The following is a 288,358-nucleotide window of genomic DNA, read 5'->3' as shown; positions in this document are numbered from 1 at the left end:
GGGCTTAAGAGGTTAATCAGCTGCCGTTTAGGAAAATACAAATATGTGGTGTCTTTTCAGAAATATCTGGGCTTCAACAGGCTTGATTGAAGTTGGGGGTGAAAAGTACAGAGGGGGTTTGGTGTATGTTAACACATCTTGCTGGTAGAGACAGATAGGCCCATGTCTGGGGCATTGGGTGTGAAATCTAGCACCTGTGACAAATGTTCTCTACACAGGAGTCCCAGCTTCAAATTATTTATTGACCAGGGTTTATGGGGGCCAGGGGTGCGGTTACCCAAGGAGATATCAGAATGAGTGACGTTATTAAATTTAAGAATACCATGAGATGTCCTCGGCTGAACGTGCTAAAAATTACATATGTGTAACCGGGGACCGAGCCGCAAATAACGATTTCAGGCACATGATGTCTAGCAGGTCCTAAGAGACAGATATTAATATCTCTCTTAATTTTAGTATTACACGGTAATATTTAGAACTGAAGTTATGAAGTTATTTAGATAGGAAAAGCAGCTTTTTAAACGTCCTTGGGTGGGAGGAGTTTTACTCTGAGGAAAACTGTCAACCTCACCACTAATTTATGAGAGGGGCTGGGTTTAGGTTGTGTTCAATGGGAAATAATTGTATAAGAACCAGGCTCAGCCTATGTCTATTGTCTTTCGTGTCTTTTGTGAGTTTCAAGATTGCTGCATGAACTGCTAATCAAGATTTTCTGATTATTTCATCATTCCAACTGTAAGTAAGTGCATATTTTGTTTGTTATTTGTAGTATCTCGTGTGTTCACCTTTTTCAATGAATAAATTATATTTTATCATAACTAAGCCTCGTACAGTTCAACCCAGTGATATTTGGTGTGTATTATTAATAGCCTGTTACAAAGTCAACGTCACAGTGACATACTCCTAAGTTCATAGATCAATCTCGCTTCCTGTTGCAGAAGTATCTTGTTCCTATCACCACCTCGTGGCGGTGGCTGTACTTGAAGGATGGGCATACAGCGCATAGTGGCCAGGGAATGCCTCATTTGTTTAAAATGTCTAGCAACAGGTAAATATTTAAGCTCAGTGTTAGTATCAGTGCTGTTCGGTGCCTTTCTAATGGTAGAGCGATGAATCGCGATCCTTTCTTTCAACATGCGTGAGGTTTTTCCCACATAGTGGAGATCACATGGGCATTTTATCATGTATATAACAAAGCGCAATTCACAGTTAAGGAAATGTTTGATCCTGATTTGAGCCCCACTATGTGGATGTGAGTAACTGGAACCCGTCTGCATAAAACCGCAATTAGTGCATTCATGGCAACGATATGACCCAGGCTTTCTACTGAGCAAGACTGTCAACTGGATCTGTTTGCGTCAGCATATCCCCCAAGTTATGGCCGCGTCTATAGCAGAGAAAGGGAGGATCTTTACAAATTGTTCCAATTCGGCTGTCATTAGACAGAATATGCCAGTTTTTGTGGATGCTACGTTTAAAACGACTGGAAGCAGTAGAAAAGTTACTAACGAAATGGCAACAATCCTGCATAGGTTTGTTGGCATGTGGTTTTAACAATGCCTCTCTGTCAATACGTCTTACTTTCTCAAGGACATCATCTATATCTTTAGAGCCATAGTCCCTGTCACGAAAGTGCTGTGCCATGTCCATGAGTGCAGGTTCTACCTCCTCCGGGTTGGAAATAATTCTCTTAATTCTAAGCAGTTGAGAAAAAGGAAGTCCCTTCTTGAGCGGTGTCGGATGATGGCTGGTGGCATACAAGAGCGTGTTCCTGTCTGTATCCTTGTGATAAAGTCTAGTCGCCAGGCCTCCATTGGCCTTCTAGACAATGGTGTCCAGAAATGAAATCTCAATGTTGCTGAATTGTGCTGTAAATTGAATCGTAGAGGGAATTTTGTTAAGATATTCAATAAATTCCAAGAGCGCAGGCTCAGGCCCATCCCATACTATGAAAATATCATCTATGTATCGTAGATATTTCTTGATACAGCATGCATGAGGAGCATCATGTAAGATATGAGTATGTTCATATATGTCCATGAACAAATTTGCATAGGCGGGCACCATGCGGTGCCAATGAGCTGCAAAAACGTATTTCTCTCGAATCTAAAGTAATTTTTATTTAAGATGATTTCCATAAGCAACAATAAAAATTCCACAGGTGGACCCGTGTGAGAAGTATGGGCATTAAACTTAGACCTTATAGCATCCCAACCCTCCTTGTGGGGAATATTGGTATGTAGACTACCGACATCCAGGGTTACCAGAATATAATCCATCTTTTCCAATTTAATATTTCCAATCTGCAGATTAAAATCAGTGGTATCTTTTACGTAAGAGCTCATACAAATGACTATTGGCTGAAGAAAAAAATCAATAAACTGAGAAAGCGGATGGCACAGAGATCCTTTTGCGGAAATGATAGGTCTTCCAGGGTGCTTGGTGGTAGATTTATGTATTTTAGGTAAAGTATACAGAATTGACATTCTGGAAAAGGATTGCGAAAGAAATTTGCCCGTTTCTTTGGAAATCCAGTTATTTGAAATTCCCATCTGTATGATAAAATCCACCTCCTTCTTATATTCCACTTTGGGATCCCCTGGTAAGCAGCTGTAAGTTGTTGTGTTAGCTGGCTGATCCTCAATTTCCTTTTTGTAATTCACATATTTGAGCAATACAATGCCACCCCCTTTGTCTGCTGCGCGGATAATGATATCCTTATTCTTCCTTAGTGTGTCAATCATCATTTTTTCTTCTCGTGTGATGTTATAGAAGCTTACTTTATTGGTCTTGATATCCCTACTGGTTTCTTTTATCCCTACTGGTTTCTTTATCCAAAACATTCATAAAGGCAGAGATGCTGTGATTATTGATCTGGGGGTCAAAGTTGCTGCTGGTCTTAAAGATTCTAGTATCAGATGAAAGACTATGCTGGGGTTGCTTGCTGAAAAAATCCTTAAGTCTCAATTGTCGATGAAATGTATACATATCCACTTCCCAGTTAAAGCCATGTTGGATATTGGTCGGTCCAAAACTAAGACCTTTTTGGAGAACACTCAGCTGAGCCATGATGAGAGTAAGATCAGTAATATTGTATATTACCGTGCAGGCCTGCGTCCGCGAGATCCTCTGCCTCTCTTGTTTTCGCGCTCTGGATAGCGCCAATTTTCGGCCAGCCCTCCTGGTGGGTCCCTTGCGTCCGTATCGGGGAGCGGTGGCTTGGCACGACCACTGTTTGTTGGTCCTAAAAAATCAGTTCCAGAGCCCTCCGTATTATCCGAGAAGTCAGTGTCACTCGTGGGCATACCAGACCTGTAATCTGATTGAGATTTTCTTGCATGGGTTGCGTTGCGTCTCTGTCCACCGCGGCCGGTGTTTAGTTCCCCAAGTCCTAGTAGCCAGCGATAGACCTTCCGTTCTTTATAGTCGGCACTAACAAGGCGAAGTTTTTTTTTCTTGTATTTGATAAGATTGTCTCTATAGCTATCTATTGCGGTCTGAATCTTGTCCGTCCAATCAGTACTGGAATCAGCTGTAAGCATATCCCCTTGCTTCCCATAGATCAAGTCTATTTCCTTTCTGAGTTTTGCAATTTCCTTGCTGGATTGCTCAATGACCAAGATCATAAGGTCACTAGAGCATTTGTTAAGGATAGAAATCCATTTTTTTGCAAAAGTCTGGATCGTTACGTCCAATGGTGGGCTGATTCCCGATTCTAAAACCATGTGGAAGTAGCTTTTCTTTATGATAGTGTGATATAGTCTCTCCATGAAGAAATAAATCAACTTCTCGTTTTTTGAGTTTTATAAGGTCATTATAAATATTCACTGGTTTGTCTGGTCCTAGAACTGATTCAAATGACTCAGTATAGCGGATGCTAAAACTGTCAGTGTCTAATAAAGTAGTTAAAATCCCTGCAAAGTCTGCAAATTCTTCCATTGAAAAAGATCTCAAAAGCAGTCGTACAAAATCACAAATAGCTATATTAGAGATGAAATCCCACAAACCCAGCTAAGGTCAGGAAAATACTGAAACATGAAAAGGTGCAAAAAAACCTCTTAGAGAACAACAGTCATTGATATGGAGATTTGCATTCACGTTTGTAAGAAGGCAGATGCTTGTCCCATATTGAGCATATAGACATGTAGTGACCAAGAGAATCCTGATAACAAATTACACACCGCAGTAGAAGTCCAAAAAATGTGTATTGTGAACACAGGGCTGCTAACATTTCGGTCCTCGTGGAGGGACCTTCCTCAGGGCGGTGCACAATTGACTGATCCAAGCACCCATATATACCCTAACACCATGCATAAAATCACCTGAAACCAATATTGAAAAACCCAATGACCACCTTTGCCAGCAGGTCTTAGATGCTGTGACTCCATTGGTGCTGGTTAGCATCATTGTTTCCTATTGGTTTTAGTTTGAAGTGGGCTGTACCTAGGACTGCAATTTGGGTTTTTAAATATTGGTTTCAGGTGATTTTATGCATGGTGTTAGGGGTATATATGGGTGCTTGGATCAGTCACTTGTGCACTGCCCTGAGGAAGGTCCCTCCACGAGGACCGAAACTTGTTTCATACAGGTTCTGGAGGACTGTTGGTGGGTCCCACCAGGCGCCATGGCCCACCAGGTGGTCTCCGCAGGTCACCGTGGGCCACAATTGGGTCCCCACGGTAGGCCCACGGATATCTGGGAGCCCCGGGTCAGACCCACAGGTGTCTATGTGTCTGAGGGGCCTCGGGTGGTTCCCACAGGGGTCTGGGGACCCACTGGTGCCTCCTACGGGTCCGCGGTGCCCCCACGAATGTGGGGCCATCGGTTCTTCCCCGCAGGTGTCACCTGTGGACCATGCAGCCTGTGTGAAACAAGTTTCTGGTAACCTGAAGGTCTGTGAGGTGACCCGTGAGGCCCACTGGACTCACGTGGGCCTGGGGTATGAACCCTGTATGTAAAAGAATAAATCATCTATTTATGGGGGGGCACAGGGGGTGGGTTATGTATTTAATAAATAGAATGATGTTTATTGTGGGGCAGTGTATTGTTTTTATTGTGGGTACTGGGGGTGGGGGGAGGGGGTATTGGCCACAAAGGTATGAGGGTAGGCCTCCCGGCTGGGTAGTGGGTGAGGTTGGTTAGGCCTCACGGGGTGGGGGGATAGTGGGGGAGGGTATATAGGCCTCCCGAGTGGTGGGTGAGGGTGGGTTAACCCCTTAATGCCTGTAGCAGTTAATAACCGCTATGGTGATTAAGGGGTTAGGGGACATTACATTGGATGTTTTTAATCTTGTGTATGTCTTGTAGTATCGGAGGGGCATGGGCAGGATGAAGATGAGGATGAAGACGGCCTTTATCGTGGGTGCCTGTAAAAGGTAAGTGTCATATATATTGACTGAATTTATTGTAATTTATATGTATTTAAAATGGGCAAATGCATTATTATCCATATGTGGATAATAATAATTTTGCCCGTTACAGTACTGTATGTGTTAGGGGGCGGGGGGATGTGTGTTGTTTATTGGGGGCAATTGTCCCCAATAAACATGCTAATGTGCCGTAACCCCTTCATTGCCTTAGCGCAAGGGTGGGGAACCTTTTTTCTGCCAAGGGCCATTTTGATATTTATAAAATCATTCGAGGGCCATCCAAAATTATCAACTTAAAAATTAGCCTGCTATATTTGGTCAAATATTTAATGAACTCACCACTAATGTGATGGCTGGAACTGCTTCTCTTTGAGTGACTGACTGACTCTTGGGTGGTGGGTGACTGACTGACTGTGGGTTGGTGTCTGTGCACACGCAAATGCACACACACACACACACACACACACACACACACACACACACACACACACACACACACACACACACACACACACACACACACACACACACACACACACACACACACACACACACACACACACACACACATACACACACACACACACACACACACACACAAATCAGGCAGGGGGTAGGGAAATCAGACTCTCAGCCCACACTCTCACTTACTCTCAGACCCACTCTCTCTCACTCTCAGACCCACTCTCACTCAGACTGTCAGACCCACTCTCACTCAGACTGTCAGACCCACTCTCAAGACTCTCAGACCCACACTCTCTCTCTCTGACACACAGTCTCTCTCTCTCTCTCTCTCTCTCTCTCAGACACACACTCTCTCAGACACACACACACACTGACACACACACACTCTCTCTCTCTCAGACACACACACACACACACACACTCTCTCTCTCTCAGACACACACACACACTTTCTCTGACACTGTCTCTGACACACACTCTCTCTCTCTGACACACACACTCTCTCTCTCTCTCAGACACACACACACACACACACACACACACACACACACACACACACACACACACACACACACACACACACACACACACACACACTCAGACACACACACACACACACACACACACACACACACACACACACACACACACACACACACACACACACACACACTCTCTCTCTCTCTCTCAGACACACACACACACACACTCTCTTTGACACACACTCTCTCTCTCAGACACACACACACTCTCTCTGACACACACTCTCTCTCTCAGACACACACACACACTCTCCCCCCTGGAGCGCTGCTTACCCGCGCCGCCCTGGTGATACTCAGGTCCTTAATCACCTCAGATGGTTGCTGCCACCCACAGACGGTGACAGTGACAGTGAGACACACACACACACACACACAGAGACAGTGAGACACACACACACAGAGAAAGTGAGACACACACAGAGACAGTGATACACACACACACACACACAGAGAGAGACAGTGACACACAACAACACATACACACAGACAATGACACACAGACAGTGACACACACACAGAGACAGTGACACACACACAGAGACAGTGACACACACACAGAGACAGTGACACACACAATGACAGTGCCAGTCACACACAGTGACAGTGCCAGACACACACAGTGACAGTGCCAGATACACACAGTGACAGTGACAGACACACACAGTGACAGTGCCAGACACACACAATGACAGTGCCAGACACACACACACATACACACACAGTGACATTGACACACACACACACAGTGACAGAGACAGACAGACACACAGTGACACACACACACAATAAGCCCACCTCTGCAAACACACACAAAAATAAGGCCTCTCCCCCCCTGGGGTGGGTAAGGTGCCTGGGAGGGGATATAAGGGGGCAATTAGATTACCTGGGGCCCGTGGATGGGCTGCTGGAGTAGCATAGGTAGCCAGTGCAGCTGAGAGACTGGCAGGCCCGCGGAGCCTAAAGGGAGGGACAGAGGGGCGGAGCCTAAGGAGCCCGGCATTACTGGAGGAGAGAAGGGAGGGGGGCAGTACTGTAGGAAAAGGCGGGCCAAAAAAAAAAATCTTGGCAGAGTGACAGCACGGGCAGCCAATCAGGAAAGGGGGAGTTTTAATTTTTTTATTTTTTTTATTTTTAAAACCATTCTTGCAGGCTTGCTTCCCGGGGGCTGGACCAAATGACTTCGCGGGCCTTATACGGCCCACGGGCCAGACGTTCCCCACCCCTGCCTTAGCGGCTATCCGCTAAGGTAATGAAGCTGCATTAATGTACATTTTAATAATAGTGTGCGGGATCAGGAGGTCCCCTGAGCTGAACCGCATTGATTTCTGCCTCAGAGACCCCTGCTTCCCAAGTTACAGGCCCCGGTTTGGGGCATCGGTGCCAGTGTGGACGCCATCTTTATAGAGCCCATGTCGCGTCTTGGACGCTATAAAGATGGCGATGGCGCTGGCTTCCGATGCCCCATACCGGGGCCTGTATCTCGGGAAGCAGTGGGTCTCTGAGGCAGAAATCAATGCATTTCAGCTTAGGGGACCCCCTGCTCCCACACACTATTAATAAAAATACATTAAAGCAGCTTCTGATAGTAATTCCTATCGTAAACTATCCAAGGACCCCACCATACAATACCAGGAAGATCTTAAATTATTACTTGAAAGGGCACGACAATCTGGTGTATTAAGCAAGTCAGAATATGATTACCTCTTTTGTACTGCTCCCACCATCCCTATTCTATATCACTTACCCAAGATTCACAAATCCCTCACTGATCCCCCTGGGCGACCTATTATTTCGGGTAATAATTCTCTCAGAGCCAATCTTTCCCAATATGTAGACACTTTCTTGCAACCACTTGTGCCGACATTACCCTCACATTTACTAGACACTACTTCGATCCTAACTCTACTTCATGAATTTCCTTGGGTGAACACTTATTTATTAGCCACTTTAGATGTACAGGCACTATACACATCAATACCACACAAAGGTGGACTAGAGGCTATAGATTTCTATTTAGCACTCCACGACACACTTCCTCTTATTCAACGTCACTTCATTCACGACACCATTGAGTTTATTCAACAACACAATTACTTTCTATTTCAACACGAATATTATTTACAGCACTGTGGTACTGCTATGGGGACACGCTTTGCACCTTCTTTTGCAAATCTCTATATGGGATGGTGGGAGTCAGTGCATATATGGGGTATCACTGTGTCTCCTCCTCAGCTAAAACTTTGGAGGAGATACATTGATGATATACTGGTTGTCTGGGATGGCGATGAGACGTCATTCAACAGCTTTTTCGATAGGATTAACAACAACGATTTTAACCTTACCTTCACCAGTAATGTCCAGAAGGACTACACAACCTTCTTGGACTTATCTATTTACATTCAGGGAGATTCTCTCCTCACACAAACCTTTTTTAAAGATACTAATGTAAATTCCTATCTACATCCTAAAAGTGGACACCACAAGAAGTGTATTGATAATATTCCATATAGTCAATTTCTCCGTATCAGGAGAAACTGTGCATCTGTCGATACCTATATGGAACAGTCACAAATACTGATCAAACGCTTTAGGCAAAAGGGCTATCAGGAAGAATTGATATCCGAATCATACCTTAAAGCATTGAACAAGAATAGGGATTCACTATTAAAAAAGAAAAATAGCAAAAGACCTTATAACAAAAATAAAGTATACATTAATAGTGACTTACAAGTCGACAATTTACACACAATTGATTCCCCTTCTGTAAACCATAAAAAAGATAAACAAGAGACACCATTTTTTGTAACCCAATTTAATTCTTCCCACAATTCTATAAAAAATATTCTGACCAAACATTGGCACATTTTACTTATGCATCCAATTTTAAATAAATTCCTTGCCCCGAAACCACCCGTTGTTTTTAAAAAAGCACAGACATTAAAAACCATCCTTGCCCCCAGTCTATTAAAGGGAACAGAAAAACAACCCAAGAGAGACCTAAGGGATCAATTGGGAGTGGTGGGAAACCATAGATGCGCTAGGTGCAAGATTTGCCCAAAAATGCTAACGTGTAAGACCTTTTAATCCCATGTTACAGGGATAAATGATAAGATTTCCAATTTTATCGATTGCCTGTCCACGTATGTAGTGTACATACTGCAGTGCAGCTGTGGACTGCAGTACGTGGGCAGGACAAAGCGGAATTTGAAACTGCGCATCATGTAGCACTTACGTAACATCACTAATATCCCAAAACTAGAAGTGACCTCTAAACCTCTTACCCACCTTCTGACCCACTTCAAAGAAGTGCACAACTGTAGTACAGTGGGTGTTCAATATACTGCTGCGACACACTTTATTCGAGCAAATGCCCAGTTTGTACCTGGCAGATACCTGGAATCCGCCGCTGCTCACCTCTTGCATGCTGCGTTGCGTTTGCCTTCATAGCCACGGTTCATGCCTGGCTGACAGGCGGCTGATGTGTTAAATGATAATGATCAGGATTTACTAGGCTGCAATGCTTCGCGTGTCCATCAGATGGCATAAACTCCTGACTTGTAAAGCGCTGAATCAGTAATGTGTGGGCTTGCAGTTGTTTCGTTTAAAAAAGATACTGTACCACAGTGTGCCATTGTACAGTAACTTGGCCTTGGCCTTGAGACTGAAGGAAGAGTTGCAGAAATGTATCAATTTAGGCTTTACATATTAAATAAAGACAAAGACCTGTTTCAGTTACACTATTCTCCAGAGACCCACCATGAGTTTTCAAGTGCAGCCCGTGTTCCAAAAACCTGACAGAAGTTATGCTTATTTGATATGGGCCGCTATTAATGCAACAGAGGATAAGATGGCAACAGTTGTTCAAATTTATCAGTATTTTATCGAAAACTATGACTTTTACAAATGTTCGCCAACTCCTCATTTGTGGAAGCGTGCAATAAGGAAAAGGTTATGTAGTGACCCCTGTTTTCACCGTATTGAGCCCCAATTTGTTGGAGGGTATTGGTGTGTGTCACAGGGTTTTTCCCGTATCTATGATCATGGAGGCGGCAAAAGGCGAAGGGTCGTGTTAAAACCAACTAAGAAGCGACAGTCCCTGTCAAGCAATGCACCAGCATCAGCACCAGCACCGGCTTCCAATGACGGTCCCACTGTCAGTGACAACCCTGAGACAGAGTCGGATTTCGCGGCAAGTTTTGATGAAGCTTGCATGTACCTAAGCGATTTCCCGCCTCACGTGCTGACTACAGGTGGGCTAGTCCCGCTGCTAACTATCGACGTGGGTGATGAAGAAAGCTGTACTGGCAGTGGACCGGCGCCGGCGCAAGCTGAATGGGAAATAGTATGGTGAGTACTGTATTGTTGCCGTATTATTTTGGTGGGGCTGGCTGGGTACTTCTTTAGGGGGCTGACCATTACTGTACATTAAAACGTTTAATTTTGTTTTTCCTCAGAAAAGAAAACGGCTAATGGGGGGATTTCGATGGATAATATTGTACTGTATGCTGATGTTTTCCGGCCGTACAGTATACTGTGTAATAAACCCGAATAAATAAAACTATGCATTTATTCTACATGTTCAGTATCGTTTCATTATGTGTCTTCCACAGTATACTGTACAGTGGTATACAGTGCCTAACATCAATAGGCAAATATAATTTTATTTCTAGGTGCCCTAGAACAGAAGTTCCCACGCCAATTGCCCGTGAACTTGACCGATATTGTGCTGTATGCTGATGTTTTCCGGCCGAACAGTATACTGTGTAATAAACCCGAATAAATAAAACTATGCATTTATTCTACAGTACATGTTCAGTAAATTACTGCACATACTGGGGGCGAGATGTGTTTGCAGCAGAGAGAGATCCGCTGCTCTCTCTGCGCAAACATCGGCACATTAAAAATTATTTTAAATACATTTTTATTGATAGTGTACATGTGCAGGGGGTCTCGGGAGCTGAACCGCACTGGTTTCAGGTCGGTGGACCCCCTGCTCCCCGAGATACTGGCCCCTTTAGGGGGTGCCGGTATCCCTCTGCGTTTAAAGGGCCCGATTACGTGACCGCGACCTGTAAACCAAGCAGAGCAGAGGGATACCGGCACCTCCTAAAGGGGCCTGTATCTCTGGGAGCAGGGGGTCCCTAGACCTAAAACCAGTGCGGTTCAGCTCCGGAGACCCTCTGCACATCTACACTATAAATAAAACTCATACAGTATATACAGTAAATAAACACTCGTTCTTTACCTTAGCGGCTATGCGCTATGGTAAAGAAGCAGCATTTCTGTATTTTTAATAATATTGTACAGTGAGCAGGGGGTTCCCTGAGACAGAAATCTAAACTCAGGGGACCCCCTGCTCCTGCTCAATATTATTAAAAATACAGAAATGCTGCTTCATTACCATAGCGGATAGCCGCTAAGGCAATGAAGGGGTTAACCCACCGTGCCCGCTTTATTGTGGGTGGCAGGGATGGGTGAGGGGGGTATTTGACCCTTGGTGTGAGTTTAGGACTTGCGGGGGGGGGGTTGCGGGTGCACTTAACCCCTTCACGACCGTAGCAGTTAATACCGTTACGGTCATGAAGGGGTTAAACCCTCCCGCTACCCACCCGCAAGCCCTAAACAAACCACTGTTGGGGCTAATACCCCCTTCACCCACCCCGCTACCCACAATAAAAAAAAACTCACACACAGCAGCCGCCAAAAAATAAATGAATAAATCTAAATAAATAAAAAATTAAATGACAATAAATACATTTTAAATACATTTTTATTGATAGTGTAGATGTGCAGGGGGTCTCGGGAGCTGAACCGCACTGGTTTCATGTCGGTGTACCCCCTGCTCCCCGAGATACAGGCCCCTTTAGGGGGTGCCGGTATCCCTCTGCGTTTAAAGGGCCTGATCACGTGACCGCGACCTGTAAACCAAGCAGCGCAGAGGGATTCAGGCACCCCCTAAAGGGGCCTGTATCTCGGGGAGCAGGGGGTCCCCAGACCTAAAACCAGTGCGGTTCACCTCCGGAGACCCTCTGCACATCTACACTATAAATAAAACACATACAGTATATACAGTAAATAAACACTCGTTTTTTACCTTAGCGACTAGGCGCTATGGTAAAGAAGCAGCATTTCTGTATTTTTAATAATATTGTACAGTGAGCAGGGGGTTCCCTGAGCCAGACATCTAAACTCAGGGGACCCCCTGCTCCTGCTCAATATTATTAGAAATGCTGCTTCATTAACATAGCGGATAGCCTCTAAGGCAATGAAGGGGTTAACCCACCGTGCCCGCTTAATTGTGGGTGGCGGGGATGGGTGAGGGGGGTATTTGACCCTTGGTGTGAGTTTAGGACTTGCGGGGGGGGGGGTTGCGGGTGCACTAAACCCCTTCACGACCGTAGCAGTTAATACCGTTACGGTCATGAAGGGGTTAAACCCTCCCGCTACCCACCCGCAAGCCCTAATCAAACCACTGTTGGGGCTAATACTCCCTTCACCCACCCCCGCTACCCACAATAAAAAAAACCTCACACACAGCAGCCGCCAAAAAAAAAAAAAATAAATCTAAATAAATAAATAAATAAATGACAATAAATACATTTTAAATACATTTTTATTGATAGTGTAGATGTGCAGGGGGTCTCGGGAGCTGAACCACACTGGTTTCAGGTCGGTGGACCCCCTGCTCCCCGAGATACAGGCCCCTTTATGAGGTGCCGGTATCCCTCTGCGTTTCAATGTCCCGATCACGTGATCGCGGCCTGTTAAACCAAGCAGAGCAGAGGGATACCGGCACCCCCTAAAGAGGCCTGTATCTCGGGGAGCAGGGGGTCCCCAGACCTAAAACCAGTGCGGTTCAGCTCCGGAGACCCTCTGCACATCTACACTATCAATAATAATGTATTTTAAATGTATTTATTTATATTCATTTATTTATTTATTTATTTAGATGTATTTATTAATAGTGCTGCTGCTGCTGCTGTGTGTGAATTTTTTTTATTGTGGGTAGTGGGGGTGGGTGGGGGGGGGGCTAAAACCCCCTTCTCCCCATCCCCGCTACCCACAATAAAAAAAATTCACGCACAGCAGCCCCACAATTAATAAATAAATCTAAATAAATAAATAAATACATGAAGAGAAATAAATATATACTGTACTGTAAGTACCAACCAGAAAACACAATTTAAACCAAAGCTAACCCTTACAATACCAAGGATTACATCTACAGTGTATCTAATTGTAAAAAACATTATACATTATACACACATTGAAGCATTGCAATAAACAACAAAAAAGCCCCCTCCCCTATTCTCTTTGAAACCTCCCTACTGTACCTTCACTGTAATCTATGTAAAAACCCCTCCCCTATTCTCTTTGAAACCTCCCTACAGTACCTTCACTGTAATCTACAGTATGTAAAACCCCCTCCCCTATTCTCTTTGAAACCTCCCTACCTTCACTGTAATCTATGTAAAAACCCCTCCCCTATTCTCTTTGAAACCTCCCTACCTTCACTGCAATCTACTGTGTGTAAAAAAAAACCTCCTCCTGTTGTGGGTTAAATCTCCCTGGCCTGTGTTTCTGAGTGCCCGCTTTATTGTGTGTAGCGGGGGTGGGTGACGGGGTTTATAAATGTGAGTTTATAAATAAAATAAAGAATATTATTTCTAGGGGCCCTAGAACAGAAGTTCCCACGCCAATTTCGCGCTCATTGCTCTTTTTTTACAATGTTGCTGGTCTTGCGACTTTGCAGTCTGCAAGCAAAAAGCAGTTTGTAGTACTGAGTGTGAGATAAATTATTTATCAGTGTTGATCAAAGAGAGTTGATCAGAAGGATTCCCCTTATATACAGCACTCTATTGTCATTCATACAGTACAGTATAGTAAAGGGTAGACAACAAATGGTCTTGCAGTATATTACTACAAATCTGTCAGGTTGACCAGAATCACTGCGGATATCGGAAAATAATACAATTTTATTAATTCTATATAGATACTTAAAAACACAGCCACAAAAGGGATTTGTAACAATGTACAGTATACAGTATGTGTTTTTAAGTATCTACTGTATGTACTGTAGAATTAATAAAATTGTATTATTTTCCGATATACGCAGTGATTCTGGTCAACCTGACAGATTTGTAGTAATATACTGCAAGACCATTTGTTGTCTACCCTTTACTATACTGTATGAATGACAATAGAGTGCTGTATACTTTATAAGGGGAATCCTTCTGATCAACTCTCTTTGATCAACACTGATAAATATCATATTTATACCCCTTTAGCACCTGTCGTTCCATCCTATGCACCCATTTACAATGGTGATTGCGGTCGTATTCACGTACTTTATGTGAGATAAATTAACCAGTTCTTTTATTGCTAAAGTCGCCACAAAAAACTTTTATTTACAAATACAGTACAATACAATGGTGAAACATTTCAAGTTAACAGCAATTCAAAACCTCAACACACAATAATACATACTGTACAGTACTGTATGATTATTTATTTATAATACAGTATACAGCTCTGTACTGTATATGCAGTATACAGTATACTGTACTGTATTTGGGCCTTGTCTTTGGGGGTTTATTCATGCAATTATTAGGGTGACCTGCCTGCCTTTGGAAATACTGTGACAGTACAGTCCCAGCTATTTCAGCCACCCCACCCCCTCCCTTAGAGTTTTTAATCCCTCCCTGGCCAAGCGTCAATCGTCTGGCTAATCCAATCCAAGCCATCCAATCTGCCCCTGGGCTGGCTACGGTAACAAGATTCAGCAGGAGGCCATCCAGCGTCTGATCCCACCATCCCCCTCCCTTAGAGGGAGGCCTGCCTGCTTTGGAAAAATCCCCTCTCGAATTGGAAATGTAAATCTGATGTGCATCCGTTTGCTTACAGTAACTGTTCTATTGAGAACAGCCACTGCTTCTAAATTACTGAAAATATACAGGATAAATATACAGTAATGTGAAATAATCCGTTCTGTGGGTCTGAGAGGGTTGAAAGTCACCAGGTCCTCATACAGTACAGTACATTCTCGAATACCTTTAGAATAAAAATACAGTATATATAAATATACAGTATAAATATTGCACAGTATAATGTTAAATAACCCATCCTGTTCTTTTTCCCTTCATAACAGTATCCTCATTGTGTCTGCGGTACAATAGTTCATTGAGAGAGGAGAGGTTTTGTGTACATCATTACTGCTGTTTATATACTGTACATTTGACTGCACAAGCAGATTTGACGGAACACAACGCCCCCCCTCCCCCTTGGGCACCCTTTTTCCTGGAACGACAAGAAAACAAAAACTTTGTTCAGTTACTGTACTGTACTGTACTGTATGTGCGTACTGTATTATGGTAGAACAACTGTACAGTAGTTGGCTGGTGCAGCTTTCTCTGGAAAGAAAAAAATGGAGCAGTTAGTAGGCAGTTACTGTAGTACTGTCAAACTAGTCTACTGTACTGTATACTGGAACTACTGTATACTCTGACTATTGGGAAAGAAAAAATCTGTGCCATACTTACCTGTATCATACTGTACTTACTGTACAATACTACAGCACTGTACTACTTTCCTGATGCTTGCCCATTGCGCGCGATGACAATGGGCAACACAGTGGCAATATGGTCTATATATTTATTGCAGCGTTCCACGGTGAGTTCATTGTTCAAAAAACTCATTATGGCTTTATACAACTCGTCCTTCTTGGAGGGTTTCGCCACTTTACGGATGTGGTCCTTCAGCTGATGCCAGACCATTTTGATCGGATTGAAGTCTGGCGATCTGTGATTGGAAAGAAAGGACAATTAGTTTAAGAGATACAGTACACAGTAAAAACAGTGGGGAACAAAAATGGGACATGGTCTACTGCACTTACTCCGCTGGCGTCTTCACCCAGTTGATGCCGCGCTCAAGGATATGTGCCGTTGACGCGGTGTGCTTTGGATCGTTGTCCTGGTAGAAGCGATGCCCATTGGGAAAGTCACGTCTGATGTATCTCACTATCACGGGCACAAAGTTGTCTTGGAAGAAATCTTTATTCATGATTCCTATAGCAAGAAAAGAAAAGTGCTCAATAGTACAGTACAGTGCATACGGTAAGGCAACACTAGTCAAGTACAGTGCATTAGGCGGCATTATATTTGAGAAATTGTACATTCAAAGACGACAATGCATCCCGGTCCATGCCTAGAGATGGCACCCCACACATGCAGCTTCACATGGTGTTTTGGCCGCGGCTTCAAAGTTATGCGGCCTTTTTTGTGGAACGCAAATCTTGCAAATCTCTCCAGCGACACAGTAGACTCATCAGTGAAGATGCAATCCTGGAAAGTCTCACCGCTGTCGATCCATGCTTGGGCCTGTAGCACTCTTTTGATTTTGTTTGCGTCCCGTATCATGGGGTACGCTCTGTAATGACAATGAATAAAAATTTTTAGCGTCACAGCGCAGTACAGTTTGCAAAACAACACTTTTACTTTACAGTACCTCCTGTACTGTCCAGTACTAACCTCACACGTCCATATTTCCATCCAATTCTGCGTCTCATCTTCTTTATGCTTCTCTCAGAAACAGTCAGATTGTGATTTTCCTGCAGAGTGTTTTTAACCCTTAATGCGCTCCTCTCATCATTCTCCTCACTTATTCTGTCCACCAGAAGAGTAGTCTCCCTACAATGCAAAGAAATTATATTGTTTTATTAATATGTAGCAATATAAAATGTATACTGTATACTGTACATGTAATGCTGTAATATACAGTAAATATAAATATACAAAAAATGTATACTGCTGTACTATAAATATAAATAGACAAAATATACAGTATACAGTACTGTTGTAATATAAATATACTATATAAATATACTGTTGTTATATCATAATAAATACACATCATATACTGTACAGTATATTCCGTTGTAAGATGAATTGCAATATACCAAAAGTGTATACTGCTGCACAAAAAATATAAATTGACCACACATACACTATATACTGTTGTAATATAAATATACTATATAAATACGGTATACTGTTGTTATATCATAATAAATACACATCATATACTGTATATTCCGTTGTAAGATTAATTGCAATATAACAAAAGTGTATACTGCTGCACAAAAAAATATAAATTGACCACACATACACTATATACTGTTGTAATATAAATATACTATATAAATACGGTATACTGTTGTTATATCATAATAAATACACATCATATACTGTATATTCCGTTGTAAGATGAATTGCAATATAACAAAAGTGTATACAGGCGTACCCCGCATTAACGTACGCAATGGGACCGGAGCATGTATGTAAAACGAAAATGTACTTAAAGTGAAGCACTGCCTTTTTCCCACTTATTGATGCATGTACTGTTCTGCAATCGTCATATACGTGCATAACTGATGTAAATAACGCATGTGTAACAGGCTCTATAGTCTCCCCGCTTGCGCACAGCTTTGGTACAGGTAGGGAGCCGGTATTGCTGTTCAGGACGTGATGACAGGCGCATGCGCGAGCTGCCGTTTGCCTATTGGGTGATGTGTACTTACTCGCGAGTGTACTTAAAGTGAGTGTCCTTAAACCGGGGTATGCCTGTACTGCTGCAAAAAATATATAAATTGACCACACATACACTATATACTGTTGTAATATAAATATACTATATAAATACGGTATACTGTAGATGTACACTACAGTTTTCTATATTTTTTTTGGTTAAGTTTTATAAATATACATACGCATTTGTTACACTTGGTGCCTTTTTGCGGTCTCTGTTTTTTCCGTGTGCATGATAGCACACAGTGTTTGATGGCACAACGAGGCCAGAAGCAGTTAACCAGCGCTGGATATCTGCAATTCGTTTTCCGCTCGTGTACATCTTCTTCATTCTCATGCTGAGATCCTTTGAAATCTTCTTAACAGGCATTGCTGCGAGTAGAAAGAAATAAAAACACAAGAATGTGTATTCGATGTTTAGTCGATGTGTATTCAATGTGCAGTGAATCCACAAAATGGATGGTGTATTTATATGTTAATGACTCACATTACAGACCACCCACTTTCAACACCTGTACCTGGCCGCCATGCATAAAAGATTGTACACGTTGCATAGCCCACCACTTGCTGATCTTTATCTGAGCCATTGTCCAGATACTGCATTGTGCCTCCCGCTTACATGGAGCAGCCCCGGTTCTATGGACGAAAGAACCATCTCACCTCTGCTGTGCCTGCCACACTGAAAAAGAGAAAGGCAGTTACCGTTTCCAAGCCAAAGGCAAAGCGACAGGCTAAGGCCAATAAAGAAAACCTTCTGCTGACCCCAAAGGCTAAGGGTTTTAAAACACGTCAGCCTTATTATGTGAAGAAGAAATACGGTACGGTGCTCGGTACGCAAGACGAATGGCAGCCAACTCACCGAATCCGCAGACCACTTGCTCCCATAAGCTTCGACAACTCTGCTGTAGCTGTCCCGGAAATCTTCAGCCCGGCTTCTCCACCCCCATCTTCTCCGGTTCCATCTGAAGATGCTGCTGCCTCTGAAATCCACGGGTCACTGTCTCCTTTGCTCTTGGATGACTCTGCTTATCTCCCGGAAATCCAGCGGTCACCTTTTCCATCCCTCTTCGACGATGCTGCAGCTTCTCCTGTACCGGGCATCCCCAGGTCACCTCCTCCACTCTCCATCGATGCCGCTTCTCTCCAGGGAACCCCCATCTCATCCTCCGTTGCACCCATCCCCCCAGATCTCCAGATGACATGCACAAGCAGCTCGTTAGACCGGATCCTGAATGGGCTAACTGTGGATCTCCCCGGGAATTCTATTGTGCTGGCAAAGCTAGATCTGCTTCTGGAGTCGGTGCTACATGTGGAGCAATGGATGCTACATATGGAGCAACGGATGGATCAACGGATGGACAAGATAGAGGCTGACATAGCGGGCATACATTATTTGCTCGGTGTTAATGCCCCTGTTTCCCCGACGCTGGAGCAGGGGGGTGACATGGATGTGATGAATGGGACCTTCGGCCCCCGTCCATCACCAAGCACACCCCCTCCACCAGAAGATGCAGTGTACTATGTTATTGAGGAGGACATGACAACCCCGTCAAGACCACGCCAGGAGACAACCCGGCGACCACTACCGGAGGAAAGCTTCCTCCCAGACACCCTACCATTGCCCGTCGCCTCAAGTACACCCGCTCCCAAAAGACCTCCTACACCCGCTCGCATAGAAACAGTGCCCGACATCTCCCTGTGCGATCTGCCACCGGCGCTGAGGGAGAAGTATAGGGTGAGGAGTGCTGTTATACCACACAAGTATGCCTTGATCATATTTAAACACCATGTTCCCTACACATTGTACTGCGAGTGGGTGTTCAAAGTAAATTACGATGGGAATCGCCATAAAAAGGCCCTTCCTGCTAATTTAAGGAAAAACATTGTGGAAGAAATGCAGCGCTATTATCCTGTTACAGATCCTGTAATGAGAACCGTTAGAGACTTCATTAATGGCGTTTTGCGCCATGCTAAGCATCGGCCATGGATGGAAAATGGGGAGGACGTTCAGTGAGACCATACTGTAATATTGTGCTGTACTGTACAGTACATGTTTTACCCTACAGTACCTGCTGTACTTAAACAAAGGATACTGTATGTTGTTGTGTGTTGCACGGTTTTTGTACTGTATTTGTAAATAAAAGTTTTTGGTGGCGATTTCAGCAATAAAAGAACTGGTTAATTTATCTCACACTCAGTACTACAAACTGCTTTTTGCTGCCAGACTGCAAAGCCGCAAGACCAGCAACATTGTAACAAAAGAGCAATGAGCGCGAAATTGGCGTGGGAACTTCTGTTCTAAGGCCCCTAGAAATAATATTCTTTATTTTATTTATAAACTCACATTTATAAACCCCGTCACCCACCCCCGCTACACACAATAAAAAATAATCACACACAGCATCCCCGCAATAAATAAATAAATAAATACAAATAAATACATTTGAAATACATTTTTATTTATAGTGTAGATGTGCAGGGGGTCTCGGGAGCTGAACTGCACTGGTTTCAGGTCAGGGGACCTCCTGCCCCCCGAGATACAGTACAGACCCCTTTATGAGGTGCCGGTATCCCTCTGCGTTAGGCCCCGATCACGTGACCGCGGCCTGTTAAACCAAGCAGAGCAGAGGGATACCGGCACCCCTTTAAGAGGCCTGTATCTCGGGGAGCAGGGGTTCCCCAGACCTAAAACCAGTGCGGTTCAGCTCCGGAGACCCTCTGCACATCTACACTGTGAATAAAACACACACATCATTAAAGAATCATTCTTTACCTTAGCGGCTATGCGCTATGGTAAAGAAGCAGCATTTCTGTATTTTTAATAATATTGTACAGTGAGCAGGGGGTTCCCTGAGACAGAAATCTAATCTCAGGGGACCCCCTGCTCCTGCACAATATTATTAAAAGTTCAGAAATGCTGCTTCATTACCATAGCGTATAGCCGCTAAGGTAATGAAGGGGTTAAGGCATAATAACCAATAAATACATTCAATACACTACCCACTACCCATGGCAACCTCCGCTGCTACTGCTGTACAGTAAAACAGAGAAAAAAATTAACACTTTCAAAGTAATGTCCCCTAACCCCTTAATCACCATAGCGGTTATTAACCGCTACAGTCATGAAGGGGTTAACCCACCCTCACCCACCACTCGGGACACCTACTGTACATACCCTCCCACTCTAACCCCCCACCCCATGAGGCCTAACCACCCTCAACCCTCACCCACTAACTACCCACAAGGGAGGCCAACCCACATACCGTTGGGGAACCCCCCCCACCCCCCACCCCAGTCCCCGCAATCAAAACAATGCACAGCCCCACAATAAACAGCATTCTATTTATTAAATACATTACCCACCCCCTGTGCCCCCCCCATAAATACAAGATTTATTCTTTTACATTCAGGGTCCATAACGCAGCCCCACGCTAGTCCCCGGTGGGCTGGCAGGGCACCTGGACAGACCTACAGTTTACCAGCAGCATTCCACAGGTTCTGGAGGCCTGCTGGTGGATCCTGCCAGCACCATGGCCCTCAGGTGGTCTCCTTGGGTCACCGTGGGACACAATTGGGTCCCCACGGTAGGCCCAAGGATGTCTGGGAGCCCCGGGTCAAACCCACAGGTGTCTGCGGGGCCTCGGGTGGTTCCCATGGGGGTCTGGGGAACTCACGGGTGCTCACTACGGGTCCGCGGTGCCCCCACAGAAGTGGGACCACACATCATCATCCCCGCACCTACGAGTCGTTATATACACGTTACATACACGTTATATACACACCCATGATAAACAAATATACAGTACAAATAAATGTAGAAGGGTTATCAAAAGCACTGTCCTACAACCAAACACTTCTCCATACAGTACATACACACTAAATTAAAATCAATTTCCTTTAATATTCATAACTGATCTCTCAATCTAAATCAGCACCAAACCTCTGAATAGCCATTTACTGTAAACAACTTACATTCCAATATACTGTAAATGATGCCTAAATATCTATGCACCATATACATTCTGCAAATTAATCAACCAAGTAAATAAAAATCAATTAGCATTCATTATTTACATCCCTAAACAATTCACACTCAATCACGAACAATGAAACCATTAACAGATTCACGCCTAGAGCAGATCAATTAAGCCTTTAAAAAAATATAAGTACCGACAAAAATACAACCAAGGCTATCTATCCCTGACCTTCCTCAAACACACAATACAATACCAAGGAATACATCTATTTAATTTTAAAATATTTTAAACTCACAAAATAATTAAAAACACATCTAATCCAGCTTTTAAAACATCATCATTTCTTACCCTGAATGTATACTGTACAGTATATCTCTCTAGACATATATACTGTACATACATACATACAGTGGAAAGAAATGATATACCACAAAAAAAAAAACTACACATGTTAAAAAACATGGGAGGGGGCTTTAGGCCTTTACATCTCTCTCCCTTCAGTGTAATCTGTTTAACAGAAACATTAGGGGGGAGGGGGCTTTAAACAGATTACACTGAAGGCAGGGAGATACAGGGAATGTACTGTATTGCAATGCTGTGTATAAAGTATAAGGTTTTTTACAATTAGATACTGTAGATGTAATCCTTGGTATTGTAAGTGTTAGCTTTGGTTTTAAATTGTGTTTTCTGGTTGGTACTTACAGTATATATTGATTTTTGTTAACTTGATTGGTAAAAATAGTTGACTTGTTTGGAAGTGTTTGAATTTACTGGTAGAGTAGCTTGCAATTATATTGTTAACATTCATTTGCAGAATGTATATGGTGCATAGATTTTATGCATCATTTATACAATGTAAATGCAATGAACTGTGTGGATTGGAATGTTATGTTTTATACAGTATTGTAAAATCAGTTAGGATTATTAAATGGATTATTATTATTGTCTGTATAGAGAAGCGTTATTTGTAGGACAGTATGATTTTGATAACCATTCTACATGTATTTGTATATTGGTTCATCATCTGTGTGTATATATACTGTATACTGTATATATCTATATACTGTATATATCTATATACAGTATCAATATAAATACTTATATATATATATATATATATATATATATATATATATATATATATATATATACTTATATATATATATATATGTATACAGTATATATACACAGTATATACTGTATATGTACAGTATAGGGATTGTTATTATATATATACTGTATATATATCCAGTATATATATACAGTATATATTTATTTCTCTTCATGTTTATTTATTTATTTTGATTTATTTATTAATTGTGGGGCTGCTGTGCGTGAATTTTTTTTATTGGGGGTGAGGGGGGTGTTTGGCCCTTGGTGTGAGTTTAGGACTTGCAGCAGCAGCACAATTAATAAATAAATCTAAATAAATAAATAAATAAATGAATATAAATAAATACATTTAAAATACATTTTTATTGATAGTGTAGATGTGCAGAGGGTCTCCAGAGCAGAACCGCACTGGCTTCAGGTCTGGGGACCCCCTGCCCCCCGAGATACAGACCCCTTTTGGGGGTGCCGGTATCCCTCTGCTTGGTTTAACAGGCCGCGGTCACGTGATCGGGGCCTTTTAATGCAGAGGGATACCGGCACCCCCTAAAGGGGCCTGTATCTCGGGGAGCAGGGGGTCCCCAGACCTAAAACCAGTGCGGTTCAGCTCCCGAGACCCCCTGCACATCTACACTATAAATAAAAATGTATTTCAAATGTATTTATTTATATTTATTTATTTATTTATTTATTTATGTACTGTATTGCGGGGATGCTGTGTGATTTGTTTTATTGTGGGTAGCGGGGTGGGTGTGGTTATTTACACGGGATCCCCCTCCCCACATTTACATACAGTACACTGCACTCAGAAACACAGGCAGGCAGATTTAACACACACACACAATAGGGGGAGGTTTTTTTACATAGATTGCAGGGAAGCTTAACGCACACACACAATAGGGGGATAGGGGGAGGGGTTTTTACATTGATTAGAGAGAAGGTAGGGAGTTTTAAAAGCGAGAATAGGGGGAGGGGTTTTTACATAGATTAGAGAGAAGGCAGGGAGTTTTAACACAGACATGAAAAATATGTATTGAATGTATTAATTGTTTATTATGCCTTAACACCTTCATTAACTTAGCGGCTATACGCTATGGTAATGAAGCAGCATTTCTGTATTTTTAATAATATTGTGCAGGAGCAGGGGGCCCCCTGAGTTTAGATTTCTGTCTTAGGGAACCCCCTGCTCACTGTACAATATTATTAAAAATACAGAAATGCTGCTTCTTTACCATAGCGCATAGCCGCTAAGGTAAAGAATGATTCTTTAATGATGTGTGTGTTTTATTCACAGTGTAGATGTGCAGAGGGTCTCCGGAGCTGAACCGCACTGGTTTTAGGTCTGGGGACCCCCTGCTCCCCGAGATACAGGCCCCTTTAGGGGGTGCCGGTATCCCTCTGCTCTGCTTGGTTTAACAGGCCGCGGTCACGTGATCGGGGCCTTAACGCAGAGGGATACCGGCACCTCATAAATGTGCCTGTATCTCGGGGAGCAGGGGGTCCCCAGACCTAAAACCAGTGCGGTTCAGCTCCCGAGACCCCCTGCACATCTACACTATAAATAAAAATGTATTTAAAATAATTTTTAATGTGTCGCTGTTTGCGCAGAGAGAGCAGCGGATCTCTCTCTGCTGCAAACACATCTCGCCCCCAGTATGTGCATATACAGTACTGTTTGTGTACAGTACTGTATGTTAGGGGTTATAGGGGCTGTTGTTATACAGTATATATATATATATATATACAGTATATATACTGCATTACAATTCACTATAGGGGACGGCTTCAAGAGAACAGCTCGCAAAAGCCCTCATGTGTTTTTACACGGCATTGCAGTATTGTAGCTAGCCGGAATAAAATGCTTCAATCCCTGCCGGGAAAATAACGCAATGCACTCGGGCAGAAAACAGTCACAAACCTCAATACACCCGAGTATACCCGAATTCGTGGGACGAGCCGAGCTCAAATAAAGTGTGTCGCCAGTGTATGGGGATTGAGATAATAATGAGCAATGTGAGGGCTGGAGATAGAGATCTACAACTTGCCAAACGTGAGCAATTTTGGATTTTCACTCTCCAGTCCAAACACCCAGGAGGTCTCAATGATTATATTGAACTCACTCCCTTTTTGAGATAAATGGATATTAGGGGTTGCATTAAGACAAATGAGGTTTTTTATCCATACTTATGGGTACTGGTTCCCATTTCCCTTTCTGTACTCCTGTTCTAACCTTATAAATCCCCCCCCCCTCGCCCTACCCTCCCCTCCCGTTTTCCTTTTTGTCCTCTCTTTCTCAGCCGCCTACCCCCACCCCCTTCCTCCTCCCCTCCCTCTACTTACCTACCCCTCCTTCACCAACCCGCCGACCCCCCCCCCTTTTCTTTCCCCCCCTCCCCTCCCCCTTCCCTCTTCCCCCTCCCCTCCCCCCCTCTCCCCACACCCTTCCCCCTTCCCTTCCAACCCCCACCCCTTCCCCTTTCTCTTCCCATCTTTTCCCTCCCCTCTTCCTTCCTCTATCTCCCTCCCCTCTCCTCTTTCACATCACCTCCTCTTCTTTTCCCTCCCCTCCCCCTTTCTCCCTTCCCTCCTTTACCACACTTTCTCCTCCAACCCCCCCCTCTTTTTCCCCTTTTTCCCTCTTTTTTCCCCCTCTTCTTTCTTCCCCTCCTTTCCCCCTTTCTTTCCCTCTTTCTTTGGCTTTTTCTTTCCCCACTCTCTTTCTTTTCTTCCCCTTCTCTTTTTTCCTTTTTTTATTTATTTTTTCTTTCTTCTCTAATTCAATGTATCTTTATGTATTTATTGCATGTATCATTGTGAACCAAGTGTGTTCTTGCAACATTATTGTATCAATGCATGATCAATTATGGGTTCATCACCTATATGGGTGGCTTTTAACAGTTATTTTAATCATTTAATATCATTGCCAATTAGGATCTAATTAGTTTATATAAAGGTTTTATGTACACAATTGTAATCACATTAACTCTCTGGTTAAATTAGTACCTTGCATTTACTATGCACGCTACTCCTATTGGCTAACCATTTACCCTATTGGGATCTTACCATGACTGTATAAAAGGCCCCCACATAGGTGTCTAAAATATTGCCTGATGAAGCACAACTCTGTGTGAAACGCGTTGCGAAAGCCCTACAGCGTTATTGGGAACCAGTCCACTAGTGTACCAAGCCTCAGCAGTCCCACAAACATCTAGAGACTCTTTGGTCCGCCGGAGTAATTTTCTTTGGGAACGGGCATTTGAGGCGGGCTACCATCTAAGGGTCCTACGGGTCCTGCAAGAGCTGCAACCCGGAAGGAAGAGCAACGTGGTGCCGAGCCAGGCAGCCCCAGCGTGCGGGTCTACCTTGTAAGCCTCAGCACCATCTCCCTGTGCCCAGGACACCACCAGGACTGCTTTCCTCTGCCCTGTTCTACTGGACATACTTACCCCACTATGTAAGTTTTTATTGTTATTTTTCAATTGTTTTAATTAAATCTTGACCCTTGGTGCGCTTTTGTGTTCCATTTTCTGCATTAAAGCAGCTTCATTGCCATAGTGGATAGCCGCTACGGTAATGAATTATTATTTATTGTTATGTGTTTTAATACTAGTGTAAATGTGCAAGGGGTCTCCTGAGCTGAACCGCATTGGTTTCAGCCTCGGGGACCCCCTACTTCAGGAGATATAGGCCCCTTTATGGGGTGCCGGTATCCCTCTGCAGAATTTAAATGTCCCGGTCACGTGACACGGGAGCTTTAAAGTGCCGGGGATACCGGCACCCCATAATGGGGTCTGTCGTTCCTGAAGTAGGGGGTCCACGGACCTGAAGCCAATGCGGTTCAGGTCCTGAGACCCCCTGCTCATGTACACTATTATTAAAATGTATTTATTTAGTGTACGATCGCCTGTAACAGTCTTGCATGGAGATGCAGAATCTCCATGCAAATGTTACATGCGGCTTTTTTTTCTAACCGCTAGCGTACGTAAAGGTTAAGAACGCTAGCAGGGGGGAAAAAAACGACACGTACGCTGAGGCTGTTCTGAGCTTATTTGAGCAGATACATTAAAAAATGGCCTCAAGGCCTTAGTGAATCGCGTCCCCGGCTTCACTTTTTAACGAACCTGTTTTTTTGCCAAATCAGAACGCAAAGCCATTGACCTTACTGCATAGCCCCTTATACCTGCAATTTGGACTACTCAGCTACAAACAGCTGATGTTGCTTGGCAGTAATAGGGTAACTCATGTGTTGGGTAACTCATGTGTTGGGTAACTTCCCTTACACTTAACTAGTGGACTATGGGCTTGTATTGGTGTATTTAACATTATTAACATGTTACTGCCCTATTTTTCATCTATATACTATACACAGACTGTGTTCATACACAGAGCAAGTTCAATGCTTTCTACTCTCATTTGAGCTATCTAGCATTAGCATTTTCTAGTGCCCTGGTATCTGATTTATCAGAATTACACTATTATTCTAGTAGGGAATGTTTTATTCTCTTTGTTGCCCCTTTAGCTTGGATAAGCTCCACGTGCATTTTAACCTTTGGTTCAGATTTCTTTGAGGGTAGAATTGCTAAAAAAAAAAATATTATCACAGGAATTACATTTTATACTTACTGTATGTTCTGGATTCTATGTTGCTATAGTTCCACCAGGGTTTTCTCTGTATACATTGTTACAGTCTGTACATATCCACATACTGGTATGTTACTTACACTGAGTCTTATCATCCTTTAGTTAGTGGCAGCTTTACATTTATCTTTTGGGAGAGTATATCACTTTGTCCGCTCTCCTATAATTGGGATTACTGTTAGGTTTGTTTACCTTAGTAGTGTGTTTAGTTATACTAGGGCTCGCTATAGGCATGTGCTTTATTATTCAAGATACAGTATACACAGGAACCTTAAGTTTTACTATATTGTTTATTGCATATAATAGCATTTACAATGTTCACAGGAGACGGCCCACTATATGTTTTTTTAGTGTTTTTATTATAGTCAGTCTGTTTTCCTTTTCAATTGCTTTTTCAATAAAATGTATACTTTTTGTACCCACCTCAAAGTACCCCATGTTGGTTGTTGCTTTGTGGTTGTATTCCGCAGGCATCTGTAGTTATTAAGATTCTTGTTGGTTCCACTTACTTTGTATCTTTTCCACAAGCCATCTCTAAAATGTTAAAGCGCAATAACGTTGAATGTAACCCATGGAAGGTGGGCCTACTTTACTCCTATTTTACATAATGGGGCATGGGTACCAGAGATTTTTAAGATCTCAGGAAAAAAAACCAAGTGCAGAATCAGGATAAGATACAGTATCAGGTCTATTCTATAACAAGGGCAGGATTTTTAACAATCTGGCCACGGATTTTGGATTCAATATAAATGCCGAGTTCGAAGTCTTGATTCGAATGAATTCGCTCGTTTTTTTTAGTAACCAATCATTAGATGGATTTTGGTGGGTGGGGGACAGATTTGTCTAAACAATCCGTGGAATTCCAGGACATGGATTTGGACTGGTTTCCCCATCAATATTGAACATTTGGTTTTGGGTGAATTTTTTTTTGTTTTGGTTCTAAAAATGTTTTGTATGTATGATGTGGGGTGTAGGTGGCGTGGGGGAGTTACATTTGGGAGAGTGGCATGGAGAGGAACATGGACAGAGAAAAGAGTGACATGAGGGGAGTGACCTTGGATAAGGAGTGTTCCTACCATCTCTGGTGCAACTGTTGGGACTGCAGGGGTTAACTTAAGCTCTAGGGCTCCCTGTGCCCCAGCCCAGCCCAGCCCAGTCATGGATGCAGGGCAACAAACACAGAAATCCTCAGACCTAGTTACTGCGGTAACCTTCACTGTCTTTACAGCTGCACCGGAGTAGGTAGGGAACCCTAAGGGTGGGAGGGATTCGACTGGAAATATTTAAAGGGGAGATGCTTTCCTCTCACTCTGACCATGACTGTAGTCATGATTATCCCATATACATGATAAATGGGAGGAGACCATTTTCAGAGACCTTTCTGAGGAAAGCCAGGGATGGGAGGAAATCTAAATCTGAGGCAGAATTATTTTTGTGTTTATGTCTGTCTTGGATTCGGGGGTCCTACATCTGCTCATGCTTTGGTTCCTGGGCAATTCAGGAAATCTGTAACCCACAGTTTCAGGGGTTTGGGGATTTTGATGGTATTGAACTGTCCATCCTGAATAATAATGAAGACAAGCAAATGCATTGAAGGCATTTAGTTTGATCAGATTCAGAAGTTCCTGCAACTTCACACCATATGATGGGACTCCTCTTTCAAAATCTAGACATTCTTTCACTTTCAAACTTTTTATGCATACTTCTTCTTTAAAATGTGTTTAATGATATAAAATATATTTTTCATTTCTATGTAGGTGATTACTATTTTGCATTAACAGAAAATATGTTCTATTCTTGTCTTGACGAAGCAGACCATGAAAAATCAATTTTACAACTTATGAAAACATTTAAATGGCCCTAGGCATTTGACAAGTTATATGCTGATAAAAAAAATTAGAAACAGAGTTGCTATGAGATAAGACCCAAGAGTGGACAAGGGAGAAAAATGGTCAAAATAAGAAAAAGATGCAGATCAGACGACTAGTTATATTAGCTTTCAATCAAAAGACTTGTTCCACAGCAGGACAAAGGAGGTAAAAAAAAATATATTAATGTGGACTGTGAGATCTATGAAACAGCTACTAACAAGTATGTTTGAAATAGTCTTTTAATCTCTATATACTCCTTTGATTTCTGGTGAAACACAAAACTGAAACATTTAATAGCATCACTTTGCTCAGCTCAGTGGGGCTTGTTACATTCAAAGTGAATGTATGAGCCAATAAACACAGCTGGATATTTCCGTATCATATACAAAACTCCAGTGTGGGCACTTAACTTGCAGCACATGCTTTATTGTTTTATCTTTTCTGTGGAGTATTATATTGAATAAAATAAAATGTGCAGTAAAGCAATTATTGCAATGCTGATCAGAACAGTCAGTTCTTCTTTTTACATTTACTTTTAAATAACTCATTTTGCTTGAGAGTGTGCTACGAGAAACGAATTGTTTGCTAAAATCTACAGATATTTGTAGATGTACAGTAAATAGATGTGAAAAACGAAAGAATCCTAACAAAATGAACTGTAGGTGATCCTTTTTTAATTATTTAGCATACAGTATGAGGTGATAATTTCTCTAGAGGGAACGGAATATTCTAGAGTTTTTCCTTTACAGTCACTTCTTTATCAGCACTTATATATTGTGCTAGCTATATATATAGGTAATCCATGTTTGTACAGTGCTGGACTTGTTCCATGTATATCCTAACTGTTTCAACTGTTTCAATTGTGACACAAGGGTGGGAGCGAAGACCCAAAGGTTACCGACAGATGTACTTGTAAATAACAGTGTGTGCGACTGCTGTCACAGAGGCAGGGTCAAGGGAGAGAAATTGAATGAGGAAATAAGAGCCATTGACATACTGTAGCTAAGCTTTTGCTGACTGACTGAACTGAAAGCAGTGCCATCTTGCCCATGGAATAGCACCACTATCAGCACCCACTCCATCACCAAACTTTCCATCAGCAGTGCTAGTTGCCAACTTGCCAGTGGTATTATTAAATGTAAAAATAATTTAAAGAGCAAAATCCATGCACTCAGAAAAACCAAGGTAAATACAAAAAAACCTGATAATTCATATGAAAGTATTCCCCCCCCCCAAAAAAAAAAATTAAATAAAATAATTTTGAGAAGCAATCATTAAAACATTACAAAATATAGAAAATACATTTTTTATGTATGTCCTAACTGTTTAATCTATGATGCAAGACTGGGAACGAGATCCCACAAACATTCAATTTTTACTCCTGTTTCTAATTTGTCCTTGTGAAAAATTTATACAGGTACAGTACAGTGTTTTGTAACTGCCCCAAAGCAGCAGGGTCTGCTGATAATTTTTGCTGCATGAAAGAGGAAGTGCTCAAGGCCCCAATGTGATCATTCAATATTTAGATTCAGATGGAAAAGCAGCCTTCATTCCTTCTGTCTCAAACTAACACGAGTACTGTAGCAAAAGAGACTTTTTTTGGTACCAGGGTAAGCTGTGGTCAGCACCAGACGTTTAATGTGTTTTGTTTTTTGCCTGTGGCCCCGAAGAAAGTAAGTCTTGCTACTGTACACCTGTAACATACTTGATTTGAATGATCTTTTAAATATTTTCCATCTACTGCTGTGCCAGCCTTTATTCTAAAACTTCTCGGGGCGTTGTGATTCAATGTCCTGAATGCCACGCAGAATAAATGGTGCATCCCCCATGCTCATAATGCATTCGCGCCGCCCGACACCCGCAGTTGAACTGTAGTTGATTTGTGGTTGATCTGTTTAATTATAATGGTTCGGATTTAATTGGGGGCAATTCTTTGCATATCCGCTAGGTGGCAGATATTCATGAATTGTAATGAATTCTAATGTGTACACGTGCTTCGGTAATGTGTCGACTTGCAGGTGTTTAAAAAACACCACAGTAGTCCATTGTGAATTGACCTTGGTACTGAAGAAGTAACAATACTGTATCAATTTAGGCGTTTCATAATAAAAACTAAATGCGCTGTGTCTTTTTCACATTTATTCTCACTGCACAATCGCCGGACGGAAGCCATGAGCGCACCGCAGTACATGTGCAAATTACCCGACTGTACCTATTCATATTTAATTTGTTCAGCAATTAAAGCAGCAGCTGATAAAATGGCCACAGTTGGTGAAATCTATCAATTTTTTTTATCTCAAATGTATAACTTTTACAAATGTTCACCAGATGCTCGTGTGAGGAAGCGTGCAATAAGGAAAAAGTTACAGTAAGTAGCGTTCTGTGTTTTTTTCGTATTGCCCCTGCACACGGATTTAGAGGAGGGTATTGGTGTATGCTGCCAGATTTTTCCAGTATCTTTGATCATGGAGACTTCAAAAGGAGAAAGGTCATGTTAAATCCAAATAAGATTCGTCAATCCCAGGCCAGCAATGTAACAGCACATGCGCCGGCGCTAACGCCAGCACTGTTACAATAACAGTCCGACCGTCAGTGAAAACCTGGTGACCGACAACCCTTGCTATTTATCCCCGCCAGGATACCTGCAAAACTTCCAGCCTGATCCTAATTTCATGTACAGATACCAGCAATCTTGCATGTACTAAAAAGATTTCCAGCTTCATCAGCTGTCAACTACAGGTGTAGCAGACCCGCTGTCACCTGTCAAGTACGTGTATAATGAAGACTACGGGACTGACAGTGGCTCATCACCACCCGTATGGCAAAGTCTATAATGAAGGTAAATACAGTATACAGGCAGTCCTCGGTTATCATACACAATGCGTTACTCAAAAGGGCGTGGGATAGCGAAACGTTGTAAAGCGAAACACGTTTTCCCATAGGAACACTGTTTAAATCAAACGTTCCGTTCCTGAAGGCATTTTTAACACTAAAATACACCAAATATTTTACGCAAGCAATAGGATATGCAGCACACACATAAATTATATAGTGTATATACTGTATTAGATATATAATATAACATAATAAATTATATTATATAGTAATATATAATATTATATACTATAATATGTTATATATGTTCTTACGACACGTTTTGCAACGTTGTGTATGTGTGTATGTATATATATATATATATATATATATAAATATATATATATATATATATATATATACATACACACACACAACGTTGCAAAGCGTCTTAAGAGCGATGTATAAGCCATTTTGGCGTTGTAAAAATGAACATAGGTATGCATTGCATAGCGTTGGATAAGCCATTAGTTGTAAAACGAAGCGTTGTAAAACGAGGACTGCCTGTAATTTATTACATGAACTACCTGTATTACAGTACACTAGTGTACGTGTATTACTTACACTACAGTACCTGCAGTTCAAGCTGCCGTATTTTATATTAATACATTATGCACACAGACAAGTGATTAGTTACTGCAGATCGGTCTGTTCTCCTGTAATCAATTGCTTTGTTCATGGTTATTTAGTTCTACTATTTTTTTCACAATTCTAGAAAATGTAGTCCAGCAATATGATTGGCTGAGCAGTTACTACAGTAGATACTGTACAATTGTGGACAGCTAGGCGCATGCGTGTATGTCTCATGGGACCTTGTTGAAACGCATATGCGTATCATCACATCCCCACCCCCCACCCATCTCGCGCGCAAAGTCTTACTACTACAGTAACAAGACAACGGTAATGCAACCACTTATCAACACATCCCCCCCCCCCCCCGGTTCTTGTAGCCTCTTGAAGGAACCATTATGTGAAATGTTATACGGTATTTACTGTACTGTATGTTTTATAAAATGTGACACAATGAAAAAATGAAACAATTTTAAAAATTCAACTTTTTTGGAGTAAAAACATTATTTGATATATATTTATTATATTATAAAGCAATAACGGAAATATATAATATTTTATTTTTCCTCAGAAAATAAACTTTGTCATCAAGCGGAGAACGGCTAATGGAGGAATTTCGATGGATCTACAGTATAATATCGCTTTTTGAAACGTTGCTTGTGCATTTATGAATCTGATTTAAAAAATGTTATTGGTTAGGATAGAATAATTGTGAGCTTTTTAGAAAACCTTAAACAGTATGCTGCTGTTTTCATATTCAAGACTTTTTTACATATACAGTAGTACTGTAATACAGTATACTTGAACATTTAACTCTTACTGTATAAGAACCACCCAAAATAAAAAGTTATAATCTTTTCTTCTATACAGTACAGTATGTAGTTATTCTACAGTATATGTACAGTATTATATAATTCTACACTAGTCATGTACTGTATGTACTTTATGAAGTGAGTGGCATAGCAATGGGATTTTCATTTGGGGGCGTGGGGTTCAAAACATTATGATGACCTGTTGAAAATATTTCTTTGAACTATATACAGCCCTCCCCCCCCTCCCCACCACACACACACAAGGCCAAGCCAGTCATTTTTAATGGGTGGCTTTGTGGCTTAGTTTAATAGATTAATCTACCAGAGCATGTTCTCACATTTATGTGCATGCGTGAATGTCTCATTGGAACTTTGTTGAAATGCAGACAGTATGTGTGTCATCACATTCAGGCGCATGCGTGTATGTGAACAAGAGACACCACGCATCCACCTCTGAGCCATTCATTAAAAATTTTGTAGGCTGATAAGCCCTTACTGTGGAACGAATCCTCACCCAAACACATTCATTGATAGACAACGGTAATGCAACTGCTTATCAACACCCTCCGCCCACCGAGCCAAATTCTTATAGCCTTCTTGAGGGACTGACTGATTTTAACCAACCATTTTGCAAAATGTTATACTTATGATTTATAAAAGGTGACACAATGAAACAATTTAAAATAATCAACTTTTTTTTTTTTTTAGTAAAACAATATTTTATAACTTTTGAATCAAGCTGCAAAGTCCATCCCCATCTGTCTGTACTTCCAGGGAGGAGCCCTTATATGCCTCAAAATGCCATTGATGGTGTCTCTCACGGTTCCCATTAAATGATCGGTAACAATAAAAATCCACTGCACTTCGGGCCAAAATAGTTCTCCTTAGATTTTCAGGCAGAGCCTTTTTGATTCTATTCCCTTTGTAATTAACGTTGTGTGTCCACCCCCTGCACAACGCATAAAAGACGTGGTATTTGAAGATGTACAGGGCATATTTCTGGGCAGGACCAGCACTTGCAATCTTGTGTTTCTCTCTAACTTGCATGGGCAGTTCGCGCTAGTTGATATCTGGCACCGTCTCAATGAAAGCGTGTGTGCTTCTGGGAGCGGGCGCGGGTAGGTAGTTTGGGAGGATGCTTTCCTCCTGTAGTCATGGCCTTATCGGGGTTGTCATCTCCTGTTGTGGTTGTTGTCATGTCATCCTCATCAATGGCATACAGGCACACCTATTCTGTAGTTAGAGAGGGTGCGCTTGGTGATGGAATCGAGAAGGTCACATCCATGCAACCCTCCAGCTCCTGAATCCCACATACAGAGGCAGGAGCTCCAAGAAAAAAATGTATCCCCGCTATATTGCTCTCCATGTTCTCCATCTTCTTCTCAATCTTCTCTAAACGCCTATCCATATTTAGCATGGTCTCCAAAAGAAGATCAATCTTTTGTACCATAGAGTTGTCAGGGATATCGACACAACTTAACCCATTCAGCATGCGGGCGAACGAGCTGGATCTGGTGCGAGGAGTGCTGTTGATATCTGCATGGGTGGGTGCTGGAACAGGTGACCAGGGGGTTCCCAGCAGCATAGCATCGTAGGGGATGGGTGTTGGAGCAGGCGACCTGGGGGTTCCCAGTAGAGCAGCGTCGTGGATGGGTGCTGGTTCAGGCGACCTGGGGGTTCCCGGAAGAGCAGCGTCGTGGATGGATGCAGGAGCAGGTGACCAGACGGTTCCCAGGAGATCAGCATCGTGGCAGGGTACTGGTGAATTCCAAACCTGTTGCTTTCTTTGTACACCAGCGAATTTCTTCTTGACATAATAAGGCCCAGGCTTCTTAGCCTTTGGAGTCTTCGGAACGTTTTCTTTATTATCTTTTCGCCTTGGCTTGGAAAAGGTTTGGTGCACGGCAGAACCAAGCAGATTCCTGCTTCCATAGAATCGGGGTTGATCCATGGAAGCAGATGCATAATGCACAATGCAGTATCTGGACAAGGGCAAGTTCAGATACAGATCAGCGTGTGGTAGGCTATGCAATTTGGGTCACCTTTTATACACTGTGTCCATATCTGAATTTTTTCGCGTGCATGGCCACGAGGTGCAGGTGTTAAAGTGGGCGTACTGTGTACTAAACCTGTCGAGTGAGGTTGAGACACATTATAGTATAAATACACCATCAATTTTGTTGATTCACTGCACATTGAATACACATCGAACATACATTCTTGTGTTTGTATTTCTTTCTAAACGCAGCAATGCCGATTAAAAAGATTTCAAAGGATCTCAGCATGAGAATACAGGATATGTACAAGAGGCTTACGAATTTCACAGACACAACGCTGTTTAAATACTTTGGGCCTCGTTTAACCAGCAACCCCTGTAAGCTATTATGAACATGGTAAGGCCAAAAGTGTCAAGCGGACACCAACAGTCACTACCATTTAAGTATTTATAGTATGTTTTCTTTACTGTACAGTAAAGCATTAAATGCATGTATTAAATGCATGTATGCATGTATTAAATGCATGTTTTTAATATTTGATCAAAATTTACATTCTTATAATCAATTAATTTAAAGACACCCATGACACCCATTGTATTTCAAAGTGAGTTGCACCTATTTCCTTAATTATCACTCACTTTTTGGCGTGGACTCAATGCTTTGACACGGACAGCCTCCCCGGTTGCCATTTCAGTCGGGGTATATCGCTCAGTTTCACCCGAGACTTTGGACTTTGGAGCCTGGGACGTATTCCGTTCTGCCCGGCGTTCTCATTCCGACCAGTCATCTCCCATTAATTGTTCCCCGAGTCTGGAAATTAGCCGCAAAAGAGAGGGAGAGGACCATGGGGATAATAGTGACAAGTCTTTACGGCCGTTCTGACTGTGGCCATTCCTATGGGAAAGACTACAGCTGTTCCTTGTATAATTACTACCTCAAATGTGTCTGACAATGTGCTTACTGACGTGGATGAATTACCTTGGTGGGATCCGAATTTTAAGGGATATGTGCCCCACTTAAAGCAAACAAGGTTTTTGCAATAAAGGAGATCCCATACTGACCATTGGTGGGAGGGTGATTATTTGTGGCATTATTCTCCAATCAATATGTGGGAAAAACAACAACAGTACATGTCTTTCAATAAAAAAAAAAAAAAAAAAAAAAAAAAATATATATATATATATAATCAAAAAATAAATAGATGATACCGTTCTGTGGCTAACACTGATCTCTTCTTCCGGCGATGTTACAATGAATGAAGCAAGGGTATACTTAAAAACAGTGTCTCCTGGAAAGTTATCTGTGCTGGTCCTTCCCCCGGTGTGGATGTGTTTTATGGCTAGAGGTGTCAAAAGGTTCCTGAAAGCAAGCGAAGAAAGTGTGTGTATGTGTATCAGTGTGAATAAAAATGAATGGAGTATATATATATATGAATGAATATATAAGTGTAGCCCCCTGTAAACAGCACAGGCTACTAAATCTTCCTACTACTGTGGTAAGCCCTGTTAAAGGCAGGCCCCAGTAGTAATCATGGGTTTTCCCCCCTTGCAAAGCCCTGCCTGCGTGATTGATACAAGCCTGTCTCTGCTGCCGGCCTGTGCAGAGGGGAGGTCTTGTTGATGACATGAGGGGCGGGGCTGACCAAACTTAGTAGCGTTTCCTGTGTGCTCTGCAGTCAGAGTGTTGTTCCGGAGGTGAGAGGAGTGAGTCAGGAGAGAGTTGTCAAGGAGGTCCGATGGAAGGTTGGAGTGTCTGGCTGGACAGTCAGATAGTAAGAGACAGAGAGAGTGTAGCTAGGTTCCTGAGGAGTAGGGCCTAGTAGTTCAGAGGTGGATCCATGTCTCTCCCCCTGCTTAGAGGGTGAGGGAAGAGCTAGCCCCACCCGTAGCACCCTTGGCTGCGGGTGGAGGCAGGGAGAAAGATACCCTTCAGACCATCCTGAGGAGAACGATCTGGTGGGAGAGGAGGAGGAGGCATATCGTGTATCTGTATTGCTGTGTTGCTATTACTGCCCTGCCGACAGTGAGTACAATAAAGACTCTGTTGCTTTCAACATTGTGCCAAGTGATTCTGAAGTGTTCACCCCGGGACCAAGGGGGTTCTTCTATAAAGGTCTCTTCCCACATCCCTGGGAATTATAGAAGATGGAGGCGCTGCACCATTAAGACCACATGGAGGCCAATACCTCAGAAGCCTGGTCCTGTCTCCCCCATAACATCGCGGGAAGCTCAGGCCCTCCTGTTTCAAACAGGTATGCACCACCCACCACCATGTAATCTTCCCTCACGCACCCTAGATACATCAGTTGAGTCTAGGGGGGGGAAACAAGGGTTACATATATATATATATATATATATATATATATATATATATATATATATATATATATATATATATATATATATATAAATATATATATATATATATATATATATATATATATATAAAACACACAAAAAAGTATGTTGCTCAACACAAATATATGTGGTTAACTCAGGTCCTCAAATAATACTAACTCATTGGGTAAAATAAAATACTAATCCCAAAATAAGTCAGTTTGAAGTGAATATTAAAGAAAGGACCTGATGGTGCTGGGGGATAAGTATAAATATACAGTAAAACACACAGTTGAAAAGGACAAAGACAATCCCCTAAATAGCACTCTAAATTACACCACCAAAAATATTTTAAAAAGAAAGATATAGCTCTAAAGAACCAGATGCTCTGCCGAGATAGACAAATGAACAAGATTTTATTGAAAATACAGCAAGACACACTAACTTAAAAACATAGATATACTAGTGACAGCCAAAAAGAGCTGTGTGCCCCCCCCCTCCACAAACATATGTGTATCTACACACTCTGTCTTTCCCTCTCTGTTTTACTATTTATTTTTTTAAACAATTTAAAGTTATCAATTATTTTTATCACTAATAATATAGTGTGTTTATCTACTCTTTCCCTTTGGGGTCCCCTCCCCTCTTTCTTTTGCTTACCCCTCTTTTATTTTTATTTTCAACTGTGTGTTTTATATATATATATTTCAACTATGTGTTTTATATATATATATATATATATAGTGAATAAGTGAGAACAAGGCACTCCGTCAGGTAGATATTGGTGGGTGCAAATCCTATATAAATCAAATAAGCTATACGATACCGTTAGACCGAATATCAGAGGCAGCACTCCAGAAAGTAGTCAAAAAAAATTGTATTTAGTGTGACATATAAACCACTAAATACAATTTTTTTTGACTACTTTCTGGAGTGCTGCCTCTGATATTCGGTCTAACGGTATCGTATAGCTTTTATATATAATCTTATATATATATATATATATATATATATATATATATGAACAAAAAACAAACAAAAGCGCAAGCTCCATAGCACGTAACTGAGTAAAAAATAAGGTACATTTATTTAAAAAATCAGCAACCCATAAGAATGTGCACTTACAGGATTTCAAACAGAACCATTCGTGGGAGAGAAATCTCTATTGTGGTCATCTGCGGTGGTAGGGTGAGTCCCAGGTTTGCAGAGTGGATGTAAACAGCCCAGGTTCACCATGAATTGGCAGCAAGATACACTACCGACACACTTTATTGAAGTGTGGTCGGTACCGCAAGCCGGGAAATCTCCCGGCTTGCTAGTGGCCGCCCCTCGGCGTGCCGCGCGTCATAGACGCGCGGTCACGCGTCATCGGGAGCGTGCGCCCCCTGCACGCGTGTCCAGGGGCTCCCCGAGGGAGCCCTGGTGTCCCGCGATCGCGGGACAGCGGCAGGGGGTTCCGGGGGACCCGGCGGACCCGGCAGCGGTAGGGAGAGCGCCCCGATCGGAGGGCGCTCTTCCGCTGCTTCGGCGCGCGCCCGTCACACTCGGGCGCGCGCCAGGCTACTGCTGCAGCACAGAACGGGCAAATGCTCGAATAAACTGTGCCGCAGCAGTATAAAGGCATCCAATGCCTGCACGTCCTTTGCTCCCTCATACAATGATTGCTAACACTTGAAATTACCGCCAGCCGGAGCGCAGGGAAGCCAGGGACTCCGAATACACCAACACAAACACAATGACGTCACAGCTCTACGCGTTTCATCACACGTGCTATGGAGCTTGCGCTTTTGTTTGTTTTTTGTTCATAGATTCCAAAAGTGGTTGGCTATACCACTCCCCTTAAAGCTGCAAAGACGCTCCCTGGATCTTCTATTGGGACTATATTTCTCTCTGGATTTTTTGTTTGAGTGGAACATTCAATTTGGATTTTCCATTTTTTTCACTATCACGTTATGGTTTGTAGATATTATTAGGTTAAATTGTGGTAATTTTAATTTATTTTAATATTTTAAATATGTCATTATAATTTATCATTTATTAGGGTTATTTCACATCCTCTTTAGCGCTACTTAAGTTTTGTGTTGTCTTTGTTATATATATATATATATATATATATATATATATATATATATATATATATATATATATATATATATATAGTGAATAAGTGAGAACAAGGCACTCCGTCAGGTAGATATTGGTGGGTGCAAATCCTATATAAATCAAATAAGCTATACGATACCGTTAGACCGAATATCAGAGGCAGCACTCCAGAAAGTAGTCAAAAAAAATTGTATTTAGTGTGACATATAAACCATGTCACATGGTTTATATGTCACACTAAATACAAATTTTTTTGACTACTTTCTGGAGTGCTGCCTCTGATATTCGGTCTAACGGTATCGTATAGCTTATATATATATAAAACAATCAGTGTTGTTATTAAACACTTCTGTGCATACACCATAGAAAAGGAAGGAAGCAAAGGATGCACTGCAACTGGATAGTAATTTGAGAAAAGATATAGGGCAAACTCCAAAATAAAATCGAGGGTTATTTATTATATAAATTCACACATGGGTGTAACAGCAACAGGGTTAATATTCCTATGCCATTTGGACATCAGAGAAGCCTGTACATTTGGCTTCTTATAGCACACCACTTTAGGTTTTAATTACTTAGTGTGTTTACATATTTTGAATAAAGATTTATTGTTTTCATTAGTAGAGTAGAGTGCATCATTTAGGCATCCCTTTTTTCTGATATATATATATACGTTTTGTCCCTGATAGCACCTCTCTAGTTAGTAATTATTCTTAGCTGAGCAGGGAACCCCCCTCCCTTTCTCTACCTGATTGTTATGTTTACCACATGGGATTATTATGCATAACACAGTATTATTAGTCCCAATGTGGAATATGCAAAGTCCTTATGTGGATTCTGCAAGTTCCAGTAATTTAGGGTTGCACGTATCTACCTCCTAAATTGCATCTCTCTGTATACAATTTTTCTCTTTAACATCTGTTCAGTGTTTTATGTAACTAAGCAATATATAACCTAGTAATTATCTTGAATTATGATATTAAAATCCTGATCAGACATCTCACTATACAGCCAATGAGCTATTAATTAAGGTATCAGCTTTGTAATAAGCAAGTTTTTTTTATTGGACATTTAAAAAATACATAATCTGCACTGACAATTAAAGGAAGGCAACACCCTTTCATCACAATGCCCCTGATGAAGCGAATAGGAGTTTTTGAAACGTGTAGGGTGGAGTGCGCATGTGCGGGAAGAACTGAAGCTGATCACATTAGCCCAGATAGGAGAGAGGACCTTAGAAGGAAGCCCTCGTCCTAACTGCTGTACACAGGAGGTGTGGAGAGTAACGGAGACTGGGACAGACCTTACAGTGTTCGCGCGGACCACGTGATGACATCATAAAAACACGAGCACGATCACGGAAGGTAACTGCATACCAGTGACTGCAAGAAATCACACAGCAGGACGGATGAGTTGGGACTTCTTATCGAGGGCTGTGATGGTGAGGGGGTACCTGGGCCAGAAAATAAAGGTATTATGCCAGGCCGGGTGCCCCTGAGTCATATTGTAAACATGAAGTGTCAGCTCTGCAGCCCACTGCGGGTTGAGAGCCTGTAAATACATGAGAATTTCCTGTGTGTGTTCAGCTAGGGATAAGCGGACCACATGCACTAAAATGAGCTACATTGAATGACTGCAGTCACCGTTAATTCATTGGTTCCGTGAGTTGCTACCACACATACCACATCACTGTATTTAGGTCAATTGGATAAGTGGGATTGTGGTTAGGTAGACTACACTGACTAACGGTTCAAACCACAGGTTAATTGGATAAATATGGCTGCGGTCATGTCTGCACTTCAGGCCTTGCAACACTGAGTCACTGCCCAAACCGCTGAAAGGGAGAAAATTTTAACCGCAGACCACACATCATTAAATAGCTTACTTGAGTTAGGGACATGCGGGACAGATGAAAATTGGTGTGGGTACTGCTGGGGTCACAACAGTGAGGCGGCCATAGTTTACAAGTCGTTAACCTTTGGGGGAAAATAGTAAATAAAGGTTCCCCTCTTTTTTGGTATTAAAATGATAGAGCCAGGGCATTTGCATTCAGTCAGGCGAGGCAGCGGATACATTGGGAATTAGCAAGCTCAATTTATGACCGGCCATTCCGGTGAGTAACTCATGCATATCTTAAGTGCAGACTGCTAAGACACAATGTTGAGACGACTCCAAAGTGTCTCTTAAAGTGCGGACTTAAAAAAGTATCGACATTGGACAGTGTGAAGTGGAGGGAAGTAAAGATAAACAGGTTTCCCTGCCAGATGTCCGGGCCAGAGGTAGACTTTCTGCCACCGGAAAAGGGGCTTGGACAGTGTCACGGTAGACCAGGTCTTATCCACACAATAATAACGGGATTCTGCACTGAGCACACAAGTTGAGTAAATAAATTGTAATTTATTTATTTTCAGACAAACAAACAAATCTTCACAATATATACTCAATAAAACTCTTACTGGGATGGGGAAGCAAAATCAATTGTCCATGGAATGAAACAAAGTCTCTGGGCACCCCTGCAAGCATGCAAGTGGGTGCGCAAAATGATCTGTGTAGCAGTTCCTGGCTATGGGGCGCAACTTGCCAGCCCTATATCTTAGCCAACAGGAAACAGTTTGTTCAGTCCTTACAGGGTTCATTGGGAACCCTTCACTCTAACGAATTCCAGAAGAGGAGGATGATCCTTGGTTATGATATTATTAACCCCTAACACTCTGGAACCGCAGACGCTGGAACTTGGTCAACTCGTTGTTAAATCAGATGAATCGGGTGAATCTGACTGGGAGTGGGCTGCAGGCATTTTTATAGGGTTCAGGGTCCAATACTTAACATATGCACCCAATCCTATCCGTGGGAATATTTCCCCCACCTATTCCCGACTTGCCAGTAGGCTGCAGAAAGGGCAGGGGCTGCTTCCCGGTTTGCACGGAGCATGTGTCAACTTCACACCTGAGCTCCTTAGCATACCAGGGTCAGCCTTGCGACACTGAGTCTGGGGTTTGGCCACCAAGTGTCAAGTATGCATACTTTACATCGGTATCTGGCACTCACAATATACCGGCCATCCTAACACCTAGGATTACTGAGGCTTTTCAACTTCAGACTTCTCATAGACACTGAGGCGCCCTATTTGCAGGGGGCTTTTGAAGTACGGAGTTGAGAAATCCCTCAGTTCATTCACCCTTAGCATATTAGCATTGCTAAAGGATTTTTCCCGGGTTCACTGGAAAACTTTTCCTGTCTTTACATTTAAAACCAGCAGAAGAATACAGTTTATTAACAAATTATGTTCTGTTTGTGCCACTACTATAAACGTTATATGTGTGTGTATGGTTTCTTTATTCCTCACTGCACACCAAAAATTAGAGTGCTAGCGTATTCTGATCATGAGTTAGCTTCTTTAATTGAACGCGCTATGATGTGGTTCGTGGATTTACCCGCTTCTCACGTCAATTGACTTTCCCCCATTCAAGTTAGGAAGCTAACAAGGTTACGGATACATTTTGACAGAAATCACTTCAGCTAGACCGCAAACCACTTACTCACTTAACCTTGCGGTTGCGAGGTTGAGAGCTTAGAAAAAGATATCTATACTTTCAAAGAGGCCCCCCATACACAGCAACACGTCTCTAATCAGTGCTTGGTTTAGCGCTCACAGCTCCCTCTTTTGTCGCAAAACCAATTGGTAGTTTATACACATTCCTATTACTGCAGTTAGGGAATGAGCTGCAAAATGGGGACAAGAAGGATGGTGTAGGGGAAAACTCATCAGTGTGGTGAAAATTCAGTCCCAATGTGATTTAGGGTTAATCAGCCGGGTATAATGCCTTTATTAATGGCCTTATTAACCCTTCTACCGCCACAGTCAGGTATGCTAAACGGCTCAGGTGTGAGGTAGCGCATGACTCTTGGCAAACTGTGAAGCCCCTTGCTCGGCTGCAGGAACAGTGGGCAACTTTGCAATAAGGTGGCAATTTGGTTCCCATGTAGTGATTGGCTGCGCATTATACAGATAGGACGCATAGGACGCATTCAAAAGTCTGTGCAACCAATTGGGAGATTAGATTCATCTGAGCTACATTGTGCGATACAAGAAATTCCATCATAACTAAGACTTTAACCTGGCTTTAAAAGTTCATTAGAACTAAGGATTCCCGAACAAATCCTGCAAGGACTAAATGAAAAGATTAGTTTCGGTGAAGATACAGGGGTTGCGAGTGGCTCCCTAGCCAAGGGCGATTAAATGGCTCTTTTTGCGCATCAACCCAGCGTTTGGGATTTGATGCCTACAGACTTTATTTCTGAGGATTTCGTTCCGTGGACATTCTATTTCGTTTTGCCACATCCCAGTAAGTGTTTATTCATTTTATTTTGCAAATCAAGCTGTGTGTTTTTCTTGTATAAATAAATGACAATTTATTTTATCTCACGTTTGGTTCAATCAAAGGATCCGCGTAATTTTTGTGTTAAAAGCATTGGTCTCTTGTGACAAGGGATTTTCTGAAGAGCCGGAGGAAAAGGGGCTGGTGACAGCCTGAATGTTCACACCGCTCGATTTGAATTGGGAATTTGTGAGTGTATTTCCAATTGTTTTAAAGTGATTTTTTTGTAAACTTTTATAAACGTTTCTGCTCTGTTTTTTTTTGTAATTTCTTGTTTCATATGGCATGTGAGGCTTAATTTTTCCATCCATTGCATCATATGAAGAAGAATTCATAACATATGAGCTAAGTTTCTTCCATCTACTTATTTCCACCTCATCAGGGTGCAATTCTGAACTTCATTGTATAAACACCTATTGTGATTTTGAGTATATGTGGATCCCTGGGGGTCATATGTAATATCAATCCTATCACTAATTGATATAGAGTATCAGCAAGAGCACATCTACAGTAGGTAACATAGAAATCTTTTCATCATTCGATATATTCTATTCTATGGTGTATGCACAGAGGTGTTTACTGTATAACCACACTGAATATATATATATATATAAAATGTATTTAAAAAAAAATTAATTGAACGACTTGTATTGTTGTTGTTTTTCCCACATATCGATTGGAGAATAACACCATCATATACCAGGATCCAAGCACCAAGGAGGACTTTTTCTGTGTATTCCACTTAAGAAGGTTATTCTGAACTGACCTTCAAGTCTTCTGGGCAGCAGGACTATGGACATTATATCTAGTTGGTATTGTAACAATAAGAGTTTGATTACGGTGAGAATTTTTCTTTTGCTCGTTAGGGGTGTGTTTATTATCACATCTTTCCAAGTGTACTGCGTAACATGTTTAAATTTGTTATTGCATTTTCATGTTAAATGTATAACTCTGGTGTGGATGTTACGCATCCTGCGCGGTCAGGGGGCATTTAAAACCAAAGGGAGAATGTACACTGGCGACACACTTTATTCGAGCTTGGCTAGTCCCACGAATTCGGGTATACCCGGGTGTATGGAGGTTTGTGACTGTTTTCTGCCCGAGTGCATTGAGTTATTTTCCAAGCAGGGATTGAAGCATTTTATTCCCGCTGGCTGCAATACTGCACAGTATATATATATAAACTGCATTACAATTCATGAATTTATGCCATCTGGTAGACACGCGAAGCATTGCAGCCTATTAAATCCTAATCATTATCATTTAACAGATCAGCCGCCCATCAGCCAGGCATGAACCCAGTCTGAGAAGGCAAATGCAACGGGGCTTGTCAGAGGTTAGGAGCGGCGCATTCCAGGTATCTGCCAGGTACATACCGGGTATTTGCTCGAATAAAGTGTGTCGGTGCAGTAGCCCAGTCTCATGTGACTACTGATTCACTGGCCTCCTAACAATGTGTCCCCTTTAATATGTAGGCAGTGTTAGCAGTAGACTATGCTGGGCATGTTATATTACTCCTTGTACATGTTCAATAAAGTTCAGGGCAAGACTGTGATTGTAAGGGGGGTCTATGACAGTGAATAGACTGGCATACTAGCCACTCCCCAGGAAAGGAGGTGTCTTCCCTATAGAGTAGTAAAAGGGTTAGTGGTTTTTGAGTTTGGAATAGTCATCAGAGTGTGAGGGTCTTCTGTAAGAGATGCCAGAGTGTGCAGACACTGAACAAAGTTCTTCTGCTATAGAAGTGACTGGGGCCTAGTCCCTAGGGGATAGGGTACAGTTGATACTGTATGTGATCCAGTGCATGTACCTCATTACTAAATAAACCTCAGTAATACCAACAATCGGTGTAGTCCTGGAAGCATGACTAGTGATAAAAGAAGAAGTGTTCCTGAGTGCATCCTGAAGTCTCAGGATCCTCTTGGACTGGAGGTGCAGACCATTAATGAACCACCGTGAGCCTGTCCTCCCCATACCATTACGGTGATCTCCTGCCTTTTGTTTACCAACCAGGTATGATATAGCAGCCACAGAATACATTGGTAGCTGCACATTTTCCAGAGAGGATGGGGGGGGGGGGGGGGAAGAGGGCTACCCTTAATTGATTGTACTCAAAATGGTTAGCAATATATGTACATCAGTTACGCAGATGATGATCTTGCCCAGCACTCCTCAGTGTTTTATAAAGTCGACCTCTGCGAACATGCCGAGAATCGCCTTAACTTTAATCATTAAACAAACTTTTAGATCGAAGAAAATATTTTCAGCTAACCAAAAAAGGTGACATTTGAATGCCAAATGTTTGCACATCTCTATGAAAAACCATTAGAATGTCATTTATCGTATACGCTATATATAGATGTATTTATTTTACATTAGGGGGCTTTAATACTATGTACCATCTTTGATATTCTTGTGAGGATGTTGTTAAATTCTGTTAAGTCCTGTGAAGGAATAATAAAGTGTTCTGTATACAGTATAACAGTGTATGTCTATTCTGCCTGTCTTTCCCCTCCCTTTTATGTAAGTTCCTGCTAGCTGCAGGCTGTAAGGGGTTAATTCTGTGGGCTTGTGATCCCCCCCTCTCTGATGGACAGAAGTAAGGTGGTGACTCATGGTCTGTGTAAGCCTATCAATAGCTTTGTGGATATGTTAAGGTCAGCAAAAATAACATCTGTTAATCACCTTGATAACTATACATTACTAGCACTAAATGATCTCAATAGATCGTGGCCTAAAATTGATAGCCCTTTTTTGTTTTACAGAATGTACCCATGTTTTACCCTTTATCAACTTTAAATGGAGAAGAGTAAAACCATATTTCTAAGCAATGATTTTACAGAATCCATGTTGACTTTTAGTACTGCATCCAGCACTGGTTCCCAACTCCAATCCTCAAGACAACTAACAGTGCAGGTTTTAAGGCCATCCTCTCATTAGCACAGGTGGCCCAATCATTTTGATTGAGCCACCTGTGCTCACGCTGGGGGGATCCTTAAAATCTGGACTGTCCGGGGTCCATGAGGGTTGAAATTGGGAACCGGTGCAGTAGAGCTTTTGAATAGAACAAAGTTCTGGTAATTAGTGCTCTAATGACTGTGGTAACTAGTCTCTTGAAGACAAATAATATGCATAATCTTGATTGAAGAGTTTCATTAAGCAGGAAAGTGCAAATAAAGTGAGTGATGGGGTATACAGGTAAGCGCTAAGTGATCAGACACATGTATATCATGTCCTGGTAAGTGCTGTAGATGAAGATTTAATGGCTCCACTAAATCACTTCCGAATAGGACTGCGTCTCAAGCGCTGACATCCACCATGTATATACATCCCAGTAACCAATGCAAAAGGTAACTCACTTGCATAATCCTGGTATTCTTCTGTTGGCGTGCATCCCCTGAAATCAATAGAACGTTGACCTCCGAAAAAGTAAGGGGAAGCTCGGCTTCACCTTACCTTTTCGCAGGTCAACGAGCTTTTGAATAGTTTTTACAACAGATCATTAAATTAGTAGTCAGCAAAATAAGTATTGCTATATGGGTGTGCATAAATGTATATATGTACTGTAGATATTTAATAATAATAACTTTTAGTTCAATTGTTCAATCTATTACATTTGCCCTGCGGGCAGAATTCTTATCCATGAGGGAGCAATATACGAGGGAAGGAGAGAGTTTCATTATCTGTTATTCTATCACAGACCGCCAATCTTTCCAGGAAGCTGCTAAGTTTAATGAGCTCATTTATCAGATCCGTCATACCTACGATATCCCTCTGGTGATAGTAGCAAACAAGATATATTAAGAAGTGTACAGGCAGGTACTGGAAGTATGTTTCCTTCAATTTCATGTTACAGTATGTGGATGCCTTTTGCTGGTGTTTATGTGAATGTATGAAGATAATTTTTATTTAAAGCAATATTTGCTTATGATTTTCTTTGGCTTTCTAATTTATTTTGGCCAAAAACTAGCCTAAATTCCCTGAAAATTTAAAATGAATAACATCTATTAACATTTTAGCTGCTGGCTTGCAATGCTTCAAAAAGTAATGAAATTCATGCTCCCTTGGAAACCAAGGGTTTAGTCAAAAAAATGTCAGACATTATAAAAAAAAAAAAGTTAAACTACAATGCAAAATTATATTACAGGTATAGATAATTACCTTTTTGATGCATATTCAATGTCTGCCCTTGAAGAGTTTATATTTGCATACTCTGCGCTGGATGGCACGAGATGATGTGTACCCAGAGAAATTCCACTTATGGTTGCGCACGCTCCCATGTCAATCCAGCACTAAGGTATGATGGAGTATCTTTCACCTAATTGATGGCAGCAGGTAATGGACTGCCTCCAGGAACCTAGTGCCTCTGGCTATTTGGGCTAGAGGTACTAGTCCTGTCAATAAATATCACCATCTGGCAGGGCCGCAAACAGGGGGTTCTGCCAGTGTTGACGTCCAGGGCCCCGTGAGTCAGAGGGCCCATCTGCCCGAGACCCCTGCGCGGCTGTGCCCATTCTATAAAAAAAAGTCAGGGGGAAAAAAAGCCGGCGAACCCCGTGCAGATGCGCAGAGCTGAGTTCTCGGCGCGCTTGCGCAGAGAAGCAGGGTGTCCGGCCTGCTGCCTGTGGGCCTGCTCCTCCCTGCTCCCCTCCCCCGCTCCCAATGTGCGATGGAGGGGAAGAACCATTGCGAGCCCACACGCGCCAACCCAGCTTCCCCTGCACGCGCCAACCCAGCTTCCCCCACGCGTGCCAAATCAGCTTCCCCTGCATGGCCGCCAACCGAGATTCCCCCCGTGCGCCAACCCAGCTTCCCCCACGTGCACCAACCCAGCTTCCCCCATGTGTGCCAAACCAGCTTCTGCCACGGGGCCTGCTCCTCCCTGCTCCCCTCCCCCGCTCCCAATGTGCGATGGAGGGGAAGAACCATTGCGAGCCCACACGCGCCAACCCAGCTTCCCCTGCACGCGCCAACCCAGCTTCCCCCACGCGTGCCAAATCAGCTTCCCCTGCATGGCCGCCAACCGAGATTCCCCCACGTGCACCAACCCAGCTTCCCCCACGTGTGCCAAACCAGCTTCTGCCACGTACGCCAATTGAGCCACGCCGGGGGAATTAGCCCACCAGTCTCCCATTCCCAGCCGCCTACCTCCTGTGCCTCACGCCTCCCGAGCCTACCATCAGTCACCCACCCGTGCAGTCAGACACCCACCCAGGCAGTAAGATTCCCACCCACCCAGGCAGTCAATCAACCACCCAGGCAGTCAGTCACCCACCCACCTACCCACCCAGGCAGTCAGTCACCCACCCTCATAGTCAGTCAGTCAAAACAGTCAGTCACCCACCCACTCTGAGTGGGTGACTGAGTGGGTGGGTGACTGACTCAGTCAGTCAGTCACCCACCCACACAGGCAATCTGTCACCCACCCAGGAATTCTGTCTACCACCAACCCAGGCAGTCAGTAACCTCCCAGGCAACCAGTCAGTCACCCACCCAGGCAGTCAGTCACCCATTGTCACGGTAGACCAGTTCTTATCTACACATTAATACCGGGATTCTGGTCTGAGCACACAAGTTGAGTAAAATAAATGTTAATTTATTTATTTTCAGACAAACACAGAAATCTTTATAATATAAACTTAATAAAACACTTACTGGGATGGAGAAACAAACTCAAATGTCCTTGGAATCAAAGTCCCTGGGCACCCCTGCACGCATGCAAGTGGGTGCGCACAATGATCGGTGTAGCAGTTCCTGGCTAGGGGCACAAGTTGCCATACCTATATTTCCACCAAAAGGAAGAGGTTAATTCAGTCCTTACAGGGTTCGTTCGGGAACCCTTAGCTTTAACAAATTCCAGAAGAGGTGGATGATCCTTGGTTATCATATTATTAAACTATCACCCTCCGGAAACGCTGATGCTGGAACTTGGTCAAATCTTGACGAATCAGGTGAATGCCCTCCCTATTGCTTTTTCTGTTTACTGTTTCCTCACTCCTTTGTGAACATCTCTGTTCTCTCCAACTTCCCCACCCTTCACAGCACCATTATTTATACACCTGTCTCCCAACAACTTATTTACCCCTCAATAAAAATCACCCACACAAATCCTCTATTCACACCCTCTATCTACTCCTTCCTGCTTCTGGGGATCTCCCCTAAGCCTGAAGCAAGACATACACACCTGAACTCACCCATGCATCCCTGCCATCTCTTCCACTGTAAATGGTGTTAACCTTTGATCTAATACTCACTAACCTTAAAACTCACCCCACAAGATAAGCATCCCAATCAGCCTGCACTCATGGTTACTATCCCACACTCGGCCACTCCTACCACCCATTGTGGCTAAGCACAGCCATACACGGCACTTATCCCCTCACCTGCTGTCTCTGTAAGTCTCCCAGCAAACATCTTAGATTGTAAGCTCTTCGGGGCAGGGATTTATTTTCCTATTAGGTACACGAGAGATGAGGGAGTGTGTCGTGGACTAACACAGTGGTAATGGCAGCTTCTTGGTGCATTGAGCTCCCAAGTAGCCAAGCTTGGGGAGATAGGATAGAAGTAGGGTAGGGAGGGAAAACAAGAAGCAGCTGATGGTGTAGTAAATTACAAAACACCTTTAATACACATAAATATATTAAAAAAACCCTGAGGGCGTACTCACACTTGGCACTGCCACTCAGGACACATAAAGGTATCTTTACAGCAGTGTGCTGTCCGGTGTGTGCTTAGTCCGTCTCAGTACTCCACTGGCGGTCCTCACAAGCGGCCGCTGGAGTTCTCGCACAGTTGACTCTGGTCGGCGTCTGACATCACAGTTTACCGGGAATGAAGTTCCTCCTCTCCTCTTCCACTCCGTGAGTATACACACCGACAGCAGAGGGAGCGGGTCCGGGATGTGGTTGTAGCGTGGCAAGGCCTGGGTTAAGATTCAGAATGCTCGTTGTACTTGCCGAGTTCAGGAGCATAGAGAGTTCCGTAGTAAAATCCGTTTCTGTGTCTGAGGGTCTGAGAGGTAAGAATCGTGATGGGTAAGCCGAAGTCGGGAGCCAGAGAAGGTAGTCAGACAAGCCTGTATAAATCTGCAGGAGTAAAGACAAAAGAGAGCCCAACACATTTTCCAGGCTACACAGAAAGCAAGGAGCTATGCAGAGCAAGGAGGAAGTGACAGAGCAGGGTATTTAAAGCGGTATCCACCAATCCGGAAGGGCGCGTGACAAGGAGCAGCTCCTGAAAGGCTGGGAGTAAGAGGGCTCAGCTGAGAGTGCAGGGGGCATGGCAAAGACTCCTGTGCTGAGCGGGGGGTGGAGGCAGGCATGGCGCGCGTGTTACAAATGCCAGGGATAGATGCGAGCTCTGAAACACCGGCGTGAGAATCCAAGATGGCGGTGGCACCGTGAGTAGCGGTAAGTGCGCGTGGCGGCAAGGGATGCAATGGGGGTCAGGGGCTGCGGCAGCTACAGTACTGCTAGTGGGTAAGGAGGGGTCACGTCGCAGGGGACGTGGACCACGATTCTTACACAAATATTATAAACCTTATATGTACTGATGCAGCCAACAGTATTAGAACACTTACCGGAGAAATTCCTGGGAGATTCTGGCACAGTCTCACCGTAAATGCCCCAACATTGCCTTTACTATGGGCCATTAAGAATCTCATAGAAATGTTGAGGCAATGTTGCAGCAATGTTGAGGCATTTACTGTGAGACTGCCTCAGAATCTACCCAGGCAGAGTTCTAATACTTGTTGCTGCATCTGTATGTGTATGTTTTCTTTTTACCTAGCTGCACTCCAAAAATTAGATTGCTAGTTCACTCCTAGCGCAAGTTAGCCATTTAATTGGACAGGCTGTGATGTGGCCTGCGGTTTAACCCTGTTCCCACGCCAATATACTTTGTCCCCTTCAAGTTGTGGCTAACCTGTCGGTGGATACATTTTGACAGAAAAGCACTTCACCTAAACCACAAACCACTTATCCAATTGACCTTGCAGTTTAGAGGTCTAGGACTTAGAGAGTGATCCATATACTTCAAAGTGGCCACCAATACATAGGCACGCTTCTTCAATCAGCGCTTGGTGTAACACTTGCAGCTCCCCCTTGTGTCACAAATACAATTGGCACATTTTACACATATTCACATTGCTTCAGCTAGGTTTTGAGCTGCAAAATGGGGCCTTTAAAGATGGTGGAGGGGAAAACATGATATGAGGGGATAATACTGTAACGGCTCGGGGGACTCGCTCTTCCCAGCGTGTCCCCGTCACCTTGGTCCCTCCGGCTAGCCCTTCCCTTCCTCTGCCTTCGCAATCCCTGCCCCACTCCCTTGCGGCGCGCTCAGCACGCTCCCATTCACGGTCCGCGCACTGGCGTGGTTCTTCCATTATGTGCGCGCGTTCCCGCTCCCTGGTCTCCCGTCAGGGGACTCGCGCCCCTCGGCGTGCCTCCGTTCCCTTACCTGCTTCCTCCGCTCCTTCCCCCTCTCCTGCCCTTCAGCCGAGCACCTCCTCCGCGATGCTTCCCCCATGCTCTGGCACTCGCGTGTTGCGCCCACGTGACCGCATTACAGAGGGTGCGCGCACCCGCTCTATTTACCAATCCTCCCCTGATACTGGTTCCGCCCCTCAGAGCTTACAGGCCATTACCCTAGATTACCTCCCTGTCTCCTCCCCTACTCTCACACACCTATCACTGCAAGCTCCCAGACAAACCCCTGCTCCTCTCCTTCCTGCTATTTGTCCTCCCTCCTTTATATCCCCAGTCTGCCCTCTGCTTCCTGTAGCTCCTGTGTGTGCAGTGTCTATGCCAAGCTCCCTTGTCTATTTTAGCTCTGGTTTCGGTCCCTGCCCTTGTTTGGATTCCCTTGGTTTGAACTTGAACTCTGCTGTGGACTTTGACTTCGCTGCCTTCTCCTACCCTTGAACCTTGGCTTTCAGACATTACTACACTGCTCTCTCCAATCCCTGGACTCTGGCTCTTGTACAACTACCTTCCAACCTCTGGCGCACCGGACTCAGCAAGTATAACGTTAACCCTTTCTCATCAGGCCCGGCAACGCAATTACCACACTCCTGGTACACCCCCACACTGCTGTGGATGCATGTTATACCCTTACCCACCTCAGTACTGGGGACTGGCCAGGTCTGCGGGCATACAGGCGTTACAAATACTTTTTAAACTCTTTCAGCCCCAACAGGCTGCACATTTGGGACAATAATGGTTGTGTAGGGGAAAACATGGTATTATGGGGACAATAAGTTTTGTTAACTTATTTTCAGCTGTCTCAGCTGTTGGGAAGGCTCCTCCTTCCCAGGTTTTAAGCCCACCCCTCCCACTTTCCATGTAAGTAAGTCCTTTCATTCTACTGGATACAAATCCAATGGTGGTCTTTCTCCGTCCTAATAGAGGTAAATGAGAATTTTAATCCTAATAGAGGTATATTAGTATTTTATCTGGTAGTGTTATGACTTGCAAACAGGTGTCTGCCTTGTCATGGCTCACAAGCTTACAACGCTTTGGCCAAATGGTAAAACTAAATGACCATTCTTCAAGAGAATATATAAGTATTTTACTGTGTATTTTTGTCATATTGGATGTAGCAGTAGGCTTCTTTGCATTTGTTGTATATATATGCCACGCTCAATAGCTCTCCTTTTTGACCCTTATATACATATATATTTTGTGGGGGCTCAGGTGTTCCCATAAAGAGCTTGCTGGGGTTTTGTGGGTTTTGTTAACTTATTTGCAGCTGTCTCAGCTGTTGGAGGTTAGTGGCTCCTCCTCCCCAGGTTTTAAGCCCACCCCTCCCCACTTCCCAAGTGTGACTGTCCTTTAATTCTACTAGATAAAGATCCAATGGTGGTCTTTCTCCCTCCTAATAGAGGTAAATGAGAATTGTAATCCTAATACAGATATATTAGTATTGTATCTGGTAGTGTTATGACTTGCGAACAAGTGTCTGCCTTGTAGTGGCTCACAAGCTTACAACGCTTTGGCCAAAGGGTTAAACTAAATGACCCATCTTCAAGAGAATATACAGTATAAGTATTTTACTGTGTATTTTTGTCATATTGGATGTAGCATTGGGCTTCTATGTTGTTTGTTGTATACATATGCCACGCTCAATAGCTCTCCTTTTTGATACTTATATACATATATATTTTGTGGGGGCTCAGGGGTTCCCAAAAAGAGCATGCTGGGGTTTTGTGTATTTTTTATTGTGGGGACAATATATTTTAAACCCTTCACTCGCAACAGGGCTTAGGGTTAACAAGCCGGACATAATACCTTTATTATTGGCCTGGTTAAGCCTCTCCTGCCACACTTGGCATACCGGGTCTAACTCCTTACCTGGTGACAGTGAGTCTGGGGTTTGCCTACCAAGTTTTGATAGCCCATACTTCGCACAGATATCTGGTACTTTGCAATAATCCGGCCGCCCTGACACCTAGGGTCTCTGAGGCTTTTCAACTCCAGACTTCTCTAGACACTGGGGCACCAACTCAGCAGCGTGCCCATTAAAGTATGGAGGAAAAATTCCTCAGCTCATTGACGTGCTAATGGATTCCTTGCCGGACTGTCAGGAAAGGGTTCCTGCCTTTACATTTTAAAACATACCTGAAACACATTTTATTGTTATATGTACATTCAGTATGTGTGGGTTATATAAAAACAACATGTATGTGAATGTTACATTCTCAACTATCTGTGTTCCAAAAATTAGAGTGCTTGCTTCTTCCTAACAAATGCTAGCTACTTTATTGAATAGGTTCTGTAATGTGGTTTGTGGTTTGAACTATGGCATACAATGTATTGCTTGCTGGAATCGGTAACCGCAGTAGCACTCCACCACTTGACCTTAACCACCACTTGACCTTAATTGGTTAATGAGACCACAGGATACATTGTTGCATTCTGCCACTTCAACTAGACCTCAAACCACTTATCCACTTGAGTTTGTGATTAAGACTTCCCTGGGGGGTTTTGCGGTTTAGGAAGTGATACAGAACTTCAATTGAGCCACTTACCACCGACAAACTTATTCAATTAACCCCTTCACCGGCACACAGACCCCTTAACATGTGCATATCTGGGCCACTGCTCTAGCAGTAAGAGCTAAACCAGCTGATCAGTATTTCCTCTCCACTGTCACAGCACACACAGAGTTCTACTAATAAAATGATTGAACACTTTTCTGGCCTTAATTGATTAACTTTATTGATTACAGTCAATTAATATATTCCTGCAGTTTAAGGATCTCAGATTCCATCATATTGTGTGTCAATGACATTGTTACTATTCTTTTGTATATGGTTTTGTGGTCATTATGGTTGAAGAGATCTAGTACACTGTATATGGTAACTAATAATTTGAGGCGGACCTATTAAATTAATCTGTGATCCTCAAATCATATGATTTTTCTAATAAAATGAGAGTAATTTAAAATTTTGTAGGTTTCCTGTTCTGGAAGCTTGTTATCTACAGCCTGTAAATATCAGTGGGTTTCAAATGCTTCTAATATCCAGAACAATCTCCCCCTCCCTGCAGACAGGACTCACGGGTTAAATCAGGATTGAGACATTTTCTAGAGTTGACATTTTTGCACCTCACTAATCTGCCTACACAGGTCCAGAAATACATGTAAATGCATTTGCATGCAGTGTTTGGCAGAGCTGGGTGAGCAATACTGCAGCCCCCTGGGTGGTAGTCACATTTACATTTCTCAGGGTAAGCGCCACAGTCTCCACCTCCTAGTATGCAGGTAAGTAGCGAATTATCTGGGGTCTTGCATCGAGGATTGTCAGATTGTGGGCACTTTGTTATTACTCCTCCACAGGTCCAGAGTCCTTGGTATGCACAATAACAGGCCAAATTTTCAGGGGGCGGTTGACTGATAATGCAGCCGCCAAAATAGTAATCGCAGTCACATGAGGCTGAAGCAGCAGTATCAGGACCTACAAAACAGAATTATTGACATGACTACGATATGTTTCCAGCACAGGATGAATAGATTAAACTGCTGGCATTATAGTGGTCGGATTAACAGTATGGGCGTCGAAACCGAAGGAGCTGATGAGAAGCACATTCTTAGAGAAATTCTCTTAACTCATGTACTACTGTGAGGGCATTTTTATAAGTTTATTTTTTCAATAAATATGTGTACAGTCTGAACGATGGGCCTTTGTTCTGTTTGCTCTTCCCCTAAAGACTTTCTACTAATGCACACTCACACGTATATGTAGCCTTCTTTCCCTGTACTGTAAAGAGGCTACTGGTGGCGCCATTACCTTTTGGGTCACGGAGGTCCCAAGCCTCCGCCACGGGGAGCCCGGGATGATATACAGTAACAATAATCTTGGTGTAGCACCTCCACCTGGGAGGGATCCCAATGTAGTGGGGGAGCTCCTCACGGGAAAAAAATATACTAGTAAACACACACACACACTATAAAATAACAATAACCTTTGCTGGCAACACATATTATAACGGTAATAGTAAATACTAACCAGGAACAGCTATCCACCATACCTCGCATGGCCGTATCCCACCGCCGTGTCCCAAAAGTCCCACACCAACCCCAATGTGTGAAACAGTGCTGTTCACTAGCCTAGGTGTAATGGTTGGTGCACGTAGTTTAGTAGGTACCTGCAGGGTGCTTCAGCACCCAGGCGCACTGACTGAATGAACAGGATCCGATGATCCAGTGATGGAGTCCACCTCCGTGATGAGTCCGCCTCCACGTGGAGTGGTATCCGGCTGGAGTGTCCCACATAAAGATAGTCTCTGTGATGCAATGATGGTCTGGTCCCCAGTGCTGTGCAGTGTCACAGCTGTGTCCCTGATACTGAATAGCTAATGGGGCACTGTCTCTGTCTAAGGGCCTGTCCCTAATGCAGCCACAATCATACAGGGAAGTCTGGGCCTAGCTGGGGCCTATTAAGGTGTCTCTGGCCTAGTGCAGGGGCCACAGACACCTTGCACATACACCCTCACCTCTCTGCGTCCCAGCTCCGACTAACCTGGCTGCAGCATGCAGAAATGTATCTATCTTCCCTTTGCAGGGGAAGCGGCAGTCCTATTCACTGATACATACCATGTGACTTGTCCCTAAGGCTCATGGGATATGTAGTCCCTGTTCGGAGCCTCTTCCTATTGGCCGCCATTTGTGTGCTTTTCCTGCACATGAGCAGCATCTCGCACATGCGCAATCGCAACCAAGATGGCGGCGCCCTGCAAGGGTAGCCACCAAAGCCTCCAGCGATCCACTCGCCACTCCACACCCCACGCAGCGCCTCCCGCACCTCACCTGGGTGCACGCACGCAACTGGAGGTAAGGAGGTCAAAGGGGAACCCTGACATATATATTTAGAAAGGTCCACGAGGGGACCAAAATATCGATATAGGTTAAAACAAATTGTTTTCTCACTTTTAATCAATAGCCTGTGAGTTCCTGATGTATAAGAGTCCCCTTCCTTACCTCCAGTTTGGGGGAACTGCTGATGTACCCGCCGGAGCGCCGCGTACTATCGGGAGTGTGGGGGGCAGCCATCTTGAGCGTTGCACATAACAACAAGACGTGCATGCGCAGTGGGAGAAGTGTGGTAGCCTCTGACGGTGAGGGGTTATCACGGATCACAACTCCTAAGTTTGTTACAATGGGTGTCCGGGGAAAATGACAAACTGCTGCGCTTGAGTCTTGCCCTGCAAGAATTTGACTTCACCATCCAGCACAAGCAGGGCAGCAAGCATGGCTATGCGGGTGGACTATCCCACAAGGACAAATACTTTTAGCCTGTAACTACAAGAGTTGTCCGGCCCATCAAACCGCCAGATGAGGCGGTTGTAACAGTGCCTATACTTTGAGGTGCGGAGGTGTGAGGGTGAGGAGATACCCAACCAATAATAAAGGTATTATGCCCAGCTCGGTGCCCCCCGAGCCATATTGGAGAATTGTGAAGTGTCAGCTATGCAACCCAATGATGGCAGAAACACTGTAATTGTTATAAAAATGTATGTGTGTCTTACTATTCCAGGAGTGTCAAGCAGCATAGATTTCTCTGTTTCAGCACAGACCAGAATAGTAAGACCGGACAGGGGCATGAATTACATTCAAAGGTCCCACGGTATATGACCGAAACCCCAGAACACAGATTGGGGTTCAGAACATCTCCCACCAGGTATAAAGGGCGAGAGTAATATCATATCTAAGTTAAGTGTGCAAGGTAGCAGTGATTTGACTGTATAAGTGAAAAGGAAAAATGTTTTTAAAGTCCAGCATTTGGCAGCATAGCAAGCGTCTTTTAGCTAACTTTTGCTAGGAAGCTCCTAGAGCGCTGAGATTTGCTGTAAGCGTGTAACGCTGTGCTCACCACAAACAAGGCGGGACCCTGGTACTGAGGTGGAAATGGGTAGAAACGCCACCCACAGCCACGGGGGCACATCTGGAGAGTGGATGGTCGAGTTAGCCGGATCAGGATTGGAGAGGTTAGATTAGTCTTGATACTTGCCGAGGTCAGAGGTAGGAGCCAGTAGAATAGTCAGAGTCCGATAGCCATGGTCAGGGGTTAAAGCCAGTAGGATCGTAGAGGTCCATAAGCCGTGGTCAGGATTGGCGAGAAGTGGAAGTTCAGAGGTATGGCGTGGTCAATAAGCCAGAGGTGCAGAGTCCAAGTGTCAAATCGGGTCGGTACACTGGAGATCAATCTGAAAGAGCAAGACAATGGGAGACAAGTCAAGGCATGACTCCGAACCAGGAAGTGGGAGAACAATGCAACTGGAAATATGCTCAGCCAAAGTGCAAGTGGCCCAGCTGAGCGTATATGGAAAATCATGACCAATGAGAGGGAGGTGAGGAGTACAGGTGTGGCCTCAATGGAGGCAGGGATAGGTGGAGCGGTGCAGGAGACACGTGAGCATGACTAGAGTGTTGACGCTCAGCTGGGGAGCGGTGCACACGAGTAACTTGTGCATGCCGCATGATGTCGGCGCTCCGTAACCAGGTGCAGAGCCAGACTCCGCAACGTCCACAAGGTTCCTCCGTGAGCGCGCGAGGTGTAAACAGCATGGTGGCGCGAGACAGCAGGTAAGGAAAAAGTGCGCTGCGGAGGACACGCTCACCGATTCCTAACAGTCCGGCCTCTGGACTCAAATATGGCTTGAGGGGATACTTCACATGAAACCACCATATTAGGTTGGGAGCATGTATTTCCCAATGAACCAAATATTGTACCGCTCCTCTTGAAATTCTCTAATCAATAATGGATTGTACCTTGTATTCTTCTTGTTCTTGTACGATCACTGGAGCAGGAATAGAAGAGGAGTCTGGAAACTGAGAACTTTGGAAGGCAGGCTTTAAGAGAGATACATGGAACACTGATGGTATCCTCATGGATGAGGGAAGCTGGAGACGTTACGCAACTGGATTGATCTTCTCCAGGATAGAGTAAGGGCTCAAAAATCTTGGGGCCAATTTGAGAGTAGGTGTCTTGAGCCTGATGTTCTTCGAAGAAAGTTACAATCTGTCTCCTGGTTTAAACTTGGGTACCTTGCGACAGTGATGATCCACCTGGGAATTTTTTCTGCGAGTCGCCTCCCCGGAGTCCATTGAATTTTCCTTCAAGATTCTTGCAAAGAATTGATTCTTTTCTCCATGGCGAGACCCCGGAAGAAGAAGAGGTGATGGGTAGTCATGCAGGATAAAATCCGTAGTTAATAAAGAATGGGGATTATTGTGTTGATTAGTTCCTTAGAGAATTGAGGGCGAATTCTGCCCAGTGAAAAAGATCCACCCAGTTGTCTTGGGCGTCGGAGATGAAGCACCATAAGTACTGTTTGTCATGATGGGAGGCTATGCCAGGTCTGAATAAAGGGGTCACCCCCCAGCTGGCAGCCCCTACAATCATGTGTGGGACATAAGGGGTTAAAGTGTGTTGGGTAATAACTTGCATTCTCTTGTCACATCTGTTTTGTCCCCAGAATAAGGCTGCAACTCCCTGCAGCTCTATTATATTCCTGTAGGTGTATAAATCATGTCAGGAGGGAATGGGTTAACCATATTGTGTATAGGTTGATCTGCATTCCCCCGCTTCAGCAGAATTAATTGCTATGTTATGTATTAACATGGAGAAAGGGGGAGAATGGTATTGTATTCCTGACAATAGATAAAGTGTAAACATTATATATTTTGCTATATACTGTACATGCTACGAAGATGATATTTGGACTCAAGTTAAATCCCACCTATAGCAGGCGGACCAGGGATTGTTAACCCCTTCATACTAATAGGAAGTATGATTTCACCATGTTTATGTCATATTTGTATTCAGAATGGCAATGCGAGTTGCATGAGCCCTCTGATGTGTTAATGAGGCAATCAAGGCAAGTCATTGTGGAGATAGGGGTTAACCGTGTAATTGTTATAATGTAAACCCCATAGAATCATATCTCTGCATGTGTTTATGCTAGAAAGGTGAAATTTGGATATGTTTTACTATGCCAAGAACACATGTCGCATACATATTTTTAATCTGATTTACTACATGGGAAATATAGTTATGCGTTATCTCTGGTTTCCCTATAAGTTTGGATATAGGTTTGAAAGCTTGCCAAATGGCAGCTTTGATATGTAATTATACAATCAAAGGAAGCTCCTTGAAAGGTTTTGTGATGTACTGTCCCCTGTAGATAAGTTAGCCAGAGGTGAGAAAGACCTGTACATCAATGGAGGTGACTTGCCCTCATTGCATATGCAGCCAAGTATCACGGGTGGACGCTAACCAGTGTGACCTGTTAAATGTAACACCCCTACAGAAACAGTCTCTGCCCAATAACCATTTTTACTAGACATAATAGCACCCAGGCCTCTTGTCATATTTTTTTATAAATGGGCTGGCCAAGTAGGACCAGGGGAGGAGTGTATTAATGAGGGGCTGGGCTAACCCTGCTTCTCGCGTTACCTGTCAATCTGTGATTGGGACAAGATAATTGTTCACCAATAACTGAACTGCCATGTAAGGAATGGGGTCCTGCATCTATATAATTGCTTGCACCCCTTATTCCTGTGCTGGTCGTGACTGTAACAACTGATATATTGCTTGATGTATTGTCTGTTCTGCTCATAAGAAATAAACTCATTCAGTTTACTATATCCTAATCTTGTTCAATCTGGCCTGGTTATTATATGTCAATTCTGTTCTCTTGTGACATTGTTCCAGGGTTTGATTTGTCCTCTCGGTTTGACATTGGTCTGAGGGGTTGGTCTGGACGAACAATTTAAGGAAATGCCCATCCTCTGGGTAAAAAGATTGCCAAAACTTGGAAACGAATTGTAAGCCTTGATCAGAGACTATGCTTAAACGTAATCCATGGATGCAAAAGATTTCTTTGGTAAAAATATCTGTTAGCGTAACCAAGTTGGGAAGGCCTTTTAAAGGGATGAAATGAGATTGTTTAGAAAAACGGTCAACTACAACAAGGATGGCGGTTATTCCCTTGCAGGAAGGTAATTCCACAATAAAGTCCATGGACAAGTGACTCCAAGGGCGGTCTGGTAAGGGCAGAGGGCATAAGAGTCCAGGTGGTTTGTTGCGAGAGCTCTTGTTGCGAGCGCATGTGAAGCAAGACTTGACAAATAGTTTGGTGTCTTTTTGCATAGTGGGCCACCACATGGTTCATTTAATGAGATCGGTAGATCTTCGGGTAACGGGATGCCCAGCCGATTTAGATGAATGTCTTTATTCCCAAATTTTCTTGCGAAAACGTGGTGCCGCATACAAACAACCATCCAGAACCTCTAGACCTGGCTTGTCCAACTCCAGTCCTCGAGGGCCGCAAACAGGTCAGGTTTCCAGGATATCCCTACTTCAGCACAGTTGGCTCAATTAGTGGCTCAGTATGACTAATTGAGCCAGTTGTGCTGAAGTAGGGATATCCTGAAAACCTGGCCTGTTTGCGGCCCTCGAGGACTGGAGTTGGATAGGCTTGCTCTAGACCTTCGGGAATATGAGATTGATTCGCTAAAATGTCAACGAGGACGTCAAAATAGTTGCCAGACATGATGTATTTAGATGGAAGGATGGTTTCTGATTGGCACTCTGGTTTGTCTTCGGCTAAGATTTAGCGAGATAAGGCAGCTGCTTTTAAATTTTTTAAACCCGGAATGAAAAGAAATGATGTAATTCAATCGTGAAAAAAAAAGTGACCAGCAGGTCTGGCAGGCTCCAAGACGACAGGCGCTCTCAATATACAGCAAGTTCTTATCAACTGTGAGAATGGTGATTGGGTGTTCATTACCTTCCAGGAGGTGTCTCAATTCCTGTAGTGTGAGTTTAATAGCTAAAAGCTCCCGATTACCAACGTCATAGTTCTGTTCTACTGACAACATTTTTTTTTTAAAAGGCACAAGGATGTATCTTGATTTGTGGTGACTGTCTCTGAGATAATATGGCGCAGGCCCCTACATCGGACATATCTACTTCCAAGGTGAAGGGTAGTTTGGGGTCTGGATGAATTAATATGGGTGCGGAAATGAAAGTTCTTTTGAGAAGATCAAACGCCTGGACCGCTTTGGATGGCCAGGAAGCAGCATCTGCCCCTTTCTTGGTTAAGGCTGTTATCAGGGCTACTGTAGTAGAAAATTCTCGATTTAATCTACGATAGTAGTTCGCAAATCCTAAGAAAAGCTGGATATCGTTGAGAGAAGTGGGTTGTGGCCTGTCCACAACTGACTTAATCTTGGCAGGGTCCATAGCAAAACCAGAGTCCGAGATAATGTATCCTAGGAATGTCGTGGAAGTCTGGTGGAACTGGCATTTCTCTAATTTGGCATTAAGGTGATTTTCACGAAGACGAGATAAGACCAGTTTAGTGTGATTGATACGTTCAGGAAGGGACTTATAAAAAATTAGAATGTCATCAAGGTAGACGATGACAATAGGTTCAGGAGATCCCGGAATATCTCATTCACAAATTCTTGAAAAATGGCCAGGGCATTACGCAGAAAAAGGGCATGACTAAATACTCGTAATGACCGTCTCGGGTATTGAAGGCCGTCTTCCACTCGTGACATTGCCTTATCCAAACCAGATTATATGCACCACGCAGATCTAGCTTAGAAAAGATAATTGTTCCTTAGAGACGATCAAAAAGTTCAGAGATAAGGGGTAGCGGGTAGCGGATCTTTAGCGAGATTTTATTTAGCCCTCTATAGTCAATGCAAGGGCAAAGAGAACCGTCTATTATCTTAACGAAGAAGAACCTGGCTCCAGGTGGGGATGAGGAATTCCGAATGAAGCCTTTCTTAACAATTTCTTGGATATATTCCGACATGGCTTTAGTTTCAGGAAGCGACATGGGGTATGATTTACCTCTGGGCAAGACAGGGAAGAACTTCAGATCAAACCTTATCGAACACGTCCTTGAATTCTGCGTAGATCCCAGGTAAGGCACTCTTATCCTCCTTGGGAGTAATTAGGACACAGATTTGTTGAGTAGAAGTTACACAGATCTCAGCGCAATGGGGACTCCACTGTATGGGTTCATTAACGGCCCAGTTAAGTTGCAGATTGTGTTGTTGTAACCATGGCAATGTTAGGATCACCTCGATGGATGGTGTATGAATGACATCCAGGGAAATCTCCTCCTGATGGCCAACCATCGTTAGGAGGGTGTAACGGACGTGCTCGCCACAAACCGGGACCAGACTGCAGGGCTGAGGTAGGGATGTGAATACACCGACCTTAGACCACGCAGCCGGTTCTGGATTGCGCAGTTCGTAGTCATTCGTAGCAGGGTCAGGGTTGGAGAGGCCAGAGTAGTCCATTGACACGCCAGGGTCATGGTTGGAGACGTAGAGAAATCGATGTCCAGGCTGGAGTTCGGCAACAGAAAGTCAGGAGCACACCGCTTCAGCGTAGCAGCTGAAGTGCGGGAATGGCTTCTGCGCGAGGAGCGGGAGCAGCCCATGATAAGGTCTCTGCAAGGTGAGAATGCAAGTCTCGGGAACAAGGCAAGGCTGCCACTGGAGGACTAGCGCTTCAGCACAGGAACCAGATATTAGACCTCTACCTGGGATGAATGCAGCAGGTCTCTGGAACAAGGTCAAGCTGGTACTGGGGGCCCAGCGCTTCAGCACAGGAACCAGGAAGCAGACCCCTAACTGGGGTGCAGCAGGTCTCCGTAACAAGGCAAGACTAGCACTGGAGATCCAGTGCAGTGGTTCCAGTACAGGAACCAAAAGGCAGACCTCTGCTTGGGGTGAATGCAGGAGGTCACATGAACAAGGCAAGGCTAAGACAAAGTTTCTTGTGGCAAACACAGTTACACCCTAGTGAATCTAGGGTTATGCTCAGCAACTTCCTGGGGGGAGGGGCTGGATCTATATAGTATAGCCAGCAAATAGGGGCAGAGCTGCAGTGATTGCAAGCACAGGTGCGTGCTTGCAAATCCAAGGGAAGGTCTGTTGTGAGAGCTCACCAACTCTGCAAGAGTGAGCTCCAGCCAAATCCAGGAACGGATTCCTTACAAATTATATTTTTGCTTGTTTCAATGGAAAGGAAGGCCGGATGAAGTGGGCATCCATTGATGGCCTCCAATCAGACGGGCAAAGCTTTATGGATGAAAGGAATAGAATTCTTTAGTTCGAAACTATGGTCAATAAAGTTGCCCCGAAACTGGATTCAATAAAGGAGGAGGTCCTGATCTGGAAATCGGCCCCTTTGAGGGAGATAGGGAGCATGATCCGAGTAGGACAGATTTCTTGGGAAGAAAGGGAAGGAGAGATAGTGCACAATGTGATTCCTTGATAACTCATTGAGGAGTGGCGTTTCCCAGTTTGAGCGGGAAGAGAAGGACTTTGTGCCCGGAATGACCACAATAGTGACAGTCCATTGGTACGTTTGCGCTGCCTCTTCGAGAAGCATAACCGGTGGCTTCCTAGCTGCATGGGTTCCGGATTATCAGGAGGCGGCGGATCTGTAGTAGAAAATTGAAAATCCGGTGATCTGGCCAGGCGTTGCAAAGAGCGAGAACATTTGGCCTTTCCTCCTGAAGATGTTGATCAACTCTAATATAGACAGCAATGAGTTCCACCAGATCAGCAGGACGCTCTTGAGCAGCCAACATCCTTAAGGGAGTCGGATAGACCTTGCCAAAAGGCTGCCGACAAGGCCTCATTGTTCCAGCCTGTCTCAGCTGCAATGGTACGAAATTCCAGGGCATATCGAGCCAAGAACCCTGGAAAAGATGAAATAAAGAAGATACAGCTTTCACCTTATGGCCCGGAGTGTCGAAGACACGTCTGAACACGATAGTGAAGTTTTCGAGGTTCCGCGTCAGCTCCAGTCTCCGTTCCCAGATGGTGGATGCCCATGCCAGGGCGCCTCTGGTAAGTAGGGTGATGATGTACGCCACCTTAGATTTAGCTCGAATTGAATCGCACATTGGTTAAGGAAACCCCTAAACCCATGGTGGTCACCAGAGTAGCGATTTGGAGTAAGAAGATGGAGTTCAGCGGAGAGATTGTTGTCCAGTGAGGACAAGAAAGGGGTCACGGTTCTCAGAGGACTGGCCTGTTAGTGTTGCAACGTAATAGCCCCGAAAGATTGTGCAAGGAATGAGCATGATTCTCCAGTTTGGAGCACATGTCACCAACTGAGGTCAAAGCCTGACCCAACTCAGTGGGGTCCATATTTGTGGGCCTGTGCATACTGTAATGATTTGCTCACCACAAACAAGGCGGAACCCCGGTACTGAGGTGGGAATGGGTTGAAACGCCACCAACAGACACGGGGGCACGTTTTGAGAGAGGATGTTTGGGGTAGCTGGGTCAGGATTGGAGAGGTTAGATTAGTTTTGATACTTGCCAAGGTCAGAGGTAGGAGCCAGTAGAATATTCAGAGTCAATAGCCGTGGTCATTAGTTAGGATTTAGAGGTCCATAAGCTGTGGTCAGGATTGGAGAGATGCGGAAGGTCAGAGGTAAGCTGGGGTAAGTAAGGCAGAGGTGCAGAGTCCAAGGGTCAAGCTGGGTCGGAACACAGGAGATCAATTTGAAAGAAGAAGGAACGGGAGACAAGGCAAGGCTAAGAACCAGGAAGTGGGAGAACAACGCAACTGGAACTATGCTCAGCCAAAGTGCAAGTGGCACAACTGAGCATATATGGGAAATCAGGACCAATGAAAGAGAGGGGAGGAGTAGAGGTGCGGCCTCAGCGGAGGCAGGGATAGGTGGAGCAGTGCAGGAGACATGTGAGCATGATGAGAGTGTTGACCCGCAGCTGTGGAGCGGTGCACACGCATCACATGTGCACGCTGCGTGACGCCAACATGTGCCATAACTGGGGAGCGGAGCCAGACTCCGTGATGTTCACAAGGTTCCTTCGCGAGCATGCTGTGTAAATAGCGGGGTTGCGCGAGGCAGCAGAAAATGAGAAAGTGCGCCGCAAAGGACGTGCTCCCTGATTCCTTACAAAGTGTCTTTCAGGTAAAAACTTGGAAAATCACATATTACAATTTGTATAAGTTTATATAAAAATTGATGAATTAATTTTAATGGTTCCAACATGTTAGGCACATTGGGGCTTTCATTCAAAACACCAGAGACAGAAAAAACACTTAATTTATGATCACTGTTGTTTAGAAATGCATGGCAGAAAATTCCTTTGAATGAGCAGAGCATATCCAGCCCCGGACTTCTAAGACATCCCGCTGGTGTGCTGCCATGATGTCTGAAAAAACTCCGACCTACCAAGGTGTGAAGTGGGGAGGGTTAGCCCAAGTACCCCCATCTTAGTGTAAAGTCAGGGCAGATCGTCAAATGGCTGCCCAGCCAAGACTGAGATTCGCCAGGTAGAGGGTAGCGGGGGTGGGTGAAGGTGGTATTTGTCCCTTGGTCATTGTTTAGGCCTTGCAGGGGGGCTTCGGATGGAGTAAAACCCTTCATTACCATAGCCGTTAATACGCTAAGGCAATGAAGGGGTTAGCCCATCCCGCTACCCACCCGCAATGTCTAAACACCCACCAAGGGACAAATACCCCCTTCACTCAACCCCGCTACACACAATAAAAACAATACACACTACAGCTCCACTACCCACATCATAGGCCCTCAATAAACATTACTACGGTATATCAAATAAGCTACCCACCCACCACCTGTGACCCCAACAACCCCTATACCCCCTAACATACAATACATTATTTTTTCTGCACAGGAATTATACTACAGGCCGGCGGTGGCCCATGGGTGGTTCCGCAGGTGTCCGGGGGTCCCCGCTTGCCTGCAGTACCAATTCTGTGCCCCATAAAATAAATTAAAATAAATTAAAAATACATAAATATTTTTAAATAAATACACCCCCCCGCACCCTAACACATACAGTACACTCCAGTAATGGACAAAATTACTATTATTCACATATGGATATGCCAATTTCAAATACAAGAAGTAGCAGAAATAAAATAAATACATCTTGCACTCACCCCTGCCAGGCACCCACGATGAAGGCCGTCCTCATCCTCACCCCGTTCCTGCCCTCCCGGTGCTGCAAAAAATACACAAGAATAAAAAGAGACAATATACTGTAATGGCCCCTAACCCCTTAAGCACCAAAGTGGTAAGTAACCGCAAGAGTAATTAAGTTGTTAACCCATCCTCACACACTACCCACCTGGGAGGCCTAACCACCCTCACCCACTGTAAAAATGAATGGTGAAGGGTGGGGGTATTTGCCTGGGGAGGGTGCCTAGGCCTCGTGGGTGGGTATAGTGGCAGGGTGGGTTAACCCCTTAATTACTTTTATGGTTATTAACCAATAAGGTAATTAAGGGGTTATGGGGCATTAGAATGTATTTGCAATGTATTTTTGTGCCAACGGAGGACAGGGAGCTGTTACCTGATAGGGACATACATCTTATTGATGTGGTAAGTACAACTGTATTTATTTACTTTACTTATGCTGGTTTATGTGATTAATAATGGACAAGTAATCAATTATCCATATCTGGATAATAGTTATTTTGCACATTACTGTACTGTATGTGTTTGGTGGTGAGGGGGGTTGATTTATTTAAATGTAGGACATGTTTTATTTTTTTTTACATAAAGGGTTGTTTCCTCAGGTCTGCGGGGACATATGGAGACCACCTGAGGGCCCCCGGACGCCCACGGGTACCACTTGCGGACCCACAGGGGTCACCTGGGGGAAAAACCATGGGCCCCACAGCTGTAGGAGCCACACAGACCAGCAGGGACAACCCGAGTGCACCCAGGCCCACGTAGGAACAACCCGAGGACCCAAGTGTGGCTCAGGGTGACCTGGGGGAACCACCTGTAGGCCCACGGCACCAAGCAGGGAACACCCAGAGACCCCCATGCCCTGTGGACAGCCCCTCTGGTGCACTGTGTGGTCTGCGGACACCTCTCGGGACCACCGGGGACTACCATAGGCCTGGGGTATTAACCCTGTATGTATAATAAAAAATCATGTTTTTATGGGGGGGCAAAAGGGGTGGGTGTCACAGTAGACCAGGTCTCATCAACACATTAATACCGGGATTCTGGATTGAGCACAAGGTGGACAAAATAAATTGTAATGTATTTCCTTTTAAGACAAACACACAAATCTTCAAAATTACACTCAATGAACACTTATTGGGATGGGGAAACTAAATAAAATGTCCACGGAACGAATGACTTGCAAACAAAATCTCTGGACACCCCTGCACGCATGCATGGGGGTGCGCATTTTGAGCCGTGTGACAATCCGCCAAAAGGAATATTTTTGTAAAGTCCTTAGCTCAAACGAATTCTGGAAGAGGGGCATAATCCTTGGTTACGATGTAGCTAACCCCTCACACTCCGCAACCGCTGACGCTGTAACTTGGACGTTTCTTGGTAAATCTTAGATGGAACAGGGGAATCTGACTAGGACTGGGCTGCAGGCATTTTTATAGGGTTAAGGGTCCTATCTCTAACATACCAAGCCAATCCTCCCGTGGGAACAAATTTTACCACCTATCCCAAACTTTCAAGAAGCTCACAAAAAGGGCAGAAGTTGCTTCCCGGTGTGCTAAGAGCATGCGCTAATTTGACACCTAAGTTGCAGGCCCAACCTCTTACCTGGCGACAGTAAGTCTGGGGTTTGGCTACCAAGTGTGAATAACCCATACTGTACTTCGGACCGGTATCTGGTACTTAGCAATATCCCGGCCACCCTAACACCTAGGGTCTTTAAGGCTTTTCATCTCAGGACTTCTCTAGACACTGGGGCACCAACTTAGCAGTGTGCCCTTTGAAGTATGGAGATGGCACAACACTAGAAGCTCTCCCTTGTGTCGCTAACACAGTTTGCACATTTTCCCATTCAGTCATAACACTGCAGCTAGCTTCTGAGCTGCAAAACAGTGACAATAAATATATGGTATAGGGAAAACATGGCATTTTGGTGGCCACACAATTAACCCCTTCAGTCCCAACAAGGTTTAGGGTTAAGCAGCCGGGCATAATACCTTTATTATTGGCCTGGTTTACCCCATCACTGCCACAGTGGTTTATGTATTAATGTTTATTAATATGTTCATTTTTATTGTGGGGCCTAAGAGGTGGGTAGTGAGGCTGTTCTCTGTAGTGTTTTAATTGTGGGTAGTGGGGAGGGGGTGAAGTGGGTATTGTTCCCAAGGGGGGTTGGGTATGCCTCCCTGATGGGTAGTGGGTGAGGTTGGGTAGGCCTCCCTGGTGGGTAGTGGGTGAGGTTGGTTAGCCTTGTCACAGTAGACCAAGCTTATTAAGACTTTTAATTACCAGGATCATTGATTGAGAAAAGCAGAGAGATAAAAATTAATTGTGTTTATTCACATAAGGAACGTACAAAACTATGTTACACAAATTACAAGAAAAAGACACACTTACTTTGGAAACTGGGATAACAAAATAATCTTTTCTAGTTGCAAACACACAGCAAAATAATTCACAGCCACTTTTCCTTTCTGTGGCCGTTTGTTGTTGGATTCTGGTCACTAGGCCTCTCAGAAATTTAGGCGATTTACTCAGAGCTGGAACTCCTCAAATGGGACTGAATCTCAGGCGAATCACACAAGATGGAGCTGATGGAACTCATGAAAAACTTAGATGAATCTGATGGAATTGATTAATCTAACTCTCTGACTGACTTCATGACTTTTTAAAAATTCCCAAAACTCTGGGAATTTTATCCCTTGCCAATGGACATGCTCCACCAGTACCACAGGTAGCCTGGCAGAAGCTTCAGAACAGTGTCTGAGCATGTGCAACAAAATTGTCATCTTCGCCACACTGGCTACTTGCCCGAGCATATGCCATTCTGTTTTCTTCCTGAATGCCACTCAGTTTAGCTAGGCCTAAGGTACCCTTTTGATCTAAGGATATTGGGGCTTCAATTAGCATGGAAGGGCTAACAAATTATTTGGTCTTTCCTGCTAACAAGATGTTAACACCTTCTAATCCTGCTAAGCATTTCAAAGCCCAGGCTTACACACCCTACGTGTCATCAAAAGGTTTAACACCTCTTGGACAAATGTCTCTGAAGCTCCCTCTGCTTTCTATGCAAATTAGTTGTTTTTCTAACTGACTTCCTATGACATTACTTCAAAAACCTACTTATAAATCTTGGGGGATGGTTAACACCCATTCTCTTATCCTTTATTCAAAATCATTATTACCATAATTCATACATTTTACACATTATATGATTTTCCCCCTGAACCCTATTTTAATAAAACAAACTTCCTCTATACCAGGCAACCCTGTGCCTCATATTACCTTTTCCTGGATTATGCTGAAGCAGTACATCCTAGGGGTGAGTTGCAAGAAAGTTTTCAGGGTGGGGGTCTGCCTAGAGCACTGGGCTTCCATGTATCTGAGAAGCTCACTTGATTCCCAGATACATTTCTGGGGTAACTCATAACTCGGGAACCCCGTTACCTAGCCACGATCTGTAACAACTTTCTCCGGCAAACCCACCCTGAAACTTACCTTCTGAAAATCTCCCGGTCCCAGCACCTCTGAAAAAGGTAAAGCACAAAAATGGCTGTTGTCTCATATTTTGCACACAGTCACAGTAATGCATACACAATGCCTGGGCCCAAGTGCTGACACTCTAGGACCCCAAAACACGGGTCAGGGGTAACAAGTGGGCTTGACCTTTATTATAAGCCTGGTTAAACCCGCTCCCCACCACAGGCCTCGCAGGTGGGTAGTGGGGAAGGGTGGAAAGGCCACCCAGGTAAGTAGTGGGTGAGGGGGGGTTAGGGGCCATTATACTGTCGCTCTTTATTCTTTTTTTTGTTTTACAGCGCCGTAGGACAGGGACGTGTGAGGATGAGGACGGCCTTCATCGTGGGTGCCTGGCAGGGGTGAGTGCAAGATGTATTTATTTTATTTCTGCTGCTTCTTGTATTTGAAATGGGCAAATGCATTATTATTCATATGTGGAGAATATTAATTTTGACCATTACTGTACTGAATGTGTTAGGGGGTGGGTGGGGTGTACAGTATTTCTTTAAAAGTATTTATGTGTTATTTAATATTTTTTTTGCGGCACAGAATTGGTACTGCAGGCAAGCGGAAACCACCCGAGGGCTAACGCCAGCTCGTAGTATAATTCCTGTGCATCACCAAACAATTAAGCTATAATATGAATGTTAGGGGGTAGAGTGGTTGTTGGGGGCATGGGGGGGGGGGGGTGGTGTGTATTGCAATGTTTATTGGGGGCAATTATCCCCAATATACATGCTATTTTACCTTAACCCCTTCATTGCCTTAGCGGTTAGCTGCTAAGGTAATGAAGCTGCTTTAATATATTTTTTTATTAATATTGTTCATGAGTAGGGGGTTTCCTGAGCTGAACCGCTTTAATTTCTGGCTCAGGGACCCACTGCTTTATGAGTTGCAGGCCCCGGTATGGGGTATCGGGTGCCGGTATCCCAATGTCACGCAATAAAAATTGCGGCGACACTGGCACCCGATGCCCCATACTGTTGTCTCTAACCCGGGAAGCAGGGGGTCCCCGTGGCTGAAATCAATGCAGTTCAGCTCAAGAGTCCCCCTGCCCCTGCACACTATTAAAAAATATATATTAAAGCATCTTTACTTTACCTTACCCTACCTTAGCGGCTATTCGATAAGGCAATGGAGTTAAGGCATAATAGCATGTTAATGGGGACAATTGCCCACAATAAACATTGCAATACACAACACACACACACTATTAATAAAAATTACATTAATGCAGCTTCATTACCATAGCAGCTATCCGCAACGGTTATGAATTATTGTTTATTAATATGTGTGTTTTGAGATGTGTGTTAGTGTAGATGAGCAGGGTTTCTCCGGAGCATAACTGTGTTGGTTTCCTTTCTGGGGATACTCTGCTTCCCGAGATATAGGCCCCATTATGGGGTGCCAGTATCTACTATGCATTTAAATGTCCCAATCACGTGACCAGGACATTTAAATGCTGCAGGGGGATACCGGCACCCCATCACGGGGCCTGTATATCGGGAAACAGGGGGTCCCCCGACCTGAACAATGCGGTTCAGCTCTGGAGACCCCCTGCACATCTACACTATGAATAAAAAGTTATTTGTAAGTAATTTTATTCTGGCGAGATTTGCGCAGAGAGAGTGACGGATCTCTCTGCTGCAGGCAGATCTCGCCAGGGAAACCCTTCACGGCAGACAGACTGTCTCACCACCGGCTACTTGCCATTTTGAAAAATGTTGCTATCACATGTATTCGGGCCTTCCTGCATACTGTGAGAGCAACTCAAAAAAACCATGGCGAGTTCAAACTCTGACGAAAGTTCTTTTTCGTCGCTTACTGCATAGACCCCTGCATTTTCTGACGTCTATGAGAATACCTTTTTTGTTTCACGTCTCCCTTTTGAAGCCGGTTACCCTGAACTCTCGTACTTCTGACTCTTCCTCACCTCCTCCACCTTTCCTCGCACAAGGTAAACAGGAATATGAGGTACAATCCATCCTGGATTCCAGGTCCTCCAGAGGATCAATCCAATACTGGAAAGGTTTTGGACACAAAGAAAGGTCCTGGATTCCTCATCATCGTCTCCATGCACCCAGACTCCTATGTCTTTTCCATCAAAGATATCCTGACAAACCTTCCTGGAGTCGCTCCTGAAGGGGAGAGGGGTACTGTAAGGTTCCGCCATCAGCGCCCCTCTCGGTGCTTTCTACTCATCTACACCCACAATCGGGTGCCCTGCATCTGCTGCCCCCTGCAGCACATCTCACAGATCAACCATTGCAAGAGTACCTCCTATGGGTGCGCACGGATATCACTCAGCGTCTAATGCCACCTCAGCTGGCCCCGCCTCTATGCTTCGATTGCACGGTGTCATCACCATCGCGCAGCGCGCACCCACTATGCGCGGCACCCACTATGCGTGACACCCGCTATGCTATGTTTTCCAGTAGTCAACCACAGCCAAGCTTATTAGGGAGTTTGCTCCCTCCTCATTGGACTGTTCTCCCTATTTATGCTCAGCCTGCCCTCTGGCACATCGGCTGAGCATAACCTTGTTTATGTACGCTGTGTTCACTGCAGTTCTGCCTCCTTTCTGAGCCTTGCCTGTCCTGTTGCCTGACCTTGTTTGATTTTTGGATTCCACACTTCTCCGTTCCTGATCCGGGTTGGCGTTTACCAAATCCCCACCTTGGCCTCGCGGTCACGTCTTGTTTGTACTGAGTGCATCGTTACAAGAATCTACCAGTGATCAGCTTTTCCCATGTTATTCTGTACCCCATGCGGACTGAGTTGACACTGGTATTTTTGGCAATAGGACTCCATATTCGCGTGCAATAACCGAATATTCAAACAACCACCTAGCAAACAAATCTCACCCCTAAGGCACACAAAATACGCTGTGCTGGTGATTAATTTGGGAGAGGGGAAAATGGGTTTATTAAACAGGGGGGGCCCTGCTCCTTTAATTTGTCCTGGCCCCATGATTTCTATTGGCGGCCCTGCCGGGCGTTACTGTATGAATAATGCTCTGAAATCAGACAAACATCTTTCAGAACTGATGGGATAATCAGAGTCTTGTGCTATAATTGTACTTACAGCTGTACGTATGTAAAATGGGTGCATGTCATTTAATGGGAATTCTTGAATACTTAAACTTTCTAACTTAGATACTCAATTTTCATATCAAATGGACAGTTTGTACTTGTGAAAAAAATCATTAAGGTGTTTGAAAAATATGCAGTTTTCAATAAATACATATTAAAAACATTACCGTGCATTTTTGTAACTATAGAGGTCTGTTTGTAATATATGACAATGCTAGGAATGAACACTGTAGTTCTGCACATAGAATAGAAACACACCCTAATATAATGTCGGTACCCGAAGTGTAGGTAGAGTGACAGAATGTGATAGCACTGGAATTTAACATATTTCAACCCACTTCAAAGGCTAATTACAGTACCACAAATATATTGTTTGAACTCTAATTTGTGAGAAGTGCTAAAGCACTGTGGTTATAACTTCATCAATCTCTAAATAAAGCCGTACAGGGATATATCTTACCTGAGAAACTGATCCCCAGCAGCAGGCACATAGTCGCAGCAGTAAGCTTCAAAGTCATGGTCACGATGAGAACGAGTCCACAGGTCACTAACTCTGAAAGAATAAGGGGGATATTCCAGTAGCTGCCAGTTGTGCATATCCACATGGAAAAAGATCTTTCTATAAGCCATTTTCACATGTCCAAACCATGCGGGCCAGGCCCTTTTACAAGTACAATAGTTTCATGCTGCCTCTTCATGAATGTATGTATATCTTTATAAAGATTCACTGCTTCACAGAAGAGGAGTCCCTGCCCCGAAGAGCTTACAATCGAAAAGATATCGAGAGAGAGAGAGAGAGAGAGAGAGAGAAAACACACACACATAGGGAGAGAACATAAGGAGAAACATCTTCGACACATGCAAGATGTAATATGCTAATGTGATATGCAAAGTATATTTAAATGAGTAACACCCCACACCTCCTCCTATATGTGTGCGTGTGTGTGCATGTGTACAGTATATACATATAGTTACAAAGTAGTGGTATACATTTAGTTACATAGTTACAAAGTAGACACGGTTGAAAAAAGAAATAATCCATCAATTTCAACCTATGCTACATTTAGATGACTGATACTCTATCCTATATCCCTACTTACAGTATATTGATCAAGGTGTACGCAAAAAAAAACCCCAATAACATTATTTAATGATTTCTATTAAAGGGGAAAATAAACTCCTTCCTCACTCCAAAAATTGGCAATCAGATTACTCCCTGGATCAACATCCTTCCCATGTTTACTTATTTGGTATATCCCTGTATCACTTTCCTTTCTAAAAAGAGATCCAACCTTTTTTTAAGATTTCTAGTATAAGCTGCTCTTACTGTAAATAAACCGTTCCTTTTTTGCTGGTGAAATTTCCTTTCCTCCAACCTTAAGGGATGTTCCGTGTCCTTTGTACTGCGCTTGGGATGACAAGTTATTTTGAAAGCTCCTTGTATTGTCCCTGAAAATATTTGTATTTAGTTATCATATACACCTTAAACACCTGTTTTCTAATGTACTGTAAATAAATATAATTTAGCCTGTCTCTCCCCGTAAATCAGATTATCAATTGTTCTGTTCCAGACTTACTGTGACAAGTGAGTAGAGTCAGGCAGTTTAACTCAATCCCATATACCTTATAAAGGAGAGGCTTTCTTGTTTGCTGGTGTTTATTGGGGCTCAAACAGAAATAACAAGGGGAAAAATGACTGAGGGAATGAATGGGAACAATGGAAGGAAACACAACTGCCCCACATATCTATTCTACCTAAGTAATTGACCTTCGTTTCTATTTTACCTCAATAACTACCCCTCATATAGTTTTTACCTCAGTAACTGCCCCTCATAACTATTCTACCTCAATAACTGCTCCTCATCTATTCTAACTCAGTAACTGCCCCTCATATCTATTCTGCCTCAGAAACTGTCCGATATATTTTCTACCTCAGTTACTGCCCTTCATATCTATTCTACCTCAGTAACTGCCCTTCATCTATATTATTGCTCAGTAACTGCACCATTGATGTGACGTGAGGGGGTAACCAGGATCTCTAATAATGGTTAAGCCCGTTTGATTACCTCTGGGTAACACCAGGGGAGTCAAGCCGCCATCGGCATGCTTTCCACTCACCAGCACCACCACGGGTCCCCCCACTCCATTCACGTCAGCCTCCCTCCATACTGCCCGACCGCCGCCGCACTAAATCGCGCGAGCGCACTCATGCGCCATCTAAAAAGTGCAGTTTCATGGCATGCACGGCATCACTCGGCCACACGCACAAAGGCGTGGCCAAGCACACGGAAGCGCGCTCCAGTCTTCTAGCCCTGCCTCCTCGCCCTCTTAGGTACTCCTTGCACCTGCACTCTGCCTATGACAACCCTGGCCAGCCACACACCCCCATGCTGCAGTTCTCCTATTGGACGCCTTCTCCTACATGCTCAGCTGTGCCACTGGCACTTTGGCTGAGTATTGAACCTGTTGCTTTTCTCATCACCCTCTGCCTCCCTAGTCCTGTTTCGTTTTGCAGTCCTGGCCATGTGTACCGAACCGGCTTCCTCCTTGAGTACTCCGAATCTCTGACACCCAACCTTGGCTACGGCAGTATGACCACTCTGCTATCCCTGCTCCTGTCCTTGGCTATGGCAATACGACCACTCTGCTCTCTCTGCTCTCGACCTTGGCTACGGCAATGCGTCTAATTGCCCTCGCCTACAGGCTGCTCCGTCACAGCTGGTAAGAAAGTTCCCACACTGTGATTGGTTGTAGTATTTTGTGAATGTCACAGGAGACCAGGTCTCTTAACACATTTATACCCGCGATCATATGATTGAGCAAAGCAAGGAGGTAAAATAAATTGTATTTTTTTCCACGAAAAACAAACACACAATGTTCTGCAATTACAGTCAAAATACACTTACTGGGATGGGGGCAAACGAAATTATTGGTTTCCAGAACGAAATGTTGAAAAATAAAGTCTTTAGGAGCAATTTCCCAGGAGAGGGAGTTACTCGCGAAATAGCTTAGAACTGTCCTCGGTCAGTGGTGCAAGTCGCAACCGTGTACTCCGGCAGAGCTACTTCCTTTGTTCTGCCACCACGGTAATGGCACTTGGAATCTTGGTATCTTGGGAAATCTTTGAAGCTTGATGAATCTTGGGTGAATCTTAGATTAATCTGATTCCCGATGGGCTGCAGGAATTCTTATAAGGTTCTACCTAGCGACAGAAAGTCGGGCTGGCCACCATTTACCAATCGGCCACCATTTGCCAAACGGTCAGGACTTCACACTAGGATGGGGGTACTTGAGGAACCCCACCAAACTTAATACTTTAGGGACACTGAGCACTTTCAACTCCAGACCTCCACAGACATTGTGGCATCAAGCCAGCAGGATGCCTTAGAAGTTAGGAGCTGCACATCCTCAGCTCATTTACAGTGAGTCACTACACGCATACTAAGTGGGGTGCTACAATAAATGAGTATTCCCCTGACTCCGGTGTCCTGAATGAAAGCCCAAATATGCCCATTATGTTTAATACACTATTTGAGGGGGACTTTCATTCATCAATCTTTATAAAAAGTTACAAAAAATAACATTGTGGCTGTTTTATATGTTTCTAACTGAATGATATGCACAGCAAGTTTCAGAGCGCTAGGAGCTTCCTAACAAAAGTTAGCAAACAGCCGCTTTTATTATTTAAGCACTGGACTTAGAAACATTTTTACTCACACCACCTTATACCTGGTGGGAGATACTCTGAATCCCATCACTCGGTTCTGGTGGTTTGGGCATGTCACGGTAGGGTCAGGGTTATAGTATACACCTTATTATCTGGGTTGAATTGAATAAGACTGGGGTATAATAAAGAGATTTTATTCCTTTAAAGACAGGTGGACGCACAATGTTGGACAAATAACAGTTTGAATATAACACTTACTTAGGAAGGGGAAGATGAAATAGCCCAGGACACAGGGCTAGTAGTTCATCAAGCACAGGATACAGTTCATACAGGAACACAAAATGAAGACAATGGGCATAGAGCTTGCAATCACTTATATGGGATTTGGTCTCTATCCCACCGGTATTGGATAACAATTACCTGGACCCAATTACCTCTTGCGAGCTAACGTGGGAAGCAGGAGGGTACCTGCCCCTAGGTGGTTGGCACATGCGCACATCCTTCCAGTCAGAGTCCCATCTCCCAAGCCCCACACTAAAAAGTTGGCGTCTCAAAGTCTGCCATCTGGGGATTTGTGCAGGGGAACTCTGACCAGAGGTGTTAAGTATGGCACTTAACGTGAATAAAAAAAAGAAGCAAAAAACGGAAGGTTCAGGGCTCTATGGATTTCCAAGGAATTTATTATATCAAATACACAACGTTTCAACCATAAAATGTGGTCTTTCTTCACTTGTAAAAGACCACATTTTGATGGTTGAAACGTTGTGTATTTGATATAATAAATTCCTTGGAAATCCGTAGAGCCTGAACCTTCCGTTTTTTGCTGACTTTGGAATTTTTCATTGATAGTGACTCCCCTGGATCAGGAGCAGCAACAGCAAGTATCAGTAATAGTTATCAGTTCATGGTGTGCAGCATTAATCCTGTATTTTACTTAACGTGAATAGCCATGTCCTGCTCTTTCTCTGCCCTGCACACTTAATCTGGGGACGTGAGCCTTTGTTTGGAGCTTGCTCCTCAAACAGGTCACTGGCCATTAGCATACCTGATGGGCCAGTAACTTTCGCGGGTTTTACAGTGGGCAGAGAAATACAATAAGCCTATACCAATTTATACATATAAAAATATTCCGTTCAATTAATCTGAGAGGGCTGAACATTTCCATGTCATCAGGCCAGATGTGTGACTACCTGGTGGTCAAATTTCAGCCTTCTAGATATCACCGAACCAGAGATAAGATATTTGAGTTTAAACAGTATTTTAAACCAGCTATCCTTTTTTCCCCATGGCAGCCAATTGCGGTGACCGTAACTTATACACCTAGACTCCCTCTGTTCGGTTAGTCCGAGAGGGCTGAAAATTGCCATGCAATCTTTTCGGAGGGGTGACTGCACGGTGGCCAAATTCCAGCTCTCTAGAAATCACCGAACTGGAGATAGCCTATTTGGGTTTACACAGTATCTTAAACCAGCTATCACTTTTTTCCCCCATGGCGGCCAATGGCGGCGACCGTAACCTATACACATAAACTCCCTCCGTTCGGTTAGTCCGAGAGGGCTGAAAATTGCCATGCAATCATGCCGGAGGGATGACTGCACGGTGGCCAAATTCCAGCTCTCTACTGCCCCACCGAACCGGAGATAGTGAATATCAGTTTTAATCATTTTTGAAGCCCAGCATCATTTTTCCGCCGTTGCAGCATCCCTTTAAACTTTGCATAGGACTACATGGGGTTCTGCGGCGGTTGCCGGTACTTCTGGCAAATGGCGGCCCCATGGGCGGAAAAGGAGAACAAAGGGTCATAAACACTAGAACACCGTTAGCCCTTGCTCTCCCGACCCGGTCCCCGTGTATGTGTTTGATGCAACAACGTAGTAAGGCGGGAACATACAGATTATCACACATAATTACATTAACCCCTCGTCTCATGCACGATGGTAGGGGTTGCCAGCTGGGTGGTAACACCTTTATTACTGGGCTAGCAACCCCATCATTACAGGGCATATAATGGGGGACCCTGGAATGTGATTTCCCCCTGCCCGGTCTTACTGTTCTGGTCTGGCTGATGCAGGGAGATCTGGCGTTGAGCTGCTAACTGCTTCCTAGGGAGGATTTTGTCCAGTGGTCTGTGTCTTCATATCTAGAGGAATCTTGTAGGATTCCTGGGTACATGTTTCGGGGTAACCAGCACGTCGGAACCCCTTCACCCCAAACACACCCTGACAACATTTTACCGCAAAACCATCCTTGAAACTCATGCCTTGTGAATCTCCACTGGTTGACACTCCTGGAACAGTAAACCACACACATACATTTTTATTAAAATACAGTGCACATGCCATAACTGGGTTGCAGAGTTGACACTTCAAACGTCCCAATATGGCTCAGGGGCACCCAGCATAATACCTTTATTATTAGCCTGTGTGCCCCCCCAATGTCACAGGGAATGAACTCCAAAATACTATAAGAAAGGTCAAAGCCAATCACCCGAGAGATTCTCAAGCGTCCAAATTGTAGCGGGATTTTTGAATGTGAAAAAAGATGCTCTTGTGGAAATAGCAGCACACCGGCATCAGAAAAATCAACCCGGAATATTTTCTGTCCATATTTTTGTGGACAAGTTCTCAAAAACTGACGTAGTGTTTGCGGCTAGGATTGCAAGCAATTTCAATTCCTCCAGAGAGAAGGAAGCAATGACGTCTGGAACTTCTTGCCGATTTGAGTTCCAGGACATTTCGGGCTGTGTCCCAGTCAAAGAAAGACTCTTGTTTAACGTTCCATTTAGCAAAGAAAGTCTAGTTTTTTACCCCAGGTCCAAAGTAAGTCTGTCTCTTCTTATGTAGTTTGTGTATCATTGTGCGTATACCTTTTCTTGTGAATAAATTTCAATTTACAGTATTTCACTTTGCCTGTTTTGCTCAATATATGATCCTGGTAAAAAGGTGTACAGTAAATGCTTGATCTCCCGTGACAGGCTTATTTACTGGTGGCTACGTTGGGATCATTGAGCTATATGTTTTTAAATTCTGCGGGGTCTTCTAACATAAAGAGAAACTCATACTGTAGATTGTGAGCTTTCAAAACAAGTAGTGACTTACACATGTTACACAATACTAAGAAAGCACAGGCTCTCTCTGTCACTTAGTTTAGTGTCACCAGGAGAAAATGGACAGATGGTTAGGATGGTACTGTACCAGTCATGGGACTGTCCCAGGAGTGTTGCCCTGTATGAAAGTTATGGACTACTGACCTCTGGTGGGGCAAAGACAGCACTGGTGGAAGATCTTGAGAGGCATGAAGCAAGTATAGCTTCACCTGAGGTGTTAATCACCTCACCTGCAGTTGCAAAGTCCACTAGCCAGCCAGGGTACCGGAAGCATTCCAGCCCTGGTGGAAGGGTAGGCAGAGGAGGAGATCGGGGATGTCAAGGGAGAGCGGTTGGTGAGCATGATGCCGGGAGTGGAGCCATGGTAGCCCCAGTGTTTAGCTGTCTTCCAGATACAGTTATCACCACACTCCTCGCCCAGTGGGGAGTGGGAATTTCCTTTGAGAAGAGGTTGCAGTTAATGGCTGCGTCTCAAGTGCTAAAGCCCATTAGACCCCAGAGGACTTATACCCCCCCTCCCGGCCACAGAAATCCCACCACAGCTTTGGCAAGTATTTGGATGGCACAGACAAGCTCAACGGATATCTCAAAGCATTCGAAGATCAGTGTCGCGGGTTATGTATACCAGAACTGGACTGGCTTTTGCAGTTGTCACTGCTATTATCGGGGGTAGCCCTGGAGAACTTCAAGGCAATACCGTCAATGGACAGCGATGACTACCAGCATTAAAAGGCTTTGTTGCTCACACAGTATGCCCTCACACCAGAGGCATACCATGGTATGTTCAGGTCAGGTGAAAGGACAGATAAGGAGTCTTATATGCGCTTTTCGGCCAGGATGATTCAACATAGCACTCAGTTAGTGGAGGGATGTGATGCCACCAAGTATCACAGTTTACTGGACTGAATGTTTAAAAAACAATTTCTCCAGAGTTGTCCCACTGAGGTGCAGGATTGGGTCTTTGACCGAAATCCCGCAACTTGCCCCACTGCAGCCACAATGGCTCATGGCTTTGTGACCAGTATTGCACTGTCCCACAAAAATGGATCTGCCCAGAATGGAGCCAGCCCGACAATGACAAAGAACATTCCACATCACTGGACGCCAAAACCATCTGCTGAGGGGAATATCACCAAGACTGCAGAGTTTAAGCACGAAAAGAGGTGTTATCAGTGCAATAAAACAGGACATATCAGACATAACTGTCCGGATCGATAAACATCCGGTAATCCCCATCAGGGGCAACGTCTCAAGCTGCGAGACCAGTCGCCACCGAGCGAGTGCACACAGAGAGGAGCAGAGTAAAGCCATCTAGCCAGTCCAGGCAGAGACTCAGATGGGGGAATCTACACTTGCAGCCAGTGAAACAGCAGTAAAGACAGTGGAACATTAGATTGCAATGGTTGGGTTGCAATCCATTGATGTCCGGCGAAAACATTTAAGACCAGTGACCCTTGAGGATCGCCAAGCTGCCGGCTTGCTTGATTCTGGGGCCACTGTCACTCTGGTCCGTCCTGATCTGGTGAGACCAGAATATCTGCTCCGGGGAACAGGGATCCCAGTGAACATGTCATACAAGATATCTAGACCAATCCAGGTCGCCTGGGTGTTCCTTGACTGGGGTGCAGGTCAGGAACTGAGAGATGTGGCTGTTTTGTATGGGTTGGCTGTTGATGTGATACTCGGCAGTGACCTGGGGCACCTCATCTTCTCAGTTGCGGTGGATACTGCCCAAAAAGCAGCAATCCCCAGAAGTGTGTGCCCAGCACTTGTCCAGGTATAGGAGCCTTTGGTACCCCTGCCTATTGAGGATATCACCGTCCCCCTGCATTTTGGACCACCAGATCTTGCGGTACCTCAGTCAGGGGCAACGCTCCCCAGCTAAAGTATAGATGTCCTGAGAAATGATGTATCCCCAGGTGAAGCAGACGGCAGTAGTGCAGCAGCTTCCGGCCCAGATATAGCCAGCAGCATTCAAAGATTTGTTTTTTCATCCAGGGTCTCCGGCAGTTGGCCCCTAGCAACAAGATACTCCTGGGAAGCTTGATAGTGTCTGCACCAGTACCCAGGGCCTGGGTTGCCTGTGAGAGTACATAAGGAGGGGGCTCTTGTTAACCAAGTCACAGATTGCCACACGGGCAGTTGCCCTGGTACCGGTGCAGTCGGCACTGATGCCCACCGGCAATGAGTTGGGGCATGTTACCTATGTGTTTACATCAGAACTGACACATGTTGCAGCGATTCCTAGGAGCCAGTCATTAGGGATCACCACTGAATTAACCCCTGCCCCCCTGCATTTGGGACCGACAGTTCCAGCGGTCTCTGCGGAGACTAGACAGGTAAGCCACACTACTGAGTCACAACCAGTGACTGACTTACTGTTCCCTTTACCTGACTTAGAGACTAGGGGTGGGTGGTTAGTGTTAGGGACAGAGTTTAGGGATGCGGTGAAAGCTGACCCCAGCTTAGAAGGCATGAGACTGTGGAAGTCTGAGTCTCAGGAAAGCGAGGGGTCAAGCCTCTTGCTGTGGCATTGCTGGCTCTGGAGTAGGGAGCCGGGACCTACCAGGTTAGACATAGTCTGGACAGGTAGGAGACTGTTAGTGGGACCAAGGGAATTGAGGCAGCCAGGAGTGTGGGATGCCCACTCCATTCCACTAGCAAGGCACCAGGAGGTCACTTAGATGAGAACCCAGCTGTTACAGCCTTACTGCTGTGGCCGGATGCATCTGGGCAGTGTTCTGCCACCCCAGTGATGCCTGCAAGCCAGAGGGTTAAGCGGGGGGTTTGTGCGGATGCTCCTGACCCTGTTCCTAGGAATGGGGAGACTGTTTCAGGGGGTAGCTAAGGAAATGCTAGGGCTCTTGCTAGGGCAGGTTCACCTAGAATGTGGCTAGCGGAGTTAGGGTGCTGGGGGAATAGGCAGCCAGGAGCAGTAGCTAGGGCTAGGTCAGGACAGGATAGGGTTCTGTTCCCGGACCAGATGGGCAGAACACATACTGCAGATCCCCCTGTGCTTCCTGTGATCTGCGTTCTCTGCATAGGAATGCTATGGGGTATCTGCAGAGGAGCAATGCAGTGTAGAGAGGGGGGCTAGGAGGGAGTCAGCCTTCATCACTCTGAATGGTCTCTGGGAGTCTTTCATTTCGCCATTCAGGGTGAGGAATGCCCTGGCAGACTTACGACGCCTGGTCAGGAGGGCACTAGAGAAAGTGAAGAGGTATGTAGGGGCATACAGGGAGAGGATAGTTGCCTGTAGGTAGATATGGGATTCGTATCCAAGACAGGTAGCAGCAACACTAGCAGGATTGGGGAGGTAGGGCTTGAATTATACCCACTGTGGCGATAGAAGGGTTAATCAGGCCATTTATAAAGGCATTATATCGGCTGATTAACCCTTAATTGCATTGGAACTGAAGGGGTTAACTGTATGTGCATCACTGATATGTTTTCACCTACACCCACCTTCTTGTCCCCATTTTGCAGTCCATTCCCTGGCTGCAGCAATAGAAATGTATACAAACTGTGCCAATTGGTTTTTAGACACAAGAGGGAGCTGTGAGAGCTGAACCAAGTGCTGATTGAAGACGCATGGCTATGTATGGGTGGCAGTGTTGACAGTATAGATATCCATTACTGAGCTCTCGACCTCGCAACCACAAGTTTAAGCGAGTAAGTGGTTTGCGGACTAGCTGAAATGGTTCCTCACAAAATGTATCCTCAACCTTGTTAGCTTCGTAACTTGAAAGAGAGAAAGTCTAATGACGTGGGAGCAGGGATAAATCGCAAACCCCATCATAGACCGTTCAATCAAATAAGCTAACTTGCGAACGGAATAAGCTAGCACTCTAATTTTTGGAGTGCAGTAAGGGTTAAAGAAGCCATACACCCACATATAAAATTTAAATTAATTCCACAACATATTGTTTTAATAAACTGTAAAATAAAAAACAATAGGTAGCGCTAATGAAAATAAATGAAATAAAAGAAATATAAATTGGCCACGTGTAGCTGCCTAGATACGTCTCTGACCCCTCGTCAGACAAGAGTATGTCACTGGAATAGTATCAATGGCGCTAAACACAATCTACAATAAATGATCGTATAAATATACAAATACAATGAAAATATAAATATACAACCGGATGGAATTGATGGGTGATCTCGGCCAACGTTGATCAAACATGAAATAAGAAAAAGAAATACATAGTGTAATACTGATAAAACATGTGAAAGACAAATACCAACAAACAAACAAACAAACAAACAGACAAGAATTAGCAAATATTAAGATATACAATTAGCAAATATTCGAATAATAGTGTAGCTGGAACACACAATGGACTTAAAATGATGAATTTAATATATTATAAAAACATGTACAACAATTAAGCACAATTAAAGGACCCAATCGATATCCGTCCGAATTGCCCGCTTACCGAAGCCAGAATATAAAACCGCAGTGGATATTTAAAGAGAGTATCCCCTCTCACAGTGACTGGTTCTCTGACCGGCACAGCTTACAGATGGATTTCAGGAATCGCCGCGTGCTGATGGTGTAGAAATGGAGAAAGCGTCCCTCCACGCGGGAACAGGGGCAGGAGATCACTGTCTTGATGTGAAGCAGTCCGGGCATGCGCAGAAGCGCCCGTCACAGTATTGACGGCACCGCAAAATCTCCTGCTCCTCGCGGTCGCGTATCATCCAAATGGCGGCAGATTCAAAAGTGCTGTGTGTCACAGAACTGCACGGCTGGGCTGGCAATGGACCTTGAAACCTATAAGAATGCTTGCTGACCAGTTCCAGTCAGATTCACCTGATTTTAACCAAGTTCCAGCGTTTGCAGTTCCGGAGTGTGAGGGGTTAATAATATCATAACCAAGTATCATCCCCCTCTTCTGGAATTCATTAGAGCTAAGGGTTCCCGAACGAACCCTGTAAGGACTGAACAAACTTTTACCTGCTGGCAGAAATAGAGGTCTGGCAATTTGCGTCCCTAGCCAGGAACTGCTACATGGATCATTCTGCGCACCCACTTGCATGCGTGCAGGGGTGCCCAGAGACTTTGTTTCATTCCAAAGAAAATTGTTTTTTTTTCCATCCCAGTAAGTGTTTTATTGAGTGTATATTGTGAAGATTTGTGTGTCTATCTGAAAAAAAATTAATTACAATTTATTTTACTCAACTTGTTCGCTCAGTGCAGAATCCCAGTATTAATGTGTAGATAAGACCTGGTCTACCGTGACAGGCTTTCTATTTACTGGTGGCAGTGGTGGGACGCTGACTGAGCCTATGGTATAGTCTCCTGTGGGATTCTTTAACATAGTGGGAGAAACTCGTAGATTGCGAACTCTCCAGACAAGTGGTAACTACACACACTTCACAAGAAACACAAGATAATTCACCTTGCCCTTTGCCCATACCCCATAATACACATCCCATGGAGATGGATGGAGAAGTATCAGCTAGCAATTCTCCAGCAATCCGGTGACATTTCAGGTGGAATCAGAAGCACAACTAAAAACTTTAGGGTTGACACAGTTTATATACCTGTGTAACCCTATTCTTAACATTGAATACAGACTATTGGTGAACAATTATCTGTATTCAATCCCTAACGTGGAGACACAGATTAACCCATGCCCCCCAGCTAGTTAGCCCATGTGTACTGGGACTCTGAGGGTCTTATTTCTGTAGCCCCATAATTAAATCAGGGGCAACGACCTGTCTACCAAATGAAGTATCTGATAGGATCTTCATTGTTTGTAGGTGTAGACATAACACTTACAAACCACTCTAGTTTGATGATTCTCCGCCCTCAGGTAACAATTAGAGTGGCAGAGTCTGTTGATTAGTACTTAGGCTCAATCATCCGGCTGCCCTTCCTGACCTATTTAGCATAGCAGATGGAGTCTGCATTTCTCAGAGCAGATCCAAAATATCATACATATACTCTTTAATATCTACACATATTAATAAGTTCCATTCTGGTGGGCTCAGTGGGTCGAAATTTGCCAGTTTTTAATGCCTACAGTGACTCCACATATTGGCCAAATATCAACTCTCTGTGACCTCCAGAACTGGAGATACAGAAATGCACTTTAAAACATTAAAATACAGGATAATAATGAAACATGGGAACAGGGGAACATACAGTTTCCTGACATGACAAGGTGTAAGCCACATTCCTGGACCGCAGTCCAGTTAACCCCTTGCCTCCCTGGTGAGGTCAGGGGGTGGCCATATGGGGTGCAACCCCTTTAATACCGGGCCAACCCCCCTCTCCCTCTACACTTAGTATCGGGATCTTGCACTAAGCAACATCCCAGCCAGTTTCACACTTTGGATCTCTGAGGCTTTTCATCCCTGCATTTCACTAGACTTAGAGTCTCCCACATAGCAGGACCTCTTTGAAGTTCAGGAAAGAAAATACCTCAGCTCATTCACTCCTGGCATATTTACATGCCAAAGGATATTTCCTGGGCTCACAGAAAATACTGTTCCTGCCTGTACATTTTAAATCTTACAGTGTTATACACTGTATTAAAACATCATGTTCTGGTGTTGTCACAACTGTATTTTTTATATGTAATGTATTGTATGCCTTTATTTATATAGCGCCATAAATGTACATAGCGCTTCACAGTAGTAATACATGTTGTAATCATATAAATAACAAATAATATAAATAACAGGTCATGGGAAGAAGTGCTCCAAACATAAAAGTAAAATTAAGGAAGAGGAGTCCCTGCTCCGAGGAGCTTACAATCTAAATGGTAGGTAGGGGAACGTATAGAGACTGTAGGAGAGAATTCTAGTAAGTGCGTCTGCAGGATGCCATGCGTTAGGTAGCATGTGTCCAGGATTATCCACAGTGCTATTCATATGCTTCTTTAAGCAAATGTGTCTTAAGTTGTGTCTTAACGGTGAATAGAGAGGGTGCTAGTTGGGTATTGAGGGGAAGGGTATTCCAGATGTGCGGGGCAGTCAGTGAGAAAGGTTTAAGGCGGGAGAGGGCATTAAAAGTGGGTAGAAAGAAGACATCCTTGAGAAGAACACAAGAGTTGGGATGGGATGGTGCATAGCAAGAAATTAGGGCTGAGATGTAAGGAGGGGTAGAAGAGTATAAAGCTTTAAAAGTGAGGAGGAGAAGGGAGTGTGAGATGCAGGATTTGATCGGAAGCCAGGAGAGGGAATTCAGGAGGGGAGACGCTGAGACAGATTTAGAAAAGAGTAGAGTGATTCTGGCAGCAGCATTTAGGATAGATTGTAGGGGAGACAGGTGAGAGGCAGGAAGGCCGGACAGCAGGAGGTTGCAGTAATCGAGACGGGAGAGAATGTGGGCCTGAGTCAGAGTTTTAGCAGTCGAGTAACAGAGAAAGTGTGTATCTTTGTGATATTGTGAAGTAAAAAGCGACAAGTTTTAGAAATGTTTTGAATGAGAGAGGAGAGGGAGGAGCGTAAAGTGGACTCAAAGTCAGGTAAGTTAATAGAGCACAGGTTTATGCAGAACCGGGGGATAGATGGAGGTGGAGAAGAGGAGAAGCGAGATAGAGAGAATGAGATGAGATGATGGTCGGAGAGGAAAAGGGGGAAATGGAGAAATCGGAAGGGTGAAAACCAGGTCTACATAGTGGCCATCCTTGTGGGTGCTGGCTGCAGTCCATTGTTGAAGGCCAAAATCAGAGGTTAGAGAGAGAAAGTGGGAAGCCCAAGGGAGAGAGGGGTCATCAATTTTACAATTTTACAATTGAAGTCCCCAAGGAGAAGATCAGGGAGTCTGAGGAGAGAAAGAAAGAGAGCCAGGATTCAAAGTGAGAAAGGCAGAAGGGGGATGAGTAGAGGTAGGTGGGCGATAAATGACCACCACATAGACAGAGTGAGGAGAGAAGATCTGGACAGTCTGAGTCTCAAAAGGAGGGAAAAGCAAGAGATGGAGGAATAGGAAGGGTTCGGTAACGGCAGAGAGAGGAGAGCAGGAGTCCCACGCCTCCACCCCTGCCATCAGGATGCGGAGTGTTGGAGAAAGAAAGGCCACCATAAGAGAGGGCATCTTCCAGAGCAGTGTCAGACTGAGTGAGCCAGGTCTCAGTTATAGCAAATAGGAGCAGAGAGTGAGAGAGAAAAAAGTCATGTACAGAGAGGCACTTGTTAGAAAGGGAGTGAGCATTCCAAAGGGCACATGAGAAAGAGAGAAAGGAGGGAGGGTGGCAGGAGATGGGTATGAGGTTGGAGGGGTTGACACCAGGAGTAGAGGTTGCATTTGGCAGGCGAGGACGAGAGCATGTAGAAATAAGGCAGGAACCAGGATTGGGAGAGATATCCCCAGAAGCAAGGACGAGAAGCATGGATAGAAAGAGAATGTGTGAGGATGATTTGTAGGGATGTGTTTTAGTGCAGGGGTATAGCTGTGTGGTGTCAGAGGACGCAGGTAAGAAAGGAGTTCATGTAAACAGAGAAGTGGTGAAGGAAGGAGAGATGGAAATATATGGATAAAGTTAGAAACATACTGAGGCTGGTAAAAAGAAGTGGATAATTTGAGAAGAAGTGAAGTCACAGCAAATATAAATGGCAAAGGCAGCATCACAACAGTAATGATGCAGTCTGGTTATATCCTCCTGATTATATCCTCCTTTCCAGCGTAGTTCAAATGCATGAATCAGGTCGAGTTGAGGGTGTCCACTTTTTCTGAACTTCCTTTTAAACTTCAGTTGTTCAGTTGTCCTGCCACTTATAATGTGCCACTTGAAGATGTGCTGCATGCAGACTAAAGCTGTTCTACCTGGGCTTATATGGGCCTAGCAAGTCACCTGACAGGTTCTGTCTGCTTAATTAGCACATCTGAGGCACATTCAAACAGATGGTTTTCTACAGCGGTTGTTCCATACCTAGGTGGCAATGCTTAATTTAATTAGGGGTAGAATGAAACAGGATTCAAAGATGGTTTTTACCTAGCATTGTATCACTTAGGTGTGTATATTGTGGAGGGGATTGGGTTGGTGTGTGTAAAGTATATTGTGGTTATATATTTTGGATGGTATTGGGTGGGTGGGTGTGTATTTTGTGGAGGGGATTGGGTTGGAGTTTATATTGTTGAGGGAATTGGTGGGTGTGTATATTGTGCATGGTGGGTGGGTGGATATTTTGTGGAGGGGATTGGGTTGGTATGTTTGGGAAGAGAATTAAGTAAGGTGTGTATATTTTGAAGGGGATTGGGTCGACGTTTATATTGTGTTGGGGATTTGGTTTGTGTGTTTATATTGAGGAGTATACAGTAGCGACATTGTTTATTGCAGTAAAAACCGCCGGCTGCATGCGGCTGGGAAGCGGGTAGCCGCGGCGCGTGGCGGCACACTGTGACGTCACAGTAACATGCGCGCCCGGCTTCCCCGTCTTCCCCGGCTTCCCCGGCTTCCCCGACACCCCTGGAGATAAAATGAAGGTAAGCGGGGGTGCGGGGAAGCAGAGGGGCAGTGTTGTACTGTTTATTGCTGAAGTTTTAAACTTAAATTGCGCGCGAAGCGGAGGGGGGGTGCGTGGGGGAAACGCGGCGGCGCGCGGTTGTTACTGGCGGCAGCTGGGGTAGATCTCGGCGTGCCGCCGTGATTTAGTGCAATAAACAATGTCGGTGCTGTATTTGGTTGGAGTGTATATTGTAGAGGGGGATTGGGGGCATGTGTGTGTTTGTGTTGTGGATGGTTGGAAATATGTATGTGTGTGGGGTGAAATTATGTATGTGGAAGTGTGTGAATGGGGAGGTGGAAATGTGTGTTTGTGTGAATTTTATCTTGATTGAATTCTGTGAGGTGTGCACTTTATGTGTCTGTGTGGAGGGGTGGACGTGTTTGTGTGTTTGTGTGTGTAGGACTGCTGAAATTCTGTGTGTGTGGGTGAAGTTGAAGATTGTATGCAGGGGGTGGAGTTGTGTGCGTGGGGGGACAATTGTATGTGTGGGTCTGTGAAATGTTGTGTTTGTAGGGGGCTGGAATTGTGTGAGGTTGGAGGCTGGAATTGTGTGTGTGTGTGTGTGTGTGTATGTGTATGTGTATGTTGGGTCAGAATTGTGAGTGTGTCTGTGAGTGTGTGTGATGGTGGAACCTTGTGTTGTTATGGATTACAGGTAGCTTAGGACATATATACCATAATTAATACAGGTCACAGGTACATATAGAGTACATATATAGTATCATTATATGGCTTAGTACAGCTTAGAGCATATTGTCAAAATCTTAGTTTTTTTCTTGTCTTAAAAATAAGGGTTGTTTTGCTAAGAAGTGGCAAGGATGTAGTGCTGAAACATATTTCGCTGGTACACAGAGACCTATGCATAAAAGCAGAAGTGGATCAAGTAAACAACGTTGTGGTCAAACTGTAAATGCTGGTAAACACACGTCAGTAACCACAGAAGATTGTCACATATTACATGTCCATCACGTACGCAGTAACAATAGACACCATATAAGTCTGCGTGCCTCGATATTAAATTAGAACCGAAGTGGGAAACCACACTGAGACGAGAACTAGCGGAGACTGGCGTGACCTATCATAATATCTTTGTGTTCGTGAGTATGACAGGCATATTAACTAAATAATCTCTGCATAGTTAGAAATGGATTGTTAGCTTACTGTTAGCTGTTAGCTTACTGTTAGCTGTTAGCTTTCAAAGCTAGCTTATTATCTTTGCAATTGTGATATTTCTGGTTATTTTTTGTTGTGATACAATAAACAACAAACCTTATCTTATACAAACTCTGAGTGACCTTTCTTTATAATAATCTCTCAATACCCCTCTTAGGGTGTGAACAGAGAATCTACAAGTGAAATATTGTGATTTGTGTTTTTGCTTAGTGCAGAATATAACTTATCACGAGGCATTACTTGGGAGAAGAAGGTTAGGCATTGAGCCCAGATTAGTGTGTTTTTAATTGTGTGTATTTGTGTATGTGTAGGGTAGAATTGTGTGTGTGTGTGGGACTGGTGGAATTCTGTGAGTGTATGTGTGGGGGGGAGGGAGGAGGGGGTAATTGCCTATCCTACAAAGCCCTAAAGAGAGGGACTGGGGAAGTGATTTAGCCCTTACACAAGCAAAGGATGTTTATTTGTTTATTTTTTGGTTTCTGCATTGTTTAAATTGAAGGGCTGATTAAAGCTATGGTTTTATTTCCTCAAATCTGTCTCCCCAGTTGTACCTCTGCACATGTCTCTTACAGGTGTGTGTGTGTGTGTCAGTCCTGTTAGTGCAGGAAGTGGAAATGTTAATGTCTTTATTAGGCCTGTGTGTGTTTGTATTTCAGCCTTGAATAATGTATCAGTATTCAAAGGCAGGCTAGCAACTCTGAGGGTGTCAATCTGAGGGGTGGATATTAGTTGGCATGCCCCCTGATGTGTGTGGGTCAATCTGTATCCGGCTCTGGCTTGCTATGAGTCAGAGTCAGAGAAACTCCACAAAGATGTTCAAATTGTGACATCCTCCCACAATTGTCATTTAGTAAGTTGGTTAGGAGAGAGAGAGAGAGAGAGAGAGAGAGAGAGAGAGAGAGAGAGAGAGAGAGAGAGAGAGAGAGAGAGAGAGAGAGAGAGAGAGAGAGAGAGAGAGAGAGAGAGAAGATAGCAGAGAAAACCGTCTCTCTCTTCCCCCCATGCTGGGTGGGGAGGGAAGGGATATCAGGCTGCTTAGGCAGAGCTTAGAGTGAGAGAATATTGAAAGAAGTAGGCAGAGGAGAAATGAGACACCTGTGTATCCTGTTTCTCTGTACTGGAGCTGCCTGTGAATAAAGCAACAGAAAAGACAAGCTGTCTCTGTGATGGAGTGTCAGTGGGGGTCCATCCCCTGAATATCCACAGGAGATTCTCGCTGGCTGGAGGAGCTGTACCAGAGAAAGACCAAGGTAACCTGTTCCTCCTGTCACTGACCTTGCTCTCTCCACACCACCGCGGAGCCCTCAGCCCTCCTGTTCAGCAACAGGTCACAGCTCAAAACCACATAAGAGTAGCCAGAAAGGAACATACCCTCAATCTCACTTAGGGGGGGTTATGGTAAAAGGGTTACATGTATATTGTGGAGGGTGTGTGTTAGTGTGGATTTATTTATTATTTATTTATAAAATACTTTACCAGGAAGTAATACATTGAGAGTTACCTCTCATTTTCAAGTATGTCCTGGGCACAGAGTAAAACAAATAATACATGGTTACAAATACTGTTAAATAAATTAACAGGGTATACATTATATACAAGACATTGCGTGCACAGTTAAAGAAAATATATACTATGGCTGTATGAAACAGTTACAGACCAGATTAAAATGTGAGACAGCCTTAGATTTGAAAGAACTTAAACTGGTGGTGGATGTGAGAGTCTCTGGTAGGTTGTTCCAGTTTTGGGGTGCACGGTAGGAGAAGGAGGAACGTCTGGATACTTTGTTGAGCCTTGGGACCATGAACAGTCTTTTGGAGTCTGATCTCAGGTCATAAGTTCTGAAAGTGGTAGGGGTGAGGAGCTTGTTCAGATAGCTGGGTAGCTTGCCCATGAAGAATTTAAAGGCAAGACAGGAAAGGTGAACTTTGCGCCTAGACTCTAGTGATGACCAATCTAGTTCTTTGAGCATATCGCAGTGATGTGTGTTGTAGTTGCATTGGAGAACAAAACAACAAATTGAATTGTAGCGGGTGTCAAGTTTGCTAAGGTGGGTTTGAGGTGCCGAGCCATATACTATGTCTCCATAGTCAATAATTGGCACTAGCATCTGCTGTGCGATACGCTTTCTGACCAGGAGACTTAGGGAGGATTTGTTCCTGTAAAGTACCCCTAGTTTGGCATAGGTATTGGTTGTCAGGGTATCAATGGGCATCCCGAATGCTAAGTGGGAATCAAACCATAAGCCCAGGTATTTAAAACTAGTGACAGATGTTAGGGTGGTGTTAGCGTTGGTTCTAATCAGGAGCTCAGTCACTGGAAGCTTTAAAAATGTAGTCTTGGTCCCAAATACCATTGTTACAGTCTTATCAGTGTTTAAAAACAGTTTGTTTTGGAAAATCCAGTTTTCGAGTCTCAAAAAGTCAGACTGAAGTATGTGTTGAAGGTCAGAGAGGCTATGGCTGTGTGCATATCGGATTGTGTCATCTGCATACATGTGTATTGAGGCTTCCTTACAAGCTGTGGGAAGATCATTAATGAACACTGAGAAGAGTAGGGGCCCCAGAACAGACCCTTGCGGGACACCACTGTTGATATCCAGGGGGTTTGAGTTAGAGCCTGAGATGGACACATGTTGGGATCTTCCTGATAGGTAGGACTGAAACCAGTTTAAAGCATGCTTCCCTATTCCAGAGCTCTGGAGTTTGTTAAGCAGGATAGCATGATCAACTGTGTCAAAAGCCTTGGCAAAATCTAGGAATACTGCACCAGTGAGTTGTCCCCGTTGCATTCCACACTGGATTTCATTGCAAACTTTTAGCAGGGTAGTTACGGTGGAGTGTTTGGGACGAAACCCAGATTGGAATTGGCTAGGGAAATTTGTCTTGTTATAGAAATCGCTTAATTGGGAGTGGACACATTTTTCCATGACTTTGTATAGCATTGGGAGATGTGAGATTGGCCTGTAGTTTGATACAGTGTTTGTGTCCCCACTTTTGAAGATTGGGACAACTCTGGCAGTTTTCCAGGTCTTAGGGATATGTTGACTATGGACGCAATTGGTTTGGCAATGGCTGGGGCAGCAAGTCGTAGTAGCCTAGATTGTAGTAAGATTTGCATGCGGGGGTAACTATTGTGTTTTGTGTTTGTGTGTAATTATGTGTGTATGTAATTTTGTGTGTGTGGTGGTGGAATTATGTTTACAGTATGTGGGGTGGAATTGTGGGTATGTGTGTGTGTGGGGAGTGGAAGTGTGTGTGGGGAGTGGAAGTGTGTGTGTGTGTGTGTGGGGAGTGGAAGTGTGTGTGTGTGTCTGGAGTGGAAGTGTGTGTGTGGGGTGGAAATGTGTGTGTGGGATGGAAGTGTGTGTGGGTTGGAATTGTGTGGGTAGTGTCGAATCATGGGTGTAAATGTGTGGTGGAATTTTGTGTGTCGGGTGGTATGGTGTGTGTGTGCGTCAGGTGGTATGGTGTTTGTGTGTGCCGGGTAGTATGGTATGTGTGTGTGTATTGGGGGTGGAATTCTGTGTGTGTGGTGAAACTGTGTATGTATTTGTGTGGGGGAAATTGTGTGCTTGTGGCCATTGGGGGATTGAGCACGAGGATGGGGGCATTGAGGGACAGAGGGGATTAGTAATTACAGTTATTAAATAACATACTGTATACTCATCTCTCCTCTACAAGACACATACAGAGTACACGACTAGTAATTAAAGTTATTAAATATCAGATACACGTCTCTACTTCTCTACAGAACACATACTGTACAGAGTACTGGACTAGTAATTATAGTTATTAAATATCAATCTATTACATGTTAATATGGAATGCTGGACATGGTAATAGTGATTGGACCTCTCATAGTATTTCTATGTTCCTCCCAAATCTCACACAGTCACCATCTTGCAGATTCTGGGGTCTTTTTTCATATGGCATTTCAGTTGGGTTTTTTTTACCTCAGAATACAGTTTATTCACTTAACAGCTTATTTTGATCTCCCAGATATGTTTTACTGTTTTCTTTTAATTCATCCTTTTCCCATATTATGACCAGACAGCACTGAGATACCAGCTTAGCCTGTAAGTGAGTCACATTGGCCGGCCACTGAAAGGCGGTTATCTCGTGCTCTGCATTGATATCAACTAAACACACTCATACAGTATCATTTTCAGCTCTTTGTTTAAAAAAAAAAAAAAAAAACATGTAAAGTTTAAAAATGGAGACATTTTTTCAAAGATAATAATATAAAGATGTGTTTGTCCAATTATTGCTTCAACTATAATTGGAGAAAGGATTGAATTTGAATTGAACTGTCTTCATAATATTTGTTTTCCATATACTAAATACTCTAAAGAAACTATTTTGTCTTCTATAAATGAAAGTGAGTGTGACATACAGTAGATCTATGGTTTAATATATATTTATAGACATGTACAGTGTATATTACCTGCAGCTTCTGTCGCTTGTCTTTCACTGGCTCCTCTGATTTCAATGTCAGCAGCAGTGTCTCATATTTATAGTCATATTTAACATGAAGACATGTTTGCTCATTTGTTTAAAATTTGGCAGCCCAATACATTTTACAGTGGATCAACAATACTGTATCAAGATGTTAATGGTTATTGTCCTAGTTGTATTGACATTGGCATGCATGCAGAACATTGTTGCACACAGGGTTCATCAGGAAAAATGGGTAAACTCTTACATACGTAGGGAATAGGTGGCATTTACAATAAGGCATATTCTTTTAATTCCAATAAGTGCTGCTTTTGCACAGAATATAAAGCAAAAAACAAAAACAAAAGTATAAACAAAAAATGTAAGAGACCTAAATATGATCTAATGAAAAATTACTGACAATAATAAAATGGAATAAGGAAAAATGCCCTAACACAGACAATGGGAACTAAAAGTTCCCATTGAAAGTAATGACCTGGAGGTCTGAGAAGCACACGTCCAAAACCGGTGACCAAGATACACATGGTAGAGCAGAACTACATTAAGAACTTTTCTTGTGAAAAAGACAGAATCTGAATGCATACAGTAGATATGGAAGTACAAGATCATACAGTATCCCTATGATAAAACATATGCCCAGGAGAATCCTTGCAGAGTATAATATATCATGAGCAGGTGTTGCTTGAAAATTAAGCACGTCAAACGATCCATACTGTATAGATGACAACAATTAAAACCCACAACGGGTAGGAATGACTAGTTAATAAAAACCCATTCTTTCCCAGTAGTACAGTACATATAAAAACCATGAAATAAGTGCAATGAATTTAGCTTAGCTTGAACTTGATGGACGTACGTCTTTTTTCAACCTCATCTACTATGTAACTATGTAACTATGTAACTATGTAATGCACTAGACCAAATGGTAATAGAGCAACAGAGCTACTTTTTACTGGCAGTGATGACTATGCAGACCCACAAAGTAGTTGTAATCCGCACTGAGGCAGGCTTACCACATGTGAATACTGAATGACAGTCTGGTCTGTATCCGCATGTGATGCTGGAAACTCAGCCAGCACTCCTCCGCGATACCACCTCAGCCAGTGTGCATGAGCGTCAGGTGATCTCTACATGACCTCTACGCATTTCGGAACTGCGTCCTTCGTCAGGATAGGGGGTTCTCTAACTAGCTAATACTACAGTAGTTGAGAACACGGCTCCTCATGAGTTGATATAATTGATGCAAACCACAATGGGAAACAACCACTTGCAAACATAAGAAATCACATAAAAAGGGTGGAAATAGGAATTCTCCCACAATTACTGTCGCGGCCCATTTTATTCTCCAACTCACCGCATTTTTCCAGGATTTTTTTTCGAATGCCACGCACTTCACTGCGTTCATGCCGCATTCTGACCGCATTCGCACTGCATTTATGTTGCATTCACAGCCGCGGTTGAAGCGCAATTGATGTATTTGTTGATAATGGTTTGGATTTAATTGGTTGCAAATTTTTGCGTGTTCGCCAGATTGCAGATATTCATGAATTGTAATGCGCATGCGCTTCAGTAATGTGCGACTTGCAGGTGTTTCATTTAATACCACTGTGGTCTACTGCTGCGGCACAGTTTATTCGAGCATTTGCCCGTTCTGTGCCGCAGCAGTAGCCTGGCGTGCGCCCGAGTGTGACGGGCGCACGCCGAAGCAGCGGAAGAGCGCCCTCCGATCGGGGCGCTCTCCCTACCGCTGCAGGGTCCGCCGGGTCCCCCGGAACCCCCTGCCGCTGTCCCGCGATCGCGGGACACCAGGGCTCCCTCGGGGAGCCCCTGGACACGCGTGCAGCGGGCGCACGCTCCCGATGACGCGTGACCGCGCGTCTATGACGCGCGGCACGCCGAGGGGCGGCCACTAGCAAGCCGGGAGATTTCCCGGCTTGCGGTACCGACCACACTTCAATAAAGTGTGTCGGTAGTGTATTGTAAATTGGCCTTGGGACTGAAGGAAGAGGTTACAATAATGTATCAATTTAGGCTTTTCATATTAAAGAAAGACAAGCATCAGTTTCTGTTATTCTCCAGAGTCAGTTCCCGCCGCCATGAGTGCACAAATGCAGCCCGTGTTCCAAAAACCCGACAGAATGTACGCGTATTTAATATGGGCCGCGATAAATGCAACAGATGATAAGATGGCAACAGTTGTTCAAATTTATCAGTATTTTATCGAAAACTATGACTTTTACAAATTTTCGCCAGCTCCTCATGTATGGAAGCGTGCAATAAGGAAAAAGTTATGTAGCGATCCATGTTTTTTTCGTATTGATCCAGAATTTATTGGAGTGTATTGGCGTGTATCACCGGGTTTTTCCTGTATCTATGATCATGCAGACGGCAAAAGGCGAAAGGTCGTGTTAAAACCAAGTAAGAAACATCAATCACTGACATGCAATGCGCCAGCACCAGCACTAGCACCAGCTTCCAATAACGATCCAACTGTCAGTGACAACCCTTGCTGTCTGTCCACGCACGGATACCTGCAGCCTGAGCCGGATTTCGCGTTCAGTTTCGAGCAAGCTTGCATGCACCTAAGCGATTTTCAGCCTCGTCAGCTGACTTCAGGTATAGTAGTCCCGTTGTCACCAGTCAACGACGTGTATGCTCAAGAATACTGGACTGGCAGTGGCCCAGCGCCAGCTGATTGGGAAATTCAATGGTGAGTAATGTTGCCGTATTTTATTCTGGTTTTTTTATTGTGAAAATATCAATATCAGTGCGATTCAAAAGTCAAGCGATTCTCCTGTAAGCAATATCATTGGCTGAGCGGCTTCTACAGTAGATACTGCACAATTGGTGAAAAGCTAGGCGCATGCGCATTGGAGCCTTCTTGAAATGCATATGCGTGTCATTACATCGGCGGTAGGTGCATGCACATGTGAACAGGAGATGCCCCCCGAGAAAATTATTGGTGGGACTGACTGTGGGAACTTCTTTAGGGGACTGACCATTACAGTAAAACTTTTCCTTTTTTTTCCCTCAGAAATGAAAACTTTGTCATCTCATGCGGAAAACGGCAAATGGAGGGATTCCGATGGATAATATTGCTTTGTGTAACAATGCCTGTACCGGAGTCCACAGTTTAGTGGCCGTTGTTATTGATTGGGATAGAATACCTGAAACAGTATGCTGATGTTTTCAGACCGTATACAATAATTTTTTATATACAGTATAATAAATCCGAGAAAATAAATAGTATGCATATATTAGTATTAATACTCTTGTGATGTACAGTACTGAGCATGTCTACTGTATACAGTACAGTATGCCTGGACAGTACTGTACATTCTAGAAACACTGTATTTTGTTACAGTATTAAAGGTGAAAATGGAACAATTTTAAAAAAATCAACAGTTTCTTTTATTGGTGGAGTAAGTGCAAAAACATTTATTTACAAATGCTGTACTATGTTAAAACATTTTAAGTGTACAGCAATTCAAAACATCCACAGGTGTATGGTTTACTGCTAGTGGAAACATTTATGTACAGAAAGTCAAAACATTTACAGTACAGGACAACAGTATGGTGTTAGTAAAAATAATTCTTTATTCAATAAAATATACAAAACGCAACATCTCCTTTATTAAAGTACAGCAAGACAAAACATTGACAGTAGGATGGTGTTCAGAACAGTCAAACAAGACCTGCACAACTCCAGTCCTCGAGGGCCGCAAACAAGCCTTGTTTCCAGGATAACTTTGAAAACTGGGCCTGTTTGCGGCCCTCGGGGACTGGAATTGTGCAGGTCCTGTGTGTACAGTAAGTAAAAAATGTCTTTATTCATACAAGTTAAAACACGCAACATCTCCTTTATTAAAGTACAGCAAGACAAAACATTTATAAAAACATTTACAAAAAATAAACAACAGTTGAACAGTCACGCAAATGCGATACCCACCAGATTGTCCTTTCAGGGCCGATGCCTTGTATGGCGCAAAATGCCATTAATGCAGTCTCAAACGGTTTTCATTACAGGATCTTTCATTGAAAAAAAGCGCCGCAATTCCTCCACAATAGTCTTTCTTAAATTTTCAGGAAGCGCCTTTTTTTCGCGATTTCCTTCATAGTTCACTTTGTATGCCCACTCACCGTACAAAAAGAATGACACGTGGTGCTTGAAAATTAAGAAGGCATACTTGTGGGGTACACCAGCACTCATCACCCTATACTTCTCCCTGAGTGGATTGGGCATCTCGCGCAGGATGATGTCTAGCACCGTATCGATGCAAGTGTATGTAGGTTGGGTCCTGGGAGTGGGTGTTCTTCTGTGAGCGGGTGTGCTTGTGGTGGCGGGCGAGGGTAGGTTGTCTGGGAGGAAGTTTTCCTCCTGTCTTGGTCGCCGTGTTTTCTCCTGGCGTGGTCTTGACGGGGTTGTCATGTTATCCTCCTCCTCGACGGCATACAGTACAAAATCTTCTGGTGGAGGGGGTGCACTTGCTGATGGAAAAGGTCGAAGATCCCATTCATCACATCCATGCCACCCTCCTGCTCCGGGGATACAGGGGCATGAACACCGAGCAAATTATGTATCCCCGCTATGTCAGTCTCTATCTTCTCCATCCGTTGATCCATCTTCTGCATCCGTTGATCCATGTTTAGCATGGTCTCCAGAAGCAGATCTATCTTTGCCAGCACAATAGAGTTCCGGGGATATCCACACTTAACCCATTCAGTATGCGGTCTAACTAGCTTGTTCTTGTTCATGGCGTGCTGTGGACATCTGGGTGGATGGGTGCTACGGAGGATGAGATGGGGGTTCCACAATCTCACTGTATCCGAGACCAGCATAAAGAAGATGAGACGCAGAATTGGATGGAAATATGGATGTGTCAGGTTAGTACTGGACAGTACAGGAGGTAAAAGTGTTGTTTAAGAAACTGTACTGTACCTATAAAATAATTTATTCCTTGTCATTACAGAGCGTACCCTATGATAAGGGACGTTAACAAGATTAAGAGAGTGGTCCAGGCCCAAGCATGGATCGACAGTGGAGAAACTTTCCAGGATTGCATCTTCACTGACGAGTCTACTGTTTCGCTGGAGAGATTTGCCACCTTTGCATTCCACAAAAAAGGTCGAATATCTATGAAGCCGCATCCAAAACACCCAGTGAAGATGCATGTGTTTGGTGCCATCTCTAGAGGTGGACCAGGATGCATCGTCATCTTTGAAGGTACAGTCAAATGTATGTCACACGCACTGTACTGTACTAGTGTGCTGTTTATTGAGCACTTTTCTTTTCTTGTTATAGGAATCATGAATAAAGCTTTCTTCCAAGAGCAAATTGTGCCTGAGATTGTGGAATACATCACACATGAGTTCCCGGATGGTAACTGTTTCTACCAGGACAACGATCCGAAGCACACCGCGTCAACAGCACATATCCTTGAGCGCGGTATCAACTGGGTGAAGACACCAGCGGAGTAAGTGCGGTTACCGTGTCTCATTTTTTCCAACTGTTATTACTGTGTACTGTATCTCTTTAACTAATTGTCCTTTTTTCCCCCTCTAATCACAGATCGCCAGACTTCAATCCGATCGAAATGGTCTAGCATTAGCTGAAGGACCATATCCTAAAAGTCGTGAAACCCTCCAAAAAGGATGAGTTGGCGCAAGGCATAATGAGTTTTTGGAACGATGTACTCACCGTGGAACGATGCAATAAGTATATTGACCATACTGTGTTGCCCATTGTGATCGTGCGTAATGGGCATGCATCAGGAAGGTAGTATGGTACAGTATACTGTAGTACTGTACTGTAGTATTGTAAGTACAATATGATACAGGTAAGTATGGCACAGATTTTTTCTTTCATAGTAGTCAGAGTATATAGTAGTTCTAGTATAGACTAGTTTGACAGTACTAACTGCATACTGTAGTCCAATATGGAGTAGCTATACAGTACATAATTCCATAATACAGTATGCACATAACTGCAGTAATTTTTTGTTTTCTTGTCTTTTCAGAAAAAAAGGATGGACTGGGGGAGAGGAGGGGTATCGTGTACAGTTTGAACTGTTTGTACAGTTGAGTACAGTCATGATGTACACAAAATCTCTCATCTCTCAATGAACTACTGTACTGTACACAGAAAGAGGAAGAAGATAAAGATGGAAAAAATTATATTACTGTAGCCATGTGTAAGATTGGTGTACATATCTCTTTCTCATGCTGGCAGTAAACCTGGTAAGTATGCAGGATTGCCCGCAACAAATATGGAGGTTTGCCCTCAAACCCTGGTGAGGTGTCATATATCCCAAAGGAAGTGACAACATGCATTGTGTCCACACTTAGTGATACAAAGCATGCTTGTTCTCTGGGGGGTGATATAAGACACAGAACTGCCTAAAGTTAGGAGTTCAATTTCTTGTTGTTGTGCTGCCTCTGTTCAGTGAGAGGCATGTGAAGGTCTGCCTCAGTGTTGCAGTGGTCTCATGCTAGCTGTGAGTCAGTGAGCATACGCAGCAGAGATAGAGGAGCTGACAAAGACAGAGCAGCTCAAGAGAGAGATGCAGAGGTAGAGAGAGGAGCTTACAGCAGACAGAGAGGCTGGGGAATCTCTTTGAGAGTAGAGGTGGAAAGCAGATCTATTAGAGGAGAAGGGACCTTCCTAATGGAGTGCTGAAAGAGATGAGCGGCTGAGCTGCTAGCTGTGAGGGGCAGCTTGCCCATACCATGCAAATAAAGATGCCCTGTTCAAAGATACCCCCACTGTGTGAGTGGGAGATTACTCAACAGTGGCTGTCACCACCGAGAAGGAGTTCCTCACCAGGACCATCTCCCTGCGGAAGCATAGATCCTGATGAGGTGGAGGCGCTGCACATGATGTAAGTAGGACTTGCACCCACTACCTCAGCTACCTGTCCTGATGACATCCCCTAATACTATCAAGCGGGAGACTCAGGAGTCCTGTTACTTGCAGGTGCACCACCATACACGATCACGTAATGGGGACCGGTTAGACCACACGGGCCAATGTGAAGTTGGGGTGGTCAGACAAGGGGGGTCCACCATTATTCATGATTTTCCACTGGCCCTCGATTTCCATCTGACTGAAGAACTTAATAAAGACTGCATTATATATTATGCATGATTATTTTTATATTTGTTTTTTTTGTTCCTGATAAAATAAAATAAATATTTATTTACATTTATGATAATAATAATCATTGACAACAACCCCTTCACACCTACACCAAAGAAAAAGAAAGAATGACAAAAAGTGGTAATTTACTGCATAAACAGCATGAATCAGTTAATGTTTTTTTTACTCTCAATTCTCACAGTGCTGTGCAAATCAGATTTAAATATCAAATTCGAGAAGGGATTTTCAAAAGCGTAACCGCAAACAAAGCCTCAAAGGGTTGGGGGGGGGATGGTTGAGTCATGTGCAGTAATCATCAACTACCTCCCATCCCAAAGAGGATTACATGCAGGCGCAGTGAGGTGACGCTCGGCTAGGGACGGATTAAAAACACAATGGCAAACTTCAGAAACTGAATGACCCTGCAGAGGTGTCTCTCGATAAGAGGTTGAAATCAATCCTTCAGCAAGCCTTGTGTGTGTGCATGGGGAGAGGGGTGCAGGGTACAGCAGCATGAAGGATTAGCTAACTGCAGTTCAAAGAAATGACATAATTTCAAAAGGCAGGTCATCATAATAATTTGATCCCTACACACCCAAATACAGTACATAAAAAGCACACAAATCAACCATGTGCAGTCAAACACACAGGGTCGCAGTCAAAAGATACAGCACAGATTGAATATCGTAATATCAAGTTGGTCTAGGCAGGTTTGTGGAGACAATAAAAATAAGAAATGAGGAGAAAAAAAAAAAAAAATTTTTGGTCACTCACTCTTGCATTTCGCAACAAAGCAGTGGTAAATTTACAGGCGCATGCGCAGTAATCAGCTATGTACTGTAGCTCCCATCCCAAAGAGGATTACACGCAGGCGCAGTGAGGTGACGCTCGGCTAGGGACGGATTAAAAACACAATGGTAAACTTCAGAAACTGAATGACTCTGTAGAGGTGTCTGTCGATAAGAGGTTCAAATCAATCCTTCAGTGAGCCTTGCGTGTGTGCATGGGGGAGGGGGGTGCAGGGTACAGCAGCATGAAGGATTAGCTCAACTGCAGTTCAAAGAAATGACATAATTTCAAAAGGCAGGTCATCATAATAATTTGATCCCTACACCCCCAAATACAGTACATAAAAAACACACTAATCAACCATGTGCTGTCAAATGCACAGGGTCGCAGTCAAAAGATACAGCACAGATTGAATATTCACACAAAGTAAAAAGTCCCCGGCGCTAATAAGTCCAAGATACCGTGATCTAGAAGGCACTCTCTGAACTAAGGCTCCTTTTGGACGGATTATGGGCTTTGTTGAAAATGTTCCAGATGGGAAGGTGTCCTTGTTGTGGAATTCCACTGCTTCTGAAACAACAGATAACAAGGCATACCTGATTGCGTAGCGTATTTCTACAATAATCCCTATCTTGAGCTACGAAGAATCCTACTCACATAATGAACGCCTGCACATTCAGTGGAGAGAATCTGTAATCACTTCCCTTCTCCTCAGCTCTTCTCACGGACCCCGCGTGGAATGGCTTGCTGGAGTGCTCCTCAATCAGCGATGGCGTTGGTAGTAATACCATGCGGCACCCCCACGGATATGGAAATAGGGATTGACACAGATATGGTGCAATACGAAACAACTTTTAATAAAACATAAAATCATATAAAAACCCACAACAAGGACACCTTCCCATCTGGAACATTTTCAACAAAGCCCATAATCCGTCCAAAAGGAGCCTTAGTTCAGAGACTGCCTTCTAGATCACGGTATCTTGGACTTATTAGCGCCGGGGACTTTTTACTTTGTGTGTGTATTTACTGTATCAGATTTGGAATAGTCTGTTGTTTATTGTCCCTAAGCTGCTTATTTCATCACTTATTGATTATCACATTTGATTATAACCATTTGATTTAGATTGCACTATCAATTAGATATCAGCGTAGGTCAGCGCTTTTTAGAGGGTTTATATCTGTTTGTTAACAGATTGAATATTGTAATATCAAGTTGGTCTAGGCAGGCTAGTGGAGAAAATAAAAATAAAAAATGAGGAGAAAAAAAAATATATATATATTTTTTGGTCACTCACTCTGGAACTTCGCAAGCAAGCAGTGGTGAATTTACAGGCGCATTCCAGCTATCAAGCAGGAATGTGATTGAAACCAGAAAGACACACATTCAAAGGAATGGTGTGGGAGAGGTGTACTGAACTGTACTGTAGATAAGATAACAAGTTGAAATACTGCAGTTCAGTAAATTATCCCTTGTGTGTGCAGGGGCGAGCGAGGGGAGATCGATGTATAAGACGGAATGTGATTCTGTTACAGCACACACTTATGCGTTTCAACAATTTTCAATTGTGACATACTGTACAGCACTGCAAATGCATCTATAAATATGCAAATTTACAATTACTGCGCTCGCACACGTAGACTGTGTACTGACAAAGGTTGAACTGCTAAAGTATTAGACTTCGAAGACAACAACTCGCGAACGCCCCCCAGAGTTTTTAGACGGTATTGCAGTATTGCAGACAGCGATAATAAAATGCTAATATTACGAGCGCTAAAATAACGCAATTCCCCCCGGACCAAAAAAAAAACCGCATCTGCCCGCGATTATCAGAGCGCCGCGGATCCAGCCTCATTAGGATAAAGCTGGCCACCACTGTAGATAGATTGTGTGTTCTTTCATTTGTAGATTGTAGCAATAGTGTATCAAAACAGTGGCAGTCTGTGTAGGCAATTTCTCCAAATGCTATTAGCAAATATAAATGTCAATTTCATTAAATAAAGTCCCGAACATATTTGTATTTGTAGTGGGTATTTGCAGAGAACACAGCTTCAATGTGACAATAGTATGTGAAGATACAGATGCAGCGGCCATTATTCAAACACCACGCGGTGTATACCTCGGAATACCCATGTGATGGCACAATTTCTTCCAACCGTACCGCCTTAAGACGCGTGTTGGCTCGGGATTATATCGGGTTCAGAAAATTGTATTTTAGTGTCGAGAAACGCAATACCATCGAGAAACTCAAGTGGGCAATCGCGAGTTGTGGTCTTAAAAATCTAATAGCAATTTAACCTGTCTTTTATTACCGTACAGTTCTGCAAGTGTGTGTGTGTGTAATTGTAATTTGAAGATTAACGTTACGAGTTCATACTGTATAGTGTACATGAAAAAACAGAATGCACACACAGTGCACCAGAGATTAGTGCATGGGCTCACTAAATGGAGATGCAATAATAAATCCACTAACTGTGCAAGTGAAGTGTCAACAAAATTTATTAACCATGTCAAATGACCCCATATATATGACAACTGTTACCCATGCGAATTGCTTACAGGATGCTTTTGTTTACAGGCTTCACAAACAGTCTTTTGAAGTAGACACTCCTATCTTCACCTGGATAAACATTCCAGGAGAAGATATTTACAAACAAAAGCTTTATTTACTTCACACCCTGTCCAAACATCTCCTTGTTGATTATCAGGGACTTCAAAGAACACTACTGCGTTTCCTGAATTAACATCTAGACCCCTTGTAGAAGCAGATGCTATTGCCAATCAGGATGTTGACCTGTACAAAACATTTATTGATAGATTTGGTATTTCTAGGTTTTTCTCATGATCTTCAAAGAGAAAAACACAATTTGGTTTAAGCATATATCCTCAACCAATCAAATCCTCCTACATGTTGAGCTATGAGTGTAGAAACCCCATATAAACTAGCAAAGATTGTCAGTTAGTTAGGAGAGAAGGAGTGAAGAGAAGTTCAGGAGGAGGGAAAGAGAAGCAGAGCTCAGAAGGTAATTATGATCATAATTCTTGTGCACTTGTAAATCTGTATATACTGTAGCTGTGTTTTATATCAATGTATTGTTAGGTAGGATGTACAGTACTGTATTGTATTGTTTTGTTAGGCCTGTAATAAGTACAAACCTTATAAGGAAGAATATGTAGTATTACTGTGTAAAGTCTTATATTTTGTTGTTGTGCTCTTATAAATATAATTTTTTTTATAATGGGATCAAATCTCTGTCGTGCCATAACTCTTATAAACCAAAGGACATTCATGTGCGTATGTGTTTCATATTGGAACACATATCTACACATTCATCTCCCTAAATAATAGATTGCCATATAATTATATTATTATAAGCCAGCAATACTTTTATAGATGCATTCACTTTAAATCCATCTAAATTTCTGGATAAGGCTAAACATTATAGGTCAAAATTGTTGTAAGCCCCTGAGCCAACGCCAAGGCAGACCACATATCAGGGGTCCCTAACGCTAATATAAATTCTTAATAACCTGTTTAATACCAGGAAAAGCACTCTGTATTAGAGATGTCACAGCCAAACTGCAAGCAGGCAAGTTCCCCTGAGTGGAAGATGCTATGGAGTGCACTCCATAGCATCTTCCACTCAGGGGAACTTGCCTGCTTGCAGTTTGGCTGTGACATCTCTAATACAGAGTGCTTTTCCTGGTAATGTACAGGTTAATAAAAGCTTCAGTCAGACAGAACTTTGCAGCTAATATTGACAGATTTACTATAAATCATTCTTCCTGTTATTAAACAGGTTATTAAGAATTTATATTAGCGTTAGGGACCCCTGATATGTGGTCTGCCTTGGCGTTGGCTCAGGGGCTTACAACAATTTTGGCCAAAAATGTCAAACTATAAGACCATTTACTTATTAGATATGTATCCATATATATTTAGGCACTGTACCGTGTATGAGTCTCACTAGATGTGCTAAAAACTGAGCTTTGTCTGTGTTTTATGTTATGTCTCTGGTTTTAATGCATATTGCCATGCTCAGTAGCACTCCTCTGATACTCATATGCTTATATATATGTTGTGGGTATTTTGGGGGTTTAATAGGAGCTTGTTAGGTGTCCAGTATGTTAAACATTATAGGTAACATATCCCATATATATGACAATAATTAAAACCCACAACGGATAGGAATGATTCGTTAATAAAAACCCATTCTTTCCCAGTAGTACATATAAAAACCGTAAAATAAGTGCAATGCACTTGACCAAATGGTCATAGAACAACAGAGCTACTTTCTACTGGCAGTGATGACTATGCATACCCAGAAAGTAGTTGTAATCCGAGGGAAGTGGGTGTCATGGGAGAGGGGGTTTGGCCTGGTATTGCAGGGGTTACACCCCTGCTCTCACTAGGGAGGCAAAGGGTTAACTGGACTGTGGTCCAGAAGTGTGGGTTTACCTTGCTACAACATGAAAATATGTGTTCCCCTGTTACAATGTATTATCACCATGTAAGTGTCTGCACCACACACACACTGGGGCTTAAGGGGTTAATGAGCTACAGTTTTAGGAAAATACAAATATGTGTGGTGTCTTTTCAGAAATATCTGGGCTTCAAAAGGCTTGATTGAAGTTGGGTGTGAAAAGTACAGAGGGGGTTTGGTGTATGTTAATATCTAATTTGCAGGCCAAGGGTATATTGCTGTTAGAGAGAGCTAGGACCCAGGTCTGGAGCATTGGGTGTGAAATATAGCACCTGTGACAAACGTTCTCTACACAGGAGGCCCAGCTTCAAAGCATTTCTTGACAAGGTTTTCTATGGGGGCCAGGTGTGAGTTACAGAAGGAGATATCAGAATGAGTGACCTTATTAAATATAAGAATACCATGAGATGTCCTCGGCTGAACATGCTAAAAATGACATATGTTTATCCGTGGGACCGAGTCGCAAATAATGATTACAGACACATGATGTCTAGCAGGTACTAAGAGACAGATATTAATATCTCTCTTAATTTTAGTATTACACGGTACTATTTAGTCTCATTGGAAGCGTCATGCGTGCCGGAATGTATTAATATGCTCGCGTGCCAGTAAGTATTACGGAACTGAAGTTATGAAGTTATTTAGATAGGAAAAGCAGTTTTTAAACGTGCTGGGGTGGGAGGAGTTTTACTCTGGGGTAAGACTGTCAACCTCACCACTGATTTATGACTGGAATTGCATATAAATCAGTGTCAGTCCTATACTCAGTGGTCTTCATGTATTTTCGTGATGTCTACATCTGAATCTGAATTATGGAACAAATGGCCCATCCTGTATCCTGATGGCTTTCTTGTCCAAACCTTTAAGTAAGTGTCTATATTTTGCCTGTTATTTGTATATCTTGTGTGTTCACCTTTTTCAAGGAATAAATTATATTTTATCATATCTAGTCGTGTTCAGTTCAACCCAGGTAATTTTGGTGCATATTATATCTTGTCATAAAGTTACCGTGACATTTGGGACAACTGGAAAGCGACAGGCAGGCTTACCACGTGTGGATACTGAATGACAGTCCGGACTGTTTCCGCATGTGATGCTGGAATCTCCGCCAGCACTCTTCTGCGATCCCATCTCAGCCAGTGTGCATGCGCGTCAGGTGACCCCTACGTTACCTCTACGTGTTTCGGAACTGCGTACTTCATCAGGAGTTCACGCTTGGGGTCACTAACGCGCTCTAATAGCTCAGGCAGCCTATGTATTATTGTATCTCCATTTAGTGAGCCCACGCACTAATCCCTGGTGCGCTTTGTGAGCATTCAGTTTTTTCGTTTTGTTTGAGACTCCCCACAAGGGTAGTCTCACATATAGGAGCATTTGGGAAGGAGCTCCGCACACAGCAGCAAAGAGATTTTGGTGTTTAAAGAGATACGGAATATCATATGGACAGTAAAAGCGCAATTCCTTGTTGCATTTGTGCATAGTGTACATGGTAAAGTAGTCCTTATTGAGGCTCCTTAGCCATACACAGATTAAAAATATGAGTACACATAACAAAAGTATTTTGTACGAATTTAGTGTTGTATTTGTACAGGTTAATAAAGGGAAAAGGTGTAATACAAAAATACAACAACGCTTCTTCCGAATGTAAAAAAAAAAAATCCGCTCATGCGTGTACTGTACAGTATGTCTAATTGGAAACTTGTTGAAACGCATATGCGTGTCATCACATTTAGGTGCATGTGTGTATGTCTCATTGGAACCTTGTTGAAACGCATATGTGTGTCATCAGATTTAGGAACATGCGTGTATGTGAATTTAAAGTCTGGAAAAAAAAGACACATCGCTTTTTTTTTCCCTCGACATGGGCTTAACACTTTTTGACATTCTTTCAATCAATCATTAGCTTTTTAATTCTACAGTAATGTACTGTATACTGTACTTTATGAGGTAGTGGTATACTGTAATTTTATTTGATGGGTGGGGGGATTCCAAACATTCTGATGACCTATTCAAAAGGTTTATTTGAACTATTAATCCTGCATAAACACACCCGGGCTGGAAACGCTGCTGTAAACTTGTGTAGTAGCACATGCCCCCCCCCCCCAACAAACACACACACACACACACACACACATACACACACACACAGCCTAAACTTTTTCAACTGCTTATCGAAACCTCCCCCAAAGCCATTTATTAGATTGGAGGCTTTGTGTTGAGTCTTCTTGAGGTCGGTTTCACACACGCATGCGCACGTGTGAAAAGCCCTTCTTGGGGATTAGGCAAGAATGACTGACTCCGCATTAATCAATGTGAATTTCAAGTCTGAAAAAAAAGACAGCCCCTTTTTTTTCTCGACATGGACTTAACAATTTTTGATATTCTTACAGTACAATCACTAGCTTTTTAATTCTACAGTAATGTTTACTATACTTTATGAGGTGAGTGGCATACTGTAATTGTTATTTGGGGGTGGGGGGTTCAAAACATACTGATAACCTGTTCAAAGAAATCTTTTGAACGAATAATCCTGCATACATACGCATGGGCTGGCAAAGCTGCTGTAAACTTTAGTATCACCCCCCCCCCTCCCCACAAACAAACACACAAAGCCTAAAGTATTTCAACTGCTTACCGACACCTCCCCCGAAGTCATTCATTAGATTGGAGGCTTTGTGTAGTCTTCTTGAGGCTGGTTTCACACACATGAGCACATGTGAAAAGCCCTTCTTGGGGATTTGGCTAGAATGACTGACTCTTCATTAATCAATGTGAATGTCAAGTCTGAAAAAAAAAAGAGACATCACTTTTGTTTTTCTCGACATGGGCTTAACAATTTTTGCCATTCTTACAATGCTAATCAATAACTAGATTTTTAATTCTACAGTAATGTATACTGTACTTTGTGAGGTGGGTGGCATACTGTAATTTTTATTTGGGGGTGGGGGGTTAAACACATTCTGATGCCCTGCTCAAAAGATTTATTTGAACTTATAATCCTGCATACACACACCCAGGCTGGAAAAGATGCTCTAAACTGGAGTAGTAGCACCCCCCCCCACCCACACACATACAAAGAATTTAAAGAAGGAACAATTTTAATTGTACAGGATAATCATGGGAAAATGAATCATTGTTCTTCCAAATTTACAATCTTGTCTTTAACTTCCTCATAATGGCTGCATTGCATTCTGTAGTTCTTTTTTTATTGAGAGAGGAGGGGATTAGTGTAAATTACTGACTGTTACAAAAGTGTATACAGAGTACAACACTTTTGCACATGCCCCCCCCCCATTCCTGTAGTGCTGCAGCTCTAAAAATAAAAAAATAGTGCATTAAAGTGCATTAAAGGCATTGAGTATTTCACAATATTGGACTATAACTACTGTATAACATGTACTGTATCTATATACTGTATAACTATAACTATACTACTGTAGGTTAGACAGTGCACGCATGTCTAATACAAATGTACTTTATACGTATACTTTGTACATATACATAGTGCCACTATACCCCACACTTTTTTGACATCTCTCTGTTGCTGCTGCTGCTGCTCTCATGCTTTCATATATCTTGAGTAACTGATACCTTATGAAAGTTACAAGCATTCCATATTTTCACTATATGGAGCAACAGTATTTTGGGAATTTCAGTGCTGTTTATCACTGGGTTTATTTGCACATTTAACTGTACATTTTTTGTCACTTTGCACCACGAGCACTTTTTGGTTTAGGTTGTTAAGCTGTGGTTTGGGGAAACCGCTGGTGTTCAGGCAGCAGGTTGACTTTACCACTATATTTGTTGCGCTTTAAGTTTTTTGTTTCACAGATTTGGGAAGAAGTATGAGGAGCTCTGTTTTTGTCATGTTAAGTTTAAGTCAGCGAAGGGCCATCCAGGATGATATTGCAGAGATGCATTCTGAGACTTTGGTCTGTACAGCTGGTGTAAAGTCAGGGGTTGAAAAGTAAATTTGTGTGTCGTCAGCATAGAGGTGATATTTAAACCAAGGGATGTGATTAGGTCACCTAGAGAAAGTGTGTACAGGGAAAAGAGTAGAAGTCCCAGGACAGAACCCTGTGGCAGCCCCACAGAGAGATCTATTGAGGAGGAGAAGGTATTAGCAGAAGAGACACTGAAAGTACGATGGTAGAGGTAATAGGAGATCCAGCATAGAGCTTTGTTACGAATGCCAAGAGTATTGAGAATGTGGAGGAGAAGATGGTGGTCCACTGTGTCAAGTGCTGCAGTGAGGTCGATTAATATGAGCAGACTGTAATGACCTCTGTCTTTGGCAGCATGGAGGCCATTAGTTATTTTAGTCAGGGCTGTTTCAGTCGAGTGAGCAGTGCGGAAGCCAGATTGTAGAGGGTCAAGGAGAGAATGGGTGTTGTAAAAGTGGAGCAGGTGAGAGAATACAAGACGTCCAAGGAGTTTGGAGGCAAAAGGCAGGAGGGAGACTGGTCGATAGTTAGAAATACAGGTAGGGTCAAGATTGCTGTTTTTGAGTAGAGGTATAATGTTGCATGTTTGAAGGAGGAGAGGAAGGTATCAGAAGAGAGGGATGTGTTAAATATGTGTAAGCGTATGGGGTTATAATCAGAACAAGATGTTTTAGGAGATGTGAGGGAATGGGTTCAAGAGGGCAAGGGGTAGAGGGAGAAGAGGAGAGCAGCAGTGACACATGCTCTTCTGAGACAGCGTAAAAAGAGTCAAGGAAGGCAGGAGGAGAGATAGGAAGCAGTGTAGGATGGGAGGAGACAACAGATGGGATTTTCTGATGTATGGATTCCACCTTTCCCTTAAAATAGTCAGCAAAGTCCTGAGGTGAGATGGAGGAAGAAGAAGAGGCAGCTGAGGGTGGTTTGAGTAGAGAGTCAAAGTCAGAGAAGAGTCGGCGTGGGTTAGACTTGGGCGTGTTGATTAGTGATGAAAAGTAGGTTTGTTTAGCCTGAGAGAGGGCAGAGTTGAAACAGGACAGCATAAATTTGTAGTGAAGGAAGTCTGAGAGTGGAGGAACGCAGCATGCCCATGTGGGAATTTAGCCAGGGTCTAGGGTCAGAAGAGCAAGGATGGTGGAGAGAAAGCGGGGCATGTAGATCAAGAGAGGAGGATAGGTCAGAGTTGTAGTTCCTGACACGATTGTCAGGGTCTGAGCAGGGCTGAGAGAGGAGAGGGAGGAGCGTAAAGTGGAATCAAAAGCTGGTATGTTAATAGAGCACAGGTTTCTGTAGAACCAAGGGGTAGATGGAGGTGTATAAGGGGAGAAGTGAGAGAGAGAAAATGAGATGAGGTGATGGTCAGAGAGAGGATTGGGGAAATGAAGAAATCAGTGAGAGAGAAGGTTTTAGTGAAAACAGATCTAGGTAGTGGCCATCATTGTGGGTGCTGGCTGCAGTCCACTGTTGAAGGAAAGGAAAAGGTTAGAGAGAGAAAGCGGGAAGCCCAATACTTATTGTATTATTATATTTCCCTGTACTGTATTCCTTGTGAAGCGCTGAGTACACTTGTGGCGCTATATAAATAAAGACATACTATACAATACAATATGCAATGCAGCCTGAAAAAGAATGAGAATGTGTGAATGTCTTGTATTGCTCTGGGGTAGGTGTCAATAAGCTGTTAAATGTCCTTCTGCTGGGGGGAAGGTGCAACTTTGTCAGGCCGAGTGTGCAGGATAATTCACTGTCGTTCAAAGACATCATTTGAACAGTTTTACAATAAATGTTCACTGCAGAGCATACTTTAAATACCATGGGTGTGTAACTGAAATATTTCCATAAGCAGTATGCAAAGCAAAACAAATCTACATAGCAAAAGTTGAAGGTTTTCAATAGTATAACACCCCAGCCCCCCCAAAAAAAATTAAGCTATGCCACCTGTGACATAGTCCAAAGATGTTAGGCATCTTTCTGCCCCATTTTAGGTCAGAAAGTACAGGAATAGTTAAAAATGATCCGTTCCACAGCTTCCCATTAACTCAGGCAGCTGGATGGAAAATCCAGACCACAGATTACAATGGCTCTAGTTCTCCCTCACCTGCTCTCCTAATCACTAGCACAGGTATTTAGAGCAGAGAGGTTTTGCATTTCACTCTCTCTCCTTAGAGCCTGGAGGCTGGGGGTATCGCTACTCCCCTGTTTCCAGTTTTGGGGTGGACGGCCCCTCCAAGTATCACAGTCCCAGAGGATTTGCCGGACACCTGGGTCCAAGTTCCCACCACAAAACAGATAAGCCAAACAAAGATGTATTACTGTTTCTAATGGACTATGCTGTATCTAGTGACCCTAAATGAGAGGGCATTTTTTTAAACTGGGGGAACCAGGTTAGTTGGCCCAGCAGCAGTTAGAGACTGATTCTATGTGTAGTTAGATCCCTGAAAGGGATAGGATTTTGTTTATATAATTTGGTTTCTTGTTACTTGAAATAAGTGTGGAAAATACTATAACACTGATATGAGTGAACCGCTGAATGTAAATATCTGAATGCCTCTAACCTACACATGTTAAAGCTGCAGTCCCTTACTTGGATGAAAAATAAAACAGGCAGAAGCCTGAGTTAAGCAGCTTAATACTTTGCATGATCCTGTTTTTGTATTAAATAACCCTAGAAGACTGTGTCGGGAAGAACCCAGACAGACGTCAGCGCTACAAAAGAGGGGCGTTTGTCACACACCTCATACAGTATACAGTATGTACACAGTCGAAAGAAAATTTAAGTGATTTTAAGAATGTAAAAATTGATAAAATATTTAAAACCTGCATAAAAGACATTATTAGATAAATAGAGGACAATTTTTTTTTCTCTAAAATAATTGCTAGGAAGAAAGTACTGTAAAACACACTAATACATTTTAGCAGTAATAGTGTAAATACAGTATTGTATTGTATTGTATGTCTTTATATTGCGCCATAAATGTACATAGCGCTTCACAGTAGAAAAACATGTTATAATCATATAAATAACAAATGTGCTGCTTCTGCCGTGCTAACCAAGAGAAAGCGAAAGGCGGAAGCTGTTTCCAAGCCAAAACCAAAACGAAAGGAGAACAAGAAAACATTCCAAAGACTCCAAAGGCTAAGAACCCTAGGCCTTATTATGTGAAGAAGAAAATGGCTGCCATATACTTAAAGCAAAGTCTTTGGTCGGCCGAAATTCACTCGGCAACCACCCATGACGCTGCTCTGCTGGGAACCCCCAGCTCACCTGCTCCAGCACCCATCCCTTCCAATGCTCTGGTGGAAACCTTAGCTCATTTGCTCCAGCAACCATCCATGGCGCTGCTCTGCTGGGAACCCCCAGCTCATCTGCCCCAGCACCTATCCAGCACCCATCCACCCATCCACCCATCCAGGAATAGTGTTTATACAATAGAAGCTTCCTACAAAAAAGTTTTAAGTCCCTGATCCATTCAAACTTGTCACAAGTATTAGAAAGAAAGTCCACATTCTAACACAGCAGTTTGACCAGTTTGACCAGTTTGACCAGTTTGACCAGTTTTACCAGCATTCATCGTAAATGGGTTTTCTGCTGGATTTTGTATCCAATGTTGTCGCAATCACGAAGACTTCTTGGTTCTCCTCCTCGTGGGTCTCCTTGTCTCCTGTGACCTCGAACTTTGGATTAAAATGGGGGACGAGAGATTGAATGGTATCCGACCCAAATGGTTGTGCATTTTCATAGTCTGATGAATCAAGATCAGAAGTTGTCATCACGTTGACACAGTGCGAGAAACATTTCTAGATTTTTTGCATACCATCTTTGTGACAGAACAAGTAGTGAGGGCAGTTCCCTTTTATCTTTAAGTGCAAAATCAGTAAATGGGTAAGCAGGAAACATCTGAATACAGAACCCCCTTGGAATTAACTTATTTTTGAGGTATCTATCTAAAGTAGTTCTATTCCACCATGTGCGTAATTGTTTAGTGAGTAAATTTGTAAGTGTCTTAATTTGGTCATCCCCTGAAACATCTAGCAAGAGTGTACTTGTAGCAGCTGATGCTGCATCAACACAAAAAATTGAGTCAGCGCTAGCAAGTCGTCTCTATTTATTAGCTAAAAATCCATAATAACTTTAAATAGATTAAGTGATTTGCGCATGTAACGGTATTTCTGACCCGGCCTGACCCACCCAATCTCACATTGGCCCCTGTGGTCTAACCGGTCCCCATTACAGTGTGGTAGTGTCGGGTGGTGCACCTGTTGGCTACAGGACTCCTGAGTCTCCCGCATGATGGTGTATGGGGAGGACCCGTCCAGACAGGCAGCTGAGGTAGTGTGCTGAGTCTCACCTAGTTCCAGTGCAGCGCCTCCACCTCATCAGGGTCCCTGCGTCCGCATGGGGATGATCCTGGTGAGGAACTCCTCGGTGGTGCAACTCCCTGTGTAATCATTTGACTCTCACACACAGGGGTCTTTCTGATCAGCTCCATCTTTATTGTCACGGTGGGCATAGCTGCCCTCCACAATGGGGTATCTTTAGCCAGTCATCGTGCCCGTGCTTCCCTTTGACAGGTACGTCTCCTTGATCAGGGATTCACTCCTCTGTGCCAGGTCCCTGGACACAGACTCCTATCAGCCACTATAACATAATCACCCACTATACTAGCCTTGAACTAGAACTTTCCAGCAACTAACTTTTAGACACAGTGCTGTGCCTTATGTAACTTCTGAGGCTGACACGCCTCTGACATCACTAACCATGGAGTCAGAGCATGTGACCAGTCCCATCCATACACAGGGCACCCCACCAGGGTGTGAGGGGAAACCTCCATGATTACTGCTGGCATGCCCACACTTACCAGGCCTTTCTGCCAGCAGGAGAGATGACTGTAGGCATTTTACATGACCGCTACACGCAGGTATAAAGAATGACACTTAAGTCACAGAACAAGATAAAGAATATCAGCTAACCGCATCAAAAAATCACTAATAATAATAAATTACCAAAAATCACAAAATATAGCAACACAAATGCCAGTGGTGGTGCTAAAGAGATAGAATATATCAAACCACAAAAAGAAGAAAACCCACATAAAGCACTTTGATAAATAATGAATGTACAAAAAGTTTATTAAAGACCAAAATTCAAAACAAGAGAAATATGATAAAAAAGACAGATTAAGACCAAGACTGTACCAAAAGAAAACTTCATCGAACATAAAGCAACAAAACCCAAAAGTATAAACAAAAAAATGTAACAGACATAAATTTGATCTGATGATAAATTACTGACAGTTATACAATGGAAAAAGGAAAAATGCCCTAACCCACACAATGGGAACTAAAAGTTCCTATTGAAAGTAAAGCTATCAAGATACACATTGAAAGTAATGACTTGCAGGTCTGAGAAGCACACGTGCAAAACCGATCAAGATACACATGGCAGAGCAGAACGACACTAAGAAATTAGACGTGTGACGGTGAGGGAGTAACCAGGCTCACAATAAGGGTTTAAGCCGGTTTGGTTACCTCTGATCCATGTATTGGGGTCCGGGAGTGTCAGCTCTTGAACCCAGTGATTGTAAGTGCATTCTGTAAATTATGCGACAATAAAGAATTTGGGTGTTTTTGCCATTCCAGGTGTGCTAGCATGCAGAGATTGCTGGGCTATGAGTTTCAAGGGTTTTTTTTGCAGAGAAAGTCTTGTCAGAATGTGCTTAGCTAGTCAGGACCCTGTGTTGCTGGATACCCCAAAAAATTACCTACAGTAGGAAACAGGTTGGAATCCTGGATACATATAGGCACATTGCTCCAGTCAAAATCCCTCCTTGAAAACAGTTCCACTACTCACCGTCAGGCTTCCCTGCTTCAGCACAGACCAGAAAGGTAAATGAGGCATAGAGATGTGATGTGTCCTTGAACATGTCAAGGGGTCCCTAGGTGAAGGGGAATATAATGCCCAGGTCACCCAGAACCTATATATAGTGGTTCAGGGGTACTCTAAACATACATAAGTTTGTGAGGTATTTTTTATGTCTGTTTTATTTTTGTGGGGAATATGGCTAGTAGGAATAAAAGTGAAACTTCTTATTTTATTCCCCATACCAGCAGACTTAGAAAGTTTAAAGTGTATATTTTTATTAAACAATGTTTTTTTAAAAAGTTATATGCTTGTGCGCAGTAGTTTGAGGTGGGACTTTCAGATCCAAAGTTCTGAGAGACCATTTGGCTACCAAGCTTGGTGCCAGCAAGTCACTTCAGACTCCAGACATGAAAGCCTCAGAGGTTAACAAGTGTGAATGCCATTTAGGTACCGGAGTTAGCCTTAAGTACTCACATCCTGGGGTGAATGGAGTCATCAGACCACCATTTGCCCAAATCAGACTTTGAGGAGCCTAACTCAGTGGGTGGCTTCTTCATGACAAATGGCAGAGGTGTCAAGTTGGCACATGCCCTTGTCAGATTCTGAATCCACGTTTGCCCGGCTCCAGTAGACTGGCAGCGCTCTGATTGGCTGGCAAGTTTGTTCCCACTCGGATTGGCTGTAGTATTTCATGAATGAATTGAGGAATACTATAATAATCTCTCAGCCAATCGGGTCCTCATATTCTCACAGATTCTTTTGTTCCCTCATTGTTCTTTTTACTGGTTTTCTAACATTGTTGGTAAACATGACAGATTTTAATACATCTTTGGATTTTTCCATGTTTAAATTATACTTTCAGATGCAGCGGCCATTATTCGAGATATGCCTGAGATCCTTGCGAGTTGCGACAGACTAATGGCCCACTGGAGTAACACAGCAGGAGTAACACGTGCACATCTCACAGGCAATCACGGGGGTTTTATTAAAATTCTAACATTACAGTAATGTAGCAGGGGGTGTCCGGTGCTGAACCTCTCTGATTTCAGATCCGGGGACCCTGTCCTGGAACAGGAATGTCTATTTCTGTTGCCCCCTGTTCCTTCCCTCCTTTTCCTTGCAGCTCTGCCTGCTTGCCCTTTATGAATGTTGTTTTCCCTGTAGTTATAATTCCCAGTGCAGATGGAAATTGATACATTTAGCTATGTTCTCTTGTTCTAGCTTGCTGGAGTTGGTTGCCGTGACAACCCCTGTAATTCCCATGGCATAGTAGACTGTTCCATTGCCCCCTGCCTGTATTCACAGTTTACTCAGCCCAGTTTCTCTTCCTGTGAGACACCCTCCATTTTCTTTCTTTCTACCTCAGCAGGCTATGTAAGCACAACTCATGCCTTCCACCTCTTGGTAAAAGTATCGTTTTTTACTTTTTCCCCACTATAAGCATCCTCAAAGTAGAGAAGCCCTCTCTCATTACACCACCAAATGCAAGTACTTTGTATATCTGCAGCTTTCCAATAAAGTAAGAAAAGACAAAGAACTTGTGGTGCTTGTAAAATGAAATAGTTAAGCTGCCTGGCCATACTTTACTCAGCGTGAACCCTTTGGCTCCAGAATAGACCCCCTACTTCCCGAGATACAGGACCTGTTATGGAGTGACGGTATCCCCATGTTAAAATCCTGTGGGTCACGTGACCGTGGAATCTAAACAAAGAAGAGGGGATACTGGCACCCATACCAAGGCCTGTATCTTGGGAAGTAGAGGGTTCCAGAGGCTGAAATCAACTCAGGAGACCCCCTGATCCCTCACAATAGTATCAAACATCCCCCCCCTCCCGGACAATAAAAAATCATTACCTTAGCGGATAGCTACTAATGTAATGAAGCTGCTTACATTTTTACATTTTATTTTTATTCATAGTGTGCGTGAGCAGGGTCTCCTGAGCTGGAAAAAGTTGATTTCAGCCTGAGGGACCCCCTACTTCCCGAGTTACAGGCCCCAGTATGGGGTGCCGGTATCTCCTCCATGTTAAAATACACGTGGGATGTAAACAAAGCAGAGGGATACCGGCACCCCATACCAGGGCATGTATCTTGGAAAGTAGGTGTCTCCGAGACTGAAATAAACTTTGTTCAGCTCAGGAGACAAACCTAATAAATAAAAATAAAAATGTAAGTAGCCTTATTACCTTAGCGGCCATTCAATGCCCGCTAAGGCATTGAAGGGGTTAAGGCACAGTACTGTAGCAAATTACATTACAATATGTACTGTACTACCCACCCACTAATACACAACCCACCCAACCCCTGTGTCCCCCCATAAAACAATGATTTATTATTTTACACACCGGATTGATTCCCCAGGCCAACTGGTGTCCCCAGTGGTCTCGACGAGTGTCCCCAGGCCCAACAGTGCACCCTGGGTTTCTGGGGGTCTCTTGGTGGTCCCCGCTAGGCACCAAGGGCATCCAGGTGGTCCCTGTTGGTCACTGCGGGCCCCAATTTGTTCCACGGGTGGTCCTGTGGGTGTCCCGGGTCATCCCCACATGGGTCTGGGGGCCCTCGGGTTGTTCCCACTGGGGTCTGGGGCCCTCGGGTTGTCCCTGCAGGTGTCCCCTGTGGGTCTGCAGGGGTACCAGTGGGCATCCGGGGTTCCGATAAATACACTCCCCTACTCCCCACCAAACATATACAGCACAGGAATGGGCAAAATAACTATTGTCCCGTTATGGATAATAGATTATCTGCCCATTATTTAAGACAACATTTGCCAGCATACATAAATCAAATAAATAAATACAGTTCTACTTAACCCTGCATTATGATGGGCATGATCGTCATCTTACTGCAAAGTCCCTGTCCTCCGTTGCCAGAAAAATACATAGCAAATACAATCTAATTGCCCCCAGCCCCTTAATCACCTTAGCAGTTAATAACCACTACAGTAATTAAGGGGTTAACTAACCCTGCCCCGATACCCACGTGGGATGCCTACCATCCACCCCGGGCCCACTGTAACCACCCTGTACCCATTGCTTATTATACTGTAGTAGTGCATCATACCCATATAATCTTATGGGCATGATAAGCCACTATAGCACACAATGGGCACCTAATCACAATACATTAATGCATAATCAATCTCTAATTTTTTTTTAATAAAGCAGCAAAATGACAAACAATTACATCCACATAATAAACATACATAGCAAAAATCACCATCAATATAAAGAAAGAAATTAAAAAAAATAATTGGCCTAATAATGTATTGGGGTACTAATTAATATATTATCAGTCAATGTGCAAAGAAAAAATAAAAATACACCTCCAATCGAAAAACCTGTAAAAAAATACATTTCCATACATTCAATATATTACTTACCTTTAGAAACGCTGGCCCTCCGACTCCCGGGGGAACAGGAAAGTCACGTACCGTAAAGGCCTTAAACAGCATCCGATGCCATCAGCCATAAAGATCCGGATCAGGAACCCTATTCTTCTTTCTTATACCTTTAATCAGCCCCTTCTTCATATATGCTTATTTCTGTATCTTCTTTATCTTCTGTCTTCATCTGTCAATCCATAAAACCACATGGTAGATCTGAAGCTATGTTGTCTCGTCGTCTTCTTGGACTCGAGTGAAGCGTCACGGCCTTAAATAGGGCTTGTGATGTCACATTTAGGCGGGAACTGGATCAACAGCCATCTGATTGGCAGTTAAAACCATGTGCCGATTAAAATTTTTTTTTAATGACGTCATTTATAGGGAATGATGCCAGACAAACAGAATGGTTGTGCTTCATTTCTCCTTAACATGACGTCACTAAGCCGGCATCACATGGTATTTCAGCCAATCAGATCGTGGGAACCAATTCCCCAATCTGATTGGTTATTGTACACCATGTGACAGAGTCATTTTAGGTCAAGTACAACAAACAATGAGATTGGGGATTGGTTGTGAGCAACTTACATTTTTATTTTTATTTATTGTGTGTGAGCAGGGTGTTTCCTGAGCTGAACAAAGTTTATTTCAGCCTTGGAGACCCCCTACTTTCCGAGATACAGGCCCCTTTATTTATGAAGCCAGGATCCCCCCCTTTGAGGTTGGGCCCCCTTGTATGTAATTACCTCTGCACGGTTAGGAGGGTTGCAGCCAATTGCAGGGGCGTGCGGATGCGCGTGCACGTGTGTCAGGAGCTCCGCGGGAGGGGGCGTGTAGTTGGAGGTCGCCGGTGTGTGCCGGTACGGCGATCGCGTCGCCGGGGGCTCTGGTGATTGCGGAAGGAGCCGCCATCTTGGGAAAGCTTGCGCATGCGCAGAGCAGTGGCGGTGGCCATTCTATGTTGCGCATGCGCAGTGCAAAATGGCACAAATGCTAGCCAGTCAGGGAAGGCTCTTGGAAGGGACTACAAGTCCTATGAGCCTTAGAAGTGTCCCACCTGACGCCAGGAGCATACAGAGTGTGATAGACAGAGGTAGGGGACAGAAGGTCTATGCAGAGGGCAAGTAAGCTATGCACTAGGCCAGCAAATACCCCCCGCCCCCTAGGACCAAGATAGGCCCTGAGTCAATTATAGCTTGTGGCTGCTACAAGGACAGGCCCTAGTATAGGGAACAGATCCCTGTAGTACCTAGAGATAATTAGGGACACTGCAGACGCTGAACTCCCTGAAGAGAGGTTTGGGATCAGGTCTCATCGAAGAGACTACAGAGACATTGCCTTGTTGGGATCACCCTGACGACGTCTGTGTAGGAGTTAGAGGATCGGTGGATCCTTTGTGAGGTCTCACCAGACCGGGTGCTGCAGTGCCCGGCAGTTAAAAGTCAACAAGTGCACCAACATACCTGTATATACCCAAGCGCTGATCACGCCTATAAGGGTGGGTTCTTTGGGGATACTCTGGGACTAGTGACCAAGGGACTTAAACATACCGTGGTACTATTGGGGACTCTGTGTGAGGTATGCAGTATTCGGGACATGGTGTGGGACACAGTGGTGGGTGTCATTTCAGGTAAGCCCTGCGAGGCGTGTGTTAGTTGTGCCATATATCTTATCAATAAAGGAGAGTAATCCTTTGACATAACTATTGCTAATACAATAAAGGTGACGTTATTTTATACTGTGTGGGTGTTATTATTGTGCCCCCTGAGGGGCTTTTTCCACTCTGCTGGGATCCCTCACAGGTGGAGGCGCTGCACCAGAGTAAGTATACACCCCAGGCTCTCGGTGGCAGAGGCTCAGGCTCCTGGAGCCAACAGGTATAACAGCAGCAATTTGTAGTTTCCTGTGTTCTAGGAGAAACAGGGCTACATTTGCATCCCATGTTGATTTTAACATGGAGGAGATACCGGCACCCCATACCGGGGCCGGTAACTCGGGAAGTAGGGGGTCCCTGAGGCTGAAATCAACTTTGTTCAGCTCAGGAGACCCCTTCTCATGTACACAATGAATAAAAATAAAATGCATGCAGCTTCATTACCTTAGCAGCTATTCGCTAAGGTAATGATTTTTTATTGGGGTGGGGGGATGTTTGATACTAGTGTGAGGGTGCAGGAGGTCTCCTGAGTTGAACAAAGTTAATTTCAGCCTCGGGACCTCTTACTTCCCGAAATACAGGCCACGGTATGGGGTGCCGGTATCCCCTCTGCTTGTTTAGATCCCACGGTCACGTGACCCACAGGATTTTTACATGGGGATACCGGCACTCCATAATGGGGCCTATATCTCATGACGTAGGGGATCCCCGGACCTGAAATTAATGAGGTTCAGCGCCGGAGACCCCCTGCTATATTACTGTAATGTTAGAATGTTAATAAAACCCCTGCGATCACCTATGAGAGCATGCAGTTAGAGTGACTGTGTCAGGGTTTCCTAGACCACCTGCCTAGCCATAGTTCTTCTTTGTCCACTTGGTGTGCTGCTGTCTTCTGTTTCCTCTGCGTTCCTCTGTCTGTCGGTCTGTCTTCTTTTTGCTCCTGTCTCTGCCCTTTATAGCTTCTGCTTCCTGGTTTGTTCAATTGCCTTTGCTTCAAGTCAGACTCCTTTGCACATGCCTGTCTTTGATCCTGATCTGTTTATGTACCTGTACCTGTATTATAGTCTGTTCACAGTAAAGGCCCTTGCTAGTAATCTGGCTTGTCCCTGTTTGTTCCTTGTTCCCCGGTCTCAGTCCCTGCTCCCCGGTCTCAGTCCCTGCTCCCCGTTCTCAGTCCCTGCTCCCAGACCTGTCCTGCCCCGCCTGCCCTGTTCCAGTCTCCTCGTTGCCGACCTCTGCTTGTTACCTGACTTCGCTACCTGCCGCCTGCCTCGGACCCCTGCTTGTTACCTGACCACTACCTGCCGCCTGCCTCGGACCCCTGCTTGTTACCTGACTTCGCTACCTGCCGCCTGCCTCAGACCCCTGCTTGTGACCCCTACTTCTCTTCCTGCTGTTCCGGCCACCGAGATCCTACCCGCCACAGGAGTCTCCCGTGACAGAAAGCAAAGGCCACTTCTGGACCTCGCTGGAACAGATTCTTCTTCTGCCTGCACCCTTTCCTGCCTGCTGCAGCAGACCACATCCGCATGGTTGAAGATAAGTACTTTCGTTTCTTTTTTGGAAATCCAAGTTGGGATCTTGAAAGGTTTTTTTTTGTTGCTGCTAAGTGTTCTGCAAGAATTATTGCGTTCATAACGAAAAAACATTTTTTCTGAGACTAGAACTGTTGCTTCATAGACTAGTGCACCTTTCTTTGAGATTTTTCTTTTGTGCAGTGCCTGGGTTAACCCTTGCCGTACCTGTTGCCAACTTTTAGACTCTGACTTTTCATTCCCTGGATGAGGCTTGTCTCTGCATCACTGGTTGGACCATTGCTGTTCACAGGGTTCCCATTTCAAAAGACAAGAGTGCTTCTATTATTTTGTTACTGCATACTGTGATTTTTCCTGCAATCTGTAGTTTTTCATATGATTGGTTCAAAGGTTTCAGATTTGACTGCAGGGTTCTCTGTCTGATATTCCTATGTCCGATGTCAAAAGTTTCAGATCTAACTGTAAGTTTTCTCTGTATTAGTTTCCTGCTGTCTATGATATTTCTATGCCTGATATCTAAGGTTTCAGATTTAACTGCATGTTTCTCTGTATGAGATCCCTACGCCTGATATCTAAAGTTTCAGATTTAACTGCAAGGTTCTGTCTGATATTCCTATGTCTGATGTCAAAAGTTTCAGATTTAAACTGCAGGGTTTCTCTGTCTTTGTTTTTTCCTTGCATTTATAAATCTCTGTGACTGATGCTAAAGTCTCAAAAGGTCAGCTAATACCGCTACGGTCATGAAGGGGTTAAACCCTCCCGCTACCCCCCGCAAGCCCTAAACAAGCACCGTTGGGGCTAATACCCCCTTCACCCACCCCCACTACCCACAATAAAAAAAAACTCACACACAGCAGCCGCCAAAAAATAAATAAATAAATCTAAATAAATAAATAAATAAATGACTATAAATAAATACATTTGAAATAAATTTTTATTTATAGTGTAGATGTGCAGGGGGTCTCCGGAGCTGAACTGCATTGGTTTCAGGTCGGGGGACCCCTGCTCCCCGAGATACAGACCCCTTTATGAGGTGCCGGTATCCCTCTGCGTTTAAAGGTCCTGATCACGTGACCGCAGCCTGTAAACCAAGCAGAGGGATACCGGCACCCCCTAAAGGGGCCTGTATCTCGGGAGCAGGGGGTCCCCGGACCTAAAACCACAGCGGTTCTGCTCCGGAGACCCTCTGCACATGTACAGTATAAATAAAACACACACATCAATAAAGAATCGTTCTTTACCTTAGCGGCTATGTGCTATGGTAACGAAGCAGTATTTCTGTATTTTTAATAATATTGTACAGTGAGCAGGGGGTTCCCTGAGCCAGAAATTAATGCTCAGGGGACCCCCTGCTCCTGCACAATATTATTAAAAATACAGAAATGCTGCTTCATTGCTATAGGGGTATAGCCGTTAAGGCAATGAAGGGTTAAGGCAGAATAAACAATAAATACATTAAATACATATTTTTAATGTGTGTGTTAAACCTCCCTGCCTTCACTGTAATCTATGTAAAAAACCCTCCCCCTATTGTGTGTGTTAAACTTCCCTGCCTTCACTGTAATCTATGTAAAAAACCCTCCCCCTATTGTGTGTGAAGCTTCCCTGCCTTCACTGTAATCTATGTAAAAAAAACCTCCCCCTATTGTGTGTGCAACGGGTGGACCCCCTTGTCTGACCCCCCCCCAATCTCACATTGGCCCGTGTGGTCTAACCGGTCCCTATTACATGATCGTGTATGGTGGTGCACCTGCAAGCAACAGGACTCCTGAGTCTCCCGCTTGGTGGTATTAGGGGATATCATCAGGACAGGTAGCTGTGGTAGTGGGTGCAAGTCCAACTTACTTCATGTGCAGCGCCTCCACCTCATCAGGATTTGTGCTTCCGCAGGGAGATGGTCCTGGTGAGGAACTCCTTCTTGGTGGTGCCATCCACTGCTGAGTAACTTCACTCTCACACAGTGGATGTATATGCGAACAAGACATCTTTATTTGCATTGTTTGGGCAAGCTTCCCCTCACAGATAGCAACTCAGCCGCTCATCTCTGTGCAGCACTCCATTACGAAGGTCCCTTCTCCCTAATAGAGCTGCTTTCCACCTTTACTCTCAAAGATATTCCCCAGCTTCTCTGGTTACTGTAATCTCCTCTCCTGAGATGCTTTGTCTCTCTCAGCTCCTCTCTTGAGCTGCTCTATCTGTCAGCTCCTCTAACTCTGCCCAATGTGCTGTGTATCTCACTGACTCACAGCTAGCAGGAGACACTGCAACACTGTTGCAATCCTTCACGTGCCTCTCTTGGGGCAGCACAACAACAGGAAACTGAACTTCTAACTTTAGGCAGTGCTGTGTCTTATATCACCCCCCAGAGAACAAACCTGCTCTGTACCACTAAGTGTGGGCACATTGCATGTTGTCACTTCCTTTGGGGATATATGACACCTCACCAGGGTTTGAGGGCAAACCTCCATTGATTGTTGCTGGCAATCCTGCATACTTACCAGGTTTACTGCCAGCATGAGAAAGAGATATGTACACCAATCTTACACATGGCTACATGTGTTTTAAACTTCCCTGCCTTCACTGTAATCTATGTAAAAGCCCCTCCCCCTATTGTGTGTGAAGCTTCCCTGCCTTCACTGTAATCTATGTAAAAACCCCTCCCCCTATTGTGTCTGCTAAACTTCCCTACTTTGACTAATCTGTGTAAGCCCCCCTCCCCCTATTGTGTCAGTTAAATCTCCCTGGCCTGTGTTTCTGTAAATAACTACACCCACACCCACTACCCACCTGCACATGGCCCCTCCGCTGCTGCAAAAAAGAGACAAAAATTAAAACATACAAAGTAATGTCCCCTAACCCCTTAATCACCATAGCGGTTATTAACCGCTACAGTCATTAAGGGGTTAACCCACCCTCACCCACCACTCAGGATGTCTACATGCCCTCCTACACTAACCCCCCCCCTCGTGAGGCCTAACCACCCAGTACCCACAAGGGAGGCCTACCCACATACCGTTGGGGAAACACCCCCCTCCCCCCACCCCCAGTACCCACAATAAAAACAATACAGTTCCCCACAATAAACAGCATTATATTTATTAAATACATTACCCACCCCATGTGCCCCCCCATAAATACAAGATTTATTCTTTTACATACAGGGTTCATAACGCAGCCCCACGTGAGTCCCCGGTGGGCTGACGGGGCACCTGGACAGACCTACAGTTTACCAGCAGCCCTTTTTACACAGGTTCTGGAGGCCTGTTGGTGGGTCCCGCCAGCACCATGGCCCCCACGTGGTCTCCTTTGGTCACCGTGGGCCACAATTGGGTCCCCACGGTAGGCCCGCGGATGTCTGGGAGCCCCGGGTCAGACCCAGAGGTGTCTGAGGGGCCTCGGATGCTTCCCTCGGGGGTCTGGGGAACTCACGGGTGCTCACTACGGGTCCACAGTGCCCCCACAGAAGTGGGACCACACATCATCATCCCCGCACCTACGGGTCGGTGGTGCCCCACAGAAGTGGGACCACACATCGTCATCCCCGCAGACTGCGGGTCGGCGGTGCCCCCACAGAAGTGGGACCACACATCTTCATCCCCGCATGTGTCACCCGTGGAACCACCAGCCTGATACCCTTGGGATACCCGAGGATACCAGCAGGTGGTCTCCAGAGGTCCCACGCAGAACCACAGAACCAACCCTGAATGTAAAAAAAATAAACCTGGCCTATACATTCAATACATACACCCTCCCCCCCAACACCTACAGTACAATAATGTGCAAAATAACTATTATCCAGATAGATTAATTGCCCATTGTTAAAAACATTAACTAGCATATTCAAATAAATAAAGTACTACTGACCTCATCAATACGAAGTGTCCGTCGCCAGCAACATCCTTGTCTTGCCCACAACATACATAGCAAATACAAAGCCAATACATTGCAAGTACATTCAGATATCAATTAACCCCTTAAACACCTTATCAGATAATAACCGCAAAGGTGATTAAGGGGTTAAGCCACACTGGCCCGATACCCACCCTTCACCCATGAATTTGTACAGTGGCTTCATCATGCAACTATATATATATACTGTATATATATACAGAGAGAGATATATATATGTATATAGTATATATATATATATATATATATACACTATATACACACACATGATGAACCAATATACAAATAAATGTAGAAGGGTTATCAAAACCATACTGTCCTACAACCAAACACTTCTCCATACAGACACACTACATTACAATGAATTTCCTTTAATAATACTAACTGATCTCACAATCTAATTCAACACAAACCAATGAAAAGCCAATGAAACACCTCACATTCCAATATAAATGATGCATAAAATCTATGCACCATATACATTCTGCAAATGAATCAACCAAGTAAACAAAAATCAATTAGCAATCATTATTTACATCCCTAAACAATTCACACTCCATCCCGAACAATGAAACAATTAACTAATTCACGCCTGGAGCAGAACAATTTAGCCTGTGAAAAAATATAAGTACCGACCAAAATACAACCTTTAAAACCAAGGCTATCGCTGACCTCCCTCAAACACACAATACAATACCAAGGAATACTGCACCGACACACTTTATTCGAGCAAATACCCAGTATGTACCTGGCAGATACCTGGAATGCGCCGCTCCTCACCTCTGACAAGCCCCGTTGCGTTTGCCTTCCCAGCCTGGGTTCATGCCTGGCTGACGGGCGGCTGATCTGTTAAATGATACTGATTAGGATTTAATAGGCTGTAATGCTTCGCGTGTCTACCAGATGGCATAAATTCATGAATTGTAATGCAGTATATATATATATACTGTGCAGTATTGCAGCTAGCGGGAATAAAATGCTTCAATCCCTGCCTAGAAAAAACCTCAATGCACTCGGGCAGAAAACAGTCACAAACCTCAATACACCCGGGTATACCCGAATTCGTGGGACTAGCCGAGCTCGAATAAAGTGTGTCGCCAGTGTAAATCTATCTAATTTTAAATTACTTTAAACACACAATAAAGCATTGCAGCATAGACAAATTAATTTAAAACACATTAAATCAAGCTTTTAAAACAACATAATTTCTTACCCTGTATGTATATATTTCTTTAGACATATATACATACATACATACATACAGTGGCAAGAAATGATATACCACAAAAAAATAATAATACACATGTTAAAAAACCTTTTGAAAAAATGAACAAGTTAAATAAAATACATTTCTTTAGTTCACTTACCATTACTTGCCCCCACCGATTCCCGTTGCGCAGCTTACTCACGAACCAACCCACCAGGCACAGGAACCCATAAAATACTAAACCATAAAAAAATAAACATTAAACTAAAAATCCAAATCAATCCACGGGTCTTCTACTTGTAATCCATCTTCATCTGTATTCTTCTTTCTTCTATCTCCTTCCGGGCGGGGCGGGGTCTTCTCCCCGTCTGCGACCACGCCCTGGTCTTCTTTCTTCCCCAGAGGTCCTTCCTCCGCGGCGTCTGGCTTCAAAATGAGACGACATAGGCTTTTAAAGGCCTATGACGTCACATTTTTCGTCATGGTTCCGACGGTCCTGATTGGGCCGTAAAAACCATGTGTTTTGGCCGACAAAAAAAAAATGATGACGTCACTTAAAGGCAATGAAAGCACAGCCAATCAGAATGGCTTTGCTTCAATTGCCTTTAAGATGACGTCATTAAAAGACACATGGCCGTCCACACATGGTATGGTAGCCAATCAGAGCGTGGGAACTCCATCCCTACTCTGATTGGCTACCGTACCATGTGACAGGTTTTCATTGACGTCACATCCTTTCTCCCCCAAGCCTCTGTCACATGGTATACTAGAGCCAATCAGAGTAGGGATGGAGTCCCCACGCTCTGATTGGCTCTAGTACCATGTGTGCACGGCCAGTTGTCTTTTAATGACGTCATCTTAAAGGCAATTGAAGCAAAGCCATTCTGATTGGCTGTGCTTTCATTGCCTTTAAGTGACGTCATCATTATTTTTTTTTCGGCCAAAACACATGGTTTTCACGGCCCAATCAGGACCGTGGGAACCATGACGAAAAATGTGACGTCATAGGCCTTTTAAAGCCTATGCCGTCTCATTTTGAAGCCAGACGCCGCGGAGGAAGGACCTCCGGGGAAGAAAGAAGACCAGGGCGTGGCCGCAGACGGGGAGAAGACCCCGCCCCGCCCGGAAGGAGATAGAAGAAAGAAGAATACAGATGAAGATGGATTACAATTAGAAGACCCGTGGATTGCTTTGGATTTTTAGTTTAATGTTTATTTTTTTATAATTTATTATTTTATGGGTTCCTGTGCCTGGTGGATTGGTTGGTGAATAAGCTGCGCAACGGGAATCGGTGGGGCCAAGTAATGGTAAGTGAACTAAAGAAATGTATTTTATTTAACTTGTTAATTTTTTCAAAAGGTTTTTTTTTTTTGTGGTATATCATTTCTTGCCACTGTATGTATGTATGTATATATGTCTAGAGAGATATATACATACAGGGTAAGAAATTATGTTGTTTTAAAAGCTTTATTTGATGTGTTTTAAATTAATTTGTCTATGCTTTATTGTGTGTTTAAAGTATTTTAAAATTAGATAGATGTATTCCTTGGTATTGTATTGTGTGTTTGAGGGAGGTCAGGGATAGCCTTTGTTTTAAAGGTTGTATTTTGGTCGGTACTTATATTTTTTCACAGGCTAAATTGTTCTGCTCCAGGCGTGAATTAGTTAATTGTTTCATTGTTCGGGATGGAGTGTGAATTGTTTAGGGATGTAAATAATGATTGCTAATTGATTTTTGTTTACTTGGTTGATTCATTTGCAGAATGTATATGGTGCATAGATTTTATGCATCATTTATATTGGAATGTGAGGTGTTTCATTGGCTTTTCATTGGTTTGTGATGATTTAGATCAGGCCTGCCCAACTCGTAAAGTGAGAAGGGCCGAACTGCGCCAAGGAAAAAAAATTTGGGCCGCACGGGTTAAATCATCATCATCATCATCATCATCATCATCATCATCATCATCATCATCATCATCATCATCATCATCATCATCATCATCATCATCATCATCATCATCATCATCATCTCTCCTCCAGCACCTCTCCATCATCATCATCCTCATCTATCTCTCATACCCCCATCTCTCCCCCTCACCCACACAATACCACCCTCCACATCAAAAACACAATACCCCCTCCACATCCCCCCAGCCCATTCCATGTCAGCAGCCCCCCCCCAAGTCAGCATCCCATGTCAGCATCGACCCCATGTCTCTCTTCCCTCAATATAACACTCTCTCCCCCTCCCCTAAATCACACCCTCTCCCCCTCCTCTCAATGACACTCTCCCCCTCCTCTCAATGACTCTCCCCCTCCCCTTAATATGACACACTCTTCCCCTCCCCTCAATATGACACTCTCTCCCCCTCCACTCAATATGACACTCTCTCCCCCTCCCCTCCATATGACACTCTCTCCCCCTCCCCTCAATATGACACTCTCCCCCTCCCCTCAATATGACATACTCTCCCCCTCCCCTAAATCACACCCTCTCCCCCTCCTCTCAATATGACTCTCTCCCCCTCCCCTCAATATGACACTCTCCCCCTCCCCTCAATATGACACACTCTCCCCCTCCCCTCAATATGACACTCTTCCCCTCCCCTCAATATGGCACTCTCTCCCCCTCCCCTCAATATGACACTCTCTCTCACTCCCCTCAATATGACACTCTCTCTCTCCCTCCCCTCAATATGACACTCTCTCCCTCCCCTCAATATGACACACTCCCCCTCCCCCCTCAATATGACACACTCTCCCCCTCCCCTCAATATGACACTCTCCCCCTCCCCTCAATATAACACACTCTCCCCCTCCCCTCAATATAACACTCTCTCCCCCTCCCCTCAATATGACACTCTCTCTCCTCAATATGACACTCTCTCCCTATCTTCAATATGACACTCTCCCCCTCCCCTAAATGACTCTCTCCCCCTCCTCTCAATGACACTCTTTCCCCCTCTCCTCAATATGACACTCTCTCCCCCCCTGCAACTCACATCATACACCCCCTGCACCTCACATCACTTCCCCCCCCTGCACCTCACATGCCAGCAGCCCCCCCCTCACATGCCAGCAGCCCACCCCCCTCACATGTCAGCAGCCCACCACCCCTCACATGTCAGCAGCCCACCCCCTCACATGTCAGCAGCCCACCCCCCTCACATGTCAGCAGCCCACCCCCCCTCACATGTCAGCAACCCACCCCCCCCTCACATGTCAGCAGCCCACCCCCCCTCACATGTCCGCAGCCCACCCCCCCTCACATGTCAGCAGCCCACCCCCCCTCACATGTCAGCAGCCCACCCCCCTCACATGTCAGCAGCCCAGTTCCCCTCACATGTCAGCAGCCCAGTTCCCCTCACATGTCAGCAGTCCACCCCCCCTCACATGTCAGCAGCCCACCCCCCTCAAATGTCAGCAGCCCACTCCCCCTCATATGTCAGCAGCCCACCCCCCCTCACATGTCAGCAGCCCACTCCCCCTCACATGTCAGCACCCCCCCCCCCTCACATGTCAGCACCCCCCCCTCACATGTCAGAAGCCCACCCCCCACCTCTGCACCAGCCCGTTTTTCACACCCACCCCCCACCAGCCTGTTTTTCTCTCACACACAGACACACACACACACACACACACACACACACACACACACACACACACACACACACACACACACACACACACACACACACACACACACACACACACACACACACACACACACACACACACACACCTCTTTTAGATCAGCACAAACACCTCTACCTCTTTTAGATCAGCACATCCTCTCCCCGGCACTAAGCCCCGCCTCCAGCATGCTCTGACCTCCCCGGCATCCTGCATCCTCCTCATGCTGCTTCTGCCCCCGCGCACTGCAAAACCCGGGGGCGGGGAGGGGGGGGGGTGGCGGAGGAGGGGGGGGCGGTGGAGGAGGGGAGGGGGATGAATCGCCGCCATTTTTTTAAACTTTAAAAAAAATTTTTTTTTTTTTAAATTTATTTAATTAATTAACTGTCGCCCGGCCGGAGTCACCGCGGGCCACACAGAGAGGCCAGGGGGGCCGCATGCGGACCGCGGGTCGTATGTTGTGCAGCCCTGATTTAGATTGTAAGATCAGTTAGGAATATTAAAGGAAATTGATTTTAATGTAGTCTGTCTGTATGGAGAAGTGTTTGGTTGTAGGACAGTATGCTTTTGATAACCCTTCTACATTTATTTGTATATTGGTTCATCATGTGTGTGTATATACTGTGTGTATATATATATATATATATATATATATATATATATATATATATATAGTTGCATGATGAAGCCACTGTACAAATGCAATTTATTGATTGGAATGTGAGGTGGTTCATTGGCTTTTCATTGGTTTGTGATGAATTAGATTGTGAGATCAGTTAGTATTATTAAAGGAAATTCATTGTAATGTAGTGTGTCTGTATGGAGAAGTGTTTGGTTGTTGGACAGTATGGTTTTGATAGCCCTTCTACATTTATTTGTATATTGGTTCATCATGTGTGTGTATATACTGTGTGTGTGTATATATATATATATCTCTCTCTCTGTGTATATATATATATAGTTGCATGATGAAGCCACTGTACAAATTCATGGGTGAAGGGTGGGTATCGGGCCAGTGTGGCTTAACCCCTTAATCACCTTTGCGGTTATTATCTGATAAGGTGTTTAAGGGGTTAATTGATATCTGAATGTATTGGCTTTGTATTTGCTATGTATGTTGTGGGCAAGACAAGGATGTTGCTGGCGACGGACACTTCGTATTGATGAGGTCAGTAGTACTTTATTTACTTTGAATATGCTAGTTAATGTTTTTAATAATGGGCAATTAATCTATTATCCATATCTGGATAATAGTTATTTTGCACATTATTGTACTGTAGGTGTTGGGGGGGAGGGTGTATGTATTGAATGTATAGGCCAGGTTTATTTTTTTTACATTCAGGGTTGGTTCCGTGATTCTGCGTGGGACCTCTGGAGACCACCTGCGCGTATCCTCAGGTATCCCAAGGGTATCAGGCTGGTGGTTCCACGGGTGGCACATGCGGGGATGAAGATGTGTGATCCCACTTCTGTGGGGGCACCGCCGACCCGTAGTCTGCGGGGATGAAGATGTGTGGTCCCACTTCTGTGGGGGCACTGCCGACCCGTAGGTGTGAGGATGATGATGTGTTGTCCCACTTCTGTGGGGGCACCGCGGATCCGTAGAGATCACCCGTGAGTTCCCCAGACCCCCGAGGGAAGCACCCGAGGCCCCGCAGACACCTGTGGGTCTGACCTGGGGCTCCCAGACATCCGCGGGCCTACCGTGGGGACCCAATTGTGGCCCACGGTGACCAAAGGAGACCACGTGGGGGCCATGGTGCTGGCGGTACCCACCAGCAGGCCTCCAGAACCTGTGTAAAAAGGGCTGCTGGTAAACTGTGGGTCTGTCCAGGTGCCCTGTCAGCCCACCAGGAACTTGCGTGGGGCTGCATTATGAACCCTGTATGTAAAAGAATAAATCTTGTATTTATGGGGGGGCACAGGAGGTGGGTAATGTATTTAATAAATAGAATGCTGTTTATTGTGGGGCACTGTATTGTTTTTATTGTGGGTACTGGGGGTGGTGGGGGGGTGTTTCACCAACGGTATGTGGGTAGGCCTCCCTTGTGGGTACAGGGTGGTTAGGCCTCACGGGGGGGGGGGGGGGTTAGTGTGGGAGGGTATGCAGGCATCCCGAGTGGTGGGTGAGGGTGGGTTAACCCCTTAATTACTGTAGCAGTTAATAACCGCTTTGGTGATTAAGGGGTTAGGGGACATTACTTTGTATGTTTTAATTTTTGTCTCTTTTTTGCAGCAGCGGAGGGGCCATGTGCAGGTGGGTAGTGGGTAGTGGGTGTGGGTGTGGTTATTTACACAGGATCCCCCTTCCCACATTTACATACAGTACACTGCACTCACAGAAACACAGGCCAGGGAGATTTAACTGACACAATAGGGGGAGGGGGGCTTACACAGATTAGTCAAAGCAGGGAATCTTAGCAGACACAATAGGGGGAGGTTTTTTTTTACATAGATTACAGTGAAGGAAGGGAGGTTTAACACACACAATAGGGGGAGGTTTTTTTACATAGATTACAGTTAAGACAGGGAAGCTTCACACACAATAGGGGGAGGTGGTTTTACATAGATTACAGTGAATGCAGGGAAGTTTAAAACACACAATAGGGGGAGGGGTTTTTACATAGATTACAGTGATGGCAGGGAAGTTTAAAACACACAATAGGGGGAGGGTTTTTTACATAGATTACAGTGAAGGCAGGGAGGTTTAACACACACATTAAAAATATGTATTTAATGTATTTATTGTTTATTCTGCCTTAACCCTTCATTGCCTTAGCGGCTATACGTTATGGTAATGAAGCATCATTTCTGTATTTTTAATAATATTGTGCAGGAGCAGGGGGTCCCCTGAGCATTAATTTCTGGCTCAGGGAACCCCCTGCTCACTGTACAATATTATTAAAAATACAGAAATGCTGTTACGTTACCATAGCACATAGCCGCTAAGGTAAAGAACGATTCTTTATTGATGTGTGTGTTTTATTTATACTGTACATGTGCAGAGGGTCTCCGGAGCAGAACCGCTGTGGTTTTAGGTCCGGGGACCCCCTGCTCCCCAAGATACAGGCCCCTTTAGGGGGTGCCGGTATCCCTCTGCTTGGTTTACAGGCTGCGGTCACGTGATCGGGACCTTTAAACGCAGAGGGATACCGGCACCTCATAAAGGGGTCTGTATCTCGGGGAGCAGGGGGTCCCCCGACCTGAAACCAACGTGGTTCAGCTCCGGAGACCCCCTGCACATCTACACTATAAATAAAAATGTATTTCAAATGTATTTATTTATAGTCATTTATTTATTTTTTGGCGGCTGCTGTGTGTGAGTTTTTTTTATTGTGGGTAGTGGGGGTGGGTGAAGGGGGTATTAGCCCCAACGGTGGTTGTTTAGGGCTTGCGGGGGGTAACAGGAGGGCTTAACCCCTTCATGACCGTAGCGGTATTAACTGCTACGGTCGTGAAGGGGTTAAGTGCACCCGCAACCCCCCCGCAAGTCCTAAACTCACACAAAGGGCCAAATAACCCCTTCACCCACCCCCGCTACCCACAATAAAGCGGGCATGGTGGGTTAACCCCTTCATTGCCTTAGAGGCTATACACTATGGTAATGAAGCAGCATTTCTGTATTTTTAATAATATTGTGCAGGAGCAGGGGGTTCCCTGAGAATTAATTTCTGGCTCAGGGAACCCCCTGCTCACTGTACAATATTATTAAAATACAGAAATGCTGCTTCCTTACCGTAGCACATAGCCGCTAAGGTAAGGAATGAGTTTTTATTTATATATGTTTTTTATTCATACTGTACATGTGCAGAGGGTCTCTGGAGCTGAACCGCTGTGGTTTTAGGTCCGGGGACTCCCTGCTCCCCGAGATACAGGCCCCTTTAGAGGGGTGCCGGTATCCCTCTGCTTGGTTTACAGGCTGCGGTCACGTGATCGGGACCTTTAAACACAGAGGGATACCGGCACCTCATAAAGGGGTCTGTATCTCGGGAAGAAGGGGGTCCCCCGACCTGAAACCAACGTGGTTCAGCTCCGGAGACCCCCTGCACATGTACACTATGAATAAAAATGTCCAGTACTGTATGTTAGGGGTTATAGGGGACGGCTTCAATGACAACAGCTCGCAAACGCCCCCATGTGTTTTTACACGGCATTGCAGTATTGCAGCCAGCGGGAATAAAATTCTTAAATCACAGCCGGGAAAGTAACGCAATACACTCCGGCCGAAAACAATACAAAACCGAACATCACCGGGATATACCCAAATTTGCGGAAATAGCCGAGTTAGAATAAAGTTGGTCGCCTCTGTATTACAGACATAAGGTTCAGATATACTGTTCTCCTGTCTTGATACCTGTTTAACCTGCTTCTTTTCTTCCTCTGTTTACCTCATCTATGTCCTTGTGCAATTTGCCGCAAGAGACTCTAGGATGTGTGTGAGAAAGTCACAATATACTGTAGTGCCGACGAGTATTCTAAAACAAATCTGGGGCAATCACCAACAAGACCCAGGTACATGCTGGGTACAGTGATACAGAAATAAGTGCGCAACCCAAAATTCACCTTACAACAAAATCCACACACTATGGTGTTAGAGTGCAATAATTAATGTGCATAGGGTGTAATAATATTGTATAAAAATGTATACAAAACCATAATAGGAAGGCGTATGCTGCTAAACTGAAAGAGTGGCTCAGCACTCAAAACACTAGGAGAAAAAGACAAAAAGGACAGCGCAAAACACAATAGTGAAGTATATAAGTACAAATTATATTTGTGAAAAAATGGTGAGTATTAAGCGTACATTTAGGCAGAAGAATAAATGCATATCTGTGCAAACATCAGCACAATGTTACCACAATGGAAAGCCTTTGGATGGAATGTTGTAGCCCTCTGGTGCAGCAGCTGTATTCTGGAAAGTCACAGTGATATCTCTCACTTATCCTGGACCCCTGCAAGTGGCAGCTGCAGCCCTTGAGCTGTTCAGAGTTCCCCCACTGGTAGTGGCATCTGCTGGGCTCGTGGCATGAAAATGTCAGTTCAAAACGACTTGGTTTGCTGTCCTTGGGCCGGTTCCCGATCATAGCCTCCCTAACCTATTTTTAGCGATTTTTATACTGTGCTTTTATTTTGGGACTGTCTCCATTGTAATCAACATCGCGCGTCATCCGTGACGTCACGGGAGTGCGCGAGCGCCGGAAGAAGATCCCACGTGGGCCGCGCGGTGTGTGCAGTGAGAGGAGAGCCCTTAGGCATCACTGTGTCCCAAGGACAGCAAACCAAGTCGTTTTGTACTGACATTTTCATACCACGAGCCCAGCAGATGCCACTACCAGTGGGGGAACTCTGAACAGCTCAAGGGCTGCAGCTGCCACTTGCAGGGGTCCAGGATAAGTGAGAGATATCACTGTGACTTTCCAGAATACAGCTGCTGCACCAGAGGGCTACACCATTCCATCCAAAGGCTTTCCATTGTGGTAACATTGTGCTGATGTTTGCACAGATATGCTTTTATTCTTCTGCCTAAATGTACGCTTAATACTCACCATTTTTTCACAAATATAATTTGTACTTATATACTTCACTATTGCGTTTTGCGCTGTTCTTTTTGTCTTTTTCTCCTACATGCTGGGTACATGCTGGACATTTCAGTGACATTTCTGCAGACAGACTAATGGCCCATCGGATTAACAGCGGGGGTCCCTGGCAGTCCCATTCAAACTGAATGTGTTCTTAATCCAATGGGCCATTAGTCTCTGCAGAAATGTCACAGAAATGTTTGCAGCATGTACCGAGCATGTACCTGGCTCTTGTTGGTGATCCCCAGATTTTACAAGGCAAGTTTAAGGCAAGTTTTAAAATACACGTCGGCGCACCTGTACAATATATCCATATTCTTGATTTTGAGAACACACTGTACCACCCTTCCCTCTGTGTCACTCCAAGTTGATATCAGCTCATATGGTAGTGTTTTGCTTATCAGAATCACTACCCTCCCTTTTTTTCCCACTGTTTGAGAGAATATGCATTCAGCTACCCAGTTAGTCTGGAGTTTCTCACTCTCCTCCCTGTTTAGATGTGTTTCCTGATTAAGTGCTACATCTGCTTTTAAGCGCTTAAGATGCTTTAATATTTTGTTCATTTTAATTGGGGAGCTAATACCCTTAACATTCCATGAAACCAATCTCGTCATTGGTTAGTTATTTAACTGATATTGTCTATATATTGGATACATTGGATACAATACATTGGACGCACCAAGAGGTGCTTAAAACAATGTATAGGAGAACACTACCTTAATATCAAAAAAGGACTTGAAACACACAGTGTTTCAAGTCACTTCAAGCAATATCATTCCTGTAATCCAGAAGGTTTAAGATATATGGAAATTGATAAAAGAGAATTAATTAGAAGAGGGGGAGATCTAGTTTAATAAAACAAAAAAAAAAGAAAGAAACTCTATCTACTGCACCGACACACTTTATTCGAGTAAATGCCCGGTTTGTACCTGGCAGAAACCTGGAATCCGCCGCTGCTCACCTCTTGCATGCTGCATTGCGTTTGCCTTCCCAGCCACGGTTCATGCCTGGCTGACGGGCGGCTGATCTGTTAAATGATAACGAGAAGAATTTACTAGGCTGCAATGTTTCGTTTGTCCACCAGATGGCATAAACTCATGACTTAAGTAATGTGTGGGCTTTGCAAGTTGTTTCGTTTACAAAAAAAGTTACTTTATCCCAGTACAGTATGCTACAGTATTGTAACTTGTCCTTGAGACTGAAGGAAGAGTTGCAAAAAATGTATCAATTTAGGCTTTACATACAGTACTGTATTAAATAAAGACAAAGATCATTTTCACTTACACTATTCTACAGAGACATGAGTGTTCAAGTGGAGCCCGCTTTCCAAAAACCTGACAGAAGTTATGCTTAATTGATATGGGCCGCTATTAATGCAACAGAGGATAAGATGGCAACAGTTGTTCAAATTTATCAGTATTTTATCGAAAATTATGACTTTTACAGATTTTCGCCAACTCCTCATTTGTGGAAGCATGCAATAAGGAAAAGGTTATGTAGTGACCCCTGTTTTCACCGTATTGAGCCCCAATTTGTTGGAGGGTATTGGTGTGTGTCACAGGGTTTTTCCCGTATCTATGATAATGGAGGCGGCAAAAGGCGAAGGGTCGTGTTAAAACGAAATAAGAAGCGACAGTCCCTGCCAAGCAATGCGCCAGAACCAGAACCAGAACCAGAACCAGCAGCAGCACCAGCTTATCATCATGGTCCCGCCGTCGGTGACAACTCTGAGATGGATTTCGCAGCCAGTTTTGATGAAGCTTGCATGTACCTAAGCGATTTCCCGCTGACTACAGGTGGGCTAGTCCCTCTGCAAACTATCGACGTGGGTGATGATGAAAGCTGGACTGGAAGTGGGCCGGCGCCGGCGCAAGCTGAATGGGAAATTTAGTAATACTGTACAGTATGGTGAGTACTGTATTTTTGCCGTATTATTTTGGTGGGGCTGGCTGGGTACTTCTTTAGGGGGCTGACCATTACTGTACATTAAAACTTTTCATTTTGTTTTTCCTCAGAAAAGAAAACGGCTAATGGGGGGATTTCGATGGATTATATTGTACTGTATGCTGATGTTTTCCGGCCATACAGTATACTGCACCGACACACTTTATTCGAGCAAATACCCGGTATGTACCTGGCAGATACCTGGAATGCGCCGCTCCTCACCTCTGACAAGCCCCGTTGCATTTGCCTTCCCAGCCTGGGGTCATGCCTGGCTGATGGGCGGCTGATCTGTTAAATGATAATGATTAGGATTTAATAGGCTGCAATGCTTCGCGTGTCTACCAGATGGCATAAATTCATGAATTGTAATGCAGTATATATATATATACTGTGCAGTATTGCAGCCAGCGGGAATAAAATGCTTCAATCCCTGCCTGGAAAATAACTCAATGCACTCGGGCAGAAAACAGTCACAAACCTCAATACACCCGGGTATACCCGAATTCGTGGGACTAGCCGAGCTCGAATAAAGTGTGTCGCCAGTGTACTGTGTAATAAACCCGAATAAATAAAACTATGCATTTATTCTACAGTACATGTTCAGTAAATCACTGCACATACTGGGGGCGAGATGTGTTTGCAGCAGAGAGAGATTTAATAATATTGTACAGTGAGCAGGGGGTTCCCTGAGCCAGAAATTAATGCTCAGGGACCCCCCCCCCTGCTCCTGATCAATATTATTAAAAATACGGAAAATGCTGCGTCATTACCATAGCGGATAGCCGCTAAGGCAATGAAGGGGTTAACCCACCGTACCCGCTTTATTGTGTGTAGTGGGGATGGGTGAAGGGGGTATTTGGCCCTTGGTGTGAGTTTAGGACTTGCGGGAGGGGGGGGGGGATTGCGGGTGCACTTAACCCCTCCAGAGCAGAGGGATACCGGCACCCCCTAAAGGGGCCTGTATCTCAGGGGGCACGGGGTCCCCAGACCTGAAACCTGTGCGCTTCAGCTCCGGAGACCCCCTGCACATGTACACTATCAATAAAAATGTATTTCAAATGTATTTATTGTCATTTATTTATTTATTTATTTAGATTTATTTATTAATTGTGCTGCTGCTGCAAGTCGTAAACTCACACCAAGGGCCAAACACCCCCCTCACCCCCAATAAAAAAAATTCACGCACAGCAGCCCCACAATTAATAAATAAATCTAAATAAATAAATAAATAAATAAAGACATGAAGAGAAATAAATATATACTGTACAGTATATACTTTGTATATATATATATATATATATATATATATATATATATACACTGTATATATATATATATATATATATATATATATATATATATATATATATATATATATATATATATATATATATATATATATATATATATACAGTATACATATATACACTGTGTATATATATATATATATATATATATATATATATATATCATACAGCTATATTTGTATATATATATATATATATATATATATATATATATACACAGTGTATATATGTATACTGTATGATATTGTCATCCGACAGGCCGACAAGGGTGGGGGCATAGTCATCTAGGATATTCTGCGTACCTCATGGAGGCGCGCAGACTCCTGGGTGACATGGCCTCATACACTGTGTTGGAGTCTGATCCGGTTGACAATTACCAATTGTTGCTGAAGGAACTTCTCACTATTGCACTGGGTGATGGTATTATTTCTAAACTGGAATATAAATTTTTATTCACTTTACATCCACGCACTCCCATTTTTTATCACTTACCGAAAGTACATAAGTCCTTGCTCAACCCCCCTGGTAGGCCCATTGTGTCTGGGATTGAGTCGATGACGTCGGGCTTGTCCCAGTATGTTGATTATTATCTTCAACCCTTTGTAGCACAGCTCAGGTCACATATTAGGGACACGCTCCACGTTATCGACTCGGTCTCGGGCATTAAGTGGAAGCCAACATATCTATGGGCCACATGTGATGTGGCATCTCTTTACACATGTATAGACCATGCCAGGGGGATTGAGGCCATTAAGTACTGGCTTGACAAGGACTTATCATTTCCAGAGAAACACAAACAATTTATTTTGCAAGGTATTCATTTTATTTTAACGCACAATTATTTTTTATTTGATGACACTTTTCACTTGCAAATCTGTGGAACGGCAATGGGCACGAGGTTCGCCCCTAGCTACGCCAACCTCTTCATGGGCCACTGGGAGGAGACTTCTATTTGGCTAAACCAACAGCTCGGGGAGGGTCTCGTGTACTACGGCCGTTTCATAGATGATATCATTATTATCTGGGATGGTGATGAGTCAGTATTTTCAAGCATCTTAAGTTCCTTCAGCAACAATCAATTTGGACTTAAATTTACATTTGTTATTGATGCAATTTCAGCAATATTCCTTGATTTGGTCCTTACAACAGATGCAGACTTTAATATAATCACTACCACTCACTTTAAGCCTGTATCTGTTAATAGTTATGTTCATGCGTCCAGTAACCACCATAAGCGTTGGCTCAACAATATTCCTCTGGGGCAGTTTCACAGATTACGTAGGAACTGCACCAGAGATATTGACTTTTTGAGTCAGTCTGATATACTTGGGGAAAAATTCTTGTCCAAGGGCTATGATCCCGCTCTGGTGTCCGACTCCCTCAGTAAAGTAGGTTCTATGGACAGGATGGACTTACTGAATAAGTCCAACATTAAATCTAAGAAACCAACACATACCAGTTATAATGCTCCAAGAGAATCATTTAAGAGAGATTCATCTACTGTTAGGTTCATTACTACATACAATCAATCCTCTAGATCTATCGATAAAATCCTCAATGATCACTGGAGCATTTTAAAGTGTGATCCCCATCTGGGGTCTCTCCTGTCAGAAAAAGCCTCAATAGTATATAGGAAAGCCAGAAACATTAAAAGTATTCTGGCCCCCTCCAAACTCAAGAAAGTTCAAACTTCTACAATTTCCAGTAAGGGCCCTGTGGGGAATCATAAATGCGGACGTAGTCGATGCATTACATGCAGACACATTTCAAAAAAAACACAGTTTTCTTCAGCTATCAGAGGGACTACACATCTTATTACAAGTCATATTAACTGTCTAAGCACATACATAATTTATCTCATTCAGTGTGGTTGCGGCCAACAATATGTTGGTCGCACCACTAGATCCTTGGGTACCCGCTTCCTGGAGCATAGGAGAAATGTCTTAAAAGGATTAAATACACACAGTATTTCAAGACACTTTAAATCCAGACATAATCAAGATCCCAAGTCCATGACTATCATGGGACTTGAGAGCATTTCTCCTAGTGTTCTAGGAGGCGATAGATTCAAGACTCTCTGTAGACGGGAAACATTTTGGATCCACCAGTTGGGTACCCTGAGCCCTGGTGGACTAAATGAATGTCTTGATGTAAGCACACTGGTCTGAACCCCTTCGACATTAGGGGAAGCCCTCCCTGTTCTTTGAATTCCTCTGTAGCCCTCTGTCATCCATTTGTCCTGGTCTCTCCTAGACCCTTTTCCTGAACTTGGTCACTGGCACTCGATACAGCCTATAAACTAGATTCATATACAGTCATCATATGTTATATACTGAGTTGATTTATAAATCCACAGGACCAAATATATCCCTTCTTTTTCATATACACATATAAAATTGTATGTATATTCAAAAAATTGCATATAAGAGTCCCCACATTTACATCTATATATATATATGTATATATGTATATTATATATATATATATATATTCTTTATATATTTTTTAAACATTTTTTACTTATAATATATTTTTCTTATTTCTTTTCTCTATATTCACACACATTCACATGTCTCTCACCACTCTACAGATTTAATACTATGATGTCAATATGTATCATTTAGTACATCACAATTATAATTAGATATTACTCAAGAATAGAATAAATATTTTATTAATATATACATTTATATATTACACTTCACATTTAGTACACTATATATTTAACACATTAATATATTATAAATAATAGGCACTTATATAATACATCTACACTAACTACTATCTCCCCCTTTTTTGAATAATTAAGTTAATCATATATATATATATACAGATGAAACCAGACTTGAAATGGGTTAAATCTAGTGAATTTATTCTAACATTAGATTAGATACAATTTATCCATCTACCTCTCCATTCATCTCCTTGTTTTACAATCAGAATTATCACTTATGTTATTTAGTAATAGTACATGTCTTGATATTTATGTCAATATGAAATTTATCTAATATTTATTTTGTGTACTTATATTTGTTTTGTAATGTAGTCTTTTATTGTTGATTAGCCTTCGTTTTAGCCATCTCGTTTTAGCCATCTCGTTCAGCTGTGTTTTGTGGGCTGTCAGGACAATTTCCTGTATAAATAATGCATGAGTTCAGCCCCTTCCCTATTACCCTTTGATAAAGTCGCCCGAGAGTGACGAAACGCGTCAGGGAGCGTCATCACGCATCGCGTCACGGACATTGCGTCATCACGTTGCGCATGAACAGGCCGGTTCGTGTGTGTAACAGTCACAGGCCACGCAGCTGAGAGATCTTCAGAGGACTCCATTCATGCCGGTTCCCTTGCTCCACGCTTGATTTAACATCTTGATGACCAGAGACCGTTTGTATCCTGACAGCAACATCAAAAGACAAGTAAAGACAAGCAAGAGCCGGATGGTGGTGATTTATTCACGACACGCTTTTAACCTTTTTATCCTTGTGAGTGCGATTCCTTTCCCCCCCCCCCTCCATTTCCTTTATTAAATATACAGTTACACACTATGGGGCGTGCGCTCTCTCTTCTCTCTCCTCTATATATATATATACATACATACTGTATGTGAGTGAAAAGAGAAAAAAGTAACCCGTATGGGAGCAGTCAGGTATGCAATTGATATATTTGTTTATTTATTTGACACAGTGCAAAAAGGGATGAATAAACAGTACATGATTTAAAAACACTTAAAAAAGAGGCATGGACCCTTAAACACTAATGAACAGCACTAGGGAACGACACACTCTGTCAACCCTAAACATGAAAAGGATAGTGACTCAAAAAACACTAGGGAGAATCAAAGTGAATCACAATAGGTTACTGGGTTCAAAGGCACCTATACAACGCTAAGGATAATGCACACTACACACCAAAAGGTAGACTTGTCAAAGTATAAATGACAGTCTCAAAGCATCACACATCTGCATTAGCATACAGTAATACAGTATAACCAATGCCTACAGCACAAATCATGTGTAGGAAAGGTGGTAGGGTGGAATGAAATCCCTAGATGTGTAGAGCAATGAAGTTAATGAATAGCATACAGTATAAAACATAACATTACAATCCACACAGTACATTGCATTTACAGTACATTGTATACTGTAAATGATGCATAGCATTAAATCTATGCACCATATACAGTACTGTACATTCTGCAAATGAATGTTAACAATATAATTGCAAGCTACTCTACCAGTAAATACAAACACTTCCAAACAAGTCAACTACAGTATTTTAACCAATCAAGTAATACAAAATCAATATATACTGTAAGTACCAACCAGAAAAGACAATTTAAAACCAAACTAACCCTTACAATACCAAGGATTACATCTATCTAATTGTAAAAAACCTTATACATTATACACAGCATTGTTTAAAACCCCCTTCCCCCCTAATGTTTCTGTTAAGCAGATTACACTGAAGGGAGAGAGATATAAAGGCCTAAAGCCCCTTCCCCCCTAATGTTTGTGTTAAACAGATTACAATGAAGGGAGAGAGATATAAAGGCCTAAAGCCCCTTCCCCCCTAATGTTTGTGTTAAACAGATTACAATGAAGGGAGAGAGATATTAAGGCCTAAAGCCTTACCTGCATTGGTAAACCCTCCCTGCATTGGTAAACCCTCCCTGCATTGATGTCGTGTAGTGTACAGTATGTAAATGTGGGGAGGAGGGGGGCCCAATGTGCATAATGTACTGTGAGGTCTAACCACCCTCACCCCCTACCCACATACTGTACCGTTACCCCCCCCCCCATCCTGGCCATGGCCCCTCACGCACAGCAGCTCCACAATTAATAAATAAATATAAATAAATACATGAAGAGAAATAAATATATACTTTATATATAAATGTGAGTTTATAAATAAAATAAAGAATATTATTTCTAGGGGCCCTAGAACAGAAGTTCCCACGCCAATTTCGCGCTCATTGCTCTTTTTTTGCTCTTTTTTTACAATGTTGCTGGTCTTGCGGCTTTGCAGTAAGCAAGCAAAAAGCGCAGTGTATGAAGTCTGGGTGAGCGCTTTCCACATTTGATGCCTACGGCACCTTCCCATTTCTACACACTTCAATACCTGCACAGTTGGTAGCGCTTTCCATCCCAGCTACCATTCTGGATATTCACCTCTCACAGGCCATTCTTGCCCGAGTCTGTCCTATCAGACAGGGGCATTAACCTGTATCCACACCACCTGGACAATTTCTCTCTGTCAGAGACTTGTGCTATTTATTTTATATATTTTTGTGTAATTATTCATGCAAATTTATGCTCATTTCATATGTGGTTTTCAACATAAAGTGGCTGCTGGGCCTGATCCTAACTCATACAGTATAGCGCTTCCCTGTTTGTTTGTTTATTGCAAGCAAAAAGCAGTTTGTAGTACTGAGTGTGAGATAAATTACTGTATTTATCAGTGTTGATCAAAGAGAGTTGATCAGAAGAATTCCCCTTATATACAGTACGTAGAATTAATAAAATTGTATTATTTTCCGATATCCGCAGTGATTCTGGTCAACCTGACAGATTTTTAGTAATACAGTACACTGCAAGACCATGTGTTGTCTACCCTTTACTACAGTATACTGTACTGTATGAATGACAATAGAGTGCTGTATACTTTATAAGGGGAATCCTTCTGATCAACTCTCTTTGATCAATACTGATAAATACAGTATCATATTTATACCCCTTTAGCACCTGTCGTTCCATCCTATGCATCCATTTACTGTACAATGGTGATTGCGGTCGTATTCACGTACTTTATGTGAGATAAATTAACCAGTTCTTTTATTGCTGAAGTCGCCACAAAATACTTTTATTTACAAATACAGTACAATACAATGGTGAAACATTTCAAGTTAACAGCAATTCAAAACATCAACACACAATAATACATACTTTACAGTACTGTATACTGTACTAGTATATTTGGGCCTTGTCTTTGGGGGTTTATTCATGCAATTATTAGGGTGACCTGGCGTTGGAAATACTGACACAGTACAATCCTACAGTACAGCTACACCACCCACCCCCTCCCTTAGAGTTTTTAATCCCTCCCTGGCCAAGCATCAATCGTCTGGCTAATCCAATCCAAGCCATTGTTTTGTTAATCTGGCCCTGGGCTGTTCAGAACAGCCACTGCTTCTAAATTACTGAAAATATACAGGATAAATATACAGTGATGTGAAATAATCCTTTCTGTGGGTCTGAGAGGGTTGAAAGTCACCAGGTCCTCATACAGTAGAGTACATTCTCGAATACCTTTAGAATAAAAATACAGTATATATAAATATACAGTATAAATATTGCACAGTATACTGTAATGTTAAATAACCCATCCTGTTCTTTTTCCCTTCATACTGTAACAGTATCCTCATTGTGTCTGCGGTACAGTAGTTCATTGAGAGAGGAGAGGTTTTGTGTACATCATTACTGCTGTTTATATACTGTACATTTGACTGCACAAGCAGATTTGACGAACACAAGGCCCCCCCTCCCCCCTGGTGCACCCTTTTTCCTGGAACGACAAGAAAACAAAAACTTTGTTCAGTTACTGTACTGTACTGTATGTGCGTACTGTATTATGTTAGAACTACTGTACAGTAGGTGGCTGGTGCAGCTTTCTCTGGAAAGAAAAAAATGGAGCAGTTAGTAGGCAGTTACTGTAGTATGTCAAACTAGTCTACTGTACTGTATACTGGAACTACTGTATACTCTGACTATTGGGAAAGCTAAAATCTGTGCCATACTTACCTGTATCATACTGTACCTACTGTACAATACTACAGCACTGTACTACTTTCCTGATGCTTGTCCATTGCGCGCGATGACAATGGGCAACACAGTGGCAATATGGTCTATATATTTATTGCATCGTTCCACGGTGAGTACATCGTTCCAAAAACTCATTATGGCTGTATACAACTCGTCCTTCTTGGAGGGTTTCGCCACTTTACGGATGTGGTCCTTCAGCTGATGCCAGACCATTTCGATCGGATTGAAGTCTGGCGATCTGTGATTGGAAAGAAAGGACAATTAGTTTAAGAGATACAGTACACAGTAAAAACAGTGGGGAACATATAAATGGGACACGGTCTACTGCACTTACTCCGCTGGCGTCTTCACCCAGTTGATGCCGCGCTCAAGGATATGCGCCGTCGACGCGGTGTGCTTGGGATCATTGTCCTGGTAAAAGCGATGACCATTGGGAAAGTCTTGTGTGATGTATCGCACTATCACGGGCACAATGTTGTCTTGGAAGAAATCTTTATTCATGATTCCTATAGCAAGAAAAGAAAAGTGCTCAATAGTACAGTACAGTGCATACGGTAAGGCAACACTAGTCAAGTACAGTGCATTAGGCGGCATTATATTTGAGAAATTGTACCTTCAAAGACGACAATGCATCCCGGTCCACGCCTAGAGATGGCACCCCACACATGCAGCTTCACAGGGTGTTTTGGCCGTGGCTTCAAAGTTATGCGGCCTTTTTTGTGGAACGCAAATCTTGCAAATCTCTCCAGCGACACAGTAGACTCATCAGTGAAGATGCAATCCTGGAAAGTCTCACCGCTGTCGATCCATGCCTGGGCCTGGAGCACTCTTTTGATTTTGTTTGCGTCCCGTATCATGGGGTACGCTCTGTAATGACAATGAATAAAAAATGTTAGCGTCACAGCGCAGTACAGTTTGCAAAACAACACTTTTACTTTACAGTACAGTACCTCCTGTACTGTCCACTACTAACCTCACACGTCCATATTTCCATCCAATTCTGCGTCTCATCTTCTTTATGCTGCTCTCGGATACAGTCAGATTGTGGTTTTCCTGAAGAGTGTTTTTAACCCTTAATGCGCTCCTCTCATCATTCTCCTCACTTATTCTGTCCACCAGAAGAGTAGTCTCCCTACAATGCAAAGAAATTATATTGTGTTATTAATATGCAGCAATATAAAATGTATACTGTATACTGTACATGTAATGTTGTAATATACAGTAAATATAAATATACAAAAAATGTATACTGCTGTACTATAAATATAAATAGACAAAATATACAGTATACAGTACTGTTGTAATATAAATATACTATATAAATATACTGTTGTTATATCATAATAAATACACATCATATACTGTATATTCCGTTGTCAGATGAATTGCAATATACCAAAAGTGTATACTGCTGCACAAAAAATATAAATTGACCACACATACACTACAGTATATACTGTACTGTTGTAATATAATAAATATACTATATAAATACGGTATACTGTTGTTATATCATAATAAATACACATCATATACTGTATATTCCGTTGTCAGATGAATTGCAATATACCAAAAGTGTATACTGCTGCACAAAAAATATAAATTGACCACACATACACTACAGTATATACTGTACTGTTGTAATATAATAAATATACTATATAAATACGGTATACTGTTGTTATATCATAATAAATACACATCATATACTGTATATTCCGTTGTCAGATGAATTGCAATATACCAAAAGTGTATACTGCTGCACAAAAAATATAAATTGACCACACATACACTACAGTATATACTGTACTGTTGTAATATAATAAATATACTATATAAATACGGTATACTGTAGATGTACACTACAGTTTTCTATATTTTTTTTGGTTAAGTTTTATAAATACAGTATACAGTACTTACGCATTTGTTATCTTTGGTGCCTTTTTGCGTTCTCTGTTTTTTCCTTGTGCATGATAGCACACGGTGCTTGATGGCACAACAAGGCCAGAAGCAGTTAACCAGCGCTGGATATCTGCAATTCGTTTTCCGCTCGTGTACATCTCCTTCATTCTCATGCTGAGATCCTTTGAAATCTTCTTAACAGGCATTGCTGCGAGTACTGTAGAAAGAAATACAAACACAAGAATGTGTATTCGATGTTTAGTCGATGTGTATTCAATGTGCAGTGAATCCACAAAATGGATGGTGTATTTATATGTTAATGACTCACATAACAGACCACCCACTTTAAACACCTGTACCTGGCCACCATGCATAAAAGGTTGTACACGTTGCATAGCCCACCACTTGCTGATCTTTATCTGAGCCATTGTCCAGATACTGCATTGTGCCTCCCGCTTACATGGAGCAGCCCCGGTTCTATGGACGAAAGAATCATCTCACCTCTGCTGTGCCTGCCACACTGAAAAAGAGAAAGGCAGTTACCGTTTCCAAGCCAAAGGCAAAGCGACAGGCTAAGGCCAACAAAGAAAACCTTCTGCTGACCCCAAAGGCTAAGGCTTTTAAAACACGTCAGCCTTATTATGTGAAGAAGAAATACGGTACTGTGCTCGGTACGCAAGACGCATGGCAGCCAACTCACCGAATCCGCAGACCACTTGCTCCCATAAGCTTCGACGACTCTGCTGTAGCTGTCCCGGAAATCTTCAGCCCGGCTTCTCCACCCCCATCTTCTCCGGTTCCATCTGAAGATGCTGCTGCCTCTGAAATCAACGGGTCACTGTCTCCTTTGCTCTTGGACGACTCTGCTTCTCTCCCGGAAATCCAGCGGTCACCTTCTCCATCCCTCTTCCACCACGCTGCAGCTTCTCCTGTACCGGGCATCCCCAGGTCACCTCTTCCACTCTCCATCGATGCCGCTTCTCTCCAGGGAACCCCCATCTCATCCTCCGTTGCACCCATCCCCCCAGATTTCCAGATGCCATGCACAAGCAGCTCGTTGGACCGGATCCTGAATGGGCTAAGTGTGGATCTCCCCGGGAATTCTAGTGTGCTGGCAAAGCTAGATCTGCTTCTGGAGTCGGTGCTACATATGGAGCAACGGATGCTACAAATGGAGCAGCGGCTGGATCAACGGATGCTACATATGGAGCAACGTATGGATCAACGGATGGACAAGATAGAGGCAGACATAGCGGGCATACATTATTTGCTCGGTGTTAATGCCCCTGTTTCCCCGACGCTGGAGCAGGGGGGTGACATGGATGTGATGCATGGTACCTTCGACCCCCTTCCATCACCAAGCACACCCCCTCCACCAGAAGATGCAGTGTACTATGCTATTGAGGAGGACATGACAACCCCATCAAGACCACGCCAGGAGACAACCCGGTGACCACTACCAGAGGAAAGCTTCCTCCCAGACACCCTACCATTGCCCATCGCCTCAAGTACACCCGCTCCCAAAAGACCTCCTACACCCGCTCGCATAGAAACAGAGCCCGACATCTCCCTGTGCGATCTGCCACCGGCGCTGAGGGAGAAGTATAGGGTGAGGAGTGCTGGTATACCACACAAGTATGCCTTGATCATATTTAAACACCATGTTCCCTACACATTGTACTGCGAGTGGGTGTTCAAAGTGAACTATGATGGGAATCGCCAAAAAAATGCCCTTCCTGCCAATTTAAGGAAAAAGATTGTGGAAGAAATGCAGCGCTATTACCCTGTTACAGATCCTGTAATGAGAGGCGTTAGAGACTGCATTAATGGCGTTTTGCGCCATGCAAGGCATCGGCCATGGCTGGAAAATGGGGAGGACTTTCAGTGAAACCATACTGTAATATTGTGCTGTACTGTACAGTACATGTTTTACCCTATAGTACCTGCTGTACTTAAACAAAGGATACTGAATGTTGTTGTGTGTTGCACGGTTTTTGTACTGTATTTGTAAATAAAAGTTTTTGGTGGCGACTTCAGCAATAAAAGAACTGGTTACTTTATCTCACACTCAGTACTACAGTACAAACTGCTTTTTGCTGCCAGACTGCAAACCCGCAAGACCAGCAACATTGTAACAAAAGAGCAATGAGCGCGCAATTGGCGTGGGAACTTCTGTTCTAAGGCCCCTATAAATAATATTCTTTATTTTATTTATAAACTCACATTTATAAACCCCGTCACCCACCCCCGCTAAACACAATAAAAAATAATCACACACAGCATCCCCGCAATAAATAAATAAATAAATAAATAAAATAAATACATTTGAAATACATTTTTATTTATAGTGTAGATGTGCAGGGGGTCTCTGGAGCTGAACCGCACTGGTTTCAGGTCTGGGGACCCCGTGCCCCCCGAGATACAGGCCCCTTTAGGGGGTGCCGGTATCCAGCTCTGCATTAAAAGCCCCGATCACGTGACCGCGGCCTGTAAACCAAGCAGAGCAGAGGGATACCGGCACTCCCTAAAGGGGCCTGTATCTCGGGGGGCACGGGGTCCCCAGACCTGAAACCTGTGCGCTTCAGCTCCGGAGACCCCCTGCACATCTACACTGTGAATAAAACACACACATCATTAAAGAATCATTCTTTAGCTTAGCGGCTATGCGCTATGGTAAAGAAGCAGCATTTCTGTCTTTTTAATAATATTGTAGAGTGAGCAGGGGGTTCCCTGAGACAGAAATCTAATCTCAGGGGACCCCCTGCTCCTGCACAATATTATTAAAAGTTCAGAAACGAGGCTTCATTAGCATAGCGTATAGCCGCTAAGGTAATGAAGGGGTTAAGGCATAATAACCAATAAATACATTCAATACACTACCCACTACCCATGGCAACCTCCGCTGCTGTACAGTAAAACAGAGAAAAAAAATAACACTTTCAAAGTAATGTCCCCTAACCCCTTAATCACCATAGCGGTTATTAACCGGTACAGTCATGAAGGGGTTAACCCACCCTCACCCACCACTCGGGACGCCTACTGTACATACCCTCCCACTCTAACCCCCCACCCCGTGAGGCCTAACCACCCTCAACCCTCACCCACTAACTACCCACAAGGGAGGCCTACCCACATACCGTTGGGGAAACACCCCACCCCCACCCCAGTACCCACAATAAAAACAGTACAATCACCCACAATAAACAGCATTCTATTTATTAAATACATTACCCACCCCCTGTGCCCCCCCCCCATAAATACAAGATTTATTCTTTTACATTCAGGGTCCATAACGCAGCCCCACGCTAGTCCCCGGTGGGCTGGCAGGGCACCTGGACAGACCTACAGTTTATCAGCAGCATTCCACAGGTTCTGGAGGCATGCTGGTGGATCCTGCCAGCACCATGGCGCCCAGGTGGTCTCCTTGGGTCACCGTGAGCCACAATTGGGTCCACACGGTAGGCCCAAGGATGTCTGGGAGCCCCGGGTCAAACCCACAGGTGTCTGCGGGGCCTCGGGTGGTTCCCATGGGGGTCTGGGGAACTCACGGGTGCTCACTACGGGTCCGCGGTGCCCCCACAGAAGTGGGACCACACATCAGCATCCCCGCACCTACGGCTCGGAGGTGCCCCCACAGAAGTGGGACCACACATCGTCATGCCCGCAGACTACGGGTCCGCGGTGCCCCCACAGAAGTGGGACCACACATCATCATCCCCGCATGTGTCACCCGTGGAACCACCAGCCTGCTACCCTTTAGGATACCCGAGGATTCCCCGCGGGTGGTCTCCAGAGGTCCCACGCAAAACCACGGAAGTAACCCTGAATGTAAAAAAAATAAACCTGGCCTATACATTCAATTCATACACCCTCCCCCCCAACACCTACAGTACAATAATGTGCAAAATAACTATTATCCAGATATGGATAATAGATTAATTGCCCATTATTAAAAACATTAACTAGCATATACAAATAAATAAAGTACTACTGACCTCATCAATACGAAGTGTCCGACGCCAGCGCCTTCCTTCTCTTGCCCACACAAAACATAGCCAAAACCAAGCCAATACATTGCAATTACATTCAGATATCAATTAACCCCTTAAACACCTTATCGGATAATAACCGCAAAGGTAATTAAGGGGTTAAGCCACACAGGCACGATACCCACCCTTCACCCATGAATTTGTACTGTGGCTTCATCATGCAACTATATATATATACTGTATATATATACATACAGAGAGACAGAGAGAAAGAGAGAGAGAGAGAGAGATATATACAGTATATATATATATACACACGTTATATACACACCCATGATAAACCAAATATACAGTACAAATAAATGTAGAAGGGTTATCAAAACCATACTGTTCTACAACCAAACACTTCTCCATACAGACACTACATTAAAATCAATTTCCTTTAAAAATCCTAACTGATCTCACAATCTACTGTACTGTATATGATCACAAACCAATGAAAAAAGTCACATTCCAAAATGCATAAAATCTATGCACCATACTGTATACATTCTGCAAATTAATCAACGTAAACAAAAATCAATTAGCAATCATTATTTAGATCCCTAAACATTTCACACTCAATCATGAACAATGAAACCATTAACAGATTCACGCCTAGAGCAGAACAATTAAGCCTTTGAAAAAATATAAGTACCGACAAAAATACAACCTTTACAGTACAACCAAGGCTATCTATCCCTGACCTTCCTCAAACACACAATACAATACCAAGGAATAATACATCTATCTAATTTTAAAATACTTTAAACTCACAAAATAATTAAAAACACATCCAATCCAGCTTTTAAAACAACATCATTTCTTACCCTGAATGTATACTGTACAGTATATCTCTCTAGACATATATATTGTACATACATACATACAGTGGCAAGAAATGATATACCACAAAAAAAAAAAAAATACACATGTTAAAAAACCTTTTGAAATAATTAACAAGTTAAATAAAATACATTTCTTTACTGTAGTTCACTTACCATTACTTGCCCCCACCGACTCCCGTTGCCCAGCTTACTCACGAACCAATCCACGATCAGGAACCCATAAAATAATAAACCATTCAAAATAATAAACATTAAACTAAAAATCCAAATCAATCCACGGGTCTTCTACTTGTAATACATCTTCATCTGTATTCTTCTTTCTTCTATCTCCTTCTGGGCGGGGCAGGGCGTGGTCTTCTTTCCATCATCGGCCACGCCCTTGTCTTTTTTCTTCTCCGGAGGTCCATCCTCCGCGGCGTCTGGCTGCAAAATGAGACGACATAGGCTTTTAAAGGCCTATGACGTCACATTTTGCGTCATGGTTCTCACGGTCCTGATTGGACCGTGAAAACCATGTGTTTTGGCCGATGAAAAAAAAATGATGACGTCACTTAAAGGGAATGAAAGCACAGCCAATCAGAATGGCTTTGCTTCAATTGCCTTTAAGTTGACGTCATGAAAAGGCACATGGCCGTGCACACATGGTACTAGAGCCAATCAGAGCGTGGGAACTTTATCCCTACTCTGATTGGCTCTGGTATACCATGTGTCAGGGGCTTGGGGGAGAAAGGATGTGACGTCAATGAAAAACTGTCACGTGGTACGGTAGCCAATCAGAGCGTGGGAACTTTATCCTTATTGACGTCACATCCTTTCTCCCCCAAGCCCCTGACACATGGTATACCAGAGCCAATCAGAGTAGGGATAAAGTTCCCACGCTCTGATTGGCTCTAGTACCATGTGTGCACGGCCATGTGCCTTTTCATGACGTCAACTTAAAGGCAATTGAAGCAAAGCCATTCTTTCATTCCCTTTAAGTGACGTCATCATTTTTTTATTATCGGCCAAAACACATGGTTTTCACGGTCCAATCAGGACCGTGGGAACCATGACGCAAAATGTGACGTCATAGGCCTTTAAAAGCCTATGTCGTCTCATTTTGCAGCCAGACGCCGCGGAGGAAGGACCTCCGGAGAAGAAAAAAGACAAGGGCGTGGCCGATGATGGAAAGAAGACCACGCCCTGCCCCGCCCGGAAGGAGATAGAAGAAAGAAGAATAAAGATGAAGATGTATTACAAGTAGAAGACCCGTGGATTGGTTTGGATTTTTAGTTTAATGTTTATTATTTTGAATGGTTTATTATTTTATGGGTTCCTGATCGTGGATTGGTTCGTGAGTAAGCTGGGCAACGGGAGTCGGTGGGGGCAAGTAATGGTAAGTGAACTACAGTAAAGAATTGTATTTTATTTAACTTGTTAATTATTTCAAAAGGTTTTTTAACATGTGTATTTTTTTTTTTGTGGTATATCATTTCTTGCCACTGTATGTATGTATGTACAGTACAATATATATGTCTAGAGAGATATACTGTACAGTATACATTCAGGGTAAGAAATGATGATGTTTTAAAAGCTGGATTAGATGTGTTTTTAATTATTTTGTGAGTTTAAAGTATTTTAAAATTAGATAGATGTATTATTCCTTGGTATTGTATTGTGTGTTTGAGGAAGGTCAGGGATAGATAGCCTTGGTTGTACTGTAAAGGTTGTATTTTTGTCGGTACTTATATTTTTTCAAAGGCTTAATTGTTCTGCTCTAGGCGTGAATCTGTTAATGGTTTCATTGTTCATGATTGAGTGTGAAATGTTTAGGGATCTAAATAATGATTGCTAATTGATTTTTGTTTACGTTGATTAATTTGCAGAATGTATACAGTATGGTGCATAGATTTTATGCATTTTGGAATGTGACTTTTTTCATTGGTTTGTGATCATATACAGTACAGTAGATTGTGAGATCAGTTAGGATTTTTAAAGGAAATTGATTTTAATGTAGTGTCTGTATGGAGAAGTGTTTGGTTGTAGAACAGTATGGTTTTGATAACCCTTCTACATTTATTTGTACTGTACTGTATATTTGGTTTATCATGGGTGTGTATATAACGTGTGTATATATATATACTGTATATATCTCTCTCTCTCTCTTTCTCTCTGTCTCTCTGTATGTATATATATACAGTATATATATATAGTTGCATGATGAAGCCACAGTACAAATTCATGGGTGAAGGGTGGGTATCGTGCCTGTGTGGCTTAACCCCTTAATTACCTTTGCGGTTATTATCCGATAAGGTGTTTAAGGGGTTAATTGATATCTGAATGTAATTGCAATGTATTGGCTTGGTTTTGGCTATGTTTTGTGTGGGCAAGAGAAGGAAGGCGCTGGCATCGGACACTTCGTATTGATGAGGTCAGTAGTACTTTATTTATTTGTATATGCTAGTTAATGTTTTTAATAATGGGCAATTAATCTATTATCCATATCTGGATAATAGTTATTTTGCACATTATTGTACTGTAGGTGTTGGGGGGGAGGGTGTATGTATTGAATGTATAGGCCAGGTTTATTTTTTTTACATTCAGGGTTTGATTCCGTGGTTTTGCGTGGGGCCTATGGAGACCACCTGTGGGTATCCTCGGGTATCCTAAAGGGTAGCAGGCTGGTGGTTCCACGGGTGACACATGCGGGGATGACGATGTGTGGTCCCACTTCTGTGGGGGCACCTCCGACCCGTAGTGTGCGGGCATGACGATGTGTGGTCCCACTTCTGTGGGGGCACCTCCGACCCGTAGGTGCGGGGATGATGATGTGTGGTCCCACTTCTGTGGGGGCACCGCGGACCCGTAGTGAGCACCCGTGAGTTCCCCAGACCCCCATGGGAACCACCCGAGGCCCCGCAGACACCTGTGGGTTTGACCCGGGGCTCCCAGACATCCTTGGGCCTACCGTGGGGACCCAATTGTGGCTCACGGTGACCCAAGGAGACCACCTGGGCGCCATGGTGCTGGCAGGATCCACCAGCAGGCCTCCAGAACCTGTGGAATGCTGCTGGTAAACTGTAGGTCTGTCCAGGTGCCCTGCCAGCCCACCGGGGACTTGCGTGGGATTGCGTTATGAACCCTGAATGTAAAAGAATAAATCTTGTATTTATGGGGGGGGCACAGGGGGTGGGTAATGTATTTAATAAATAGAATGCTGTTTATTGTGGGTGATTGTACTGTTTTTATTGTGGGTACTGGGGTGGGGGTGGGGTGTTTCCCCAACGGTATGTGGGTAGGCCTCCCTTGTGGGTACTGACTGGGTGGTTAGGCCTCACGGGTGGGGGGGGGGGGTTAGTGTGGGAGGGTATGTAGGCATCCCGAGTGGTGGGTGGGTGAGGGTGGGTTAACCCCTTCATGACTGTAGCGGTTTATAACCGCTATGGTGATTAAGGGGTTAGGGGACATTACTTTGTATGTTTTAATTTTTGTGTCTGTTTTGCGGAAGCGGAGGGGCCATAGCCAGGATGGGGGGGGGGGGTTAACGGTATGTGGGTAGGGGGTGAGGGTGGTTAGCAATGCAGGGAGGGAGATTTACTGGTAACAGAAACATCTCTCTCCCTTCAATGTAATCTGTTTAAAGCCCCCTCCCCCCTAATGTGTGTTTCTGTAAAATCTCTCTCCCTTCAATGTACTGTAATCTGTTTAACAGAAACATTAGGGGGGAAGGGGCTTTAGGCCTTTATATCTCTCTCCCTTCATTGTAATCTGTTTAACACAAACATTAGGGGGGAAGGGGCTTTAGGCCTTTATATCTCTCTCCCTTCATTGTAATCTGTTTAACACAAACATTAGGGGGGAAGGGGCTTTAGGCCTTTATATCTCTCTCCCTTCAGTGTAATCTGCTTAACAGAAACATTAGGGGGGAAGGGGGTTTTAAACAATGCTGTGTATAATGTATAAGGTTTTTTTACAATTAGATAGATGTAATCCTTGGTATTGTAAGGGTTAGTTTGGTTTTAAATTGTCTTTTCTGGTTGGTACTTACAGTATATATTGATTTTGGTTTACTTGATTGGTTAAAATACTGTAGTTGACTTGTTTGGAAGTGTTTGTACAGTATTTACTGATAGAGTAGCTTGCAATTATATTGTTAACATTCATTTGCAGAATGTACAGTATTGTATATGGTGCATAGATTTAATGCTATGCATCATTTACAGTATACAATGTAAATGCAATGTACTGTGTGGATTATAATGTTATGTTTTATATTGTAAAATAAGTTAGGATTATTAAATGGATTATTATTATTGTCTGTATAGAGAAGCGTTATCTGTAGGACAGTATGATTTTGAAAACCATTCTATATGTTTTTGTACTATTGGTTCATCATGTGTGTATATATACTGTATACTGTATATATATATATATATATATATACATCTACACTACAGTATCAATAAAAATGTATTTCAAATGTATTTATTGTCATTTATTTATTTATTTATTTATTTAGATTTATTTATTAATTGTGGGGCTGCTGTGCGTGAATTTTTTTTATTGGGGGTGAGGGGGGTGTTTGGCCCTTGGTGTGAGTTTACGACTTGAAGCAGCAGCACAATTAATAAATAAATCTAAATAAATAAATGACAATAAATACATTTGAAATACATTTTTATTGATAGTGTACATGTGCAGGGGGTCTCCGGAGCTGAAGCGCACAGGTTTCAGGTCTGGGACCCCGTGCCCCCCGAGATACAGGCCCCTTTAGGGGGTGCCGGTATCCCTCTGCTCTGCTTGGTTTACAGGCCGCGATCACGTGATCGGGACCTTTAAACGCAGAGCACTCAGCACTCAGAAACACAGGCCAGGCAGATTTAACACACACACACAATAGGGGGAGGTTTTTTTACATAGCTTGCAGGGAAGCTTAACGCACACACACAATAGGGGGATAGGGGGAGGGGGGTTTTACATAGATTAGAGAGAAGGCAGGGCGTTTTAAAAGCGAGAATAGGGGGAGGGGGTTTTACATAGATTTTATTTATTTATTTATTTAGATTTATTTATTAATTGTGGGGCTGCTGTGCGTGAATTTTTTTTATTGGGGGTGAGGGGGGTGTTTGGCCCTTGGTGTGAGTTTACGACTTGCAACAGCAGCACAATTAATAAATAAATATAAATAAATAAATAAATAAATGACAATAAATACATTTGAAATACATTTTTATTGATAGTGTACATGTGCAGAGGGTCTCCAGAGCAGAAGCGCACAGGTTTCAGGTCTGGGGACCCCGTGCCCCCCGAGATACAGGCCCCTTTAGGGGGTGCCGGTATCCCTCTGCTCTGCTTGGTTTACAGGCCGCGGTCACGTGATCGGGATCTTAACGCAGAGGGATACCGGCACCCCCTAAAGGGGCCTGTATCTCGGGGGGCACGGGGTCCCCAGACCTAAAACCAACGCGGTTCAGCCCCGGAGACCCCCTGCACATCTACACTATCAATAAAAATGTATTTCAAATGTATTTATTGTCATTTATTTATTTATTTTTTGGCGGCTGCTGTGTGTATTTTATTGTTGTGGGTTGCGGGAGGGTGGGTGAATGGGGTATTCGCCCCAACGATGGTTGGGGAGGGCTTGCGGGGGGGGGGGGGTAGCGGGAGGGCTTAACCCCTTCATGACCGTAGCGGTATTAACTGCTGTGAAGGGGTTAAGTGCACCCGCAACCCCCCCCCCCCCCTCCCGCAAGTCCTAAACTCACACCAAGGGCCAAATACCCCCCTCACCCATCCCCACTACACACAATAAAGCGGGCACGGTGGGTTAACCCCTTCATTGCCTTAGCGGCTATCCGCTATGGTAATGACGCAGCATTTTCCGTATTTTTAATAATATTGATCAGGAGCAGGGGGGGGGGGGGGGTTCCCTGAGCATTAATTTCTGGCTCAGGGAACCCCCTGCTCACTTTACAATATTATTAAAATAATGCTTCTTTACCATAGCGCATAGACGCTAAGGTAAAGAACGAGTGTTTATTTATACTGTATATTGTATGTGTTTTATTGATACTGTACATGTGCAGAGGGTCTCCAGAGCAGAAGCGCACAGGTTTCAGGTCTGGGGACCCCGTGCCCCCCGAGATACAGGCCCCTTTAGGGAGTGCCGGTATCCCTCTGCTCTGCTTGGTTTACAGGCCGCGGTCACGTGATCGGGGCTTTTAACGCAGAGCTGGATACCGGCACCCCCTAAAGGGGCCTGTATCTCGGGGGGCACGGGGTCCCCAGACCTAAAACCAACGCGGTTCAGCTCCGGAGACCCCCTGCACATCTACACTATCAATAAAAATGTATTTCAAATAATTTTTAATGTGCGGATGTTTGCGCAGAGAGAGAGCAGCGGATCTCTCTCTGCTGCAAACACATCTCGCCCCCGCCGCCCATACAGTAGTATCATTTATGTATGTGCATACAGTATACAGTACAGTACAGTACAGTACTGTACAGTACTGTATGTTAGGGCTTACAGGGGTTGTTGTTATACAGTATATATATATATATATATATATATATATATATATATATATATATATATATATATATATATATATATATATATATATATATATATACAGTATACAGTATATATACTGCATTACAATTCATTATAGGGGACGGCTTCACAGAGAATAGGTCGCAAGCGCCACCATGTGTATTTTGACGGCATTGCAGTATTGTAACCAGCCGGAATTAAAAGCTTAAATTCCTGCCGGAAAATAACGCAATGCACTCTGGCTGAAAACTATCAGAAACCTGAATACACCCGAGTATACCCGAATTCGCGGGACTAGCCGTGCTCGAATAAGTGTGTCGCCAGTGTATATCTATATAATCGAAAATCTTGTTTGAGAGTGTCTGGAGACCATTTGCTTGGTCCGTCGGTCCGCCCGCCCTCCCACGGCTATTAATTGGCCGGTGTCCCGCCCCCCCCCTGTGTCCTGCCCCCCCATGGCTCTCATTGGCCCCCCAGGGCACGCTCTCTCCTGCTCTCTCCTCATACAGGCAGCTCACTTCCCCAGCTCTCACATCCCCCCGACTCTCAGCCTCCAACGACTCTCACCTCCCCCCCGGCTACTCCCTCCCCACGGCTCTCAACCTCACACACACCGCTCTCCCTCACACACCGCTCCATTTCCACGCTCTCACCCTCACACACACTGCTCCCACTCCCCCCCCCCACCCCACTCTCTGCGGCTCAACTTACATAGGCCGCTCCCCCAGCTCCCCACCTCTGAGAGCGCTCCTCCGGCTCTCTCCACCTCTCTCCACCTCTCCCATGAAAGGCACAGCACCTCCTCACCGGATCGTCTCAGCCTCACCTGGCCACTCTCTTCTTCTCCCTCTCCCTCCTGTCTCCCGCTGAGTTCCCCTGCCCCGGGTATCACCCCCATCGGATATTGCCCCCCCTGCCCCCTGGTGTCACTCCCCCCCACCCCACTGCCCCTGTGTCAGTCCCCCCTCCCTTTCCCCGGTGCCCCCTTTCACCTGCGTGTTGCACATGTGCTCCGAGCCGTCCAGCGGCCTGGTGGTGCATGCACGCGCGGCTGCTCACGCTCCTCGGGCGGATCACTGTCCTTCCGATGCCGGCTCGCACATGCTCCCGGACGGAGGGGAATCGCAGTGCGGGCCTCCTGCCCCAGCAGCAAACTCCAGGCTCCTCCACCCTTGCTCCCAATAAGGAACTGAGGCGAAGCATGGCGCAGGTCTCCTGCCCCATCCTGCCACTCTTGCCCCCCCGCCAAATTCCCGAACTCATCTCCTGCCCCAGCCAGATGACACAGGGATATCAGTGCCAGGAGGGGAACCGTCTGCCGCTCGGAAACACCACCCGGTCAAGGTAAGTCACCCACCGTCTCCCACCCACTGTCACCCAGTTACCCACCGTCCCCCACCCAACCACTGTCACCCAGTCAAAGTCAAAACACACACACCCAGTCACCCACACACACACCCAGTCACCCACACACACCCACCCAGTCACCCACACACCCACCCACACACCCAAAACACACCCACCCACACACATCCCCACCCTGTCACTCACTCACCCACCCTGTCACTCACTCACCCACCCTGTCACTCACCCACCCTGTCACTCACCCACCCTGTCACTCGCCAGCCCACCCAGTCACTCGCCCGCCCACCCAGTGACTCGCCTGCCCAGTCACTCGCCCGCCCGCCCAGTCACTCGCCCACCCGCCCAGTCACTCGCCTGCCCAGTCACTCGCCCACCTGCTCACCCAGTCAAACTCACTCACCCACCCAGTCATTCACTCACTTAGACACTCACTCAAACTCACTTACCCACCCACCCAGTCACTCACCCAACCACTCACCCACCCAGTCACTCACTCACCCACCCAGTCACTCACTCACCCACACAGTCACTAACTCACCCAGTCACTCACCCAGTCACTCACTCACCCAGTCACTCACTCACCCACCCAGTCACTCACCCACCCAGTCACTCACCCACCCAGTCACTGACCCACCCAGTCACTCACCCACCCAGTCACTCACTCACCCACTCAGCCACCGAGTCACTCACCCAGTCACTCAAAGTCACTCACTCACCCACCCAGTCACTCAAAGTCACTCGCTCACCCACCCAGTCACTCAAAGTCACTCACTCACCCACCCAGTCACTCAAAGTCACTTACTCACCCACCCAGTCACTCAAAGTCACTCACTCACCCACCCAGTCACTCAAAGTCCCTCAAAGTCACTCACTCACCCACCCAGTCACTCAAAGTCACTCACCCACCCAGTCACTCAAAGTCGCCCGCCCACCCAGTCACTCAAAGTCGCCCACCCGCCCAGTCGCCTGCCCGCCCAGTCACCTGCCTGCCCAGTCGCCTGCCTGCTCAGTCGCCCACCTGCCCAGTTGTCCACCCACCCAGTCGCCCGCCTCATCGCCCACCCACCCAGTCACCCGCATGCCTGCCCAGTCACCAGACCAGTCACTCAAAGTCACTCACTCACCCACCCAGTCACTCAAAGTCACTCACCCACCCAGTCACTCAAAGTCACCCGCCCTCCCAGTCGCCCACCCGCCCAGTCGCCTACCCGCTCAGTCGCCCGCCCAGTCGCCCACGCGCCCAGTCGCCCGCCCAGTCGTCCGCCCACCCAGTCACCCACATGCCCGCCCAGTCACCTGCCCAGTCATTCAAAGTCACTCACTCACCAACCCAGTCACTCAAAGTCTTTCACTCACCCACCCAGTCACTCAAAGTCACTCACTCACCCACCCAGTCACTCAAAGTCACTCACTCACCCACCCAGTCACTCAAAGTCACTCACTCACCCACCCAGTCACTCAAAGTCACTCACTCACCCAACCAGTCACTCAAAGTCACTCACTCACCCACCCAGTCACTCAAAGTCACTCACTCACCCACCCAGTCACTCAAAGTCACTACCTCACCCACCCAGTTACTCAAAGTCACTCACTCACCCAACCAGTCACTCAATGTCACTCACCCACCCAGTCACTCAAAGTCACTCACTCACCCAGTCACTCAAAGTCACTCACCCACCCAGTCACTCAAAGTCACCCGCCTGCCCAGTCGCCCGCCCACCCAGTCGTCCGCCCACCCAGTCACCCGCATGCCCGCCCAGTCACCTGCCCAGTCATTCAAAGTCACTCACTCACCCACCCAGTCACTCAAAGTCATTCACTCACCCACCCAGTCACTCAAAGTCACTCATTCACCCACCCAGTCACTCAAAGTCACTCACTCACCCACCCAGTTACTCAAAGTCACTACCTCACCCACCCAGTTACTCAAAGTCACTCACTCACCCACCCAGTCACTCAATGTCACTCACCCACCCAGTCACTCAAAGTCACTCACTCACCCAGTCACTCAAAGTCACTCACCCACCCAGTCACTCAAAGTCACCCGCCCGCCTGCCCAATCACTCAAAGTCGCCCGCCCACCCAGTCACCCGCATGCCTGCCCAGTCACCTGCCCAGTCATCCGCCCAGTTACCCACCCAGTCACCTGCCCAGTCACCTTCCCAGTCACCCACCTAGTCTGTCACTCAGTCACTCAGTCACTCAGTCACTCAGTCACTCAGTCACTCAGTCACTCAGTCACTCAGTCACCCACCCAGTCACTCACTCACTCACCCACCCAGTCACTCACTCACTCACCACCCAGTCACTCACTCACTCACCCACCCAGTCCCTCACTCACTCACCCAGCCACTCACTCACCCTCCCAGTCACTCACCCACTCACCCAAAGTTACTCACCCACCCAGTCACTCACCCACTCACCCACCCAGTCACTCACCCACTCACCCATCCAGTCACTCACCCACCCACCCAGTCACTCACCCACTTACCCACCCAGTCACTCACCCACCCACCCAGTCAGTCAGTCACCCACCCACCCAGTCAGTAACCCAAAACAACCCACCCAGTCAGTCACCCAAAACCCACCCACTCACCGACCAAAACCCACCCACCCAACACAGTCACTGACCCACCCAGTCGCCGACCCAGAAAAAGTCACCCAGTCACCGACCCAGTCACTGACCCAAAAAAACTCACCCTGTCACTGACCCACCCATCGACCCAAAGTCACTGACCCACCCACTCAGTCAAGTGTCACCCACCCACTCAGTCACCCACCCACACACACACCCACTCACACACTCAATCAACTCAGTCACCCACCTAGCTGTCAAGGGGGGGAAGCCCAACCCTGTCGCCCGCCCCCCCAAAATTACATCCCGGGCAATGCCGGGTATATCAGCTAGTGGATCCATAAATTAAAAACACTCATACCTAAAGGACTTAATATCAATATCGATCTGGGATGTTTTTTAACATAAAGATATAATGGTCTCTCTATTGTAATATCCTTTTCTTGACAAATTGTTTCGTGATTCATTTGTTTACAGTATATGGTTTAATATTTATCATTTTAACATTAAAAATTAATTACACTATATTTATATAAGTCATCCACTTTATCACTTATAAATATTATTGAATCCCCTATATATAAACATTATTAATTTAATTAAGATGCCTTTCAAAATTATTAAAATTGAATATTATAGACATATGCAAAATATATTAAAAATAATATCTGGAGTTTCAACTTTCTCACATATTAAAAATATATGTTTAAATTACTATGTTGAATGTACTGGATCTAGCTGCGATCTAACTGTTAAGTTGTCTAAACTGGATGTGCTACAGACCTATATAGATTGTTTTAACCAATGTTTTATTGTTAAAACTCTGTTATTATTGTTATAGCAGCCATATATATTTCTTCATTGTCCCTTTTTCCGCAAATTAACGTTTTAATTAAAGTATGTCATATAACATTGCGGGAGAGGGTATATAAGAGAGGAACACTGGGATGTATCACACTTACCCCTGATGAAGAAGGACCGCATTCGAAACGCGTAGGGTTGCCGGTTATAGTGCTGCACCAAAACCGTAAGTGACGTGAGACGCCGTCCGGATCGGCGTGGAGTCACAGAAACCGGAGCAACCCTTATGAACTGGTCTGTCCCTATCGTATTTTTATACTGTCATGTGTAAAAACTACCTTTTATAAAGCAGGAGCATTCATAATTATCCCTGTTGAGAAGTCTTCATTTTCACACGGAGGGGAAATTACATCAGGAGATTGCATCAAAAGATACCATTACGTGTCTGGTATAGGCACTTGAACGTGAGTGCATATATTACCACCCTCTTGCTGTATATCAAATGTTGTGAACTTGCTTCACTACTGTATATTCCCTTTTTTTCTACCACGAGGATCGCTGAACATTGTGAACATCTTTGCTGTTATTGGAATTGGGAATAATTTGACTGTTCAAGCTGCACCGCACCAAATCATCTCAAAAGTTTGGACTTTATTCATGTTTTAGAGCGCTTCCTATATTGTTATATAATGTATATCATGACTTAAAGAACCTTACTTTACTGTGATTGCATGTTTTTTCCCTTTTCTCTATCACAATATATCAGACCATTGAAAAACATTTAAAATAATACATATATAACTCAGAATATAAAAATAAACCATAAAACACATATAGATTAATGAATTTCCTTTTTTCCAGAAGTGACATTGTAGCCTCATCCCATCACACTGCTGTTTCCTCCTCCTTTTACCCCACCACTCTAATTTATATTTTTCAAAACAGGTTTTCTTAACTTTTTTTTGGAACATGTAACCAATTAGACAACAACTTTTTTCCCCAGAGATTTTGTTTTTTTAAAAGACATGCAGTGTATTATAATGTTTTCCTAGCAATATAACCCCGCCATCACTTTTGAACTTTATCAACTTAATATCGCTAAATTCAAATCAACACCTTTTCCTCCCAACATTCACATGATTTTATGCATGTACCATCTCTCTGTAACCAAATCACATTAGTCCCTTTATGAGTGCAATACTTCTTTCCTTGCAGCATTTCCCATCTCAGAGGTGCGGGGATCTTGCAGGGGAACCTTTTTTCTTGGCTGCACTATTTTCCTCCATGCCATATCTCTGTCTCTGTTCTGTGGTTCTGTCCTCCAGTTCTGCAGCATACTGGTGGATAAAGCGCTCTGCTGCTTCTGAATATATTTTGGCCCCTCCATTTATGAAGACTCTTAAAGTGGCAGGATATCCCAGGGAAAATGTATTATTTTGCTTATTTAGCATACTGCAAACTTTACTGACCGCCCATCTTTTATTTGGTATTGCAGCAGAATAGCCCTGAAAGATTAGGATATTCTTTCCCTCATAATTAAGACCACCCAAATTCTTATAGGCGCTTAACATTGTTGATTTTTCATTAAAGTCCAGAAACTGTAATGACTGCTTGTGGCCTACCTTCCTGGTTCTGCCTAACCGGACCAAGTCTATGAGCCCTTTCCACTTTGATGTTAGTGTGATCATGTGGTAGTCCCAGAGATTAAGGCAGGCATTTAGTGCAGATTCCCTGATGAAGTAGTGTCATACTACGGAACGCTTAGGATTTTATTAACACCTGTGTCTAGTAGGTTATTGCTGCATTATTTTTTGGCATCATTGCGAGTTATTTCATTCCTGTGCCTTGATTTTTGTGAACCGTGACTATGACATCATCATATTGCGCACTCCGACTGAGCACCGCAATTTCTAACCAGAGAGACTCTTGTGTGAGTGACCGCTCCCAGCTTTTGCTAAGCCGGTTTCAGAGCACACTCTGTATGGTTAGGGTCCCCCTTACTGTCCAATCTGGGGACCGCTGCCGTGCCTAAACCATTGGAAAATCTTTGGACATTTTCCTCACCATCTGACCGAAGGGAGGGTTTCTACAGAGGCGGTGTCATCATCTCCGGTTGCTTGTACTGAGGAGGAATCCCACGGACACCATCGTAGATGCCTGCCAGAGAGACATGTTCCTGACTCCTGAACCCCTACTTGTCGAGTGGTAATTTGTGTGCTGTGCACACTCAATGCTTATGATCTAGCTGTTTGATGTACGCAGAATATTTATCCCTACTTTTTATACAATAATATTTTGATTTACTTCACTATTTGCATTTTGCGCTGTTTTTTTGTTTCCATTTATTTTGTGCAGAAATCTGCAATTGAGAGGGTTTCACCTCTTCAGGGACTCCTATTAATCTTATATTATTTATGCATGGCCCGTTTTCCAGGTCCTCCACCTTGTCTTCTAAAGTTGTATTTCTTTCTTTAAGTGTTTGAATGTCCTGCTGCATTTCTGAGGATACATCCTCTAGGACCCATGTGACGGTGAGGGTGTGCCCAGGCCAGTAAATAAAGGTGTTATTCCTGGCTGGGTACCCTGAGCCATATTGGGGTATTGTGATTGTCAGCTCTTCAACCCAGTAATGGCAGTAACACCATGCTTGTAAAACGAATGTCTGCGTGTCTCCACCCAGGTATAAGGTGGCGAGAATAATGTGATTTTTACTGTAATATGTATTTCAATAGCAGTGTTTTCCTATAGCCGTGCAAAGGAAAAATGGTTTTAAAAACCCAACAGTTGCAGCACAGCGCATAAGCGTTTAGCTAACTTCTACTAGGAAGATCTTAGAGTGCTGAGTTTTGCCGTGAGTGCTGAGGGAGTAAAATCATAAAAACTGATGAATGAAAGTCCCCCTATTTTAATAGTTCTAACATTATGGGCATAATGGGATTTTCCTTCAGACGGCCAAAACAGAGGGAAACACTCAACATTGTAATTGAGGTACTATACAAATGTTTGACAGAAACTTTCTGTGAGTGATTCATGCATAATAAGACATCCCGCTGACATGGTTCCAGGATGTCTGGAAAGGTCCAGAGTTAAAAAGGTTCCGACATCGTTTGGTGTTAAGCGTGGAGGGGTAAATGCAAGTACCCTCATCCTAGCAGATGTCCAGATGCCCGGGCAAAGTGGACAAGATGTCACCATGCGAAGTTTGCGCATGCCCGTGGCATACTAAGATGCCCTCTTCCCGGTGCTGTAAGGTACTGGCAACCTGAGGATAGGTGGGATATTTAGTTCCCTCGCAGAAATTGGCTGCAGAGCTTAAAGATAGGGGTTTTGACTGTTCAAAAATCCCTACATCCGATCGGGAATTAGTTCCATCATGCCATAACAAAGATTCATCGTGCGGTATAAAGTTGTAACATCGTAACCAAAATTTGTATCCAGCTTCTAAAATCCATAAGAACTTCCAAACCAATTCTACAGCGGTAGAACGAAGCATGCAGCTCCGGCGGAGAAATAGGTGTTGAGAGCGGTGTCCCTATCCAAAGACTGTTTTGCGGCTCTGCTTATGCACAACGGGAGCAAATTGTGATTAGAGACTCTATTTCTAAAGATTTTGTTCTGGAAGTAGAGGATTTCGTTTTGCCCTATCTCAGTAAGTGTATTTTTGTAATATTTTGTAAATCAAGCTGTGTAAGTTCATTGTGTAAATAAATTACAATTTATTTTATCTCATGCTTTGCACAAACAAAGGATCCGGGTAATTTTGGTGTTAAAAGATCTGGTCTCCCGTGACAATCCCCACTGGGGGTGTTTTGCAGGGTTAGTTCCCCTTTAAGATCATCTAGGGATTTTTGCAATTTTTCATAATGTTCATTTAAAACAGGCATCAATACTTTTGCTACAGTCATGACTAACTCCCATAATCCCTGGGAGTTTCTGCCTCCCGAGACACCTTTGATTCCTCTAGGTTTGCATGCAGCTCCTCCATGTGCTTGGAAGCCATCTTGGTGTGCTCTTACTTTCCAAGGGCTATCACCAGATTTTGCTGGTATTTGGGGGCATCTGTGTCTGCCTGAAGATAAATATATCCATATGAATGCTTTCTCGTTACTTTTCAAGTTGCTGTCTTGCTGTGGAGCTTTTCCTGCTTTTCCCCTCTGCTCAGTTTGATTGAAACTGTGAGGGGTTAAATTCAGCCTGATGTCTCTGCAGAGACTGCATGCACCTCTAATAAGGTTGGAGGAGATTTTAAACTAGGATGGAGGGGGGAGGGGAATGAAACAGATAATGAACTAAATGGATTAGATGAGGTTTCAAGGTGGTATGGAGGTAGAATGGGGGCAAGTGCAAGTTTGACAAGCAGTGAGATACCCATAGTAAATAGAGATAATACTAGAAAACTTCTAAAGACTAAACCAAGTGGGAGCAGAAAGGAAGGAGCAGATAAGATAATAGTACAGGCTGAAAAAAAACTTAAATGCATGCTTGCTAATGCAAGAAGCCTGACAGATAACATGGGGAGCTTGAATTAATAGCTACAAGGGAGCAGTATGATATCATAGGCATTACTGAAACATGGTGGGATGAAACTCATGACTGGACAGTTAATTTAGAGGGTTATTCTCTTTTTCGGAAGGATCGAACAAATAGAAGGGGAGGTGGAGTATGTCTATATGTTAAACCAGATCTAAAACCTATTATAAAGGATGATATCTATGAAGGGAATGATGAAAATGTAGAGACCTTGTGGATAGAAATTAGCAGTGGAGGTTAATGTATAAAGAAAATGTTTGTGGGAATATGCTATAAACCACCAAATATCTGTGAGATTGAGGAAGCTAAAATACTTTTGCAAATGGAGAAGGCATCAAAACTGGGTCATGTTTGCATAATGGGGGATTTTAATTATCCAGACATAGACTGGGGCAATGAGATTAGTGTTACAACAAAAGGAAACAGGTTTTTGGGGGTGCTTAAAGATAATTATATGACCCAAATTATTGAGGAACCAACCAGGAGAGGGGCAGTTCTGGATTTGGTCATATCAAACAATGTAGAAGTAATAACAAATATTCAAGTCCTGGAACATTTGGGTAACAGTGATCATAACATGGTCTCATTTGAAATAAATTATCAAAAAACAGATTACTTGGGTTCAACAAAGACTTTAAACTTTAGAAAGGCAGATTTTAATAAACTGAGGTCTAATCTAGTAATAATACAATGGGATGATGTTTTTGCAGGGAAAAATGTAGAAGATAAATGGGCAGTCTTTAAAACATTGTTAGAAAAGCACACTTATCAGTGTATACCCTTGGGTAATAAGTATAAAAGAAATAAGTCAAAACCAATGTGGCTAAATAAACAGGTAGGGGAGGAAATGGACAAGAAGAGGAAGGCGTTTAGATTCTTTAAGTCAGAAGGGACAGAGACATCATATCAGAATTATAAGGAATGTAACAAAAATTGCAAAAGGGCAATTAAATTAGCAAAAAGGGATAATGAAAAAAAGATTGCAATAGAAAGTAAGGTCAACCCTAAAAAGTTATTTAAGTACCTTAATAACAAAAAAATGAGAAAAGAAAATATAGGACCCTTTCAGTGTGAGATGGGTAGGCAGATTATTGGAGATAAGGAAAAAGCAGAGGTATTAAACAAATTCTTTGCCTCTGTGTTTACCAGGGAAGAATCAAGTTCAATAGTAGCGCCACAGGAGGAAGCCACAACCTCCATATTAATGACCAATTGGTTAACTGAGGAAGAAGTTCATAAGCGACTTGAAAAAATTAAAGTAAATAAGGCACCTGGCCCCGATTGCATACATCCAAGAGTTCTCAAGGAGTTAAGCTCAGTAATAGCAAAACCATTATATTTAATATTCAAGGACTCCATTTCCACAGGCTTAGTACCACAAGATTGGCGTAAAGCAGATGTGGTGCCTATATTTAAAAAGGGAGCTAGATCACACACGGGGAATTACAGACCTCTAAGCCTGTGCAAACACAGAGTAGGTAGCGCTAACTATATAAGAAAAAAATAAACCCTTATATGAGAATGGTCCTCACATAGGGGGCTGCCTAAATACTAAAAACTGACCCCCTGGTCAGATAACAGTAACAAGAGAAGAATATAGTATTAAAAAGGCGCCGGCAGGTAAAGGATATATTCACCAACAGGAAGAACCGAAATGGATTCCAGGCAGTAGAGATGTGCTTAAAAGAAATATAAAAAAACACAAAACATAGTGTAATACTGTAAATGTTAAAGACAAACAACATATATTGTACACAACTACTAAATTAATATATATCAGCTGAGATCATAGGTGATTGGAATTGTAAAAAACATTTAATAAAATTGATTAAAAACACTGGACATAAAAAACATAAACAAATCATATAATCAAAAATTATAAATAATATCATATATTAGGACAATTGATATGGGACTGATATTCAGCTTCACCAGATGAACTGCCCACTCACCGGATGAAAGATAAAAGCAGGCGGTGGATATATCTGAGTGTATCCCCTCTCTTTTCAGCTCACACAGCTACTGCACCGGATCAGGGCCAGGATGATGGTTGCACACGCCAGGCTGCGTGTGTTTACTCTCCCTTGGCGCTCATTTCTCCTTGCAGCTGGTTGTGAATTCACCGCAGCAGATTCGTGCTGATCTTACAATGAGTTTGAGCCAATAAACAGGTGATTCGTCTCGGCACCGGGAACAGCTCAGGCGTAGCGTTCTGGGTCCCACCAAATTAATCCTACGCGTTTCGAGAGCGAGCTGCTCTCTTCCTCAGGGGTTCTACAAATGTGTCCCATAATGTCCTCTTTTATAGGAGTCCAATTGAGTCCAATAATCACCTTATAGAAGTTGAAATCCAAAGATTCCTGCGGTGCACAGCAAAATAGGGTAGAGGACCAGCAAGGTGTAGTTTAAAATATACTTTATTGAAACAGCATGGTACAGGGGACACACACTCTGACGCGTTTCGGACTGGTATAGTCCTTAGTCATAGAGCTGATCCGCGCCATTCATCCCCACTGATTTAAAGGGCTAAGCCCGCCCCCCTACGTCATCGCGCTCCCCGTTTTTGGCGCGAAAATCGCTCATATGTGATCTAATTGGCTTGGACTCCCAGCGCATAGAATGACTACCTGCCGTATATATGTTTAAAGGGGAGTGATGTACATCCCCCTGCGTCATCGCGCTACTCATTTTGGCGCGAAAATCGCCACACTATAGCCTCATTGGCTGAGACTCCCAGCCAATAGGAACGCTGACTGCCCTAGGTATGCCTGAGGATAAGGGGAATGACGCGCCTCTAGTTTCAGCGCCCAGACCCCTCTGCCGACACGTAACGCGTCGTTGCTAGGCAACGACTATAAACAATAACAAAAGAATCCTCAATCCTCTCAGAGCGATACCAGGCTATGTGGTGCTAATGGGGTACCCAGGGAGGCGAGGAAGGAGAGGAGGGGAGGGGAAGGGGGGGAGGTGAAGGGGAAGGGAAGTGAGGGGGAGGGAAAGGGAAAGGAAGGGGGGAAGGGGGGAAGGGGAAGGGGGGGGGTAGACTTACAAGAAAATCATGTGGGGATGAACTAAACAGGTTAAAACTAACATAGTAAAAACATATTAAATCAAGTACAACAAAACATGAATAACATACAAATACATAATGTAGCGAATCTAAAATCTGAAATGGAGGTTACATGTATAGATTGAGGAGAAAAGTTGTTCAACAATATTTATCATATTAATGTATTCAATTAATGTTATTGTTGATAATTAACTTTTAGTAATGCATAAGTTTTGATCTATGAATAAGCATATGTAATAAAAACATATACAATATAATAAAGAATCCATTTGAGACAGTTGTTTTTTAGCTGCGTAAATAATGGACCTGGTTTCTGACGCAAGGCGAGCAAAATTGTTATATAAATTTTTGACCAAAAACTAGGGCAATTCAGTTAATAGAATGGGCTCATACATCCCTTTGAATCAAGTTAAAAAATGTTTGAGCTCCCAATCTTGGTTCATGCCCCTGGGTGCCTATTAACTGAATGAGCCCATTCTATTAACTGAATTGCCCTAGTTTTTGGTCAAAAATTTATAAAAACACAAAAATTAGAGTAGCTTTCGTTTATTCAAATGTATTGGATAACATGTAATATGAATATCTAATATCCACTGTATTCTCATATAACAATTTTGCTCGCCTTGCGTCAGAAACCAGGTCCATTGTTTACGCAGCTAAAAAACAACTGTCTCAAATGGATTCTTTATTATATTGTATATGTTTTTATTACATATGCTTATTCATAGATCAAAACTTATGCATTACTAAAAGTTAATTATCAACAATAACATTAATTGAATACATTAATATGATAAATATTGTTGAACAACTTTTCTCCTCAATCTATACATGTAACCTCCATTTCAGATTTTAGATTCGCTACATTATGTATTTGTATGTTATTCATGTTTTGTTGTACTTGATTTAATATGTTTTTACTATGTTAGTTTTAACCTGTTTAGTTCATCCCCACATGATTTTCTTGTAAGTCTACCCCCCCCCCCTTCCCCTTCCCCCCTTCCCCCCTTCCTTTCCCTTTCCCTCCCCCTCACTTCCCTTCCCCTTCACCTCCCCCCCTTCCCCTCCCCTCCTCTCCTTCCTCGCCTCCCTGGGTACCCCATTAGCACCACATAGCCTGGTATCGCTCTGAGAGGATTGAGGATTCTTTTGTTATTGTTTATAGTCGTTGCCTAGCAACGACGCGTTACGTGTCGGCAGAGGGGTCTGGGCGCTGAAACTAGAGGCGCGTCATTCCCCTTATCCTCAGGCATACCTAGGGCAGTCAGCGTTCCTATTGGCTGGGAGTCTCAGCCAATGAGGCTATAGTGTGGCGATTTTCGCGCCAAAATGAGTAGCGCGATGACGCAGGGGGATGTACATCACTCCCCTTTAAACATATATACGGCAGGTAGTCATTCTATGCGCTGGGAGTCCAAGCCAATTAGATCACATATGAGCGATTTTCGCGCCAAAAACGGGGAGCGCGATGACGTAGGGGGGCGGGCTTAGCCCTTTAAATCAGTGGGGATGAATGGCGCGGATCAGCTCTATGACTAAGGACTATACCAGTCCGAAACGCGTCAGAGTGTGTGTCCCCTGTACCATGCTGTTTCAATAAAGTATATTTTAAACTACACCTTGCTGGTCCTCTACCCTATTTTGCTGTGCACCGCAGGAATCTTTGGATTTCAACTTCTATGTGGATAGTGAGCGTGCTGCACGCTACATTGGAACAAGCCTGCTGTGAGTATATTTCTCCCTCACAGGGATACTGGATGACCTGGAATAGTGCTGCAGCATAAAGGTTTGGTATGGCCGAGTTCCATACAACAACGGTATGTTAACCTTTATTTCATTATGACACATGGACTATTGCCATTATACTAAGTGTCTTTTTGCTGCATTTATAAAGCACTGGGTCTCATTACTCTACCTGCGGGCCGATACAGTTTCCTGTTACCATGATATGTGGACTCATACTCATTATTGTCTAAAGGTTCAGATTTGGATTGAGCACTGTGATTGGGACTCATGCCCCAAACCACCGACAATAATCACCTTAATTAAATTGCTGCACATGCGCATTGGATAATATGTGGAAAGCAATGTCCATTTGTCAGCACATGCGCAGTGCTGCTTAATAGCAAAAAATAAAAATACAAAGTTAAAGTAACGATCTCAGCTGATTAACTAACATATAACAACACCTAATGTGATGAGTGTGTTGACAATTGTATGTGCTATAGATAAATGTGCTATAAATGAATAATAGGATAAATTATAAAATCTAATCTAAACTATATTATTGTGATGTGTATATATGGTCTAAAATTGAAAATAAATTTATCTATATATTGTAGTAGATGATTTAACTTAATTCTATGATATGTATATATAACTAATTTTAACTTAATTCTATAATATGTATATATGAACTAAACTAGTGAATGAATTAACGTGATGTGGTTTATACTTATTAATATACTTAACAAATATTAATGCTAAGTATGGTGCCTATATTTTTATATAATTGATTATATTTTAAATATGTGACTTTGGATAAGTGTGTAATAAGAAAGTGATTGTATTACTATTAAACCTTTAAATAAAGTGAATGAAGTGCATAAATAAGTGTTGAATATTTATTTGTTTTAATAAAGTGATTTGTGCTTACAAAGTGTGTTTTGTGTTTACATATATTTAACATTTACATATTTAAGCATTTAAACAATAATCCATATAAAAATTATCTGGAATCCTAACTCTATATATTAGAAATTGTTAGAATAAAGAACTTTTATAATAAAAAAATATATATTTATAATAAAGAAACAAAAGAACAAATTGGACAAATGACATCTTGAATTAATTTACCAACATCGGACGCAAATTAGCTCCTAGCTGCCCATCTTTACAAACAAAGTTACGTAGTACTGTCATAAATAAAGGATATTTCAAATGTCATAGGTGTACTGCGTGCAAATATAGTATAAGAAACATCTAACTACACATCAAACAACACATCCAAAAATTATTCAATTCAACAACACATCACTTGTAAAAGTTCGTTTGTAGTATATCTATTGGAGTGTCCATGTGGTCTGCAATATGTGGGTATGACATCTAGATCTGTCCAAAGACGCTTATATGAACATATATATAATATTAAGAGAGGGTTAACAACGCACAACGTATCGCATCATTTTCAGCAAGTGCACAATCAAGATCCCACTGGTTTGAAGTGTATGGCAATTGAAACCATTGTTCCAAATTGGAGAGGAGGAAACGCTGTGAGCCTACTGGGGAGACGTGAGTCCTATTGGATATACGAATTACGGACCCTATCCCCACTAGGCCTCAACGTTGACTTCGACTTAAAATCCTTCTTGGTAAATTAATTCAAGATGTCATTTGTCCAATTTGTTCTTTTGTTTCTTTATTTTAAATATTTATTTTTTTATTATAAAAGTTCTTTATTCTAACAATTTCTAATATATAGAGTTAGGATTCCAGATAATTTTTATATGGATAATTGTTTAAATGCTTAAATATGTAAATGTTAAATATATGTAAACACAAAACACACTTTGTAAGCACAAATCACTTTATTAAAACAAATAAATATTCGACACTTATTTATGCACTTTATTCACTTTATTTAAAGGTTTAATAGTAATACAATCACTTTCTTATTACACACTTATCCAAAGTCACATATTTAAAATATAATCAATTATATAAAAATATAGGCACTATACTTAGCATTAATATTTGTTAAGTATATTAATAAGTATAAACCACATCACGTTAATTCATTCACTAGTTTAGTTCATATATACATATTATAGAATTAAGTGAAAATTAGTTATATATACATATCATAGAATTAAGTTAAATCATCTACTACAATATATAGATAAATTTATTTTCAATTTTAGACCATATATACACATCACAATAATATAGTTTAGATTAGATTTTATAATTTATCCTATTATTCATTTATAGCACATTTATCTATAGCACATACAGCACCGACAAAGTTTATTGCAGCAAAAACCGCCCGGCAGGATGCGTGGCGGCAGCGTGGAGTAGCGTTGACAAGCGGCTCGTTCGCGTGACGTCGGTGACGTCACAGTCACGTGAGCGCCCGGCTTCCCCGGCTTCCCCGGCTTCCCCGGCTTCCCCGACTCCCCTGAAGGTTTGAAGTGAGGTAAGCGGGGGAGCGGGGAAGCAGAGGGGCACAGCAGGCACAGCTAGGGGGTCGGGAAGGTATGTAAATTGCGCGCGGATTGGAGGGGGGGGGGGGGGAACGGAGGGGACGCGGCTGGATGCGGCTGATGTGCTGACTTTCCTCAGCACCAGCCGGAGTAAATCCCGGTGAACCGGCGGCATTTGCTGCAATAAACTTTGTCGGTGCTGTACAATTGTCAACACACTCATCACATTAGGTGTTGTTATATGTTAGTTAATCAGCTGAGATCGTTACTTTAACTTTGTATTTTTATTTTTTGCTATTAAGCAGCACTGCGCATGTGCTGACAAATGGACATTGCTTTCCACATATTATCCAATGCGCATGTGCAGCAATTTAATTAAGGTGATTATTGGACTCAATTGGACTCCTATAAAAGAGGACATTGGACATTATGGGACACATTTGTAGAACCCCTGAGGAAGAGAGCAGCTCGCTCTCGAAACGCGTAGGGTTAATTTGGTGGGACCCAGAACGCTACGCCTGAGCTGTTCCCAGTGCCGAGACGAATCAGCTGTTTATCGGCTCAAACTCATTGTAAGATCAGCACGAATCTGCTGCGGTGAATCCACAACCAGCTGCAAGGAGAAATGAGCGCCAAGGGAGAGTAAACACACGCAGCCTGGCGTGTGCAACCATCATCCTGGCCCTGATCCGGTGCAGTAGCTGTGTGAGCTGAAAAGAGAGGGGATACTCTCAGATATATCCACCGCCTGCTTTTATCTTTCGTCCGGTGAGTGGGCAGTTCATCTGGTGAAGCTGAATATCGGTCCCATATCAATTGTCCTAATATATGATATTATTTATAATTTTTGATTATATGATTTGTTTATGTTTTTTATGTCCAGTGTTTTTAATCAATTTTATTAAATGTTTTTTACAATTCCAATCACCTATGATCTCAGCTGATATATATTAATTTAGTAGTTGTGTACAATATATGTTGTTTGTCTTTAACATTTACAGTATTACACTATGTTTTGTGTTTTTTTATATTTCTTTTAAGCACATCTCTACTGCCTGGAATCCATTTCGGTTCTTCCTGTTGGTGAATATATCCTTTACCTGCCGGCGCCTTTTTAATACTATATTCTTCTCTTAGACCTGTAAGCCTGACTTCAATAGTAGGGAAACTACTTGAAGGTTTAATACGGGATAATATTCAGGAATACCTAATGGAAAACAAAATTATTAGTAATAGTCAGCATGGATTTATGAAGGATAGATCACGCCAAACTAACCTTATTTGTTTCTTTGAGAAGGTAAATAGGAATTTAGACCAGGGTAATGCAGTTGATGTGGTCTACTTAGATTTTGCAAAGGCTTTTGATACGGTTTCACACAAGAGGTTGGTGTACAAAATAAAGAAAATTGGACTCAGTAATAATATATGCACCTGGATTGAAAACTGGTTAAAGGACAGACAACAGAGGGTTGTCATAAATGGAACTTTTTCAGGTTGGGCTAAAGTAGTGAGTGGAGTACCTCAAGGATCGGTACTGGGACCCCTGCTTTTTAACTTGTTTATTAATGACCTTGAGGTTGGGATCGAGAGCAAAGTCTCCATCTTTGCTGATGATACTAAATTGTGTAAGTTAATAAAATCAGAGCAGGATGTAATTTCTCTTCAGAAGGACTTGGAGAGATTGGAAACGTGGGAAGGTAAATGGCAAATGAGGTTTAATACAGATAAATGTAAGGTTATGCATTTGGGATGCAAGAATAAAAAGGCGACTTACAAATTAAATGGAGATATATTGGGGGAATCCTTGATGGAGAAGGATTTAGTAGTGCTTGTAGACAGCAGGCTTAGCAATAGTGCCCAGTGTCATGCAGTAGCTGCAAAGGCAAACAAGATCTTATCTTGCATCAAACGGGCAATGGATGGAAGGGAAGTAAACATAATTATGCCCCTTTACAAAGCATTAGTAAGACCACACCTTGAATATGGAGTACAATTTTGGGCACCAATCCGAAGAAAAGACATTATGGAACTAGAGAGAGTGCAGAGAAGAGCCACCAATATAATAAAGGGGATGGACATTCTAACTTATGAGGAGAGGCTAGCTAAATTAGATTTATTTACATTAGAAAAGAGGCGTCTAAGAGGGGATATGATAACTATACACTGGCGGCACACTTTATTAGAGTGCGGCCAGTTCCGCAAGCCGGGAGATTTCCCGGCTTGCTAGTGGCATCCCCTCGGCGTGCCGCGCGTCACCGATGCGCGGTCACGCGTCATCGGGAGCCTGCGCCCCCTGCACGCGTGCCCAGGGCTCCCCGAGGGAGCCCTGGTGTCCCACGATGTGGGGGACGGCGGTGGGGGGTTCCGGGGGACCCGGCGGACCCGGAGAGGAGAGGGGGAAGCCCCGATCGGCGGGCCTCTCCTCCGAGGCTTCGGCGCGCGCCCGGGACATCCCGGCGCGCGCCAGGTTACTGTCGCGGCCGAGACCGGGCAAATGCTCGAATAAACTCGGCCGCGACAGTATACAAATATATTCAGCGACAATACAAGGAGCTTTCAAAAGAACTATTCATCCCACGGGCAGTACAAAGGACTCAGGGCCATCCCTTAAGGTTGGAGGAAAGGAAATTTCACCAGCAACAAAGGAAAGGATTCTTTACAGTAAGGGCAGTTAAAATGTGGAATTCATTACCCATGGAGACTGTGATGGCAGATACAATAGATTTGTTCAAAAAAAGTTGGACATCTTTTTAGATGGGAAAGGTATACAGGGATATTCCAAATAAGTATACTGTACATGGGAAGGATGTTGACCAGGGATTAATCCGATTGCCAATTCTTGGAGTCAGGAAGGAATTAATTTTTCCCCTTAATGGGGTTTTTTGTTTGCCTTCCTCTTGATCAATAAGTAAGTATAGATATAGGATAAAGTATCTGTTGTCTAAATTTAGCATAGGTTGAGCTTGATGGACGTACGTCTTTTTTCAACCTCATCTACTATGTAACTATGTATCTCCCACTCACAGGAGCATGCAAAGTCTGTCTGCATTTTCCTGTTCACAGGATCATTCAGTGAGTTTTATCTACTGACTTAAATAATTTGTTCTGGTTGTTTAAGCTGATGATCTGTGTAGGAGCAGTGGGGCTGCAGGAGCTCAGGGGGATTTGACTTCATCCTCTGGCGCCTTACTGGAAGTCCTCTTACAGATTCTAAGCACCAGAACACCAGCGGCAAATGTGAATGTCCAAAAAGATGCTCCAAGACGACCAGCAAAGATAGCAGCTTCAGAAATCCGAAGTGAAATATTATCTACTGTAAATCACGACTTTTGCGCCCAAGTTCTGAAAATTGAACGTAGTGGTTGTGGCTGGGATTACGAGTCGATTTTTGTTCCAGGACACTTGGAGCTATCTCCCAGTGAAAAGATTTCAAGTCCTCCAGAGTAGATCATGCGGTGCCATCAGGAACTTCAAGCCAATTTGAGTTCCAGGACATTTCGGACTAAGTCCCGATCAACTAAAGACTCTTGTTTTACATCTATTTTAGTTACGAAAGTCTAGTTTTCTTGCCCAGGTCCCAAGTAAGTGTGCTCTTCTTTTGTAGTTTGTGTTCTATTGTGTGTATGTCTTTTTATGCAAATAAATTTTCAATTTATTTCACTTATCTTGTTTTTCTCAATGTATGATCCAGAATAAAAGGTGTAAATGCCTGGTCGTCCGTGACAGGCTATATTAACTTATGGCAGTGGTGGGATCATTGAGCTCTATGTTTTAAAATCCTGTGGGGTCTTCTAACAGAGAGAAACTCATAGATTGTGAGCTCTCAAAACAAGTGATGACTTACACAAGTAACACAAAGCTAAAATAAACACAGGTTCGCTTTTGTCACTTAGCTTAGTGCCATCATGTGAAAATGGGCAGACAGCAGGACGGTACAGTACCTGTCATGGGACCATCCCAGGATTGTTTCCCGTTGTGAATGTTCTGACAAAGATTGTGCTTGCTTTGCCTGAGTTGGCTACCACCTCGACTGCAATTACAGTGTCCATTAGCCAAGCCAAGGTGCCGACTGTTATGGAGGTAGTGGAGGCAGAGTAGGAGAACGTGGACATTGAGGGAGGGGTTGGCGTAATAGATGCGGGAAGTGCATCCCTGGTAGGCCGAGTGGCTAGTGGTCGCCTGGACACTGGACTTACCACCCTTCTTGCAGAGTGGGGAGTGGGAATGACCTTTGCACAGAATCTACATCTGATGGCTGCTGCTAAGGACCTACAGCCCTCCGGGACCCCAAGGACTCCTTTCATACCTCCCCAGCCACAGCCATCTCACCACATATTTGGCAAGGGCAGTATGTGGATGGGATGGATAAAATTGATGGCTACCTCAAAGTCTTTGAGGAACAGTGTCATCGGTTCCAGATACCAAACAGGACTGGGTTTTGCATTTCTTGAGCTTTCTTGCAAAGGACAATTTATTTCATTTCCACATCCCAGTAAGTGTATTCTGATGTTGTTATGTGTTTGTCTAGCAAGGAAATAAATCACAGTTTATATTGCTCCTTTGTTGTATTCAATCGAGAATCACAAAAATATAAAAAGTGTTGATAAGTTTGTGTCCACCATGACACCCCCCCAGACCAACGGGCTAAGTGAGAGGTTCAATAGTACACTGAAGCAGATGCTGCAAGCTTTTATACAAGCTGAAGGGAAGGACTGGGAGATTCACCTACAGCATTTGCTGTTTGCATATCAAGAGTTTCACGGGAGACCAGGTTTATCAACACCTTTTTAAACCAGAATCATATGATTGAGCAAAGCAAGAAGGTAACATAAATTGTAATTTATTTCAGGAAAAGACATACACACAATGCAACACAATTTGCACAGTTAACACACTTACTGGAAACGGGGCTAACGAATAAACTTGTCCTTTAAACTAATATCACAAAAATGACCTCTGTAGGAGCCCTTTCCAATGATTGGGAGGTACTCACGAAAGTCCTGGAACTGATTTCGGCATGCAATGCCGCTCGCGACCGCTACGTTCTAAAAAAGCAGGAAATAGAACATTTTCTCTCAAAATCTTTGAAGCCGGCTAGTGTCTATTCAGCACAGAGCATCTTAGAATTTGCCATTGTTGGTTTGGCGCTTGGAATCCGCGATCATGATTGGCTACAAGGCTCCTTATGGGTTTCAGTGTTCCATTCACAAACCTCTACAGCCTATCAGAGCATGGGAATTCCCCTGCCAGCAAATCACCGATTTGCCGGTATTGTAAACCCGGGAAGGCCCATTTTTTCATTCTGCAATTGATCATGCACCAACCTGGCACCTCTGCCACTTTGCATACTGAGCCAACCCACTGTCCAGACTCCACAGAGTCTGGGATCTGGCAAATGGGGTCCGGATAGCCCTGTGGTAGCCCAGGATGCGGGTACTCAGGACAGGAGAGGTACTGCAGTCCTGCTTAACACCTTGGCATCCCGAAGCATTCAAGACTGGACTCCGCACAGAGCCATAGGCACCAAGCTTGGTAGCCATCATGTCCCTCGGAATTCATGACTTGGAAATCCCACAGTTCATTCACAGGTTATCAGTACATATACCATTTAAATATAACTCTTTAATAAAATATACCGTGTCCTGTCTTTTGTGTGATAAAGATGTCCCTGTTCTGGTGTCAGGGAGGGAGTGAGGGTATATATTTCCTACTCTCACTAGCCTCATCCTTGCCACACTCTAGAAATAACTTTTAAACCTTTTACACATATTCTGAAGCCAGGGTCATGTGTGTTGTGTGAATAACCCAAGATAGCTCAACTCGTTCCTTTTACAAGCACAACAAATTCTTTGTCTTTTCTTCACTTTATTGGGGACAGCATTGATACACAAAGGCACTTGTGGATGATGGTGTTGTGAGAGAATATCTTTATAGTTAGAGTGCTTGATAGTAGGGAAAGGTGAAAAGGATTGGGTGAGAAAACGTACTCACTCAGCCAGTGTAGGACGGAAAAGGAAGTGTAGGGGAATCTGGGTAACAGGAATAGTCTAGGGACAGACTATCTGTCAGCAACACAGGGCGGGAGGCAGAATAGCCCATTCTGAGAAAGATCTCAGAGGTTGCAGGCAACCAACACTGACTACGGCTGTGTAAACAACATGTAACAATAATGTTGCCTTTTCACATGCAGCTAACTGCTGGGACAGGGAAAATAGCAGGCAACTAAACTAGGGACATACTGGACACCTAACAAGCTCCTATTGAACCCCCAAAATGACCACAACATATATATAAGCATATGAGTGTCACAGAGGAGTGCTACTGAGCATGGCAATATATATTTTAAAACCAGAGACACAACATAAAACACAGACAAAGCTCAGTTTTTAGCACATCCAGTGAGACTCATACACGGTACAGTGCCTAAATATATATGTATAAATATCTAATAAGTAAAATGGTCTTTTAGTTTGACATTTTTGGCCAAAATTGTTGTAAGCCCCTGAGCCAACGCCAAGGCAGACCACATATCAGGGGTCCCTAACGCTAATATAAATTCTTAATAACCTGTGTAATAACAGGAAGAATGATTTATAGCCAAAAATGTCAAACTAAAAGACCATTTTACTTATTAGATATTTATACATATATATTTAGGCACTGTACCGTGTATGAGTCTCACTGGATGTGCTAAAAACTGAGCTTTGTCTGTGTTTTATGTTGTGTCTCTGGTTTTAAAATATATATTGCCATGCTCAGTAGCACTCCTCTGTGACACTCATATGCTTATATATATGTTGTGGTCATTTTGGGGGTTCAATAGGAGCTTGTTAGGTGTCCAGTATGTTTTACAATTCTTGTCCAGCTAGTCATGGCTGATTGGAGGGTGGCAACCTCCTTCCTAATTTAAGCTCACCCCCTCCCACATTTAAATGGTTATGGGCTCACTCCATAGCATCTTCCACTCAGGGGAACTTGCCTGCTTGCAGTTTGGCTGTGACATCTCTAATACAGAGTGCTTTTCCTGGTAATGTACAGGTTAATAAAAGCTTCAGTCAGACTCAGAACTTTGCAACTAATATTGACAGATTTACTATAAATCATTCTTCCTGTTATTACACAGGTTATTAAGAATTTATATTAGCGTTAGGGACCCCTGATATGTGGTCTGCCTTGGCGTTGGCTCAGGGGCTTACAACAATTTTGGCCAAAAATGTCAAACTAAAAGACCATTTTACTTATTAGATATTTATACATATATATTTAGGCACTGTACCGTGTATGAGTCTCACTGGATGTGCTAAAAACTGAGCTTTGTCTGTGTTTTATGTTGTAACTAAACTAGGGAGACATGACAAGCAGACGCTGCAAGGGGGTTCAAACAGAAATATGATTCTTGTTCCATGACAGGAAGCAATAAATCACTGCCACCTTTATCCTATAGCTGGAGCATCCCCTGGACCCCTACACCCGGTTCAGGGTACCGGGCATGTATCTGGGCACCCCTCCTTATACGTGGGACCCCTATTTATTCTAGAGACCCCCTGTATGGTTGCAGGTATACATTAAACCCTTCATGTTGCTGTGTAACATTTTAAAGTGCAATATTGAAAGTGTCTGGAGTTAATTTTGGAGTTGAAATTGGAGGTGAAGATTGGAGGAAGATCTGGACTCTGCACAACAACAACTCTGCAGCTGTGAGAACTTGATTTTCTAAATGCTATGATTCTTTGTATTCTTCCAATTATCCAATACATGGACTGGCTCCTCCTGCATCTCACCATGCCCTCCCTGTTGCTTTATTTGCTTACTGTTTCCTCACTACTTTGAATGTCTCTGTTCTCTCCAATTTTCCCACTCCCCACTGCACCATTATTTATACACCTCTCTCCCAAAAACTTCATTACCCCTCAACAAAAAGCACCCACACAAATCCTCTATTCATGCTCTCTATCTATCCTTCTGCTGGGGATCTACCCTAAGCCTGATCCAAGACACACACCTGATATCATCCATGCAGCCTGCCATCTCTTCCCCTGTAAATGGTATTAACCTTCTGATTTAATACTGACTAACCCTAAAACTCACCCCACAAGTTAAGCATTCCAACAGCCTGCACTCATGGTTACTGTCCCACACTCAGCCACTCCTACCACCCATTGAGGCCAAGCACTGCTATACACAGCACTTATTTCCCCACCTGCTGTCTCTGTAAATCTCCCACCATACCTCTTAGATTTTAAGCTCTTTGGGGCAGTGATTTCCTTTCCTATTGTCTGATTTTGCTGCACTTATTGTACCATTTTAATTCCCTGTACTGTATTCTTTGTGAAGAGCTGAGTACACTTTTTGCGCTATATAAATAAAGACATACAATACAATACAATACAATACATGCCTGTCACGGGGAACCAGGTACTTACACATTTAAACCGGGATCATATCACTGAGCAAAGCAAATAAGTAAAATAAAGTGGGAATTACTCCATAGAAATAGGCAAACACACTTTGTATTACAATAGGCAGAATACAAATACACTTACTGGGTGTCTGGGATTGACAAACTGATTTTCCTAGTTGAAATAAAGTCGTGAAATAGTCCATTCCAAATGGTATTGAAAGTGTGACAGAAGCTTTTCTGCTTAAAGTCCTGTAGCTGTTTCCTTGCTGTCTCCGCAAGGCTTCTATGGGTCGGTCCGACCCCTCCGAAGGTTACACACTTTGGACCTTGGTAATCTTGGAACACACACTGATTCACTTCACAATCTGCTCTTAGGATTCTGCTCTCTGGGCTTGGTTACTAACTTTTTTTTAATAACTTTTGCAAAGTCAGACCCACAACACTACAGCCAACCCACAAGCATGAGAACTTCATCTTTTGCCACTGGGACAAACGGCTTACTCCGGGGCTCTGCTATCTGTCCGGGACTGTTAGAACACGGTCTTTTAGGGTATGTTAAATGACGAGGCGTAACGTGCTGGCTGTTCCTTTAAACAGGCTATGCGTTGTTTATTCAGTCCCAGGCACTGAGATTGCCACAGTGCATACAAAAGGAACACAAGCAAAACAAAAGCTGGCTCACCTGAGCAATAACTTAACTAAGGTTTTCCCTGACTCAGGGTTGGAGTGGCTTTTCCACTTCCAACAACAAAATAAGGAACTTTGCAGTTTTAGAAAAAAGGAATGGAATGATTTAACCTGTTTGGGGAGAGGATTTTCCCCTCTCTGCTTCCAGCAGCCTTCCTGCCTCGAGGCTCTTGGGGAGAGGGAAGAGGAGCCAGGAAATCAGTCATAAATACCTGATTTCTAAATAACAGGAAAGGTGACAGAAATCAGGCAGCAGACAAACTCTGGTCTGGATCCCTCATCCCTCAGTTCCAGCACTTGCCAAACTGTGGGATGGAGTGCATGTATTATGAGGCTGCACTTTCCAGCCTAAACGGGATAGAAACTGTTCAGTATCCTGGGATCCCTATATATGGAATTTATTACCATCCCCTGGTTTCTGTCACACCACTCACACACTCTGACAGTTTTGTGAAGCTTGGCACCTGAGCTTTAGCATGGCAACGCTGTATGTGCGAAAACGCCATCTTGCCTATTTGTCATGTAGCCCCCCAGGTGAGTCTCAGTCTAGGGAGGTGACTGTTTGCCAGGATGGCCTGTCTTCACACAGTCATCTTATTGAAATGGCTTTCACACCCCTGGCAGCTAGTGTCACTTTGATTTAGGGACCTAGATCAAAGACTCACTGGCACCAAAGCCCCAAGTGGCAAGGAGGCCCTGTCCCTAGAATGAAAGACCCTGCCTGATTTAATGTATAAAGTTTAAACATATTTTAAAACACTGCTACTTAATAAAATATACTTTTATACATTCTGCCACTAAAATGTGTTACAGTCCGTTGGCAATTACAGTCAATAAAACACTTAATGGGATGGTGAAATTAAATCAAATGTCCACAGAACAAATGAAAGTCTCTGGGCAGCCCTGCATGTATGTGTCACGATGGACACCAACTTTATCAACAAATGTATATTTCTGGGTACTTGATTGAACAGAACAAGTTGCAAAATAAATTGTGATTTATTTCCTTAATAGACAAACACACGACATCTGTAGAATACACTTAACACAAACTTACTGGGATAAGGGAAAAAAATAAATTGTCCTTTGCTTGCAAGCGCAAGAAATGCAGTCTTGATTTAAAGATCCCGTGGCCAGATCGCAAGTTACCGATCTAATATCTTAGCCACCTCAAGGAATTTTGTTAAAGTTCGTTAGAATTCGTTCCAGAGTCACCAGGGCTAACAAATTCCGAAGTTTGGGGCAAATCCTTGGTTACGTTGCTATTAACCCCTACTCTCCGGGACCAGTTACCGCTGTGTGAAACAGAGTCTTGCGTCTTTACATCATAGATCAAAATTCAGGAATCACACTGGGGATACCTCAGGAGCCATGGTTATAGACTGGCCATGGCTATCTTTAACATTTGGATACAATCCCCTTGTGGGAACAATTTAACCCACCAATAGCCAGGTTGCCCATAATTCCGGGCAAAAAGGCCACTGGACGTATTCCGTGAGGGATGGGAAGGGGAGACTACCAATACTGATGCTTCTGTGCTTCAGTATGTGAAATATCTCAGAGACTGGCTAGAATTGCTCATGGGGTTGGCACAGGACAACCTTAGGGCTGCTGAGACAAAGCAGAAGTCTTGATATGATCAGAACACCTGTAGCAGAGAATTCATCCCAGGACTGCAAATATTAGTTCTCAAGCCCACTTGGGAGAACCAACTAATGACTGCCTGGTCTGGACCGTATCCGGTGCTTCGAAAGATGAATGAGTGCAACTATGTTGTACAGGTAGATGCTGAGGCAGGATAAACATGCTCAAGGAGTACATAACACAAGTGTGGCATCAGTGCTGGCCGTTTGTAGCTCACCGATGTGGGATCCGGACAATGCTCTGACATCTCCTGGGGGAGGCCAGGCAGGGAGGTACAGTAGAGCAGGTTCAGATTGGGTCTCAGTTGAGTGTCTGGCAGAGAACAGAGTCCAAGGCATGCTAGAGAATTATAGGGCCCTGTTCACAGATAAGCCAGGAAAGACACACATTACATATCATCCTGTGCTTACAGGAGATCTGAGACCTCTGCATAAGCACGCTTATAGAGTGTCAGCAGAGGTGAAGGGCAGAATAGAGAGGGAGGTAGAAGAGATGCTGGCCCTAGGGGTAATTGTACCATCCCAGAGCTGTTGGGCTTGTCCGGTAGTCCTGGTACCTAAGAAGGATGGGACCACACGGTTCTGTGTGGACTACCGGCAGCTCAATGAAGGGATGGTGTCTGATGCCTATCCCATGCCCCGCATGGATAAGTTGTTAGATGAACTTGCGGGGGCAAGGTATGTGACCATCATGGATCTCAGTAAAGGTTACTTTCAGATCCCCTTGACCAAGTAGGCTAGGGAGAAGTCAGCATTAATTACTCCAAGTGGCCTCTATGAATTTCTTGTGATGCCATTTGGGATGAAAAATGCTCCGGCTACCTTCCAACGCCTGGTCAATCGTTTGCTGGAGGGTATGCAAGGGTTTGCAAGGACATACCTTGACGACATTGCTGCCTTTAGTAATTCGTGGGAATCACATTTAGTGCATTTAGCTGCGGTGCTATCCAGGATTAGGGATGCAGGGCTCACCTTTTAACCGACGAAGTGCTTAGTAGGGAAGGCAGAAGTACTGTACCTAGGGCACAGTGCATCTGAAACCAGACCCAGCTAAGGTGGAGGCAATAGTGAAGTGGCCCGTTCCCAAAACCAAAAAGCAGGTTATGGCTTTCTTAGGCACGTCAGGCTACTACAGATAGTTTGTCCCCCAGTATAGCGCCATTGCCAAACCCCTGACTAACTTGACCCAGAAGCGACAGTCTGTGATGGTAGTCTGGTCTTCTGCCTGTGATGTCTCCTTTCAGGTATTGAAGACTGCACTGGCCAGTGCCCCTATTCTTGCTGCACCAAACTATGCAAAAAAGTTCTTGGTGCAGACTCATGCCTCAGAATATGGCATTGGGGCTTGTGACAGAGTGAAGTCAACTTCTATCAGTTACGCCATGGAGACATATGTCTGAGTGCTTCATCCAGCACTCATAAGGGTTAACTCAGGTGGAAGTTACTGTAGGTAGTCAGGAAGTAACCTGACACCTGAGAGCCAGGAAGGTAGATAAGGATCTTGTGACTAGCAGTAGCGGGATCTCTCAGACCAGAGCACATGGATATATGTGCTGCTAGCCAGACGAATACAGCAGAATACTTATTGCAGCCAAAGTAAGATTTGTTTTCATTTGTTTGCATGACTGCTTAAAAGACTCTTACGGTTTGGTTATGGTTTAGCCAGCCAGCCTGCTAGATAGGTCTGCTGTGTTAGTCAGTTTCTCCCACTGTGGAGCAGGATTTATTTGTTTTAAGGGACAGTGTACCCGCATGTTATGTTGCTGTGGAGAAATAAAGCCACTGAATGTTTTCATTTATCCTGAAACTACACGTGTGGACTGTTCCCTGACCTCGGCTACAGGCCGTCCTACCACAAGTGGTGTCAGAAGTGGGAAGTCGGACGGCCCCTGTATCTGAAGGGCCACACAGGAAAAAAAAATGGAGACAATTTTTTCTCAGTTCCTTGAGCAACAGCTCCAGCTAGCAGAGAAGCAAGCTGAGCGACAAGCCCAGCAAGATGAGCGACAAGCCCAGCAAGATGAGCAACAGGCCCGGCGAGAGGAAAAGCTACTCCAATTGCTTGCCGAAGGTCCAGCCCCAGGCAAACCAGAGATTCCAAATAACCCACCGGTGATGCTGCATAAAATGAAGCCAACCGAAGACCCAGAGGCATTTCTCCTCACTTTTGAAAGGGTAGCCACGGCCCACGGCTGGACAGTTGATCTCTGGGTAACGACTCTGGCTCCACTCCTCATAGGAGTAGCTCAGGCAGCCTACCAGGCTATTCCAGCAGACGAGACCATGGACTATCAGCAACTAAAAGCTGCAATTCTGTATCGCCTAGGCCTCACTCCAGAAACCTACCGACAGCGGTTCCGGACAGTCAAATATGCAAACAGAGACAGACCTCGGGTCATAGCCCACCGCTTAGTAGACTTATGTACCAGGTGGACACAACCGGAGAAGCATACCAAGGCAGAAATCCTTGAACAGTTTGTGCTCGAACAGTTCATACAGATACTGCCCCCCTCCACCCGCTCCTGGGTAAAAAGATACGCTGCATTTTCCCTGGATTCAGCGGTCCGCTTGGTGGAAAACTTCCTTTGCGACGACACCCAACAGGAATGCTGGGAACGGTCCATGCAAACACCAGTTTCTTCCGGTGATGCTAGAGGCAGGAGAGCAGACAATCAAGGGGTCTACAACCTGCCAGCTCGGGAGATCCAGTCAACCTAATCGGAAGACCCTTTCCCATCTCGGAGGGTTCCTGGTACAAACTCCCGCAGAGACGCCCGTCCCGTGTCCAAGGCCATTGGATCACTAAAGGGAGGCCGCCACCCACAGTATTCCCCGAGAACCTGGACTCCTGTCACCCATCCGATAGAGAGGATACCCCCACCAAGCAGAAGGGAGGATCCCATCCAACAGCGGAGAGGTCCAAGCACCGAGCCCCGCCGAGAGCTTCCGCTGACGACCGAGTGGGAAGACTCAGGAGATGATGAGATGGACTGTTCATATGGCAGAACCACTGCCACAGCTTGTCTCCGAGGGGAACACAATCCGTGGTTAGTCCCTGCATCTCTGGAGGGGACAAAAGTAAATGCCATGCTGGACTCGGGCTCTGGAAAAACCCTGATCCTAGAGGGCCTAATTCCAAGCAATAGACTATCTTATGACTCTCCTTGGAATATCAAGTGTATCCATGGGGATACAAAGAGATACCCGATGGCGAACGTTCTACTGCGTATCCAGGATCAAGAGGCTAGCCTACTAGTGGGAGTTGCTCCCTGGCTACCTGCTCCTATTATACTTGGGCGAGACTGGCCCTACCTCGAAACATTGTTGGCCCCTACTCCTACGGAGCCTACTTCTCTGGTACCGGAGAAGCCCGGAGACTTGTTCCCTTTTCCCCCAGAGATTTTCCCCCGAAGACACCATGTCCCAAAGACACGTAAACAGAGACGTGCAGAAAAAGAGGACTGGTTAAGAAAGGCTGGGACTCTTGGTAACATTAGTCAACCCAAAAGACTGCAGGTCATGGCCGGGGATGACCAGGGTGGGGAACAGATAGATACAGGAATGTTGCCAGACCTGGATCTTCCTGACTTCCGTCAGAGGCAGGGGGAGGACCCAGCTCTGTCTAGACAATATGAAAAGGTTGTACAGGTCAACAACAAGATATGGATGAACAAGGTGTAAAAGTGTTTCCACATTTTGAACTGTTGAATGACATCCTATATCGTGTGAATAAGGTTACACAAACAGGGGCGGTCATTCGACAGATGCTAGTCCCTAAAGGGTTAATTGAAACAGTGTTCTCCCTAATACTCTCCCATGGGGTGGTCATTTGGGCAGAGATAAGACCACGGACCGCATCTCGTCCCGGTTTTACTGGCCAGGCATACATGGTGACATCATGAAAATATGTGAGACATGTCCTGAATGCCATTAACTAGCCAAAAAGGACAGAAGCCGGCTCCCTTGGTTCCTCTGCCCTTGGTAGCCGTCCCATTCGAGAGAATTGGGGTAGATCTGGTCGGACCTTTAGAACCCTCTGCGAAGGGACATAAATTTATACTCGTTGTTGTAGATTATGCCACCAGATATCCTGAGGCCTTCCCTCTGAGATCAGCCACTGCTAAACAGGTTGCCCACAGGCTGTTAGAACTGTTTTCTAGGGTAGGACTTCCCCAAGTAATGTTAACTGACCAGGGAACAAATTTCATGGCAAAGTTAATGCAGGATGTCCTGAAGTTATTGGAGGTAAAATCCGTCCGGACCTCGGTCTACCATCCTCAGACTGATGGATTGGTAGAGTGGTTTAACCGTACTTTAAAAACCATGCTTAGGAAGTTTGTGGACACTGAAAAGCGAGCTTGGGATGAACTTCTCCCTTTCCTGTTGTTTGCGGTACAAGAAGTTCCCCAATCATCCACAGGCTTCTCCCCGTTTGAGCTCCTATATGGACGCCAACCTCGGGGTATTCTCGACAGACTGAAGGAATCCTGGGAGGAGGAGCCCTCCCCCTCCAAGAATACCCTTCAGTATGTCATAGACCTTAGTAACCGCCTAGACATGATATGTCGGTTTGCTAAGGAAAACCTCATATCTGCTCAAGAACGTCAAGAGAGGCAGTACAACCAAAATGCTCGCTTGAGGGTCTTCCAACCTGGGGACCAAGTGATGCTACTACTACCGACATCAGAGACTAAACTCCTTGCGAAGTGGCAGGGTCCTTTCCAAGTTCTCCGCCGCACCGGGGAGGTGAACTATGAGATCTCTCAACCAGGGTCCAGGAAGGGTAAACAAATCTACCACATGAACCTCCTGAAACCCTGGAAAACTATGAGATCGCTGTACATTCACCCTCGGGAAGGAGAGACGGATTTGGGTCCACAGCTTCCAAAGGTTAGTACATACAATGACCCTCAGGTTCCCATGGGAGAGCAGTTAACAATGGAACAAAGGTCAGACCTACTAGATGTATGTGACCAGTTCCCAGATGTTTTTTCTGAGCTGCCAGGGCAGACTGATTTAGTGTCCCATAGGATTGAGACAGAACCTGGCGTAAAAGTACAGTCCCGTCCCTATAGATTGCCAGAGGGCCGAAAAGACCTGGTAGAGAGGGAGATGTTGGAATTGGGCGTGACCGAGGAGTCCCACAGCCAATGGTGTAGCCCTATCGTGTTGGTCCCTAAACCAGATGGGAAGGTGAGGTTTTGCGTCAATCTGCGAAAGGTAAATGCTGTATCCAGATTTGATGCATACCAATGCCTAGGGTGGATGAATTGCTTGACTCGCTTGGTAAAGCAGAGTATATCTCCACCCTAGATCTCACGAAAGGATATTGGCAGATACCTCTAGCGGAAGAATCCAAATGCAAAACTGCCTTCGCCACCCCTCTCGGTTTATACCAATTCGTCACTATGCCATTTGGGTTACATGGGGCTCCAGCCACGTTCCAAAGGTTAATGGACAAGGTACTACGACCCCATAGGGCATATGCCGCGGCCTACTTGGATGACATTGTCATCTATAGCAGACACTGGCAGTCTCATATAAAAAGGTTAAGGGCAGTCCTAACGTCCTTAAGAGAAGCAGGGCTCACTGTAAATCCCAAAAAAGTGCCCTGGGTAAATCCACTACAAAGTACTTGGGCTATGCCGTTGGGGGAGGGATAGTAAGGCCACTAGCTAGCAAGGTGGCTGCCATAAAGGAAGTCCCCACCCCACAGACAAAGACACAGGTCCGCGCCCTTTTGGGGTTAGCAGGGTATTACAGGCGGTTTATCCCCAATTTTTCAGAAATTTCTGCACCCCTAAAAGATCTGACAAAAAAGAGTGCCCCGACCCAAGTTAAATGGTCTTGGGAGTGCCAAGACGCCTTTGACATGCTTAAAAAGTGCCTGTCAGAGGGCCCCGCTCTTCGGAGCCCAGATTTTAAAGAGCCCTTCATCATCCAGACGGATGCCTCAGAGGTAGGACTGGGAGAAGTGCTGTCCCAGCAATTTGATGGTGTTGAACACCCCATACTGTTCATCAGCCGGAAACTGTTCCCAAGGGAAGTGAGGTATTCTGTCATTGAGAAGGAGTGCCTCACGATAAAATGGGCAATTGAGGCCTTGAGACATTATGTCGCCGGAGTACACTTCACCCTGGTCACTGACCATGCGCCCTTGAAGTGGTTAAACACCATGAAGGATGAAAACTCAAGGTTGACCAGGTGGTATATGGCCCTCCAACCCTTCTCTTTTGATATTCAGCATAGACCTGGAAAGGACCATGGAAATGCTGATTTTTTGTCAAGAGAAGGAGTGGAGGGTCGGGCTTCAGCCGTGTGGGACACTAGCCACACACAAACAGGGGAGGTATGTGACAGAGTGAAGTCAACTCCTATCAGTTACGCCTGGGACACATATGTCTGAGTGCTTCATCCAGCACTCATAAGGGTTAACTCAGGTGGAAATTAGGTAGTCAGGAAGTAAGCTGACACCTGAGAGCCAGGAAGGTAGATAAGGATCTTGTGACTAGCAGTAGCGGGATCTCTCAGACCAGAGCACATGGATATATGTGCTGCTAGCCAGACGAATAAAGCACAATACTTACTGCAGCCAAAGTAAGATTTGTTTTCATTTGTTTGCATGACTGCTTAAAAGACTCTTAAGGTTTGGTTATGGTTTAGCCAGCCAGCCTGCTAGATAGGTGTGCTGTGTTAGTCAGTTTCTCCCACTGTGGAGCAGGATTTATTTGTTTAAAGGGACAGTGTACCCGCATGTTATGTTGCTGTGGAGAAATAAAGCCACTGAACGTTTTCATTTATCCTGAAACTACACATGTGGACTGTTCCCTGACCTCGGCTACAGGCCGTCCTACCACAGGGCTTTACATAGCCAAGTGGGGGAGGAGGGCAGTGAACACCCTGTAGTGTATCTGAGCTGCAAGCTGCTGCCCAGAGAGGTGGCTTATGCTACCTTTGAAAAAGAGTGTCTGGCCTTAGTATGGGCTTTAAGAAAATTGCAACCATATCTGTATGGCAGACATTTTACTGTTATTACGGACCACAATCCATTGAGTTGGTTACAGAGGGTGTCAGGGGAAAATGCAAACTCTTCTCTGGAGTCTTGCCTTACAGGAATTTCACTTTACAATGCAGCACAAGAAGGGAAGTGAGCATTGCAATGCTGATGGTCTTTCCCGCCTGGACAGTCCTCAGGACCTACAAAATTCAAGAGCTGGCAGGCCAGCCAAATCAACGGATGAGGGTGCCAGGGCAGACCCAGCTGTTTGAGTGAGGGGTGTGTGGCAATGAGAGGGTTAATCAGGCCTAAATAAAGGTATTATACCCGGCTGATTAGCCCCAACTTGCATTGGGAATTAAGGGGTAAAAAGTATTTGCACTGCTGTATTTGTCCCTGTCCCAGCCTTCTTACCCCCAGTTTACATGCTATTCCCTGCCCGCTGTAATAGAAATACATGTAAACTATGCTATCTGATTTCCAGCACAAGATGGCGTGGTGAGCGCCAAAGCCAGCGCTGATTGAGGAAGCGTGGCTAATTATGGTAGGTCTGCTGTGTTATATGGGTATCCATTTTCAAGCACTCGACTCTGTAACCGCAAGTAAGTTGAAAAAGTGGCTTGCGGTTAGATTTGAAGTGTTTTACCGATACAATATATCCGTACCTTGTTAGCTCGCATAACTTGAAAGGCAGAAAGTCTGTGGCCATGGGAAGTAGGTCAATTGATGTGGGAACTAGGTGAACTTGAGTTCCCCACAAGAAAGCCTTTAAATTAAGCGGGCTTACTCGCGAATGGAGACAGTTAGCACCCTGATTTTTGATGTGAAGTGTAAATAAATTAAACACTCACATACATATAAAAATTACAGTTGTGGTACACCCAGAACATGATGTTTTAATAAAGTGTATAATACTGTGAATTTAAAATGCACAGGCAGGAACATTTTTTCTGTAAGCCCGGGAAGAAATCCTTTGACATGTAAATTTGCTAAGTTTGCATGTATTTGAGAGCAGCCAGCTGCCATCCCAGGTCTCTTCTTAATTCTATTCCAAAAGGGCAACTAATACGATTGAAACGAATATGCTCCAGTAATGAGGATTTCCTTAAACAATCACAAGAACTCCTAAACAGATTTGAAGAACGGGGCTATTCGAAAATCAATCTCCAGAGGTCATTTGATGAAGTGGCAGACATGAGTAGGGATGATCTTTTGAATAAACAAAGAAAAATTATTAAATATAGCAACACATGGGTGGGCGATGGTCCTTTTTTTGTTACCCAACATAATGCACAAGTTAATGCGATAAAGAATATATTAAAAAAACACTGGAGTATTTTGTCAGCTGACCCTCTCCTTAAAAAAGTATACTCAGAAGGTACACGCTTTGTTTTTAAAAAGACAAAAACATTGTTCAGAAGCCTTTTTTCCTCCTCTAGTTATAAACAAGGGGATAATCTCCCAAAAGGATGTTTTAAATGTCTACATTGAATCTCCTGTGGTTATATGGAACCATCTTCCAATTTTGTATCTTTCAATACAGGACAACAATTTCCCATTACGTCCTTCATAGATTGCAATGCCACATTCGTAGTCTATCTTTTGGACTGTGGATGTGTTAAACAATATGTGGGACGTACCACCCGTGCCTTAAAGGCCAGAATGAGAGAACATATTAGATTAATTAGGCTGGGTGACTTAACCCATCCGGTATCTCAGCATTTTACAACTTGCAAACTGGGAGACCTTAAAAAACTAAAATACAAAGGAATTGAATATGTTCCCAAACCGATTAGGGGAGGTAACAGGCTAGAGACACTAGACAAAAGGGAACTTTACTGGATATTCACCCTTAACACAAGAATACCGTATGGTCTAAACTCAGATTGGGACCTGAGCCCGTTTTTAAAATAAAATAAAAAATATAAGAAATAATAAAATCTAGAAAATCAAAATAACAAATGATGAAATACCTGACTTTATGCATTAAATTAGTGTAATTGTATATATCTGGGTACTTTATCTCTATTATGTATGAATCATAATTAAATTGATATTGATTAGTCCTTATAACATGGTATAATGTTGCTTGATGAAGAGCTCTCTCTCTCAGTTTCAAGCAGATTGATTTTTCCATTGCCATTCCTTCATCATTATTGTCATTCTTTTGCTGTTGTGCTAAGGTGTTCTACACAATAGCGTAATAATTTATGCAATTTAAAGGATGTAGGTTGAAGAAGGCGTTGGAATCGTCATATAATATGATTGACTTGAATGTAATGGATTTAAATATCTTTATTGTATATTTCTGTATACATGTTTATCATTCTGATTTCTCTTGTGCATTAACCACATGGATACTATCAGAATCATTGTTACCTCATACCCTTTATAATTTATTAATTGAAAATCATTAACTAAAATTTAAGGTATATATGTATATATATTGTTTTCATTTTTTCATTTTTTTGTTCCTTTCTTCCCTTTTTTTTTAGTTAGAGAGTTATGGTTCAATGATTCTTTTACAACATGCTTCTTTCTAAATTAATTATGTAGATTTTTCAATTGTTTTTTTGTTTTTATTTTTAGTCACATATAGTTTTCATGTTTTGTTATTGTTTTTAATTACACTTAGATTAAAGTTTTTCAGATTGTTATGTCGTCAGTTAGTAATAAAGTTTTTATTTAAGGATTACATGTGATTTTAACAAAAGTTCAATAAAGTTGTTGTTTGTATACTCGAGTGTACGCAATGACGTCACCTGTTCAGGCCGCGCATGCGCGTCACAAGTGACGTAATCGTGCGACGGATGGAGGGCGGCTAATGGCGGGAAGACGAGAATATATTAGGTATGTCACTTGTAGGCTTCAGTATGCACCTTGACAAAGAGCTAATAGCTCAAAACGCGTTGGTGGGGGCGTGCGGGCTCGGTTTTTGTGGCTTATGCACTGATCCAATAAATTGTTTTTTATCCTGGGTCCCACTTTCCTGCAGTTTTTTTTTTCTGTTGTTAGTTGTGCTCCACTTCTCCTTCACTCTGTTATCTGGATCTTGCGGAGTACCGGAAGCACACGCCTACGGAGAAAAATCCCATAGAAGACCCTACAAATGTGAGTTTATTCAACATATACACCTTCACACTTACCCATACCGATGTCTATGCCTGGTCACTAGCCAGTGAGAGTTCACACATAATTCAAATGGGACTTTTTCCAGCTATTCGGAATACAGTGGAAGTGGGTGTGACTTTCATTGTTGAAGTATATGGTCTGGATATACAAATGGGATCTCTAAGGAAGATTACACAGTGTCTTACCTTTTCATGGGCTATACAGCCAATGGCTCATGTTTGAGCACCATACAGTTTTTTGTGGTTTTTGGAGTACTGGGATCTGGCACTCAGCAACATCCTGGCCATTTTCACACTTGGATCTCTGAGGCTTTCATCCCTGTACTTCACTAGACTCACAGGCTCCCACTTAGTGGGGCCTTGGTGAAGGGCAGGCAGGAAAATACCCTCAGCTAGATGGCAGGGCTGTATGGGTTTGGGATGATTACTAGGGTAAACTGCCCAGTTGACCCAAAACAGTGCATCTAAACCCACAGCACAGGTATATTGCATATATATATGTAGCAGTTTTGAAGGTAGATAAAACAGCAGTTCATCTTATAAGACTAATTTGAAGGTGCATTCAGTGAGTATAACAGCATCAGATTATTTTACTTGATTGAAGAACCACAGTCTTTTATGTGAATAGTAGCCAATGGCATAACTTGATTCTGTGATGCAATTAAAAAAAATTGTAGCTTTACTCACTGCCTTTTGTCTTTGACGAGTGCTTGAACCGCAAGACGTGCTCCACTCCGAACAGCAACACAGGAGAACAGAAAACGAGTGTTGTCGCACAGCCAAAAAGAACTCCACCAGGCAGGATAGTAGCAGTAAGGTTTCTTTATTGGCACATGAAGTTAAAAAAACACTCTAACATGTTTCACGTGGGAGGCGCTTTATCAAAAAGACTATAGACCCTGATGGTCTTTCCCCTGCTTTAGTAGCAAACCTCCACTGTCCCGCCCCCAGGTCGGACCAATCGCTAATAACGCAATGCAGATGGAACAGAATTCTTATAATCATGGTCATCTCCCCTAGGTGCAGAAAACAGAGGAGGAGTGCTACCGTAATGGCACTAGTTGATGTACATACTGCATATGCATACCGTAATGGCACTAGTAAATGCTCATACCATATGCACACAACAAATGCCCGTCACACTTATAATGATAAGCATAGAACAACAAATAAACGAGCAAAGGGAACAGGGAAAAGATATTTTAAACATTTATAAAAAGTACATAATCGGGTCTTATCTGTTTAAAAATCTTCGCAATAGTGCATTAAGTTATAATCTATTATATATTATAATATAAATCCTAATAGATAGGTAACTTTTACTACATTCATTTAGATGCACATATTATATAGAACCATTTCTCCAGTATATCGTCTTAAGTTTGTAAAGATCGGGAATATAGACTTACACAAGAACTCAAAAAACAGAGATATCACTTGATACATAGGTATCACTTAATACATAACAACAGTCCCAGCCATCTGAAGACATAAGGCTGGTGTATTAACTATCTAGTGCTTCAAATATTAAAACTAAAGTTGTCTGGAATATTTGGAACTACTTAGTATGTCATACTAGATACTGCCCAGTCCAACCTCTTAAATCTAAAGTAATGGGGAGATGGTACAGTCCCAACTTCTTAAGAGCCTTTCTTATTTTGAAATAGAGGATCTCTGATGAATCTTGCAGATCCAATATCAGGACTGAAATAAATCTTACATTTCCAATATCCGGACTGGAAATTAAAAATAAAGCGTTAGATATATGAGATAGCGGGGGAATGGGGGGTGGGGACGAGGAGGGGGGAAGGGTTGGGGGGGGGGGGTAAATGCAGGAAGGAAGGGAAAGGAGGCTGTAGCACAAAATAGGAACTCTATCAAAAGTTATACAATTCCCAGTCAGTTATATATAACTCTATCAAAAGTTATACAATTCCCAGAAAACAGACTGTAGCACAAAATAGGAACTCTATCAAAAGTTATACAATTCCCAGTCAGTATTAATACCATTGGGTGAGAGGGTGTCTAGTTGGAAGATCCAATGCATTTCTCGTTGATTAAGGATCTTTTCACGGTCACCCCCCCTTCAAGAATTTTAATCGATTCAATTGCAAAAAGAACTAAAGTTATTAATTCCCCCTTATGACATTCAGTAAAATGTCGGGCCACCGGGTGTATAACATCTTTCTTTTTTATTAAGCGGACATGCTCCATAATGCGTGATTTCAGGGTTCTAATGGTTCTCCCCACGTAGCCCATTTTGCAACCACATTGTAAATAGTAAACTTTAAATTTATCACAATTTATGAATGTGGTAATTTATAATCTTTGTTAGCTTTTTTGGGTTTAGCGAATTTACATATGGAGCAATGCCCGCATTGGTAGACGCCCTTAAGGTCACTCAAACTTGCCACCTTTTTAGTCTCTGCTCTATACATACTGGATGATATATAAGAAGCCAATGTTTTCACTTTTCTATACACAAATCTCGGACCCCCCTCTCAGGGCTTTTACATTTTTTTCACTTGTCCATGGGACAGCTATTTCATATATACTGTATATATATATATATATATATATACATATATATATATATATAGTGTAGGTACCTGCATTAAATGGTATGCCTTGACGTGGCATGCAGGCTTATAAACACGTTGGCCAAAGGGTTTACCAAAATACCTTTATTCATGAGAATATTATTTTATTTTAGCCTAATTGGTAGGAGCGCAGGAATCGTTCTTTTTGTTTTTCTATATGTTAAAACCTATCTTTGTACCTGCAGCAAACTTCTATAGGGAGGAGCACGGTATATTTACAGTTTTCACAAATATTAGGCAATCCTTTTCCTTACCGCTTACTCCCATGGGAAATTGTAAATATAGTATCTCTGAAACGTCATAGGGGTAGGTTTATTGGCTCATCTGCAGTTACTGAGCCTCTACCAATTTTCCAATTAGTGCAGGTATAATACACCCCAGTGTCAGTGTGGATATTGCCCTCCATTGAATGGTACAGTAGGTGAATATGTAAGGCTGACAAAGAGATATATATGTGTAAGTTTTATTATATTCACACCTGGGAATTTGTGCACCCAGTTTACCTCCATAGTAAAATACTGTAAGATACTGGCTTTTGCCAGATTTTAATTGCACTACTCACATAAGCTCATGCTTTATTTAACCATTTCAGGGCTTTTACATTTTTTTCACTTGTCCAAGGGACAGCTATTACATATATATATTTATATATATATATATATAGTGTAGGTACCTGCATTAAACGGTATGCCTTGACGTGGCAAGCAGACTTTTAAACGCTTTGTGTAAACGAAAAGTACCTGAGCGCTCTCTCACTGTGCAATACTGGTGATGTAATTTAAAATATATTACCATGCAGAGGTCCCCACGTAATTCACTAATACCGTGCTCGTCTTGCGGGAGAATATTCTAGATACATGTTCACAAGATCTGATGAATCACTTAATTAAGCACCATACAAAAACATTAAGGGGCTTTATATATAAATTCATTTAATTAAGAATAAACTTGAACCCCTATTTGACAGTGAAGGGTTCAAAACCAGGGATAAGACCCTGTCGGAAGTACTTAGTAAACTAGAAAATATTATCCTAATTGTGAAAAACAAAAAAATCAAGAGGGATGAAATAGATTATCCAGAAGGAAATCAAAGAAAGTGTGATAAAACAAGTTTTGACAACAAAAACACACCACGAGATAGAAAAGGGCCTGGATACTATAGACCTTATTATCTTAATCACAGACAAAGGGGCTTTCATGAAGATGATCATAGTCTGGAAAGAAGAAGAACTGATGGGCAGAGAAATACTAGGCCTGAACAAGAGAGTTGGAGGAGTAATAGGGCTGAAGCACCCAAAACACTTGAGATAGCTAGAAGCAATCATTTAGACAATGTTAGAAGTAATGAACCAGTTAATATTAATGTAGTATGCAACACACATCCCCAAGGGGAATCCTCATTTGCGGCAACTGCGGCAACACAGAAACCTGAGTCTTTATCACGCCATACTGTGCTGCCCAAAGATGACCACCACCGTGCTAGTTATAGGGCACCAACTCCCAGGCGTTATGCGAGAGATAGATCAAGGGAACAAGTTAGATCACGTGAGAGAAGAAATTCAGGGCCAAGGAGACGTGAGCATATCCATTCTGGTCATGATATGCTTCTTCTCCACCTTGCTTCTGGGGATATCTCTCCCAATCCTGGTCCCTGTCTTATTCCTACATGTGCTCATCCTCGCCTGCCAATTGCAACCTCTACTCCTTCTGGTGTCAACCCTCCAACCTCATACCCATCCCCTGGCACCCTCCCTCCCCTCTCCCTTTCTCTTGTGCCCTTTGGAATGCTTGCTCCCTTTCTAACAAGTTCCTCTTTGTACATGACTTTTTTCTCTCTCACTCTCTGCTCCTATTTGCTATAACTGAGACCTGGCTCACTCAGTCTGACTCTGCTCTGGAAGCTGCCCTCTCCTATGGTGGCCTTTCCTTCTCCCACACTCCGCGCACTGATGGCAGGGGTGGAGGCGTGGGGCTCCTGTTCTCCTCTCTCTGACGTTTCCGAACCCTTCATATTCCTCCCTCTCTTGCTTTTTCCTCCTTTGAGGCTCACACTGTCCAGATTTTCTCTCCTCTCCCTGTCCATGTGGTGGTCATCTATCGCCCATCTTCCTCTACTCATCCCCCTTCTGCCTTTCTCTCTTACTTTTAATCCTGGCTCTCTTTCTTTCTCTCCTCAGACTCCCCTGTTCTTCTCCTTGGGGACTTCAATTGCCACATTTATGACCCCTCTCTCCCTTGGACTTCCCGCTTTCTTTCTCTAACCTCTTCTATTGGCCTTCAACAGTGGACTGCAGCCAGCACACACATAGGATGGCCACTACTTAGACCTGGTTTTCACTAAGTACTTCTCTCTCTCCGATTTCTCCATTTCCCCTTTTCCTCTCTCTGACCATCATCTCATCTCATTCTCTCTATCTCGCTTATCCCCTTCTCCACCTCCATCTACCCCCCAGTTCTGCAGAAACCTGCGCTCTATTCACTTACCTGACTTTGAGTCCACTTTATGCTCATCCCTCTCCTCTCTCAGCTCTGCTCCAGACCCCAACAACCTGGTTAGGAACTAAAACTCTGTCTTGTCCTCCTCTCTTGATCTACATGCCCAGCTTTCTCTCTGCCGCACTCGCCCTTCTGACCCTAGACCCTGGCTAAATTCCCACACACGCATGCTGCGTTCCTCCACTCGTTCCTCTGAACGCCTCTGGAGGAAGACTCACACTCTCACAGGCTTCCTTCACTACAAATTTATGCTATCCTGTTTCAACTCTGCCCTCTCGCAAGCTAAACAAGCCTACTTTTCTGCACTAATCAACATGTACAAGTCTAACCAACGCCGACTGTTCTCTGTCTTTGATACTCTACTCAAACCACCCTCAGCTGCCTCTCCTTCCTCCATCTCCGCTCAGGGCTTTGCTGACTATTTTAAGGAAAAGGTGGAATTCATACGTCACAACATCCCCTCTGTTTCTTCCTCCCATCCTACACCCCTTCCTAACTCTCCTCCTGCCTTCCTTGACTACTTTTCCACTGTCTCAGAGGAGGATGTGTCGCTGTTGATCGCCTCTTCTCCCTCTACCACTTGCCCTCTTGACACCCATTCCCTCACATCTCCTAAAACCTCTTGCTCCTACTGTACTATAATCCCTACGCTCACACACATTTTTAACTCCTCCCTCTGCTCTGGAACCTTTCATCCTCCTTCAAACATGCAACAGTCATACCATTACTCAAAAACAGCAAGCAGCAAGCTTGACCCTACCTGTCTTTCTAACTATCGACCTGTCTCCCTCCTGCCTTTTGCCTCCAAATGCCTTGAACATCTTGTATTCTCTCGCTTGCTCCATTTTCTCAACACCTATTCTCTCCTAGACCCTCTACAATCTGGTTTCCGCACTGCTCACTCCACGGAAACAGCCCTCACTAAAATAACTGACGACCTCCATGCTCCAAAGACAGAGGTCAATACACTCTGCTCATATTACTTGACCTCTCTGCAGCATTTGACACCGTGGACCATCCGCTTCTCCTTCATATTCTCCATACTCTAGGTATTCGGAACAAAGCTCTATCCTGGATCTCATCCTACCTCTCCCATCGTACTTTCAGTGTCTCTCCTGCTAACACCTCCTCCTCCTCTATTGATCTCTCTGTGGGGGTACCCCATGGCTCTGTCTTGGGACCTCTTCTCTTTTCTCTGTGCACACACTCTCTAGGTGACCTAATAACATCTTTTGGGTTTAAATATCACCTCTATGCTGACGACACACAAATATACTTTTCAACACCCAACCTTATACCTGCTGTGCGAACCAAAGTTTCTGAATGTCTCTCTGCTATATCATCCTGGATGGTCCTCCGCCGCCTTAAACTCAACATGGCTAAAACAGAGCTCCTCATACTTCCTCCCAAACCTGGCCCTAGTACCTCCTTCAACATTACTGTTGGAACTACGATCATTCACCCAGTAGCCCAAGCATGCTGCCTAGGTGTCACACTCGACTCCTCTCTCACATTCGCCCCTCACATTCAAAACATTTCTAAAACCTGTCGCTTTTTCCTCCGCAATATAACAAAGATACTCACTTTCCTCTGTTGCTCGACTGCTAAAACTCTGACTCAGGCCCTCATTCTCTCCCGTCTTGATTACTGTAACCTCCTGCTCTCCGGCCTTCCTGCCTCTCACTTGTCTCCCCTACAATCTATCCTAAACGCTGCTGCCAGAATCACTCTACTCTTTCCTAGATCTGTCTCAGCATCTCCCCTCATGAAATCCCTCTCCTGGCTTCCGATCAAATCCCGCATCTCACACTCCATTCTTCTCCTCACTTTTAAAGCTTTACACTCTTCTCCCCCTCCTTACATCTCAGCCCTAATTTCTCGCTGTGCACCATCCCGACTCTTGCGTTCTGCTCAAGGATGTCTTCTTTCTACCCCCTTTGTATCTAAAGCCCTCTACTGCCTTAAACCTTTTTCACTGACTGCCCCACACCTCTGGAATGCCCTTCCCCTCAGTACCCGACTAGCACCCTCTCTATCCACCTTTAAGACCCACCTTAAGACACACTTGCTTAAAGAAGCATACGAATAGCACTGTGAATATTCTGAACACATGATACATAAAGCTTGGCCCCCTGCAGACGCACTTACCAGAACTCCCTCCTACTGTCTCTGTACTTTCTCCCTACCTACCAATTAGACTGTAAGCTCCTCGGGTCAGGGACTCCTCTTCCTTAATGTTACGTTTATGTCTAAAGCACTTATTCCCATGATCTGTTATTTATATTATCTGTTATTTATTTGATTACCACATGTACTGTATTACAACTGTGAAGCGCTATGTAAATTAATGCCGCTATATAAATAAAGACATACAATACAATACAATGATAGAGGGGATTCCAGGAGATCACCAGTGAAAGGGAGCTATTATGCTCATACTAGCCCCATTAGAGATAAAAGCGGTGGAATGGAGAGGAGCCCCCTACTCCCCGATTCCACTACAGAACAAGTTCTCCGGTCCCCGAGACCCTGGGTTACAAGAAGACAGGGAAGAAAAAGGAGACTAGAGGAAAGAGAGGAGGTAGGAGGAGCAAAATCAAAAAAACAAATGTATTAAGTAGTATTTTTAACATTAGTAAGAAAACACTTCCCCCAACTGAAAACCAACTTATTTCCAAAGGACTCAGTTTCGCAACCACTAATAAACCGAGTGGATTTAAACTTTTTGTAGATGCTAAAAAGTATCTTTGACAGCTTACTATCAAAAGATTCTTTTTGGGAAGGGACACCATACAGTGAGAGAACATAGTGAAGATCATCAGTACTAATGTGGTAGAAGATGTAGGAGGTGAAGTTGAGAGCTCATCTGCACAGGATCATTTTATTCATTCTACACTTAAATATAAATCCAAACAAAGGCAACAGCAAAGGCAACTATCTAGAAGTATTCTCACAGTCAATTATGGCTGACTCTGGTCCTCTGGCAGAGGTACATTGTTGATATACTTTTTATTTGGAGGGGCACTAGAGAGGACTTAGACCCTTTTATCCAATATATCAATTCTAATAACCTCAATCTTAAATTTACCATGGAATATAATGATAAAGAGATCAACTTTCTAGATCTCACGATCTGTATTGAAAATATGAAAGTCAAAACGAAATCTTTTTTCAAAAAAGTAGATTCAAGTAACTATCTCCTTAAATCCAGCTGCCATGATAGAAAATGGATCGAAAATATCCCTTATGGACAGTTTTGTAGAATTAGGAGAAACTGCACTGAAAATAGACTTTTTAAGGAACAATCTCAAATCATTAAGAACAGGTTTATTGAGAGGAAATATAGCCCTACTCTGGTAGAAGGAGCTTTAGCTAAGGTCTCTACACTACAACAAAGTAACCTACTGGTAGCAAAGCACAAAATAGGAAATGAGAGACTTAATGTTCCTTTTATTACATGGTTCAACTAAGATGCTAATAAAATAAGAAAAATCATCAGGAAACACTGGCATCTAGTCCAAATGGACCCAGTACTTAAAAACATTACAGCAAAAATGCCAAAAGTAATTTTTACCAAAGGCCCCAATCTAAGGAATAAACTGGCACCTAGTTTCTATAAAACCAAGGAAAAAACTTCTGCTCCCAATTGGCTCCTGAAGCCAGTGGGCTGCTTCTGTTGTTTCAGTTGTAAAGCCTGTACGCAAGCCTTGAAAGACAAAATCACATTTAAATTTAACATCACTGGGGAGACATTTAAAACCAAGACCTTCATCAACTGTAGGTCTACCTTTGTCGTTTATCTCCTTAAGTGCCCATATGGTCTCCAGTACATTGGACGGACTTCAAGACCACTCAAGATCCGTGTACTGGAGCACATGGGTAACTTTCGGAGGAGGTTAAGCACACTTAGTGTATCACGTCATTTTGACATCAAACATGGGGCAGACCCCACTGGCTTGGTCTATAGAGGCATAGAATCTGTCCCCCAAGACATTAGAGGTGGCGACAGGCTATCTAAACTAAGTAAATTAGAAACATTCTGGATCTACAGATTAAAGACCTTGATCCCACAAGGTTTAAATATTGACATTGTTCTGGCTGCTTCTATCTGATATGAAAATGTCACTTACTTCCTTTTTTTGTTTTATTCTGCAGAATTATGGTTCCATTTGATTTTAGCCCTCGGTCTATCACTATTGATGTATCCTTTTAATCATTCACAAAATTACATTGAGGTCTCCCATATGTATTTAATTTATTGAGGCTCCCGACTTGTGATAGTTACTACGGTAAATTTCTCTATGTTATTAAACTTTTAGAATTATTATAGTTCCAGCATTTATTGCTGTGATTACTACCTTCTCATTGCTGTTATCAGCTGTTTAAAGGGTGCTTCCAGTATTATTGATATGATATAGTTCTTTTTCTATATTGTAAGATGTATTTGCACAGTTTTGTTTGTCTATTTACAGCCAAGTTTTAGAGTTATATGTTTTTGATCGCTAGTTATCGTAGCTAGTTTTCTATATATTTTTATCTGACCATTACCAGCTAATGGAGCACAGTATTCCTAATGTCAGAATCTGTCTTTGATTCTCTTTAGAGGTATTTAACTGTTGGGGAAAGATCTAATATTACTTATCCAAATGTTTCCAACTATGGACCAACCAACTAATTTAGATTATATGTAATCTTCATTGGACATTGGCTGCTATTAGTCATTTATACATTCTATACTGACGTTTCCCCACACTATTATTTTGTAGTTTCTCTACTGGTATAAGAAACTGCACCGAATCTCTCTATAATTATTTTAATTAATTATTATGATTGTATTACTATTCACTGTTGTGGTTCATGCATCCTTATCAGCTGTTAAAAGGAGTGCGCCCATTACTATTAATACATGGGCTGGTTCCAGTACTATTAGTACACTGGCTGTCATTTTATATTGTTGCTATTCTAATATCTATTTGTACTTATTATTTTATTAATAGTCAAGCTTTAGAGTTATATCAACTATGTCATGTACTAGACCGTATTTTATAGTAGCTATTATAGTTAGTGTTCCAAATGTTTTTATCTTTATTTGATCCTTTTTAATCACCAGTTATTGCAGCATAGCAATCCGTCTTATTTCCTTTTTTGGGAGGTATCTGGCTGCTGGAGTAAGATCTAATATCACTACTCCTTTTTCAAGGGTTTCCAACCATGGACTAATTAATTGTTCAATTCATTCAGGGTATATAAAGTCTGTATGGGATAATTTACATTGCTATGAACCTGAAGAAGCTTGGATTCAAGCGAAACGCGTTATTCTATCTGCTGCTGTTTTTTGGATACCCGTGGCCACCATAGGAGGAGACCGGAGCTTTGCATTCCAGGACTCTGCGTTCCAAGCGCCGCCCAGACGTGGAAGTAGTGCACTTTACATCTGGACACCACGGACGCAGTGAACTCGCCCCCCCCCCCGGGGTGATTTCTCTTTTTTATTATTGATTTTTGTTGTTGTTACATATCATGGAATAAATAGGAAGTTTTTATCCACTCTACCCTTCCTCATTTGATCTCGACCAGAGTATCGGCTACTACAAGGCCAAAGAAGGAGACATCTTCACTCCACCACCAAGACCTACCAATGTGTTTTTACTCACCCAGGCCCGTGTGAGTATTATGTTATTATATTCATTCTTTATCCCATATTTCCACTTTATTATTTTTCTGACCTCATCCTGTGTGTTTCACTGGTTGGGATACCTAGCCTTTGTGACACACTAGGGTGGTTAGACAATCGGGTTCTGTCTAGAGCCATACAGTGTTTATTATCATTTAAATATTCTCACAATCATTATTCTTCCTATTTGTGCGAGGTGATCCCTCAAGTGGTGTTGAAGTCCTAATCAGAAGGCTCCGGTTTATATATCTGACAACGAGGGGGTGGAACAAGCCATCACAGCAAAGAGCCCAGGAGGAACAGATCAGCTATATGAGAAACAGGTCTCGCCAGACAAAAGGACAGGATTAAAGAAACCCCTGATGTATCCGTGCTCACACAAGCCCGTGTGAGTATATCATTCTTTTGGCATATCATTGAGCCTAGATTATTGTCCCTTCTCTTAGTGACTTTCAGTGCAGGGCTCTCTTTGATCCCTTGTGCATTGTAGTGTCACTGCTGAGTCTAGCTGTACTTTATCCAGCTCACCTTACATTATTAATCTAGTTGCGTCCTTCATCCGCGCTCGCTTGTTTTTGTTGTCTCTTTATAAACACTTTGGCCAAAGGATTTAACAAAATACCCTTTTTCAGGATAATATTATTTTATTTTAGCCTAATTGGTAGGAGCGCAGGACTCGTTCTTTTTGTTTTTCTATATAAAGGCCTATCATTTTACCTGCAGCAAACTTCTATAGGAGGAGCGCAGTATTATGTACAGTTTTCACAGTTAATACACCAGCCTTATGTCTTCAGATGGCTGGGGCTGTTGTTATGTATTAAGTGATACCTATGTATCAAGTGATATCTCTGTTTTTTGAGTTCTTGTGTAAATCATATTCCCGATCTTTACAAACTTAAGACGATATACTGGAGAAATGGTTCTATACAATATGTGCATCTAAATGAATTTAGTACAAGTTACCTAACTATTATGGTTTATATTATTATATATAATAGATTATAACTTCATGCACTATTACGAAGATTTTTAAACATAAAGTATGAGTCCCGATTATGTACTTTTTATAAATGTTTGCAACATCTTTTCCCGGTTCACTCTGCTCGTTTATTTGTTGTTCTATGCTTATCATTGTAAGTTTGACAGGCATTTGTTGTGTGCATATGGTATGAGCATTTACTAGTGCCAGTAAGTTAGCACTATGCATATGCAGTATGTACATCAACTAGTGCCATTACGATAGCACTCCTCCTTTGTTTTCTGCACCTAGGTGTGACGATTCCTTCCCCTCCTTGTCCCTCTGTCCCATCTCCTGTCGGTCCCTCTGCCCTTTCCCACTCCTGTCCCGTTCCTTCTGCCTCTCTCCCTCTGCCTCAGTGCATGCCCTGCCGGTCTCGCGCACCCGCATGGTCCCCAAGCCCCTGCAGTGACGCTCTCCGTTCCCTGACTCCCGCGTTACCCACGTTACCTGTCCTGGCTGAGCCATCCACTCCTTTGCCTCCCTCCAGCGGGGTGCCCGCAGTGCGGCTCTCAGCGCACCTGGTGACACGGCCTATGCGCGTTCCCTCAGCTCAGGGAGGGTGCGTGCACACGCTCCTCCTCTGGGATCTCTCACCCTCCTCTCAATCCCTGCGGGCCATCTCCGTGGCACAGCCTGTGCACGCGCACCCCCAGCTTACAGAGGGCGCGCACACACGCTCCTCTTATCTGGCCTGTCATGCTCCTGGCTCCTCCTCCAAAACCCTGCAGGCCATTCCCCTGACTGCCCCTTCTGTCTCCTCCTCTTCTCTTCCTGACCTATCTCTGCTGTCTCCAACTTCTCTCTCTGCTCCTCCCCTCTCTCCTATTGGTGTGTCTTCCTTTATAACCTCTGTCTGTCCACTTCTTCCTTGCTCTGCATAGTTCCTGTTTCCCTGTGTATGCTGACCTATGCTGTGCTCCCTCTGTGTCCCTGCTGTATCCTGCTCCTGTGTTCATCTTGGATTTCCCTGGATTTTGACCCCTGCTTGTCCTGGACTAATCTGCTCTCTGGTACCCTTTTGAACCTTGCTATGAACTCTACCTCGCTTACCTCTGGCTTCCTAGGACCTGGCTTATACTCTGACGACTCTACCTTCTGGACCCCTGGACATTGGCACACGGACACGACTATTCTTATGCTGACACCATCAAGCGTTGCAAGTATAACTAACAACTCTATCTCTACAGGCCCAGCAACGCTATACCACACTCCGGGCTTGCTACTACTGCTGTGGGTGTGTGGTGTAATAACGTTCCCACCTCAGTATTGGGGTCTTGCCAGGTCTGCGGGCATACAGGCGTGATACTAGGGGAGATGACCATGATTATATGCATTCTGTTCCATCTGTGTTGCGTGATTAGCGATTGGTCCGAAGTGGGGGCGGGACAGAGGAGGTTTGCTACTAAAGCAGGGGAAAGACCATTAGGTCTATAGTCTCTTTGATAAAGCACCTCCCGCGCGAAACATGTTAGATTGTTTTTTTTAACTTCATGTGCCAATAAAGAAATCTTACTGCTACTATCCTGCCTGGCGGAGTTCTTTTTGTCTGTGTGACACCACTCGTTTCCTGTTCACCTGTATGGGTTTGGGGGAGATGTTTGGATGGCAGGGCTGTTTGAGTGTGGGGGAATGTGGTGATGGCATGGTTGTATTGTTGTGGGGGAGACATTTGGATGGCAGGGCAATATAGGAACTATATTGACAAATGTAAGGTACTTTGTGATGAATGGGTAATGGTGTCAGGCCTAACAGGATCAGACCCCTTAATATATGTGTGTCTGGGCCACTGCTCTAGCAGTGAGAGCTAAACCAACTGATCAGTATTTCCTCTCCACTGTCACAGCATACACACAGAGCTCTACTAATAAAATGATTGAACAAACACTTTGCTGGCCTTAATTGATTAACTTTATTGATTACAGACAACTAGTATATTCCTGCAGTTTAAGTATATCAGATTCCATCACATTGTGTATCAATCAAAATTTTACTATACATTTTGTGTATGGTTTTGTGCTTATTATGAGTGAAGAGATCAAGTACACTGTATATTGTAACTAATAATTTGGGGTGGACCTATTAAATTAATTTGTGATCCTCAAATCATATGATATTTCTAACTAAATGAGAGTAATTTAAAATTTTGTAGGTTTCCTTTTCTGGAAGCTCGTAACCTGCAGCCTGTAAATATCAGTGGGTTTCAAATGCTTCTAATACCCATCACAATCTCCCCCTCCCTGCAGACAGGACTCACGGGATGAATCAGGATTGAGACATTTCGCATTGTTGGAGTCTTTGCACCTCACTATTTTACCCCCACAGGTCCAGGCTCCTTTGTAATTGCATTTGCAGGCAGTGTTTTGCGCAGCTGTGACAGCAATACGGCAGCCCCCTGAGTGGTAGTTACAGTCACATCTCTCAGGGTAAGCGCCACAGTCTCCACCTCCTTGTAGGCAGGTGGCTAGCGATTTATCTGGGTTCTTGCATTTTGGAGCGTCAGTTTGTGCGCATGCTCTTATTTCTCCTCCGCAGGTCCAGCCTCCTTTGTATTTACAATAACAGGCCAAATTTGCAGCGGGCAGTTGACTGATAGTGCAGCCCCCAGAATGGTAATCACAGTCACAGGAGGCTGCAGCTGCAGTTTCAGGACCTACAAAACAGAATTATTGACATTTGACATGACTAGGTTTCCAGCACAAGATGAATAGATTAAACTGCTGGCATTATAGTGGTTGGAATAACAGTATGGGAACCGAAACGGGAGGAGCTGATGAGAAGCACATTCTTACAGAAATGCTCTTAACTCAAGTACTCCTATGATGGCATTTTTATCAGTTTATTTCATTAATAAATGTGTGTACAATCCGCACAATGTGTGTTTGTTCTGTTTGCGCTTCCCGTAAAGACTTACACACACACGTATATATATTTAGAACCATCCACAGAGGGGAACAAAATGTCGATATAGGTTAAAACAAATCTTTTTCTCACTTTTAATCAAGAGCCTGTGAGTTCCTGACATAGCAGAGGGGGAACTGCTGATGTGCCCTCCGGAGCTCCGCGTAGTATTGGGAGTGTGGGGGGCGGCCACCTAGAGTGTTGCGCATGCGCAGAACAACTAGGCGTGCATGCGAATTGGGAGAAGTGTGGTGGCCTGTGACGGTGAGGGGGTACCCATGCCAATAATAAAGGTATTATACCTGGCTGGCTGGGTGCCCCTAAACCATATTGGGGAATTGAGAAGTGCCAGCTCTGCAAACCAATGATGGCAGAAACACTGTAATTGTAATAAAAATGTATGTGTGTCTTACTATTACAGGAGTGTCAAGCAGCAGAGATTTCCCTACTTCAATAAAAACCAGAATAGTAAGACCGTGCAGGGGCATGAATTATATTCAAAGGTCCCCTGGTATATGCCCAAAACCCGAGAACCCAGATTGGGGATCAGATCTTCTCCCGCCAAGGTATAAGGGGGTGAGAAGTAGTCCGCTACAAAATGCCTAGGACTGTTTATATTATATTGGACATTCTCCTGCAATACTACCAGCGTCTTTGATCCCGCTTGAGCTACCCATGGGACTTTAGTTTACTTCACTGATCACTGGGGGTCCCATTATGGACCTACGTCATGTTGAGGTGATGTCAGAGTCCCACTCTGTGAGTGTGGCGAGTTGGAGGCTTTGCTGCTCCCTGACGGGCTTTGAGCTGAAGCAGATTGGATGGAGTGGGAGAGATTTGTTTCCATCTGTCTCTTCATTGTAACCTTTGTTTTGCTACTGCGTGACTGATTAACTTGCCAGCGTTGATTGGGTACCCTTGCTGCTACTGAATATACTGGACCGGTTACAGTGAATGCTGAAGGAGTCTCATGAAGCAAGTTTCTATCTTCCAGAGTGGTAACATCTACCCTAAACATGCCCTACTTATATGATTAGTCTTCCTTGTACGTGCAATCATTTACACTTGAATATTGTCACATTATAATTACTTGTTTACGCTATGAGAATCATGGGCTTTGTTGTTTTTCTATTTTACATAAGAGGGCGGGAATAATATTATTTATATGTTAAAGTGTATAAGGTAGCAGTGTTTTGCCTGTAAAAGTTAAAAGAAAAATTGTTTTTAAAGTCTAGCACTTGGCGGCATAGCAAGCGGATTTTAGCTAACTTTTGCTAGGAAGCTCCTAGAGCGCTGAGATTTGCTGTAAGCGTATAATGCTGTGCTCACCACAAACAAGGCAGGACCCCGGTACTGAGGTGGGAATGAGTAGAAACTCCAACCACAGCAACGGGGCACATCTGGAGAGTGGATGGTCGAGGTAGCCGGGTCAGGATTGGAGAGGTTAGATTAGTCTTGATACTTGGCAAGGTTAGAGGTAGGAGCCGGTAGAATAGTCAGAGTCTGATAGCTGTGGTCAGGGGTTGAAGCCAGTAGATCGTAGAGGTCCATAAGCCATTGTCAGGATTGGAGAGATGCGGAAGGTCAGAGGTAAGCCGTGGTCAGTAAGCTAGAGGTGCAGAGTACAAGGGCCAAGCTTGGTCGGAACACAGGAGATCAATCTGAAAAGCAAGGCAACTGTAGAGAAGGCAAGGCAAGGCTAAGAACCCGGATGTGGGAGAACAACGCAACTTGAACTATGCTCAAAATTATTCCCACGGAGTGATCGGCTGCAAAGATTAGGTATAGGAGTTTTAACCCTATAAAAAATCCATGTAGCCCATCGGGAATCAGTTCTTCAATTCCATCTAAAATTCAGATAATGTTTACAAGATTTCGTAACAAGACTAAAGACTTCATAAGAGCTGAGGTTCCAAGTACCAAAACCGCAGTGGCACATCGAATGAAGCAGCTCCGTCGGAGTGCACAGCAGTTGCAGGTTGCGTTGCTGCCCGAGGACTGATTCCAGCTTTGTTTGCAAGCAACTCCCGCTCCTGGGAAATTGATCCTAGAGTCTTTGTTTTTCAAGATTTCGTTTTGGGAACAAGTTATTTCATTTGCCCCCATCCCAGTGAGTGTATTTTCAGTGTAATTGTGTAACATATTGTGTATGTAATTGGTAGAGATAAATTTATTTTAACTCTTCGCTTTGCTCAATCATATGATCTCCGGGTATAAAGGTGTTAAATGTGCTGGTTTCCCGTGACAGGCTTTTTATCTGGTAGCAGCGGTGGGATGATTGAGCCTATGGTATAGCATCCTGCAGGATCCTATAGCATAGCGGGAGACTCAAAGATTGCGAGCTCCCAAAGCAAGAGTTAGCGTACACACGTTTCACAAGATCATGAAAAAATACTGTTCCCCTTGGTCACCTAACTTTGTGTATGCAGGTGAACATGGATAAGCGTTTGGGACGGTTCTGGTCCTGGGACCGTGCTTGGGTCGTTACCCGGTGTGAAAGTTATGGACTAACGATGGCTGGTCGGTCAAAGCTACATTTGAAGGAGGACATGGAATGGCATGAAGCTAGTATTGCTTTAACTGAGGTCAGCTAACCCATACATGCAGCAGCAGTGATCACACTTCAGCCTGGGGCGCAGGAGGTTATTCCAGCCCCAGATGGAGATGGACAAGGGGAGAGAGAGGGTGAAGGACTGGCGCTTGGGAGTGTGGGAGGGATAGTCCCATGGCTACTGGACCCGCCACCCCTGGCATCACCGCGCTTCTTGCATCATGGGGAGAGAGGGCTACAGCAGATGAGAGGATTTGGATGCTTGCAGCAGTACACAGTAACGTGTCCCCTCAAGCCCACCTGATCAACGGGGAACAAGAAATCCCCTAAGTGGATCACCAAATTTTAATAAGTTTGTGGATGACACCGATAAAATTGACAGATTTTTGAGTGACTTTGATATCCAATGCCAAAGATACCGGGTGCCACCACAGGACTGGGTGCTGTGATTGCACCCCTAATTGCCTGGAATAGCCAAAGAAACTCTGCAGGCTACCCCATCAGAAGACATGGATGAACTTAAACTTGTGAAAGCAATGCTGCTGATGCAGTATGCCCTCACCCCAGAAGCTTACCAGGGCAAGTTCAGGACAGGGGAACGATACCCAGGGATTCCTATGTCCTGTATGGGGACCGCATGGCATTGCAGAAGAACCAGTGGGTGGAGGATTGTAGTGCCACTAAGTGCCACCAAGTACCACACTTTAGTAGACAATTTTCCAACAGTTACTGTAGCAGTGTCCCTCAAACCTAAGACCCATGTGGAAGCTGCCAGGTTCGCTGATGAGTTTGTGACCAGTCGGTCTTTGATGGACGAGAAAGGGGCTCTCAAGAAACCAGCTGTGCCATCCAAGGGAGCCAAGCAGACTCCTCAGTGGATAACAACATCCCCAAACCTGCAGAGTTTAAACACGAGAGGAGATGCTATCTGTGAACAAAAGTGGATCAAATCAGACCAGACTTTCCAGACCATGCCAGGTCTGGTGGACCCCATCAGGGGCAATGTTTTCCAGCTGCAAGGCCGGTCGCCTGTGTGTGACTGACACACAGAGAGGAGCCAAGTACAGCTGCGGAATCAACCCACAGAAGGACATCCACAGAGAGATCTGCACTTGCTTCCCAGGAACCAGCAGCAGAGATGGGAGGACATGAGGTTTCACCAGTCGGGTTGCAATACAACGGTGTCCGGCAGAAGCATCTGCGGAGAGTGACCATCGGAGATCGCCAAGCGGATGGCTTGCTCGAATCCGGTGCTACTGTTACCCTGTGGAGTACATCTCCATATGGGTGCTTCTAAAACCCAAAATGATGGCAGCAATAGAGCTGATAGCCAGGATTTATAATGACCATAACCCCCATATATTGTGTATGTGAAGAAAATATTGCTCTCGATAAAGCCTAATAAATAGACCTAATATTAGTAATGGGGAACTACCTGAACCAAGGAAAATGGAAGCAAGCCCACATATAAGTAAACTGACCCCATAAACCAGGTCAGATGCCCCTGGGTCTATAGGCTGGAGCACTACAAAATTATCACAAACACAATAACAACATAAAGGGGCAAGGAAAATGAGTAAACTCACACATAAACTCCTTGAAGGTCTCCAACAATCTCAAAAGTGGTGTGCTTCGATCCAATGGGCAACAACAGGAAAAAAGAAAAAATGATAGCGCACTGCAAATGAAGGGTGGAGGCAAAAAGTTGAAAAAATAAAAATGCTTTAATAAAGATGCATAATAGCCTAAGCTAAAAAGAGAACAAAAAGAAAAAGGACTCCCCTAACGCGTTTCACGCCTAAGTGGCGCTTTATGAAAGGGTATCCTCCGTTTCAGAGTGCTTACCTTAAATAGCAGCCACAATGCGGAAGTCATTTCGCGCCAAAATCCATCCGTGACGTCAGATGGTAAGAGACCGGATAGTGAACTATGGAAGCCCAAAAGGGCAAAAACACCTCCGCATTGGGACGCAAAGTAAGGAAATCATTGACAACATAAAAATACAAATCATCTTGGTTAATACCAGCAGGATATAAAGAATCCATACTATTAATCCAGAACATCAGACTTGAGATGTTCTGGATTTAAAGTATGGATTCATTATATCCTGCTGGTATTAACCAAGATTGGGAGCTTATTCATTTTTTTATAGATGTAGATTATATTATTATTATGTTGATTTTTTCAGTTATATATAATCAAATGATTTTTTCTTGGTCACATTATAATTGATTTTTTGGTTTATTTATAAGTTTGTTATAGTTATGTATTTTTCTTAATTTCTTATATTAAATCACTTTATCTTTATTTATCATACTTCATATTATATATATTTTTTTTATACATATCTCGTTACATTTATATATTACTTTTTAGTCAATTAATAGATATTATTCATGTTATACATGGATATTTTCTAGTTGAACATCGATTTTATTATCATTTTTTGATGTCCATAAATATTCACATAATACTTATTATTACTTATATATACATATAATTTTTATATATATTTTTCTTTTTATATTTATATCTAGGTATATCTATTTGATTATTTCAAGGAGCTTCACTTTTTTACTTAATATGAGTATTGTTGTTATCTGCTATTTTTTTTATATGTTTTCAGGAAGGGTCACCATGGTTACCGTTGGTTCCGTTTTTTATATTTTATTTTCAAGCATTCTTATGTTGTTTTCTCTTTTTTCTTGTTTTAAATTATTCTTTATGGTTTATACTTTATCTTTCAAATTCATAATGTATATGTTGTTGTTTTATTTAGGTTTGGATACAGTATGTCAATTTTTGATTTGTATTTTTATGTTGTCAATGATTTCCTTACTTTGCATCCCAATGCGGAGGTGTTTTTGCACTTTTGGGCTTCCGTAGCTCACTATCCGGTCTCTTACCATCTGACGTCATGGATGGATTTTGGCGCGAAATTACTTCCGCATTGGGGCTGCTATTTAAGGTAAGCACTCTGAAACGGAGGATACCCTTTGATAAAGCGCCATTTAGGCGTGAAACGCATTAGGGGAGTCCTTTTTCTTTTTTTTCTCTTTTAAGCTTAGGCTATTATGCATCTTTATTAAAGCATTTTTATTTTTTCAACTTTTTGCCTCCAGCCCTTCATTTGCAGTGCGCTATCATTTTTTCTTTTTTCCTGTTGTTACCCTGGTCTGACCTGATACTGTCCAACCAGAGGATTTGTTCCCGGGCACCGGGATGCAAGTGACCATGCCAGACGGAGGAACGAGGTCTCTCCAGGTTGCCTGGGTCTTTTTGGATTGGGGTGCCAGACGTGGCATGAGGGAGTGCGACGGTGATGGGTTACCCAAGACGATAAATAAAGATATTTATGCCAGGCTGGGTGCCCCTGAGTCACATTATGTATCAGCTGTATAAGCCATGTAACAGGGTACCCCTGAATCACAGTGGGTAAATGTAAATTGTCAGATCTGCAGCCCACTAATGGCTGCAACCCTGTAATTGTATTATAAACTGTATGTGTGCCCCGCTAGGTATAAGGGTGCCACATTAATACTCTGAGTGCTGAAACTATTGTAATTGTTCGTGTGGGTTCCGCTAAGCAACCGCAAACCACATCATTATCAGGAGTTTCTTGTTCAATTAATGTGTTGGTCTGTGGCCCGTTAAGAAACCGCAAACCACATCATTATACTAAGTTACAATGTATGAATGCGGTCACAGTTATGGATTAGTTCCAAGTATCGCAACCGCCAACCACATCGTTATACTAAGTTACATTGTATTAGTGTGGTCACCGTTATGGAGAAGTTCAGAGTGTTGCAACCATGATTACCACATCGTAATACTAAGTTACATTGTATGAGTGCGGTCACAGTTATGGATTAGTTCCGAGTATTGTAACAATGTTTCATTGCCAAACCGCAAAGCGAAAAAAGGGTTTTAACTCTAGCCGCTTTTTCACACAGTAAAGACACAGGGAGCTAACTTAGGTTAGGAGTAAGCCAGCGCTATACAATTTGGTGTGAATGCTTCTGGGGTCCCAACAGTAAAGCAGTTATGTTTTCATTATTATTATCTGTGGCAGTGAGGGGTTAACAGGCCAATAATAAAGGTATTATGCCCGACTGGTTAACACTAAACCTGGTTGGGACTGAAAGGGTTAGATTGTATGGTCACTATAATGCAATATTTTCCCCTACACTATCTTTATTGTCCCTGTTTTACAGCTCAGATGCTAGCTGCAGTGTTATATGAATGTATGTGAACTGTGAAAATTGTAGCCACAACACATGGGGGAGCTTTTAGCTCTGTACCAAGTATTATTGAATAAGCGTGCCTGCGAGTAAGTTGCTGTCTTGAAGATGGTATCACTTTCTAGACCACAGATGTCGAAACCGCAAAGTCAATTGAATAAGTGGTCTGCGGTTTAGCTGAAGTACCTTCTTGCTACAATATATCCGGCTGTCTTGTTATTCACTTGAGGTGAATTGGTGGCGCGTGTCTGCGGTTACCAATCAAAGCATACACGGATACATTGTATCCCGACTTGTAACCCAGACCGATTATAGGTCAAACCGCAAACCACATCACAGAGCCTCTTCAATTAAGTGGATAACTTGTGCTAGGAAAGAGCTAGCACTCTAATTTTTGGAGTGCAGCTAGGTAAAAATGTACCATGAACATACATGTGGATTTTATATTTGTTGCACATACAGAACCTACATATAAAAATAAACTGTATTTCAATAGTGTTTTAAATGTAAAGGCAGGAACCCTTTCCTGTCAGCCTGGAAATGAATTCATTAACATGCCCATAAGTTATGGATGAATGAGCTGAGGGATTTTTCATCCCCATACTTCAAAGGGCTACCTGCTAAGTTGGAGCCCCAGTTTGTGTGCTCTTAAGGCTCAGGGCACATATCAGAGCCTCTATAACCATGGTTTGAGACTTGCCGTGTTCAGCTGTGGTATTTCCAGCCAAACCTTCACCACGCCGTCGATGGGGGTAGTCCTCATTGCTGACAGCTTCATCCTGTCGGCCGACTGGAAGGACAGGTGGCTAAGATGTTATTCATAGAATGGGCGGTATATAATAGTCACTTGGGACCCGGTGTCGCGCAAAGATGATCCATATATGCCATCCACGAGGACATGTATGATGGCGTCTGGTCCCACAAGACTGTAAGCGTCCGATGGAGGATGTTTTGTTGGGGCTTGGCATGGATGTTCTCTCTGAAGATGGGGAGGAAGTTTCTGCATACTGGACAATTACATTACACAAGGCTCTGCACGCAAACATTGGCTCCAGCATCTGCAGTTTCTACTCCTTTAGTTCCTGGATGCCTGCTCTGAATAAGTATCATACTTATCTTTATTCAACCTAAGATTCAACTTAATATCCTTACTTGTTATCTGGGACACTTTTTTAAAAATCATATATACAGTACCTATTTGGTATAAAGGGACTAATTGAACTGTTCATATTTTCGGCCATGTCTACATTCAAGTTTGGCTGTTTTCTTTGCTGCTTCACTCAATCAAGGGCACATTTGTATCTGTGCAGTAACTAATCCTTGGTAGTATTTTTTTCTGTGGTTATCTTTCTATGCATTATTTAAAACTGTGGGTTTGTTTTATTCCATCATCAACTTTGTTAGACCGGCCGGTCTTGCGGCTTTGAGGCTGATTGCATGCCAGTGACGTCACCAAGTGGCATCGATGGAGAGTCTTACATTGCCTGACATTCCCTGACGAAGTATATCATATATACGAAACATGTTGTATAGAAGAGGGCGCGTTCCAAACATCACCTACTAAGGTTTACTTGTTTATTGCCAATATCCATTTCCACACAGGACATTCTCTGCTGCCTCTGCTGGTGACCTGCAAAAGACGCGAAGTAAGACTCTCCGTCGACGCCACTTGATGACGTCACTGGCGTGTGTATGCGGACCTGGCGCTGAGGAACTGGGAAGGGAGCCCTTCTCTCCGTGATAGCGGTGACCATGTCTATACCTTGCGGCAAGGGTTCTCAATCCATTCGAGCGGAGGACACACAAGGACTGCCACACGGGAGTGCAGGAGGAGAATTGATCCGGTGATCGATACCATCTTATCCACTGTTGCAGAGTGCAGAGTGCAGAGTGGTAACATCTCCAAATACATGTCATGCTAATTATACTGATTTTTGATGTACGTGCAATACTCACCTGTTTCACCATTATAAATAATACTTCAATTACTACACCATGAGGTTTTTTGCGCTGTTTCTCTTTTTGTTAATGCTTGGAATGAACACTGTAGTTTTGCACATAGAATAGAAACAAGACATGTCGGTACCCGAAGGGTAAGTGACAGAAAGTGATAACACTGGAATTTAAATATATCTCAACCCACTTCAAAGGCTAACTAATTACAGTACCACAAAGATATTCTTTGAACTCTAATTTGTGAGAAGTGCTAAAGCTAACTCATTGTCAGGGCACTGAGAATATGACAATATGACAATAAGGCACATTAAAATGCTTTGTGTTCTTTAGTGAATCCAGCACACTTTTCTGTCACATGATTTTGTGGTTATAACTTCAACTATCTCTCAATAAAGACGCACAGGAATTATCTTACCTGAGACACTGAGCCCCAGCAGCAGGCACATAGTGGCAGAAAAATGCTTCACTGTCATGGTCACGATGAGAACGAGTCCACAGGTCAATATCTCTGAAAGAATAAGGGGGATATACCAGTAGCTGCAAGTTGTGCATATCCACGTGGGAAAATATCTTTTTATAAGCACTTTTCACGTTTCATTCTGCCTCTTCATGTATGTATATCTTTATTTATAAATATTCATTAATGTACATACAGTAGCGCTTCACAGCAGTAATACACGTGACAATTATATAAACAACAAATAATACAAATAACACATAATGGGAAGAAGCGCTTCAGATGTAAAAGTGACATTTAGGAAAAGGAGTCCCTGCCCCTTAGAGCTTACAATCTAATTCATATGCTAGTGGTTTGACCATAAAGGCTCAATATTTCATGAGAGAGAGAGAGAGAGAGAGAGAGATACAAGATATGCTAATTTAGTATGCTAATGTGATATGAAAAGTATATTTAAATTAGTAACAGAAAACCCACACCTCCTAAAATATTGCAATGAATAGCAGAGCAGGTGGGTTGTGATTCTATTTCTTATACACATATTCCCACTTCATCATTCAAGATACCAAGTATCTTACTGACTCAAAGGCACATAAATATCCAGTGTACAGTAGGTTTTATAGAAATGTAGGCAGTGGGGGGGCTGACACATTTAAATATACTGATCTTTGCATATCCCTATTTTAATTGTAGTGACGTTTGGGGAAATATATGTGTGAGAGCGAGTGTAAGTGTATACATATAGTTAAATAGTTACAAAGTAGTGTATGTGTGGTGTGTGTGTGTGTATACATATAGTTACATAGTTACAAAGTAGACAAGGTTGAAAAAAGAAATACATCCATCAAGTTCAACCTATGCTAAATTTAGATGACAGATACCCTATCCTATATCCCTGCTTACAGTATATTGATCCAGAGGGAGGATGATTTCTCAAAAAGGGGAAAATAAACTCTTTTCTCACTCCAAATATTGGCAATCAGATTACTCCCTGGATCAACATCCTTCCCATGTTTACTTATTTGGTATATCCCACATATTCCTTTCCTTTCTGAAAAGAGGTCCAATCTTTTTTTAAAGATATCTAGTGTACTGTATCTGCCATCAAAGTCTCCATGGGTAATGAATCCCATATTGTAACTGCCCATACAGTATAGAAACTGTTCCTTTTTTGCTGGTGAAATCTCCTTTCCTCCAACCTTAAGGGATGTTCCCGTGTCCTCTGTACTGCACTTGGGATGAACATTTATATTGAAAGCTCCTTGTATTGTCCCCAAATATATTTTTATATTGTTATCACATACCCCCTTCAACACCTCTTTTCAAATGTACTGTAAATAAATCATATTTAGCTAGCCTCTCCTCGTAAATCAGATTATCAATTGTTCTGTTCCAGGCTCACTGTGGTAAGTGCGTAGAGACAGGTAGTTTAACTCAATCCCATATACCTTATGGTATGGAGCAGCCTTCTTATTTACTGGTGTTTTTGGGGCACAAACTTAATGTGTATTTTGGAGGAGATTGGGTTGGAGTGTATATTGTATAGGGGGGGGGGTGCATGTGTGTATTTGTGTTGTGAAGGGTTGGAATTATGTATGTGTGGGAGGTAGAAGCATGTGTTTGTGTGGGAAGGTGGAAGTGTGTGTTTGTGTGTATTGTGTCTTGGTTGAATTCTGTGACGTGTACAATTTGTGTGTGTGTGTGTGTAGGACTGCTGAAATTCTATGTTTTTGGGTGAAGTTGAAGTGTGTGCGTGGGGGTGGAATTGCGTGAGGGGGGGGGGAGAAATTGTATGTGTGGGTCTGTACAACACAATAATATCAGCGCCTGATTACAAAACTCAAATCACCTGTGATCACTGACCCAATGACAGTCCAGCCCAGCCCTTAGTCTCCAGACATGATCCATGACCCAAGACAACCCGGGGTGGTGTTTTACGCACTTGCATATCACTGGTACCGGTGTGGACTCTCTTATTACCACCTGTTGTCCATGTGTACTGTCTAGAGAGACTTTGGAGACATTTGCAGTTCAGCGCTATATGCGCAGTGCACCTCTGGGACTTGTAGCCACGACGCATGCGCAAACCATGTCATCTGATGGCGGCGTACACAGCGGGTCTGTGATCGTACCAGCAGGACACGTGGAAGCGGTGTCTGAGGTCTGAAGAGACTTGTGAAGTTCCTCTCCTGCACTCTACCACGGAGGTTTACTGCAGCTGATGCTGCTGAATGCTGGTTACCTTCCACATTCTTGTGAGTAGGATTCCCATTTTAACCCTCCAGATTAAATCACCATTAGCCAGTGTCTATCTTATATTATGTTTTAAATGATTTTGTGTATCATATTCATTAAATGTCACCAGTATATTTTTAGCTATTCTGTGTTCTATGTTATAAATTTTTGTGTATATGTTTATTTATTTTTTGGTTTATTTACTCAGTGTTGCACTATGAAAATCTCTTTCTTGTATCCCCACATGTCATGAGACATCTATCAAGACCTTTGTGATCATGTCTGGAGAGTCAGGGCAGGTCTGTCATTGGGTCAGTGATCACAATAGGTGATTTGAATTTTGTAATCAGGTGCCGATATTATTGTATTGTGTTGTACTATTGGGAGTGATCTGCATCAATCACATTAATCAGGCTGCTTAGCTCTTCATTTAGGGTTTCTTTTTTGTAAGTGTAACGGGTATTCCCCCACCCAATCGCATATATAGTGTGAGTGTGGATAACCTATTGTTACCAGGTGTGGTGCTTTACCTGTTAAGCTCACGGGAGGGCTGAGCTTCGCCACGGGGAACCTGGGGCATGTATATTATGAGTAACCCTGTACTCGGTGCAGCGCCTCCACCTGCGATGGCTCCCACCAGAGGGGGAATGGTTCCTCGCAGGACACATACAATAACCACATACACTGGATGTGAAATAGCAAAGGGGCTTTACTGAACATGCAATGTACTTGCGCAACAATACTCTCTTTGCATAATAAACAACCAATCAGCAGGTGTCCCTCTCTAGAGGAGACACTAACTAGTGCGTCTCGCAGGACGCTACCCCTTTCACCAGGTGATCCCACCCCGTGTCCAGTAACCACATACACAATACGTCTCCCACCCCTTCCCCAGGTGATAGGATATGTATGACTGCGCAGTCACTGGCCCCGTGTGAATCTGATAGTATTGTTGGTGCACGTGATGAGGGTTACCTGCCGAGCACTCCAGTGCTCGGGCCTGCAACGGATCTGCGCAAAGGTTCCGCTGACGGATGAACACAGGAAACTACCGTCCGGGGCGATCCCACCCGGATGGTCTCTGCAGCAACAATGCTGATCTGTGCCCAGCCCTCTGGACGGACACGCAGCTTCTGCGGAGTCTCTAACTGACTCTAATAGTAAGGTGCAGGGTCCCTAACCTGGGGCCTGTCCCTACAACACTCAGCTCAGGTAACTCAGGGCTATCTGGGGCCTAGGAGGGCTGCTGGCCTAGTGCAGGGAGTCACTGCACCCTACCTCCTTCCCCTGGCTGCTCCTGGTCTTGACTAGCGTACTGCAAGCCCACAAAAAGTATCTAATCTCCCCTGCAGGAAGATGCTGCCGCCCTATTGGCTCCCTGGTATCATGTGGGGTGCTGCTGAGGCTCATGGGACTTGTAGTCCCTTACAAGAGCCTTCCCTGGTAGGTTAGCTTTCGCGCGCTTATCACTGCGCATGCGCAAGCTGTTTGGGGTCCTCCTGGCGCTCGGCTCTCACTGTGCATGCGCAAGACAATGCGCAATGGCGGCGCCCTGCACCGCGAGCCGCCGGGACTCGGCAATGTGACCACGGCCCGCGCACATCCCCGGCAACCGGCTGCGTCAGGGAGCAGCGTGCTGCTCGCGCACATGCCCCCACACCTCCCCGCGAACGGCCGCAGCAAGTAAGAGGAGGGAGGGGGGGCGCAACAGAAAGGGAGACCTGGCTACATCAGCACTTTCAATAATTATATTGATTAAGTTAAAGGCATTAGCGCTTTATCACACTATTTCATTTTTCAATGTGTGGGTCTGTGAAATGTTGTGTATGTGGGGGATGGAATTGTGTGGTTGGAGGGTGGAAGTGTGTGTGTTGTATGGGGGGTCAGAATTGTGAGTGTGTCTGTGAGTGTGTGAAGGTGGAACCATGTTTGTTTTGAATTGTGTGTGTGTGTGTGTGACTGGTGGAATTCTATGTATGTGGGGGGTTTAATTGCCTATTCTACAAAGCCCTGCAGAGAGGGACTGGGGAAGTGAGTTAGCCCTTACACAGGTATAGGCTGTTTATTTGTTTATTTTTGTGGTTTCTGCATTGTTTAATTTGAAAGGCTGATTAAAGCTATGGTTTTATTTCCCCAAATCTGTCTCCCTGGTTTTACCTCTGCACATGTCTCTTACAGGTGGAAATTTGGGGGGGTGGAATTGTGTCTGTGTGTGTGGGGGGGCGGGGGGTGGAATTGTGTGGGTGTGTGTGTTAGAGTGGGTTTGTATATTGTGGAGGGTGTGTGTTGGAATTGTGCACGGGGGTAACAATTGTGATTGTGTGTGTGTAATTTTGTGTGTGTGTGTGTAATTTTGTATGTGGGGGTTGGGTGGAATTGTGTGTCTGTGGGTGGGGTCGAATTGTGTGGGTAGGGTTGAATCATGGGTGTATATGTGTGGTGGAATTGTGTGTGTGTGTTTGTGTGTGCCGGGTGGTATGGTGTGGGTGTGTGGTGGTGAGGGGGTACCCAGGCCAATAATGAAGGTATTATTCACGTCTGGGTGCCCCTGAGCCATATTGGAGGTTTGAAGTGTCAGCTCTGCAACCCAGTTTGGCATATGCACTGTGTTTCAATATAGATGTATATGTGTGTGTTTTACTGTTCCAGGAGTGCTAACCAGCGGAGATGCTCAGGACATGAGTTTCAGGGATGATTTTACCGTAAAGTGTTGTCAGGGTTTGTTTGGGAAGAAGGGGGCCAGACTTGCTGGTTACCCCAAAACATGTACCCAGGATTCCTACCAGATTCCTGGGGACATTAAGACACAGACAACCGGACAAAATCCTCCCTAGGAAGCATTTTGCAGCTCATTGCCAGTACTCCCTGCTTCAGCACAGACCAGAACAGTAAGACTGGGCAGGGGGAAATCACATTCCAGGGACCCCGGTATATGCCCAAACTCCCAGAACTCAGGAAAGGGGTTCAGTGTATCTCCCACCAGGTATAACGTGTCGAGAGAAAAAAGTGTTTTTAAACTCAGCGACTGACAAATAAAGCCAGCTGTGTGCTAACTTTGGCTAGGAAGCTTCCAGCACGCTGAAACTTGCTGTGCGCATAGTTCAGGGAGAAACATGAAAACACCCATAGTGTAATTTTTATAAGTTTGTGTAAAAATTGATAAATGAAAGTCCCCCTCAAAAAGTTTATTTGTGTACAAATAGTGTATTTGTTAATAGTATAGTGAAAGTCCCCCTCAAATTAGGCCCATTTGGACTTTCATTCAGACCACCAGGGACCAGGAATTACTCATTTATTGTAGCCCCCACTTAGTATGCGTCTAGTGACTCACTAAAGCAGATAAGAATGTGCAGCTCCAGACTTCTAAGACGTCCTGCTGGCTTGGTGCCTGATGTCTGTAAAGCCTGGAGTTGAAAGGGCTCAGGTGTTACTTGGGGAGGGGATCATCAAGTACCCCCATCCTAGTGAAAAGTCCTGGCAGTTTAGCATATGGTGGCTAGCCCAGACTTGGTGTCGCCAGGGAGAGGGGCTTGGTCTCATATGCTAAGGAACAAAGGTGCTAGTTTGGCACATGCTCTTAGCAGAATGAGAAGCCCCCTCTGTCAGGTTTCCAAAGTATTGGCAACTCCAGGATAGGAGGGAAAAATTATTCCCACGGAGGGATTAGCTGCACTGGTTAGAGATAGAGATTTAAACTCCATAAGAAATCATGCAGCCCATCGAGAATCCGATTATAAAGATTCATCCAAGATTAATAAGATTCATGCAAGAACCCTTTAAGATTTCGTAAGGGTTAAAGATTCCAAGTGCATTAGAGTGGCGACCGAATGAAAGAAGCAGCTCCGTTGACATACACAGCAGTTGCAGTTAGCACTGCTGACCGCGGACAGTTTCAAGCAATTTTGCAAGCAACTCCCAGGAGTGGGAAATTGCTCCTAGAGTCTCTGGTTTTCAAGATTTCGTTTTGGGAACATTTTATTTCATTTGGCCCCATTCCAGGAAGTGTATTTTCAGAGTAATTGTTTAACATTGTGTGTATACCCATTCGTAAAATAAATGACAATTTATTTTATCTCCTTTGCTTTGCTCAATCATATGATCCCCGGGTATAAGTGTTTAAAGTGATGGTCTCCCGTGAAAGTGGTGGGGGGAGGGGGGAGGGGGGTGGAGGGTGGGAGTGGAATTCTCTGTGTGTGTGTGGTGGAACTGTGTATGTATTTGTGTGGGGGGAAATTGTGTGCTTGTGGCCATTGGGGGATTGAGCAAGAGGACGGGGGCATTGAAGGACAGAGGGGACTAGTACTTATAGTTATAAAATAACATTTACACATCTCTGTTACCCTACACGGCACATACAGAGTACAGGACTAGTAATTACAGTTATTAAATATAAATCTATTATATGTTAATATGGAATGTTGGACATGGTAATAGTGATACGACCTCATAACATTTTTATATTTCTCTCTAATCTATGTCACATAATCATCATCTTGCAGATTGTGGGGTATTTTTTCATATGGACAGTTTTTTTTTTTACCTCAGAATACAGTTTATTCACTTACCAGCTTATTTTGATCTCCGAGATATGTTGTAATGTTTTCTTTTAATTCATCCTTTTCCCATATTAGGACCAGACAACACTGGGACACCAGCTTAGCCTGTAAGTGAGTCAGATTGGCCGGTCACTGAAAGTCGGCTATCTCTTGCTCTGCTTTGGTATCAACTAAACATACAACAAAAGACAGGGGTGCCCAATGCTACATCCAATTGACAAAACATATATGGTAATAAGTATAAAGTTTAAATACTTCAATAATAATAATATTTTCTTGCTTATTTAGTTACAGTACTGTACACCCTTTGGCCAAAGCATCATAAGTCTGCATACCAACGTCAAGATATAACCAAATTTGCAGGTCCTTAGTGTTAGGACCTGCAAATTTGGTTATACCTTGACGTTGGTATGCAGGCTTATGACGCTTTGGCCAAAGGGTGTAACTAAATAACCAAGAAAATATTATTATTATTATTATTATTAATAAAGTATTTAAACTTTATACTTATTACCATATATGTTTGGTCAATTGAATATAGCATTGGTCACCCCTGTCTTTTGTTGTATGTTTAGTTGATACCAATGCAGAGCACGAGATATCTGTATTTTAGTGGCCGGCCATTGTGACTCACTTACAGGCTAAGCTGGTGTCTCAGTGCTGTCTGGTCCTAATATGGGAAAAGGATTAATTAAAAGAAAACATTAAAACATATTTGGGAGATCAAACTAAGCTGGTAAGTGAATAAACTGTATTCTGAGGTAAAAAAAACTTTAGACTTATTATCATATATGTTTTGTCAATTGGATGTAGCATTGGGCACCCCTGTCTTTTGTTGTATACATTTGCCACGCTCATGAGCACTCCTTTTGACATAAATATATATAATGTGGTGGGTGTTGGAGTTTGAGCTAACTGGGAATGTGTGTGTTAAATCAACTAAACATACTCATCATTTTCAGCTCTTTGTTTAAAAAAAAAACATTTAAGGTTTTACAAAGGAGACATTTTTTCAAAAATAATAATATAAAATTGTATTTGTCCAATTATTGCTTCAACGATAATTGCCAAAGAATTGAATTTGAATTGAACTGTCTTCATAATATTTTTTTTTTCATATACTAAATAAAGAAACTATTTGTCTTCTATAAATGAAAGTGAGTGTGACATTCAGAACAGTAGATCTATTGTTTATTATATATTTGTAGACATGTACAGTGTATATTACCTTCAGCTTCTGTTGCTTGTCTTTCACTGGCTCCTTCGATTTCAATGTCAGTAGCAGTGTCTCATATTTATAGTCATTTAACATGAAGACATGTTTGCTCATTTGTTTTAAATTTGGCAATTGGCTACATTTTTCACTGGATTCACAAAAATCAAGTTATTAATGTTTATTGTCCTAGTTGTATTGACATTGGCATGAATGCTGAACATTGTTGCATGCAGGGTTCATCAGGAAAAATTGGAACACTCTCACATAGAGAATGAGTGGCACTTGCAATAAGGCATATTTATTCAATTCGAATAAGTGCTGCTTTTTGTACAGATTTCCATTTCACCATATCCATTAAGCCCATGTCCAAACTGTGTGATAACTGTTTTATTTTTAATGCAAATTGATAATGTCTATGACATTTTATGAGATCTGCACATTTGGTGTGCAAATGATTTCCTCCCAAACTTACAGTATATTACTGTACATGTTAGACCTTCAAAATTTAATTTCGAAATAGCTCCCATAGATACAGTAGAATTATTTTAGAGGCCCTATCTAATTCTTCTTTGAACTTCGTTTTGGGATCACACTCAGTTCTTTGTAGCACAAAGGATCTCTAAGTTGCTTATAGGCCTCATTTTCGCTGAGGATTTTAGACAATAAAACAATATTGTCCCCATTATCAGCAGACTTTATTTTGATTGTTTTGAGTTTTTTAAAACTCTCTATTCCCATCCATTCTGATTTGTCCAGATTAGTATTACCTATCGTGTCTAGTAGATTTAAAATTGCCTAACCAACTAAATCAGGGAAAACCTCTATTTGGGAAGAAGTTTGAATTGGAGGACAAAATATTGATTTTGGCTTGATATGCCTAACTACTGCGAGTTCATCCTAGAGAGACCCATCACTCTCATCCATTAACGAGAGCATATCCCAGAGTTTTCAGTGGTCAGTAGATGTCCAGCTGTACATATCTAATTGATTTGCAGGATCTTCATCTGATTTGCAATAGTGTTTATACAACAGAAGCTACCTACAAAATTTTTATAAAGTCCTTGATCCATTCGAACTTGTCACAAGTATTAGTAGGTGAGAAAGAAAGTCCACATTCTAAGGCCTCGGACATAGTAAGCGCTTAGGTGCTGCTGCTCGCTCTTTCTTGCTGCCGCTCGTTCTACCAGGAGCTTTTTGCTGTCCTGGCAGAGGAGACAGCAAGCGCTTGGGAGGCGGGTATCACTGTGTGTGTCACTTGGTAGCCGTCAGTGTGTGTGTGTGTCACTTTGAAGTGGTCTGTGTGTTTGTGTGTCACTGGGGAACCTGTGTGTGTGTATATGTGTGTGTGTGTGTGTGTGTGTGTGTGTGTGTGTGTGTGTGTGTGTGTGTGTGTGTGTGTGTGTGTGTGTGTGTGTGTGTGTGTGTGTGTGTGTGTGTGTGTGTGTGTGTGTGTGTGTGTGTGTGTGTATTATATAATATTTTAAAAATTAAAAAAAAAGACATGTGAGAATAAATTATTTATTAACATTGTGCAACTTTGATAAATATATTCGCGAACACACACGCACCACACAGACACATACACACTGGTACACACACACATACACACACACATACACACACGCATACATGCACACACACACATGCACACACACACATGCACACATGCACACACACACACACGCACACACATGCACACACACACACACACATGCACACACGCACACATGCACACACACACACACACATACATGCACACACACACACATACATGCACACACACACACACATGCACACACACACAGACACACACACAGACACAGACACACACACACATATATACATACACACACACATATATATATAATCACACACACCACCTAGTTGCCACCACTGCTCCGGGACACAACCCCTTCCTCAAACTCCCCCCCCCCCAACGACCACGCAACCCCCCCTCCCATCTCCCGCACGGGCAGGGAGGCAGCTACAGTGATCAGGGCAGAAGGGAGACACATCTCCCGCTCCCCACCCCCCGGCGGCGCAAGCCCCCTCCATCTACCGCAAGCTGACAGCCACAGGGATCGGACAGAAGGGGGCACATCACCCGCCCCCCCCCCTGGCGGCGCAACACCCCTTCATCTCCCACACGGGATTACAGCCACAGGAATCGGGCATAAGGGGGCACATCACCCGCTCCCCCCCACTGGCGGCACAAGCCCCCTCAATCTCCCGCAGGCTGACAGCACCGCACATCAACACACACACACACGCCTCCTCCATGCGGAGGTGTGTGATACATTTCCCTGCTCTCCTTCCAGTGGTTGCCGAGGCGTCACATGAGCAGAGTCAACGTGTGAATTTAAAATTTCACTGTCGGCTCTGTTCAAGCGCGCCTCAGCAAGCAACGGAAAGCACGCGCGAGCCCCTACTAAAGCCGCTTTAATTGCGGATGTAGGGGCTCAGTGTCAAGCTTCAGCAAGCGAGAGCATGCTTAAGCAAGCAAGCAGTAACCATGCCCTGGGCCTAACACAGCAGTTTGAGTGGTAGATAGTACAATATCAGACAAATTCACATATGTCAATTTATCAGTATTCATCGTTAACAGGTTTTCTTTTGGCTTTTGTATCCAAAGGTGCCATGGTCGCGAAGACTTCTTGGTCCCCTTCTCGTGGGTCTCCTTGTCCCCTGTGGCCTCGACCTTTGGATAAAAAAGGGGGACGAGAGGATTGAATGGTATCTGACCCAGCTGGTTGTGCATTTTCATAGTCTGATGAATCAATATCAGAAGTTTTCATCCCCATTGACATAGTGGGAGAAACATTTCTAGATTCTCTTACATACCATCTTTATGACAGAACAAGTAGTGAGGGCAGATTCCCATTTATCTTAAAGTTTTAAATCAGTAAATGGGAAAGCAGAAAACATCTGAATACAGAACCTCCTTGGAATGAACTTATTTTTGAGGTATCTATCTAATGTAGTTATATTCCACCATGTGCGTACGTGTTTAGTGAGTAAATTTGTAAGTGCCTTAATTTGGTCATCCCCTGAAACATCTAGCAAGGGTGTACATGTAGCAGCAGATGCTGCATCAACACAATAAATTGAGTCAGCGCTAGCAAGACGCGGCTATTCATTATCTAAAAATCCATAATAACTTTAAATAGATTAAGTGATTTGAGCAGGTATAAAGAATGACACTTAAATCACAGAAAAATGTAGAGAATATCAGATAACTGCATCAAAAAATCACTAGAAATAATAAATTACCAAAAACCACAAAATATAGCAAAAAATGCCAGTGGTGATGCTAAAGAGAAAGAATATATCAAAACACAAAAAGAAGAAAACTCACATAAAGCACTTTGATAAATAATGAATGTACAAAAAGTTTGCTAAAGACCAAAATTCAAAACAAGAGAAATATGATAAAAAAAGACAGATTAAGACCAAAGCGGGGACCAAAAGAAAACCGCATAGAACATAAATCAACAAAACCCAAAAGTACAGATGCAGCTACGAGTATCCGAACACTGCTTTAAAAAAACTAATGGCCCATTGGACTAACACAGCAAGGATTCCGGGTCAGTTTTAATGGGACTGCCAGGGACCCCCGCTGTGTTAATCCAATGTGCCATTAGTCTGTCTGCAGAAATGTCAGAGAAATGTTGCCGCATTACTGGGATATTGCCCCAGATTTTCCAAGACACGTGTTCGGATATTCGTGGCTGCACCTGTATAAACAAAAAATGTAAGAGACATAAATATGATTTGATGATAAATTACTGACAATAATACAATGGAAAAAGGAAAAATGCCCTAACACAGACAATGTGAACTAAAAGTTCCTATTGAAAGTAATGACCTGCAGGTCTGAAAAGCACACGTGCAAAACCGATGATCCAGATACACATGTCAGAGCAGAAGTACACAAAGAACTTAGAGGTGTGATGTTGAGGTGTTAACCAAGCTCACAATAAAGGTTTAAGCCGGTTTGGTTACCTCTGATCCATGTATTGGGGTCCAAGAGTGTCATGTCTTGAGCCCAGTGATTGTAAGTGCATTTTGTAAATTATGCGACAAATAATTTTGGTGTTTTTACCTTTCCAGGTTTGCTAGCATGAAGAGATTGCTGGGCTATGAGTTTCAAGAGGGGTTAAGCAGAGAGTGTCTTGTCAAGTGAGCCTAGCTAGTCTGGGCCCTGAGTTGCTGGATACCCAAAAAAATGTACCCAGGAATCAGGTCGGAATCCCGGATTCATATAGGCACATTGCTCCGGTCAAAATCCCTCCTTGAAAACAGTTCCACGACTCACCATCAGGCTTCCCTGCTTCAGCACAGACCAGAAAGGTAAATGGGGCATAGAGATGTGAGGTGTCCTTGAACATGTCAAGGGGCCCCTAGGTGAAGGGGAATATAATGCTAAGGTCACCGAGAACCTATATAGGGGTTCTGGCGTACTCCAATCATACATAAGGTTGTGAGGTATTTTTTATGTCTGTTTTATGTGTGTGGGGAATATGGATAGTACTGTAGGAATAAAGGTGCAACTTCTTATTCTATTCCCCATAACAGCAGACTTAGAAAGTTCAAAGTGTATATTTTTATTAAACGATGTGTTTTAAAAGTTATAGGCTTGTGCGCAGTCGTTTGAGGTGAGACTTTCAGATCCAAAGTTCTGAGAGATCATTTGTCTACCAAGCTTGGTGCCAGCAAGTCTCCTCAGACTCTAGACATGAAAGCCTCAGAGGAGTTAGCCTCAAGTACTCAAGTCCTGGGGTGACTAGAAGTCATTGGACCACCATTTTCTCTAACCCAGACTTTGAGGAACCTAACTCAGTGGATGGCTTCTGCATGACAAGTGGCAGAGGTGTCAAGTTGGCGCATGCCCTTGTCAGATTCTGAATCCACAATTGCCTGGCTTCAGTATATTTGCAGTGCTCTGATTGGCTGGCAAGATTGTTCCCACACTCGGATTGGCTGTAGTATTTCATGAATGAACTGAGGAATACTATAAGAATCTCTCAGCCAATCAGGTCCTCAGATTCTCACAGATTCTTTTTTTTTCTCATTGTTCTTTTCATTGATTTTCAAACATTGCATTTAAACATGCCAGATTTAAACTCATCTTTCCAATTTTCAATGTTTAAATTATACTTAAAAGAAAAAAATATATAAATAAGTAAAAAGGTCTAAATCAGATGCTCAAACTTAACACTGTAACCCATGGACCCCGGGGCAATCGCAGATCAGCCCCCCTACGCTGTACTAGTGTCTGGCTACATGTCTTAGTGTGGTGCATACCTGCTGGCAACAGGGGGGCCTGAGTCTCCCGCGATGGTATGGGGGATTACAGGAACAGGTTTCTGAGGTGGATGCCTTCGTTCTCATCTAGTGGTGCAGCGCCTCCATCTCTAGTAAGCCACAGGAATGCGGGGTGGAATCATTATACAGAGTATTCCCACACAGGGATGAGAGATTCCAGTCTCACACGGTTGTCTTTCTTTAAATAGCAGCAGCAGCTCTTTATTCACAGCAGTGATAGCAGCAACAATGGCAGTAGGATCAACAGTCAGGTACAGGTTGTCTACTCCACTTAGACTGCTCTCCTCCAGGATGGTATCTTCCCTGCCACCACCCTGGATCAAGGGCACCCAGGGTGTGGCTAACTCTTCCCTCACCCCCTAAGCAGGGTGAGAAGCATTGGTCAACCTTACTAACTATAATCCCAGCAGCTCTACTAAGAGGCTGCTCCTCCTTCCCCAACTGTACTCTCCATACACTCCTAACTCTAACTCAGCACTAACTTCTCCACACTAAAAAGGAAGTGCACTGCTCTATATGATCTCAACAGGCACCGCCCCCTGTGTCTCTGCCTACAACAAAGGGTCAGGTGACCTACATCCACCACTCAGAGCAGTGCTTGAAGTGGGGGGAACCCATGATAACTCCTGGCAACCTGCCCATACCAGGTATTACACCAGGAGGAGGATAGAACGATAGCCCTATTTCTTACCAGGGCTACACTCTCCCTCAGGTTGAATCCAATGGTCCCCACTTGGACCTAATTTGCTGTACCATCCTGCAGGTGAAAAATTTGTGGATTACAAACACAATTGATTAGTGAGTACACTTCAGACTGTCACACCCAAGATGGCGAATACATAACATTGGGTACCTCCCAACATGGAGAACCCTAACTTAATAATAATGGCGGGGATCAGGCTTTCTCACTTCCCGCCCATTATGATCCACAACCTTAACATAGAAGGGTTGAACAGACCCATACTCTGGTCTGTACAGGACATTGTGCATGTAGATATTCCTGCCTGTTCTTCAAGCTCTTATCACATCACAAATCTTCTCCTCCTTCAAATAAGCGGTCCTACCAAACTTAGTTCTTAGGTACTCAAGGACTGCTTCTCGGAGCCTCGGAGTCTCTCTTGTCCTCTATTTCCTGCAAAATGGGCTCTGGCATGTATGGGAACTCATAGCCATGGGCATGGGCGTCCGCAGGGGGGGGCAAGGGGGGGCGCTTGCCCCCCCCTGGATCCTGGGCCGCCAATATGGGGGAACAGAGGGCACTGGCGTGACAGGATTTAGCGCGCTCTTCTGCAAAAAAAAAAAACCTCCCTTGTCTCCTGATTGGCTGGCGCGTGTTGGCACGCTGCCAGGATTTTTTTTTTTTTGGCCCTCGCAAGCCCTATCTCAGCGGTGCGCAAAACTGTGGGGCGCCAAATTATTTAGGGGGGGGCGCAGCCTGTGCGGCGAATCCTGGGGGCAGAGCAGAGCAGAGCAGTGGCGGGCAGAAACTCCGTGCTGCTGCTGCTGTTGTTTCCCTGTGCTTGCAGAGGGGGCGGGGCGTCTCTGCACACAGACTCAAGCCCTCCTCTTCCTACACCTCCAGTGTTCAGCAGCGTGGGGAACCGAGCATGCAGTACAGGTGTGTGTGTGTGTGTGTGTGTATATTGGTGTGTATAGTGATGTGTGTGTGTGTGTGTGTGTATAGTGATGTGTGTGTGTGTGTATAGTGATGTGTGTGTGTGTATAGTGGTGTGTATAGTGATGTGTGTGTGTGTGTGTATAGTGGTGTGTGTATATATGTATAGTGATGTGTGTGTATATATGTATAGTGATGTGTGTGTGTGTGTGTGTGTGTATATATATATATATGTATAGTGCTGTGTGTGTGTATATATATATGTATAATGATGTGTGTGTGTATATATATATGTATAATGATGTGTGTGTGTGTGTGTGTGTATATATGTATAGTGATGTGTGTGTATATATATATATGTATGTGATGTGTGTGTGTGTGGGTGTGGGTGTGTGTATATATATGTATAGTGATGTGTGTGTGTGTGTGTGTGTGTATATATATATATATATATATATATATATATATATATATATATATATATGTGTATAGTGATGTGTGTGTTTTGTGATTGAATGTGTGCTGTGATTGTGTGTGGTGGGGGGGGGGGTGTTGTTTGTGTTGTGATTGATTGTGTGTGTTGTGTGGTGTGATATTAGTGTGTGTTGTGATATTAGTGTGTGGGGGGGTGTTGTGTGTGTTGTGATTGTGTGTGTGGTGTGTCTGTGTTGTGATAGTGTGTGTGTATGGGTGTTGTGATTGAATGCAGCGTTGCACAAATTGGAGGGTGTACGCTCTCCCAAGCTTGGCGCTTGGGGAGACAAACAAAATTGAAATTGAAGCATGCTCAGCAGCAGTCAATGCGCACAACCCCACACCCACACACAACCACACACAAACACAGAAATAGCCCTGATCCATACCCCCCACTCGTGCTTGCAAAATTATGCAGGACACCCTGTGCTCATGCTTGGAGAGTTGGTGATGTCACCACTCTCGGTGGCAACGTGGACGCAGCCCAATTTTGCAAGCGCGAGCTGTTGAAACATATTTGTATTTACATTGTATATCGTTTAATAAAGGGGGGGGGTTCATGTGATTTTGATTACGTCAGGCAGGGGGGGCCCGAGAAATTAAATGGATGAAAAGGGGGGCTCGGCATAAAAAGTTTGCTCACCCCTGCAGTCTATCTGACCTTGCATAGCGAGGCCCGCCCTTTCCTGCATGGAGCAAGTTAGGTGACTACTGCTCCATGCCACTCTCGCTTCCCCCTTGTCCTCCTGCTCTGATTCCCCCCCCCCCCTGCTCCGATCCCCCCCGTTCCAAAATCTTCCCCCTGCTCTGGTCCCCCCCCTGCTCCGGTCCCCCCTTCCCGTTCCGATTCCCCCCTGCTCCGGGTCCCCCCTTCCCGTTCCGATTCCTTCCCTGTTCCGGTTTCCCCCCCCCTGCTCCGATTCCCCCTTGTTGCGAGTTTCTGAGTTTGTGTCTGAGTGTGTGTCTGTGTGTGTGTGAGAGATCAGGGGGGGAGGGAATGAATGTGAGGAGGACGGATTCAGGGAGTGGGTTTGAGTCAGAGGGGGATAATTGATGGAGGGGGGAGAGTGAGGAGACAGGGGGTGTAATAGAGGAAGTGAGGAAGAGAGGGGTGAGGGGAGAGAGTGAATGAAGAAGAGAGGGGGTAAGAAAGAGATGGGGCTACACCTTGGGACTATCTGCATTAGAGTGGCACCAGACAAGGTGTGTGTGGTGTGGTGTGTGTGGTGTGTGTGTCTGAGTGAGAGAGAGAGAGTCTGAGTGAGAGAGAGTCTGAGTGAGAGAGAGTCTGAGTGAGAGAGAGTCTGAGTGAGAGAGAGTCTGAGTGAGAGAGAGAGAGTCTGAGTGAGAGAGAGAGAGTCTGAGTGAGAGAGAGAGAGTCTGAGTGAGAGAGAGAGTCTGAGTGAGAGAGAGAGTCTGAGTGAGAGTCTGAGTGAGAGAGAGAGAGTCTGAGAGAGTGAGAGAGAGAGTCTGAGTGAGAGAGAGAGTCTGAGTGAGAGAGAGTCTGAGTGAGAGAGAGTCTGAGTGAGAGAGAGTCTGAGTGAGAGAGAGAGAGTCTGAGTGAGAGAGAGAGAGTCTGAGTGAGAGAGAGAGTCTGAGTGAGAGAGAGAGTCTGAGTGAGAGTCTGAGTGAGAGAGAGAGAGTCTGAGAGAGTGAGAGAGAGAGTCTGAGTGAGAGAGAGAGTCTGAGTGAGAGAGAGAGTCTGAGTGGGAGAGAGTCTGAGGGGGAGAGAGTCTGAGGGGGGGAGAGTCTGAGGGGGGAGAATCTGAGGGGGGGAGAGTCTGAGGGGGGGAGAGTCTGGGTGAGTGAGAGAGAGAGTCTGGGTGAGTGAGAGAGAGTCTGGGTGAGTGAGATAGAGTCTGGGTGAGTGAGAGAGAGAGTCTGGGTGAGTGAGAGAGAGAGTCTGGGTGAGTGAGAGAGAGAGTCTGGGTGAGTGAGAGAGAGAGTCTGGGTGAGTGAGAGAGAGAGTCTGGGTGAGTGAGAGAGAGAGTCTGAGTGAGAGAGAGTCTGAGTGAGAGAGAGAGAGTCTGAGTGAGAGAGAGAGTCTGAGTGAGAGAGAGAGTCTGAGTGAGAGAGAGAGTCTGAGTGAGAGAGAGAGTGAGTGAGAGAGGGATTCTGAGGGGGAGAGAGTCTGAGGGGGAGAGGGAGAGTCTGAGGGGGAGAGGGAGAGTGAGGGGGAGAGGGAGAGTGAGGGGGAGAGGGAGAGAGAGTCTGAGAGGGAGAGAGAGTCTGAGAGGGAGAGGGAGAGAGAGTCTGAGAGGGAGAGGGAGAGAGAGTCTGAGAGGGAGAGGGAGAGAGAGTCTGAGGGAGAGTCTGAGAGGGAGAGAGAGTCTGAGAGGGAGAGGGAGAGTCTGAGAGGGAGAGTCTGAGAGGGAGAGTCTGAGAGGGAGAGTCTGAGAGGGAGAGGGAGAGTCTGAGAGGGAGAGTCTGAGAGGGAGAGGGAGCGTCTGAGAGTAAGAGGGAGCGTCTGAGAGGGAGCGTCTGAGAGGGAGAGTCTGAGAGGGAGAGTCTGAGAGGGAGAGTCTGAGAGGGAGAGTCTTAGAGGGAGAGTCTGAGAGGGAGAGTGAGAGGGGGAGAGTCTGAGAGGGGAGAGTCTGAGAGGGAGAGGGAGAGTCTGAGAGGGAGAGGGAGAGTCTGAGAGGGAGAGGGAGAGTCTGAGAGGGAGAGTCTGAGAGGGAGAGTCTGAGAGGGAGAGTCTGAGAGGGAGAGTCTGAGAGGGAGAGTCTGAGTGAGAGAGAGAATCTGAGTGAGAGAGAGAGTCTGAGTGGGAGAGAGTCTGAGGGGGAGAGAGTCTGAGGGGGGGAGAGTCTGAGGGGGGGAGAATCTGAGGGGGGGAGAGTCTGAGGGGGGAGAGTCTGGGTGAGTGAGAGAGAGTCTGGGTGAGTGAGAGAGAGTCTGGGTGAGTGAGAGAGAGAGTCTGGGTGAGTGAGAGAGAGAGTCTGGGTGAGTGAGAGAGAGAGTCTGGGTGAGTGAGAGAGAGAGTCTGGGTGAGTGAGAGAGAGAGTCTGGGTGAGTGAGGGAGAGAGTCTGAGTGAGAGAGAGTCTGAGTGAGAGAGAGAGAGTCTGAGTGAGAGAGAGAGAGTCTGAGTGAGAGAGAGAGTCTGAGTGAGAGAGAGAGTGAGTGAGAGAGGGATTCTGAGGGGGAGAGAGTCTGAGGGGGAGAGGGAGAGTCTGAGGGGGAGAGGGAGAGTGAGGGGGAGAGGGAGAGTGAGGGGGAGAGGGAGAGAGAGTCTGAGAGGGAGAGAGAGTCTGAGAGGGAGAGAGAGTCTGAGAGGGAGAGGGAGAGAGAGTCTGAGAGGGAGAGGGAGAGAGAGTCTGAGAGGGAGAGGGAGAGAGAGTCTGAGGGAGAGTCTGAGAGGGATAGAGAGTCTGAGAGGGAGAGGGAGAGTCTGAGAGGGAGAGTCTGAGAGGGAGAGTCTGAGAGGGAGAGGGAGAGTCTGAGAGGGAGAGTCTGAGAGGGAGAGGGAGCGTCTGAGAGGGAGAGGGAGCATCTGAGAGGGAGCGTCTGAGAGGGAGAGTCTGAGAGGGAGAGTCTGAGAGGGAGAGTCTGAGAGGGAGAGTCTGAGAGGGAGAGTGAGAGGGGGAGAGTCTGAGAGGGGGAGAGTCTGAGAGGGAGAGGGAGAGTCTGAGAGGGAGAGGGAGAGTCTGAGAGGGAGAGTCTGAGAGGGAGAGTCTGAGAGGGAGAGTCTGAGAGGGAGAGTCTGAGAGGGAGAGTCTGAGAGGGAGAGTCTGAGTGGGAGAGGGAGAGTCTGAGTGGGAGAGGGAGAGTCTGAGTGGGAGAGTCTGAGAGGGAGAGTCTGAGAGGGAGAGTCTGAGAGGGAGAGGGAGAGTCTGAGAGGGAGAGTGAGAGTCTGAGAGGGAGAGTCTGAGAGGGAGAGTCTGAGAGGGAGAGTCTGAGAGGGAGAGGGAGAGTCTGAGAGGGGGAGGGAGAGTCTGAGAGGGGGAGAGTCTGAGAGGGAGAGTGAGAGTCTGAGAGAGGGAGGTTGTGTGTTTGTGTCTGTCTGTGAATGAATACTGACACCAACCCACAGTCAGTCAGTCACCCACCCAAGTGTCAGTCACACACGAGTCAGTCAGTCAAAGTGTCAGTCACCCACCCCGTCACCCACACACCCCACAACCACTCTCTCTCTCTGTCTAGTTAACATTATGCCCCCCCCTGAAAATATTTCTGCGGACGCCCATGGCCATGGGATTGCCGGTACCTTGCCACTATGGCTCTGTCTGCCCTACATAACTTCGTCAGTGTCCGGTTCCAAGCCTTGCCTGGCAGTACCCAGAACTGTGGCTCCTCAGGGGCAACATCGTCATAAAGAATAGATGAGCTTTTGGGGGTAATTATTTTCTGTTCAACCTCTCTGTACCGGTTGTCTAGCTTGTCAGCAACCTCCTGGGGAGAAAAGGTGCCTACATCCCACCAATAATCTACTATGTCTTTCTTGATAAGCACAAACCTGGTGCGGTCCATACCCTCATGGTACCCTGTGAACAGCGTTGCCAACAACTTATCTTGGTGCTCGTAGGATGATGTTACACTCATACCTGCCTCAGACTCCATTCTTGAGGACACACCAGACGTCTCGGCCTCGGTAGAGTGCGAGCCTCTGCGTCTACCTCTGATAACATATTTATAGACTGTGGGGTTCATCTTATGTATCACTGGACACACGGGACCCGCTTTTGCAGTAGTCTGGGACCCTCGGGCCCAACCTCTAGGCACATGATTAAACACAGTGGGGTTAGGTACACGTACAACACTGGATAAGTGTATCTCCCCATCAGAACCTTCATCACTTAATTCCCAATCCCTCCAATCAGTGGAATAATTGGGTGTATTTTCCCGCTTACTCCCACTAGGACCTGGTGGCATGACACATGACGGGGCAGAGGCAGTGGCCGGGGCAATGGTGCTAGGGGCGGTGACCAAGGGATCAGCAATGTCCTGCAAAGTGTCTCTTAGTCGGGCGATGCCACGACCGGTAGGCATCTTCTTACTTTCACTCTCTGCCGCACTTTGGGCTCCTCTCTTGGCTACTTAAGCCTTGAACTTCTCGAACTCCGCCTCCAATCCCACTCTCCTCAACGTAGAGAACAAAGCTTCCGGGCCTCTGCGCCAGTCAGATCCGGAAGTGATGTCATCGCTGGTGGCCGCGGAATCTCCATCCGCTCCGTTGTCTCGCACTGGAAGTGTGTCGAGGACTGGAAGGGGCGTTGGTGGACCGTCAGGATCGCGGGCGGGCAGACAGGCCACAAGCCTTTCTCTCTCCTCAGGTTCCGTCTTCGCATGGCAGAAGTAAGGGGGTGGTGGTGTCTCCTTACCGCTCCACTGTCGGCCGATGCTCGGTGGTTCCTCCGGAGCCATCGCAGATCCCATCTCCGCCGCACTGGGAGTCGCCACGGCCGTGGGACTTCTATGCAGCTGCGGCCGCACCAGCACTCGCCGTCGGGGGGTCTCCGGACTCGTCTTTTCCCTCTCACAGGTAAGTGGAAATGCTTCTTTCTTACAGCTGGGGTGGTTCGCCGGCAGGCGCATCGCCACCGATGACAGGCTGTCTCCTTCATCCGACGAAGACTGCAATGGCTCCTCACTTGGGAATTACCTCGAGCCTTTGCTGAACCACCAGTGGGTAGTGGTACGAAACGGGCCCTCTTTTGTACCTCCACTGCGGTCGCGTTCTCCACCGGGACATCGCTTGTTGGCTTGATCTGGGTCCCTACCTCAGGCGTGATATATGGGACCAGGACAGCCTTCTCCTCCGCCTCCGCTACCTCAATCAGGGTTGCTGGAGAGACCCCTCGCGGGGTCTTGATCATAGGCCATGGCTCGACAGGCCATAAGTAGAACGTGCCACACTGCGGGCATCGTGCCGTCGTGCTGGAGCCGGTCCGGGTGTCCTGCTGTGTACGCACAGGCACCGTAGATACTCTCGACCATCAATCTCCACAACCAGGAAGCCTCCTGGAAACTGATAAGGGTTCACACTCAGATCAGCCATCTTTTGCGTGGGGATTGAGTAGATCAGCTTGCTCTTAGCTCCTTCACCGTCAACTGTCAAGCAGAAGGGAAGCTCCTCGCCCTCACTTCCTGTCCCTCCTTCCGCTGTGGAGGACGTCTCTGATTGGCTCTTGGTGTGCCCCCTCCCTCTGGTGGAAACAAGAGGAGGGGAACTCTCTCGCTCTGCGTGACGTGGCTTCATCTGTCGGCCAGTCACTGCACAGGTGGATGTGTCTTTGGTTTTCGCGCCGCTACGCTCTTTTGGCTGGAGATCTGGGTTTGGCGCCAAACCCTTGCACATCACTCACCACATATTTTGCACAGCCTGCTTGCACACAACACGTGCGCAATCAAAGCTCGGCGGGAATCACCATTTTGGATCGGCTGCAACCCGCGTTGCAGTGAATGACGCTGCTGTCGCAATTTTAACCTCCTCCATGCCCCGCAGAGCACATGCATCTCTCGCCGCCATCTTTAATGAACCCTATAAGCCCACGATAGCGCTACTCTCAGTGTCTACTGTGCAACACATTCCTAGACACTCACTATTCTCTCTGGTTCTCTAACCCATGAATATAACATATGGCGTACCCCAAGCTAGGCAGAAATCTCTCTTAGTACACCGCACTCACTGACGGTTCATCACAAGCACTCTGTGGTGTGTTTTCTAGGTACTGGCTAGGGTACTCGGCATTTCCTAAGTACTGGGCATCTCCTACTGTTGGCCACTCATAGTGCAGACCCTGTGCTATCGTCCCTGGACAAGTTAACAGGCTAACCCCAACAGTGATCCTACACTATCTGCCTCAAGGGACTAGGACAGCTTTAGCTATGTTACCCAAATTTACATCACCCTCTTAGGGCACCCAGGGCATACTGTGCGAGAGGACGAGCTCTCCTGAATACCCCTAGTATGCAAACATGCCCTACTTTCTGCAAACGAAGGAGAAACAGGTGCGCAAATCACATCAGGACATAAAAAGAAAGTAGAAACACAAAATAGTGCAATATTGTCTACTCCAACAAGTAATTTCAATGCGGAGAGTTCTATAAAATTTGCACTCACGTGTTTAACGTGAAATGAAAGCGTTGTGGTTATTGGAAGTTACCAACTTATGTCTCCAGTCGGGTACTCCAGATTCATATAGAGGGAGGGGAAATCCATATACAAAAGAAGGGGGAAGCAAAAATAGTATAATACTGTTTTTTAATTTAACAAAAAGGCTTATCCTTGATGAAGACTTTGCAGTGGAAACGCGTGTTGGGTGAACCAGTGATTACTAAGAAGCCCTTGTTGATGACATCCAGAGTGGAGGACAACTTTAATCAGCCCAGTACCTGCTGTGACGGCCGTGGAGTGGATGCTGTTGCTGTGAATATCCTTGTCTGACCCTATGACCCAGGGTGGTCTGAATGCTCTCAAACAAAGGCACTTATGTAAGTGGAATACTTTGTGTTTTTTAAAATTAAAAACAGTATTATACTATTTTTGCTTCCCCCTTCTTTGACTAGTCGCGGAGCATGTACAAAATCTTTGGGTTCCCAAGACCTTTCCTCTGGGCCATAGCCCCCCCAGTGAACCAGGTACTGTAGTTTCCCTCGGTGTAACCTGGAATCCAAAATTCTCTCCACAATGAATTCCTCTTCGTTATCCACGAGGACGGGTTCAGGGGGAGGACGTCTCCGTCCAGGAAACGGATTTCCACGGAAAGATTTCAGCAGAGAAGAATGAAACACAGGGTGTATTTTGATGGTCTCAGGAAGCTCTAATCTGAAGGTCACTGGATTTTTTAGTGCTGAGATGCGAAATGGCCCGATGTATTTTTGGCCCAATTTAATGGTTGGAACCTTTAGACGTAGATTTCTTGTAGAAAGCAAGACTTTATCCCCGACTTGAAATTCTGGGGAGGGTCTGCGGTGTTGGTCTGCTGCTCTTTTGTACTTTACTTGAGTCTCACGAAGTGTCTCTTTGAGGGTCTCCTGGATGTCTCGCAGAGTTTCTCTATAACTGCCGGAATGGGGCCCAAAGATGGAAAACGAGGAATAAAGGTTGGATGAAATCCATAATTTGAGAAAAAGGGGCTCTTCTGAGTCGAAGAATGATGTGAATTGTTGTATGTAAACTCAGCTAATGGTAGGAAATCAATCCAGTCATCCTGGAGATGACAAACAAAACATCGTAAGTATTGTTCCAAAGTCTGATTGGTCCTTTCTGTCTGGCCATTGGATTGTGGATGATAGCCAGACGATAAATTTAAACGAATTCCTAGAGAGGAACAGAAGGTCCTCCAAAATTTTGAAGTGAATTGTACCCCTCTATCGGATATGATCTCATCAGGAGCCCCGTGAAGCCAAAACACCTCTTTCACAATCAACTTGGCTGTCTGGTCTGCAGAAGGAAGATTCAGTGCTGCAATGAAATGAGCCATCTTTGTAAGTCGATCCACCACTAACAGGATGGTATTATGTCCACTTGATTGGGGCAGGTCAACAATAAAATCCATTGATATGGACCCCCAAGGACGAGTTGGAACCGGCGGAGAAGGTGACGCCCAAAAAATTTCTTTTTGGAAGAATAGTTTCTTCTTGCTCTTTGTCTGAACTAGGATTAGGAAAGGACCGTGACAAGGCGTCGGCTTTTCCATTCTTGGAGCCAGGGCGGTAGGAGATGTGGAACTGAAATCTTGCTAAGAAGAGAGCTCACCTGGCTTGTCGCGCAGACAGTCTCTTTGCGGATCGAATGAATTCTAAGTTCCTGTGATCCATAAAGACCGTAATTGGGTGATTGGCCCCCTCCAGTAGATGTCTCCACTCAGAGAATGCAGCTTTTATAGCCAAGAGTTCTTTGTTTCCGATGTCATAATTTAATTCAGCTGTTGACATTTGGTATGAATAAAAGGCACATGGATGAAGGAGCATCTTGGGTCCAATTCTTTGTGACAGAATGGCACCAATAGCGGAGTCGGATGCATCCACTTCCAAGATGAATGGTAATTCTGGATTTCGATGGATGAAGATAGGGGCAGATGTGAAGAGTGACTTCAATTGTTCGAATGCCGCATCTGCTTTAGGAGACCATTTGAAGGGGAATTCCTTCCGTGTGAGTTGGGTGATTGGGGCAATAATGCCAGAGAAATTTTTAATAAAACGTCTATAGAAATTGGCAAAACCCACAAATCTCTGAATGTCCTTTTCATTCCGAGGGATTGGCTATTCCACCACGGCTTGAATCTTGCCTGGGTCCATACTCAAACCCTCGGGAGAGATGATGTAACCGAGAAATTGCATGCTGGTTTTTTCGAATTCGCATTTTTCTAACTTGATGTATAATTTGTACTTACGGAGACGCTCAAGGACAATTCGGACATGTCTCTGGTGATCCATGATGTTATCTGAGAAGACTAGGATGTCATCCAGGTATGCCACTAGGAATTGGTCCAATAACTCTCGGAGGACATCATTGATTAAATGCTGGAAGGTAGCAGGGGCATTACAGAGTCCAAAAGGCATCACCAGATATTCATAGTGCCCATAACCGGTTCGGAAAGCTGTTTTCCATTTGTCACCGGGTCGAATGCGGACCAAATTATACGCTCCTCTGAGATCTAAATTTGGTAAAGATTTTGGCTGACCGAATTCTTTCCAATAGTTCAGGAATCAGAGGTAATGGGTACCTGTTCTTCACCGTTATCTTATTTAGTTCCTGATAGTCAATGCAGGGGCGTAGAGAACCGTCTTTCTTTCCCACAAAGAAGAGCGCAGTGCTTGCTGGAGAAGTAGAGGGTCGGATAAAACCCTTTGATAGGTTCTCCTGTAGGTAGTCATTGAGGACCTTCAATTCCGGTTCTGAGAGGGAATAAATTCTTCCAAACGGAATAGCAGCACCCGGTAATAATTCAATGGGACAGTCATAAAAGCGATGTGGGGGAAGCGTATCCGCATTCTCCTTGTCACACACATCTAAAAACTCAGAGTAAGGAGCCGGCAGAAGATTTTCTTGAGACGAGTAAATCTTATGTATTCCTACACACTCTGGTATAGGCGTTTTAGGTAGACAGGCTAGCTGACAGTGCTCCAAGGGAAACGTGAGTGTCTTGGTCTTCCAGTCGATTAGTGGGTTATGGATCATGAGCCATGGAATTCCCAGAATCACTGGAAACAAAGGTGATGGAATGAGACCAAATGAAATCTTCTCCTGGTGATTGGGCTCCATGATTAGTGTTAAGTTACTGGTTTCATGGGTAACAGGTCCAGAGCTCAAGGGAGAACCGTCAACGACTTCCATCCTTTCTGGCGATTCCTTGGCTACAAATGATACCGAATTGTTCTTAGCGAATTCTATGTCCATAAAATTCCCTGCCGCCCCTGAGTCGACCATTACTGTGGTTGAAAAACGATGTGTTCCTTTCTCGATTATAATAGGAACCAGGAGGTGAGGGTGTAGCAAAGGAGGGTTATCTTTCCTTTGAGAAGCAGAGAGAACAGTTTTTGAAATAGCGTGCAGCTGATTTCTTCTAGGGCTCTGGAAAGAAGACCGCCTGGACTTGTTTGGGCAATCAGCGAGATAGTGCCCATCGTTTCCGCAATATAAACAGAGATCTTCTGTTCGGCGTCTATTCCTTTCCCCAGTTGAGATGGGTCCCCGCAGTGTATTTACTTGCATCGGCTCCTCCTCAGTCTCCCTGGAACGTCTTGGGGTACTGACATCTCTAAACCCAGGGTTGCTTGGCATGAACCCCTGTCTCTCCAATCGTCTTTCCGTAAGCCTGCGATCAATTTGGATGCATAAACGGACAAAGTCCTGAAATCTCTCTGGGGTCTCCACCCGGGCTAGTTCGTCTTTAACTTGCTCCGAGAGACCCTGCCGAAAATGAAATTTCTGCGCGGCCTCATTCCACTCAGTATCGTTAACCCATCGGCGGAATTCAGCAGCGTACTCAGCTGCCGAGCGTCTTCCTTGACGAAGATTGTTCAGAGTTGCCTCAGCGGTTGCACTACGATTTGGGTCATCAAAAATAAGACTCATGGCATCGATGAACTCCTCCAGGTCCCTTAGTAGTGGGCTATCCTGTTCTAACATAGAGGAGACCCAAGAAAGGGCCTCATCCTTGAGCAGGGTTATGATCAGTCCAACCTTGGCTTCGTTGGTATTATAGATAGTAGGCTGAAGCTTGAACACATGTCTGCATTGATTAAGGAAATCCCGAAAAGATTGTCTTTTTCCTCCAAATTTTTCCGGAAGGGTAACACGGGGCGCGGTTTGCACAGTCAGAGTCTTTTGAATAGATGCGGTGATTAAAGCTGCACGTAGTTCACGGTTTTCAGCTTCTGCGGCGGCAGCTCGTTCCTCTGAGCGGAGGGCACATCTTTCCGCGCGGACGACACATTCTTCCCAGCGGGCATCACGTTCTACCTGGCGGGCATCCCGTTCTTTCCGGAGGGTATCCTGTTCTTCCACATGACCAAGACGTTTGATAAGGTGTCCTTGTTGTTCTTGGAAACCAACCATGATACGTTGTAAGTCCTGCAGTGTCCGAGCCTTGGCCAGGTCTGTTCCGGCGGAATCCATGGTAGGGCCTGTTTATTCTGTCAAGGATTGGACTTCGGCTGAAGTGGATCCCAGTGGCAGGAACAGCAGGGAGCGAAGTCAGGAAACAAGCAGGGGTCCGAGGCAGGTGGCAGGTAGCGAAGTCAGGAAACAAGCAGAGGTCGGCAACGAGGAAACTGGAACAGGATGATAGCAATAGCTAGCACAGCAGTAAACACATGAACCTTGCAGAAGCTAAGGAACCAGTATAAACAGGCAAAGAGGAACAGGAAAGGGAGGTTTTTATAGGAAGGCTGAGAGGTGGAGCACATGTGCAGAGGTGTCAGGTATCAGAGTCTGGAATGTTCCTTAGTTTAGCAGCAGCACTCCCGGTGGGCAAGTATAGGTACTGCAGGCAAGAACCAGACATTGAGAGTGGCAGCAGTCCCGGTGGCCAAGCATGGGAACAGCAGGCTAGAGAATATGACAGAGAGATTCCAGTCTCACACGGTTGTCTTTCTTTAAATAGCAGCATCAGCACTTTATTTACAGCAGCGATAGCAGCAACAACAGCAGTAGGATCAACAATCAGGTACAGGTTGTCTACGCCACTTAGACTGCTCTCCTCCAGGATGGGATCTTCCCCTGCCACCACCCTTGATCAAGGGTACCCAGGGCGGGGCTAACTCTTCCCTCACCCCTTAAGCAGGGTGAGAGGCATTGATCCACCTTACTAACTATAATCCTAGCAGCTCTACTCAGAGGCTGCTCCTCCTTCCCCAACTGTACTCTCCATACACTCCTAACTCTATCTCAGCACTTACTTCTCCACACTAAATAGGAAGTGCACTGCTCATTATGATCTCAGCAGGCACCGCCCCCTGTGTCACTGCCTACAACACAGGGTCATGTGACCTACCTCCACCACTCAGAGCAGTGCTTGAAGTGGGGGAAACCCATGATAACTCCTGGCAACCTGCCCTTATCAGGTATTACACCAGGAAGAGGATAGAACTAAAGCCTTCATTCTTACCAGGGCTACACACAAAAATACAAAAATACACGATTCTAAAATTAAATAATTAAGTAACAGAATTTACAAAACGTAACTTTAGTCAGACACATATTACAGACGTTAGGTTTAGATATGCTGTTCTCCTGTCTTGATACCTGTTTAACCTGGTTCTCCTCTGTATACACTGGCGACACACTTTATTCGAGCTTGGCTAGTCCCACGAATTCGGGTATACCCGGGTGTATTGAGGTTTGTGACTGTTTTCTGCCCGAGTGCATTGAGTTATTTTCCAAGCAGGGATTGAAGCATTTTATTCCCGCTGGCTGCAATACTGCACAGTATATATATATATACTGCATTACAATTCATGAATTTATGCCATCTGGTAGACACGCGAAGCATTGCAGCCTATTAAATCCTAATCATTATCATTTAACAGATCAGCCGCCCATCAGCCAGGCATGAACCCAGGCTGGGAAGGCAAATGCAACGGGGCTTGTCAGAGGTGAGGAGTGGCGCATTCCAGGTATCTGCCAGGTACATACTGGGTATTTGCTCGAATAAAGTGTGTCGGTGCAGTACCTTAACTATGACCTTGTGCAATTTGCTGCAAGAGACTCCAGGATGTGTGTGCGAAAGCCTGATATATTTGGTCTTTTTCACTCTGTGGTAGGGAGTCAATATAGAGTTCCAATTTTGTAAAGAAATTCTCAGTTTTTTTGTTCCATATTGGTCTCCGTTATCATTTTATCTAAGGTCATTAGCTCAGTGAGATATATGTTTTAAGCGTTTCCAAGTTGGGAGGGTAATACTTCACCAACTGCACCATTATAGACCTTCTAGCTGCCAGGAGCATAATTTCATCAATCCTTGGGATTCCTGATTTCCCATTAATTTCTTTCCACCCCTTCCATGTTCCCAAATAAAACTGATAGAGGTTCCTTCAAATTTACCACATTTGTCATGTCATGTATATGTTTAATCCTTGTTTCCCCTCCCCCCCAGACTCATCTGTGGTGTCTAGGGTGCGTGAGGGAAGATTACATGCGTAGTGGTGGTGCATACCTGCGAGGAACAGGAGGGCCTGAGTTTCCCGCGTTGTTATTGGGGAGATAGGACCAGGCTTCTGGGGTGGTAGCCTCCATGCTTTCTTAGTGGTGCAGCGCCTCCATCTTCTATACTCCCAGGAATATGGGATAGGACCTGTATAGAAGAATCCCCTTGGTCCCAGGGTAAAGGCTTCAGATTCAAACAACTGTCGCGTGGCGTCCAGCAGCCACAACAACAACAGCAATGTCCTGCTAATTACTCCGCTCTCCTCCCTTCACCGGCCTTTCCTCCTCTCCTTCCCTCCAAGTCTCTCCTCCGACAGTATGGTCTGGACTGGGGCGTCAATACCCCACGGCCCACCTCCAAAGTTATCCTTGGGGTGGGGAATGGATTCTCCCCATCACCCCAGACAGGGGGTGAGGGGCATTGGTCCACCGGGTCTATAATACTATCAGCTCTACTCAAAGTGGCTGAGTCTCTCCACTTCTCTCTTGGCTCCTGCACGACTCTCAGGTGAGACAGCCGGCCTCCTCCAACTCCTCGGACCGAGCATCTCGACCAGCACTAACAGACTCGTCACTTACAGGAGTTGGCTGCTAAATATAGAGTTAGCCCCACCCCTCATGATGTTAGCAGAACCTCCCCTCTGTCTCGTGCCTGCAGCAGAGTCAGAGGCCTGCATCTACCACTCAGGGCAGGGCTTGGAAGGGGGAAAACCCATGATGATTACTGGTGCCTGACCTTAACAGGACTTACCACAGTAGAAGGAAGATAGGTAGCCTGTGCTGTTTACAGGAGGCTACACATGTATTAGAACCTGGTCCCAAAAATCAGATATACATGGGCATTTCCATAGGCAGTGTTTTAGATCCGCTTTAATAAGCAGATATTTTGGGCATTTATTTTGATTTTTTTCTATCAGTTAATATGGGATATCAAACGCATAATATGCTCTATGTAGTAATTTAAATTGTAATTCCCTCTATGTCTCTGATATAATTATTTTTCTTGTTCTACTAAATCCTACCAGAAAAGAGTCAATCTTAGTTATTTCTGGGAAGTCCTTGTTCCACGTGGCTGACACTTTTTGCAGTTCCTTGCCATGGTCTTTATCTCAGATCCAATCAATTAATTCAGAGATCGAATATGTAATATTATTTTCAGTCCTAAAGTAGCTATCAAAAATATTGTTTCTAATATCTCTTTCTGATAGTTTTCTAGGCTCTTACAGTAATGTATGATCTGCATGTAGGGAAGTAGTGAGATTGTGGGAATTCCTTCTTAACTCTGAGTTCTTCAAAAGTGCTCCCGTTCTGTATCTACCAGCTGCACTATACTGTATTTTTTATTCCCTTTGTTTCGCACATCGTAAAATATATTTTGAGATCGAACTGATTCAAATTTCATGTTACCTAGTATAGGCAACAGGAAAGATGATCCAGGGCTCCATGGATTTTTAGCATTATTTATTTATAATAACCAACATTTCGGCCTCACTTAGGCTTTTGTCAAGTAACTGGTAATGAACTGACAAACACAATGTCCCATCTATATATACCCCCCATATAATTATAGTAAGTGAGCAGACACACACCCCCACAGCAAATGCTGATCACCCCATGTGTGTCCTATGCAGATAATGTCCATCCTCCATGGGAAACGTGGAAGCAGCTGCATTTCATCCGGTGATGATGTCATCATTCTGCATCCATAATGATAGTGTCATGTGTTCTCGCAAGATCCTCATTGCTGGTGACGACACAGTGGGCGGTCCTTCTGGTGCCAGTACAACCGTAGCAGCCTCCTCCTATGGGTATCTGGGTTAACCCCCTCAGTGATGTCATCATGGTGTTAAGCTGTCTCCTCCTCTGTTAAATCATAGTGAAACATACAGGACACCTAACAAGCTCATTTTGAACCCCCAAAATAACCACAACATATATATAAGCGTATAAGTGTCACAGAGGAGTGCTACTGTAAGGAATCCGCTCCGCGGTTTACTGGTTGCCTTACCTTGCAGACAGGTGCAGTCCTGGAGCACCTCTCCTGATGTTTGCTGCAGCCTGGATTCACTCACCAAAGCAATACACACTCCCTCTGGTATCTACTGCAGCTGTGCAGCCTATCACTGCAACCTAGACTTGCATTCATTCATTGGAGCAGTACCTTCACACCCCCCTCCGGGGATTGGCCCGCTGGCCTTTAAGTACTGTCTTCCCATAATGCTCCCTGCCGAGCATAGTCCTTCCTGGATGTCACTATCTGTTCTGCCACAAGCCCTCGCTTGTTCCTGTCTCTCATGCTGAAGCAGAGTATTCTCCTTGTTGTCTGCAGCTCCAGGTTTCCTAAGGCCGGCTGCTATATTCACGCAGCAGTCTGCTCCAGTCTCCTGTGTTGTAGCTGAGTACTCTTCTTGTTCACTTCAGCTCCTTGTTTCCTGTGACCGTCTGCTATATTCACGCTGCGGTCCACTCCTGTTCTCCTGTGCTGAAGCAGAGGTTTTCGTCCCTGCGTCCCTCAGCCTCCTGGATTCCTGCACTGAAGCGGATGTTTCGTCCCTGCGTTCTTCAGTCTCCTGGATTCCTGCACTGAAGCGGAGGTTTCCCTGTGTATCTTCAGCTTCCTGGTTCCTTGGGCCTACTCTTTCCCTAATCTAGAGAGGCCGTGTCCTGGTTCCTGCGCTGAGACAGAGGATTCCCTAGCCCGCTCAGGACTCTTGCGCTGTAGCACTGGTGCACCCGTGCAGCAAAGCGGTGTGCTACTCTGGTCTGCCTACCATCTCCTGTGACCAGTACCATGGGCCATGGTCGTCGCTCGCGCAGAGGCCAACCCCGCGCTCCTAAGCTGAAGCGGGGCTCTCCTGACTACCTGTTGCCGAACTCTTGCCTGAACAATGTTTATTCTGATGTCTCCTGTCCTGACCCTGGCTTCTACAACGACGACGCTGTCTTCTCCAATCCTGATCCTGCGACATATGACTACGAACTGCGCAATCCGGATCAGCCTGCGCGGTCTCAGGTCGGTGCTTTTACAACCCCACCTCAGCCTCGCGGTCCGGTCCTGGTTTGTGGCGAGCAGAACCCTGACAGTATGCTCGGCCGCACAAACTCGGACCGCCCTGTGGTGAGGGTTGGTAAGTTTCTGTCTGAAAGCCTGTCCCAGCCTGTAAACCAGTCCCAGTGTGAATACCAGTTTCTATGTGAGATAATACCCCTGATTGAAGATCTGATTGTGTTTGTAGGTTTAACCCCTTTGCAAAACAAATGCCGTAATGATCTCATGATGAAGGTTTACCGCCTCCGGGACTTAAAACAATCGCTGGCCGCTTGTATTTGCTTTCCTGGTTACCCTTTAACTTGGGAAAATGTGTACCCTTTAGAATTGGACGACGCCCAAAAGGAACTCTCTTCCCTGGCCTTGTCTTTAGACATTTATATAGCAAAAGAGGACCCTCTCCTCATGTTGGCTGATGCCCAAAAAACACTCCATATCCTTTCCATGACATTGGACATTTGCATAAAGGAACAGGATCCTCCCCTCGCCAGCTTCGCTGCCGCTTGGCTGTATCCCTGGTCTACCACAGATCCTTGCCCTGAGTGTATGGCCGGGTTCCCTGACACCAATGATATGTTTTCGTTAACCCCTGCCGATCAGTCTTGTGAGGTCCCCCTGGAGAATACATATGTTGCTCTACCCAGCACTAATGTTCTTGTATCAGAGAATAAGTTCATTAGTTCTCCTAATTCTAGCTCAGAAGTCCTTTCTCTAGGTCTTGAGGGTTTTCCAGCTTTAACCCCTGCCGAGCAGTCCTGTGAGGTTCCCCTGGAGAATACATATGTTTCACTAGCCAACACTAAGGTTCTACTATCAGAGAATAAGTCCCTTTGTTCCCCTATTTCTAACTCCGAATCTGTCACTCCAGCTCTTGAGGGTTTTCCAGCTTTAAACTCTGCTAGGCATTCCTGTGCGCTTTCCCCGTCAGAGAAAGAATCCATAAGTTCTGTTCCCAGGGTTATTTCTGTATTAACCTCTGTGGGGCAGCTCTCTGAGTTTCCTTTGGTAAATCCCTGTTCTCTGTCAGCCATGGTCACGCCCCTAGCTTCAGACGAGAGATTCCTGGTCTCTCCTAATACAGAGAGAAGATTACCTATGTTTTACTCTCAGGCATTGTCTGCATTAACCCCTGTAAATTCTTGCTGCCTCCAAGTTAATGCCTTCGTTTTAGCCTCAGAGAATGAGTCCACAAGTCAGACAGCAGAGGTTGCATTGAGGGATTCCCATAACCGTACGGAGTCCCTAGATATTCTTTGCTATAAATCCCCTGCTTCAGCTCAAGTTTCCGCAGTTTCGTCTCCGGAGACTTCGGCTAAAGTTCTGGTTCCTGATAAATGTATTCAGGAGTCAGGTTTTCCCCTAAGCTTGCTCGCAGAGTTCCTTCTCCCGGGTGTTTCGCTGAACCAGCCTGTCGCCCACATAGCGGTGATCCCTGCTTCAGCGCATAGTTCCCACATTATGGAGTCTGCAGTAATTTCTGGTTTCCCAGACATTCCTTACCAAATACCTACTTCAGAGACCAGTACAGTTATGATTCACCCCCGTGTACTGTCTGAGTACTCCTCCTCTTTAAGCTTAGGGTTAAAAGCATACAGTAGTCTGTATGTCTCTCCTGGGGTTCATATTATGTTCCCAGGAATGTTTGCTGACGCACGGTTTTCTCCCAAAAGTGACGCTTTTTCATATAGATTAGTAAGAAACCCACACACTGTTTCCCTTTTCGCTGAATTGTGTCTTTCTAGTTTTGAGACTCTGAGAGGTAATGATTCTCCTTCTGATTCTGAAGCTCTTCCTACAAGGAGTATCCTGATTGGGGGTCCCCCTGATTTCTCTGTCCAGGCTAATTCTCCAGGGATCAGCATATCTGTGGTCACTTCCTTAGTACTGTCTGAGGTCACCATGCATATATTACAAGTCCTGGGGTTTAAATCTGAGCTATTTAGCTGTCCTGCCTTTGCTGAAACCCAGTTCCTCAGTACTGTGTCTAAATATGTCCCAGCAAACATGGGGTTACTCTGGGAAGAAATTAAAGCTCCTGTCTTAAAGGGTATTTTTTCTCACATGTCCAGCAAATCTAGAACCTCAGTAATTGTTTCTAAGTCACTTATCAATACATCTGATTTTTTCTCTAATCAAACCCAGACACCCTCACTATCGGTTAGGAGTCCTGTGATCAGAGATTTTGCACTAGAAAACACACCAATTCATGTTTTTGTCAGGTTAGGTACCCCTGTGGTTAGGGCCATTGCAGTTTCGGAAAAGACTCCTTGTACTCCTAAGGTGCCTGTCATTAAGAGTTTTCATAGTTCATACTTGCTGCTTGTTGATTCTCAAGGCCCTGTCACTGAGGTACAGACTTCAGCTTCTGATGTTAGCTTCCCTCCCACCACTACCCTGGCTCTGCCTTTTTCTCAAGATACTGATTTGAAGATCCCAAGGACTATTCCTGATTCACTGACAATACTATCTCCCAATGAAGATTTCCCAGTATTGGAGAGCTCTACTGTTGTTTGCTTCTCTGCTCCTGCTAAACCATGGTTTTGTCCCTCGGAATTTTCGGTTGCCCCTGTTATTTCCTCTCAGTTGGAAATACTCTGTACGTATCCCAAGATTTCGGTCCCTATGCCGGGTTTACTGCTTGCCTTGTCACCTTCCATACCAATACCGGGAGATGCTTCCAACCAGCCTATACCCTTACTAACCATTACCTGGGAGCCTTCTAGAGGAAAAATTTCTCGCAAATTTCAACATGCAGTGGTCAGCCAAGACTTTTTCTGTTACAAAGTTCCTCCTGGTGTATTCGATCAACTATCAGGGCCGCTGAGCCTAGATTCAGGTTCCTTTATTAAAGACTGGGCTTCCTGTAGGGGTTCTTCTGCCGTTTCTGCTCTGGAACCCTCTGGTTCTTCACAGCCCTGGATTTCCAAGTCATTTTGCGGGGCGAGCCATGTACCAAGGATGTTTCTTCTACCACTCTTATTTCCTAGAACTGTACTCACCAAGGAACTGCTAGTTTACGGATCCCCTTTCCACCTAAAGAACTTTAGGAACAATTCGATGTCTCCGAGACCAGAACTTTAGGAACAATTCGATGTCTCCGAGACCCATGGATGGTCCTGTCTGGCCGCTGTTTTCACCGTGGGGTGGGGGTACACTAAGGAGTCTCTGGACCACGACTCTACCCCCAATCCTAGACGGTACAGCAACAATTCCCGGTCCCCCAACTCTATGTGTGCTCATGTTCGCCCGGAGGTCTCGCGTGAAGGGGGGGGGGGTACTGTAAGGAATCCGCTCCGCGGTTTACTGGTTGCCTTACCTTGCAGACAGGTGCAGTCCTGGAGCACCTCTCCTGATGTTTGCTGCAGCCTGGATTCACTCACCAAAGCAATACACACTCCCTCTGGTATCTACTGCAGCTGTGCAGCCTATCACTGCAACCTAGACTTGCATTCATTCATTGGAGCAGTACCTTCACACCCCCCTCCGGGGATTGGCCCGCTGGCCTTTAAGTACTGTCTTCCCATAATGCTCCCTGCCGAGCATAGTCCTTCCTGGATGTCACTATCTGTTCTGCCACAAGCCCTCGCTTGTTCCTGTCTCTCATGCTGAAGCGGAGTATTCTCCTTGTTGTCTGCAGCTCCAGGTTTCCTAAGGCCGGCTGCTATATTCACGCAGCGGTCTGCTCCAGTCTCCTGTGTTGTAGCTGAGTACTCTTCTTGTTCACTTCAGCTCCTTGTTTCCTGTGACCGGCTGCTATATTCACGCAGCGGTCCACTCCTGTTCTCCTGTGCTGAAGCAGAGGTTTTCGTCCCTGCGTCCCTCAGCCTCCTGGATTCCTGCACTGAAGCGGATGTTTCGTCCCTGCGTTCTTCAGTCTCCTGGATTCCTGCACTGAAGCGGAGGTTTCCCTGTGTATCTTCAGCTTCCTGGTTCCTGGGGCCTACTCTTTCCCTAATCTAGAGAGGCCGTGTCCTGGTTCCTGCGCTGAGACAGAGGATTCCCTAGCCCGCTCAGGACTCTTGCGCTGTAGCACTGGTGCACCCGTGCAGCAAAGCGGTGTGCTACTCTGGTCTGCCTACCATCTCCTGTGACCAGTACCATGGGCCATGGTCGTCGCTCGCGCAGAGGCCAACCCCGCGCTCCTAAGCTGAAGCGGGGCTCTCCTGACTACCTGTTGCCGAACTCTTGCCTGAACAATGTTTATTCTGATGTCTCCTGTCCTGACCCTGGCTTCTACAACGACGACGCTGTCTTCTCCAATCCTGATCCTGCGACATATGACTACGAACTGCGCAATCCGGATCAGCCTGCGCGGTCTCAGGTCGGTGCTTTTACAACCCCACCTCAGCCTCGCGGTCCGGTCCTGGTTTGTGGCGAGCGGAACCCTGACAGCTACTGAGCATGGCAATATATATTTAAAAACAGAGACAGAACATGAAAGACAGTCAGAGCTCAGTGCTACATCCAATGAAACTTATACACGGTACAGTACCTAAATATATATATAGATATCTTTTGAATAAAATGGTATTTTAGTTTAACCCTTTGGCCAAAGAGTTGTATGCCCTTAAACCCCTACATGGCAGATCACATCTCAAGGGTACCTAACACTAATATAAATTCTTAATAACCTGTGCATTACAAGTAAGAATGATTAATAATAAATCTGTTAAAATTAGTTGCATAGTTCTAAGTCTGATTGAAGCTCTTATTAACCTGTACATTACCAGGAAAAGCACTCTGTATTAGATTTATCGCAATCATACTGCAAGCAGGCAAGTTCCCCTGAGAGTGGGAGATGCAATGGAGTGAGCTTTTAACCATTTAAAAGTGGGAGGGGGTGAGATTCAAACTAGGGAGGAGAGCCACCCAAGGGTTATCCATAATTACACTCAGTATAGGCTTGAGGCACTAAGACAGCTTGGTGACACAAACTGTTACACTATCCTCACACGCGATCCCACATTGTCCTATCAACAGGAGATGAAACAGATTTTAATCTTAGGCATAGTGAACTCATGGATCACAGAAGGGGAATGAGATTTTCTCACCATGGTTAACCCTAGATGTCCAGTATTTTACCTGTTGCCGAAGATTCATAAAAGCCTACATAACCCGCCTGGCAGGCCTAAAATTGCTGCCACTTCCTCCATTAACCAACCCCTGGCTGTTTATATTGACGGCTTTTTACAGCCAATAGTCACTAAGGTTCGCTTTTATATAAAAGACACTTTTGATTTTCTCAACAAGGTAAGATTGGTAGTAGTAGCGGGGAAAAAAATCTTACTCGTCACTAGCCTGTACAATGTCATCCCACACACTGAGGGTCTGGAGGCAGTGAAAGGCTTTTTGGAAAAAGAACAAATTACTAAACCCCCTATAGACTATCGTATGCTTTTGCTACACTTTGTACAACATAATAACTACTTCAAGTTTGAGAACATGCATTACCTACAGACCACTGGGACTGCAATGGGGAGTAACGTAGCCCCAGCTTATGCGAACCTTGATATGGCACAATTTGAAAAGGTAAGAACAACAACATTCTTTGTCGCATAATTTACAGAATGCACTTACAATCACTGGGCTCATGACCTGACACTCCCGGACCCCAATACATGGATCAGAGGTAACCAAACTGGCTTAAATATTTATTGTGAGCCTGGTTAACCCCTCACCATCACACCTCTAAGTTCTTAGTGTAGTCCTGCTCTACCATGTGTATCTTGATAGGTTTACTTTCAATAGGAACGTTTAGTTCCCATTGTCTGTGTTAGGGCATTTTTCTTTTTTCCATTGTATTATTGTCAGTAATCATATTTATGTCCATTACATTTTTTGTTTATACAGGTGCAGACACGGTTATCTGAACTCCTGCCTTGGAAAATCTGGGGCAATATCCCAGTAATGCGGCAACATTTCTCTGACATTTCTGCAGACAGACTAACGGCCCATTGGATTAACACAGCGGGGGTCCCTTGCAGTCCCATTCAAACTGACCAGGGATCCCTGCTGTGTTAGTCCGATGGGCCATTAGTTTTTTTAAAGCAGTGTTCGGATACTCGTAGCTGCATCCGTACTTTTGGGTTTTGTTGATTTATGTTCTATGCGGTTTTAATTTGGTTCCCGCTTTGGTCTTAATTTGTCTTTTTTTTTATCATATTTCTCGTTTTGAATTTTGGTCTTTTTGTACATTCATTATTTATCAAAGTGCTGTTTGTGAGTTTTCTTCTTTTTGTGTTTTGATATATTCTTTCCCTTTAGCGCCACCACTGGCATTTTTTTTTGCTATATTTTGTGGTTTTTGGTAATTTATTATTTCTAGTGATTTTTTGATGCGGTTATCTGATATTTTCTATTTTTTTCTGTGACTTAAGTGTCATTCTTTAAACCTGCTCAAATCACTTAGGGCCTCATGCAGAGAGCTGCGAATTTTAAAATTGGCGAATTTATTAAAAAGTAGCTTTTTTGGAGAGTTTTAGGGGCCTATGCAGAGAGCAGCGAATTTTCGAAATTCGCCATTTTTTGGAGAAAATCGCGCAGAAAAAAGCAGAAAATGGCGAGTTCCGAAAAACGCGCCAATTTTTCTTTTCTATTTGTAAAACTCGCCTCGCGGCTGGCGAGAACCTCAATCTCGCCAGTTTAAAAAATATCCGTATGTAGAGAGGCGCGAACGGCATCTAGCGGCTGTTCGCGCCAATAAAATGGCGCGATTGTCTCCGTTTTGCCTCGCCAAAAAAAACTGCCGCTCGCGCCCATTGCAAAGGGGAAAAAAAGGCGCGAATTTGTTTTAACACATTTCTGAAGCGCGCATCTCGCCAATTTAAACTCGCCACACGCATCCATGTTAAACATAGCAGAATTCGCACTTTTCTGCATATGGAGATTAAAACTCTCCAAAAAAGCTACTTTTTAATAAATTCGCCAATTTTAAAATTCGCAGCTCTCTGCATGAGGCCCTTAATCTCCATATGCAGAAAAGTGCGAATTCTGCTATGTTTAACATGGATGCGTGTGGCGAGTTTAAATTGGCGAGATGCGCGCTTCAGAAATGTGTTAAAACAAATTCGCGCCTTTTTTTTCCCCTTTGCAATGGGCGCGAGCGGCAGTTTTTTTTGGCGAGGCAAAACGGAGACAATCGCGCCATTTTATTGGCGCGTAGCCGCTAGATGCCGTTCGCGCCTCTCTGCATACGGATATTTTTTAAACTGGCGAGATTGAGGTTCTCGCCAGCCGCGAGGCGAGTTTTACAAATAGAAAAGAAAAATTGGCGCGTTTTTCGGAACTCGCCATTTTCTGCTGTTTTCTGCGCGATTTTCTCCAAAAAATGGCGAATTTCGAAAATTCGCTGCTCTCTGCATAGGCCCCTTAATCTATTTAAAGTTATTATGGATTTTTAGATAATGAATAGCGGCGACTTGCTAGCGCTGACTCAATTTATTGTGTTGATTCAGCATCTGCTGCTACATGTACACCCTTGCTAGATGTTTCAGGGGATGACCAAATTAAGGCACTTACAAATTTACTCACTAAACAAGTACGCACATGGTGGAATATAACTACATTAGATAGATACCTCAAAATAAGTTCATTCCAAGGGGGTTCTGTATTCAGATTTTTCCTGCTTTCCCATTTACTGGTTTAGAATTTAAATATAAATGGGAATCTGCCCTCACTACTTGTTCTGTCATAAAGATGGTATGTAAGAGAATCTAGAAATGTTTCTCCCACTATGTCAACGGGGATGACAACTTCTGATATTGATTTATCAGACTATGAAAATGCACAACCAGCTGGGTCAGATACAATTCAATCCTCTCGTCTCCCTTTTTTATCCAAAGGTCGAGGCCACAGGGGACAAGGAGATCCACGAGGAGGGGACCAAGAAGTCTCCGCGACCGTGGCACCTTTGAATACAAAAGCCAAAAGAAAACCTGTTAACGATGAATACTGATAAATTGACATATGTTAATTTGTCTGATATTGTATTAACTACCACTCAAACTGCTGTGTTAGAATGTGGACTTTCTTTCTCACCTACTAATACTTATAAGTTCAAATGGATCAAGGACTTGAACATTTTTTTGTTGGATGCTCCTAGTGGATAAACACTATTGCAAATCAATTAGATATGTACAGCTGGACATCTACTGACCACTGAAACCTCTGGGATATGCTCTCGTTAATGGATGAGAGTGATGGGTCTCTCTTGGATGAACTCGCAGTAGTTAGGCATATCAAGCAAAAATCAATATGTTGTCCTCCAATTCAAACTTCTTACCAAATTGAGGTTCTCTGATTTAGTTGGTCAGGCAATTTTAAATCTACCAGACACGATAGGTAATACTAATCTGGACAAATCAGAATGGATGGGAATAGAGAGTTTAAAAAAACTCAAAAAAATCAAAATAAAGCCTGCTGATAATGGGGGCAATATTGTTTTATGGTCTAAAATCCTCAGCGAAAAATAGGCCTATAAGCAACTTAGAGATCCTTTGTGCTACAAAGAACTGAGTAGTGATCCCACCACGAAGTTCAAAGAAGAATACGATAGAATTATTTAAGAGGCCCTATCTCTGGGAGCTATTTCAAAATGAAATTTTGAAGGTCTAACATGTAATGTACTATAAGTTTGGGAGGTAAAGATTTGCACACAAAATGAGCATATCTCATAGACATTATCAATTTGCATTAAAAACAAAACAGTTATCATACAGTTTGGATACGGGCTTAATGTGTATGGTGAAATGCAAATCTGTACAAAAGTAGCACTTACTGAAATTGAATGAATATGCCATATTGCAAATGCCACTCATTCTCTATGAGAGGTTTCCCAATTTTTCATGATGAACCTTGTGTGCAACAATGTTCGGCATGCGTGCCAATGTCAGTTCAACTAGGACAATAAACAATAACAAATGGATTTTCCTATAACCACTGAAAATGTAGTCAGTTGCCAAATTTAAAACAAATGAGCAATCATGTCTTCATGTTAAATTACTATAAATAGGAGACACTGCTAATGACATTGAAATCGAAGGAGCCAGTGAAAGATAAGCGACAGAAGTTGCAGGTAATATACACTGTACATGTCTTTAAATATATAATAAACAATAGATCTACTGTACAGTATGTCACACACACTTTCATTAATAGAAGACACATAGTTTCTTTATTTATTATATGAAAAAAAAATATTATGAAGACAGTTCAATTCAAATTCAATCCTTTGGCAATTATAGTTGAAGCAATAATTGGACAAACACATTTTTATATTATTATTTTTGAAAAAATGTCTCCTTTTTAAAACTTTAATTTTTTTTATTTTTAAACAAAGAGCTGAAAATTATATTAGTATGTTTAGTTGATTTAACACACATTCCCAGTTAGTTCAAACTCCAACACTCACCACGTCATATATATATATATATATTTATGTCAAAATGAGTGCTACAGCACGTGGAAAATGTATACAACAAAAGACAGGGTTGCCCAATGCTACATCCAATTGACAAAACATACTGTATATGGTAATAAGTATAAAGTTTAAATACTTCAATAATAACATTTTCTTGGATATTTAGTTACACCCTTTGTCAAAAGTGTCATAAGTGTCATAAGCCTGCTTACCAACATCAATGTAATTAGTAGAAAAAAATACATTTTACATATGTTTACATTAGGAAAATAATAACAAATAATAATCTTAATTTAAATAATGAAAAGAAAAGGAATAAGAAAAAGGAAAAAGAAAATTAAAAATTAATTTAAACTTTAACCAAAAACAATATTTTGTCTAAACAACATGAAATTAATTTATATATATATTTGAATGATCAACTCAGTAATTAACCTCTTTCATATGAAAATTTACATATTTTCAGGAACGTGGAGAAAAACATATTATAATTCTAATTAGACAATTATTTTAAAAGTATTTTTAACTACCAAATGAAACCTACACAGTTAATAATGATTATAGGTCTAAATTTTTAATAAATTGTACTAATTTAAACTTATGTAAACATATGTAAAATGTATTGTTTTTTCTACTAATAATTTTTTCATCTCTATTAGCCCCTATTCATCCCTCTTCGGCCTCATTCTCTAGTTAAATCAAACTGGGTCCTCATAAAAACAAACCAATTGTATTGTATTGTCATTCATTTAGCTTTATGTGCTTAATTAATTGGTTAATGAAGTACCTCTCTATATATACTGAGAAGGGTGGTCTAGTGGGTTTTCCTGATGAAGTCATCATAGATGACGAAACGCATAGGGCATGGTCTGATTGTGGCCGTCATTTGCCTATGAACATTGCTTGCTGCTGGATATTAGACGTAAGCTCCTGAATCTCCTACGACTCGGACATCGGCACACAGAATTTTGAACCACCTGTTTCCGAAGGGACTCCTTTTGCCGGGCACCAAACAGGAGGGATTCCGCTTCAGGGTACAGGAAGGAGGGTTGCAGGAGGACGCTGATACCTCGTGTTGGACCGAGAGGACCGCGTTACTGGCTTATGAAAGCCAATCTCATACACGCTTTATTTTGCAGTACTCTTGTGAGTGGGCATTTGTTTGATTTAATGTTCTTTTAATACAAATTTTATTCCATTAATGTACTAGGTGTGCGTCTGTTTTTTATTTCTTTTTTCGCAGATCTTATTCAGGGACTAGTGATAACTTTAAAACGGGCTGCAGATACCTGGGTGCATTACATTTTGGAATAGGACTTTGTTTTTTCAAAGGTTTTCATATTTTTTTCTGATTTTTATCTTTTTTTATTTTTTATTAAAATGTTTTTATTATTCATTGGTTTTGATAAAATTTAGATGCGTATATTTTTTGAGATCAGACGTTCATGTCATATTGTATTAGCTACAGTTAGACCGCCCCGCTAGACATATCTAAAACCTATAGTTTAATAGTTCTTCATATTCACTAGCTATATATTCAGGGTATTTTATACGCGCTATTTCATTGTTTTTGTTCTATATATATATCTATATATATATATAGAAAAACAACATTACCATTCTCTCGTCCGGTAAAGAAAGACTGCACTCGGTTCAGTAATCATGAAAAACTGTATTGGGCATCTGAATAAAAAAGATAAGTCACCCAATCCGACGTTTCGGTCTCAAGAGAAAGGTCCTATTCCAGGACCGAAACGTCGGATTGGGTGACTTATCTTTTTTATTCAGATGCCCAATACAGTTTTTCATGATTACTGAACCGAGTGCAGTCTTTCTTTACCGGACGAGAGAATGGTAATGTTGTTTTTCTATTATTTGAGACTAGCACCTGTCTATATGAACCAGTACATTGAGTGCAAGCTGTGATGTTGGTTTATATATATATATATATATATATATATATATATATATATATTGGTTGGGTGTGTATTTTGTGTAGGGGATTGGGTTGGTGTGTATATTGGGGAGAGGTATATATATATATATATATATATATATATATATATATATATATATATATATATATATATATATATATATATATATATATACCTCTCCCCAATATACACACCCAATCAACCACCCACCCAATCAACTCCACAATATACACACCAACCCAATCCCCTACACAAAATACACACCCAACCAATACCCTCCACAATATACACAAAAATCCCCTCCACAATATACACTCCAACCCAATCCCCCTCCATGATATACACAACCACCCAATACTGTCAACAATATACACAACCACTTAATCCCCTCCTCAATACACACCAACCACAATATACACACCCAACAATACCCTCCTCAATATATACACCCACCAATCCCCACTCCAATATACACACCCACCCAATCCCCTCCCCAATGTACACAACCACAACCCCCCCAAAAAACACAACCACAAAATCCCCTCCCCAATACATACACCCACCCAATCCGCTCCCCAATATACACACCCACCAACCCAATTCCCTCAACAATAGACACACCCACCCAATACCCTCCACAATATACACACCTACCCAATAACGTCCACATTATACACAATCACACAATCCCCTCCACAAAATAACACCCACAACAAAATATACACATACCCAAAACCCTACCCAATATACACACCCACCCAAAACCCTTCCCAATATACACACCCGCCCAATCTCCTCCCCAATATACACACCCACCCATTCCCTCCACAATATATACATCCACCCAAAGCCCTCCCCAATATAAACACCCACCTAATCGCCTCCCCAATATACACACCCACCCAATACCCTCCACAATATACAGAACCACCCAATACAGTCCGCAATATACACAACCACAAAATCCCCTCCACAAAATACACAACCACCCAATCCCCTCCCCAATATACACAACCACCCAATCCCCTCCCCAATAAGACCCACCCACCCAATCCCCTCCCCAATATACACACCCACCCAATCCCCTCCCCAATATACACACCCACCCAATCCCCTCCTCAATATACACACACACCCAATCCCCTCCCCAATATACACACCCACCAAATCCCCTCCCCAATATACACACCTACTCAATTCCCTCCACAATATACACTGTCTCGGTGGACACAAACTTATCTACAATCTTTATATTTTGGGGAACTGGATTGAGCACACAAGTTGAGCAAAATAAACTGACATTTATTTCCTTAGTAGACAGACACATGACAACCTTAGAATACACTTGCCAAACACTTAAGTAGGAATAGAACAGGATTAAATGTCTAGAGGCGAAACAAAGCACCTTAATAAGGTCTTTTAAAATGCTGTCCTTTTGCAAGGGGCACAAATTGTCAGCCCAATATGTGCGTGAATAGTGCAAAGTTCTTTCTGGTCCGTTGGGGTTCGTTTGATAACCCCCAACACTAATGAATTCCTGAAGCAGAGTTATTTCCTTGGTTCCGACGTGATTAACTTGTTGCGTTCCAGGATCGTTGCTGCTGCTCTTATCCGCTATTGAAGCGAGGTGGTTTGTTCAAAAAAAGGTTGGACATCTTTTTAGATGGGAAAGGTATACAGGGATATACCAAATAAATATACATGGGAAGGATGTTGATCCAGGGATTAATCCGATTGCAAATTCTTGGAGTCAGGAAGGAATTAATGTTTCCCCTTAATGGTTTTTTTTTTTCCTTCCTCTGGATCAATACGTAAGTATAGATATAGGATAACGTATTTGTTGTTTAAATTTAGCATGGGTTGAACTTGATGGACCTACGTCTTTTTTCAACCTCATCAACTATGTATGTAATTATGAAACTATGTAATTCGTTCACATGGTAAAAGAAAAGACGAAAGACAACAGGGATAGCTTGGGGAGCATGTATATAGGGTCTTCTAGCATATCTACAACATACCCGCCCAATCACCTTCATGGGAACCTTTAACCCACCAAACTCCCTTTTGTCCACAGTTTGCAGAGTGGGCACTACAGGGATTTTCGGTTGGTACAGTGCCTGGGTCAATGGTCACTGTGCCTTGGAGTTACACTGGTTGTGAGAAGTGTCAGTCAAGTGAAGCAGGAAGCAGCATCATTGAAGCTGCAGTGCTGGCAAACAGGAGTGTGGAGTTCCCTTACCCGGCAGCCATCTTGGAGTGTGCTTTGAAGCTAGAAGGAAAGATACTACACAGGGAGCCCCTGAGGACCCCCACTGCTGCAGGCGTCTGCCCCACTTGGTTACACATGCTTGTTATTCTAGTCCTGCTGTAAGTAGGGTTTTGGGTTTTAACCCCTTCATGACCCGCTGCAACAGGCTCTGTTTTTTTATTAAATAGTTATTTTTCTTTCAGCTTGATTGTTTTATGTTTGTCTTCTGTTAAGTGTTTCATGTTGTTTGTCCCATTTTAACATTACATATTACACTATTATTTTTCTTTGTTTCTGTCCCTATGTCATGGACCCCCGGATTGGAGATTGTACAGTGATTGGAGCATTTGGATTTTCTTCCCTTCCATCTGTTTGGACTCTATTAGGGACTTTGGACTCTTTTTGGGCGCTGGTCTGTATATGTTCTTTGTGTTCTCTCTGGTGTTGTTCTGCTGGTGTTCCTGCCCTGTACACATTGTGTTATTATTGTTAGTATTTTATTTTATTGCACGTAGCGCCTAAGCAATTTTTTATTTTATTTTTTGTGCCTGTGTCAACCTGACACTTAGGCTGCTTACCATATGGGTACTTCATCTTTTTGCCTGGCGTCTCCCAGACTAGGAGTGGGACCCAAGGTGTGAACTAGCCCTGATGGCTACCAGGATTTCCTATTCAGCCAACATCCCAGCTAATTCACACTCTGCGGTGCTGGGGATTTCATCCGCACCACTTCCTTAGACCCATTGGCACGGCCATAACAGGGGTCTCTGAAGTTTGCAGACGAAAGTGCCCCCAGCTCAAAGGTGTAAAACATTTGGTCACTGGCCGCATTACAAAGGCAAGCAGAAAAAATAGTATCCTGCCTGTACTTGTAAACTGCAGCCAGAAAGGCACTATTAAAAATATGCGTTCTACTTCCTCCACTATTACATTTTTAATATGTGGGTGCTTGGGGTGTCACTCTGGGGCTGTACACAAAAAATCAGGGTGCTAGCCCATTCCGTTCCCGAGTTAGGGGCTTCTCTTGGAACCGGCAATGCTGGGCTGTTGGCTTCCCACGTCAATTGACTTGCAGTTAGCCGATTTCCCATGGCAATTGCCTGCCGCCTTTCAAGTTACACTCGTAACCGGGACTGGATACTGTACATTCTATCGGTAAACCCTTCAGACTTTAACCGCAAACCACTTATCCAATTGACGTGGTTACAGGGTCAACCCGATAGAAAATTTATACACATTCTACAAAGCTGCCCTTTAACTTTGCCACGCTTTTCAATTAATGCTGGCTGGGGCGCTCACTACTCCATCTTGTGTCGCAGAAGGATATAGCATATAATACATTCATTTTCAGTACAGCAGGCAGGGAAGAGCCTGCAAAACGGGACAATAAGGTACAGAGGGGTTAAATAATACAGGGGCAATGCATATAAAATTAACCCCTTCATCCCCAATGCGGAGCAGGGTTAACCAGCTGAGCATACTGCATTTATTAATGCGCTGATTAACCCTTTTTTTGCTACACCTCTCCCACTCAAAGCCCAAGGTTTGCCCTGGCCACTTCCTCCGGTGTTGGGCTGATCTGATGTTTTTGGAGTCAGAAGTTCTTGGGGATTGTCCTTCCGGGAGAGGCCATCAGCATTCCCATGCTTACTGCCCTTCTTGTGCTGGATAGTGAAATCAAACTCTTGCAAGGCAACACTGTAGCGCAATAGTTTGGCATTCTCTCCCGACACTCTCTGTAACAAACTGTAATTTGAGAGTCCATACTATTACCAGACATTCCTTCTCAATAGTGGCATAGGCCACTTCTCTGGGCAGCAGTTTGTGGCTCAGATACACCACTGGATGTTCACTGCCCTCCTCCCCCACTTGGCTGAGCACAGCCCCATTGCCAAAGACTGAGGCATCAGTCTGCATCATAAACTTTTTGGAATAATCTGGAGCAGCTAGGATGGGTGCACTGACCAGTGCAGCCTTCAAAGCCTGGAAGGTAGCTTCACAGGCTGGAGACCAGACTACCAGCACAGACAGTCACTTCTGGATCAAGTCTGTCAGGGATTTGGCAATGGCACTATACTAGGCCAAAATCATTCTATAGTAGCCTGCGGTGCCTAGGAAAGCCATAACCTGCTTCTTGGTTCTGGAAGTGGGCCACTGCACTACTGCCTCTACCTTAGCTGGTTCTGGCTTGAAGTGCCCCCCACCCACCCTATTCCCTAGGTATAAGACTTCAGCCATCCCTAGTAAGCACTTGGTAGGTTTTAAGGTGAGACCTGCTTCCCTAATCCTGGCTAGCACCGTAGCTACAGTACAAGAATTAAGTGTGATTCCCAGGAGTTACTGAACACAGCAATATCATCCAGATAGTCCCTTGCATACCCTCTTTGGCAACGACTGACCAGGCGTTGGAAGGTAGCGGGTGCATTCTTCATCCCATATGGCATCACTAAGAATTCATAGAGGCCACTTGGCGTAAAGAAGGCCAACTTCTCCCTAGCCTCCTGGGTCAATGGGATCTACCAATACCTTTTGCTGAGAGCCATGGTGTTCAGATACCTTGAACCCACGAGTTTATCCAGCAACTCATCCATGCAGCGCATGGGGTAGGCATCTGATACCGTCCCTGCATTGAGCTGGCGGTAGTTCACACAGAACCGGGTGGTCCAATCCTTCTTAGGTACCAGGACTACCGGACAAGCCCAAGGGCACTGGGATGGTACAATTACCCCTAGGGCCAGCGTCTCCTCTACTTCCCTCTGTATGCTGCCCTTAATCTTTGCTGAGACCCGGTAAGCAAGATTGTGTAGGGGTCTCAAACCCCTGTAAGCACTGGGTGCTCATTGATGTGTGTCAACCCTGGCTTGTCTGTGAACAGAGCCCAATACTGCTCTAGCATAGCCCTGGCTTCTGCTCTGCCTGACACTCAGCTGGGACCCTATCTCCACCCTGCCTAGCCTCCCCAAAGAGATCTGGGAGGGCACTGCCCGCCGGATCCCCCATCAGCGGGCTGCAAATGGCCAGCACCGATGGCACACTCGGGGCTACATACTCCTTGAGCATGTTGATGTGATATGTTTTGTACTTGCTGTCCTCTAATAAATTCTGTGCTACGGCATTCTAGTCATACCATGTTTTCTGCTTGGTCTGAGCAGACCTAAGGTCGTCCTGTACCAATCCCATGAGCATCTCTAACCGGTCTCTGAGATCTACCACAAATTGAAGTACAGAAGAGTCAGTATTGGTACCCTCCCTTCCCATCCCAACCGGAATAGGCCCAGAGGTCCACCTACCTTGTAACTGTATAGCAGCTCAAAGGGAGAAAAGTCTGTGGATTCTTACGGTACATCTTGGTATGCAAACAGCAAGTGCTGCAAGTGAATCTCCCAGTCTTTCCCCTCTGCCTCTATAAACGTCCTAAGCACCTAAGGTACCATTGAACCGCTCACACAGTCTGTTGATTTGGGGGTGGTAAGGGGTCATGCACTGGTGCTTCACCCGCACGCTTCCCAGGACACTGTAGTAATTCACTCATGAATTGCAACCCTTGGTCGGTTAGGACCTCGCTAGGGAAACCTACCCTAGTGAAAATGGTTAATAAGGCTTTAGCCACTGCCTTAGCGTCAATAGTAGCCAGCGCTACAGCCTCAGGGTACCGGGTGGCAAAATCCACCACCGTGAGAATGTAGCACTTCCCGTCCAGCTAGGAATCATAAGGGGCCCCACAAGGTCCATTGCTACCTGCTGAAAGGGTTCCCCTATCACAGGTAACAGTCTCAGGGGTGCCTTCACACGATCACCCACCTTACCTACTCGCTGGCAGGCATCACAGGATCGGCAGAAATCTGCCATCTTGCTGGATGCCCCCGGCCAGTAGTAATGTTGTAAGAGCCAGGCCCTCGTGCGTGCTACCCCCTGATGCCCCGCAAGCTGGATGGAGTGGGCAACCCATAACAACTGTTGCCTATACCTCGTGGGTACCACTAACTGTCGCTTGCCAGTCCAAACCTTATCTAACCCTGTAGCCCCTGCTCTCTACACAAAAGCCTGTGGTGCCACATGTAGTAATCAGACCCCTCACTTGGCTTAGACTCGGACGCCCGAATCTCCTGCCCTCCAAGGTGGGATCAGATTGCACCGCTTCCCTAAACTGAGTGCCTAATTCTTGTCACCCCCTGGTCATACCTGAGTCAGGGAGACTGAGAACAGGCACAGGATACAGTAAGTCAGGGTCAGAAGTGGGCTGAGTCTGGCTTACCTGTCTGGACCCCACAGAGACTGCTGGAACTGTAGGTCCCAAATGCAGGGGAATAGAGAGCGTTGATAGCGCACAGCCAAGGAGTCCTGTAAAGTCCATGCAGGAAAAGGAAACTGCCAGGCCAATCCAGAAGTAAAAAGGTAATGATGAATTTATTGCATGCTGAACATACATATGTACAAAAAACGGAAAGGTAAACGCACCTACGCGTTTCGTACTCAAGGTACTTTATCAAGGTGACAACAGTGTAATAAAGCTGCTTATTTATACTTACCCGAACTGCTTCTGAGCCAATAGGATGCCGCGTCACCTTCCCGCGCCGCGCAGAGTCAAGGCGGCTAGACCAGTCACCTGCATATGCGAGGAATCGCGAGAGAGGTGTGCGCGCAGCCACAGGTCGGGCAGCTCGGGCAAAGGATAAAAACCTATTTGGCACTACACGCTTCAGCCCACTGAGTGACATCATCAGCGCGCAACACAGAACGTGGTCGCGCTGATGTAGTGCCACATTCAGTAGCCTGACAAAACCTAAAAACTTTTTTTACAAAACAAAATCTTTATTAAACCAGACAGTATTATGCAAATTGTATTTAAAGAGAGAAATATATTTTAAAACGGATAGCTTGTTGCAATACTAGCAGCAACCCTGCGTAACAGTATACTGGGCAGATGGAAAAAGTAATTTGGGAGCAACGGTTGATTATAGATAGTGGGCAAATAGCACACTTAACACTAAATGAATAATTATTAGAGTAGATATATCAAAGTATAATAGTCTTAAATAATCATACCATTCACATGCATAATACTTCAAAGGTATAAACCTAGAGTGGTATTCAGTTGGGTATATAAGCACAGTTACTGTACATAGGGAAAAATTAAAACACCTTGTTTATCAGAGGAAGAAAATTTAGTGTTGAGCAAGCGATTAAAAATAATAGTCACGGCATAACTACATAATAGATTCATAGTAAAATACTGATAATCTCTATATAACATTAAGCTTGAATATCAACACTATTTGTAACAGAGGAATACATTGATATAACAAATTTTTATACAGTGTTAAACACATGTTAGTAAAGTAATGTATATAAAAATGTATAAAAATATATAAACATTATGTATAAACAACATATTATATATTCAGAAGGATGATCATGAACATTGATTGGGAACACTATATACTATCTAAATGTAATAACATTAAAGACATTTTTCGTGATAATTGATATAATAATTAAATAAGGACAATATTGTCAATAGAAATCTTTTATCTAAAAAATTGTGAAACCGTTAATAAACAAAAATAGTGATAAAAATGTATACTGATTTTTTTTTTATATATATATATATATATATATATATATATATATATATATATACATGTAGAGGTATCAGTACCGTGTTAGCCGAGCTTCAATAATAAAAAAAATAAAAAAATAAATAGATGATACCGTTCTGTGGCTAACGAAATGCTTTTATTTGTGCGAGCTTTCGAGATACACTGATCTCTTCTTCCGGCGATGTTACAATGAATGAAGCAAAAGGTAAACTTAAAAACAGTGTCTCTTGGAATGTTATCTGTGCTGTTCCTTCCCCCGGTGTGGATGTGTTTTATGGCTAGAGGTGTCAAAAGGTTACTGTGAAAGCAAGTGAAGAAAGAGTGTGTATGTGTATCAGTGTGAATAAAAATGAATGGAGAGCCCACAGTATATACAGTGCTTTACACAAGGTGTGTGTGGAGTGGGACTGGATATAAATGGTGTGGGTGGGTGTGGAAATGTGAGAGTTAGTAGCACAACTAAAAGTATGTGTGGATACTTATGGTTCCTATTGGTGTATAGAGATGGAAAAACAAGGAGTATTAGTATGTGTGAGAGACAGCTGTGTGTGCATACATATAGCACAGTATGTACAGTGCTAATATATATATATATATATATATATATATATATATATATATATATATATATATATATATATATATATAATATGTACAGTGATAAAAAAAAATTAAAAAAAATCATAAGAAGTGACTTAGATCCCAATCAATGTTAATGCCCAGGGGGGTTCATGTTCTAAAAGTAAAGATCCAATAGGATTCTCATCTATCTAACTGTTTAATCCTATCTCCTCCTCTTATGGGCACAGGAACGTGTTCTATGCCCTGAAATGTGAATGAGTTGCTGTTACCATGTGGACAACTAGAAAAGTGTTTTGAAACGGGGTGATTCTGATCCCCGTTTTAATAAGCTGTAAATGCTCAAGAATTCTAACTTTTAAACACCTAGTTGTCCGTCCAACATACTGTCGGCCACATCCACATTTCAGCAAATAAATGACATAAGAGGAGTTACAGTTTATGAATGATTTGATAGTGTAACTTTTTCTTGTGTTAGAGGAACTAAAAGTTTGGTTTTTATTCATTTTAGAACAAGCTTTGCAATGGGAACATGGATATGTTCCGTGGGGTAACGATGATCTGTCCTCTCTTGTGGATTCAAAGAGACTGGGAGATAGAAAATTGGACAAAGTTTTAGCGCGTTTGAATACAACATTGGGACCTGTTGCAATATAAGGTTTTAAAATGGGATCCAGGGGCAGAATATCCCAATGCTTTCTAAGAATATTCTTTATAGCTCCAGCTTGTTTGCTAAAAGGGGTAATAAAGGAGGGACTCATATTAGTTCTTATTGGTTTTGGTTTATTTTTCAACAATGTTTTCCTATCCATGGAGGATACTTCTGAAAGCGTTATATCTAAGTCCCTTCTACTATAACCCCTCTGTAGAAAGCGTGTATATAAATCTGCTGCTTGTATTGAGCAGTCATTTTTACTAGAGCAATTACGGCGTGCCCTGATAAACTGACTTTTAGGTATCCCTCTGAACATGGCGGGATGGTGACAGCTGCTGGGCCTCAAAAAGGTATTTCGTGAATTTGGTTTTCGATAAAGAGTTGTCTGAATATTTAAAGTAGTGTCAATATATAAACATAAATCTAAATAATTAATGTGCTGTACATTATATGAGTAGTGAATTGAAGATTAAAATTATTTGTGTTGAGTGACAAAATAAATTCGTGTAAAACCGTGACATCACCCTCCCAAACCAATAACAGATCATCAATAAAACATTTGTAAAATAAAATGTGCTCCCTATATTTGTTCATTTCTCCAAACACGTGGACCAGCTCCCACCACCCCATGAAGAGGTTGGAGTATGATGGGGCGAAACTTGTGCCCATGGCTGTTCCATGTGTCTGGAGATAATGAACCCCATTGAAGAGAAAGAAATTGTGAGTGAGAAGAAAGTGAATTGAATCTAAAATAAACATGACTTGTGCAGGTGATAAATCAGACCGGTTGAGAAAATACCCAGCAGCTGTCAATCCATGTTCATGGGAAATGACAGTGTATAGGGATGTGACATCCAATGCCACCCACATCAGATTGCGTTTCCATCTTAAGCCATCAAGAGTATTGATTAAATGACTACTGTATCTAATATAGGACGGTAGTTGTTGCACATGGGGTTGGAGAAAGTAATCCACATACCGTGAAACACCATCCCCCAAAGAGTCAATGCTAGAAAAAATTGGCCTCCCTGGAGGGGAGACCAATGTTTTATGAATCTTCAGGAGATGGTGGAACACGGCAGTGGTGGGGTGGGGTTTGTACAGAAAGTCTATGTCATTGTCGTTTAATACTCCCAACATGGAGCCTAGATCTAATAGGTGTTTTAACTCCCTTAGGTATTTTTGGGTGGGATCAGATGGTAGCACAGCATAGGAAGAAACATCCCCCAGTTGGCAAAATGCCTCTTTGAGATAATCGTCCCTATGCTTTACCACCACCGCTCCACCCTTATCTGCATTCTTAATTACTAACAATTTGTTATTCTTAACATTCTCTAAAGCTATAATCTCATCATCTTTGAGATTGTTGTATTTAGTATACCGGCATGGTGAGTCAAATATGAAGCCTTTTTGTAGCAATCTCAAATCCCTCTCCACCAGATTTTCAAAGGTGGAGAGGAATTTGCCCTTAATAAAGGTAGGATAAAAAACTTACTGCTTTTTTAGACCAGTATTGCATCTACCTAAGAAGTTGTTGGGGTCATGAACAGATTCTATACCAGTGTCCAATTCTTCAAGGTCTTGGATAAGACACTGTTCCCTGAATGAGAATATGTTAGTTTGATCTGCCTCAGTTACCACTGACATAAAATCTTTTGGGGGTACATCATAATTCATAACAGACAGGCTATTAGAGAGTTGTTCATTTTCCACATTATCTTTGTTATTAAAGAATTTTTTTAGAGTACATTTCCTAATGAATTTATTAAGATCAATCATGGTTTGAAATAGATCAAAATTCGTATCTGGTACAAAACCCATACCCTTCTTCAGTAGTGATAGTTCAGTATCAGTAAGAGCCACATTGGAAATATTAATCACTGCATCATTTTCTCCTAGAAATTCTTTTTCCTTTTGGTCGGTGCTCCTTTGTGTTGATTTTTTGTTTTTCTTACTCCATCTTGTTCTTTTACGTTTTTTGACCCAGATGGCTGTCCAGATGGCTCGGAGGGATTATAAGGGCGGGTTTTGTACTCTGTGTCCCTATCCCATTGTTTTTTCTCCCAAAAGGGGCGTTGTTCTTTAGGGGCTTTCGTCTCAGATTGAGAATGGTCATCTTCATGTGTGTTAAAAAAGGATACGGTATGTCCCAAAGTTTCTGTGTCAGATATGTCTGAATCTCCCTTGGATTTCAAAATGGATTTTTTATTCCATGAATTAATGGTTTTGTCCTCTGGTGAAGAGTGAGTGAGAAGTGTGTTGCGACTGGATCTCCTATTCGGTGTAACCCTCTCCCATGTATACACCTGATTGCGCTCATAATCGAGCTTGTCCCGGTCAAATTTTTGTTGTTTTCTAAACATTATATCTTTTTCAAGATCTTTAATGGATTTGGCTAGATTAATATCAAGTGCTTTAAACCCATCCATCTTGGAAAATTTTGCCAAATGTGTTTGTGACGTTTTGATGTCTTTCTCTAGATCACGTTTCTCTTTGGACTTTGCTTTAACAATCAATGATATCAATTTAAATGAACAGTCATTCAAAATTAGTTTCCATTCTTTTTCAAATTCTTGGTTGATAAAGCCAAAGGTTGGCGTCTTTTTTACCCGTAGCCCCCTTGAAATCCTCTTGACCAACAAATAATTTTCTAAAAATATGAGATCCCACCAAAGTCTTGTATCATTAATGAGAAGTTTACTTAGTTTGAGAAAAAGATCATGTAAATCTGAAGAATCCTCACAATCTGCATCCGATTTGTTATCAAACAATCTTTTAGCCTTTTTAAACCTCTGCGTGTTATCGAGATAATTAAAAACATAATCATTGGCAGCATTTTGAGGATCAATGTCCTCTATATCCTCAGTGTCCATTATGAAACAAGTGAGGTGCTTGCAAAATGTATATAATATACTTCATTTTGTGTTTATATACGCAACACTAAAGCATCAACTTGCAGTGTACTACCCTTAAAAAATATACAAATTAGGGGGAAGCACATATGTGTAGATCAGTCATGCAAAAAAAAAATATATATATTGTAACCATAAAACATCTTAGTAGGAGTGGAGTGATTTGGGTTAGCATAAAGGAACCAGTCCAATGAGCAATCACTTGAAGATAGATATCACCCAAATGCAGGGGGACAGTGGCTGCTGCTGTGATCTTTGCGGACTGGCTCCTGGTAACCGCAGCAACCGGTGCAGCAAGCGTCAGCTCCGTGGTTAAAACACAGGTAACATGACCCAGGTCGTTATGAAGGAGCACCTCAGCATCCAACCCATGCAATATCCCCACCTCCCTCATGCAACGACCCGCCTCCCTGTCCAAAAAGACCCAGGCAACTTGGCGTCAACACGGTCCTCCGTCTGGCATGGTCACTTGCATCCCGGTGCCCGGGAGCAAATCCTCTGGCCTTACCATATCAGGGCGAACCAGGGTCATGGTGGCAGCGGAGTCCAGCAACCCGTCTGCTTGCCAGTCTCCGATGGTCACCCTCTGCAGATTCTTCTGCCGGGCATCGTTGCGTTGCAACCCGACTGGTGCAACCTGATGCCATCTACTCTCCGCCGCTTTCCTGGGTGGAAAAGTGCTGTTTCCTCCATGGTCATACCTCTGTTGGCTGGCGTCACGGCTGCGCTTGGTCCCTCTGGGGATGCCAGTCGCACACGGGTGACTGGTTTAGCTGCTTGTGAGTGGTGCCCCTGATGGGTCCTGCGGACCGGTCCCGGCCTGGACAATAGGGTCTAAGGTGCCCGACCTTGTTGCAGGTAAAACACCTCCTCTCATGTTTAAATTCCGCAGCTTTGGGTGCTTTGCTTGCTGCTGCAGTTTTCAGTGTCCACTGAGGTGTAGTTTTAGCTCTCTGGGCGGCTCGGGCCCCTCCTTTGGGAACTGCTGGCTCGTCCAAACAATCCTGCTGGCCACATACTCGTCGGCCATCCAGGCAGCGTCCTCCCAGGTCTTAGGCTTGTGGTCAAAGATCCAAGCCCTTATCTTGGGGGGAAAACGTTGCATCAGCTGCTCCTGGAACACCAGGTCCAGTAAGGTATGGTGTTTGGTAGCCCCATACCCCATGCCACTGGGTTCTGTGCCTCACCATCCGGTTGGCATAGTCTGCAAACGATTCCCCGGGGCGCACTTCCCCCATCCGGACCTTGCTCCTATACCCTTCGGGAGTCAGGGCATGCTGGACCATCAATTTATGCTTCACATGCCCATAGTCATCTGCATCCATGCTAGGAAGCTCCTACACAGTCCTTTTGGCTTTGTCGGATAATAGTTGTCATAGTTTGACCAACCAGTCCCTCTTTGGTATTCGTAACCGGCCACACTGATTCTCAAAATTATTCAGAAATGAGTCCAGGTCATCCGTGCCAACAATGAACTTGCTAAAGCTGTGGTGGTCCGGCCGGGAAAGCGCTTGTTTCCCATTTACAAGGTGGTAGTGGGAGGCCTTTCCAACCGCTAATATGAGAAGCTGTACCCTCTGTTCATAGCTGACCCCCTCTCCCAAGGTGGGGAGCAGTGCGCCGAGTCCAGAGGTAGCAAGTCTGCTAGCACAGCAGCTAATAGGGCCACTCTGCCCTCATACACTTCTAAATCCTCCTCCAGCTGACTCTTGGAATGAACATCTGTCGTTAAACCATATCCTGTACATCTCTCCATGACTTGCTCTTGGTTCCAGGAATGGAACCTCCCTGAGTGTAGACTCATGGTGCCCCTGGGGTATGGGTCAAGAGACCAGTGAATTATCTTGTGCTTCTTTGGAAGTGTGTGTACAGTAAGATGCCACTTGTCTTAGGAACTCGCAAGCCATGAGGTCCCCACTTTCTTACAGAGCCCTGCAGGAAACTGCAATATAGGCTCAATCAGTATCCCACACGCTGCCACCAGTTAATATAAGCCTGTCACGGTGGACACAACTTATCAACAATTTTTATAGTTTGGGGATCTCGATAGAGCACACAGGTTGAGCAAAATAAACTGCCATTTACTTACTTGATAGTCAGACACACGACAACCTTAGAATACAGTTGACAAACACTTAAAGAGAAAACTGGATAAAATTTCCAAAGACGAAACAAGGCACCGGTATAATGTCTTTTAAAATGCAGTCCTTTTGAAATGGGTGCAAGTTGCCAGCCCAATATGTCCGTGAATAATGCAAAGTTCGTTCTGGTCCGTTGGGGTTGTTTGATAACCCCCAGCACTAACGAATTCCCGAAGCAGAGTTATGTTCTTGGTTCCGATGTAATTAACTCGTAGCATTCCGAGAACGTTGCTGCTGCTCTTATCCGCTAATAGAAGCAAGGTGGTAATTCAATCACATGGTAAAATAAAGACAACGGGGATAGCTCAGAGAGCATGTATATATAGTAGGGTCTGATATCATATCTACAACATACCCGCCCAATCCCATTCGTGGGAACCTTTAACCCACTAATCTCTTGCCCACTGTTTGCAGAGTGGGCAATACAGGGATTTCCGTTTGGTACAGTTGCCATCTCTCTGTCTCTCTGTCTCTCTGTCTCTCTGTCTCTCTGTCTCTCTGTCTCTCTGTCTCTCTGTCTCTCTGTCTCTCTGTCTCTCTGTCTCTCTGTCTCTCTGTCTCTCTGTCTCTCTGTCTGTCTTTCTGTCTGTCTCTCTGTCTGTCTCTCTGTCTGTCTCTCTGTCTGTCTCTCTGTCTCTCTGTCTCTCTGTCTCTCTGTCTCTCTGTCTCTCTGTCTCTCTGTCTCTCTCCTCTCGGTAGCTGCTGGGTTGGACTGTTGCAGTGACAGAATGTTTGACCTCTGACTTTTTCTCTTGCTTTGTTTATCTTATAGACTTTATAGTTTGGGGTTGTTTTCTATATACAGATATAAAGGGATGTATCCGGCGCCACAGCAATCAGTAAAGCTTGATTTCAACTCCGGTAATACAAAAGGCTTTATTGAAAAGTTGCACACAATAAAACCAACAGGCTACACCACAACCTCCTCCTCCACACGTTTCACGCTATAATAGTGCTTTGTCTGTTATAGCGTGAAACGCATAGAGGAGGAGGTTGTGGTGTAGCCTGTTGGTTTTAGTGTGTGCAACTTTTCAATAAAGTCTTTTGTATTACCGGAGTTGAAGTCAAGCTTGACTGATTGCTGTGGCGCCGGATACATCCCTGTATATCTGCATATTTACCCTTCCGGACGCACGCTGCAGGAACTGGAATCAAGGAGTGGTAGGATCCAGGACGGAAGAGCTGTCAGGGGTAAGCACTGTGCCCCTGAGCCCCGACTTTTATTGTGGTCCCTTCATACTCTCCATTTGATGTTCCCTTCTGCCATTACACCTTTGGTGTCAACACATCCAGCTTCACACCTGAGCGCATGACAGCATTAGACCTTTGTTTTCTATATAGCTGACTTTGTGTCAGCTTGTGGCCTTGGCCACTATGGGGACTCCCCCAATTAGTTTTGGGAATTTAACCCATAGGCATGGTTAAAATGTATGGTAGATGGTCACATTTCCGTGGAGGAATGTGTGTTTGCTGTTGGGAAAATTGTAGGTTTTGAGAAAATTAAATCAGCTTCCCGAATGAATAAAGCTGTGGCGTTTTTTTTGTTAGTAGTACTGCACTTGTACATTCAGTTGTTGAGCAAGGGTTACAGCTTAATGGCTGTTTGTTTAATGTTATGCCTTTATCCAGTCCATCAGTTAAAGTTACTCTGTCTAATGTTCCCCTATTTGTAAGTAGTGAGAAATTAATGCAGGATTTATCTGGCTATGGTAGAATTATTTCTTCTATTAAAATGATTCCTTTGGGGTGCAAAAAAGCTTAAATTAAACATGTTATGTCTTTTAGGAGGCAGGTGTCTATGATTTGGATCAATCTGTGAAAAGTTTAGACCTGGTTTTGAAACATAACATTGAGGGCCTTGATTATGTGATGTATGCGAGCACTGAGTCCATGAAGTGCTTTGAGTGTGGGGAAATTGGTCACTTGAAACACGTTTGCCCTATTTTGAATACTAGAAAAGGTCAGAGTGAGAATGGTACTGGTCACAAAAAAGATGCAGGTGAGGAGAAAGCAGAGGCTGCTACTTTAGGGCAGATTGAGGAGGATACTGTGGCAGGTGAGAAAGCAGAGGCTGTTGCTTCAGGGCAGAGTGAGGAGGATAATGTGGAAGATGTACAGATTGCTGTTTATTGCACACAGTGAGGTGGACACTGTGGAAGGTGCCACGGCGCAGACTGTAAAAGACAGTGCAGGGTAGCATGGAAAAGACATTGAAAAAAATGGCATGTGAAAAAGCAGAGACTGGTGCAGCAGGGCAGCATGCAGCTGACTGTGAGGACATGAAGTGTGAAAAGACTAGCAAGAAGAGAGTCTTGAAACAGGAGGAAGATGAAAGGAAAATCTAGGTAACTAAAAGTACTGTTCTGAACTCTGAAATTGCTGAGGCCACTTTTTCAGATGAGTCTGGGCCAACAGGGAAAAAAATGGCAAAACAGTGAATGTTTTAACTGATAATCTGCCTGAACATGATTTGGTAATGGAGGAAAATCCACTGCCAGCGGCAACCACTAGTTTTGCTCCGCAGCCCTGCATTAGTGTGGAGGAAATATCTGAGTTGGAAGCTACACCTTGTCTGTTTGCACAGCCCAGCCCTCCAGTAAGTCTGTCTGCAGTATCCAATAATTCAAATGCATCAAAACATTTTTTTGTGGGAGCAGAAAGTGACATATCCGAGTCTTCAAACGAAGAATATGAGTATGCTACCGATAACTCACAGCTTTCTGACCTTCCCTCTAGTCAGGCTTTTAAGAGCTCTCAGTATAGTCTGACTGAGATTAAGGAGTTCCTTAACCAGACTAAGGGCAGGCATGGTGTTGAAGTGCAGGATTATTTCCCTGACTTGCAGTTATTTGTGGACTCAGTTAATCTCAATTTGAAGAAAGGTTCTCTGATAGATATTGATAAACAAAAATTGTATCGTTTAAATAAGTTAGTGCAAAAGGTTAAAAACTAATTGCAAAGTCAATACTGTTGTTTTTTGAATTATGAAAGAATCATGGCTATTTTGGATTTAATTTTTTCTTTTGCTATTGCCGGTTTTTGCTCAGTGTGTTTTTTCCTCTTTTGCAATGCAAGGACTCCAAATTGTGACATTAAAAAGTAAGGGTGGAAGAGATTTTAATAAGAGAGCAACTTTGTTTGAGTATGTAACGGGTTTCCCCCCCCCCCAACCTCAGATTGGGTCCCCTAGTGGAATTAACTCTCCCGCTACATGGGTGTGTGGTGCATACCTGCTGGCAACAGGAGGGCCTGAGTTTCCCGCGGTGACATGGGGGAACCAGGACAGGTTTCTGGGGTGGATGCCTTAGTTCTCCTCAATGGTGCAGCGCCTCCATCTGTAGTAGCCCCAGGGATATGGGATGGAATCCCTACCGCAGAATCCCCTGCCAGGGATGAGAGATTCCAGTCTCACACACTGTCTCTTTAAATAGCAGCAGCTCTTTATTAGCCTCTTCACAGCAGCAGACATGTACAGCATATACACAGCCAGCCAGCTGTCCTCCTTCAGGATGTCTCCTGCTCCACTCTGGGCCTAGCGCCACCCAGAGTGGGGTTAGCTCTTCCCTCACCCCCTAAGCAGGGTGAAAGGTATTTGGTCCACCTAACTCCAGCAGCTCTACTCTTCAGGCTGCTAACTCACTCTACACTAGACTAGACAGAACAGAACACACTGAAATAGGAATTGCACTGCCATAAGTAGATTCAGCAGGCACCACCCCTGTGTCTCTTGATTGGACACAGAGTGAGGTTACCTACCTTCACTAACTCAGGGCAAGTGCCTGAGGTAGGGGAAACACATGATAACTCCTGGAAAACCTGCCCTTACACAGCGATTACTGCCAGGAGGATAGACATATAGCCCATAAACTTACCAGGACTACAAGTATGTTACTCAAAAAAAGTTAAATGTTCTTTTTTTGTAAGAGACACACTCTGATGATAACAATCAGCGTGATTGGATTAAGGAGTGGAAAGGGGTGGCTGTTCTCAGTCATAGTACAAACACAAATGCAGGAGTGGCTGTTTTATTTGCCCCCGTGTGCTAACATGTAATGTTTCTATCAATGAGATTATAAAGGGACGCTTATTGAAGGTAGATGCTACCATAGGGGACACAGCTTTCATTTTTATTAATATTTATGCACCAGTTACTGGGAGAGATCGTGTTGTTGTTTTTGCAGATTTTGAGTGATGCATTATCTACTTGTAAACAGGATGTGGTTATTATTTTAGCTGGAGATTTTAACTGCACAGAGAATCCTCTGATAGACAGGAACCATAGAGAGCCGCACCCTCAGTCCTCATCTCTTTGTTGCAAAGGTTTTCTATGGTTGATACTTGGAGAAATGTGAATCCTGGTACTAAGCAATATACTTGGTTAAAAGTTAATTGTAATCATGTTTCCATGGCATGACTTGACCGTGTATACTACTTGCCAGTTTTTAAACAGGGTGAGTGGATGTCAAATTATACCAACCAGTTTTTATGATCATCATATGGCGTGTTGTAATGTTTCTCTATTAACCTTAAACCATACAAGTTCTTATTGACATTTTAATATTAAGCATTTAGAAGACACTCAATATGTTTGATCATTTTACTTTCTTTTGGGAGCATTGGATTACGCAAAAGAATGATTTTGAGACACTTAGGCAGTGGTGGGATGTAGGTAAAATACAGGTTAGAATTTTTTGCCAACAATATACTAGTAATGCTACAGCCTCTCTACATCAGACAATGTCTGACTTAGAAACATAAATCCTTGAAATCCAGAAAACATTTGAAGCTCAACACACTGCTCCAGTTAGAGATATTCAGAATTTAAAGCAAAAAAAAATATCTCTTGAATAGTCTCCTAAAGGGTAAAGTGACTGGAGCTTTGGTGAGTTCTAGATTCCAAAATGCAACAGAAATGGATGCACCTACTAAGGCAGTTTTTGGTATGGAAAAAAAAATCTGCTGAGCATAAACAAATTCATTGTTTTAAAACGTGTGATGGAAAGGACGTTTATGATCCTGCAGGTATTCGAAAGTATGCTATTTACTTTTATAAAGATCTTTACAGTGCTGATCCTGTGGATGAAGTTGAAAAGGACAATTTTCTGACTGATTTACCATCTTTATAGCAGGTGGGACAAGATGAACTGGATTTACCATTGACACTTGATGAATTGTTTATTGCTGTGTCCAGTTTGTCTAATGGAAGGACACCTGGTATTGATGGACTACCTATAGAGTTCTATAAAACATTTTTTGACTTTGATTGGAAAATATTTTTTCAAGTTATTTTAGAGTTTATTATGATGAAAGTATTGCTATTGAGCTGTCGCAGGGCAGTTCTCACGTTATTGCCAAAAAAGGGAGACTTGTGTTTTATCAAAAACTGGAGACCAGTGTCCTTATTATGTTCTGATTATAAAATTCTGTCAAAGGTCTTAGCAAATCGCCTTAAAACATATTTGGGGTCCATTGTTAAAACAGATCAGTCTTATTGTATTCCTGGAGGGTCTATTTTTTATTTATTTTTTATGAGATATTTTGGAGGTTGGGAAGGTTTTTAATTTAAATGTTGGACCAGGAAAAGGCTTTTGACAGAGTTGATCATTGTTATTTGTTTAAAACCATGCATTCTTTTGGATTTGGACAAGTTTTAATTTCTTATATCCAGTTGTTATGTATAGTGTTTTGAAAATTAATGGTGGGCTGAGCTGTTCTTTTCCCATACAGAAAGAGGGATAAGGTAAGGGTGCCCTGTCTCTGATATGCTTTATTCTCTGGCTATTGAAACGTTTCTAGTTATGCTCCGGAAATCTTTATTTGGGACTGCTATACCTTGTATACCAGATGCTAGGCCTGTGAAAGTCTCGGCTTATGCAGATGATGTATCTGTGTTTATTAATGATGACAATGATCTTCAGGTTCTTGGTTCTTGCATTGCGACCTTTGAACGAGTAGCATCAGCAAACATAAACTGGGCAAAATGTGACACTTTGTTAGTAGGTAGCTGGCTTGGTAGTAATCCACCTTTTTTACCTACAGATTTAAAGTGGAATAGAGATGGTATAAAAGTCCTGGGTATTTATCTGGGGAGTGATGCCTTTGTTCTTAAATACTGGGAAGGACTACAAGAAAAAGTGAAAGCAAAGTTACAGAAATGGCTCTGGTTGCATCCTCAGTGTTCTTTCCGTGGAAGGGTGCTGGTGATTATTCTAGTAGCCTCAATGTTGTACCACAAACTTGTGTGCCTTGACCCTCTTGCAGGCCTACTTGAGGCAATACAGAAATGTTTTTTGGATTTTTTCTGGGATAGTAACCACTGGATAAAGCATGTGTGTGTTGTTTTTACCTTTGGTTGAGGGTGGACAGGGACTTATAGACTTAATTAGTCGTGTGGTAGCTTTTTGTTTACAG

The 288,358-nt window shown here is 43.7% G+C and overlaps 1 long non-coding RNA gene across 1 annotated transcript; it reads right to left on the bottom strand.

Moving 5' to 3' along the window:
• Positions 1-55,875: 55,875 nt before the first annotated feature.
• Positions 55,876-232,445, bottom strand: LOC142468865 (uncharacterized). Its single transcript, XR_012788892.1, has 3 exons — positions 232,415-232,445; positions 75,207-75,299; positions 55,876-56,581 (listed from the first exon to the last, which is right to left on the bottom strand). It is a non-coding gene; the product is annotated as an uncharacterized LOC142468865 (long non-coding RNA).
• Between the last annotated feature and the right edge of the window lie 55,913 nt (positions 232,446-288,358).

This window comes from Ascaphus truei, chromosome 1, assembly GCF_040206685.1.
Source record: "Ascaphus truei isolate aAscTru1 chromosome 1, aAscTru1.hap1, whole genome shotgun sequence".
NCBI lineage: Eukaryota > Metazoa > Chordata > Amphibia > Anura > Ascaphidae > Ascaphus > Ascaphus truei.
Note: the sequence above shows the minus strand (reverse complement) of the source record. Positions and strands in the feature narration are given on the sequence as shown.